The sequence below is a fragment of the Pogoniulus pusillus genome, chromosome 15, assembly GCF_015220805.1.
Source record: "Pogoniulus pusillus isolate bPogPus1 chromosome 15, bPogPus1.pri, whole genome shotgun sequence".
Classification (NCBI taxonomy): Eukaryota; Metazoa; Chordata; class Aves; order Piciformes; family Lybiidae; genus Pogoniulus; species Pogoniulus pusillus.
In genome coordinates this window covers 26,157,614-26,381,578 of record NC_087278.1, presented here as the reverse complement: position 1 = coordinate 26,381,578, position 223,965 = coordinate 26,157,614, and the positions used below count along the sequence as shown (strand labels likewise).

At 45.9% G+C, this 223,965-nt stretch overlaps 1 protein-coding gene and 2 long non-coding RNA genes across 3 annotated transcripts; 1 reads left to right on the top strand and 2 right to left on the bottom strand.

The window, feature by feature from the left end:
- The first annotated feature begins 26,919 nt into the window (after positions 1-26,919).
- Positions 26,920-173,850, top strand: ST8SIA1 (ST8 alpha-N-acetyl-neuraminide alpha-2,8-sialyltransferase 1). Its single transcript, XM_064155939.1, has 5 exons — positions 26,920-27,315; positions 70,414-70,558; positions 118,587-118,696; positions 123,871-123,963; positions 168,870-173,850. The coding sequence occupies exons 1-5, from the start codon at positions 27,074-27,076 to the stop codon at positions 169,354-169,356; spliced, it is 1,077 nt and encodes a 358-aa protein (XP_064012009.1). The 5' UTR covers positions 26,920-27,073; the 3' UTR covers positions 169,357-173,850.
- On the bottom strand, positions 119,481-121,096 carry LOC135182126 (uncharacterized). Its single transcript, XR_010305053.1, has 3 exons — positions 121,010-121,096; positions 120,548-120,854; positions 119,481-119,593 (listed from the first exon to the last, which is right to left on the bottom strand). It is a non-coding gene; the product is annotated as an uncharacterized LOC135182126 (long non-coding RNA).
- A 44,365-nt stretch (positions 173,851-218,215) lies between the features above and the next one.
- LOC135181603 (uncharacterized) lies at positions 218,216-220,403 on the bottom strand. The gene is made up of 3 exons (XR_010304943.1): positions 220,332-220,403; positions 219,124-219,177; positions 218,216-218,266 (listed from the first exon to the last, which is right to left on the bottom strand). It is a non-coding gene; the product is annotated as an uncharacterized LOC135181603 (long non-coding RNA).
- Between the last annotated feature and the right edge of the window lie 3,562 nt (positions 220,404-223,965).

Here is a 223,965-nt window from a genome sequence, read left to right as displayed (position 1 = left end):
CAGGGAGCAGCTGTGGTGTTTGGCTTGCCTAGCAGGGTTAACCCACAGCATTATTGCTTTTTCCCGAACCGAGGAATCCAGAGGACAGACTGAAAGCACCTCTGCTCCCATCAGCAGCCTTCAGAAGAACCAGGGAGTTTGTGTTTAAAATCATCTTAGGAGTATTGAGACCAGATGGATTGGCTTCACTCTTTCTGAAAAAGGGGTGGCAGCATCTGCTGCAAAAGACCAATTCTCCAGGCACTGCAGCAGTGAAACTAGGTCTGTGTCAGTCCTTCAGACGACTGCACACCATGGTCAGGGGCTGAACGACTCCTCTTCCTAGCTGCAGATTGAGGAAAATCAGCTGCAGCTGCTGCTGCTTGCCGAGTTCACATCTTTCTTCAACCACCACGATATTAAGAGATGCATAAGTGCTTGCCAAGCCAGCACAAGCTTGAAGGCAAGCAGGAGTGAACTTGAAGAGAGATGTTGGCTTCATGTTGGGAGTCCTGACCAGCTCAGAGCTTTAGGAGTAGAACTTCTGGAATAATATCCCATGGGCTTTGGGTTTGTTTTCCAAACAGAAACTTGCTTTCAAAGCTGGTTGAAAAGTCTGCAGCCTGCTTTTTCTTCCCATGATAACCTAGTTTGTGACCTCCGATGTGCACATGCAAAAGGTGCTAAGTGAAAGCAGATGGCGTTTAGTGGATGGTGTGAAGTTAATTGTGGCTCCTCTGTTCTCCCAGGCGGGGTTGTTTTGTTGGGTTTGTTGTTGCTGTTGTTGTGGGTTTCTTTTGGTTTTGATGTGTTTAGGTGAAATTAGAATTTCCTTGGAAACGGAACCTGGGGAGTCTGGTTCACTTTTGCCCTTTGTCCATCTTGCTTGGAACTTAATGAGAGGTGGATCTCCAAAAATAGAAGCAAGGCAGATGCAGGGAAATGGAAACAGCTGCAAAGAGTGAGATGTCCATGCTTGAGAAGTTTTTTGAGAGTTCTCACTTTTCTTTCAGTGTTCAAATAAGAAAGAAGTCTTGATGACTGGTCTGAGTGATTAACAGTTCTCTTGGCAAGTGCCTTATCTACAACTGTGCTGCTGCAGCATCTGCAAATGTTCTGTTGAGCCTTGGGCTGTGTAGCAAGAAAAGTTTTCATGCTATGTAATATTTGTAGTTTTGGTAGGTGGGAGAAAACTCAGTTTTGACTACTCCACAAAGCAGAAATGAAGCTAAAAAGGATGAAGTGTCTTGCCCTGTCTGCAGAAGCATGCTTGGCCCTGAAAGCACCAGCAAGTCTTGCAGTCCCTGTCTGACCTCATCCCACCCTGCTTAGAGCCCCATTTCTTCCCCTGGGGCTGCCAATCCATGCCCCTGCAACATTGCAGCAGTACTGGACTCCAGATGCCCTCAGCCTTATCCTTCTCCACCATGGATACTGCTGAGCTGCGGCTGCCCCTAGTGCCCCAGCTGTCGTTTCCCTGCCCTATTGACCCAGGAGTCCCATCATTTCTGGGTGCCTGAGCAGCAGCCTGACACAGAGATAAGAACTACTCACACAGTAGTTTGAAATGTCATTTTAGAACTCGAGTAACAAATCAGCTGTGACAAGGGTTCTGCACTTTGGCCACAATAACCCCAAGCAGCGCTACAGGCTGGGGACTGAGTGGCTGGAGAGCAGCCAGGAGGAAAGGGACCTGGGGGTACTGATAGATAGTAGCTGAAGATGAGCCAGCAGTGTGCCCAGGTGGCCAAGAGAGCCAATGGCATCCTGGCCTGCATCAGGAACAGTGTGGCCAGTAGGACAAGGGAGGTTATTCTGCCCCTGTACTCAGCACTGGTCAGGCACACCTTGAGTGCTGTGTCCAGTTCTGGGCCCCTCAGTTCAAGAGAGATGTTGAGGTGCTGGAACATGTCCAGAAAAGGGCAACAAAGCTGGTGAGGGGCCTGGAACACAAACCCTGTGAGGAGAGGTTGAGGGAGCTGGGGGTGTGCAGCCTGCAGAAGAGGAGGCTCAGGGGTGATCTTATTACTGTCTACAACTGCCTGAAGGGACATTGTAGCCAGGTAGGGGGTGGCCTCTTCTCCCAGGCAAGCAGCAACAGAACAAGGGGACACAGTCTCAAGTTGTGCCAGGGCAGGTCTAGGCTGGATGTTAGGAGGAAGTTGTTGGCAGAGAGAGTGATTGGCATTGGAATGGGCTGCCCAGGGAGGTGGTGGAGGCACCGTCCCTGGGGGTGTTCAAGAAAAGCCTGGATGAGGCACTTAGTGCCATGGCCTGGTTGATTGGTTAGGGCTGGGTGCTAGGTTGGACTGGATGATCTTGGAGGTCTCTTCCAACCTGGCTGATTCTATGATTCTATGATTCTAAGTCTGACAGGCTGAAGGTTTCCAGTCCCTGCTGACTGCAGGGAGGTTGGGCTAGATGACCTTTGCAGGTCTCTTCTGACCCAAGCCATTTTACAATTAAGTAACTGAGATAGGAAGGTGTGAAGCAGTGTGCCAAGGTCATGCTGGAGGCCAGTGGAAGAAGCAGGTCTCACTCCAGGCATTAACACATCATGTTTGTGAGTATGGTGTGACAAATGACAATGTGAATTTATGTGGTGCTTGTGCTGTTGTCATTGTACCTATATGATGAACGATATGCCTGGAAATGGACCTTAGTCTGCCCCTGTATAGGTGGAGTTAGCAATCTTAGATTAGCTTACTGTGCACAGCAGTCAGTGGGCAAATTGCTGAGCAGAAGCTGGAGTCTAAAATTGTTGATTTCAATTCTGGAAACAGGAGTCACATTTCCACTGACTTGCAGATATTTCACATGAAATGATGCAGATTTATTTCTGTTGCAAAAGCCTTTTGTGTTACTGAGTACAGAAATATTTCCTTTCGTTGTAGGGACAAGAGGAGCTAGGGGGGAGTCCAGTTCTGGCTTCCTTAAAACCAGGTACCTTTAACACTTCAAGGAAAGGGAGCATTTGCCTGGAAACCACCTGAGATTTTGGAGACATCATTACCCCTTGGTGAGCAGAATACTTGTGCGTCGGATTGGGTGTTACCTGCCCCCCTCAACTCTTGGGAAATCACCCAGACTAGACTCAGATGCCTGGAAATTAAGGAATGAAGCTTTATATTTACAGCTTAACACAATTTACAAGCAGATATTTACAGCTATACACAGAAATACACAAATCAAAAATGATAGAGAAACACAGTACCGCTCCCAGAAACCAGAGTCCCCAAGAGGGGCTCCCAACCACTCTTCCACATTCTTTCCACCTTATCCCAGACTTTGCCTTGCATGCAAGGTGAGTTTGGCCAGAGGGGTTACAAAGCAAAAGGATTTAATTACGCAGAATGCAGCTTAAGGAGAAAAGTACAGGCACCAGCTGTAACAGAGAGCCACTGCAACTGTGTTATATGTGTTGTGTATTCTTGTTTTTATACATCTCAGCAAGCCTATGAGTGAAGTAAAGATCACCACTGTTTCCTTTTCACAGCCTATAACCTAATTACTCTCACTAGAATATTTCAGCTAGTTTCAAACTAGCACAACTTGCCCTCAAAGAGCTCTTAAATGTTGAGAGATTACAGCTGAGCCTGGTAAGCTCTCATGGGATGGTGTCATGGAATCACAGAACCAACCAGGTTGGAAGAGACCTCCAAGATCATCCAGGCCAACCTAGCACCCAGCCCTAGCCAGTCAACCAGACCATGGCACTATGCCTTGCTTCTCAACCTTTTGGCTAAGATCAAGTGTAGTGTAGTGTCATGCACTCTAAAGACAAAGGAGTAAGTGAAAGCTCTGACAGACAGCAACTCCCCCTCTTCCTGCTTCCTTTCTCTGTCCAGGCTATCTTTGCCCTCCCTATAGCCATGTGGTGATCCTGCCCTGGGCTGTGATTCCTTCTTTCCCTGCCACACCTCTGGAGAGTTTGGTTATCCATAGATCAGCAACGGCAGAGGCCCTCTTCTGCTTGGCAGAGAAGAGGCTGTTGAGTTTTCAGTTTAGAAACTGTAGACTCTTCACAGTTGTTGCAGGTCAGCAGAGCTGTCTGCTTCTCAGAACTCTAACTCAGTCTTCCCCCTTTTACTGAACTTGAGGCTCTATTTATATCTTGGTGTCAGTGCTTGTTCGCATGAGGGGGAATGGCTGAGACAAGGTGAAACGGAACTGATGTTCCATGTGCAGCATGATCAGAGGACTCTGGTCCTGGAGGGATCTCTTGTTCATGCCAGAAACCTTCAAAGAGGCTTTCAGATTGTCGCTTTCATTTTACATATGTCAACTGTTAAACTTACCCAGAGGCCACAGGAAGAGAATGAAATTTAGCCATAGGGTTTTCACACCCCTCAATTCTGTTGGCAGTAACAGAAGATGAAATGTTCTTACATTTCTCATACCATTCGTTTCTCCTGCCATTTTAACTGTCCCCACAGCCAGCAGCAAAGCACATCTGCAGGCCAGATAAGAGCCCTGGAAGGGTTTGATGTCTCCAGACTCTTTCCTTATTGCCGCTGCAGAAGAAGAGGGACTGAGATAAAGGCAAGAGGTCAGGTAGATAACTCACATCCATGCTGAGTTGTATGTTATGGAGCAGTGCCTGCTTCTTTGCCTTTTTTGTCTTGGATGGTGTCACAGTCAAATGTAGTTGCACTTTTACTCCTTTTACTTGAAAATGTCTAATTGTAACTAGCTGGACAGGTGTGTCCAGGTAAAATCTCTTCTCTCAAATAAATCTAGGCATTGTTTGCAGACTTTGTTTCTGGAAGCCAAGAAAAAAAGCTCTCAGCATGTGTTTGACACGCATGTGTTGTCTGTGTGTGCTCACTTCTGTTTGAAGGGCAGAAGGTTGTTTATGCAGCTTTTCCCACTCATGTACATGCTGCTTTTTGGCTCCACATGCTATGGCGGTTCCAGCCTTTGCCTGCAAAAGGTGCAGTGTGATTTAGACAGTCACTCACCATGTACACATGTAGAATGTATGTACATTCCAGAGAGGAAAGCTCCTATTTTCCTCTTACACTTGCAGAGCACTGAAAGTGTTCCAGCAGGATGTGACCAGCAAGAAATGAGGGGACAGAAAGCAGCCCTGAAGAAAAGGACTTGGGACATCCGATGGATGAGAAGCTGGTCATGGCCCAACAATGTGCACTTGCAGCCCAGAAGGCCAGTGGCAGCCTGGGCTGCATAAAAAGCAGCATGGTCAGTGGTCAGAGAGAGGTGATTCTGCCTGGGGAGACCTCACCTGCAGTGCTGTGTCCAGCTTTAGAGCCCTCAACGCAGGAAGGACAAGGATTTGATGGAGCAGCTCCAGAAGAGGGCCATGAAGATGACTGGGGAGCTGGAGCATCCCTGCTACAAGGACAGGCTGAGAGAGCTGGAGTTTTTTGGTATAGAGAAGAGAAGGCTCCAGGCAGATCTCACAGCAGCCTGCCAGTACCTGAAGGGAGACTCCAAGAAAGCTGCAGAGGAACTGTTTGCAAAAGCCTGCAGTGACAGGATGATGGTTTGAAATGATGTAAGTGGAGATTTAGATTGGATATTAGGAGCAAGTTCTGTGCTAGGAGGATGGTGGAACACTCGAATAGGTTTCCCAGGGAGGTGGCTGAGGACCCATCCCTGGAGATATTCAAGGTCAGGCTGGACAAGGCTGATCTAGCTGGAGCAAGCTGATCTAGTGGAGGATGTCCCTGCTGATTGTGGGATTAATGTAACAGTGGTCAATCAGTGGACCAGCTGCAACACAAGCCCTTGGCCAAACTATCTGAGTCAGAGTGGACCTGAACATTGTGCAAGAGGAAAGAATGAGAATTTGCATATCAGAAGGAGCAAGGAGACAGATCCTTTGCTACCTGATGAATAGGCCAAGGCTGTCCTTCTTATCTGATGAATATGCTAACTGTTGCTCCACGGGAAGCAGATGTGGCAGACAAGAATTTAGATTGGAAGAAGAGACAGTTCTGCATGTGATAAAATGACTATTCAATATGTAAAAATGTTCAGCCTTCTGATACCTTCTGACAAAGTATATAAGTCCTGTATGCTGCCTAAGAAAGTCAGAACTTAGCTTGCATCAAGCTGCTTCCCCGTCCCTTCGTGGCAGCAGCTGATTGCAGGAGGTTGGATTGGATGAGCTTTGGAGGTCCCTTCCAACCCAAATCACTCTAATGATTCTTAATCTGTCAGAGGCATGATACAGGTAGCTTCAGATAACAGATACCTGTGGAGAACAGCCCAGAGATTACAGACAGAACACAGAGGCAAGAGCGGTATGCTGGTGATGAGAGTGAAGATGCCACAGGGGAGGATAGAAAGAGAAGTCATCTGCAATGCTGCTGCTTGCAGCAGTGCTGTGCTGATTTTTGATGGCTGCTCTTCAAGTAAGATTTGAGCCCAGCAGAAGGGAGAGCTCAGGAGTTCGGAGAACACCATCAGCGAGGAAGGGCTGCTGACTCAGCAGTGGTGAGTGACACAGAGCTGGCTGTTTTCAAGGGTTGTTTCCTATGTCTGTAGCAGGTAACAAAGGAAGCAATGGGCTTAGAGCAAGACAGGAAAGGTTCAGGCTACACTCACAGGTTTGCAGTTGTGAGGACCAGTAAGCACTGACACACTGCCTGGGGAGGTTTACTGTGTTTAGGAGGGACATTGAGGTGCTTGAGCGTGTCCAGAGAAGGGCGACGAGGCTGGGGAGAGGCCTTGAGCACAGCCCTACGAGGAGAGGCTGAGGGAGCTGGGATTGGTTAGCCTGGAGAAGAGGAGGCTCAGGGGAGACCTTATTGCTGTCTACAACTACCTGAGGGGTGGTTGTGGCCAGGAGGAGGTTGCTCTCTTCTCTCAGGTGGCCAGCACCAGAACAAGAGGACACAGCCTCAGGCTGCGCCAGGGGAGGTTTAGGCTGGAGGTGAGGAGAAAGTTCTTCCCTGAGAGAGTCATTGGACACTGGAATGGGCTGCCCGGGGAGGTGGTGGAGTCGCCGTCCCTGGAGCTGTTCAAGGCAGGAATGGACGTGGCACTTGGTGCCATGGTCTGGCCTTGAGCTGTGTGGTAAAGGGTTGGACTTGATGATCTGTGAGGTCTCTTCCAACCTTGTTGATACTGTGATACTGTGAGGTTAGTGTTACCCTCCACCAAACGCATCAGAGAGCTACTTATAAGAGCATCTTTCAGGACTTCCAAGTGTGCTTCTGAGTAGGGCATGAACTGCTTCACCTCCTGAGATCCTTCTTATTCCTAGGACTTCACTCTCTGTAGATTTACACGGATGCAGTTTTGAACTGACTAAAAGATCCTTCTTCCCAAGTGCTAAGGCTTGACACTCAGGCCTGAGCTGTTCCTCCCAACCTGTGTCTTGGTAACTTTCTGGCATGAGGTAGTAAACTTGATTATATATGAGAGGAAACAGAGATTCCTCTTTCCACTGGCCTTGCCTACCAATAAACTGGCATCATTTCAATACTATAATGAGAATGGTCAAAGACTGAATGTAGCTGTTCCTTTCATGGGAAAGAAAGGATCTCTCTGAACTCTGTAATTATACAGTTTAGTCTTTAAAAAAAACCAACTCAACTGGGCTTCTCTGAAATAAAAGAGTTCTGTACTACAGCAATTAAATCAACATCCAAATCACTTCTGTTAAATTGAAATGTAGAAGTAGTCTGGTGAGAAGTTTGTTCAGATCTTGGCAATAATGTGACTTCAATTACATGTGCACAAATTTAACCCAACACTCTGTGGTAGCACAATTACATCGTCTCATTTAATTTAATGAACCACAGACCTGTTATTTCTTGCAATTACAAAGGTGCGTGGGACAAGCAGCTGATCTCTCCACCACCTTGGCCATACTTAAGAGGCAAATTTCTTTGACAGGAAACCATGGGAGCCATTCCAAAGCATTGCTCATGCCATTTACAAGGCCTTGTAATGACAGGACAAGGAGTAATGGGTTTAAATTAGATGAGGGGAAATTTAAACTAGGGAGAAGTTCTTTACAGTGGGGATAGTGAAACATGAACAGGCTGCCCAGGGAGGTTGTGGATGCTCCCTCCCTGGAGGTATCATATCATATCATAGTATCATCAGGGTTGGAAGAGACCTCACAGATCATCAAGTCCAACCCTTTACCACAGAGCTCAAGGCCAGACCATGGCACCAAGTGCCACGTCCAATCCTGCCTTGAACAGCTCCAGGGACGGCGACTCCACCACCTCCCCGGGCAGCCCATTCCAGTGTCCAATGACTCTCTCAGGGAAGAACTTTCTCCTCACCTCCAGCCTAAACCTCCCCTGGCGCAGCCTAAGGCTGTGTCCTCTTGTTCTGGTGCTGGCCACCTGAGAGAAGAGAGCAACCTCCTCCTGGCCACAACCTCCCCTCAGGTAGTTGTAGACAACAATAAGGTCACCCCTGAGCCTCCTCTTCTCCAGGCTAACCAATCCCAGCTCCCTCAGCCTCTCCTCATAGGGCTTGTGCTCAGGGCTAGGTTGGATGAAGCCTTGAGCGACCTGGTCTAGTGGGAGATGTCCCTTGCCTATGGTGGGGGGTTGCAACTAGATGATCTTTGAGGTCCCTTCCAACCTAAACCATTCTATGATTCTATTAGAGGCTTTGAGTGATTAATGACTTTGGTGGGTTAGCTGTGGAATTGTGTGATACCAAAGAGCCAGCCTATGAGAAATACTCTGTCATTAACTTCTCTGAAGCTCCTTCTGTTTAAAACTTGCAAGGCCAACTGTTCTCCCATACCTGCTGTGAAGCAAAGCTGGTGTGGAATATGGGTTTCTGTTGGAGTGATAACTATCAGTTGCTGTTGTGAGCAGTTTTCTGCATTTGAAGTCTTTGAATAAAGAGGGTTTTTTTACCCCACTTAACAGCAAAGTTGGAGTCTAGTCAATGAAATCAGTACAAAAGCAAACCTTCTAGGGAAACATGAGAGCTTTTCAGGTGGTGTTGGAGCACAAGAACATTAAGGTTTGGGCAAAGTGCATATTGTAACTGGGCAAATGCAGAGCAAGATGTATATGTTATTTCCAGTGTAGCCATGCTGAAGGAGGTACCAGACTCCTACTTTCCTTCATTCCAGCACAAGGTTGCAGGGTAGCATTTGCTTAGCCCTGTGCTAGTGTCACAGCCCAAGCAGTGGACTTGTGGTGGTTTGCTAGTGGAATTTCAAAGTGCAAAACACAGGCAACCACACCAAGGGGGCTCCCTGCAATCAACAGCAAAACTTTATTGTTTGGCTGCAAGAGGTAGAGAAGAGTGAGAGGAGAAAGGGGAAAAGTAAAGAGGGAAAAGGGGAAGAGGGCTAGAGCTACCGACAATGCAAATGTCCCCAGTGACGTCCCTCTGGTCCCAGGGCCCAGTCCTGCTGTCCTTCTGTTCTGGTTGTAGCCTTCTTTCTTCTTGTTGCTGGAAGAGACCTCTTCTGTTGTTGTTGTTGAGAAAGAGCATGCCAGAGCTCATCTGTTGCTAGGGAGACGTCATTTATATTCAACTTCACACCTGCTGATGACTGAACTCTGCCTGTCTCCACCTTTCATGCCCCCCATGAGGTAAGGTTTATGTGCGTAACATGTCCAAGGAGGAGTGACTGAGGTGTGGTCTGGGCCTAAGGAGGTGTGCCCAAGGCATGGTCTGCCCTAGAGACAGGTAGTTTGAGGCCAGGAGGTGTGTTTGATGACATTTTAATGAGCAAAGTTCACTCCAGTTCATGGATTCCTTAGCAATGCCAGGGACATCAGCCTCTCATGACAGCACTTCCATTCTTCATGCCAAGGAGATGGGCTTAGACAGTGGAACCATCCATCATAGGTGGCAGGTACCGACCATTGGAGCCAGGGTGGCTCTCTGGAGCGTGTCCAGAGAAGGGCAACAAAGCTGGTGAAGGGCCTGGAACACAAACCCTATGAGGAGAGGCTGAGGGAGCTGGGGGTGTGCAGCCTGCAGAAGAGGAGGCTCAGGGGTGATCTTGTTACTGCCTACAACTACCTGAAAGGGCATTGTAGCCAGGTGGGGGGTGGCCTCTTCTCCCAGGCAACCAGCAATAGAACAAGGGGACACAGTCTCAAGTTGTGCCAGGGCAGGTCTAGGCTGGATATTAGGAAGAAGTTCTTCACAGAGAGAGTGATTGGCATTGGAATGGGCTGCCCAGGGAGGTGGTGGAGGCACCGTCCCTGGAGGTGTTCAAGAAAAGCCTGGCTGAGGTACTTAGTGCCATGGTCTGGTTGACTGGCTAGGGCTGGGTGCTAGGTTGGACTGGATGATCTTGGAGGTCTCTTCCAACCTGGTTGATTCTATGATTCTTCCTGCAGAGGTCTGCACCTGTACCACATTTCATTTTGCTGGGCCAGCAACTTAATTGGTAACTTAATGAGTAGGCTGCTGCAAAGCTCGTGCTAAGATGCTAGCTTGACTTTCAGTCACAGTCCTTGAAGGTTAGGGGGTCCCAATTCCTGATGGCAATGATGAGACACATAATGCTCCTCAAACTGCTCCTTACAGCTAGACAATGACCCTTTGCTGTAGGTGTCTCAGCAGTTAGTGTGGAGCACATGGATTTAATACCCCATTTTGTTTTAAGATGAATAGTATCACATTTATCTTTAGGTGCAACAAAGAAACCAGAGTAAACATTCCTTGAGAAATAACAACAGGAATGCAAAAAGATGTATTTAAATGGAGAACAATTTGAGTGTTGCTCTTCCTTTGCAGAGTAATTGTCCATGGAACACAGGAGCAATTTTTCTACAGCTTTGTGATGTTACTTGAGAAGGGGGAAAAAAAAACCCATGCATTCCAATGACAACCAAAGATATTTTTGGCTGGCTAGGCACAGATATAATTCATGTGATTTGCTTGAATGGTATAATTATATATTAATTTTCATCATGTTGCCTAAATACAAATGCAAGTGCCAGAAACAGAAGAGTGAATTGGCAGCCAATGAAATACAGTTAACACTCAGAAAATATCTCAGACTAAAGTAATTTACAGATTATGACAATGAGTGGGAGTGAAGCAGCAAGAGGAAAGGAAAATATAATCTATGAAGGTGCCAGGAAATCAAGTTGAATACAGATTTTACTTCTATTGACCTTTGGAAGTCCCTTCCAACCCAAACAAATGCATCATAGAATCATAGAATCAACCAGGCTGGAAGAGACCTCCAAGATCATCCAGTCCAACCTAGCACCCAGCCCTAGCCAGTCAATCAGACCATGGCACTAAGTGCCTCAGCCAGGCTTTGCTTGAACACCCACAGGGATGGTGCCTCCACCACCTCCCTGGGCAGCCCATTCCAATGCCAATCACTCTCTCTGTGAAGAACTTCCTCCTAACATCCAGCCTATACTTTCCCCTGGCACAACTTGAGACTGTGTCCCCTTGTTCAGTTGCTGGTTGCCTGGGAGAAGAGGCCAACCCCACCTGGCTACAGCCTCCCTTCAGGTAGTTGTAGACAGCAATGAGGTCACCTCTGAGCCTCCTCTTCTCCAGGCTGCACACCCCCAGCTCTCTCAGTCTCTCCTCACAGGGTTTGTGTTCCAGGCCCCTCACCAGCTTTGTTGCCCTTTTCTGGACATGTTCCAGCACCTCAACATCTCTCTTGAATTGAGGAGCCCAGAACTGGACACAGTACTCAAGGTGTGGCCTGAGCAGTGCTGAGTACAGGGGAAGAATAACCTCCCTTGTCCTACTGGCCACACTGTTCCTGATGCAGGCCAGGATGCCATTGGCTCTCTTGGCCACCTGGGCACACTGCTGGCTCATCTTCAGCTACTATCTACCAGTACCCCCAGGTCCCTTTCCTCCTGGCTGCTCTCCAGTCACTCTGTCCCCAGCCTGTAGTGCTGCTTGAGGTTGTTGTGGCCAAAGTGCAGAACCCTGCACTTGGCCTTGTTAAATCTCATCCCATTGGTCTCTGCCCACCCATCCAGCCTGTCCAGGTCCCTCTGCAGGGCTCTCCTACCTTCCAACAGATCAACACCTGCTCCTAGCTTGGTGTCACCTGCAAACTTACTGATGCTGGACTCAATCCCCTCGTCCAGATCATCAATAAAGATATTGAACAGGACTGGGCCCAGCACTGATCCTTGGGGAACACCACCAGTGACAGCTGCCATCTGGGTGTGGCACCATTCACCACCACTCTCTGGGCTCTGCCATCCAGCCAGTTCTTGACCCAGCACAGAGTGAATCTGTCCAAACCATGAGCTGCCAGCTTGGCTAGGAGCTTCTTGTGGCTGACAGTGTCAAAGGCTTTGCTGCAGTCCAGGTAGACTACATCCACAGCCTGCCCCACACTCACCAGGCAGGTAACCTGATCATAAAAGGATCAATTGCGTAGAGAGGCACAATTGGATGGCTTAAAGAGCAACTGGGAAGAAATATGCTGCTCATGAAAACCAGACTACTTAATTTAAGTAAGACACTGCAAATGAAACACTCACCTGATACAGAGATAACAGAGATGCCAATGAAATCATGAGTAATTGATATCATGGTAGTTACTTTATTTTTGAAATGTTTAAACTTGGGTTAATTGGCGTCATTAGAAAATTGAGCTAAGTGAATTAAGTGCACCTAAGTCAGGGCATAACTCAATATCAATCTAGGCTGGGGGAATGATGAGATTGAGAGCAGCCCTGCAGAAAAGAACTTGGGGATACTGGGGGACGAGAAGCTGGTCATGAGCCAACAGTGTGCATTTGCAGCCTAGAAGGCCAATAGCATCCTGGGCTGCATCAAAAGAAATGTGGCCAGCAGATGAAGTGAGGAGGTTCTGCTTCTCTGCTCTGCTCTGGGAAGACCTCCCCTGCAGTGCTGCATCTAGCTCTGGATCCCTGAGCACAAGAGAGACATGGACCTTCTGGAGTGTGTCCAGAAGAGAGGACCAAAATGACCTTCATGATCAGAGTCAATGTAGCCCTGGGCAGCCTGATCTAGTTGGAGGTGTCCCTGAATACGGTTGGGAAGTATGATCTTTGAGGGTCTCTTCCAACTCAATGCAACCTGTGAATAGGTTAGTATACCACTGTGCAGTGCTTGAATGCTCTTAAGATAGCAGTCAGGAAAAACAGACACACTGAAAATCAATTTAAACTCTGCAAGCTCCTTATTTTTTCTTTCTTTCTTCACATTGTAAGATAAGTTTCAGTCCCTTGGTAGAGTTTGGTCTACTAGATCCTTGTTTTATTAGAGGCATTGATGGGTAGTCAGTTCAGAAATGTCTTCCTGATTTTTTCTGGGTTTAATGTACTCTTCCTATGGTTTCATAATATTTTAGAGCTATTATGAGTCATTTGAGTTGTGAGCAATTAACTCTTCTGGAAATCTGACTCCTAAGGATGTCTCACATTGAATAATCATAAGATGAGTCACTGAAATAACTTGGAAATATTGAGAGTTGATCACCCCAAAATCTGGAGTTGCTGAGCAGATGATGGATCAAAAAAAAAAAGACCACAAAAAAGTGTATTTGATCCTGGCATCAGGGTCGTGCAGGCAAAGGAAAAACATGTGCATTAATCTAGATGACACCCAAGGCAGAGCAGCAAAGGTTATAGTTAAATCCTAGGACTGATTTTTTTCCAGACTGTAGCCCTTCTCCGTGCTCCAAACTCAGCCATCACAAAGGTTCTAATCCCAGTGGAGAGAGTATCTCCTGTTACATCAGTTCTGTGCTCACATGAACTGTTCCTCGCAGGTGCATTTAGCTGTTCCTATACATTGATTTTGCTGTTCAGCCTCCAACAACTACCTTATCTTTGTAGAACTACAGACACAGACAAACAAAACTCCCGACTTGCCATCTGAGGAATTACCTGTTTAGTCAGCATTTAATAAACAAATAATGCAGACTTGGCAAGATGCAAACATTTATAACTACTCTAACTGCAAAACCCAGCACAATATTTGTTCCAATAATAGGTCTCTGCAGCAATGAAGTATATGCCTCTTTTGCAGGGAAATACTTTGTCAGTCAGATCCACAGTCATATGTGGGCAGAGTTGTGTTTTCCTTCTGCTACTGAAGAGAGGCTTTCAGCTTTGCCACAAATCTCAGGTGTGTGAGCACATTTTCCCACTAAAAATCCTTTCTTCCATTCTCCTTCAGAAGGAAGGAGGTGGTTGGTATCCGGATTTGTACTTAGTAGTATCACCCCCTGGAACTGCTTCTTTGCTGTTAGTGGGACACCACAATGTCAAACGCAGCTTACTGTCAGAGAGCTGCGACAGCTGGGACTGTAAGATAAAATTCCCCTCTAAGCCTGGAGCCAGAGCACAGCCAGCACACCCCTTCACTCGCTCAGGCCCCTTTGGAAGCTAGCAGCTTAGGCACTGAGCTCGTCCTGGGGCCTTTCCAAGGACAAGTTTCATCAATTTCCAGTGTTTGCTGCTATAAATCACCAGCCCTGGAACAGAGAAAGCACTGGCAATGTTGTAATAAAATCTCTTTGGAATGCCTGTTCTCTGCTGCTTGGGAATAGAGAGTAGGTGATGATTGCATTGACATTCATCAAACTTGCTATGAAATAACCACCATAGCAGCTGTAAGAGCTCTTCTTTATACTCGTGACCTAGAAACAGAAGCTGAGTGTAAACCCAGTTCAACCCTCGAGGTCTGAGGCAAGTATCTGGAGAATTCGTCATCAGTTTAGAGAGATTCACCACAGAAGTTTCTTTTTCATGTTGTGTTTGCTTGGAGTCCCAGGCTCCTTCACTTGGCTACTCTTCAGAGGCCAGGCAGCTGCCTTTAAGAACCCATAGCTAATGATTTCATTTCTATTTCCTTCTCTGTAAAGGCACAGCTCTAGAAAGAGAGATCCATCATTCTCTTTTTTTTCAGCTTGTGGTTACAGTAACTACAGTTAATAGCTTCTGCTGCAATTCGGAGCTTCCTGGACTCTCAGTATCACAAAGCTTAGTGGTTTCATGCAGTTTTCTTAAGTGGCCTACATTCCAAAGCTTCTCCAACTACTGCTGCCTTGGGAATCTGATGAACAGCAGTTGAGCATCTGAATCTGCCCAGCTGCAACTGAAGAAGCTGGAGAAGAGTGAGTCTGGAATCTCAGTTGCTTAAACTTTGTCAGTCTCTTTTCACATTCTGTTTTCCTAAGCTGCTTGTGCTAGGTACCAATACAAAGGCCTTTCAGCCAGGGGTAAGATCCTCCCTGTATTCCTTTGTGGAACAAGTTTTATGTGGCATGTCACAATGTCTGTTTGTTTTTTTTTTTTTCCCTGAAGACAGTTTGAGGCTGATGTCAGCTCTGTTTGACTCTTTAATAAAAAGACATCTTTCCATGCAGGCAGTGACTTTGTTTATTTCAGTAACTGTTTTTTGTGTTATCAATGTGTCACTGACTCTGTTATCTGAATTGTTTGGAGTTCAGACTTCTCTTAATAGCTGCCTGTCCCTTTCAGTTCAGCAGAGATCATGATGGTACAAACGCACTTGTCATCTTGGTGGAAGGGGATATGTGGCCAGGTGGCTACTTAATTGCACATCCCTGGTTCATGAGGTCTGTTATCCTCTCTGAGCATAAAATGCAATTCTTTGTGCAACATTGTTCACAGATTCATGGAATGGTTTAACTGGGAAGGGTCTATGAAGTTCATCTGGTTCCAACCCTCCTGCCATGGGCAGGGACACCTCCCACTAGAACAGTTTGCTCAAGGACTCATACCACCAGGGAGGGAGCAGCCACAACCTCCCTGGGCAACCTGTTCCAGTGTCTCACCACCCTCACTTCCTCATCACCAGTCTAAATCTGCTCTCCTCATTTTCAAACCATTCTCTCTCATCCTATCACTACAAGCTTCTGTACAAAAGTCCCTTCTCAGATTCCTTGTTGGCCCACTTCAGGTACTGGAAGGTTGCTCTAAGGTCTCCCTGGAGCCTTTTCTTCTCCAGGCTGAACAGCCCCAACTCTCTCAGCCTGTCCCCACAGGGGAAGTTCTCCAGCCCTCTGATCATCTTCATGATCTCCTCTGGACCCACTCCAGCAGCTCTTATGCTGGGAGCAACAAAACTGGACAAAGGTCTCCGGGGGGGATCTCAGCAGAGCCAAAGGGGCAGAACCCCCTCCTTGTCCTCCTGCTCTCCCTGCTTTGGGTGCAGCTCAGCACACAGTTGCCTTCTGGGCTGCCAGCCACCATTGCTGGCTCATGGTGAGTTTGGCACCAACTGACACCCCCAAGTCCTTCTTCTCAAGACTGTTCTCAAGTCACTTCTCACCCAGCTTTTATTTGTGCTTGTGATTGCCCTGACCCAGGTGTGTAGGACCTTTCACTTGGCCTTGTCAAACTTCATGAGGATGGCTTGGTCCCACCTCTTCAGGCTAAACTGCTTAAGTTGTATTTCTCACAAAGTGAATAGCTGGGCTGAAAACTACACTGGTCTGTAAAACAGAGAAGAATAAAATAAGGCTTTGTTCATATTTCTGTTCCCAGTCAGCTTTTGCTATCTATTAGACTCTACACCACCATCTGGTTGAATAAATGACTTGTGAAACTAGCATTCCAGATGACAGATACCACAGTGTGACATTCTGTAAGACAAAGTAACCCATCTCTTGTGTTTCTTCACAAGGGAGAAAACTGTTATTTCTTTGCCTTTCAAATGTTTTGCAGGACTGACCTTGAAAGCAGAAATTGTCACTTGAGAAAAACAAGCATGACAAAGCTCTCAAGCTGAAGATGTCTGTGTGTCCACAGTCCCTGTAACCTGGGTCCATCATATTATTAACTGATAACTGTGAACAAATTCCTAGGATGTAAGGTGCAGACAAAGCTCAGCAGAGGAACAGGAAGATTCCTAGCAATGGTTCCCAATTTTTTTTGACCATTTGAGCTTTTAAATGATGTGTAAAATCCTCTTTGGGCAACATTGCAGGTATTTGTGTGAGGCAGCCTTTCCTTAGAAACCTTAAGTGACAGGATACTTTGTCTTCCTTCACTGATCATAGAATCATAGAATCAACCAGGTTGGAAGACACCTCCAAGATCATCCAGTCCAGCCTAGCACCCAGCCCTAGCCAGTCAACTAAGTGCCTCATCCAGGCTTTTCTTGAAGAGCTCCAGGGACGGTGACTCCACCACCTCCCTGGGCAGCCCATTCCAATGCCAATCACTCTCTCTGTGAAGAACTTCCTCCTAACATCCAGCCTATACTTCCCCTGGCACGACTTGAGACTGTGTCCCCTTGTTCTGTTGCTGCTTGTCTGGGAGAAAAGACCAACCCCCACCTGGCTACAATGTCCCTTCAGGTAGTTGTAGACAGCAATGATTGTGTGACTGTCATTTACATCTGCCAGGATTTATGTCTCTTAATTTTGTGACTTAACCCATGTAATTAAAAAAAGCCCAAACCAAAACTCCAACCCCCCCCCCCCCCCCCCCCCCAGTGCATTTGAAAGCAAACAATAAGATGTTATTTGTGATGGATATACACTGCTCAGAAAAAAAAGCCAAGGAGAGGTCTGGGGAAGGTGTAGAAGCCTTTAATTATCACCTAGCACAGAAAAAGAAATATTTAAAATTAATAATTACATTCTTTAATATTTTTTCTTGTTTCATATCTACCTACAAGTGGGCAATCTGTGTGCCAAATTTTGCTCTTACCTTCATTATATTTGAGGAGAGACAAACTTTCGCTGTTGTTTGCCCATTAACCCTAGTTCAAATTGTCTGTCTGGGGCCCAGTGAAGTGATGCTGCATGTCTGTAGAGGCCTTAAAAAAGATACCCATAATAATCTTCAAGCACATGTTAGTTGTCAGTGCGCCCAAGAGTTTCACTTAGCTGAGTTGCTCTGTAATTTGTGCCTTACAACACTGCCCTAGGCTTGAAGAAGCCTCTGTTCCAAACCAAACTCACTCATCAGTCAAATCTCTCAGTTTCCCTCTCCATTTCCCCTTCTAAATGGGGATAAGGGCATTGAAAGCAGAGAACAGTGAAAGATTACAGAGCCCACCACTGCTGACAAGCATGTGCTGACCACCGTAGCCACAGAGGCTGGGTGGAGATCTGGTGCTCTGTCTTGACATGGCACTGGGGAGAACGGAAGGCAAGATGGAGACCTATTGCTCTGTTCTTCATCTTATCACCCACAAGGTTGCCACCCAGAGCAGTTACTCTAAAATTAAGAAACACTTCGTGCAACTACTAAAGGAACAACAGTCTGACCTTAAGGAGTGCTGCCCTGGCTGCAGTCCCACCCAAGCATGCTGCACAGTAGTAGGTAACAAGGCATAAATATTCCAATTTTGTATTTTATTTGGAAGAGAACAAGAATTTGATGACAAACAAACAGGACTCCAAAAAGGAACATCTTTTGGCAAGATTTGTGACCTTGGCTATGCCAAGTGCTTCCCTGGGAGATCAAGTGAGCAACTGCAATCATATTTTAGAGCCGTAGAGCTCTTCTGCAGTTTAGTGTGTTTATCACCCACAATCTTAGTGTTGCATGTAAATAAACTGCACTGTTCATGCACCCAATTGCTTCTTTCAGATGCAGCAGACAGGCTCTTCACGCACCTGCTGTTGAGCCTGTAGTCATGGCAATAAATGACAGGACCATTAAGAGATAAGTCCAGCTGCCCTTGGTCCCCCTCCTCTCTGAGGAGTGGCTGGAATGGAAGGGGAGTCATCTCTTACCAAATTTATTAATCTTTTACCAAATTTTTCTACCTCTAAATGCAACAAAGGCTAATTTTAACTTTCTTTTGGGGAGAAAAATACAAAGCACTTAGGAGACCTGTTTGAGAGGTACTGGTTCTGGCTCCTGTGCCTATCATTATTATACACAGATAGGTTTCCATTAATATCCTTGCAAAATCTGTTCTAAGGCCAGCATGTATGGTTTGTCTTACATAAACGGGCCAATGGAAAACTTGCCTGACAGAAATCTGACATGTAACCCAAACTCTGCATAGAACTCAGCAATTTCTGCACAATTTCTGCATCTGAAGTCTCATTCTAACCAAGCTATTTCATTTTTCATCACTAAAGACTTGCCTTTTGTTCTAAGTCAGTTTTCCATGTGTACTGTACAAGTGGGGATTTGATTTTACCCAAGATCCTGCACCCTTCCGAGCAATGGGGCATGCTCAGGGCCCAAGTGATTGCCAGAGGGGGCCACGAACAGCCAGAGTGCCTGTGAGGTTTTCTTTTAGATGCTCATTTGTTTAGGCTTCAAAGGTTGCAGCCATCCTTGCTGAAACTTCTCTTGAAGCATTTCTTCATCACCAGTTTTCCCTCTAGAGATGGACAACTGAATAGATCATACAAACTAGACCTACTGTTGCTTCCAGCTAGGTTCAGAAGCAGAGAAGGTCTTCTCGTGCTTCACATAAGTTCGTGTTTTTCCCTACAGATAGTTATGGGTCATTTGTTATGGGAAAGAAAGATACAGCAACAACATCAACAAACGTTTTCCTCTCTGCTTTACTCCCATGCACTTCATCCTAGTCTAGAGGGATTACTCCTTGTGGAACTAAATTTATTATGACTCTCTCTATGTCAGATACGACCTTCTCATGAACAGGCATCCCACAACCATGCTAAATTATAATTGATGGCTTCCTGGTAGCAACAGCTCTCTTCAGAATTTCAGCAAACGTCAGACATGAGGTCAAAATTAGTTGGAGTGCCCAAGGAGAAAGAACTCTATCGAGGGAAGTGCTTGCTTTCTTAAGACATGTGTTTGAAGTCTCAGAGTGTGCATGTTCCCTTAACACTTTCAGACACATTTTATTTCCACTTTAAATGGTGCATAATAAAATAGGACTCCTCCAGCCCCAGTGTTTTGGTGTGCATAATCCAGCAAGTCTCTTACTCTCTTGAGTAGCCTTTCTCTTTGTGAGTAAACTCCTTAATTTCAGCACAGCTTGCTCCCATTAGTAAGGACAATTCATAGAGCTGCTCAGGGTTTGGGTTCACTGCAGCCTGTTCACAGGTTCAGAAAGGCTGCTGAATTCATCTAGCCCCAGTAATGTCTGTTCATACATGCAATGTAATTTTTTTCCTCTGCAGCTGTACAGCTGTTCTTCATAATCAATTTCTCAGTTTGGAGGAATTAAGGTTTGTAATTAGAGCTTCTCCTAGACTCTGATGCTTTACAGTAATTACAGGTCTGCATTGGAGATTTCTTTTCCTTTATTACAACCAGCCAAACTGATGGGACCCAATTGTACTGAAGGTCAAACCTTTAAAGGACTACAATAAACTTACTGTGATTTATGGATGCATCTACTTCTAGTGGATAAAGCTATGCTTGTTGTCTGAGTATCCATATATAGCTTTGACAGGAAGGTTTGGATCTGCACTCTGAATAGATGCATGATGATTTTGAAAGGCAGCTTCTTGTAGTGTGCATAGCAGGATTTTCACCCAAAATTTCACTATGCTTCCCTATTGTCCCCTTACTGGTGCTCCTGCCCACCCATGTCTTCCCATAGGCACTTTTACATATATTAAAACACACTAAAATTCTATCCTGAAGCCAGCTATGGGACAGAATTCTGGACTTTACAGCTTTCCTAGGGATATTATAATGATCTACAGCAGTGATGGCAAAGTCATCAGGAAGTGCCCATGCCCCTCTGTTTTATGAGAAAATCTTTCTGCACAAAGCCAAAAAGCAAAGTGCCTGTGGAAAATGGCTTGCTACATTCCATCTTACCTACTCCTGCATGTTTTCACTCATGTTCCACCTTGTTATCAGCTAATGTTACTGGTCACATAGAAAGATGTTTTGAAGGTCTTTTCAGCACTGCTTGTAAAAAAGGCTCTCTGTTTCAGAGAATGAACTCTGTCTTTCATCAATAAGATCCTTTCCCCCCCCTATTTTATGCTTCTTCCGTGTGCATTCTGTGCAGCTGGATGACTGCAGATGCCACAGCAACGATATTATTACGATCACATATATGAGAGGGGAAAAATGTGTCAAAATTAGTCATATTTTTCCTAAGGCTAACTTATACAGCCAAGTAAAAACAGATTAACTTTTGGACACCACACCTTTTAATACGGATATTAATATTAATTTAATATAATAGTGATAATTCTCCCCCTCCAGTAGGACTATTTCAAACTGTCTGTCATATAAGAGTCTTAAATCACTTTATTGGCCAGAATGCACTTTTGCTGGGGGCTTTAAACAGAGCTTCAGGGTAAAAGCTGATAGAAGGAAGCATTGTGGGAATTTGGCCACAGGTTTTTGTATGGGCTACCGTGTGTGCATTCATAAAGGCATTTACACTGTTGGTGTTATTCTTAGAGAGTGAGATTCAGATGCCAGTTTTTCAAACTGTATCAATAGAAGGAATGCAGAGAAATCAGACTGTTCAAAGGCAACACCAAACAAAACCTGACAGGAGACAATGCTTGAGCATTTTGCTGCTCTACATTTGGTCAAAACACATACCACAGGACTATTTCCAGCAGCGGGGAACAAGGGCTGCTACTCAACACTAAGTACCGACTTACTATGTTTTTTCAGCTCCCTTCTCTCCTAGAAAACAAATCCACCTTTCACATAGACTCTATTAATGGAGCATGAAATGCTTGCAGAACTGAGGGCACAGTGTAAAGCAAGGTATTTTGGTCAGGTGGCAACTGAGAACAGATTCACCTTGTGGGTATCTGGCATGATAACAGTTTCATCAGCTGAAAGGATCCCGTAGACCGAAAGCTGATTACAATGCAACTCTTCTGCTAAATTCCGCAGAGTGGAAAGTGAGTGGGCTGCAGAAGTGGAGGGGACAGCCCTGTTGCTTTGGAGGCGAGACGGCTTGAAAGGGAGCAAAACCAAGGTAGCAAAGGATGCGGTGCAGCAGTATAGGATTCTCCAAATGAAAGAGGGCGAAAACTGGATGTTTGGAAGCATGAAGCTCAGTCAGTGGTAGGTCGTTTGGGATGGGGGTAAGGGAAGGAGAAGGCGCTGCTTTTAACGCTCCAGCGGGAAGCGGCGGAGCAGAGCGGCAGCGCCACCCGCAGGGGCGCGTCGGGAAGCGCAAAGCGGAAGGGGCAGGGGGCCAGCTGCGATGTCCCCTGGGTTATCGTGGATGCACTCACCCGTGAAGGAAAAGTCTTGTCGTGGCTGTGGAGAATAAGCAAGCACTAGAAAACGGGAGAAGAATTCTGCCGATGCCTTTCAGAGCGAAGCCGGGAAACCCTCGACGCTGCTTTCTTTCTGACGGGTGGAGAGCGACACACAGCTCTGCTGCTTTTCAAGGCACCCCTCGTCAAGAACGATTCCGTTGGTTGGGTTTTTTTAGTGTAGTATGGCTTGCATACGGGCCATGCCCAGAGCAGCCCCAGCCTTTCTGGCTAGGGATTTTAACTGGGAGCAAAGTAATGGAGGTGAAGTTAAATTTCACCACTCAGTTCTCACTAAAATGGAGCAGAGTCATGCCTGAGTTTCCATGTTCTGCTGCGATTTAAAGACATGAGTTGTTGATTTCTACATCTTCTCAATGATTGCCACCGAAGTACTGTCGTGGTTTTTAAAGACAGCAACAGAAATTAAACCCTCAAATTAAATTGGAGTAAAAATACAGAGTTATATTTGGACAGAGATACAGAGAAGAGACATTACAAAGCAATTACCACATCCCTGGCAAACCCCCTTGGCTTTTCCCCCATCCCAAAATCTAATTCTAATGCTCCCCAGTGCTCCAATCCCCCAATGCCTCTGCCATCCAAAGAGGCCTAAACAAGCCTCTGGAGGCCTACTGCTTACATGTTCTTCCTGATAAAGTGGCTCCTGCCACACACACAGGGCAGGAGGAGAAGGAAAGGAGAGCGAGCTGACCTTGTTGTGGGTTTATAAAGAGGTAGCAGAATTACAGGATTGAATAACAATCTTCCAGTCCCCAGAAATTTTTTAACCCTATAGTCTCAACCTGGGACAAGTACTTAGGACTATTTGCTTGAAAGTAAGATTCATGTTCAGCAGTTTAGCCTCACCTTCCATTTATTCTCCATTTATTCTCCACTTGGAATTGTTCATCTCAGCTGAAAGCATTGGTGTGCTTCTCTTCAGGGCTCACTGATAGAATGAAACAACACCAACTGATAACACTTCCTAGAAATGGTAAAAGACCTAGGTTTGACCTTGTGTATCTGTAACTCCCACCTGGACAAGAGCAGAACAAGGTCAGGCATGTTCAGTTTTCCGTGTCAAGTCAATATCAGCATAGCAAGCTCTGCCTCTTCTCTGTCTTGATCCACCTGGCTGCTCACAGCTATTGGGCAGGACATGGTGACAGAGTTACTGCCATGGCATTATACAGACCACAGACCGTTCTAAATTCAGTCAACAGCCCAGGGGGCTTCATGCTGAAGTACATTCGGAAACAGAAGAGGAAAGGTTTAGGAATATCTCGCCGGTTCACAAATAAAAGATATTCCCAAATCTTGTGTCTCGTTGTGCAAGAGTAAAAGCCCTTTAGCAAAGAAAGAATCTCTCTGCTGTGGTACTCAGGGAAGGATCACACCACCTGAGAAATGAATAAATAACTCTTAGTTCTATTTCCACTTGCATCATTGCAAGCACTTTGGGCAGGGAGAGACCAACAGTCATTCCTACTTTCTCTTGTTCTTCTCCACTTCTTGGTTTCCCAAGCAACACCGAGCCTCTGCTTTGTCTCTTGTCAGCTAAAGGTGAGCAAAGAGGCAAAATCTAATTTGGGATTCAGTTTTTCACTTTTCAGTATTTTTTAAAAAGTTGTGTTATTTTTTTTTTAAATGAGCCTAGCTAATTGTGTTGTCATTTATTCTCCAGAGGCAGAATGGATCTCTCTGGTTTTAATAGACGTGACTGAATATGTTTGTGGGTTATTTTACTGTTGGTAAATAGCTTCCTCACAGACATGAAAATATTTATCCTGCTCAAATGTGGTTTTGTTTGTTGGTTGGGCAAAATGCCTTGCTCGGTGCTCTTTCCCACTTTGCCCAGAGAAAGCAGCTCAGATGCTCTAGACAGCTCTAGCATACAAGATGCGAATGAAAACAATGTTTTAAATGCAATTACAAGTTTCTGTCATTTTTGTGTTCATTAGACATTACAATGTTAATATTCTTTTTGTCAGTGTATGTTTCTACATAGCAACATGCTGTGAAAGAGAAAACGTTTTCTCTTCTCTCAAAAGACCAAAAATACATTGAGATATCCAAGTTCATTTTCTTACTGAGAACTAAGCGGTATTTGTTTGGGATATCTAGCTGAACACATTGAATAAACAGCCAGCTAGTATTTATGATTATGTTATCACTGCCCCATGGTCAAGACACGCTAAACTGTGTCAAACCTTCATCTTGCTTTCCTTCATTCACCCCACTTTTTCACCCAAGCTTCCTTCAGTCATGAGTCCAGGGGAAGTTCTGCGCATTTGCAGAAAGAGCTGTGGCATTTGGAGTTACCTGTTTTCAAACTCAGTAGTTGTTTGACTGAACCTCTAATTGCTATGATGAGCATCTTTACCCACATATATATATATATATATATTTTTTTTGCTGGCCTTTAATCACTGTGCTTTGGAGAATTTTAGCATTTGACCTTTGTAGTACTTCCCTCCTCATCATCTACAATGGTCAACGACCTCAGCAGGATGTGCTGTGCTGACACGTCTTGAGCTATCAATGTCTCCTTCTTACCTTGAGCCTCCTAAGTTCAACATGCTCAAAGCTGTCTCCTAGTTACTACTCACCCTAGAAAGCACCCAGAGTAGCCAAATGTCTGTGTGTTCCTGAAAGTCTGGAAAGCTGCTGGCTACCAAACTATACAAAACTCTTCCCAGGGTTCTGTAGGAATCCTCAGTGGGTCATAGATCATAGAATCAACCAGGTTGGAAGAGACCTCCAAGATCATCCAGTCCAACCTAGCACCCAGCCCTATCCAATCAACTAGACCATGGCACTAAGTGCCTCATCCAGGCTTTTCTTGAAGACCCCCAGAGACGGTGCCTCCACCACCTCCCTGGGCAGCCCATTCCAATGCCAATCACTCTCTCTGTGAAGAACTTCTTCCTAACATCCAGCCTATACCTACACTGGCACAACTTGAGACCGTGTCCCCTTGTTCTATTGGTGGCTGCCTGGGAGAAGAGGCCACCCCCCACCTGGCTACAATGCCCCTTCAGGTAGTTGTAGACAGTAATAAGATCACCCCTGAGCCTCCTCTTCTCCAGGCTAAACAGGCCCAGCTCCCTCAGCCTCTCCTCATAGGATTTGTGCTCCAGGCCCCTCACCAGCTTTGTTGCCCTTCTCTGGACATGTTCCAGCACCTCAACATCCTTCTTGAATTGAGGGGCCCAGAACTGGACACAGTGCAGGTGTGTCTGAAAATGCTTGAAAACAAACTGATGGCACGGTAGGCAGCAGTAACTCAAGGCTTGGGCTTTGAAAGCACTGCCTCTGAAATCTTCACGGAGCGAAGCTGAACACGTCTCCCATGTTTCAGCTAGCCTCATTACCAAACAGAGCTGCTTTCTACTGCTGTGTTGACATGAAATGGTCACACTCTCTCTGCTGATTTAGTGGGACTGAGGGCCATGCATGCAGCATCTATTCTGTGGGACAGGTGGTAGGTTTCTAGAGGCAAGCGTCAGCTGGGCATTGCTGCAGGTGTGCAAAACTCCTGCTGCTGCTTCTGGCTTGGGGATAGTCTATCTGCCCACTTTCCCATGCTCTGGGCACTGTGGTGACAACCTCAGCTGGACCGGGATGCCAGATCAACACAGAATAACAAAACAGTAGGGACTTGAAGGGGGACATCTGGAGATAATCTAGTCCAACCCCCCCTGCCAACAGGTATGTCTACAGCAGGTTGCACAGGAACACATCCAAGGGAGTTTTGAAGTTCTCCAAAAAAAGAGGACTCCACAACATTTATGGACAGCCTGTTCCAGTACTCCAGCACCTTCAAAGTAAAGAATTTTGTCCTGGAGTTCAAGTGAAACCTCCTATATTCTAGTTTGTACATACTGCCCCTTGTCCTATCACTGGGCGCTGCCATTGGGCACTGCCCATGTCCCACTCGAGGATATGATCCCCGATTTGTTTTCCTCAAAGACTCAGGCACAGCAGTGGGTACAAGCTGACATCGAGCTGCTGCTTTGGTAGCCGTGCTGCTGGCTGCAGCACGTTTTTCTTCGGGCTTTGATGTACCCCTGGTTCGCTAGATTATATTAAAATCTGGCTATATTAAAATCTCATGGGATATACTTTGGTCGGATGGGCACGATGATCCCGTCTCCTAGGGATCCCCGGTTCCTGACTTGAATCTAGGTTTGAGCGCCGGGAACACGCCAGGCGCGAAGCCCACCCGCACACCTCACAAGGCGACGCGGACGCGGAGCGGGGTCAGTGCTGGGAGAGAGGCAGCAGGGCCCCGCGCTCGCCGCCGTCAGCGGGTTGGGTGACTGTGTCCGCCAGGGCGCGCCGGAGAGCAGCGCGGCTGCCGCCGGGCCCCGGGGTGCCGGGGCAGAGAGCGGGGCGCCAGCAGGATGCCTGGGCGCCGGTGGTGAGCCCGGAGCGGGACTGACCACCTTCCCTCCGCTCCGGCTCGACCAGTGCCTGCGGACAAGGAGGGGAGACAGCATTGCGCGGAGCCGCGCCGGCAGAGCCGAGCGTCGCAGCACACGACTCTCCGGCTCCCCTTCCCCTCCATTCCTCCCTCTGCCAGCGGCCGGGGTGTGGGTGGGCGGGCGGGCGGCGGGGCTCGGAGCACCCCGCAGCTGGGGCGGGGTGGAAATTTACCGAGTCCGTCCGCAGCGCGGCTGCGAGCGATAGAGAAAGAGGCGGAGGGAAGGAGGGAGGGCGGGGAGCGGCGGAGCATCGTCTGGCGGGGAAAGCGAGGGACCAAATGACTGTGAGGAAGGGCGGCAGCCGCCACCGCCGAGACAGGAGCCAGCCGCGGCGTAGCGGCAGCAGCCCCGGCAGGAGACCCGACGCCCGCGGGGCCCGGTTCTCCCGTGGCGAGCTAGGAGGCCATGGCGGCAGGCGGCGAGAGGCAAGCAGGTCGCCTGGCTTAGGGCGCAGGCGGCGGCGGGGCTGAGGCGAGCCCCCCGCCCCGGGGCGCCGCATGGCGCGGGCCTGATGCCGGAGCGCGGCCCGGTGCCGCGGCGGCGCTGCGGGTGGAGGAGGATGGCGGGGCTGGCGTGGAAGTGGCCGCGCACCCGCTTGCCCGTGGGGGCCAGCGCCTTGGGCATCTTCGTCCTTTGCTGGCTCTACATCTTCCCCGTCTACCGGCTGCCCGACGAGAAGGAGATTGTCCAAGGGGTGCTGCTGCAGCAGGGCAAGGCGTGGAGGAGGAACCAGACTGCGGTCGCCCTGTTCAGGTAGTGCCATGTGCGGCCCAAGGGCAGCCGGGGACGGGCAGCCGGGGACGGGCAGCCGGGGACGGGCAGCCGGGGACGGGCAGCCGGGGACGGGCAGCCGGGGACGGGCAGCCGGGGACGGGCAGCCGGGGACGGGCAGCCGGGGACGGGCAGCCGGGGACGAAGCAGCGGGCAGCGGGAATCCAGCTGGCGCTCTCCCCATCCCGCCAAACCCCAAACTTTATATTTTGCTATCACTTCGTTTCTCCGCAGCAGGCGAGGTACAGGCAGGGCCTCTCAGGGCGAGTGAAAACTTTCTGGGTGGCTCTTTTTGCTGCGGAGAGGAGAATGGGCTCGGCGCGGGCGGATAGAAGCTTATTTCTCATTGCAAGGAAAGAAGCCCATGTTGGATACCTTTCCCGGGAGGGCTGAGGTGTCTGAGGCTTGCAGTGTTGCCTGCACAATAGGATGCTCCTCGCTTTCTGGATAACCTGGCCGCCCCTCTAGCTGCTGACAAAGCGAGGGGCTTGGAGACTGACTTGGCTTTGTGAGAGTGGCTGCCAGCTTGCTGCCAGACAGCTGAGCGTGTGGGGTCTCCCTGGAGAGCTTAAGGACATGCTTGCTCGAGTGTTCGTTCCTGTCAGCATCCTCTTTCCAAGGAACACTTTGGAAGCTCGGCGCTGGTCGTTGAGTGTGTGCAGCTTATTAAAGAAACCCCGTGAAAAGGCACCTTTTTCCTCTTTTCTTTTGACGCGGCTGGGAAATGGCGATAATCCTTGGAGCCTTTTTCACCTTCTCCCGCTGCTCAGGAAAGGGGGAATGTTGCAGTCGGGGTGCCACGTCTGATAGAGGTGGAGAACGAGGTCCTTACGGCAGGGCGGACTTTGTTTGAATGACCCTGGCTTAAAAGCGTGTGAGGTTTTCTCCCCTTCGAACATTTCTCACTTCTCAGTAAAACGCAGGCTATTAGAAGAGGGGCCGATTTGCCTCCCTTTCCTGGAGAATAGCTGCCTTCGGTTTTCTCCCATCCTCTAAATAGCAAAACATCAGAATAAGCAGTAATCAGACTGCCTGTGAAAAGGCCCAATTTCTTTAGCGAATGCTAGAATGAATGAAATACCAAGTCCAAGCGACTGGGTTTTTGTTTTGTTTGGTTGGTTGGTGCTTTGTTTCGAAGTGCTGCACAGCTTTATTTGATGTTCTTCAGTGTTTTTTGAATATAACTCAACTTGAATTTATCATGAACGGGAGCCAGCACATGATTACTTAGTATCTTGTCTGCTGGAATAACAGAAACTTTACAGTTCTTCAGAATCAAGCTTGCGGGAAATAAAAGCAGTAAGAGATGCTAAGTGGGCGTGTGCTAACATCTTCTCATTGGGTAGGCCTGGAATAAGCCCTTCCCGTTAATACAGAGCTAACTGTAAGGTACAGATACAGGATCCCTTTCCCAAAGTGCTAACACTAGAAACTATGTTGATCTTCTCATATGCCAATTCACCTTATATATATTGTGCTACAGCTGAACATTTTTTGGGTAGATGAATCCTGATAAATATCCTTAGAGGTGCTCTAGGAAAGGACGTTGTAGAGAGGTTGGTGCTGGTCTCTTCTCACAGGTAATTAGTGATGGAAAAGAGGGGATAGCCTCAAACTGCAACAGGGTGGGTTTAGGCTGGACATTAGGACATTTTTTTTTCACAGAAAGAGTGGTCAGGCGTTGAAACAGGCTGCCCTGGGAGGTGGTTGAGTCACCATCCCTGGATGTGTTTAAAGGTCGTTTGGATGTAGAGTTTGGGGGATATGCTTTAAGGGGTGAACTTTGTGCAGTAGGGTTAATCATTGGACTTGATGCTCCCAGGAGTCTTTTCCAACCAGAGTGATTCTGTGATTGTGTGAAGCAGTTTGATGTATTCTTTCTCATGTTTGTAAATTGAATGTTGTTTGGAAATTGATAATGCTGCTGCAGCTTCTGTTAAAAACAAAAAAAAATTAGGCCATTTCTACCATATGGTTTGGAAACAAAAACTCTGCATGGCTCGTCAACTATTCCACTTGCCCATATGTTTTTTCACTCCCTAAGCATAGTGATTATCTCAGAGATGCTATTGAAGAGAGTCTCTTGCAATAAAAGGAGCTATTGTTTCTTGTCTGCGTCTCGTGATGAGCTGGAGCCACGTTAAATATAATGAGCTTTAAATCAATATGCTTCAAAAAATAATGATTTTAAGAGTAAATATGCACTGGGGATATGCAGTGAGTATGCCATAAAAATTAAATAATTGGGATGTGGAATTCTGTTTCGGCTGTGTGAATATGCTTCTCCTAAAATATTGATAGAAGGTTATGAAATTGAAGTCCACTTCAGGTAAGCTGCCAGATATTGTGAGGTGATCATCAGAAACAGTGTTCTGCTCTTGATGATGGTCCTGCTCTCTGTCCTGCAAGAGCACTGTGACAGCTCCAGGTGTTAGTTTCTGCTGGAAGCAGACTGTGAATGCGAGTCTATTTCAGTGGGGAAGGAGGTGTAGAGCTTCAAAGAAATCCTGTATGCTGACTTCACAGAGTAATACAGTTTTCCACAGTTGTTGGTTTTAATAAATAATTAATATTTTATTATTTAAGAATGACATTAATTGCCATTCTTTTTACCCCTACTGTCACAGACCTTTGGTTTCACTCAGTTGTGAAGAAGAAATTTGAATTTGCCTGCACTAAAAATCTATGAGAAAGTGTAGACTTTAACATTAGTGCTTTGTGTGATTAGGTGGCATTAGTGGTGCTACACAGATGTTTGAATAGCCAGGCTCTTGCTGCACAGAGAAAGTATCTCATGACTGTATCCATCTCAACCTGTAAACTCACTGGACTTTCACTGGTGAAGCAGATTATCATTCCTCAGTAATTGATTGTCTTGGGTTCTAATTCAAATTCCCAGAGACTCTAATAAATTTGACAGACCCAATAACAATTTGTAAAGTGCCCTCCCCTCTTCCCCCTTCTTTCCCAAAGGTAGGGATTAGATATAGGGAGAGAGAGAGAGAGAGATAAGCACAGCCAAATAAATCAATCTCACTCCATTTTGGAAGTTAAAAGGAAAAGTTTAACAATAACTTAGAAAGGTATTGGAGGTAGGGAAGTTTTCAAAGGATAGGGAAGGGAAAATAGCAGAATACAAAAGGAATAAATACAACCCGAGTGGTGCGATGGTGGCTTTGGCTGCCTCCTGGCTGCCCCGCGGTGTGCTGGTATGCAGGCAGAGATGTGCAGTAGTGTGTGTGGCGAGAGAGAGGGGAACAGGCAGCCCCTCTCCTTTATAGGGCAGGCAGTGGGGGGAGTGGGCTAACCCTCACCTGGAGCGTGGGCTAACCCTCACCTGGAGCGTGGGCTAACCCTCACCTGGAGCGTGGGCTAACCCTCACCTGGAGCGTGGGCTAACCATCACCTGGAGCGTGGGCTAACCATCACCTGGAGCGTGGCCCACCCCTGGGGAGGGGCCAAGACCCCTAGGGTCAGGTTCAGGGTTACTCCCCCTGGAGTGTTAACCCTATACATTGATCCAAACATATTTTTCAAACCTTGCATGTGCTGTTTGCCCTTTTTTCTTCTGTATATCGATCAAAGGTAGCTCCACAAGGTAACATCAGGGCCAGTGAAAACACCTGTGGTAACTTGCGTTGAACCTTGGCATCTGAGTGCTGATACCTCTGCAATTTCCGCTGCCCCTTCCTCCTCTGCTCTCTGCAGCCAGAAACCACATATAAGGGTCTGACCTATGTAGACTCTTCCTTCTGCAAGGACCCTGACTGTCCTGAGGCTTGTGGGATGATTTGCATGAGGTTTTTGTGTTTTGAGTATGGATTTGCAGAAAAGGTTTTCAAATACCACAGATTACTGCTTTTAAAGTGTGTTGCCTTAATGCAACTGTGAATGAGGACAGTTTGTGGTATTAGAAAATCAACAGGATGAAGCCTTTGACCCCAGCATGAGTCTCTGTTTAAAGCATGCTTATAGCATTGACTCTTCACACACAATTCCCATGAGTAAACCTGGCATGATGAGTGCCTTCAGTTCTACTGACTAGTGCAGTGGGTGTCAGCAAGAGCTGCTTGCCTGGGATCTTAGATGGAATGGCTGATCCTGAAAAGCCTGAGAGTGCAATTGAGGTTATTAAGAGAGCTCCTGGTCCAAATCCTTACCTTAGTTTAATATAGCTTCCTCTAACGTCTTCCGATTCAAGGCATTCAGAGCTGAGTACAGCCTACTAGCAAATTATTGGGATTATCATCCTTTGAATGTCAAGACACCAGTGGCTGAGTGTAATCGACCTCTCTGTTGTCAACATCTTGTCTCTTGAAATCTACAGTCCAGTCTGTCAGTCAAATGGCAAACTGCCTAATCTTGAGCTACAAATACAACTGAGACCATCATTAGAGTCACTAATGGCTAACGTATCTAATTTACCTGCAGTATAATGGCTTGTCATCCTCAGAGATGGCTAAGGTCATTGTGATCTAAATGTTTTTCCAGATTGCTTAAGGTTTTTGTAAGGGCCTAGTGCTGCTTAAATTATTTAGGTGAAAATGTTGTTAGCAGCTGCTTGTTATTACTGAAGTAAATGACAAACAATAATGTCTTTAGGATTAGTTTATTTTAAAAGACTGCAGGTTGATTAAAGGCAGAGCTGGATTTTTCATCTGGATTATGAGCTCCATACAGCTACACATCCTAAGTGTTCTTTGTTTATCTGACACTTCTGTTGCCCAGAGGAGTGAGTCTCCCTGTGAGGAGCAGTGAGCTTTTGACTGTCGTGAATCCCATTGAAAGAACTGGATGGCAATTAGTGACTTAAAGGTTCTTCACAAAGAGATGGGCAGTCTTGTCTGTAAGGCAACAGAAAGGTCACCCTTGAGATTAGTCTTATGTTCTTTCTTCTGCTGCAGCAGTTCTGTGTGATGCTAGAAGGTCACCCTGGGTTTATTTTTGGGGTGGCTTGGTTGAGCTGGTGGCAGATGCCTTCTGTGAACACAGTGTCCGTGACCTGCTTCTGGGCCAGAGCATCTGCTACAGCTTGGCTTAACTTCCCAGTTCTGTTGTCCCTTGTGTCCCTAGAGCCACACTGGCCATGCTTATGTTGGCAGGTGGCTTCTCCATTAGCTTTTCATCAGATTTGGCCTCTTGTCCATTATCCAGTGACAGAGAGGAGAAGCTAGTAGCCTGAAATCACACAATAGGGTCAGTGTCTGAGCTAGACAGAATACCCAGACGTGCTGGACTCTGGTGCTTGCAGTGTGGATGTGGACAGACTGAGTGAATCTTTTAGTGTTAAGCTTTCTTGTGTCTTGCAAAAATAATGCTCTGTTGGCACTGTGAGCTGTGCTGGAGGGCATCTTCCCACTGTAACCCTCTCTGCCAGCTGCTCTCTGCTAGCTGCTCATGTCTGTACCTAGCATGCAATCACAACAGATGCTGAAGGAACATCCCCTTACGCAAATCATTTTTCTTTTTAGATGGCAGAGCTGTAATTCCAGGTCACTTCCGTGTCTGAGTAAGAAGAGTGATGTTGCCAACTCAGCGAGACTTAGTTCAGATGTCTTTTTTCCCCCCTTCTTTTCTCATGTGAGCATTACAAATTATATGAATGTTGTGATCCTTACTGAGATGTTTCAAGGCAAATCTAAGATGAAACTTCCCGTTGTTCAGGATGACTAGAGTTTTGCCCTGCTTAAAACAGCTTTATCAGATACTGAATTACTTCTGCTTCTTGCACTGAAACAAGTGAAGAATAGAGTAGGGATTAGATCATGAAGATGGTAGATTAGTCTACTCCTGTGGCTCACAAAGCCCTAGTCTTAAACCATCAGATCTGTTCAAGTGTTATATGTTGGCATTGGCCAAATCCAGCTCATTTTGCTTTCCTGAGTAGGTGTCACTACTCCTTGACTGTATTTTTAACTCAGTTGTTAACAATTCTGGGTGAGTTTTCTTCAGTTGTATTTGCTGCATTGTTGATAATTAGGTATTTGTAATCTGCAGTTTCTTGTTGTCTTCAGCTAACATGCGAAATTGTTTTGGTAGAGGTACAATCTGAAAAGCAGGTTAGAGGTGAGAGGAAAAGAAATGTTCTTCTCCTGTTTTATTCTTTTGATCTGTGGTGAAGAAAGCAAGCTATGGAGAGATCTGGCTTCATAGCTTTAGATGTCTTTAGATACCTAAATTACATCAAAACAATTAAGAATTAGTTTTCTGACTTATCTCATGGCGTCTTTGCAGATCAGGACTGTGGTGCTAAGATAGGAATTAATTTGAATTCCTGAGTTCCTGCTCATGTTATCCTCCTTCCTTGCCCCTCAGCAGCATTTTCTTTGATTCTACTCTACTCATGACACAGTCAAGGTCCCTATTTCTGCTCTTGCAGAGTTTTTGGTTGCTGCTTGAGTTTGATTTTGTGAAAATTCCAGTGTTGCCAGCATTTATGGGAGGGTGTAGCCAAGTCCCCAAGTCTTTTTCCTGTTATCTGGGAGTATCTGAAGGCCCAGAGCCATGCCTTGGGGAACAGGAAGAGTGTAGGCTTTTCTGGAATTTAGGCTACTCGAGTAGGGCCCCAAAAGTCTGGTACACAGACACCGCTGGATCTGTTTTCACATCTGTTTTTCCCTTTTTCTGCCTTATAGTGAGTGGAATGGGCACAGAACCATGGAATGGCTCAGGCTGGAAGGGATCTCGGAGATCATCTACTCAAACCCCCTCATCATGGGCAGGGATGCCTCTCAGCTAGACTCAGCTGAACAAGGGCTGATCCAATCTGGCCTTAAACACCCCCAGGGAGGAAGCATCCACAACCTCCCTGGACAGTCTGTTCCAGAGTCCCAACACCCTCATACTGAAGAACTTCCTCCTAAGAATCATCCATACATGATTTGTATGTGATTTATTCACAGAATCACAGAAACATCCAGGTTGGAAAAGGCCCTCAGGATCATCAAGTCCAACCTATAGCTCTACTCTACAAGATTCACCTTAAACTATATTCCTAAGCACCACACCCAAACGGCCCTTAAACACATCCAGGGTGGGTGACTCAGCCACCTCCCTGAGCAGCTCATTCCAGTGCCTGACCACTCTGTCTGCGAAAAACTTTTTCCTAACATCCAATCTAAACCTACTCAGCCTCAGCTTAAGGCCATTCCCCTTTGTTCTATCTCCAGCTACTTCTGAGAAGAGACCAGCACCAGCCTCTCCACAGTGTCCCTTCATGCTCTTCCTTTTCAAACTAACCAGCCCCAGCTCCCTCAGTCACTCCTCATAAGATTCATTCTCTAGGCCCTTCACCAGCTTTGTTGCCCTCTGCACTTGCTTCAGCACCTCCACATCTCTCTTGTATTGCAGTGCCCAAAAGTGAAGGCAATACTCAAGGTGTGGCTCACCAAAGCCGAGTCCAAGGGGACAGTCACCTCCCTACTCCTCCTAGCCACAGCACTTTTAATACAAGCCAGCATGCCACTGGCCTTCTTGGCCACCTGGGCACACTGCTAGCTCATATTCAGCTGACCATTACAAGCCCCAGATTCCTTTTTGCCAGGTAGCTCTCCAGCCACACTGCTCCAAGCCTCTGCTTATGATTTTCATTTTCAAGTAGCCAAGAGTGTAGCTCCCATTTGATGTATGTTCAGTGACTTAAATAAAGTGACCTATTTTTGAGTCAAGTTCCTACTAGGTAAATACATGGAAATTGAATTGTCTTTCTCTCTTTAGAATTTGGCTTCCCACAATAAGGATGAACCTTATTGAATTGAGGAGGCTGTTTGGACTGGAGTCTTCTGTCATACCAGTTTTCTAATCAACAGAGAATACTTGATTTAAAATCTTTGTTGTATACATTAATCTTTTAATGTATCCTGCATGTGGTTCTCAAAATGTGGGAACTTTGCTCCCAATGTTAAATCATTTTAACATAGCTGCATGCAGTTACATTCATACTGAAGCATGTTAATCAGTATTGTGTATAGAATCATAGAATGGTTTAGCTTGGAAGGGACCTCAAAGGTCATCCAGTTCCAACCCCCAACCATAGGCAGGGTCACCTTCCACTAGAACAGGTTGCTCAAGGCCCAATCCAGCCTGGCCTTGAACACCTCCAGGGAGGGAGCATCCACAACACAATAGTGTTATAGTTGCAAACCTCAGTGGAGATTCAGGTTTTGTCCTGTCACAGTTTTTTTGTATAGGCCATCAAGACAAATCTTCTCCAATGTCCTGGAATCTAAACTGATTAGATAAACAGAGAGTGGGGTGGCACATGGCTTTGATTAGTTGTTTAACCCTAACAAAGTCTTTATCTGGCCACTTGTCAGGAGTATAGGAATGTTCTCAGAATATTAGGAGATTCAGTGAGGATGGCTAAGGACCACATGGAATTAAATTTGGCAGGGGTTGTTAAGGACAAGTGAAAGAACTTCTTCAAGAACAAGGGGACACAGTCTCAGGTTGTGCCAGGGGAGGTATAGGCTGGGTATTAGGAGGAAGTTCTTGACAGACTGATTTGCCATTGGAATGGGCTGTGCAGGGAGGTGGTAGAGTCACTATCCCTAGAGGTGTTCAAGAAAAGACTGCATGGGGCACTTAGTGCCATGATCCAGGTGATTGGATAGGGCTGGGTGATAGGTTGGACTGGATGAGCTTGGAGGTCTCTTCCAACCTGATTGATTCTGTGATTCTATGATCAGTAGCAAAAGGAAGACCAGGCAAAATGTAGGCCTGCTGCTGAATGAGATGGGCACCTTGGTGTCAGAGAAGAAGGTGACGTTATTGAATGTGTTCTTTTCTTCAATCTACTGATAAGGCTGGACCTCAGGAAACGCAGACCCTGTGGGTAAGAGCATCCTGACCCAAATGCTCAAGTCACCATCACAGGCAAGCACTAAGGCAGTGTGCAAGAGCAGCAGGGCTGGGCACAGCAGAGAGAACATGGCAAAGAGCAGGGAAGCAATGCAGTGAAGCAAAAGCAGGTTGTTCACCTGCGTATCTCCTTTTGTCAACGCGGGCCGAGATTGATTGCCCTTTGGACACAGAATAGCCAATCGGGATGGCAGCTAGCCAAACCATGCTGTATTAGGCAGAGTCCACAGGCCTGGCTCCCCCAAATATGGGGAGAGCACAGGTTTGCCATAAGTTAGGCACGTGGGCTTACACAACAGCATTACAGAACCTGGGCTCTGGGCAGGCCAGACTTTATGGTGCCAGGCCCTGGGTGTCCCATTGTGTCCATTTGATAGGTAAACATGTATAAGCCTATTTTGGGCCTACAGGCCCTCCACAGCAGTTAGGAATACTTTCTTTGCTGCAAGAGTGATCAGGCTGTCCAGAGAGGCCCTGGAGTCACCAGCCCTGGAGGTGTTCAAGAAATGTGTGGACATGGCACTTCTGGACTTGGTTTAGTGGCCATGGTGGTCTTAGGTTGATGGTTGGGCTCAGTGATCTTGTAGGTCTTTTCCAACCCAAACAACTCTATAATTCTATGTTCTGCTTGTGCTGTTGGTCTTGCTGTGTGGTGTGTCCCAGCACAGGGTGATGAAGTACCTGTCACTACAGGTAGTACTTGGAAGTGCCACAAGAGTTGAGAGAACCAGCTCAAAAAGTGGGGATGGTGCTGAGTTGAAGGCTCACTGATTGCTGCCTCTCGGTCGCAGTAAGACTTAGACTTATTGGCATGTGGGACAAAAGCTCAAGTTACTTAACTATGCTTGCATCTTTTTACTTGTGGCTGTCAGGACAGATTGGTTCTGGTTCCCCAAAGAGCTTTTCTGTAGTGAAGGAATTAAGAATCACAAGGGCAGTTAAGGAAGTGGTGTGTCTCTGACGTGGTGTCTCTTGTAACTGAGCTTCAATCGAGGTCACTGCTGGAGTCAGCAGGGAGTCCTGTGAATAACTATCAACCTGTACAGAAATTACCATTTATACAGTGCCATAAGCTTGCAGAAAGACATTCAGTGCTCTGAGGCATTTTCAGTCCAAGAATGTATATAGTGAGATTTATCCCAGCTACACAGGTTAGGAATTTTGATGATAGGAAGTGGGTTGTCCTTCAGCTGGTACAGGTTTTTAATAAGAAGAAATACCTGGGCTGTTTGCCAGTGACAGCCAATCTGAGTGTTCACTGGAATCGTAGGATTGTAGAATGGTTTGAGCTGAAAGGCACCTCCAAACATCATCCAGGCTCCAAAGCTAGAACCCCCTCTGCAGTCAGCAGGAACATCATCAACTGGAACAGGTTTCCCAGAGCCCTGTCAAGCCTCACCATGAATATCTCCAGGGATGAGTCCTCAGCTAGATCAGCTTGCGGAGAACCTTGTCCAGCCTCACTTTGAATAGGTCCAGGGATGGGGCCTCAACTGGGCAACCTATTGCAGTGCTCTACCACCCTTATGCAGCAGAACTTGTTCCTAACATCCAATTTAAATCTGCTCTTCTCCCATTTCAAGCCCCTGTCCCTCATCTTATTACTGCAGGCCTTTGCAAAACAGTCCCTCTGCAGCCTTCTTGTAGCCTCTTTCAGGTACTTGAAGATTGCTATTAGGCAACCTGGAGCCTTCTCTCCTCCTGGCTGAACAACCCCAGCTTCCTCAGCCTTTCTTCATAGGAGAGATGCTCCAGCCTCCTGAAGAATGATCCAAATTTTGTGCCGATCCTTCTCGCTCTTGGAGGTGGTACCAGCTTGCTACTTGCAAGGTGCTTAGTGCTCTTGTATAAACATTTGTCTCTCCATGGCTTCCCCTGAAGCATGAATCTGTCTAAAAGATAATAGAACAGGTCTTTATTCCATCTATAGTATTCACCTGAGAAATGAATCCCTGTTCCTGGATAGTTAATTGCAGTTTTACATTGTTTTCCCTAAGGAGTTGCAATATCAGCAGTTCTTGCATGGTCCTTCTTTTTCTAGATCATAGAATGATTTGGATTGGAAGAGACCTTAAAGACCATCTACTTCCAACCTCCTTGCCATGGGCAGGGACACCTTGCAACTTTGACATACTTTTAATTACTGATGGGTAAATATTTTTGTAACATTTCACTGTCTTAGACTTGTCACAAGTCATCACCAGTATTTAAATTATGATATGTTACCGTTTGTAATAGACTGCATACTCTGTCTGGCTCAGATTTAAAAGCATGCATGTGGAGTCAGACACCTGCCTTTGTGGGGGAAAAACACAGGAAAGGGTTAACCAGAGCCTATGGTTAAACAATAAGGTGAAGAATGAATCCTCAGCTACTGATGAAATTCACATTCTCTACTTTCCACCACACTTTTTTCCTTTGGGCTGAGTGACTGCTTGCCTTAAGCATTGTCCTTCTCCTTTATCTGTTCTTCTTTGTTCCCTGTTATTCCATCTAGCTTATTTCCTAGCAAAGTCCCATCTGGGGAGACAAAACATAGACATTGTGGAGCTTGTGTACTGTTTGCTACCAGTGCCCTGCCTAGTATGTGAATTTTCCTCCCTGCTAGATATGTCTCCAGTGCTTAGTCTCAGGTACTTCAGACTCTTGGCACTCCCGAAGCAGCTGTGTTCCCCAGTACCTTGTGTGGTGGCTCATGTGCCTTTGTGCATTAGGCCCTGTGTCTCAGATCCATCTGACCCACAGCACAGGGATCTTCCAGTCTCCTGCACATTGGCCTCATGGTAGCACCTCCTCAACTGTTCCTCAAGATTTCTGCTGGAGTTGCAGCAATCAGAGGGTGAAATTGTATTTGGTGAATGGCAACTAGGAGCACAGTGGCAATTGTTTGTGCTTAATGGGAGGAAAATAAGACCTGAGGAAGGGCAAGGGGCAGAGAAAGTAGGTACCAGGCTAATGGAAGAGTTGAGCATGAGTGTTTTCATAGATCCATAGAATCGTTTGAGTTGGAAGGGACCTTAAAGATCATCCAGTTCCAAACCCCTGCCATGGGCATGGGCAGGGACACCTTCCACTACACCAGGTTGCTCAAGGCCTCATCCAACCTGGCCTCATAAACATCTAGGGAGGGGCAACGACAACATCCCTGGGCAACCCGTTCCAGTGTCTCATCACCTTCACTGGAAAGAATTTCTTCCTAATCCCCAGTCTAAATCTGCCCTCCTCAAGCTTCAATCTATTCCCCCTCATCCTACAACTAAAGCCCTTCTAAGAAGTCCCTTTCCAGTTTTCTTGTAGCCCCTTCAGGTACTGGAAGGCCACAAGAAGGTCTCCCTGGTTACTCTTTCTTGCAGAAGCATCTTTTTGATTTGTCTTCATATTCTCTCATGGTGAACCTGACAGCCATGGGAATTGTCAACTTAGTGTATTCAGTCTCTAGATCATGTGAAAACTTGGTGGGAGCCAAAAGCCGGGAGGCTTAGGAAAGGCAATCCGTGAGCTCTGTCAAAAAACAGCAGCAGTGAGTGCTGCAGCAGAGTAGACATCCCCTAAACAGTTGGAAGTGTGATGTTCAGGTTGTACTCTTTAGGTTTCCCTTGCTTGTTTATGGGTGATTTTACTGGCCATCCACTCAGCGATGTTCAGACTCTTTGCAGCTTCCTGCATCACACTATTTACTATTTAATGGCAATGTAAAAGACATGAAAAGAAATCCATATGGAGTATGGCTATCCTATGAGATGGAAAAGAAATGCAGTGTTCTTGAGGCAATAGCAGAGGAGTGCTGTTGGAGCAGAGGAGAATGGGAATGAGGAGAAGTCTCTTGCTGCAGCTAGCTTTAAGATAAGTTGCAGCAGTGCTTGTGCAACCTTGTCTGGGGCTCCTTATCTTTCCTGACCTCTGTCGATTTGCTGCTCTACAAGGCCAAATAGTAATGGAGTAACTTGGACATTTGTTAATCCTGAAAACAAGCAAACAAAGAGCAGACACAAAGGGCTATGTAGTGGAGAAAGTGTTGGCCTTTTCTTCCCCAAGTGAGATCAGCGAAGCGGTGTGGTTTTGAAGACCAAAGGATGCCCTCTGCATTGTATTATGTGGGATTCTTTGTTGCATGCTACTCCCTGACATGGGTTGATGCTTCCCAAATTATTGTTCAAGTGTTTGCTGCAAATGTGATGCCTGTTTCTGGAGCATGTTAGTGAACTAACAAGATGCCTGGAGTAACACTGCATGAGGAAATAAGGAGCTAAAATAAAGAACTTGTACCAGTGGTAAATGCATGTGTCCATGTGGTCCAGGTGTTTCTAGAGCAAGATTTCCAGAAAAGTCAGAACAAAGAAAGTTTTAAAAGGGAAGTGAACAAATAAGGAGACTCTTCAATGAAATTAAGTTGTGTCTTAGGCAGGAAAAAGATAGGAAAAGATGATTTTCTGATAAAATCTTCATGAAAAGATCTGTGAGATAGAACCATTATAATCTGTGCTGGAGCACTTGGTTGTGAAAAGCAGCAGGTTAAGTGAAAAATGCTTTAGAAAGAAACACCTGCTGGATGTTATTTGCTTTTTACTAAACTTTTGTAATTTTTATGATATTAATTAAAAAATGCTGATGAGATGAGAAACTTAGGTTGGTCTACACATGTCTGTTCTGCACTTCTGAAGCATTTTCTGTAAACTAGATAACTTAGCTCTAAGTTCTTAGGACTTTTATACTTCAGCCACAGCTGTTCATGGGTTATGTGGAGAGGAGTTTAAAATACATCTCTGTGAAGGTCTTAATTTGGGATCATTGGCAGACTTTTTGCCAAGGACCATGACCCCAGCTGTTTTCAAACTCTAGAGCTCTGAGGCTCAGCAGTCCAAGGGATGTCCAACTGCAGATTTCACCTGCCTTGGTGATGGTTACTCCTCTTCTAGAGCAAAGGAGGAACAGATGCTGAGCTACTGTATGCTTGTGGTTAGGGGCAGTTAATGTAACTTGGGGAATGCTACAATTCTGCTGTTCCTCATCCTTGTAATAGTTATGCCAGCTCCTGCAATCAAGTGACTGTGACAGTCATGATTTCATGAACTCATAAAGAAGGACTGTGCTAGTTTGAAGCTAGCTAGAATGTTTTGGTGAGAAGAATTAGATTACAGGCTGTGAAAGAGAAACAGTGGTGATGTCTACTTCACTCATAGGCTTCCTGCGATGTATAAGAACTAGAGTGTAAGGCAGATGCTCTCTGTCTGGGCTGTGGGCTGCATTTCTCTCTCTAACCTAACCTGCCGTCTCTCTGATTAATCCACCTGCTTCCTAACCCCTCTGGCCGACCCTCCAGTCTTCCTTGGGCATAAGGCAACGTCTGGGGAAAGGTAGAGAGGGGTGGGAGAAGGTGGAAGGGCAGTTGGGAGCCCCTCCTGGGGACTCAGGTTTCTGGGAGGGCTGTTGTGTTTCTGTATCACCTTTTACCTTGTCTATTTCTGTCTATAACTGTACATACTGTAAATATTTGCATGTCTATTGTGCTGGGTGTAAATACAAGTGTCATTCAATTTCCAGAACTGGCTGAGTCTAGTCTGGGTGATTTCTAAAGTGTGTGTGTGGGGTGGGTAACACCCAAACCATCACAAGGACTTTTTCAGTCCTCATAGCTAAAGCAAATGTCCTGAAAGCATGAATGTCATCTGGTGTGGGTTATTGGTTTTGGATGCCTAATTTCTGTGCCTTAATCATAATTTTGGAGGCCTGACTCATGATTTTTAAATGCCAGGGATTGCTATAGTGAAAATTGTATGGCAGATTATAATTAGATGCTTGCTTTTTTTTTTTCTTTAGGGAAACTGCAACCGTGAAGGAAATAGGAGAAACAAAACCAATCTGGGCATTCCTTTATAGGTCATATTGTTAAGTGAACATTTTGTCTTGGCACCCAGCAAGTATATAGCACAAACACACTTGCTGAGCCTTATGGACAAGTGCTGAACATCTCCAGGATTTAGTATCCCAGCTGGATGAAGCAGTAAAAATGCACATGAGATATTTGACCTTTCTCTCTAACTCCAGTCACTGCCTTTTAAATGTTGAAGCATCTCCAGAAGAGAACAGCAGAGTGTGGAACTTGAGCTAGCTGATCCAAAAATGGTATCAACAACAACAAAGTAAACCTATCATTAGAGAAATTATGTGTTTTGATAGTTTTGTTTAGACAACAGAACAAGTGAAAACACTTATCTAGTGTAGTTCAGCAAATGCTAATGGGTCCAGCGTGTGATAATGTGTTTGTTCTTTGCCTTGGGTCTTTGATGAGTGAACACAGTACTGCTTCTCATTTTGTTTTAAAAAAATTGGTTTGTGCTCCACTTGTCAAATGAGCCTTGTACAAAATGGCTAATTTGGTTGTTTTTCCCCACCTAGTGCATGTAAAAATATATTGGCTGGCCTGAACATCAGATCTAAATAATGGAGGAAAGCAAAGCTATCTGCTGATACAGGGGCAAATGAGCTGGTGGAGTTTCCAGCGAGGCATGGGTTCTCTTTTCTGTATGTAGTAGGCTTCCACTTGAAACCCTGAGTCAGCCTGGAGGAATGGACGCACCAGCTCAAGAATAACTTGTGGCCTGGTGTTTTTGGAACGGATTACCTTAATGCTTTGGATCAACTCCAAAACTACCTCAGCTGTCACCAGCATCTCTTTCCACTTTAAAGAGTAAGTTGTTCTATAAATAGCAGTGCTAATTAGGCTCTGTTTGTGTCCCAGTTCCCTCAAATCCTTTTGTTCCCTGTGGCGCACCATAGAGCAGGAGACAATGGGTACTGAGGAGCAGCCAGCTGTGCTTGGGCAGGGTGCGCAGCTCTGCCAGCATGGGACTTGGATATTTGAGTCTCCTTTCTACTCAGCTTTTCACAAAACTGGTAGGATCTTTATCGTATTTGATACTTGCCCTCTTCCCTCTTCAGATTAACTGTTGCTGAAGTTAACAAATTCAGAAGTCTGTGAGGTGGGCAGGATGGGTAGGTCAGCCAGTGCCCTCAGTTAGGCTTTGTTGGCCATGCCTATTTAATGTAGATCTTTTTCTCCTAGGTGCCCTCAGAATTGTTGTGGATGCTCTCTCCCTGGAGATGTTCAAGGACAGATTGGATGCTGTTCTAGAGGGAGGTGTCCCTGCCTATGGCAAAGGGTTAGAGCTGGATAATTCTTGAGGTCACTTCCAATCTGATATTCTGTGAATCTACAAATCTATGAATTGCTTGCTGGCTTCTGGAGCTCTACCTCTCTGACTTCTTCAGCCTTTCTGGGCCAACCTAACTCAGCCCTGCCCTTACTCAGTGGGGAACTTTTTGTGATTTAGGACAGGCAGCTTCCTGCAGCTGCCAGACCTCTGTCCTCGCAGCAGGCCTCCTCTGCTAAGAGCCCAGCTCAGACCAAACCATAAACCATAGCGAGCCATCAGGCTGGGAACAAACAAATTCATGTGTCCTCAAGGGCAAGAGCATGCTCTGTCCTGCCTGCAACAAACCACATACAATATTCCTGCTCCCCTCTTCTTGCTAGTCTTGTCCTAGTTGCTGGCTGTTCTTAGGGACAGAATGTCTTCTTTTCTGTCTTCTTATTCTCATTTATAAATGGAGTTTTCTACTGGGAAGTGTGTCAGAACCTTCTTGTTGAATGAGAGGAGTGGGGTACTCCAGAAGGAAAGAAAATACATGTCCTCTGAGAGCAGGGCGGGAGGGGGCAAGGTGGTGAGATGGAGTGAGCTTGGGAGGTTGGAAGTTAGGTGGAAGATTGGTAGGGTTTAACGCAGTAGAAGCAAGTAGCTCGTAATAGTAGGGGAAGAAGCATCAAAGTAAACAATTTACATGAAACAGTCTAGCAGAGAAAGAAAATTGCAGTGAGGAAACTGAGGAACAAATATGTGGATAAATCAGAAGGGCACTAAGAATGAAACATTCGGTGGACAGCAGCTCAGTTAATTAAGCAAGATAACTCAAGGAGGTAACAATTAAAACAACATATGTTAAATTATCATGTCAGTGAAGAAGATCAAGTATCAGATGGGAGCAGATTGCTGGAGTAAATTGGGGGTCCAGTTTCAGTGACCTATGAAACTGTAATAGGAGAGGGCATTTTTATGCCTCAAGATAGGAGGAATAATTTTGCTCTAGAGATGACTGTTGAAGTGGTGAGATTTGGAAGTAGAGTGATGAAATATGTGGAGTACAGCCCACTCACTGCAGCTATCTCTGGTACCTGTCCTACTTAAGAACTGTGGTAGGGAAAATGTCCATATGGTTAGCAATGAGATAGGAAAACATTTGTTGCTATGTTTTTTGTTGCTGTTGTCATTGTTTGGGATTTTTTTCCCCTTCCCCCTTTTTTTCTGTTTTGTTTGTTTATTTGTTCACTTTGGTTTTGTTTTGGGTTCTGTTTCCATTCTGTGATTGCATATTGCCAAGTAGACAATCCACAGACCTGCCATCTAATAAACATTGTTTGCTGAGGTTTAGACTGTCCTCTAGGACAGCAGCAGCTCACGCTTAGGGAATTACAATGGACAATTCTTAAGAGTTCTCATATCTAAAACTGGAGGTAGTTATTTTTGGTTTGGGGATGAGACTCTAAAACAAAGGCACTCTGTTTTCTCCAGATGCCATGCAAAGCATTTCTGCTGAGATGACTTCATAATGTTCTAGTACGTGATTGCATTAAACTGATGCATAGATAATGTGTATTTAGAAACAGAGACTGAAAACTGCACTGTGCTGAGGAAAATCAGCTGCTCCAGAATTCCTTAGCTACCTGAACTTGGCTAATTTTGGTTCTGAGCTCCAGGAAGGTGAAGGATTCATGGGGGCAGACTGCAAATGCCAGCACCTTCTCCAAGCTGATCTCACTGGACAGGAGACAGAGTGGAAAGCACTGAAATTCTGTCTTGGATGTTTTCTCTCTCTGTCATTTTACAACATATACATCATCTAGATTCTGCCCCAATTATGCCTGCTTTCCAGTGGCTGTGTAAAACACACCCTCTGAGGATCTGCAGGGCAGCTTTTTAAGATGTGTGCAGCACAAATAAATTGCTAACAGACTTCTGTTACAGTGCATAGAAATACAGAAATGTCTTTAGTAGGACAGATTCCTGGAATAGGTCCATTTGCTTTAGTTTCTGATCTCTATCAAGGGCTGGCACCAAATGTTGCAGGAGGAGTGATGCATACTCTTAATAGTTGAGGCTTAGCCTTCAGTAACTTAGTTTAGTAATTAGTTCAAAATTGCTGGTGTTAATTATAACAGCCCTTCATGTTCTTGGTACATACATGAGCGATGAATCCCTTCCTAACTGTTACTGTGTTTGCAGGTGTTCTCAGAATGGTTGTTTTATAAATAAAGGTCTCATTTGTAGATTGCTGCTTCATCCCTTCAAAAAAAATGTATTTCCTCCTCAGCTACTCTGCCCTTTTTCACTAATTTGCTTGTTTATCTGGTTTATTTTTAGATTGCAGCATTGTTCCAGCAAACTAAATGTCATCATGCTATTGATAACTGAATTACTAATCATCCGCCCTCTAGTAAACAGGTTGATTACTGTGGAAATGGAATAATTGCTCTTTAAAACTGCTCAGTTAATACTTCTGAAATATGATTCTTTTTTTTCTAAATAACTGAGTGCTTGAATTTCTTGAGATGAGTAGCATGGACCAACTGAAGGACATTCCCATGATTAAATAGAGCTCCATAACTTACCATGCAATCTTGAGCCTCAAGGTGAATTTTCAAGATGAGTTTGAGACTTAAAAAGCTGGCAGTTGGGTTGCCAGGATGCTGCATGCTCTCAAACACTATGTGAACTTTTACCAGCTAGTTTCAGGGCTGAGAGCTCTGAATGAATGAAAAGCTCAGACAAAGCATTCCTAGAAAGCAAATGTTGGGTTAACATTTGAGCAGTACACATCACGCTAATAAGTGTGAACTTGAAAGTCTTCTCATGTTGGTCATGGACACTAACATTTATCTGCCTGACAGGACACATTTCTCATGTTCACTCGGTAGCAGGAAGAAAATACACCGTATTGGAGTCTGTTGTTGGTTCAGCATGAAATCAGTCCAGTGCTGCACTAGCTGAGGAGGAGGGGATCAGAAAGTGTGTCCTGTGTGACCATCGCTTTGGGCCAGGGATGGCCTCTGCTCTGTCTCTGTGCTATGGGACAGTGTTTTGGGGTTTTACCTTTTTATTTTTAATATATATTTTCTGCAGTACTCTTCAGTGATTATGAGCTACTTCCAGTCCATACCGATGATTTTGATATCAGTCAATAAATGATAGAATCTCCTAGTTTCCTTCCTTGCTCCTTCTCAAGATCTTCAACACTGCTGTTTCACAGGTCAGGGTTTCTATTGATTATCACATCCCCAACCAGTGCTTCCTTGTTAGCGAATAGTACATCCAGCTAAGCTGACCCATCAGTACCTGTATCAAAAATTATCCCTGACACACACACCAGAAATATCCCAGGTTGCTTGTATTACACTGTGTTGCCCTTCCTATAGTTGTGGAGGAGGTGTAAGTTTATGATCTAGAGAATTCCTCAAGTTGTTTAGAGGAGGTTTCTGTTACTAGCACTATGCCTTACTCTTCTGGAATTGAAAATGTGGATGCCTGGGTTATCCAAGGTTGTTGATCTGTTTGTAGGAGAGATGAGGAGTTGCTCAAGACCACCTGCAGCTGCAGGTAAATCAATAATCTATGAGAGGCAGAAGTTGGATGGGAAACCAAAAGGCAATTCCTCCCTTTGGCAGAGGAATATTACTTGACAGTGGTTAAAAGGTGTCTCTGCTGCCTTGAAGCAGTTTGTTCCCGTGGTGATTACCTAGCTTGAGATGGAGGTAGAAGGTCTTAGCAAGCTGAAGTGTAGCACATCTACTACCTGTTCCCTGTGGTGAAGGGCCCTGGTTGTTGGAGCTCTAGCTGTACACAGTTTGTGTAAGTCTTCAGGAGCAGTACAGCTCCTCTTCCCCCTTCCTGTTCAGTGAGACTAGACTGAGTGACTTTGCATGATTGTCAGTTTTATGTCTTGTTCATAGCTGCTGCTAAATTCCACTTCCAGCTCTTTTCAGAACCTAGCTCCAATGTTTTTTATTATTTAGATTTCTTTGGATTATTAGTAAACTAAACTAGAGCACAGCAGCTAATTAAATGGAGGATTTCAACAGTCCTTCGAGCAAAAAGAGTTTCCTGTGTGATGTGGGGCTATATATGTTCTGCATTGCTGTAGTATGCCAGGCAGCTGTCTAAACAGCAGTAGTCCTCCTGTTTTCAGTGGTGCCAAGTAATAGGACAAGGAACAATGGGTACAAGCTGGAACACCGGAGGTTCTGCATCAACATGAGGAGAAATGTCTGCACTGTGAGGGTGACAGAGAGCTAGAACAGGCTGCACAGGGAGGTTGTGGAGTCTCCTTTTCTGTAGACTTTCCAAACCTATCTGGATGTGTTCCTGTGTGACCTAGCCTAGGTGATCCTGCTCTGGCAGTGGTGTTTGTCTAGATCAGGGGTGCTCAAACTTTTTAAACAGGGGGCCAGTTCACTGTCCCTCAGGCATTGTCAGGGGCCAGACTATAGTTTGGTACCAGCCCAGTCCCGGCAGGTGCCTGGAGGCTGTGGAGGCCAGTGAGCAGATTCAGTGGCAGAGTAGTTTGAGGACCCCGGTCTAGATGATCTCTAGAGGTCCTTTCCAACCCCTAACACTCAATGATTCTTTGGCTTCCTATGTTAGCTCTGTTATGGAGGGGTTTGAGTCTGGGTTTGGGGAGATATAATGAGGCCGATGTAAAAGTTATTAAATAATCTATTAATACATGCAAAGAGAACTTTCCCCCAAACTTATATACAACTAACCCACACAAATTCTGTGGTGTGGTTGGTAAAACTCTTTTGCAGAATGTCTGTACACAACCAAATTAAGCAATTTGGTAAAGGTTTTAGAAATGTCTCTGATTAGAGAGTCTTGTGGCATAAACTGCTGCTGGAAAAGTTAATGAAATTCTTTTAGCGACTTGGATAAAGAGAGTTCAAATACTCACTAGCTGGAAGTCTTAATATTTGCACTCCAGAATATATACAGTGAAAGCCACGAGGAGGACTTCACAAGGTGATGGTGCAATGGGACTTTGCTGCTTGTTCCATCCCAAATTGAGCATGCCATCTGAGAATGGCTCATGGGCACCAGAAGGTCTTCCGTGGCTCTCAGAAGGCCATCGGGTGGTCAGCAGCCACCTGGGCAAAGCAGGGTTGCAGGTTTTGGGGCTGGAGCAGTCTGAGTGAGTGCTGTGCACAGCAAGGAGGTGTCCCTCAGGCTGGCACGGGCTGCAGCGTGGCCAGCCAGGAACGCGCAGTTGGATTGTGCGCTGGATCCGTGCGCAGTGTCGTGGAACAAAGAAGCACCTAAAGCAAACAGAGGCAGTAGCAGCGGGCAGGCAGGGAGGGCTGAGCAGGGAGCATCTTGTTTACCTGGATTGTTCTGTTTATCAGATGTGGGCCGAGATTAATGGTCCTTTGGCCACGATATCGTCCAGTCAGCTTTTGGCAGTCAGCCAAACATACCAACTCGGGAAGGGTCCACAGGCCTGGCTCCCCCAGACATGGGAGGGGCACAGGCCCTGCACCCGGTGTGCCATGAGCTAGGCGCGAGGGCTTGTGCAGCTGCGTTACACAAGCTGGGCCCTGGGCAGGCCAGGTCTGCTGTGCCCCTTTTGTGTTCGTTTGTGTCTGTTCAATGTGTTTGCCTCTGGTATGGCCGTTAGGTAAACATGTCCAGGCAAGGCAAAGCATGTATAAGCCTATTTTGGGCCTATGGGCCCTCCACGACAAGCTCTAATGAATCCTGTAACTGGGATTTTGGCAATAAAAAAATCTAAGGAGGATGGAAAACTCTCAACCAGTAGAGAAGTAAAAGGAGAGGAAGTAAAACTCCAGACTTGGATTCTGCCAGGAACATGTTCCTTAACTGTAGGGAAGCTGGTTTGCAGCGCTGCCACCCTGGAGTTCCCCAAGCCATGCGCTCAGCTGCCTGCCTGTGCAGAGGAGGTGTGATCGCATAGCTGGGGGCAGGTCCGGCAGATGGCAGAGACAGGAGAGGTAGATGGAAAATGATCATCTTGGCAAAGCCAGGCACGAGTCATAGCATGTAGTAATCTCTGCAGTTTGTTGTTTGACAGACTTTTAGAAATTCACTCGCATTTAGTCTCCCCTCGTTAAAGGCCACCAGATCAGGCAGAAGGGTGAAGTTGGATATATTGCTTTAAATGAAAGAAAGCTTAGTACATAAGTAATGTTTATCCAAGGAAGCTGGTTGATTGCTCCGGGTAGCAGGGCCTTTGCATTCCTGTCTTATTCACCAGAGCACAGCACAGCAAACTAGTTAGATTAAGACAGAGTCAGACATGGTTCCTGTCTCCTCCTCACCTCTTCTCTTTTCAGTGCCAAGTAAGGGTCTGGTTTCTACTTGTGTGGCTTCTTCTTTGCCTATTCAGGCAGCCTCTTCACCCACAAGCCCCCAAAATCAAACCCAAACCACTAAACATTATGGTATATTGTGAAACTCTGTGCTTGTAGTAAGTGCTGCCAAGTACCAGTTGTTTAATGGTAATGGCAAAAATAGCAAACAATGAGTTTGAAGTTGAAAAGGCATGATGACCTTGATGGCCAAAGCTGTTTGGATTATGCTAAGGATTCTCAGTGCCCTGAGAAGATGCTGTGATGTGCCTGTGAAATTCTGAGAGCTTTGAAAATGCAAGTTTGGGAAACTTTGCTTTCAGTGCCACTTGAATCTTTGCCCCAAAAGGCTGGGTTTGTATTTCCTGATTAATTCTTTCTATCTGGCTGGGGGAAGTGTTCAGGGGGGATCCTACCAGCTCTTTTTATGGTCTGGAATAGCTCAGATGATGAGCCTCTGCTTGTGCTTAGAAAACAGCAGTGGGCTAATAGAAACGCAGAGTACATAAGTCTGTCCCAGGAAATTCCTGATGTTTTATACACCCTAGAATGAAAGTGCTGTGACTCGAGCCTAAAGGCTTAGTTTAGATTGCTAGTGAAGCAGTGGCATGATTCAGAAGCAAGATGATGTGGATGGAAAGTAGGAAAATGTCTATTGGACTCTTTCCTACCTCTTGTTAGTTACTTTGCAGTGGTGAGCACCTGTGAGAGTGAAGGTCTGAGCACATTTAAAGTAACTGCAAAAGATGTGTTATGTGGAGTTGGCAGCACTGGTCAGAACAAATGGCCAAAGTTTACTTCTCGTTAGCATTTTATCCTTTCCAATGAGGTGCTAGAGGGAGTTAGGTATACAGCAGCTTTTGTTACTGAGATCTGTTCAGAAAGAAAACTTTACTATGCTTGTCTGCACTTCCTGTTGTCTATGCCAGGCAAAAAGGAACAGATTCTAAGGATTTATAGTCACCTGTGGATACAGCATATTGAGGTTCATCACGGCTGCTTGAACTATCTTAAAGTGAAATTTCTCTGTTCATACTCCTGCTGTAACTAATGAACAGACAGAGGTACCTGCAGATACTGACAGCTCTCTTCTGCCTTAGAAACCTATATTATAGTATGGTAAGTGTCCTTTATTGACTATGGAAAGTCTAGGTAACAAACATGAAGCAGATGCTGAACTATGCAGTGACTGGGCTTTGGTGGTGTGAACACAGATTAAAGCATGCCAGGAGGCCAAAATCGGGCTTCAACCACTTAGGTGCTTCTGCATTATGAGTCAGTTATTACTATACACCTGTCACTCAGCCATGGAGGATGGAAGCAGGAGAGCTGCAAAAAGAAATCCTGTAGTCCAACAAAAGGCTTAACATTAGCTTCTACTTTTGCTTTATCAAACCAGAGTCCCAGTTCTGTGATGATCATGAAAAAACTTGATATTTCTTTTATTTTCTTTTTTTATTTGTCTAAGCCCACAGGAGAGCAAGTTGTAAAGTCAGGGAAGCTACCTTGTCTTTTGTCCCTGAGACAGGTGTTTGGAGATGTCTGTTGGAAGCATCTCAGCTGACCTTCCCTGTAAGAACAGACTCCAACTCAGAGCTGGTGAAATCTTTTCTGATTTTAGTATGTAAAACAGTCAAAAGCCACAATTCTGTTGTGATGGACTTAAAAGAGGGTTGCAAGGTGATTGCCATTTAACTATTTTCTTTGGCTTCACCAAAGGAAAAGAGACTTGACAAGACTTGGAATTTTTTGAGCTTCAAATGAAGTGGTTTATTGTAAACCACTTACACTATTTAGCAAAGTATTTGCATCAATGGAACCAATTTTATAGCAGCCAGCACTCAGGCGGGAATTAAAGCACACTAGCAAAACTGCTTCAGAATGAAGCTTGTAACCACAAAGAATAGAAATGCAGGCTCAAGGATGTGCCAGGTAAATGGCTCTGTTTTGATTTGTAGTAGTTTTGCCCTTCATCTTCATCTGTTTGAAGCCATCTGTCAGCATGCCCAAGGATCACTGAACTCAGCTCAGAAATACCTCTGGATACTTAGCCAGCTGATCATCAGCTGTTTTCAAAAGGGATGTTAATGTTTGCAGTAACTTGGTCGGCAAGTGAATTCCAGTGTCAGTGCACAGAGCATTAAATCATGGCTTTGATCCAGAATTGGGCTATTATAGCTTAACTGGTGTGTAATTCTGAGTATGCAGGGGCAACAAGGAATCATGGAGAATGGTTTACATTAGAAGGGACCTCCAGAGGTCATCCAGTCCAACCCCCTCCTGCAGTCAGCAGGGACATCCTTCATTAGATCAGCTTGCTCACAGTCTTGTCCAGTCTCACCTTGAATACCTTCTGGGATGGGTACTCAACCACTTCCCTGGGCAACCTGTTCCAGCATTCCACCACCCTCCTGGTGCAGAATTTGTTCCTAACATCCAGTCTGACTCGGCTCTTCTCTCATTTCTAACCATTATCCCTCACGTTGTCACTGCAAGCCTTTTGCAAACAGTCCTTTTGCAGCCTTCTTGTAGGCTCCCTTCAGGTACTGGAAAGCTGCTATTAGGTCTCCCTGGAGCCTTCTCTTCTCCAAGCTGAACAAGCTCAGCTCTCTCAGCCTATCCTTGTAGCAGAGATGCTTCAGCTACTTGAGCATATTTGTGGCCCTCCTCTGGACCCATCTCCAGATCTACAGTTTTGTCAGTGTCTTTTTTGACAAAGCTAAAGCAAGGCTTTATTTGACATTTATTGGAGGTTTTTTTTTTCTCTTAGCTGGTAGGAAATGTGATATATGTAACTGGAATCTCAGTCATAATCTACTTTCTTTATGAAATTTATCTCACCGTCTAAGTTCATCCATATTAGACAGAATAATAGAAGTCTTCAAGGTAGTCAGTTCCTACAGATTTCATGAAAAACAGCATCTGGATATAAAATGGAGATCAAACCTGAGCATTCCTGCTTTGTTTGGCCTCTGTTTGGCTGGTCAGCTCATCTCGCTAGCTGGCAGGGCATCAGATGGATGCTTTCCAACCAGTCAAAAACTCATTCTAAACAACTGACAGGAGATGTGGGAAGCAGTTTCTGAAAGGTGAGAGGAGCATATTTCTCTTGAAATCAGGGCTTCTTTCCCTTGGACACCTATTCATAGGTCTTTGATGGGTTAAAGCTTCCCTCAAATGTGCAGCTTCATGCACCTGTGAAAATACATTGCTCATATATGTTCATGTGCTAATTTTACATACTCTTGTCTCTATCACGTGTATAGGCATTGGCTGCCTGCTTACATACAGTTTCTGCATCAAAAAGCACTCAGGCTGACCAGTGGAGGATTATTTCTCTCCTCGTAATTTCTGTGGTCTCAGCTTTAAAGATCTTTGACATGTCTGAAGTCTGTGTAAATGGAGGAAATGTTTTGGGTGGTTGTTGGTTTTGGTTTGTGTGATGGTTTGGGTGTTCCCCACCCCCACACACTTTGGAAATCACCCAGACTAGACTCAGCCAGCTCTGGAAATTTGTCTGAAGCTTATTATTTACAGCTCAGCACAATATTCAAGCAGATATTTACAGTATATACAGTTATATACAGAAATAGACAAGGTAAAAGGCAATACAGAAACACAGCAGCCCTCCCAGAAACCTGAGTCCCCAGGAAGGGCTCCCAAACACCCTTCCACCTTCTCCCACCCCTCTACCTTACCCCAGACATTGCCTTGTGCCCCAAGGAAGAATGAAGGGTCGGTCAGGGGGGTTAGGATGCAAGTGGATTAATCAGAGAGACGGAGGATGAGGTTAGAGAGAAAATGTGGTCCATAGCCCAGACAAAGAACAACTTCCTTATCTATGTTCTTACACATCTCAGCAAGCTTATGAGTGAAGTGGACATCACCATTTATTTCTCTTTCACAGCCTGTGATCTAATCCTTCTCACCTAAACATTCTAGCTAGCTTCAAACTAGCACAGTTTGGTTTTTATTTTTTCCTTTTAACTATTTTATTCTTTTGTTTGTTTGTTTGGGTTTTTTTGTTTCTTTCCTGTCCAGTTCACTTTCTGTGGAGGAGCATGACTTTGCTCAAACTAGTAAAAAAGTTTCCCACGAGCTTTTTTGTGGTGGAGCATGGGGACACTTTTGTGAGGAGCATTATATAATACAGGACTTTTTTTTCTGGGTTGCAGAAGCAGGTGGAGAAGTCACTGTGGAGTGATAATTGACTGCTTAAGATCTAGGTGGCACGTATCGTCACTCCAGATATTGCAAGCTCAAATGTAAGACTAGAGCCGCTTGATTTATTTTTAGTAAATCTCCTTCCCCTGGGTGAATACAGCCCTCCTGTGCCCTTGCTGAAGCTGAATATTTCTTTGTGCTTGTGGTGGTGCAAAGCAAGCAGGAGTTTTGCTGAAAGAAAATGATAAGGAGGCAAGTGATAAAAAGGAAGGAAGTGTTAAGAACAACTCTTTTTCCCCTCCTGCAGCTGCACTGACAGGTATTGTAACTTTCTGTCTCAGTTGATGGTTCTGCTGTTTTGCAGGACAGTGATTCATTAATTTCACTTCATCTCTCTGAAAACCACTCACTTCCTGCCAGGTTTACAGGATTAAACAAAAGAAAAAAAAAGTACCACATGAAACAATTAATCTGTTCCCTCTGCTCCACTCCCCTTTGCCTCTGAGTTGTCTCTGACAAAACCATCAGTTCATGCAGCTGTGCCAACTCATTTTTCTGACTGCCCACTGTGAAGGCTGTATGAACAGAACTAGATGAAGCTGCTGGCAAATAGCATCCTCTGCCAGGTGTCACAGGCAGACAGAAGACCTAAAGTCCCTCCTTTGTTGCTTTCATGGGTTTCCTAGGGTTTTGGAGCAGCAGATTTGACTTCATGGATTAGAATTAAACTAACAAATGTAGACGTCTCCATCTAAGGTAGTTGGTCTCTTTATGGTTATTGGAGAGGAAATTGGTGACTGTTTAGTTTGAGATTAAGCTCACTGTGAAAGAAGCTATCTGTGCTACTAAGAAGCCTTGGAGTAACTTGGACATAGAGGTGTTTACATTTCAAATATTGTAAAAGAAGCAAGATGAGCCCCGTGTCTTCCCTGGCATGTACCCTGAAATGCAGTTGTATTTAGAGGCTGGTGGTGGTGGCATTAGCAAAGCAAAGGAGCAGTCTGGTGCAGTGACAGTGAATTCCAGCATCATGGGAGGTCATTTCTCTTGAGCTACTGGCTGCTGGCCAGAAACCGTCAGCTGATGGTTGAGCTCACTCTCAAATTCGTCACTGCTCCTAGGTGATAAGACAAGTCACTGCTGCTGTCTCTCCTGGATATGGCTGGGGTTTCATTGGGAGCAATACAACTTGGAGGCATCCTGCATTCTGGTAGATTTTATTGTGTGAGCAGTAAGGCAGCACTAGAGTGCTGTTTTCTGCTGTTGCAAGTCACACCTCGTGGTGGTTTATATATATGAAAATAATACAATACATTATATATAGAGCTTATATATAGCTCTTTGTGCATCTGAGATGAGAGTCCTTGGAAAACTTCATCTGATTAAATACTACAATTCCTACTCTATAATTCATACATTGCCATTTGTTTCAGAGTTAAAAGTAGTCTTTGTGCATGGAAGTCTGAAGCAAGCTTGCATGAACCAAAATGCATTTTCTCTGAAAAGAGAAGCAATTCTGTGTTTCAATAGGTTTCCAGATCAAATCTGCTCTGTTTGTAAGTTAATGAATTGGCAGGAGGGAAGATAAACTTCAGGCTTGTCAGATGTTCAGGTAGACATGTATTCACTGAGAAATACCTTATTTCCTCTAGTTCATGTACATTGTTCATTAATAAAGGTATTCCATGGCAAATTTTGGCTTCATCTGTACTTCTACAATGTAAATGTTATGTAGTTCAGTCTTCTTTTGCACTTCACAGAATGTTAGGAGTTGAAAGGCATCTCCAAAGATCATCCAGTCCAACGTCCCTGCCAGGGCAGGATCACATAGAGTAGGTTACACAGGAACACATCCAGGCAGGTTTGGAATGTCTCCAGAGAAGGAGACTCCACAACCTTTCTGGACAGCCTGCTTCAGGGCTCTGGCACCCTCACAGTGAAAGTTTTTCCTTATGTTCACATGGAACCTCCTGTGCCCCAGCTTGCACCCATTGACCCTTGTCCTATCATTGGACATCCCTGAGCAGAGCCTGGCTCTGCCCTCTTGACACTGCCCTTCACATCTTGACAAACATGAATGAGGTCACCCCTCAGACTGCTCTGCTTCAAGCTAAAGAGCCCCAGCTCCCTCAGCCTATTCTCAGCAGGGAGATGTTCCACTGCCTTCATAATCTTTGTAGCTCCATGGTGGACTATTTCAACCAGTTCCCTGATATCCTTATTGAAGTGAGTCACCCAGAACTGGATGCCGTATTTCAGATGTGGCCTCACCAGGGCAGAGTAGAGGGGCAGGAGAACCTAGTCACCATACCCTTTCTGATCCACCCCAAGATGTCATTTGCCTTCTTGGCCACAAGGACACGCTTGAAGTATTAATGTAGGAATGAAAGTGATGTGATGCTATTAAAGGAAACATGCCAGTTTGCAATGTTAGAAAACAATCTAATCTTTCATTTATTTTTCTTAGAATGTAGAGTTTTGATCAAAAGAGAGAATGCAACATCACCTAAAGTAACTGCATGTCCTTGGCATACTATCTGTAATCTGAGTTTAAATTTAAAGGAGAAGTTTATAGACAGTAAATAATCAAAAATCATCTGAATGTTTAGAGATTTTGCTGAGCCACATTCAGTTTATAGGGAATAGAAATTTAGGCAAGTCTGGGGAATTATAAGGTGCTCTGTTTTCTGAATGGGTGAAAGACTTGAGATCCTTCACATTGTAACCACTGAGGCTGTCTTGCTTTGGAATGGGGGTAAAGAAAGAAAGTCCCAGTATTTTCCATGATAATAAATTACTCAATGTTTCTGGAAGAAAAGATACTGCTTCTACAGTTTTGGAGAAGGAACCCCTCCACCAGCGGCAACAACCAAACACAAACCCAAGAAACCCAAACCAAAGCAAAGAAGGAGTTGGACAAAATCACAGTATCACAGTATTATCAGGGTTGGAAGAGACCTCACAGATCATCAAGTCCAACCCTTTACCACAGAGCTCAAGGCCAGACCATGGCACCAAGTGCCACGTCCAATCTTGCCTTGAACAGCTCCAGGGACGGCGACTCCACCACCTCCCCGGGCAGCCCATTCCAGTGTCCAATGACTCTCTCAGTGAAGAACTTTCTCCTCACCTCCAGCCTAAATCTCCCCTGGCACAGCCTGAGGCTGTGTCCTCTTGTTCTGGTGCTGGCCACCTGAGAGAAGAGAGCAACCTCCTCCTGGCTACAACCACCCCTCAGGTGGTTGTAGACAGCAATAAGGTCTCCCCTGAGCCTCCTCTACTCCAGGCTAACCAATCCCAGCTCCCTTAGCCTCTCCTCGTAGGGCTGTGCTCAAGGCCTCTCCCCAGCCTCGTCGCCCTTCTCTGGACACGCTCAAGCATCTCAATGTCCCTCCTAAACTGGGGGGCCCAGAACTGAACACAGTGCTCAAGGTGTGGTCTAACCAGTGCAGAGTACAGGGGCAGAATGACCTCCCAGCTCCTGCTGACCACACCATTCCTGATGCAGGCCAGGATGCCACTGGCTCTCCTGGCCACCTGGGCGCACTGCTGGCTCATGTTCAGGTGGGTATCAATCAGCATCCCCAGATCCCTCTCTGTCTGGCTGCTCTCCAGCCACATCTGCCCCCAGCTTAGTGTCATCTGCACACTTGCTGATGACTGACTCCATGCCCTCATCCAGATCATCTATGAAGATGTTAAAGAGGATGGGGCCCAGCACTGATCCCTGAGGGACACCACTAGTGACAGCTGCCAGCTGGATGTGGCACCATTCACCACCACTCTCTGGGTCCAGCCCTCCAGCCAGTTCATAACCCAGCACAGAGTGTTGCCATCCAAGCCGCGGGCTAGAATGTTGCACTGCAGCGGCTGTGTTGCGGAGGGGTTCTTTATGCCTACGCCTATTTGGCGGAGGTGAGAAATTAATTTGAGGAGGTATTAATTTTTTATATTAAAAATAATTTATTAAAATTAATATTTATGAACTCTTGCCACCCCCAACCACTGTGTATCAATATTTAGTTCTAGTGCAAGGTTATGAAAACAATTTGGAAATATAATATATGCAGGGATCTGGTTAATAACGAGTAAAACATTTAACTATTCACAGAGAGAGATTTCCCTTTGGCTTAATGCTGCTTGGGATCTATACTCTTTGCTGAGCAGGGTGGGCTGAAACCCTGTCTGCTCTAAGGCAGAGGCCACTTATATTACAGAAGAATCAAAGCTTTTCTTATAAATCTTGCTATTAATTATTAATCACCCTCCTGGGGTTGTGTCACAGCCTGTGCCCAATGTCCAGATTTCAGGGGCTCTGCCTGTGGACTCTGTGGGGCTGGAATCTTCCCAGCTTGAGAGGGAAATGATAAATCTTCCCAGTCTCTGGGGTAAACAGGTTTCTTTCTCTAACCTTTGTTCTCCTGGTGTGGGATGGTCACTACCTTGATGCTGCTGTTCCTTCTTCTGGATACTGCGTCCAGGGACGATCAGCTGGCAGGATTCCAGGAACAGGAGGAGCATGTCCATGCTCGCTCTGGCACGGTCCCTTCACAGCTAGCAGGCCGTGAGTGTGGGTTAGCAGACAGTCCAGAGGTGTCTGCTTTCCTGGTTCTCTTACCAGGCTAAAGCAGCAGGCATGCAGTGTGCCAGGCTGCTGGGAGGCTGAGCTCCGTAGATAAATCAAGATCAGGGTCAGGTCCTGATGGTAATATAGGTTGCAGATATGCACAGCTGGTTCTTAGGAGGCTATTGGCTCAGTCAGGCTTGAATGAGCTTCTGCGTCTGAAGTACGCAGACAGGCTAGGTGTGAATTGAATCAAAGCATGAGCTCTGTGCCGCAGTGAGCTGCAAGTGAGGGCCAGGCTCTGTGTCTGGGCCTTGCAGGTGGGCCAGGGCAGCAGGATGCTGCAGTGTGGGTCAGAGAGCTGAGCAGATCTGAGCTGAGCTGAATCTGAACACGTGGTGCACTTGTGCACCCCTCTTTATGGACTGTGGCCGAGATCAATGCGCCCCTTTGGCCACCAGAGTGACCAATCAGGTTGGCAGTGAGCCAAGCCTTACCATAATAGGCAGGAGGCTCTTGCCTGGACTCTCCCAAATATGGGGATCACATGGGCAGACCCCAGGGATACACGAGTTGGGGGTGTGTGTTACACAACCTGTTACAACCAGGGGTCCTGGCAGGAAAACATGTCCCGGCATGTAGGGGCATAAAGAAGCCTCTCTTCGGGCCTACAGGCCCTCCACGACATGCTGACAGCTCAGATTTGGCTTACTGTAGTCTGGAAATCAGAACTACTGACTGCTGTGGCCATGGCATCACACGTTGGATTCAGTGCACTTTAAAACATACAGTGAGAACCCAAACAGAATTATTCTCGTTACTGAAATACTTTGTTCCTCTCAAAAAGACCAGGAAAAAAAGCTCTAAAGGAAAAGATACTGATGATGCAGAAGAGATGGTAGTGCTTGATGTCATAGTTTCCCCTAAATGCTTAACTTGACAACTTGTAGCAAAGCATCCAATGATTTCTTACTCACACTAAATAAGTCAGGTATGGCTCTACTGATGCAGTAATGAAGGTGAATGTGATGAACTGTTCTCGTTCTGAGAAGTGTCTATTGTGCCTGCGACCTCTTCCCTTCCATGCAGGTTGTAGCACCAGGCAGTTCAATACATATTTGCCTCTGCCTGTAACCTTTTATTGTCCCCAGGAAGAGGTGGGAAATATCATTGCTCTTCATTTATTGCTTTCTGTGTTTGGCTTATATTCCCTCAGCAGAGGGTGTCTATGTATGGCACTTGCTGATTGGTTAGAAGCAGAGATAAACATAACATTTTTGTGGTTGCAACTAGTTTCTGCTTCAGCATCCTGTTATTGTCTAGCACTCAGCCAAGTTCCTTATATCAAGGAGTCCAAGGACAGCTCAGGAACTAAGCAGTTTATTCATATAGTGGCTGCTGGCTATATGCAAGATTGTTCACCCTGAGCAGTTCATGTCCTCCTTGTTTGGCCAAAAATTCCTCCACAAGAGGGCATCAAAATAGGCTAAAAGTTTTGTTACAATAAACAGTAGTAAGTGTAAGGATAACAAAAAAACTGTCATGATTTTGGTCTTCATAAAATTGTACTGCAGAAAGGTTGGTTGGGCAGTATCTCCGTTATGCTCTGTGGTGTCTGCTCTATTTCATAGTTCTTTTTTATTGCATTTAGACCTATTCTTCAGTCTTAAGTAACAGAGATTTTCATGACTGAAGCTGTGCAGAACAATGTGTACTTGATGCACGAGGAGCAGCTGAGGGGTGCCAGTGAAGGGCATCAAGGTGAGGAGGCTGGAGCACAGACCTGTGAGGTGAGGCTGAGGGAGCTGGGGTTGTTCAGCCTGGAGAAGAGGAGGCTCAGGGAAGACCATAGTGCTCTCTACAACTACCTGAAAGCAGGTTGTAGCCAGGTAGGGTTGGTCTCTTCTCCCAGCCACCCAGTGACAGAACAAGAGGACACAGCCTCAAGCTGCACCAGGGCAGGTTTAGGCTGGATGTTAGGAAGAAGTTCTTCACAGAAAGAGCGATTGGTATTGAAATGGGCTGCCCATGAAGGTGGTGGAGTCACCATCCCTGAGGTGTTTAAAAGGAGGCTGGCTGAGGCACTTAGTACCATGGTTTAGTTAATTAGAAGGGTTAGGTGATAGGATGGACTCGATGATCTCAGAGGTATTTTCCAACCTGATTAGTTCTCTGATTCTGTGTGTGGTCCCCAGAGCTGGACACAGCACTCCAGGTGAGGTCTCCCCAGAGCAGAGCATAGTGGCAGAATCACCTCTCTCCATCTGCTGGCCACACTTCCTTTGATGCAGCCCAGGATGCGATTTGTTGTGCCGAGGGTAGTTGTATATTTCATCTCAGCTGGGGTGGAGTCTGCTGTAAAGAGGGATGATGCCAAAACACTTCACAAGGCTGTGGCCGGTTTTGGTTTTGATGTGAAGGAGAAAGACTACACGTCTCTGTGTTGTTTGACTTGGAGTTTATTCAGTGCATCCCTTAGCATATGATGATAGCTGAAAGGCAATAGCCTCTTCCCTCCATCTTCCTAGTAAATTTGTGGTGCTTATTTGTGCTCTACTCACAGCTTTGATACAGAGGCAGTTAGGTGTATGTGAGATCTGCCGTGATAAGAGAAGAACATTACATTCCACTTTGAGTTTCTTTATGCTGTCTTCTGCCCTGTTTAAGGGGCAGGCTATCATGCCATGAACCCTGTGGAGAGGTACTTTAAACACCATGCAAAACTCTTCAAGCTAAACCCCAGTTACAAGCAGTGTGCTGAGCTCTTTGGGAAAGAGAAATCCAATGTCTGTGGTCAAACTCTGCTAATGGTGTCTTCAGAGAATATTCATAAGCCAAATGCAGCTACAAGCTCATGCAGCCCCACTGATTGTAACTGAATCAGTGATTTTATTGGTTTTGAATGGCTTCTTCAGCCTTCTGTAGAGCCACAGAGTTCTCAAGCTGCCAGTTTGGAGCAAAAAATGGCCACAAGTATAAGCATTCTGTGGCTATTTGAGAGAGCTCTCTTATAGCTGTAAGCATTAGCTACTACCTGCTGTTGGAGCTGGGATATGTGACTAGATTTTTAATTGTTGGGGTTTTTTTTGTTGTTGTTTAATATTCTTAGGTTGGTGATAGTCATTAGATGAATTGAGGATGTGTCCAGCTGTGAACTTCCTCAGTTTGACTCTTGACCCTCTGCATTTCTTTTAATCAGGGAGCTGCAACACAACATTAAGACATAGTTGATAATTTTTTTAGGTGAGAGAAGAAGCAGGGCAGCAGCTTCTTGAGCTGCTTTGCAGAGCCAGTCCAGTGCTAATGCTGCCTCCTTGGTGCCTGGTTCTGGCTGAAATCCTAGAGGCTTGAAGTAGGATTCTCAAAGTAACTTTGCTGCTGCCTTTTCTCTCGGAAGTAGGAATTTATTCTTTGAGTGCTCCCAGATCTGAGGGCCTCAGTGCCTTTTCAGTACCAATCATCCAATTGTGCAGTTCCTCTAATTTCCTCATCCTCAGAGGACTCAGGTCTCCTCTGAATTGGAGATAAATTTGATTCAAATGTTTAATATTCCTGTGAGTGAAGGAATGCTTGCAGTGAATTGGTATCTTTGGCTAAAAGCTGCTTCAGTTTTGCAAATTCTACCATAACATTTGAGCTGTGCATTTTAACCAAGCTCAGCAAATCAGTTCAGATTCCCTGAGTCTGCAAAGTCTGCTGCTTTAGGTTCACCTTTGAATGTGCTCTGCTTCTTAATGCACATTTTGCAGTGGAGATTTTCTCCCTTTGTAGTTTTGGCGTTTCATTCAGGATGATTTGATTCACTGAATAGTGTGAAAATATTCATTATTGTAATGATTGTTTTCTGACAGAAAGCTCACATGAGTGCTAATACATACAGGGGCATGCTTGAACTAGTGGCTTGTCTATCTGTGGACCCCCTAGACAGTCCCTGCTGCTTTTCATCACAGAATCACAGGGCCTTAGAGGTTGGAAGAGACCTTCAGAGATCATCGAGTCCAACTCCCCCTGCCAAGGCAGGATCCTCTAGGGTAGTCTGCACAGGAACACATCCAGGCAGGTTTTGAAAGTCTCCAGAGAAGGAAACTCCACAACCTCTCTGGGCAGCCTGTTCCAGTGCTCTGTCACCCTCACTGTAAAGAAGTTTTCTCCTCATGTTGAGGTGAAACCTTTTATGTTCCAGTTTGTAGCTGTTGCTCCTTGTCTTATTGCTGCTGACCAGTGAAAAGAGATTAGCTCCATCCTGTTGACACACATCCCTCAGATATTTGTACACATTGGTCAGATCTCTTCTTATTCTTCTTCAGACCAAACAGCCCCAGGATTCTCAGTCTCTCTTCATAGGGGAGATGTTGAATTCCCCCAGTCATCCTTGTGGCTCTCCACTGGACTCTTTCCAGCAGCACCCTGTCTCTCGTGAACTGCAGAGCCCAAAACTGGACACAGTATTCCAGATGTGGTCTCACCAGGGCAGAGTAGAGGGGGAGAAGAACCTCCCTACACTTGCTGGCCTCACTTTTCCTGATGCACCCCGGGATACCTTTGGCTTTCTTGGCCACAAGGGCACATTGCTGTCCTATGGAGATCTTGATGTCCACCAGGACTCCAAGGTCTTTCTCCATGAAGCTGCTTTCATAATAGTTTTTTGTTTGTTTGTTTTAGGAAAGGATTCAATGAGAAGTGAGGAGGATTTACATCTCTATCTAGACTAATAGATGGGAGGGGGGAATCATGCAAAGAGCTGTTTCTTAGCTCATCGGTTTACCCTGCCTAAGAAAAGATTCATTAATATAAACCATTCCCTAGATACTTTTCCACTGAGTTATCTGTTGTTCTTGAGTTTCTTGCTCAGACCAGACTTCCAGAAAAGGTATAAGTTGCAGAATTTCATTTGGAAAACTTGATTTTGTTACACAGTTGTATAACAAATGAGTATATGTACAGCTGAGGTTCCATCTCATCTTGGATGCTGTGGGGATAGAAAATACAAAGAACAGGAGAGGAAAGATAGGCAAAAATTATTTTCTTCCCTCTTGACAGAGAGAAACAATTTATCACAGACTGCAAGTTGGAGTTTGTGGATAGCCAGGAAACTCTCCACTCTCACACCTTTTGGTGGAACAACATTCAGTTGCTTAAAGTTGCTTGTGAAGGTTGTTTGGCAAAAGATTGAACATGTCCTCTAGTTTGATTTTCACAGTTCTGTGATGAAGTCTTTATGTGGGCATCAGCAGGTGTTTCTAGCAGTGGAAATTGCTGTTCGGGCTAACACATTGCAATGGCACTCTAAGGGAAAACAGGTCCAGAATCACAGAACCACTGATGTGGGAACAGGCCTCAAATGATCACCTAATCCAGCCTTTTGTGAGAAATGGAGTTCAGATGAGATTGTCTGGCACCCTGTCCAACTGCATCTTGGTAGAACTCCACCACATCCCAGGTGATTTCTCCAGTCACCATCCTCTTGGTAACTGCCATCCAAGTATTGGAAAGCTGTGATGAAGACCCCCTGAGTCTTGTCTTATCCAGGGAAGAGAGTTCCTTCCTTAAAGGACAAGTTTTCCAGTTGTTTGATTGTCATCATGGCCCTCCTTTGGATCCTGTCCCCAGTCAGTCTTTCTTGAGTTGTAGAGTCTAGAACCAGTTAGTTTTGCCCTAGACTTCATTAGTTTGGGGTTGACTGATGCAACCAAGAACAGTGATGTACACATTTTCTGAAACACTTATTTGTACAGATGGAGTAGTTCCTGGAGAAGATGTGGGAACAAATTAGAGCTCGTAGCTCTTGGGTCTGAGCAGCAGCATGCTCTGAAGTCATGAGTGTGTAGCCTCGCAATCGTAAGGTCTGGGTGTGTGGTGGAACCTCATGCTGTGCAGTGAGGTCCTTGGGGTTCAAATAGACAAAATAGTGACATTTTGAGCCATGAGGCACTCTCTCATAAGCTTCTGATTGAGCTGTCATAGAAATCACTGGTCTCTCTGGCTGCCTGTGGGGACAGAGGGGCTGGCCAGCCTATTGCATGGGGAGATCTTTCCTTGCAGCTCATCGGAGAAGCTGACTCAAGCTTAGAACAAAAGACGTTATAATTTACTTCCTTTTAACAGTTTGATCTGCCTCCCTGTGTCAGGAGTAGTGTGACCAGCAGAACCAGGGAAATGATTTGTGTGCCCTGGTAAGGCTACACTTTGAACAGTGTTTAGGTTTGGGCCTCTCACTACAAGAAGGGCACTGAGTTGCTGGACCATGTCCAGAGAAGATCAATGAAGCTGATGAGGGGTCTGGAGAACAGGTCTGGTGAGGAGCAGCTGAGGGAACTGGGGTGGTTTAGTCTGGAGAAAAGGAAGTTGAGAGAGATCTCATTCTCTCTACAACTCCCTGAAAGGAGACTGGAGTGCGGTGAGGGTTGGTTTCTTCCCAGTAACAAGCAGTAAGAGAAGAGAAAATGGCCTTAAATTGCACCGGGGGAGGTTTGGATTGGACATTAGAAAAAACCTTTCTTTACTGGAAGATTGGTCAGGCACTGGAACAGGCTGTCTGGGGAGGCAGTCCCATGTGGACATGGCACTTGGGGACATAATTTGGTGGGCATGGCAGTTGTGGGTTGATGATTGGACTTGATCATAGAGGTCTTTTCTGACCTTAATGATTCTATGATTCTAGGTCACGTGCAACGGCTACTCTCAGGTATATGTTTAGGAGAGGAGTGGACTCCTGCCCTCAATCCATCTTCTCCACTCTTGTGTCCTTTCTGTCCCTTGAGAACCTTCATCCACATGAGGAAGTGTGCCAGGGGCCGGGGTTGTTGTGGTGGGCAGCACTGCCCTGGAGCTGAACCAGAGCAAATCACTGAGCTTCCCCAGTGGAGAAAGCTTAACAAATAACAGACACCTTTAAGTTTTCTGCCTGCCGTGCGACGTTTTCAAACGGCTTCCTCTCCTCAAAGACCACAGCAGCACTGCTCTGTGGTTCTCGTCAAATGCTCAGTTCAAGTACCTCTGGAGAATAGTGTTTACATGGTTGCAGAAAACTGCTATGCCAAAATCAATTTTTGATAGGAGAAGATAGTGAATTTTTTTTAAAGGATCTATTTTTAGAGAGGAAAAGTCGCTGTATAACTGAAAAAAATGCACAAAACCCCCAAGTGTTGCTGTGCATGACTTCACAGTTTTGAATCAAATGTGTTTCACAGGGAGAACAGAAGCATTTTAGTAGTCACTAATCACAGAATCATAAATGGTTTGGGCTGGAAGAGGCCTCAAAGGTCATCTAGTCCAAACCTCCTGCAGTGGGCAGGGACATCCTCCACTAGACCAGGTTGCTATTGCTGCCTTGCAGATACCTAAAGCTTTTCATTGTTCTGTATTTTAAGATATTAATTGCAGAGTGTTTGTGTTTTTTTTTCTCAATAAAACCTTCAATCACCTCACTAGACCTCAAATTTCTACTGAAGCTGAGTACTAAATACTTTGGAAAAGTAAAATGTGAAGAGGAAACAAAGTTTCAGTGAGGGTACAAGAAGTAGAAAATCCACTTATATATATTTTTGTATCACATTGGGATGACTCAAGACTTCAGCCAGAAGGCAAGTTCTGGTACTGCTGTGAATGTGTCATAGAATCACAGAGTTGTTCAGGTTGGAGAAAACCCTTGAGATCATCAAGTCCAACCATCAACCTTACTCTACCAAACTCACCACTAAACCATGTTGCTAAGCACCACATCTAAACAACCTTTAAACATATCCAGGGATGGTGACTCAGCCTCCTTCCTGGGCAATCTGTTCCAATGCTTCACTACCCTGTAAGTGAATTTTTTTTCCTAATGTCTAAGCCTTCCCTGGTGCAGCTTCAGGCTGTTCCCTCTTGTTCTATCACTAATTACCTGCAAGAAGAGACCAGCACCTACCTCACTCTATTGTCCTTTCAGGTAGTTGTAGAGGTCGATAAGGTTTCCCCTTCAGTCTCCTCTTCCTCAGACTAAAGAGTTCTAAGTCTATTCTGCTGCAAGGTATAGAATCATAGAATCTAACAGGTTGGACGAGACCTCCAAGATCATCCAGTCCAACCTATCCCTCAGCCCTATCCAATCAACTAGACCATGGCACTGAGTGCCTTATCCAGTCTTTTCTTGACACCTCCAGGGATGGTGACTCCACCACCTCCCTGGGCAGCCCATTCCAATGCCAATCACTCATTCTGTGAAGAACTTCCTCCTAACATCCAGCCTATACCTCCTGTGCTCAACTTGAGACTGTGTCCTCTTGTTCTGTTGCCGGTTGCCTGGGAGAAGAGATCAACATCCACCTGGCTACAACCTCCCTTCAGGTAGTTGTAGACAGCAATGAAGTCACCCCTGAGCCTCCTCTTCTCCACACTAAACACCCTCAGTTCCCTCAGCCTCTCCTCACAGGCCCCTCACCAGCTTTGTTGCCCTTCTCTGGACATATTCTGGTACCTCAACATCTCTCTTGAATTTAGGAGCCCAGAACTGGACACAGCACTCAAGATGTGGCCTGAGCAGTGCTGAGTACAGGGGCAGAATAACCTCCCTTGTTCTGCTGGCCACACTGTTCCTGATGCAGGCCAGGATGCCATTGGCTCTCCCTTGCCCACCTGGGCACACTGCTGGCTCATCTTCAGCTACTATCTACCAGTACCCCCAGGTCCCTTTCTTTCCGGCTGCTCTCATCCACTCTGTCCCCAGCCTGTAGCACTGCTTGGGGTTGTTGTGGCCAAAGTGCAGAATCCTGCACTTAGCCTTGTTAAATCTCATCCCATTGGCCTCTGCCCACCCATCCAGCCTGTCCAGGTCCCTCTGCAGGGCTCTCCTATCCTCCAGCAGATTGACACCTGTTCCTAGCCTGGTGTTATCTGCAAACTTACTGATGCTGGACTCAATCTCATGGTCCAGTTGATCAGTAAAGATACTGAACAGGACTGGGCCCAGCATTGATCCCTGGGGTACACCATTCACAACTGGCTGCCAACTGGATGTGGCACCATTCACCACCACTCTGGGCCCAGCCTTCAAGCCAGTTTTTGACCAATTTCAGAGTGAATCTGTCCAAGCCACGAGCTGCCAGCTTTGCCAGGAGCTTTTTGTGGCAGACTGTCAAAGGCTTTTCTGAAGTCCAGGTAGACTACATCCACAGCCTGCCCCACATTCACCAGGCAGGTAACCTGATGTGATGATTTGGTAGTTACTACCTCCCCACACTCTTATGAAATCACCCAGACTAGACTCAGCCAGCTGGAAATTAAGGAATGAAGCTTTATATTTACAGCTTAACACAATGTGCAAGCAGATATTTACAATATTTACAGCTATATACAAAAATATACAAGTTAAAGACAATACAGAAACCTAATACCCCTCCCAGAAACCAGAGTCCCCAGGAGGGGCTCCCAATCCCCCTTCCACCTTCTTTCCACCCTTCTGCCTTATCCCAGACTTTGCCTTATGTGCAAGGTGAACTGCAAGGACCAGCAAGGGTGGGGGGTTAGAAAGCAGAAGGAGTAGTTACACAGAAGAAGAATGAGAGAAAGCACAGACAGCAGCTGTGACAGACACCCACTGTCTTATCTATATTCATATTCTTGTTTTTATACATCTCAGCAAGCCTGTGAGTGAAGTAGACATACCATTGTTTCCTTTTCACACCCTATAATCAAATTCCTCTCACTAAAATATTCCATTTAGCCTCAAACTAGCACACCTGATTATTAAAGGCGATCAGGTTGTTCAAGCAGGACCTGCCCTTCCTAAACCCATGCTGCCTGGGCCTGATCCCTTGGCCATCCTGTAGGTGCTTCGTGATGGCACTCAAGATGACCTGTTCCATCACCTTGCCTGGCACTGAGGTCAGGCTGACAGGTCTGTGATTTTCCAGGTCCTTCTTCCATCCCTTCTTGTGGATGGGTGTGGGAGAATTTCTCCCGCAGCAGGGCATGAGCTGTAAACACGAGACCTTGTGATGGAAGATGTCCTTGAGCTTGCTGGCTCAAGGAAGCTAGGCTGTGGACTGTGAGCAACCCACGCACACCTGCTGGGGGCTGACCCTGCCAGCCCCCTGGGGTGGAACCACAGGTTGTTTTGCACCCTGCACGTGGCTTGGGGCCAATCGGTACTGTCCACTTGTGCCAGCCCCAGGCTGGCTGGGCACACCTCATCTGAGCACTATATAAGACACTGCACTACCCTAATAAAATTGCACTGATGCATAGAAGTTGCTGTGTCGACTCTTCAGTGCCCTCATCTCCCCTCTCGCCAGCCTCCGGACCCCGGCAGGTGGGCATCACATTAGCAGCTTCCAGTCTTTGGGTACCTCTCCAGTGAGTCAGGACTGTTGATAAATGATGGAGAGGCTTGGCCAGCTCATCTGCCAGCTCTCTCAGCACCCTAGGGTGGATCCCATCTGGTCCCATGGACTTGTGAGGATACAAATGGCTCAGCAGGTCCCTTACTTCTTCCTCTGGAGACAACCTGTCCTACTCTTGAAGGTTGAGGCAAAGAAGGTGTTAACTACCTCTGCCTTTTCCTCACTTTTGTTACTATATTTCCCTCTAATAAGGACTGGAGGTTGTTCTTGCCTCTTGTTTTGTCATTAATATATCTATAGAAACATTTTTATTCTCCGTAGCAGCCATGGCCAGCCTAAGTTCTAAATGGCTTTTGCCTCTCTAATTTTTTTCCTGCAAGACCTAGCAACATCCTTGAACTCTTCCTAGGATACCTCCCCTTATTCCCAAAGGCAATATAGTCTCTTTTTTATCTTCAATTCCTTTAGCAGCTCCTTGCCCATCCAGTCTGGCTGCCTCCCTCGTCGGCTCGTCTTCTGGTACAGTGGCACAGCTGCTCCTGTGCCTTCAGGAGTTCTTTCTTGAAGTAGGTCCAACCTTCCTGGACCCCTTTGTTTTTAAGGGCTGTTTCCCAAAGAACTTTCTGAATTAGTTCCTTAAATAAGCCAAAGTCTGCCCTTCAGAAGTCCAGTGTGGAGGTTCTGTTGATGCCCCTCCTGGTTTCACTGGATATTGAAAACTCTATAATTTCATGGTCACTGGACACCAGGCAGCCTCTGACCACCACATCTCCCATCAGCCCTTCTCTATTTATGAGCAGCAGGTCAAGTAGGGCTGCCCCCCTGGTAGGCTCACGTAACAACTGAGATAAGAAGTTGTCCACCATATACTCTAGGACTCTAGGAACCTTCTAGACTGCCTCTTCTCTGCAGTGTTAAAGTCCTAACCGATGTCTGGCGTGCTAAAGTTGCCCACCAGAACAAGAGCAGGTGATCTTGAGGCAGCTTCCAGTTGCTTAAAGAATAATAAATCAACCTCTTCTTCCTAGTTGGGTGGTCTATAACAGACTCTAACCACGATGGCAGCCTTCCCCCTAATTTTTACCCATAGGAAATCAACCTGATCATCCTTAATCTCTACTCCCATGATGTCCAGAGCATCCCTAACATATAGAGCTATTCCTCCACCCCTTCTCCCTCACCCGTTGCTCCTGGAGAATCTGTAGCCACCACGTTTCTCTGATGGTGACAAGGTACACAAGGATATTTAGTAACTGGAGAGAGATGCCAATTTTATCCATACTTAAGTTATGTAACTGAGGCTTTAGAGGGCCTCAATTGGGACTCAATTGTCATGTAATTCAGAATTTGTTGTTGGAGTAACTTCTCTGATTTCTCTATGTGTTGGAGACTGGTGTTTTATTTGTTACAATATGTTGTGAAGGATGGAGTTTCTTTGGCTGAATCTTGATTCTGTTTCTGTGCCACTCTGAAGTGGAGTTATACATTTTTTATTGTTTCTAAGATTAGCTAAACTAAAATCAGGTTTTCTGGCCTTTTGTGAGTAAATAAGAGTCACCTGTGGTTCATCTGCTGCCTGGGAAGATAAATGACTTAGGAGCAGCTGTGAGGGTCAGGATCTCAGGTGTGAGGATTGGTCATTAGAGAATATAAGGCAAGGCTCTAATTAACACTGCTGTTTTTCTTTTGGTTGCCTTCACTAGGAAACTGCTGGAAGAATGCTGTGACCCTGGGCAGCTGTTTGCTATGACAAAGCTGAACTCCCCGATGGGAAAGAACCTCTGGTTTGATGGGGAATTTTTATATTCTGTCACTATTGACAATGCAACTTACTCACTCTTCCCACAGGTTAGTAACTTCTCATCTTTTCCCCTTAAGTATTGACATGCTAAATGGTAAGGTGGTGCAAATGAGTATAAAGAGGCTGAACACTTGCCAGAAATTGTGTCTTTATTTCTGAATATAAAATGATCTCCTCTGCATTTTTACTTCTATGTTCTGAAACTTAAGTTTGTACACAGCTTAATACTCCCATAGCTGCTTTTCAAGTGTGCTGCTGTACAGAAGGAATGAGATTGAGCCAGCTGCCTTGACTTTTAAATGACTGAGTTACTGCTATATTCAGGTGATTTCTGCATTTTGGTCACTGGGAGCGTGATCCCTCATCTAGAGTTGCTTCAGTTTAAATCTGTTTAGCTAAGATGTGACAGTGCTCTCTGTGAAGGTGTCCAGGTTAATTCCAAGTGTAGCAGTTTAAGGCTCATTGGAATATCCTAATAAGAGAAATTAGATAATTGGTTATGAAAGAACAGCAACGATAAAGTCTCTATCATTCTCTGGTCTGCTAAAAGAGATAAAAAGCCAAAGTACAAACAATTCTTCCCACTTGGCTTCTGAGCACTGGATCTCTTAGCTTCTCTCTCTAATGTCTTCCACTAACTTTGGCTAACAGATGTCACATAAATTCTGCTGGTTGTTTTCTGTCTGAGGGGAGAGAAAAGGGGTGGTGTTGGCCCCTTCTGGGCTTCTTTTCTTTACCCAAGAGGAAAGTTTGGATTTCTGTGTTATTTCTAAGTGGTATGGAATTGTAAATACATGGAAATATGTTGTGTAAGTATGCTTGCAAATTTAGCTTACTGTAAAATACAGCTTTATCTTACTTCCAAGCTGTCTGAACTGGTCTGGTAAATACCAACTTGGGGGGGAAAGGTGGGGAAGTTCCCAACCCACTACACTTAGTAAATCATAGAATCATAGAATCAACCAGGTTGGAAGAGACCTCCAAGATCATCAAGTCCAACCTATCACCCAGCCCTAGCCAGTCAACTAGACCATGTCACTGAGTGCCTCATCCAGTCTTTTCTTGAAGACCCCCAGGGACGGTGCCTCCACCACCTCCCTGGGCAGCCCATTCCAATGGGAACCAAGCAGGCTGGCAGAGAGCTCCAAGCTCCCCCAGCCCAGCCTAGCACCCAGCCCTGCCCAACCAACCAGACCATGGCACTCAGTGCCCAGCCAGCCTTGGCTTCAACACCTCCAGCCACGGCCACTCCACCACCGCCCTGGGCAGCCCATTCCAGTGCCAATCACTCTCTCTGCCAGGAGCTTCCTCCTCACAGCCAGCCCAGACCTACTCTGGCACAGCTTGAGGCTGTGTCCCCTTGTTCTGCTGAAATCTACTGATGGCAAGTCACACAATCCCAACACATAGAAGTGTTTTTTGCCATGTTTTGAATATTACTAGTTTGTTGTTGTTGTTCAGGCAAGGTGTTTTGGGGCAAGTTCAGGTTTTTCAAGCACTTGGGAATTTATAATACTGCTCTAGGATTCTTGTATTTTATCCACCATCAGGTCATGTATTAATTAAAGGAGTTTATTATATTGAATTTTGTATGTGGTTGGAGAGGTGTTTTGTGCAGCTGCCAATGTAAAGAAAGCCAAGCATCTGGATATATTTGAATTTTTTCTTCAGTCTCCCACATTAAAGGTATAAGTATTTATTAAGCCTCCTAGCTAGTGCTGAGTCATACTGGGCTTTTAATTCGTTTCTGTTTCAGTTAATCATGTAGCAGAGGTAACAAGCTTGCTTGTTCAATTCCTCTTGAAAATAAAACATCCAAAAAGTTATTTTCCTGTTGTAAAAGAAAAGTAAGTTTCTAGATCTCAGCAAGGGTGTTATGGCTTTGAAGGAGTTTGTTTTAGTGTAGGAAGGGTAAGGGGAAAGAAGAGCACCTAAGCAGGTGGAGGGCCTAGAGAATGAGTCCTATGAAGAGTGGCTGGAAACTGGGACTCTTTAGTCTGAGGAAGAGAAGGCTGAAGGGGAAACCTTACCACCCTCTACAACTACCTGAAAGGACATTAGAGAGAGTTAAGTCCTGATCTCTTCTTGCAGATAATTAGTGATATAACAAGGGGACACAGTCTCAAGTTGTGCCAGGGTAGGTATAGGCTGGATATTAGGAAGAAATTCTTCACAGAGAGAGTGATTGGCATTGGAATGGGCTGCCCAGGGAGGTGGTGGAGGCACCGTCCCTGGGGGTCTTCAAGAAAAGCCTGGATGAGGCACTTAGTGCCATGGTCTAGTTGATTGGTTAGGGCTGGGTGCTAGGTTGGACTGGATGATCTTGGAGGTCTCTTCCAACCTGGTTGATTCTATGATATAAGAGGGAACAGCCTCGAGCTGCATTAGAGAAGATTTAGATATTAGGAAAAATGTTTTCCTGGAAAGAGTGGCCAAGCATTGGAACAGGCTGCCCAGGGAGGGAGGTGAGTCACCATCCTGGGATGTGTTTAGAGGTCGTTTAGATGTAGCACTTAGCAATGTGGTTTAGTGATGAACTTGATAGAGTAGGGTTGATGGTTGGACCTGGTGATCTTTATGATTCTATGAAACTGCAGTGTAGGGAAGAGGAGATGAGAGCAGCCAGTCACTGTGTTAAGATGTCATCTGGAGGAATGGTGTTACAGCTGCCTCTTGTTTAGGCTGCCAGAGCACTCTTTTGTCAATCAACTGTGCCCTTTACTGTGAAGTGGTTAATGGACCCTGCTAGGGGGGCTCCCCAGCTGCTGTGTCCCTGCAAGCTCAACAAACAAGTAGATGCTGGAATAGGCATGGTGAGTGCTTTTTCCTGCAGTGCAGCTGGAAAGAAGCTGCTGGGCTGGAATGAATCTCTCTGCCTTTGAGACTGGTAGAGCATTTATGGTGTGTTGCAGAGTAGCAGCTGTAAATCTTTTTTTCTGATGATTAGTAGGATTTGTTACTACTACAGTGCACCCTTTATTGGAGAAAACTGAAATCCTTGACAGAACTTTGTACCACACAAAGATATTGGCAGCAGCTGCTCAGAATGTGTGTACATTCTTTCCAGTGTTTCAGTGTAGTGGTTTGGGTGATCCCCTCCCCCCCCCCAACTTTGGAAATCACCCAGACTAGACTCAGCTGGTTCTGGAAATTTGAATGAAGCTTATATTTACAGCTTAGCACAACATACAAGCAGAAATTTACAGTATATACAGAAACATACAAGGTAAAAGGTAGTACAGAAACACAACAGCCCTTCCAGAAAAATGAATCCACAGGAGGGGCTCCCAACTGCCCTTCCACCTTCTCCCACCCCTCTCAACCTTACCCCAGTCCCAAGGAAGAATGGAGGTTCGCCCAGGGGCTTAGAAAGCAAAGTGGATTAATCAGAGAGATGGCAGAGAGGCTAGAGAGGAAAAAAATGCAGCTTGGAGCTCCCAGGCAAAAGAAGTGCCTTATCTATGTTGGATTCTTCTTCTTGTATCTCTCAGCAAGCCTGTGAGTGAAGTAGACATCACCCTTGTTTTCTCTTTCACAGCCTGTAATCTAGTTCTCACCAAAACATTCTAGCTAGCTTCAAACTAGCACGTTCAGAAAACCCCCACCTGAGTTGGCACAGAGAGGTCTCTGTTTTGTGATGGGTTTAGGATTTGGTTTTTGTTGGTTTAAAACCTAGCACTCTACCTGGCCACAGTGGTGTCCTACCTCATCTCACAGAAAAGAGCAGATAGGGTTCTTCAGAGAGGTAAATGTTGGTTAGAGAGGAATCAGAATCTGGGGAACTCCAGTGGTTCCTAATCCGTATCTTCAAAGTTTATCAGTTGTTCTTGATTCGGACAAAGATCTGGGAAGCCTTGGAGAGACAAACTGCTGACGGGCAAGATGAGCTAAGTAATTGGGACTTCAGTGTCCCTTAGGCTTACCAGGCATGCTGTAAAGAAGATGGATAGATGCTTCATAGGGGTGCTGCTGGAAAAGGTGCATTTTTATGATGTTTCAACCCTAGAAGAATGCTACAAAGGAGCTCTAGCACCAGTGCTAGAGATGCTGCTCCTTTAATGAACTGATCAGAAGTTCATTTCTGACAAGGGCTATTCACTACCCTTCTTCTGCACTTGATGTGTTGTTCGTATGTATTTTGCCCAGAGGAGCTTCATAGGCATTTATCAGATTAAATCCTGCCCAGCTTAAAATTTGCTTGTAATTAATTCTTAAAGTAGTTTTACTACCTCTGTCTGTTTCAAGGAAAATGCTTGCCTAAGTTTTCCAGTCTTCTACTTCGAAGAATGGTATCTATTAGCTTGCTAGCAACTGGCAAGTGATTTTTGTGAAGATGCATGTTCCTTTCAAAGGTATCCAGAAGCTTAAAACCACTCTTAAAATATGGCTCATACTCTGAAATACTCAGAAAATGTAACAGGAATATAAGGGGCTGCAGCTATGTTGATATAATAGAAGATACATTTCATCTGGAATAAATGAAAAAGCTCCATGCACATCACTTTGCTGGGCTTAAGACATTTTATGCTGAAGATTTTTTCAGTCCTAAACCAGCTAGGAATTTCATAGGATAAAGTAACTCAAAGCTAAATAGGAGTCATGCTATATTTTATCTTAGAGAATTGTAGAATGGTTTGGGTTGGAAAGGACCTCCAAAGGTCATCTAGTCCAGCCCCCCTGCAGTCAGCAGGGACATCTTCCACTGGATCAGGTAGCTTACAGCCTTGTCAAGGCTCACCTTGAATATCTCCTGGAATGGGGCCCCAGCCACTTCTCTGACCAACCTATTGCAGTGTTGCAGCACCCTCATGGTGCAGAACTTGTTCCTAACGTCCAATCTAAATCTACTCTTCTCTCATTTAAAACCATTGCCCCTCATCCTATCACTGCAGGCCTTTGGAAACAATCCCTCTGCAGCCTTTTTGTAGCCCACTTTAGGTTCTGGAAGGCTTCTGTTAGGTCTCCCTAGAGTTACCTCCTGCTGAAAAAAACGAGCACCCTCACCCTGTCCTTGTAGGAGAGGTTTGCCATCCCCCTGATCATGGCCCTCCTGGACCAGCTCCATCAGGTCCATGTCCTTCCTGTGTTGAGGCTGCAGAGCTGGACACAGTATTCCAGGTGAAGTCTCACCAGAGCAAAGTTAAGTGGCAGAATCACCTCTCTTGATGTGCTGGCCACATTTTTTTTTATGCAGCCCAGGATGCAGTTGGCCTTCTGGGCTGCAAGTGCAGATGGTTGGGTCATTGTCAGTTCATTGCTTTTTCAGTTTGTATTTTCTGTCCCTGTTGGTCATTGAGATATGTGCTTTGGTCTCTTTGGGCTTGCTAAAATGACTTCAGCCAAGTTGCTTAGCCAGATTGTTTTTGGTGAGCCTGATTTTCTGGAGTTTATCCACAGTAATGCACATGCCAAATTGGCTTTATCTCACTCAGTGCAAACACATAAATAGATGCTGACCTTTCCAAATGTAACAGAGAGGAAGGGAAGAATTAGAACTGGCTGCAAAGTGTCAGTTTGGCCTGCAGGCAGAGTAGGAGCAATGGCTGCCCTGACTCAACCTTTCCATTTCAAATATAATAAGGTAATAACAGAACCAATCCAAGCACACACCAGTGCCTTTGCCAGACAGGCCCTCAAGCCCTTGGGTGTTCAAAACCCCTCACACACCAATCCCACCTGTGGGATTTTGGAGAGTGTTGAAAGAGCAAATGTGATCCAGCTTCTGCATTGTTATGGATACTGAGCCATACTAAAAGAAGGATAAGACTCTTTAGGACTGTGCCTAAGACAGAAGCAACATGGGTTGTTTTCATGAGGATAATTCAGCCATGAGTGTTGCAGCTTGAAGTGATTTTGCATTTGGAAAATGTTTGTGATGGTTTGTTACCTGCCCCCCCACCTCCACTTAAGAAAATCACCCAGACTAAGCTCAGCCAATCTGGAAATTGTCTGAAGCTTTATATTTACAGCTTAGCACAATATACCAGTTAGAAAGTAATACAGAAACACAACACCTCTCCCAGGGGCTCCCAACCACCCTTCCACCTTCTCCCCACTCCTCTACCTTACCCCAGACGTTGCCTGATGTTCAAGGTGAGTTTGGAGGGTCAGACGAGGGGTTAGGAAGCAGAAGGATTAGTCACACTGATGGCAGGTTAGGTTAGAGAGAAGTTCAAGCAGCCCCAGAGACAGAGAGAGACTCCCTTATCTATGTTTGTGTTCTTGTTCTTCTACATCTCATCAAGCCTGAGTGCAGTAGACATCACCATTGTTTCCTTTTCACAGCCTATCATCTAATTCTCACCAAAATATCCCAGCTAGGCTCAAACTAGCACAATGCTTCAAAGAGCAGAATTCTTATATACCCAGGGCTGTACAATTACCCCCGGTAAAATGCAAGCCACTTAGTGTTAGGAGGCAATGGGCATGGGCAAAGCTGAGTGATGTGGTGGTAGTTGCTGTCACACAGTGAGAGGGCATCTGCTGGCAGAGATAGGGAGGATCTCGCAGCACTCTGTGCTTGTGTGTTGCTACTCATTAGCTGCACAGCTGAAGTTTTCTACCTCAAGGTAACAGTTTTGATGGTACCTGGAAGTCACAACTACAGATGTGGTGCTGTGGGATTGTAAAGCAAAAAGATTGAACTTAAAGAGGAAGTGGACAGCATGGGCAGAGATGACCAGTGTGGTGGCAGGCTTGATGCAGCAAACATGGGCTTGTCCATGCCCAGACATGTTTGCCTGCCCCACCTCCTTCTGTGCTGGGGAAGCAACCTTGGGAGGGGAGGGTGAAAGCCCTGGCTTTGGCTAATATGGTGAAGCCTGGCAAAGTGCCATTCTGACAGGCTAATCGATGTCCAATGCCCCACTAGTCGCAGGCTGGATGTTGATAAAGGGATGAGCAGATAGCATGAGGTTGCTGCCATCTCATTTTGCATCCCAAATTTGCCTGGAGAGCTCACCAGGAGCAGGCTCCAAATGCCTGCACATGGTTGCCTTGCATAGCCCCCAGCATGACACTGTGCTGAGACAGTGCACACCTCAAAACGTCCTGCCTGCCCCTGAAAGTCTTCCTGCTAAGACTGCAAGTCCTGGAGATACACAGATAGTCCAGAGGAGCTGGGGACAAGGTCAGGGATTGTCAGCCTCCTTTCCAGAAGCCTGGGAGAAATCAAATCTCAGTGGCCAATCTGACAGACTTCCACCTGCTTTGGGTACTGTCTGATTTATGATTTTGTGAGTAAGTACTTAAAAGCCTCTTCCAGTATAATATTTGCCTTTGCCACTTTAAGAACTAAGTGCTTTAGTTTTGCCTGTGCCCTGCCTGTATAAATTTCCAACCTGTGCATTGTTTTGAACCTGTGAATAAGTTTCTGTCGAGTTTTGATGTTAATAAACAGTTTTCATAGTTATTAACAATGCTCTCCTGGATATCAAAATTAATACAGATTATTGATTTTGCATAACCCTTCACAACCAGAGAGGCTGCATTACTGCCCTGGGAACTCAATGGGCTTTCTAGTCAAAGTTCATCTGCTTTGTAGGGACAAAAGCAGAAGAATAATGAAAGGAAGTAGTTGGAGATGAGAAGCTACAGGAACAGCAAACTTCTGGTGGCTGCAGGTAACTACAGGGCGTATCAGCTGTCAGACAGATGGTATAAAAATAAGAGTGCATTCTAGTCTGCCCAAAGGCAACACAGTTAGATTTGTTTTGTTTGCTTTATTGTAGCTTCTTATAACTAAAAAGATGTGAAAAAGAGGTTCTTTCTCCAAGCAGGGTTTTTTTCTGGCAGTGAACTCATTCGTATACCAAGACTTCCACCTACAGGTGCAATGAGACCTTTGCTTCTATTAATGTTATCATTTATACCTACCCACCTGTTGTTAGCCTGCCTTATTTTTAATGAACTTTATAATTAAAAGCCTTGTTGTTCAGTTTATAGCTTTTTCACTGTGTGTGACTATATATTTGAGCTGCTCAATGACTGGATTGCATTAGGTTAATTCACTGTACTCAGTAGTTTGCTTTTCTATTGAGATACTTCTAAATCAGGCTTAATACCACTGCTGCCTTGGTTTTGATGTCCGAGTTTGGTTCCATTTCTTGCCTGGCACTTCTCAGCTGGCAGAAGAATGAGCAGGAGTTTATAAAATATTGCTAGTATTATTTTTTCATCTGATTGTTTGTTTTTGTGGTATGATTCATGTAAATTTTACTGGACTGTAGCAGCATGTCAGGTAGTTCCATGGTCTGGTTGACTGGATAGGGCTGGGGGATAGGTTGGACTGGATGATCTTGGAGGTCTCTTCCAACCTGGTTGATTCTATGATTCTAAGTATTTCTCTAGCAGCAAAGATGTGCCACTCACCTCTTCTTTCTGGGATTCCTAAATAGAGGTAGAATCACAGAATGCTAGGAGATGGAAGGGACCTCCAAAGACTATCCCATCCAACTCCCCTGCCAGAGCAGCGTCACCTAGAGTAGGTCACACAGGAATGCATTCAGGTGGGTTTGGAATGTCTCCAGAGAAGGAAACTCCACAACTTCTCTGGGCAGCCTGTTCCAGGGCTCTGCCACCCTCACAATTGAAAAAGTTTTTTCTAATGTTCATATGAAAGCTCCTCTGCTCCAGCTTGCCCACATTGCCACTTGTCCTGTCTTTGGACATCGCTGAGGAGAGCTTGGCTCCATCCTCGTTCTCCAATGGTTATGTTTTTCTTAGTGTAAAATTTACTGGTCTCCTACTTAAGAAGGTTCAGATAGGCTTCAGAGAGATACTGGGTTCCAGCTGATTATTTAACTAAGAGCAAACTAATTATATCCCGAATATTAACTCTCTCAGACTTGAAATGTTTAGTAGGAACTCAAGTCATGCAGATGTATTTGGGGGTTACATGATAGGTGAAGGACAAAACTGATGCATGATGGGGAAGGCTTCTTTTTCTTTTGTCCAGAAAATACGCCTTTGTTAGGAAAGGGGAGAAATTTTCTTCAAGTGATCTGTCTCAGTGTGGAGCAGTAAAGGCTGTAATCTGAGTAACCTGTTTTGGAACAGCTTCTAGAAGTCAACTGTCTTAGTGACATCCTTGTAGCGTCCTTGTCCAGCTACTGCTGCCCTAACTGGCCTTCCTAGCACAAGAGCTGTATGGCTAAGCATGGATGAACAAAGAGGGTAATTCCTGAAGTGTGGATGTAGGGATTTGTTGTAAGACAAGGTCTAGATTTGTAGTATAAACGCAGGTGGATTACACTAAAATGTGGATGTGTTGCTGTCTCTTGCTGATGTGGCTTACCAAGTGATCCCTATCTAGTCAGGTAGAGATGAATGTACTATTGAATGCTGACAGACCAATTTCTCATGTGTGTAATATCTCCTTACTTAGAGTTTTATGAGGTGTGACCAAAGTGTTTGCAACCTATTAAGTCCCATGGTGATGAGGCTTTCCTGCAGCTACCAGAGGAAAGAAATCTGTGCAGTGAAGGTGGTGTTACTTCAGCCTTTGGTGGTATGCATAGGTGGGAAGCACCCTTGGAGATATCCTTTTGCTGTCCCACCTAGCTGCATATATATGCTGGGGAATTCCTAGCAGCCACAGAGTGTAATTTGGAGTATGCTTGCCATCTCCCTCTTCTGCCTGCTGTACATTGGCAAGAAGCACCAAGTGTAAGAGAACAGAGGATTTGGTTGTAGCCTGTCAATTGAGTGACATCAGACTAAAACCTTGTAGTGGTTTAAGGTTGATTAGAATATTCTAATAAGAGAAATTAGATCATTGGTTGTAAAAGACTAATAATGACAAAGTCTATATCATTATCAAAAAGGCAGAGTATAAACAATTCTTTCTTCTTTGCTCCAGGGCACTGTCTCTTTGCTTCTCTCTTATCTCTTCCACTAACCTTGGCTAACCAGATAACACATCAGCCTTGCTGGCCATTTTCTGTCTGGGTGGAAAGAGAGGGTGGTGTAGGTCCTTTCTGAACTTTCTTTGTCCAGGAGGAAGTTCAGATTTCTGTGTTATTTCTAAATTGTTTATGATTGTAAATACATGTAAATATATTGTGTATATATGCTGGTAAATTTAGCTTTGCTGTAAATATAGCTTTAACTTCCAATCTGGCTGAGCTGATCCGGTAAATTTTAATGAGGGGTGTGTGTGAAGTTCCCAACCCACCACACCACATGTACTTTTGGCACCCAACTCTTTCTCTCCTTTGATTTTTAACAGCGTTGTGAGCATGACAGGAATGTAAAATGGGAATGTGTAATGTATTCTAGGTTTTAGGCTAGCTAATGTTTTTGTAGGCTAACTCATTCAGAAACATCATCCAGACCATCTCCAGCCTTCTTCTCAGTGTAAAACCCACTGACTTGTCTGTTTCCTTTTGCAGCAGGGCTTGACATATTCACAGTCTAGGTCATCTGGGAGCAATGGGGACACAGTCTCAAGTTGTGCCAGGGTAGGTATAGGCTGGATATTAGGAAGAAGTTCTTCACAGAGAGAGTGATTTCCCATTGGAATGGGCTGCCCAGGGAGGTGGTGGAGGCACCGTCCCTGGGGGTCTTCAAGAAAAGCCTGGCTGAGGCACTTAGTGCCATGGTCTGGTTGATTGGATAGGACAGGGTGATAGGTTGGACTGGATGATCTTGGAGGTCTCTTCCAACCTGGCTGATTCTATGAATGCTGCAAATTCAAATGATGGGACTAGTCTCAATAGGAAATACCTTAGGTGAAAGGAGACAATAAACGCAAAGTCTACACAGATCTACTCTGTGATCCACTGTTGTGCCAGATGAAGAAATGAGTACTCCAAAGATAAATAATCCTTGCTATGAGTATGATGCTTTTTATAACAATTCCCTCTAGCCCTTTATAGTCATTCAAATTCAATGTGTGGTGTTACTGCACAGCTAAATCTATGCCTAGAAATCTCTGGAGACAATTAAAATTAAGGTTTCTGCATGAGGAATGTGTTGGGAAGAAATACTGCGAACACCCTTTCCACTTTACAATAAACAGAACTGGCTGCTGAGCTACTTCTCCTTTTGCTTCACAGACAAAACAGTTGGAAGAGACCTAGAGAGTCCCTGTGGTATTCAGGGCAGTGTATGAATATAGCAAACAAGATCTCTTCAGCCTAGGGCATCAAGCAAGGCCCTCAAAAAGTGGAATGACCTGGTTTAAGCTCACCCAGCACTGCTTTCCTGGCTCTGGTTTTGGCAGAGTTTACAGTGCCAATTCCCACTTTGAGATCCTACAAGTGGTACACAGAGCTGGCACACTCTTGCCCCTCTCATGGCTCTAGCTGTGGCCAGCACAGCAGTTACATTTGTCTTTTTAAAGTTGATGTGTGTGCTGGGCTGTTAAGGACCAAAAGAACCATAGTGGGCAAATGAGTAGCAAGAGGTGTTACGAAATAGGTCAGGTGAAGTCTTGTTACAGCAAAGGCAGTAGCAGTGTTCACAGAATCACAGAACTAAACAGGTTGGAAAAGATCTCCAGGATCATCGAGTCCAGCCTATCACCTAACCCTTCTAATTAACTAACCCATGGCATTAATGCCTTATCCAGCCTCCTTTTAAACACCTCCAGGGATGGTGGCTGCACCACCTTCACGGGCAGCCCATTCCAATGGCAAATCACTCTTTCTGTGAAGAACTTTCTCCTAACATCCAGCCTGCCCCTGCCCTGGTGCAGCTTGAGGCTGTGTCCTCTTGTTTTGTCACTGGGTGCTTGGGAGAAGAGACCAACCCTACCTGGCTACTATCTCCTTTCAGGTAGTTTTAGAGAGCAATGAGGTCTACCCTGAGCCTCCTCCAGGCTGAACACCTCCAGCTCCCTCAGCCTCACCTCACAGGTCTGTGTTCCAGCCTCCTCACCTTGGTGCCCTTCTCTGGACACCTTCCAGCACCTCAACATCTGTCTTAAATTGAGGGGCCCAGAACTGGACACAGCACTCAAGATGTGGCCTGACCAGTGTTGAGTACAGGGGCAGAATAATCTCCCTTGTCCTACTAGCCACACTGTTCCTGATCCAGGCCAGGATGCCATTGGCTCTCTTGGCCACCTGGGCACACTGCTGGCTCATCTTCAGCTACTATCTACCAATACCCCCAGGTCCCTTTCTTCCTGGCTGCTCTCCAGCCACTCTGTCCCCAGCCTGCAGTGCTGCTTGTGGTTGCTGTGGCCAAAGTGCTGAACCTGGCACCTAGCCTTGTTAAAACTCATGACGTTGGACTTTGCCCACCTGTCCCGCGTGTCCAGCTCCCTCTGCCGAGCCCTCCTGCCCTCTAATAGATCAACACATGCTCCCATCCTGGTGTCATCTGCAAACCTACTGATGCTGGACTCAATCCTGTCATCCAAATCATCAGTGAAGATGTTGAACAGGACTGGGCCCAACACTGATCCTTGGGGCACACCACTCATGACTGGCTGCCAACTGGATGTGGCACCATTCAACACTGCTCTCTGGACCTGGCCATCCAGCCAGTTCTTGACCCAGCACAGAGTGCCCCTGTCCAAACCAAAGGCTGCCAGCTTGGGTAGGAGTTTGCTGTGGCAGACAGTGTCAAAGGCCTTGCTGAAGTCCAGCTGACTTCAGCATTTCCAGGACTTTCCCAACAGTACTGTCTTGCCAAGTACTGTTCTGCTAAGGACTCATAAATTTGGTTTGTGGCAGCAATTCCCACAACCCCCTGTTCTTTATGGGTAACAAAGAATTACTTCCTCCACCTGCTTCCCTCCCATAGCCTTTATTGGCCTTTGTTTTCATGTACTGAATGAGTTGTTTATCTTCATTTTATCTGGCTGAAAAATAGTTGTTTATACCCCTTACAACACTCTGAGTGAAAAGGCAAGGCAAATTCAAAGCCACTCAGACAGGATAAAATGCAACTTTTTGTCAGTGCACTTCCTTGCCCCCATCTCAGCTGACAGCAGCCTTTCTGTTGCTCATGCCAATAAGCAGGGGACCATCCCTGAGCTGCTGCGTTGCTGAGTTCCTGTAAGCAGGCTACGTGTGACTCTTGCAGAATCTTTCCACACTTGTCTGCTTCTCTGTGTCTCTCAGAGAGCTGATCTTACTCTAAGACTGGTAATTTTGCAGGGCAAAGACAGCCTTTTTTGTGTGCTTCTCTGAGTCTGTGGCCGTTTGAGCTGATCCTCTAGCTCAGACATAGGGGAGAGATGAACATTCCAGGGATAGGCCACATAAATGGCAACAATAGATAAATTAATATAATTTCATTGGAGCATCAAGAACTTAATGTCTAGAAGCACAGTTTGTTCTCCCCCTTCCCCCCCCAACAAGGTGACAGGAACCATCAGTAAATAGAGCATAGTTTCTTTCTTCTTCAGACAAATCACTGTAAGGAAGAGCTTCTTCAGCCCGACTCATTCACTCCTCTGGAGGATTTATACAGTTTGTACCTTCTGGCCAGTTGGTGATCATCTCCACTATGCCAGGTCGTTCAAGGCTCCCCATGCGTGCTCGCTGTGTTATGAGAGCCATCCACTTAGACCAGGTAGCATCGGTTGCGTGATGTGGCGATGACCCCTTTCCCTTAAACATCCAGTTCAAAACTGGTAATCTGGGAGCCAAAAGAAGCTGAGAGTCTGTTCCTATTACTTTTGAAGCAGCTTTTACACCTTCATAAGCAGCAAGGATCTCTTTCTCCGTTGGTGTATAGTTTACTTCTGACCCTCTATATCCTCTACTCCAGAAACCAAGTGGTCGGCCAGGTGCCCCCCGGGGAGAAGTCGACTCAGCACAACACAAAACCCATCCTTCTTTTGGGGAGAACAAACTGTGCTTCTAGACATTAAGTTCTTGATGCTCCAATGAAATTATATTAATTTATCTATTGTTGCCATTTATGTGGCCTATCCCTGGAATGTTCATCTCTCCCCTATGTCTGAGCTAGAGGATCAGCTCAAACGGCCGCAGATGGTGCATGCATGTTCACAGTAGTGACCATCACCATGTTAAAGTGAGGTCATCCATAACTTTGTCAGCTTTTCATTTGTTGTTTTACGTGGTACAGAAATCCTTAGCATGTGACCTCATGAAAGAATTGAAGTCACTGGTGTCCTTGTTTGCCAATGCAGTAGTGGGAGTGTTTTTTTCTCTTCAGCTTTCTGTTGAAAAAGGATCAGGTATTATCCTTTTCAGGTATGAATTTATCCCGATTTGTCATCAGGATGCTTGGATAGGCCCTGTGTTTGGAGGTTTTCAAATTGAATATCTGACCAGGGGAGGCTTAGGTTGGTTATCAGAAGAAACTTATTTGCTGAAAGGGTTCTCAAAGACTGGAACAGGGTGCACGGGAAAGTGGCTGAATCCCCGTCCCTGGAGGTGTTCTAAAGAGGCAGAGATGTGATGCTGAGGGATGTGGTTTAGCACCAGTGTTGGTAGTTTGAGAATGGTTGGACTGGATGATCCTAAAGGTCTTTTCCAACCAAAATGATTCTGTGATGACTTGAGAACAGACTGTGTGGGAGATGAGGAAGTGTAGAAAAAACCTGTGTGACAATAATTAGCAATGGTTCTCTTTAAAGTGTGATACCTGGTCTTGCTGAGCACTTGTCAAGCTGAATACTTTACTAAAGCCTGCAAGCTGGGTAACTTCTCCAATGAAGATAAGAAACTCAGGTTTTGTGATTCCAAAGAGTTTTCTTTCATCAGGCATGAAAAATATAGAGGCGAAGTTAAAACATGTTCAAGGTGGTTCTACTCCAGTGGAAATTAGGTTCTTCCCGACAGCTTCATTGCTAAAGCTCCTCATTCACAGTGATTAGGTATGCAAGAGATAATATCTGCTCTTATTCTTTTAAATAGAAGCTTTCAGTCCTTCCCATATTTTTTTTCAAGCACTCTGGAGTTTGATGTACCAATCACCTCAATCCAGTGGTATGCTTGACAACCACAGAAACTCGATTTTCACACTCATTTGGTTTGTAAAATTCAGATTAACAACTGTCTCTGTGTGCTAGTTTGAAGCAGGGCAGAATGTTGTGGTGAGAAGAAGTAGATTACAGGCTGTGAAAGGAAAACAGTGGTGATGTCTGCTTCACTCAGAAGTCTCACTGAGGAGTCTGGGAAGGAGAAATGAAAACATTAGATAACACTCTCACCATTTTTTCTCTCACTCTGGCTTGGGCTGCTGACTGAGCAACATCTTACTCCCTAACCTCACCTTCCATTTGGCCTAACCCACTTTGCTTCTTAACCTCTTGGCTGAACCTCTATTCTTCTTTAGGACTGGGGTAAGGTTGAGAGGGGCAGGGGGAAGGTGCAGGGGTGGTTGAGAGCCCCTCCTGGGGACTCAGGTTTCTGGGAGGGGAGTTGTGTTTCTGTATTACCTTTTACCTTGTCTATTTCTGTCTATAACTGTATATACTGTAAATAGCTGCTTGTATATTGTGCTAGCTGTAAATAAATATTCATTCATATTCCCAGAGCCAGCTGAGTCTGGTCTGGGTATTTCTAAAGTGTGGGGGGGCAGGGAACACCCAAACCATCACACTCTGTTATCCTTTCTTTTCTCTTTCCCCTACTTCTGAGTATTGTTGGCTTTTCACTTTATGTAATTTTGCACTTTACCCTTAACCAAAGCTGGCAGAGAGAGTAATATTTGTCTAAGGTAAGGTAAACTGAAAGGCCAACTTGACCTGGTGGGGGCATTAATGTAATGGCTGTTTGGTGGTTCCAGCAAAGTGCTGAGGGGAGCTGGAGTGGAGGAGATTTAGTGCAACAAGCCTCCCATGAGTGTAACTCTTTCAAGTTGTTTAACTTTAATACATTTACAGAAATTCAAGCTTGTAAAAATGTCCTTTTTTTACTCAGTGGAGTCCCTTCTTTTGTCTCTGTAAGGTTTATCTTCCCACTGATGAAAGCAAGTTTTCCTTCCTTCAGCTACAGGAAAGCAAGCTGACCTGCATGTTGCCTTGCTCCTAACTAGCACTGCCAGCTTCATAGAGTTTTTATGATAACGTTTGTCAAGTGCTAAAATTTTACATGACTCTGTTACCCTTCTCCATGGAGCTGACAATATATGAGATAAATCAAAATCAAACCTGATTTTTTCTAAGAGATCTAACAGAAGTCTTGATTTCAGAAACTACATGTTCTTGTAATAGGCACTTGAAGTCTGTAAGAGCAAAACTCTGGCTTGTCAGCTGAGACATGGGTTTTTTATGCCTAGGCTGAAGTTCAAGGTGGTGTCTGACTGGGAGGTGGGAGGGGGGAATGTAAAACCACAGTAAACAAACCTTTTGTCTGATATCATCAGAAGTTTTACTGATCTAGAAGTAAAGTGAATACTATATAGATACTTGTGGTTAATCCTATTACATGTAAGAGGCTGAGAATAAAGAAGTATTTTTCCATCCCTCTTTTTTTTCCAATGTACTTTTGTACTGGCTGTTAGCAAAGAAATTTGCTGCCTACAGTATCCATTTGGATCAGGATCCCCTTTGCTGACAGAACAGACCTTTGTTGTCTTTCCTGCTAGACAGCATAAAGAAAGTTACCCCCCCCAGACATGCAAAGCTGAACCTTAAGTTTGTGTCTCTTAAGAGGGAGTCTAGTTCCTGACTTCTTAAAGTCTAAGTAACTCTGCCTGTGTTTCTGATGGGTTCCAGACAAGCACTCTATGTTCAGCTATTGCTGACAGCTTCCCGGTCTGGTGTGTCAATTCTTTATCCTGCTTTCCTTTTGTCTCTTCAGCTCTCTCCACATGCTGCCCCCACATGACACCAGGTCTGCTGGCAGCAGATGGGCTGCACCTCTCTCCAAGTGGAGCAGAGCCAATGTCACTCCAGTCTTCAAAAAGGGCAAGAAAGAGGTTCCAGGAAAATATAGACCAGTCAGCCTCACTTCCATCCCTGGAAAAATAGAGTGGCTCCCGTTAGAGGGCATCTCAAGGCACTTAGAAGAGAAGAAGGTTATCAGGAGTAGTCAGCATGGATTCACCAAGGGGAAATCATGCTTAACTAACCTGATAGCATTCTGTGATGCCATAACTGAATGGGTAGACTCAGGGAAACCAGTGGATGTAGTCTACCTTGACACTGTCTCCCATGACATTTTAGTGAGCAATCTGAGGAGGTGTGGGATGGAAGAGCAGACAGTGAGGTGGATTAGGAACTGGTTACAAGATAAGAGTTCAGAGGGTGGTGATCAATAGTGCCAGGTCCAGCTGGAGAGCTGTGACTAGTGGTGTCACCCAGGGATCAGTGCTGGTGCCAGTCCTGTTCCACATCTTCATCAGTGACACTGATGAGGGCACAGAGTGTCTGCTCAGCAAGTTTGCTGATGACATCAAGCTGGGAGGCTTGGCTGATACAGCTGAAGGCTGTGTGGCCATCCAGTGAGACCCAAACAGATTGGAGAGCTGGGCACAGAGGAACCAAATGAGGTTCAACAAGGACAAGTGCAGAGTCCTGCATCTGGGGAGGAATAATAAACTGCACCAGTACAGGCTGGGAGGTGATCTGCTGGAGAGCAGTCCTGTGGAGAGGGACCTGGGGGTCCTGGTGGATAACAGTTACCCATGGCACAGCAATGTGCCCTTGTGGCCAAGAAGGCCAATGGGGTCCTGGGGTGTATTAGGAAGAATGTGTCCAGCAGATCAAGGGAGGTTCTCCTTCGCCTCTACTCCGTCCTGGTCTGATCTCATCTTGAATACTGTGTTGAGTTTTGGGCTCCCCAGTTGAAGAGGGACAGGGATGTGCTGGAGAGGGTCCAGCAGAGGACTGCGAGGATGATGGGGGGACTTGGAGGGCATGGCTGATGAGGAGAGGCTGAGGGACCTGAGGCTGCTTAGTCTGGAGAAGAGAAGACTTAGAGGGGACTTGATAAATGTTTATAAGTATCTGAAGGCTGCCAGCATGGGGGACAGGCTCTGCTCACTGCTCCCTGGGATAGGACAAGGAGCAATGGGTGTAAGCTGCAGCACAAGAGGTTCCTCCTCAACACAAGGGGGAACTTCTTTACTGTAAGTGTCACAGAGCCCTGGAACAGGCTCCCCAGGGAGGTTGTGGAGTCTCCTTCCCTGGAGACTTTGAAGGCCTGTCTGGATGTGTTCCTGTGTGATCTGTGTTAGATAGAATTGTCCTGCTCTGGCAGGGGGGCTGCACTCGATGATCTCCTTGGGTCCCTTCCAACTCCTAATATCCTGTGATCCTGTGATTAGTGTCTCTTTTTATTTGACTTAGAAGTTCAACTGACTCCCCTGCTAATGCTTTTTGGGCTGCTGTCAAGCTGCATGGAGTTGAAGCAGTTTATCTTAGACCTTAGAAGAAGAAAGTCATTCAGCAATAAAGACAAAGAGCATGAATCTCATTTTGCACCTGTTTCACAGCACTGTAACTCTTTTGGCTTCTCTGCTTTATCCTGCTGTGGGAATTTGAATCCTGCATTAAGATGAGACAAGCCCCTTCCATGTAAGTGCTGCTCCATTAGTCTGATACTGGGGTAATTCATACACCTGGAGTGAAATCCTAAGTGTTCTGGAAATGATTATTCGTGATCAGTTTCTCAACTGTAAAATGATTTCCTCATGATTGGTGTCAGGTAGAACTTGCCATTACTTTACTGTAGCCTATTCTTTTGTTATCTAGGTGTCTTTCTTCCCTGTAGTAATATGGTGCAGCCAAGTTCTGTTACTCTGATAGCCTTGTGATGGCTTTGAGGGTAAAACAATACAGATAAAGCAAGCTTTTTGTAAGGAAAGAAAATACATTTGATTGAAGCAAGATAAACTTAGCTCTTGTAGGGCACTCTTTCTCTGTAGACTTCACAGTCCAGAATTAACTTTTCTCTGCTATAAGGGTGGTGAAATAAGCTGCTACCTAGGATGATGAGGTGAAGAGAACTGCAGTTTAGTGAATATATATGTTTGTTTGAGTTTTCATGTTGTGGTGTTTTAGGTGTTATCTGCCCCTCCCCGCTTTGGAAATCACCCAGACTAGACTCAGCCAGCTCTGGAAATTGAATGAAGCTTATATTTACAGCTTAGCACAATATATAAGCAGATATTTACAGTACATACAGTTATATACAGAAATACATAAGCTAAAAGGTAATGCAGAAACACAACAACTTTCCCAGAAACCCGAGTCCCCAGGAGGGGCTCCCAACCACCCTTCCACCTCCTCCCACCCTTCAACCTTACCCTAGATGTTGCCTTGTGCCCCAAGGAAGAATGGAGGGCAGCCAGGGGGGTTAGGAAGCAGGTGGATTAATCAGAGAGATGGAAGGTGGAGTTAGAGAGAAAATGCAGCCCAGAGCCCAGGCAGTGCCTGAATGCCAAAATACATTATCTATGTTTATACTCTTGTTCTTATACATCTCAGCAAGCCTACAAGTGAATTAGACATCACCATTGTTTCCCTTTCCCAGCCTGTGATCTAATCCTTCTCACCAAAACATTCTAGCTAGCTTCAAGCTAGCACACATGTCCAAAGGAAACACTGCACAATTCCCAGAGGCTTTTAATGCTGATGCATTCTTTATTTGCCTTATCTGGCCCAATGACCTTCCAGTCATGTCCAGCAGAATTCAGTGGTGAAAGAGGACTTCAGAAGCTTCACTGTCCTAAAAATTATTTTTTTTCTTTGGGATTGGTGGACTTTGTATAATATGCACAAGGTTCTGAAATGTAACTGGCTAGCTGCTAAATACCAGCAGGAAACGTAAAGTCAAAACGGGTATGGTGCTAATTACTAATTACGTGCCACATAGGGCAAAATGATGATTGTGCAGTCAGTTTTGATTAGCTTGGTTTTACCTAGCTTCAGCTGGATGAAGGTGTTCTTTTCTTTATTCCTCCATGCTTAGAATCTTATTGCTTGTGCTTATTTCCTGAATTTTCATGCAGTGAGGAATTCTCCTTTATTGCATTGGGTTACTTTTGTCATTATGATTATCTTGCGTGACTGTTGTGGAGGGGTTTGTCATAAATAACAGGCACAAACTGGCGTTCATGCAAGTTAAGGCTTTAATAAAGTTGCAGGAATCAAGCAATGTACAGGCCTGGGTGCGAGGAGAGACTCTGATCTACCCCAACGCACACCCTTTGCCTTCAGCTTTCTCTTTTTATCCCGTATTCTATTACATATTTACTAAGTTCTAAGAAAAGGTTGGGTTTTCTTTATCAGTTCTTAGGAATGGGAGATGTCTCTTCCACACAGGTCTCCTTTTATCCGGTGGTCCCTCTGGTAATCTTTGAAGAAGGGGTCTTGCTTAAGTGTCTTCCTCATGAACTTCAAAGTCCTGGTTCTTCTATTTGCTCATACAGGAAAGGTGGCACCAGGAGGAATGCATTTCCATTTAAATATGCAAAAGACAATCTCTTCCACATGCCTCCCTCCTTCACCAATCTAATTGCTCTTATCTTTAAGCTTATTGAGATGGTGGTGCAAGCAGGAATGCAGTTTCATTCAACCCCCCCCCTTCCTCCTTGTCTGTGACCTCTTGCCACGAATTGATCGGATCAAACCTATGATTCTATATATTTCTCACAGGTTCATCTGGGTTTTGGGGGAGTGAAATATGAGGCCGAATTTAAAAGGGTTTAAGTAATTTAATGTTATATGCACAAGGAATTCCCCCCTTCCCCAAACTGTATTCAGCTATTCCACACAAACTCTTTGTATGCGGTTCCAAAATTATATTACAGAATGTCTATGTACAGCGAAATTGGGAATTTAGCAGAGGTTTGAAAGGATTTAGGAAGAGAGTCTGTGGCATGAAAGTGCCACTGGTAACATTACGGAGAGTTTATGCTGGCTTAAATTGCGTTTGCTCAGTTACTCACTGGCTGGAGTCAGTTGCGATGGTCCCAAAGAGGTGTGGCAAAGCCGCGTTGATAACCCTCGTGGGTTTGAATAGTTCAGATCAGGGATTATTGGGGCGCGCTGTCTGCAGCTTCCACGGGCACAGTCAAGCTGGGAACGGCAGGCTGGAGCAGCGGCTGGCCAGGAGCGCCTTGGCCAGTTTCCCTGGGCTGGTGTGAGATGCCCTGGGCTGGAATCATGCAGAGGTGGTGGTCCCAAAAGGCAGCTGGAAGCGGCTAGGAGCGGTGGGTGGGAGAGGGTGGCAGGAGTGAGGAGCGAGATGGCTGGAACACTGAACTGTCTCTTTTATAAGATTTGACCCCGCGATTGATGGTCCTTGGCCACAATTCTGTCCAATAAGGTCTTGGGAGCGGGCCAAAAACATACCAAGTAAGGTGAAGTCCACGGGTTTGGTACCCCTGAATATGGAGAGGGCTCAGGTGGATTCCCCACCCTAGGCGCGTGAGCCTGGAGAAGAGGAGGCTCAGGGGGGACCTTATTGCTGTCTACAACTACCTGAGGGGAGGTTGTGGCCAGGAGGAGGTTGCTCTCTTCTCTCAGGTGGCCAGCACCAGAACGAGAGGACATAGCCTCAAGCTACACCAGGGGAGATTTAGGCTGGAGGTGAGGAGAAAGTTCTTCACCAAGAGAGTCATTGGACACTGGAATGGGCTGCCCAGGGAGGTGGTGGAGTCACCGTCCCTGGAGCTGTTCAAGGCAGGATTGGACGTGGCACTTGGTGCCATGGTCTGGCCTTGAGCTCTGTGGTAAAGGGTTGGACTTGATGATCTATGAGGTCTCTTCCAATCCTAATAATACTGTGATACTGTTTACTTCAACCTTCAAGCAGGCAACCCAGACTCAAAGGCACCAAAGCTGTTGTGCTTCCTTTGTCCCCCTTGCTTTGTTTACCCCAAGTTTAGGCAGGGTAACACCCTTTGGGGGGACAACATGTCTGGGCATGAATAGATTTGTAAACACGGTCACTTGGGGCTTGTGCAGCCCTCCACCACAGTGACTGAACATGCAGTAGTATCCCCTGATGTTAACCCTCTCTCCATCCCGTAATGTGAGAGTACAGACACATTATCGGTTTCCTTCTTTTACATTATTTGTTTCTATACATTTTTTGGATCGGTTTAGATCACAAAACTACCCCAAATGCATTCCCAGTTAACAGAATTTGACGACATCTGTCTGTGGCACTTTAAAAAGAATTTGATATTATTTTCATGTTCTACAGATCAGATTTTTGGAAACCGTAGAAAATTGTTGTCTTAAATACCTCAATGTCAGGCCAGGGATAGCTCACTTTTTGAATCTCTCTTCAACTTGAGTAAACACAGAAAGCCTGAGATGTGCAGCGTTCTTGATTTGACAGCAAGCCAAATGAGTCAGCCTGGTCTAGTAGAAGGTGTCCCTGGCTGTGGCAGAGGGTTGGAACTAGGTGCTCTTTAAGGTCTCTTCGGACCTAAACTGTGCTGTGAGTCTGTATCTAGCTTCTGGTCAACATCCCATTTACTTTTGTACTTTGAAGGAAGCTAAATAGAGTATAACTTGCAAAAATGTAATGGGTACCTGCCTGGCTTTGTCGATGTGCTAGTTTGAAGCAAGCTGGAATGTTTTGGTAAAAGAACTAGATAACAGGCAGTGAAATGACAAACAATTGTGTCTCTTCGCTCACAGTCACTCTGAGAACTCTGGGAAGAAGAAGTAAAACATTCTCCATTTTGTCTTTCATTCTGCCTTTGCCTTCAGACCTGGTCACATCTCATTAACCCTGCTCCCTAACCTCTTGGCTGCACCTCTCTTCTTTCTGAGAACTGGGGTAAGGTTGAGAGGGCAAGGGGAGGTGTTGGGGTGGTTTGAGAGCCCCTCCTGGGGACTCAGGTTTCTGGGAGGGGAGTTGTGCTTCTGTATTGCTTATCCTTTGTTATATTTCTGTATATAACTGTATATATTGTAAATAGCTGCTTGTATATTTGCTGCTGTAAAATAAATAGCTTCATTTATATTCCTAGAGGCCGTCTGAGTTAGCTGGGGCAATTCCAAAAGTGTGGGGGGGGCGGGTGAGAGCCCAAACCATCACAGTTGAGTAGCCATTTCTGTTAGAATTCATGAAAGTTCCATTCAAAAAGCATTTTATTTGACATGCTTTCAATGTCTCTTTAGTTTCACTAACATTTCCCTAACTGCTGTTTACTGGGAGTGCACTCCAAATTTCCATCAAAAGGAGCACCTTTTAAAACCATAGTTTTGTACTTGCATAGAATGATTTAGGTTTGAAGGGACCTAAAGATTGTCCAGGTCTAACCACTTGCCGTGGACAGGGACACCTTCCGCTAGGCCAGGTTGCTCAAGACTTCATCCTTCAACACCCTCAGGGCGGAGGCATCCACAACCTCCCTGGGCAACCTGTTCCAGCGTCTCACCATCCTCACTGGAAAGAATTTCTTCTTGATATTCAGTCTCAGTCTGCCCTTCTCAGGCTTCAATACGTTCTCTCTTGTCCTATCACTACAAGCCCTCATCAAGAGTCCTATCCCAGCCTACTTGTTAGGTCCCTTTTGGGTGCTGACAGGCCACTGTCAGGTCTCCCTGGAGTCTTCTCTTCATCAAGCTGAACAGCCCCAGCTCATGCAGCCTGCCTCAACTCTTGCAGCCTGTAAAGTTGAATCAGCTACTTAATATTGTCTAAAGTAGATGGAGATGGGAATGTTCTGAGCTTCTAATACCACAGTTCAAAAAGCAACCACACTTTTATAAACATTCTGCAAAATATTTTCACAGAATACATCTGTTTGGAAGAGACCTAAGTTCATCCAGTCCAGCCTTTGACCCAGCACTGAAGGGTCAACACTAAACCGTGTCCCTGTCCTATTGTAGCAAAACTCAGGGCATTGGTCATGTAACAGACAGTTCTCTGAATTGTGCTGACATTATCAGTGACATGATTCAATCCACAGACTGAAAAATAAGGAGAGAGGAAACAAAAAGTTGAAGAAATTATGATAGATCAATGTAGGAACAAATACTTTAACATTAATCTTTGGATTGCCATATTTTTGTTTTGTCTTCATCAGATGTCTAGATACTTAGCTGAGGGAGGAAAAAAGCTGCCTCTGCAAAAATGATGAGCTGATTAAAAATTATTTTGACTTTGGTGGTGTGTTAAGAGTAATTTACTTTGTGCATTGATATTCTTCCCACTCCTCTGTGCCTTGTTGGGAACCATTTGCAGAGGCTTCATTTAAATGGAAAAGAGGAACTTGAATTTAGGGGAAGGAACTGAAAATATGACAGGGGCTTTGTTGCAGTCTCTGGATTCTCTGGAGTTTGGAATACTCATTGCCTGTGTTTGGAGTGCCAGGGAGAGGCTGCTTGGAGGTCAGATCCCTAGCATGTCTATTGTGATGATTATTACTTTGTTGGCCACACTCTTGTAATGTCTTTCTTCAAATGTTTTAGAACCTGCAGGTACAGAGTGTTCCATGTCTCCAGTGCAATAGGCTTAAAGGCAGCAGGAGGCTTTTGGACTTGACCTGATGTGCTGAGTGACTCAAGCTGTAGGGTTTCATCTGATGGTTTCTCAGTCCTAGTACAGTAGCAGTGCTTCAGCTGCGTCATGTTAGTGCTAGAGGGCTGCAATTGCTGTGCTGTAGCACAATGACTGCTTCTAGATACAAAAGACTCCTCATGATGGAGTATTTACCAAACCCACTAATGAGTTCAAGTAACTCATTGTTGCATTCACCATTGTGATGGTTTGGGCTCTTACCCGCCCCCCCACACTTTGTATTTGCCCCAGCTAACTCAGATGGACCCTGGGAATATAGATGAAGCAATTTATTTACAGCTAGCAGAATTTACAAGCAGCTATTTACACTATATACAGTTATATACAATTATATACAGAAATATACAAAGGATAAACAATACAAAAGCACAACTCCCCTCCCAGAAACCTGAGTCCCCAGGAGGGGCTCTCAAACCACCCCAACACCTCCCCTTGCCCTCTCAACCTTACCCCAGTTCTCAGGAAGAAGAGAGGTGCGGCCAAGAGGTTAGGGAGCAGGGTTAGAAAGCAGTGATGTTAGAAAGATGTGTCTCGGTCTAAGGCAAAAGCAAGAGTGAGAAACAAAAATGGAGAAAGTTTACTTCTTCTTCCCAGAGCTCTCAGCGAGACTGTGAGAGAAGTTGACATGAATTGTTTTCATTTCACTGCCTGTTATCTAGTTCTTTTACCAAAACATTCCAGCTTGCTTCAAACTAGCACAACCATGCACCTTATTTCCACCATGCCTAGAAGTGGAAATGCAGGATTTGAAGTGCTGACGATGCCACTCAAACCATGCAATACCAAAATACCTCCCTGCAGCTTAAAATATTGATTGTTCAGAAAATTTGCTGCCTAGATCTACAACGAAGACAAGATATAAAATAGATGACCTTACCAAATCATTTTAAGATGTGAACAGCACAGCCCTATTACAATCAGTATACTGAGAAATGCCAGCCATTACCCTAAACTTAAAATTCATTGTAGGAAATACAGATTGTAATATTTTTTTAATGGAGGAAACATTAATAGAATGGCTGAGCTTTGCTTCTGCTTTAGGTTCTTTAAAGACCTATTTTAGCTGTGCAAATGGATATCAATTACATCAGTATTTAGAGATCAGGAAAGCTGAGATCCCTTGAGTGTCTGATCAGCTGTGTAGGGCATTACCTCATCTGCATCAACGATGAGAACTTTCTCTTGTGTAATGCCTCTTACAAAATCATAGCAATGTTTCTTTTCATTCCTGTATGGAGCCTCTTGATTCATTGCAAATGTACCTATTTAATGTTTATTCCCAACTATTACAATACTTTTGTCTTTTATGCTTTTGCTTTATAGGTATTTGCATATGATATGTACATTATAAAATTGTCATTCATCACTTTGGATGTAACTGACAATATTTGAACTACCAATGAAATCTCTGTTGAAAAGTCTCCATGTTATGGCTTGATACTCCTCCATAAGTACACATGCTTCTGGCTAGGAATTGGAGGTTGGTTTTGTGTTTTTATCTGACTAAAGTGTGACCTTTTGCTTTAGAGTTTTGTCCTGGTTTTATCAACCAGGACCCTAACTAAAACCTTTCTTCTATCTGTCTGCCCTGTGCCCAGTGATAGGACAAGGAACAATGGCTATAAGAGCTAGAACACAGGAGGTTCCACCGCAACACTAAGAGATAATTCTTTATGGTGAGGCTGGCAGAGCCCTGGAGCAGGCTGCCTAGAGAGGCTGTGGAGTCTCTTTCTCTGGAGGTTTGAAAACCTACCCTGGGTGATTTCATATGTGACCTGCCCTAGGTCATCCTGCTTTGGCAGGAGGGTTTGACTCGGTGGTCTCTGGAGATCTCTTCCGACCCCTAACGTTCTTTGACTTACTAGTACTTTCATGTGCATGGCAGCAGAGAGAAAGGGAGAAATTCCGAGTGCTGGCTGCCCGAAATCTTGCATCCTGCTATGTGATGCTCTTGAAAAGGTTATTTCTTCACCTTTTACTGAGCCAGTAGGTGAAACTTTGGGAAGCTATTCCCTGGGACAGTCAGATGGAAGAGGCAGAGAGATGCTTATGGAGAAGTTAACTGTCCCATGAGAAGGTGATGTGGCTGTGCAATACTCCTGATAGGTTTCTGGGAAGCACAACCGTAGCCCTGTGTAGAACAGCATTTCTGTAGGCATGGGACTGCGACAAGATCACAGACTGCAGCTTCTCTTTCTTTAGCAGTGTGTGTGCTTATCAGGCAAGTGCACTTGAGATAAAAAGTCCTAAAGCAGGAGATAATGACTAACTTGTCTATTGATGGCATTGTAGGAGTGGAATGTGATGCCAAAGATGAATTTTATTCATAGTATCTGAGGCTCTAGAGTCTGAAGAAGCGTTTCATCTCAACCCCTTGATGACCTGACAGAGTATTGCTCCTACCCTGACACATGTGGATTTTGTCTTTGTTGTGGGATGAGATCTCTGGACATGCAGGGAGCTCGTAGCTCTGTATAGAGTCCTGTTATGTATTGAGTACTGCAAGTTAGATCGAGCTGTAGAATGTCTTTAATGTAGTGAATTTGGATGTCTGAATTTTAAGCAGGAGTGGGAGAAGTGATTTAAACAAAATACTGTAGCCTGTGACCCACTGCTTTGCCAAACTCAATGTGAAAGACTTTCCCATTTTGAATTCTGATGTAGAATGCATTGCTAATTTATCTTTAGCATGGTGTTGTAAAACAACCTCCTCTTCAGTGAAATATTTGGAGTGCAGTATCTGCCAGTCAGTTGTATCTACAAGTATCTTCTTCAGGCTTAATGAAAACTTGGTGAAAGTTTCCCCCATTTAAATGAAGGCTTTATAGCTAGTCTTTGTACTAAATGGAAAACACAGACCATTGATTCATTAATATGCAGAAACTGTTCAATTGAATCGATGTAATTGATGAACATCATTAATTTCGCAAGCTTCCAAGATTTTCATACAGAAAGTCCATGAAACTTAGTGGTTCTAGTAAGGTTTCGCTTTGAAATTAAACTCTGAAATGAATTAGATCTCTGAAGGGAAAGAAAATAATGTATTACATATATGAACATCTATATAGTAAGGCTGATCCTTGTTATCAGACTCTTCGGGCAGTTTTATGTAGTGCTGGTACTCCCTGGGAACTACAGACCTGTCAGCCTGACCTCAGTGCCAGGGAAACTGATGGAGCAGGTTCTCTTGGGGCCAATAACTGCGCACCTGAGGGATGGCAAAGAGCTCAGGTCCAGCCAGCATGGGTTTAGGAAGGGCAGCTCCTGCCTTTCTAACCTGATCTCCTTCTATGATCAGGTGACTGCTTGGTGGATGTGGGGAGGCCTGTGGATGTGGTCTATCTGGACTTCAGCAAGGCCTTTGACACTGTCCCCCACAGCAAACTGCTGGCTAAGCTGTCAGCCCATGGCTTGGATGGTAACACTCTGTGCTGGGTTAGGAACTGGCTGGAGGGCTGGACCCAGAGAGTGGTGGTGAATGGTGCCACATCCAGCTGGCAGCTGTCACTAGTGGTGTCCCTCAGGGATCTGTGCTGGGCCCCATCCTCTTTAACATCTTCATAGATGACCTGGATGAGGGCATGGAGTCAGTCATCAGCAAGTTTGCAGATGACACCAAGCTGGGGGCAGATGTGACTGAGTTGGAGGGCAGAAGGGCTCTGCAGCGGGACCTTGACCGCCTGGACAGATGGGCAGAGTCCAAGGGGATGGGCTTCAATAGCTCCAAGTGCAGGGTGATGCACTTTGGCTACAACAACCCCATGCAGAGATACAGGCTGGGGTCGGAGTGGCTGGAGAGCAGCCAAACAGAGAGGGATCTGGGGGTACTGATTGATACCCGCCTGAACATGAGCCAGCAGTGTGCCCAGGTGGCCAAGAGAGCCAGTGGCATCCTGGCCTGCATCAGGAATGGTGTGGTCAGCAGGAGCAGGGAGGTCATTCTGCCCCTGTACTCTGCACTGGTCAGACCACACCTCGAGTACTGCGTTCAGTTCTGGGCCCCCCAGTTTAGGAAGGACACTGAGATGCTTGAGCGTGTCCAGAGAAGGGTGACGAGGCTGGGGAGAGGCCTTGAGCACAGCCCTACGAGGAGAGGCTGAGGGAGCTGGGGTTGTTTAGCCTGGAGAAGAGGAGGCTCAGGGGTGACCTTATTGCTGTCTATAACTACCTGAGGGGTGGTTGTGGCCAGGGGGAGGTTGCTCTCTTCTCTCAGGTGGGCAGCACCAGAACAAGAGGACACAGCCTCAGGCTGCGCCAGGGGAAATTTCGGCTCGAGGTGAGGAGAAAGTTCTTCACTGAGAGAGTCATTGGACACTGGAATGGGCTGCCTGGGGAGGTGGTGGAGTCGTCGTCCCTGGGGCAGTTCAAGGCAAGGTTGGACGTGGCACTTGGTGCCATGGTCTGGCCTTGAGCTCTGTGGTAAAGGGTTGGACTTGATGATCTGTGAGGTCTCTTCCAACCTTGGTGATACTGTGATACTCTGCTAGCCTGAGTGAGTACCAGTCTTGCACTGGACCCTTATCTTTATTTCCATGCTCCCTTTTTTCTTGCCAATGTCCACAGGCCTTTGACTCCAGCTAAGGAAGGACACTACTTTTCCTAGGTGATGGTTTTTGCCATCCTCCCCACAAGAGGCCTCTGATTTAGTATACTTCTAACAGGAATATGGGCTATCTCTGCCCTAGCCTTTAACAAATATGATGGCCCCAAAAAGGTGGTGGTAATCCGGTGGACAAGCATAACTGACAACAGAGAGAAAGTTTGGTGTGTGTAGTGCTTAGCACTCAGGGAATAGTCAACAAGCCAATGCAGCCTTACTATGTTAATAGCTTCCTGTTGAGTCATCCTGACATTCATAGTTTGCCTTTGATTTGGGATTAGCTTTTAGTGAACAGTAAAGTTAGTTTTAGTTTATCAGCTTTCTGTTAAACTATTTGTCAGATCTGACAATAACTTAAAAGTAAATACTTAGCTTAAAAATTATAGGTCTTAATTGCTACTCTGATTTCCAGGGTGTTTATTCAGCTGGCAGAAGAGAGTTGCAGTCTCAAAACTTTTGACCTAGTCTTCTCAAAACTGCAGTTTCTAACATAGATGACTCTCTTAACCTCTTCACAGAATCACGCAATGTTAGGAGTTCAAAGGGATCTCAAAAGATCTCCAACTCGCCTTCCAGAGCCCCTTACATAGGTCACACAGGAATGCATCCAGCTGGGTTTGGAATGTCTCCAGAGAAGGAGACTCCACAGCCTTCCTGGACAGCCTGCTCCAGGTCTCTGGCACTCTCACAGTGAAAAAGTTTTTTTTCTAATGCTCCCATGGAACCTCCTCTGCTCCAGCTTGCACCCATTGCCTCTTGTCCTGTCGTTGGACATCCCTGAGCAGAGCCTGGATCCATCCTCCTGACACTGCCCTTCGCATTTTTATGAACATGAATGAAGCCATCCCTCAGGCTGCTCTGCTCCAAGCTAAAGAGCCTCAGCTCCCTCAGCAGAGAGCTGTTCCACTGCCTTCAGTATCTTTGAGGCTCTGTGATGGACTCTCTCAAGCAGTTACCTGACCTCATTCTTGAAGTGAGTGCCCCAGAACTGGACACAATATTCCAGATGTGGTATCACCAGGACAGAGTACAGGGGGAGGAGAACCTCTCTTGACCTGCTCACCACTCCCCTTCTAATCCACCCTAATATGCCGTTGGCCTTCTTGGCCTCAAGGGCACATTGCCAGCTCCTGGGCATCTTTTTGTTCACCAGGACCTCCAGGTTCCTTTCCCCAGAGCTGTTCACCCAGCCTGTCCAGCACGCTCTTCACTCGCTGAGTGTAATTCTGACTCTTTCAGAGATGGTTTTTGTTTTATTTCTGACAAACTGGAAAGGAAACTGGCTTGGGAATGACATGAAGAAGATGTACCAAACCCGAGCTGCCAGGAGTACACGCAAGGTTTGTGGTTGCCCACAGCAACAGAATAATCAAGGTGTGGAGAAGTGTGACGTGCTGTTCTGCAGAGGCACACAGTTTCTCGTTACAGCAATTCTTCGAGTGAGAGCCGGGCTATGCATAGGTTAGCCCTTCGCATTATCGAAGTGGAGTTCCCCTCGGCGGCTTCTGGAGGCAGCAGTGCGGGGGTGCAGCCGCCGGCACGGGCGGGGCGGGGCACGGCGCGGCGGGGCGCGGGGCAGGGCACGGCGGGGCACGGCACGGCACGGCAGCCGCTCCTGCGCGGAGCTGACCAGGGTCCTGCAGCTTGGCGGCCGGGAGCTGCCCGGGGCCCGGACTACCAGAGTTCGCTCAAAGGCTACCTGCCGGGTGCAGACAGGCTGAAGCGCACGAAAAACGACCTATATTGAGCGGTTCTTACGGGTGAGCCTGCCTGGGGCGGAAAGTGGGAGTGGATTCCCTTCAGGTAATGGCACTAAACCCAAGAGAAGTACCGCGCCCCTGAGCAAAGGCGTGCCTAAAGGCGTGCCCTTCTGTGAAGTGCTCTTGGTCAGTGGTACCGTTCAGCAGGCTTGCACTTACCTCTGCACGGTTTGACTGCACACATCAAGCTTTTCAACTTCTGATCTGTAAACTGCACTACTGAGTTTACAGGTTTAGGCTGGGTTTGGTCTGTGCAACCTATGCCTCTTGTCTTGCTGTGCTCTCAGTAGAAGAGCAGTAGTTTAAAGCTTGCTGGAGTATTCTAATGAGAGAAGTTGGTACTTTACTGGAAGGTTCAGTGCAGAATCTGAGCAGGGCATTGGTTATGAAAGAATGACAGTGATAAGGTCTATATCATCCCTTGTTTTTTTGAGAGGTGAAAAAAGCCAATATATAAACAACTTTTTTCTTGTTGGCTCTTTGGGCACTGGATCTGTTTGCTCTTCCTTCGCATCTCTCTCTAATCTGCTCCAATAAGCTTGGCAGACCAGATAACATGTGAGCTTTGCTGGTTTTATCTGGGGAGAGAGAGGGTGGCATTGGCTCCTTCTGGGCTTTTACACAGTATCACACAGTATCATCAGGGTTGGAAGAGACCTCACAGATCATCAAGCCCAACCCTTTACCACAGAGCTCAAGGCCAGACTATGGCACCAAGTGCCACGTCCAGTCCTGCCTTGAACAGCTCCAGGGACGGCGACTCCACCACCTCCCCAGGCAGCCCATTCCAGTGTCCAATGACTCTCTCAGGGAAGAACTTTCTCCTCACCTCCAGCCTAAATCTCCCCTGGCACAGCCTGAGGCTGTGTCCTCTCGTTCTGGTGCTGGCCACCTGAGAGAAGAGAGCAACCTCCTCCTGGCCACAACCACCCCTCAGGTAGTTGTAGACAGCAATGAGGTCACCCCTGAGCCTCCTCTTCTCCAGGCTAACCAATCCCAGCTCCCTCAGCCTCTCCTCGTAGGGCTGTGCTCAAGGCCTCTCCCCAGCCTCGTTGCCCTTCTCTGGACACGCTCAAGCATCTCAGTGTCCTTCCTAAACTGGGGGGCCCAGAACTGAACACAGTACTCAAGGTGTGGTCTAACCAGTGCAGAGTACAGGGGCAGAATGACCTCCCTGCTCCTGCTGACCACACCATTCCTGATGCAGGCCAGGATGCCACTGGCTCTCTTGGCCACCTGGGCACACTGAGGAGGAAGATTTGATTTCTGTGTTATTTCTAAGCTGTATGTAACTGTAAGTACATGTAAATATACTGTGTAGATATGCTTGTAAATTTAGCTTTGGGGTAAAATATAGCTTTATGTTACTTCTAAGCCATCTGAGCTGGCCTGGTAAATTTTAACTGGGGGGAGGGAACCCACCACAAAGGGCTAGCCCCCAACAAATGTCTGTGTAGGCTTGCAAAAGTTGCTGCTTGCTTTCTGGGGGAAATACCCTCTCACAAAATGAAATGACACTCTGCCCCATTTTACTCCTCTAAGTGATTATTACTTACAGTACTGATCCTTGTTTATTCAAATCAGTTCATGATTATTCAAACAAGTTAATGAATTTTTCTCATGCTTCTGTGTGAAAATAACACTTGAAGGAGTTTTGTTTTCATCACCGAAAAGAATAAATGGCCTTGGGAAGCTTCACTGATTGTGTAATTGCAGCAACTTTTCCCTTTTGCCTCCCTGGATGTCTAATCTTCAGTTTTCGTAGCCTTAGTCATGACATTACATGGCACTACACATTCCTCTTCTGTGTTTGATAAACATTCCTTTTGGTAGTCACTCATTATATGTAAATCCTGCTATGGTGCTAACCACCTTTGTGCTTTCATCAGGATCTTTTAACCCTGGGTCCATATTCTGCAGAAAGGCTTAGAATCATAGAATCAACCAGGTTGGAAGAGACCTCCAGGATCATCCACTCCAACCTAGCACCCAGCCCTATCCAATCAACTAGACCATGGCACTAAGTGCCTCAGCCAGGCTTTTCTTGAAGACCCCCAGGGACGGTGCCTCCACCACCTCCCTGGGCAGCCCATTCCAATGCCAATCACTCTCTCTGTGAAGAACTTCTTCCTAACATCCAGCCTAGACCTACCCTGGCACAACTTGAGACTGTCCCCCCTTGTTCTATTGCTGGTTACCTGGAAGAAAGCAAGTACTCTAAATGAAGGCCTACACCCTTGCTTTGCATGCAGTCCTTAGAATTCTTTGTGGTGCTTTTTTTTTTTTGCATGCTATTTGCTTTTCAACTCTTTCAGGTCAGCTTTTTTTTCTTTTGTTGTTAGTCAGCATAAGCCAACTCACATGCCAACTGTTCTTAACACCTAGAAATGCCAGAGCCCCTAAAATACTTCCTAGTTAACTTTTTCCTGTTGCTGTTCCCTTTATTGTTTATCTGTATTTAACTAACTGTAATCAGAGGTAATTGTTTTGGTTTTACCATGAGAAAGATTGGGAAATAAATCTGCATCTGTATTGTAATATTTGGAGTATTCAAAGTCTAAAATGTATCTTAAAATAGTTAGGCATTTCCTCCTAACATATAAGATAAATGAAGTTTTCTGAAGAGGCTTTTCTCATTAATAGAGAAGGAAAAAAAATCTGCAAGTCAACAGTGCTTCCATGCTGCAAGAAACTAATCTTGGTGTTTAAACTCTGCTCAAACTCTAACTGCGTATTTCCTAGAGAGATCAGTCTTTGCTGCTTGTCTTTGATGTCATTTTAACCACTAGTTCTCATTGATTCCTCTGTGCAGTTTAGACTTAAAGCAAAGGCAAGAAAAGTTTTTGATTAGTGGATATTTTCCTTGTAGAAGCTCATTATTTAATATCCTAGCTAAATAGAATGGTAGTGCTTTTAAGATGGACTAAAAAATAAAGTCCAAGTTTTAAACTTTGCTGTCCATCACATCATAATTAAATCTGTATTTTGATGCCTGCATGAGTTGATTGATTTATTTTGCTGCAGGCTTCTTATATCAATGGGATCAGAAGGCCCTCAGGAATTCAGGAAGGGCTGCTCTGCTTTTCAGTGCTGGGCCCCATCCTCCTTAACATCTTCATAGATGATCTGGATGAGGGCATGGAGTCAGTCATCAGCAAGTTTGCAGATGACACCAAGCTGGGGGCAGATGTGACTGAGTTGGAAGGCAGAAGGGCTCTGCAGCAGGACCTTGACCACCTGCACAGATGGGCAGAGTCCAATGGGATGGGGTTCAATAGCTCCAAGTGCAGGGTGCTGCACTTTGGCCACAACAACCCCATGCAGAGATACAGGCTGGGGTCGGAGTGGCTGGAGAGCAGCCAGACAGAGAGGGATCTGGGGGTGCTGATTGATACCTGCCTGAACATGAGCCAGCAGTGTGCCCAGGTGGCCAAGAGAGCCAGTGGCATCCTGGCCTGCATCAGGAATGGTGTGGTCAGCAGGAGCAGGGAGGTCATTCTGCCCCTGTACTCTGCACTGGTTAGACCACACCTTGAGTGCTGTGTTCAGTTCTGGGCCCCCCAGTTTAGGAGGGACACTGAGATGCTTGAGCGTGTCCAGAGAAGGGTGACGAGGCTGGGGAGAGGCCTTGAGCACAGCCCTACGAGGAGAGGCTGAGGGAGCTGGGATTGGTTAGCCTGGAGAAGAGGAGGCTCAGGGGTGACCTCATTGCTGTCTACAACTACCTGAGGGGTGGTTGTGGCCAGGAGGAGGTTGCTCTCTTCTCTCAGGTGGCCAGCACCAGAACAAGAGGACACAGCCTCAGGCTGCACTAGGGGAGATTTAGGCTGGAGGTGAGGAGAAAGTTCTTCCCTGAGAGAGTCATTGGACACTGGAATGGGCTGCCCGGGGAGGTGGTGGAGTCGCCGTCCCTGGAGCTGTTCAAGGCAGGATTGGACGTGGCACTTGGTGCCATGGTCTGGCCTTGAGCTCTGTGGTAAAGGGTTGGACTTGATGATCTGTGAGGTCTCTTCCAACCCTGATGTTACTGTGATACTGTGAAGTGCTATTGTCTTTTGTACAAGTAAAATTGGAAGCCCTTCATATTTTTTGTGAGCTGAAAGTAACCTTATTTATTACATATTCTGTGTGCTACCAGTAGGATTTTAGAGAGCTTTGTGTTTCTATGGCTAGATGAGTTTTTTAGTAAACCAACCATGTACATTCAAGTGGGTCTTGTGATAACCATCTTCAGAATGCTCCTACATAATATCTTCCCTACCTCCACCCATGTTTGATGCAGCTTATTGCTGCTTTTCACAATGATCTGTATTCTGCCCGTGTGACAAACATCCTGCATCAGTTCAGCAGGGTTAGGATTGATCTCAAAATGCTAGGAAGTGTGCATTTGGTTGTGTATTGGTCCTGGCAATAACCTTGCACATATATGAAACTATGTTGAGAAGTCCTTTGTAAAGCTGGGGAAAATAAGTGAGTTGTACCCCTTACTGAGCAGTAGTTGGTCCTTCCAAATGTCCAAATATTTTCCTGTCTTTTCTGTGTGTCTGTTATGAAGGGGGCTAGATGTAGTCTGAGTTTGGGCTGAAATGCAATGAGGCAGATTCAAAGGTTATTAAATATTTTATTAATATACACAAAATAATCCCCCCAAACTTACTTACAACTCTCCACACAAGTTCTTGGATGCTGTTAGCAGAACTGTTCTACAGACTGTCTCTGTGCGATGGAATGTTGAAAGGTTTCAGCACTGTCTTTGATGGAGAGTCTGGCAGCTTCATTCACCGCTTGTGAGGCTGATAAAAGTCCTTTAGCAACTAGAACAAAGAGTTAAGAATACTCACTGGTCCTGATGTCTGTGGCCCAAAACATAGGCAGGAAAATATTCAACAGAAGTCCTGTGGCAAATTCCACCTGGGCTGCGAAGTGGAATCAGCCTCTGGCTGAGGCGGCTGAGGCTACAGGTGGGCGAGCAGCAGGTGAGCGAGGAACCAACGAGCAGGCAAGCTCCTTATTCACCTGTTCACCCCCATTTATAGGGTAATGGCTGAGGCTGATGGTCTCATTGGCCACCCAGTCACCTCTGGCAATCACCCAAGTAGACCCAAAAATGGAAGGACCCACAGGCTGTTGTCTTCCAAAAATGGGGGGTGCATGTGCCTGGCACACAACAGGGGCATGGTCCCCATGAAACCCCTCTCAGGCAACCAGACTAAACCAGACTGGCTTGTCTGGGTTTCTTTTGTGCCGTTTTCCTGCCTCTGGCTGCAATGCAGACAGGCAGGTAAATAAGACAGGACATGCTTAAGCCCATTTTATGTCCTATAGGACTATTTACCACAGTTGCACACTCTCACAAGAGAATAATTCAACATGAAAGCACCCTGTCCACTTATTCCTACACCAGGCATAAGTAAGCAGATACTCTGCAGTTTTGATTACTCTGTTTTGATTTCAGCTTGTTGCTGTTCTTGCTTCCTGAAACTGCTGTGGAGCAAGGCACAGCTGGAGTTGGAGGACCTCTTCACTGCCAATCATATTTGTTTTCTGGCTACATTTCTCTAACTGAAATGTAGTAGCTACTTAGTTCCACAAAAACTTCAGTGTGTAGAAATTAAAATGCGTGCCTCTGTACAGTAACTTCCTCAGGTGGGAAGTTTTATGCTACCATGCAGGAGATTAATGAAGAAGTTTATACTGCATTTTCCCAGGCCTGCAGAATACCTCCTTAAACTCTCATCAAATAACAACTAATCTTGTTTAATAGACATGCATGACATTGTAAAAGTAGCTTTCACCTCTAAAGATACCATAGAATCATAGAATCAACCAGGTTGGAAGAGACCTCCAAGAACATCCAGTCCAACCTAGCACCCAGCCCTAACCAATCAACCAGACCATGGCACTAAGTGCCTCATCCAGGCTTTTCTTGAACACCCCCAGGGACAGTGCCTCCACCACCTCCCTGGGCAGCCCATTCCAATGCCAATCACTCTCTCTCTGAAGAACTTCTTCCAAATATCCAGCCTAGACCTACCCTGGCACAACTTGAGACTCTGTCCCCTTGTTCTATTGCTGGTTGCCTGGGAGAAGAGGCCACCCCCCACCTGGCTACAATGTCCCTTCAGGTAGTTGTAGACAGTAATAAGATCACCCCTGAGCCTCCTCTTCTCCAGGCTAAACAGGCCCAGCTCCCTCAACTTCTCCTCATAGGGTTTGTGCTCCAGGCCCCTCACCAGCTTTGTTGCCCTTCTCTGGACACCTTCCAGCACCTCAACATCTCTCTTGAATTGAGGAGCCCAGAACTGGACGCAGTACTCAAGGTGTGGCCTGACCAGTGCTGAGTACAGGGGCAGAATAACCTCCCTTGTCCTACTGGCCACACTGCTCCTGATGCAGGCCAGGATGCCATTGGCTCTCTTGGCCACCTGGGCACACTGCTGGCTCAGCTTTCAGCTACTATCTATCAGTACCCCCAGGTCCCTTTCCTCCTGGCTGCTCTCAGCCACTCAGTCCCCAGCCTGTAGTGCTGCTTGGGGTTGTTGTGGCCAAAGTGCAGAACCCTGCACTTGACCTTGTTAAATGTCATCCCATTGGCCTCTGCCCACCCATCCAGCCTGGCCAGGTCCCTCTGCAGGGCTCTCCTACCTTCCAACAGATCAACACCTGCTCCTAGCTTGGTGTCATCTGCAAACTTACTGATGCTGGACTCAATGCCCTTGCCCAGGTCATCAATAAAGATATTGAACAGGACTGGGCCCAGCACTGATCCCTGGGGAACACCACTAGTGACAGCTGCCAACTGGCTGTGGCACCATTCACCACCACTCTCTGAGCTCTGCAATTCAGCCAGTTCAAATGGCTCAGGTTGGAAAGGCCCTTGGAGAGCATGTGCTCCAACTTCCCCAGCATGAGCAGGCACTCCTCTCAACTGATCTGAGCTGCCAAGGCCTCATTCAGCCTGGCCTTGAACACTCCGGGGAGGAGGCATCCACAGCCTCCCTGGGCAGCCTGTTCACCACCCTCATACTGAAGAAATTCTTCCTGAAATCCAATCTAAATCTACTGTCCCTCAGCATAAAACCATTCTCCCTTATTCTGTTGCTAGACACCCCTATGAAATATCCCTCTCCAGCCTGCTTATAGGATCCCTTCAGGTACTAGAAGGCAGCTCTGAAGCTCCCTTGGGGTCCTCTCAATGCTGAACAACCCCAGCTCCCTCAGCCTATCCTCAGAAGTGTTCCAGCTTTGCATCGCCTTTGTGACCCTCCTCTGGGCCTGCTCCAGCAGCTCTGTGTCCTGTGATGATTTGTGCTTACCTTGGGTAGTGGTTCTGGGAGTTACCCTCCTCCCCACACAGTGAAATTCACCCAGGCTAGACTCAGCTGTCTGGAAGTTAAGGGATGAAGCTTTATATTCGCATCTTAGCACAATATACAAGCAGATATTCACCATATATTATAATTATTTCCAACTATATACAGTTATAAACAAATTAAAGGTAATGCAGAAACACAGTGCCCCTCCCAGCAATCAGCATGCCCAAGAGGGGCTCCCAACCACCCTTCCAACTTCTTTCCACTCCCTCCCACCCTCTCTCTTATCTCAGGATCTCTCTCTTACTTGCAAGGTGAGTTGGGAGGATCAGCAAGGGGGTTTAGAAGCAGAATGATTAGCTGGGTTACACAGATCCAGCTGGAAGCAGTTAATAGGGCAGAAGCCAGGGAGAGACACTGACTGCCTTATCTGTTTTGTGTCCTTGTTTTCATACGTCTTAGCAAACCTATGAGTGGAATAGACATCATACTGTTTTCTTTTCACAGCCAATAACCTAATTTCTCTCATTAAAATATTCCCATTAGCTTCAGAGCAGCACACCTTCTTTCCACGAAGTGTCTGTCAAAATTCAGAAACACTCTGGTGCACTTTTTGTGTACTTAGAGCATTGTGGTGGTGCCACCCTGGTGTACGCAGTTTGATGTGCTCACTTCTGTCTCTTCTGCTCAGACTTGGGGCAGATTAAGACTGGAAGAGGGGAGAAGTGGAGAAGGGGCAAACTGTTCAAAAGCAGCATCTGGAGGTTAGCTCTCAAAGCCCAAAAGATAAGGGGGTTGCTGTTAAGTGCTCAGTACAGTGCAGGTATACACCTGGTGTCTCTGGGTGTCTTTCTGCCACTGAGTGCCAGTGTGTATAGGGTTAACACTCCTGGGGGAGTGACCCTGAACCTGACCCTAGGGATCTTGGCCCCTGCCCAGGGGTGGGCCACACTCCAGGTGATGGTTAGCCCACTCCCCCCACTTCCTGTGGTATAAAAGACAGAGGAGTTTCCTGTCTCACTCTCTTTTCCTGCGTTCACTCTTGACCACACACTCACACTGCATACCAGCACACCCCGTGGCAGCCACGAGGCAGAGACACCATCACACTACTCGGGCTGTATCCATCCCTGTTTTGTATTTTGCTGTTTTCCCTTCCTTATCCTTTGTAAACTCCCCTACCTCCAATACCTTTTCTAAGTTATTGTTAAACTTTTCCTTTTTAACTTCCAAATCGAGTGAGATTGATTTATTTGGGTGTCCCTACCTTTATCTCTCTCCCTGTCTTTTGGGGAAAGGAGGGGGAAGAGGGGAGGGCACTCTATAAATTCTATAAATTGTCCTTGGGTCTACTAAATTTATAAGAGTCTCTGGGAACCTGCATTTAAACCCAAGACACAGTGAAGTGGGAGATGCACTGCTGCCTGGTGCATAAATGCTGTACAATGTAGCAATGCAGCTGTACAATGCAAAGTTGAAATCTAAACAGGAGGTTGTCATGCACCTTCCTCTGCAGGCCCTGGCAAAGCAGAGCAGGGCTAAAAATCCCAAGCAGTGCATAGTGCTTTCCTCTAAGTTCATTGTGGCACCTGGTGGCATCAGGTAGTCAGGTGAAAGGAAGGATTTGCTGTGTGTTTCTGTGGCTGCTGGCAAAGTGGTGATTGGAGCAGTGAATCAGACTTTGTCTTTTGTACCACACAGGATTAAAAAGTCAAAATTCAAGTGAGTTATTGAAGTGTCTGAGAAGGACATGGAAGCCAGCAACAGCAGCTATTTATAAATCCTGGGCAAGCTGTCTCTCAAGGAATTTCTGCATTCTGTTTCCATTTTTGTATTGTTTACATGGGATTGGGGTGCTCCATGGAACACCTCAATGCAGCTAGTTGGAAAGAAGCTCAGCTGCTGCCTGAGGCCCCTCAGTTGTGTAAATGTTGGAAGTTACTAACACCCTCCCCCACCCCTAGTAGGCTGAATTTCTTGTTTTAATAAAATAATGAAATATTTCCTTTTCTATAGTTTTTAATCTAAAGTGTGGCATCCTAGTGTGTTGTAGGTTGTAAAGTCTGGATCCAGGAATCTTCTATAAGTTTGGAATTTTCCACCTATCCTTCATGTTCCCAGAGCATTCACTGTTAAAAATACTCTTTATAATATACCATCGATAGTCTCATTCCCTAGACTAAAGCATTACAGTCTCCAAATGGGATTTGTTTGGTTTTTAGAATCATAGAATCAACCAGGTTGGAAGAGACCTCCAAGATCATCCAGTCCAACCTAGCACCCAGCCCTATCCAATCAACCAGACCATGGCACTAAGTGCCTCAGCCAGGCTTTTCTTGAACACCTCCAAGGACGGTGACTCCACCACCTCCCTGGGCAGCCCATTCCAATGCCAATCACTCTCTCTGCCAACAACTTCCTCCTAACATCCAGCCTGTACCTCCCCCGGCACAACTTGAGACTGTGTCCCCTTGTTCTGTTGCTGGTTGTCTGGGAGAAGAGATCAACCCCCACCTGGCTACAGCCTCCCTTCAGGTAGTTGTAGACAGTTTTTTTTTAGACTTCCTTCTTTTTCATCATCTCCACACTGTGCTGTCCTGGCTATGCAAAAGTTGTTTCTATTGAATCAAATGCCACAGTAGCAACTTGAAATGTTCATTTAATTCATGGCAAGTACTCCCTTGCAGTGACTTCATGCTGAGTGTAAAGCTACAAGAGAGCAGAGTTTTGAAGATCAGCTTGAACTAAAAGAGACTGCCCCAGCTAGTTGCTGTCACTCCATGTCTTTTGTGACTATGCAGGGATGTTGCAAAGGGTTCTCTCTCTTGTGTGTGGTTCCTTTGCAGTTAATAGCCCATGTATCATTTTGGTTATAAGAGGGTTTCCTGCAGCTGCTGAGAGGTGCGTTGAGTCTCCTAAGTGGTCTTCTGTAGTCCTGCATCCTCCTCTTAAGTATTTCATGAGATATTAATCTCCTGAAAAAAACAATTGTGCTCTTCACAAATATGTACTTCAGGCACAGAATTTGCATGAGCTTAAATGTTTAATTCCACTTCAGTCCTGGATAAAGACACTGCTGAATCATGCTTCTATGGTACTAGAGAGAAGTGTGCCCCATCTGGACCACTTTTGTGCAAGCAGTGAGCTTCAGTTCAGACTTTGTTAGTTGGCAGCGCTTCTGTGTAGTTGAATGTAGAGAGTTTTGTGTGAGTTACAGCTAACACATAGATTTAGCAGCTTCTGGAGCGTGTCCAGAGAAGGACAACGAGGCTTGTGGAGGGTCTGGAGCACATGGCCTAGGAGGAGCATCTGAAGGAGCTGAGGTTCAATCGGGAGAAGAGGAAGCTGAGGGAAGCCCTCATTCTCTCTACAACTACCTAAGGGGTGTTTGCAGTTAAGAGGGGGCAGCCTTTTCTCCTTGGTGTCAACCAACAGGGTTAGAGGAAATGATTCCAAGTTGCACCAGGGGAGGTTCAGGCTGTCTGTTAGGAAATACTTCTTCAGAGAGAGCGTTATCAAACACTGGAATGATCTGTCCAAGGCTGTGGTGGAATTGCCATCTCTGGAGGTATTTAAGCAGCCTGTGGATCTGGCAGTTAGGTGTGGTTTAGTGTTGATATAGAGTGTGTTTAGTGTAGGGTTTAGTGTTGACCCTTTAGTGGTGGGTCAAGGGTTGGACTGGATAATCTTTGAGGTTTCTTCTAACTGGATGTATTGTGTGCTTCCGTGACCTCTTTGATGTTCCTTACCTTGCTGTCAATAGTTGCTTCTTGCTCTAGGCTCCTGTGCTAGGCTCTAGGCAGAACTGGAGCTGTTTGACAGAGAGGAGTGAATGGAATGCAGGCAACCACAGCCACCCTCTACATTTCCCTTTAAAGAAGATACCACCTCTGAGATCATTGTTACTTGGAGTTGGTTGCTTTCAACCAACCACGGTGTCATGTCTTGGCAGCTCTGTAGTTGGAACAAAAGGCCTATGGGACTGAAGATAATTTGTAAACAATAAAAAAGGCACATTTGCTCCCACAGCATGTCTGACTGAAAAAACAAGGCCACTTCTCCTGTGGCTGACAGACAGAGACCTATCCTTTAAAGTATCAACTGCATCCTTAGGCGATGGTGCAAGAAAATGCTCTATGAAGAGCTCAGTTTGGCTTCTTGTTAACTCCTGGCTCCTTAGGAAAATTGATAGAACAACACCCTTTTCAAAAGGGACAGTGAAATCACAGCATCTCTTGCAAATTTCAAATGCTTATTTTTAAAAAATCACTGTATTCTCATTTATATTCTGAGTGCTTTCAACTTTTTTTGACATCTTCAGCATTAAATCTGAGGCTGAATACTGTAATTTTTCCTGTTTTCCCAGTAAGAACATAGTTGCTGATTAAAGCCTTTGGCAGGGAGTGGGCAGAATTTAATGCATTAACAACCTCACAATGAAATCAGAGTGAATTAGAGTAGTATTATCTCACATAAATTATATTTTGTTAGTACTATGTAATGTTCTTTTAACTGATGACAATGATTTATTTCTACTTCGATGAATGATGAAACTAATCAGTGAATTGCTGGATGGATGCTTTGTTAAATTAGCCCCATATTCAATTGGGAGTCTTTAATCTCTTGCTTTGTGTGCTTATTTGTCATTTGCAAGGTGCTTCTTTCATTTACATGACTATGAACTAGAACATCTTCATTGATTATCATTGTTTTAAAGAAGGAAAATGAGCCAAAGGGGCCTTTAGGTAGCTGTTTTTTTCCTACATGTCTTTTAAAAACCACCTAACAAAATCCTTTCAAAGGTTATTTGAAACTTCATCTTCAAGGGAATTCACCCCGTTATGCCAGGTGGTTTTAGTTAACAGTGTTGGCAAATCCCCTGGTAATGGTTGCTCAAAAATGAGGATGGCTTGGTCCTTTATGTTGATGTTTTCTCTGTTATGCTAGATGAATGGAAGCTGCTCTTTTTTTTTTTCAATCTGCCCATAAGACTCTGACTGTTCATTAAGATTTTAGGAATGAAGGAAATGAAGCTTGGATAATGAAAATAATGTAGTTTCAGGAACCTAATATTAATAGAAATACTTTTGTTACATCTTTGCAACCCCAAGCAGCGCTATAGGCTGGGGACTGAGTGGCTGGAGAGCAGCCAGGAGGAAAGGGACCTGGGGGTACTGATAGGTAGTAGCTGAAGATGAGCCAGCAGTGTGCCCAGGTGGCCAAGAGAGCCAATGGCATCCTGGCCTGCATCAGGAACAGTGTGGCCAGTAGGACAAGGGATGTTATTCTTGCCCTGTACTCAGCACTGGTCAGGCCACACCTTGAGTGCTGTGTCCAGTTCTGGGCCCCTCAATTCAAGAAAGATGTTGAGGTGCTGGAACATGTCCAGAGAAGGGCAGCAAAGCTGGTGAGGGGCCTGGAACACAAATCCTATGAGGAGAGGCTGAGGGAGCTGGGGGTGTTTAGCCTGGAGAAGAGGAGGCTCAGAGGTGATCTTATTACTGTCTACAACTACCTGAAGGGGCATTGTAGCCAGGTGGGGGGTGGCCTCTTCTCCCAGGCAACCAGCAATAGAACAAGGGGACACAGTCTCAAGTTGTGCCAGGGTAGGTCTAGGCTGGATATTAGGAAGAAGTTCTTCACAGAGAGAGTGATTGGCATTGGAATGGGCTGCCCAGGGAGGTGGTGGAGGCACCGTCCCTGGGAGTCTTCAAGAAAAGCCTGGATGAGGCACTTAGTGCCATGGTCTGGTTGATTGGTCAGGGCTGAGTGCTAGGTTGGACTGGATGATCTTGGAGGTCTCTTCCAACCTGGTTGATTCTATGATTCTATGATTTACAGTCTAAAGCCAGAATTTGAGCCAGCTTAAAATCCCAAGATGAAAAACTGAGCTTTTTTTGTGAGCATTTAGCATAGGTAACAGTTCCCACAGTATGAGAGCTGCTATGTTGACAATTTGCCTAGCAAAGAGTTATGCTGTGGGAGGTAAAGAGGGTAAACATAAGAAGGGTTTTTTAAGTCCTGTGAAACATATTTTGCTGGTAATGGAAACCTAGAAGCAAATTTAAGTTTACTATGTAGTATTATCTCCAGATAGCACCATCACCTTTAAAGTGTAACACTCTTGGTTGAAAATTGTCTTACAAGTAATGCCTGATTCTGTTTTACGCACACACACAAAAGTAAACCCAGTTTAATCCTGGAGCAAGTTATGCCATTCTTCTAACCCTTCAACCCCAACCTGACATTCAAAAAAGCTGAAGGCATGTAACTCACATGATGAAGATAACATGACACAGTGACATGGCATGAGGATACAAATCATTAATGAAGTCCATCTTTGACATTTTTACCTTTAGAGGAAAAAAAAACCCACTGCCAGGTTGGGATAATTAATTAAATATGAAATTCAACCTTAAATCCACAGTGCATACCCTGGCAAGACAGAATGTGCACAAGGTAGAGACAGGCAGAGAGTGGATGCAGAGAAACAGCCTGAAAGCCCAGCAGTGATGTGGAAAGCTAGTAACAAGCTGAGTAATTCCTCTGCAGGTTAGGGCTTCAGTTACCTTCTGGTTAATGTTGTTGCAATTTTGCTTAAGCTGTTTGCAACCTCTGTTTTGGGCAGCCCAAAGGAAAGAATGAGCTGAATGCTTATGGCAAGTCACAGCATTTTAGCTTTGAAGGGGCTCTCAGTGCATTTATCTGTGGACAGGTTCCTTCAGATGTGGAAAGGAGGGAAGTGTGTCATTGCACTTATGTCCTGCAGCAGGTTGGCTATGCTGCTGCTGCCTAGATGATAGAATGGTACTTGCCTAGTAGTTTCAAAGCCCAGGAGCCCGTTGCCTTGAAAGAGAGAAAAGAATGTGCTTTTTGTGCACAGAAGAAGGAACCATATGTTTCATAGTTGCTTATGGGCAACTTGTATGATTTGTGTATGAACCAGGCAGTTTGTTTGGACAAAGAGGCTCAGGACAGAGTTCCTGAACTGCCCCTGCAGTCTCGGCAGTAGCAATAGATCAGTGATTTAAATGTTAGAAGGAAAGTCCTGTGCAAGATAACAAATGCACCTTTCTCCCCGATTATGCTAAGCAGTTGCTTTTCATTCACCTCAGAGCAGCTGGAATCTCACCATGCAGCAGGGCCACTTAATCCTTAGGCTTTTGCACACACACCCCCCACACCCCCCCAGCTCCATTATGGTACTGGAACTGTGTCTGTCTTGCACAATGTCTGTAGAAAACTCACAGATAGAATCTTCTGGAAAATGCATCTGTTGAACACATCTGGCTAAACAGTGGCACACAGACTCTGATGTCTGTGCCATGTCCTGAGTTTTCAGTGCTTTTCTGGGGGAGGCAAGAAGCTTCTGTGGACTCTGGCAGGTGTGGTGGCTTTTCACAGAGAAAGCCTGGTGTTCAGCCTGGGTTTCCTCCTGTGTCTGTAAAGCAGGTGGATTTCTTGGCAGTTTAGGCAAAGGGACAACCTACGTGGTGGTTTTCATCTGACTCTTCTGCTTTCCTTTAGCTCCCTCAAATCACCCTGGCAGCCCTGATCTTGTTATTTTGTTTCTCAGACTCTCTGAAGGACAAGAATTTCACAGTTTCCATACATATGGAAGCACATGTATGCTTCCAACATCTTTGACCATAGCAGGATATAAGCCTTTCTTCAAGGCCAGCAGTTCATCTTAAGCAATATCAAAGGCTGTTTGCAACTCGGACTTCTGAAGCATTTAATAACCCCTAAATACTTATTTTTGAGGGTCCAAAGCTTCTCGATAAGAACTAAAGACAAAATGTATGTAACAGTGTCCACGACTGTTTAAAGCAGGAGTAGATGACTGCTGCCTCTCTCTGTGGTTTGTCACAGCCTTGCCTTTGTATAACTAGCTGTGTTGCAAGGAGCTTTGGTATATCTTGAATAAAAAAACCTACTGGTATTTATCACAGAATGTTAGGGGTTGGAAGGGACCTCGAAAGAGAGTGCTTCTAGTGGAGGAGATTCCACAACCTCTCTGGGCAGCCTGCTCCAGGGCTCTGTCACCCTCACAGTGAAAAGTTTTTCCTTTTTGTTCACATGGAGCCTCCTCTGCTCCCTTGTCCTGTCATTTGACATCCCTCAGAAGAGGCTGGCTCTGTCCTCCCAACACTGCCCTTCACATCTTGATAAACATGAATGAGGTCACCCCTCAGGCTCCTCTTCCCTAAGCTAAAGAACCTCAGCTCCCACAGATGTTTGACTCCCCTCATCATCTTTGTGGCTCTGTGCTGGACTCTTTCAGGCAGTTTCCTGAGGTCCTTCTTGAACTGATTGGCCCAGAACTGAGTACATTATTCCAGATGCAGCCTTTCCTATATCTCCTTTGCATATATCAACTGTATCTCTTCTACATTTCCTCTGATTCTCATCCCCCACCCCCTTTACTGAGTATGTGAGCTCTCATTTGGTCAGGGTCACCTCAGAGATGAGCTGTCCTTTGAATTTCAAGATATGCTCCTAGTTCAATAACTGTAAATTAAAACACATTCTTGAGAAGGCAGATGCAGGATAAGAGTGCAGCTGCACACTTAGCATTGCTCTGCTGTGCCAACACTGAGATCTTAACAGTGCCTGGGCCTCGGGAAACTGAAGTTTATTTTACCGCTGCATGCATCTTAGACCAAAGTTAAGCTAAGCAAAATGCTTTAGTGTTTTTCATTAGAAAGCAGGTTGTGGCTTTATCCTAGCTGAGTGCAGCCTAGTTTGCTGAGAAAAGTGGGTAGGTAAATCTAAGGAATAAAAGAAGTAACATTAGAAGTAAGTTCCAGAAAGCACAGAGCTTGTGCTGGAATGCTGAGGCCGTTTGCTGGCCCACATGCAGCAGCACGATGCCTGGTGAATGTATGATGCAGTGGTAGTTGTTCTCCACGTGTCAGTGAGGACAAGTGCTGACAGCACTGCACAGCAGCCCCCAGGAGAGGAGAGTTGTTTTGTGATGCTGCATCCTGCTGCCGTGGCGTTTGCATTCTTGGAGGCCTGTGCAGCAGCTTCTGTCTCTGCTGCAAAGTCAGGTTTTGACAGGTTTGATAAACAAAATCCCTGCACGAGGAGAATATTACCTCTTGTACTGTAGACAAATTCTGCTCTTTAAACTGCTTCAAATTCACAAGGCTTTTCACCACCTTTAAATATGCTGGGCTGCACTGGTGCCCTGTGTGCTGCTTAAATGACTGTGCTGACCTCGCTGTAGGGGTTGACAGCAGATTTCCCACTCATAGTCCTGAGGTCCTCTGGAATGAAGAAGCCTACACAGATCTAATTTATTACTGCATTTGGTGCGCAGGATAGCTTGACAGTTTGACCTCGCACTTTAACGCCCTGCTAAGCAGCTACAAATGCTCCTCCGCTGAAACGGTCCCTTTCTAATTTTAATTGATGCTGTGTCTGGGCAGCTGAGCGTTTAAGCAGCTGCTGTCAGGCTCTAAATATCTTTGCCTAAGGCTTCAGAGTAACCCGGCCCAGTGACACAACCATGGATCAAGCCAGGATGCTTCCTGACTCCAGTGTCCTGTCATCACCTAGTTCCTTCCTTCCTTTCTTCCCTAGAGCTGTCTTTTGTATACCAGCTCAGGAAGGTCACTTTCCCCCCACCCCGGTTGTCTTTTCTGCCGTGTCCTTGCAGCTTGGATTAAAGGTTCACTGACAGTCTGGCTCTGTCAGTATCTGCATCAGGACTTGAGGCGGTTTTGATGTTGCAGAAATCAGAGATTCTATTTGTTACTACGTTTGTCCTGGTTTGGGGAGAGAGGATAAGTCCTGTCCTGCAGCTATTAACCAGCTAATTTCTGTGCTTCTTATTTCCCCCCTCCCCCATAGCTCCTAATTCTCCCTTTTCTTTCACCACTTCGAGCCCTGCCAGCTCCCCGGGCTCGCCAGGAGCAGCTGCTACAAAGATGTGTGTGTCCTCTTCTGTAAAACTGGTCCTTGTTTTGTGTTGCTAGGCTACTCCCTTCCAGCTGCCACTGAAGAAATGCTCCGTAGTGGGAAACGGTGGGATCCTGAAAGCGAGCGGCTGCGGCAAACAAATAGATCAAGCAGATTTTGTCATGCGGTAAGACAGAAACCTCAATGACACTTTGTCTCCCCTTCTCCCTGCTAAGTCTTGGGCTTTTCAGACCTATTCACTTGTGATTAATCAATTATAATTTGCCTGTTTCCCCTCCCACCTTTGCGGCGTGCTTTGGACAGTGATTTGGATGAGGTTGTGAGGAGAGGCAAAAAAGAGACTTTCAGCTGGGTTCTGCAAATGGGTGTGTAGTGTGGGAGCAGTCTGCAGATGAGTGGATTATGGTCATGACAGATTGTGCAGTGTCACAGAGCTGCATTTCTCTTTCATTATGCAATCCTAGGCAAGGTCCCATCTTGCAACGTGCTCTGTCCCCTGCAACACTTAATGTCATCCTATGCAACACACTGAACTCCAGATGGGAAGGTACTGACTTATGGGGCAAGACTTAAGAATCAGGTTTGCTCCTGGTCACTTAGGCTCTGACACAACTGAGCACCTTGCTGCATCAACAGGTTCATCTGTGTCATCTTTGAGAGTAAATTTTAGGACAAGAGGGAATGGATTTTGAGGAGGGCAGATTGAGACTGGAGGTAAGGAAGAAATTCTTTCCAATCAGGGTGGTGAAACACTGGAAGAGGTTGCCCAGGGAGATTGTGGATGCCTCCTCCCTGGAGGTGTTCAAGGTCAGGTTGAATGAGATCTTTAGTTACCTGGTCTAGTGGAAGATGTCCCTGCCCATGGCAGGGAGTTGAGCTGGATGATCTTCAAGGTCCCTCCCAACCCATTCTGTGAATCTAAGACAGAGCAAGGTAAAATGTTCCTGTGTTTTATTCCCTCAAGACTGATGTCTGAGAAAAGGCCAAAGGTCTTTCTCTGGTGCAGAGCTTTTGGGATTCCTCACATGTCATTTTCCTCCAGTCTTCATGAAGCTGTAAGAACCTGTCAGGAGGGATATTGAAGCAGTTACTGCTTTTGTGATTATGTTTGGCACTTTCTAGGACTGCATTCTTTAAGAAAGAAAGACAGAAATTAGTTCCTCTCTGTTAAACAGGAACAAAAAATACCGTGGGGGAGAAACTGGAGGAATGCTGCCAAAATGGAGTTTCTTTGGCTTTTGAGATGGATGCATAATGAACACCCATTTTAGCAAGTCTTCTTATTAGGTTGTGATGCCTTGTTATAAATCCATAGAAATTTGCTGCGAACCAAACTGTGATTTCTAGTTTGCATCTCAAAGACCAAAATGCCTTCAACATTAAAGCAAAGAAATACAAGAAACCAAAGGCAAAAGCAAACATACACTTAGAGCGTTCACAGAAGAGGGGATATAAGGCAGAGGGGCTGAAAGGCAGTGTGCTGATTGCCGTTGCTGCAACGCTCCTTAGGTGTTCTACAGGCTAAACACATGACGCTGCAGGGTGTATAATGGAATATGATTTGGATACGAGGGGAAATTGAAATGCTGCAAGAGCAATCAGTTACAGAAACAACAGAACTGGTTTGATTGGTGGCTTTTTGGTGATGGTTTTTTCCTTTTCAAACCAAAGGACATTTGTTGTGACTTGATCAGAAAAATCCTTTTCTCTCCAGGGAGGGTAAAGCAAGTTCTGTGCAGAGCTTATTTTGAATTGGAAATAAGGGACAGGGAGAATCCCACAGAAATCTTGGTGGCTGCCTGCAGCCTGCATTTTATTAGTAAGGTGCAGTCATACTGATGAAAAACGATTCTGGGGTTTTTTTTGGGTTAGTAACTAATATACCACTGGGAAAAAAAACACAACTATTTTAAGAACTATTTTGATAGCAGGTGGAAGACAGGATTTAGTTGATCTTTTCTAAATCTGATTTCCATAATCTGAGAGTTGAGAGAGAAAGAGCACAATGGTAGCTTACATAACATGTCTCTTCTTTTTGCAGAAGAAATGTGTGTGATGTCTTTGAAGTATTTCTGTAGTGTGAGACGTCATGCCAGGGCTTGCCCTTGTTCTTTTCTTCCCTTCACATGGTCTTTGATTCCCCTTACCTGTGTTTTCCTCTGCTGTAAGACTGCAGCTGGCCTCTGTGATATATCATAATCGCTGAAGTTAATTAATGAGTTTAACTTTGTCTCGTTGCTGAGCATCTTCTCCAAACACAGTTGTACTAACGTAAAGATTAAAAGAGCTGCAGTTTTCAGCCCCTAAGGCATAGCACAGTGGATCTGCAATGAAAAAGGTACATGGCATATGGTCTCCATGCTTAGTTATGGTTGTGACAGGCTCTCCTGAGAGCTGCCTGGTTTTCACGTTTCTAATGTTTATTTCCAAGGGGGAAAAAAAAAAACGTTTTGCCCCCTCCCTTCCTGCTGACACTTACTTTAAAAGAGAAGTGCTGGGTACCAAACCTTAAGTAATGCTTTTGTCTGGATTTTGATAGAAGAGAGGTTTTTTGCATTGGATTTTGAAGATGTATTTATACAGCTCACAAATTTCTTTTCCCCCTCTCCTCTTCTCCCCTCTCCCTTCCTCTTTTCTCTTCTCCCCTCTCCCCTCCTCTTTTCTCTTCTCCCCTCTCCCCTCCTCTTTTCTCTTCTCCCCTCTCCCCTCCTCTTTTCTCTTCTCCCCTCTCCCCTCCTCTTTTCTCTTCTCCCCTCTCCCCTCCTCTTTTCTCTTCTCCCCTCTCCCCTCCTCTTTTCTCTCCTCCCCTCTCCCCTCCTCTTTTCTCTTCTCCCCTCCTCTTTTCTCTCCTCCCCTCTCCCCTCCTCTTTTCTCTTATTCCCTCCTCTTTTTTCTTCTCCCCTTACTTCCCTTCCCCCCCCCCGTTCTTTTCTCTTCCCCCCCCCCGTTCTTTTCTCTTCCCCCCCCCCGTTCTTTTCTCTTCCCCCCCCCGTTCTTTTCTCTTCCCCCCCCCCGTTCTTTTCTCTTCCCCCCCCCCCGTTCTTTTCTCTCCCCCCCCCCGTTCTTTTCTCTCCCCCCCCCGTTCTTTTCTCTTCCCCCCCCCCCGTTCTTTTCTCTCCCCCCCCCGTTCTTTTCTCTTCCCCCCCCGTGTTCTTTTCTCTTCCCCCCCCCCGTTCTTTTCTCTTCCCCCCCCGTGTTCTTTTCTCTTCCCCCCCCGTGTTCTTTTCTCTTCCCCCCCCGTGTTCTTTTCTCTTCCCCCCCCTGTTCTTTTCTCTTCCCCCCCTCTGTTCTTTTCTCTTCCCCCCCTCTGTTCTTTTCTCTTCCCCCCCCTGTTCTTTTCTCTTCCCCCCCTCTGTTCTTTTCCCCCCCCTCTGTTCTTTTCTCTTCCCCCCCCTCTGTTCTTTTCTCTTCCCCCCCCTCTGTTCTTTTCTCTTCCCCCCCCTCTGTTCTTTTCTCTTCCCCCCCCTCTGTTCTTTTCTCTTCCCCCCCCTCTGTTCTTTTCTCTTCCCCCCCCTCTGTTCTTTTCTCTTCCCCCCCTCCCCCCCCCCCCCCCCCCGTTCTTTTCTCTTTCTTTCTCTTCTGCTTTTTCCTCTTCCTCTTTATGATTTTTAAGGCTTTGTGTTTCTCTGTGTCTGGGAACTAAACTTTCCCTATCTTTCTAGTACTTCTTGTTGTGGTTTTTCTTCCTCTTCATGATAGCATTTTATGAAACCTGTCATTTCAAGTCCTCTTTTCTGCATTCCTTTTAATTTCTCCAGCTTCTCTTAAATTCTGGTGAGCCAAACTAGAAAGTATTTCATGACTGAGCTCTCAATACATTGTGCACAGCTTAACAAATACAGTCATGAAAAAGAGACACTGTTCCTGGAGGTTTTATTTTCCTGGAGGAACAAGACTGAATTCATCTATGTTGACGTAGGTGGGATTCTAACGTCCTCCTCCTTGGCATTTCCTGAGGATGAGAATTAAAAGATATGGGTTTAAGAGCTGATATTTATGTGCAGATATAGAATCATAGAATTGTCAGAATCATCCAGTTCCAGCCCCAATGCCATGGGCAAGGACACCTCACACTAGATCAGGTTGCTCAGAGCCCCATTCAGCCTGACCTTAAAAACTTTCAGGGATGAGTCTTCTACCAGCTCTCTGGGCAACCTGTTCCAGTGTCTCACCACCTTCATGGTGAAGAACTTCTTCCTAAGATCCAATCTGAATCTGCCCATTTCTAGTTTTGCTCCATTTCCCCATGTCCTGTCGCTACCTGACAACCTATAAAGACCATCAGCAGCTTTCCTGTAGGCCCCCTTCAGATACTTGAAGGCTGCAGTAAGCTCTCCTCAGAGCCTTCTCCAAACTGAACAACCCCAACTCTCTCAGTCTGTCTTCATAGGAGAAATATGGAAAAACACTGCATAGAAATCCCACCAAACATCCATTTCCAAGTCTGTGCCTTTGTCTTTTCCAAAAGACCTGGCTTTCTATTATTCCTTCTATTTCCCTACTTTGCTTTCTTTCACAATCCTTCACCTCCCAGTACCCACATTATATATTCCTTTATGCCTAGCCATTTCCCAGCCCTGTGATCATCCTCATGGCTGTTTTCTGGACTATTAGTTTGTTTTTCTACTTGGGGGAACGTGTGAAGTTGCATTAAGAAAACTTGCAGACTGTACTGTGTGCACCCTAGTGACTATCCAGGCACTGACCAAAGCTGTAACACCTTAGAGGCACAGCTCCCTTCTGCTCATAGCCTTGTTCTGGTGGGCAGGGTGATAAAGTACTAACGAGAAAGTGACTGAACAAATGGAAATTTAAATATAATAACCTCTTAAAAAATGTCTCTGTGTTTTCTTGGCAAATTCTGTATGCTGAGAATATTTAATGCTTGTAGTACTGCAGAGTGGTAACAGTCTGAAGCCTGATACTGGTAAGCAAGACATGACAGACTGAAAAACAGAACTTTACAAGAATCTGGGGGTAAAAAGGTGTTTGCTGTATGTGATAATGGCCTCTTCCACAGCCTTTCAGCCTGCCAGAAATGCCAAGCCTGTGTCTGCTTTTGCTTACTCGGTATATAAGATCATCTCTGCAAAATGTTTTATTTCAACACTTCCTCACAATCTAGTACAAAAATATCCTACTGTGCTCATAGGTGTAGTGTGGTAGAGAACATCTGCAGTTTGCTGTAGTATTGGTGCAGCACTTTTACATTTTCTGACAGCTTGCTTTTTATTTAAAAAAAACCCACAACAGCCCAGAGTTGCAGATAAGAAGGGATTGAGGTTGAAACCCATCAGTCCTGAATGTAATTTAAAATCTTGACTCTTTTCCTACATGCAGGTGCAACCTTCCTCCTCTCTCCAGGGAATACAGCAAGGATGTTGGATTGAAAACCCAGCTGGTGACTGCAAATCCCAGTATAATTCAGAAAAGGTAGAGAGTATATTGTTCCTTCTCTGGTTTGGGGAAACAAAGGGAAAAATGCTTCATCTGTGTTACAGATATTAATGCATCAGAGTTCTTAACAGTCTTCTGATCCTGAAAAAGGATCTGGAAAAGATTACACAGGCAATAACCATTGATGTTAGGTAAAGTAATTCAAAACTAAGCTCTTGATCTGTAAGCAGGCAAACTATGGGAAGCTGGCTTTTATAGTTAGTCCTTCCACTATACTCCCCTCTGTTTCCAGCTCCCTCCTTTTGCTGTGTGTTGGGCACATGCCAGTGGTACTTTGGCTGCTCTCAAAACAAGCATATACTGATGTGTGATCCAAACTATTCTGCTGGTCGGGCCAGCTGGCTGCTGAATCCCACAATTAATGAAGATGCTAATTTGAGCTTCTCTTTGCTTCACCACTGATAACCTCTGGGTCCTTACTGCCTCTGTATTATTTGTTTGGTATTGACTTTCTCATGCAAAGGTGGTTAGTATGGAACAGCTTAGCAGGTTATGATCGCACAAGCTTTGCTTTCTTAGGAAACTGGGACAATTTTCTGTTGTTTATTAGAACTAGCTGAAGTTTTTCAAACATCAGTAGATGATGAGAGAGGGGAAGGTAGGGGAAAAGTTAGCAGCATGTCTCTGATACTGCCTTCCTGAATTTTAATTGCTGTGTTATTTGTTTATCATCCGGAATGAATGAGGCTGTTCTCAGGCGGAACGAGATCTGGTAGTAACCTGCTATGTGCACTGAAAAAGAGAGCAAAAAAGGAATAAACTAAGGGAATGAGTGGAAAATGGTTAGGCATAAAGGAATATATAATGTGGGTACAGGTGTTTCAGAAAAGACAAAGGCACAGACTTGGAAATGGATGTTTGATGTTATTTATATGCAGTGTTTTTCCTTTCTATCAGGAATGGAAGGATGTGTGTGGAATTTTGTGTGTGGAAAAGGCAGTTTTTGACAGAGTAGAAAAAAAAAAGAGGGAAATGGAGCAGTAACTGGCTTCAAGAGCTGAATGCAGGCACAGAGTGACTGAATAGAAGGCACAGAAGTGCTTGTGGGATGAGATCAAAGCAAACCAAGCACAACTGGCAGAGGATGGTGCCAGGTGCCAGGCGAGAAAAGCGATGGACTTGAAGGTGGAGAATCTGGAAATGCTGTGGGACATAGATGGCTCAGAAGCTGTGTGATGGTTTCGATGTGTGTGTCCCCCCCCACTTTGGAAATCACCCAGACTAGACTCAGCCAGCTCTGGAAATTGAATGAAGCTTATATTTACAGCTTAGCACAAGATACAAGCAGATATTTACAGTATATACAGTTATATACAGAAATACACAAGCTAAAAGGTAATTCAGAAACACAACAGCCCTCCCAGAAACCTGAGTCCCCAGGAGGGGCTTCCAACTGCCCTTCCACCTTCTCTCCCCACCCCCCTCAACCTTACCCCAGTCCCAAAGAAGAATGGAGGTTCAGCCAGGCGGTTAGGAAGCAAAGTGGATTAATCAGAGGGACGGCAGAGAGGCTAGAGAGAGAAATGCAGCTTGGAGCTCCCCAGCAGAAGTGAGTTATCTATGTTTGCATTCTTCTTCTTGTATCTCTCAGCAAGCCTGAGTGAGGTAGACATCATTCTGTTTTCTTTTCACAGCCTGTAATCTGGTTCTTCTCACCAAAACGTTCTAGCTAGGGCCAAACTAGCACAAGCTGGTGTAAGGAGTGGGATGAAATGGCCAGAACATCTGATCAAGGAAAGGAGATTGGTTTGGCTGTGGCATTTTGGAAAGCATGAAAAGGAGCAGCGTGGAATATGAAGCTTAGAAAAGAGTTTTTCAGATGTCAAGGCAGAGGATTATTAAGCTCATGAAGATTTATTTTGCACCCTCCCTTACATCAAGGCCTGGAGTGGAAACCTTGCTGTACTTGATGTTTTTCAGAAGAGGAAAGGGAAAAGGAGTTTTAGTGATGCTACAGACTCATGATGGAGCTATACAAGAGAGACTGTGGAGTTATCTGGCAAGATGGAAGGGTAGGAGCGAGCAGATGGTTGGAGAAGCAGATGGAGAGAATGAGATGATACTTTGTGAGAGGAGGATCACAAGGAGAAATGGAAGGGGGAGGCAAATGGGAAAAGAGAAAGGGAGGAAGGATGAGATGGAGAACAAGATAGGGGATTGCATTCAGTATGAGTTTTCAAGTGAAGGAAGCATAACTGCAGTCCAGGCCCTTTGCTGAGAAAGTGACGTGGGATGTATGTGCACATGTATTGGTGAGGAGGAAATACACAACCACTGGTTTTGCAACACCCCTGTTTAGCTTGCCACAGGAAACGTGGTCAAGGCCCCACAGATCAGTGTGATCAAAGGCAAAGCCACATGGACTCCAGATGATTCAATGTGAATTATGCCAGAGACCTTTAGTGATCATTTCGGCTCTCAATATATCCCTCAGGGCCACAAGGCACACGCCTACACATTAGCATAATTAGTCAAGGACAACCCACTCCATCAGCATAAACCATGCCTTGTTCTCCTCATTAATGAGGTGTCTGTTATCTATGCCTTCTGAGATAAGGTAGCCAGCAGCTGGGGAGAACCAAGGTCAGCATCTGCCTGTTATTATCCTTCTTCACTCCGTTCCCACAGCTCTTCTTCACTTTGTGTTCCCATGAACCAGGAACTGAGAATTACAGAGAGAAGAAATTCGTTGCACTGAAAATTGGCAAATACCTTCTCTGAGACTTGGAGCTTTTGAGAGATCTGACACTTTGCATGGTTGGGAAGAGATTTTTTTCTTCAAAGTAGTTCAGACTCATGATTTTACCTCCCATATGTTAAGTTAGATTTGGAAAAAGAGAGTAAAGCTGGAAGTTAAAGTAGCAAAAAAAAAGACTATTGTTCTGTCAATGAATAATCAATTTTTATAGGCAGAAGCTTTTTACAGAATTGATACTGCTTACAGTGCATGAAATTCAGGGACATTCAGGTTGGTGTCTGGTACCTATCTGTTTCTGAGCTGTAAGTTAACGAGCTTCACAGAGTGGTATTATTCATTGCTCTTCCCCTTTCTTCTTGTTCTTACTTCAAGGAGGTTGATAGTGATGAGCCTTGACATCTCAATTATCTCTCAAGTGTGGTACGGCAAATTTAGTGAATTGGTCCTGCAAGCCATTCATGGCTCCTAAAAGATTTATCCTTACCAGATAATTTATGATGAGGCATGTTGGATAGGGCAAAGTTTTCATACCAGGGACATGGAGGTAATTTGCTCTGTTGTTTTAAAACCAGAATTATTGCCTTTGGAAAACTAAATTGGTGGTAGTAATTATTGCAGAGTGATATCTGAGCCACCAGTATTTCCCTTCAGGCTTACAACCTTGGGATGGGAGAGTCAAGACTTTAATCTTGCTTCAGAGATGCCTTGCCTTTTGCAAAACTCAGAGCTCAAGTTCTCAGTCTGTTTTCAGCAGGAAATGCAGTTTTCACTTGTAAAATATTGTGCCTGGTTCTCTTTTCACTTTGGAAATTTCCTCCTGTAACTTTGCTTCATGTAATACAGGAGTACTGGCAGGAGACATATTAGGACAGAAATCTCCCTGGTTGGCTGAGAGGGCTTACAATGACTGCCACAGTTCCTTTTATTTTTGTCTGAAATATGTCAGGATTATCTCTCTTGGGTTACCTGAGCCCTCTATGCTGGAAAGCACACCAGTCTGTGGCAGGGGCACAGTGTGGACTGATGCTGCTGGTCTAGCAGGAGAGGGGAGCCCTCTGCTGAAGGGAAGAGCCAACCTGCCAGTCCTCACCTCCAGTTTTCCTCTAAGGCTGCTTTGGTGCTGCTCAGGTCTGTGAGAGCAGGAGCTTCGTGTGCAAAAGCTGCAAAGCTGGGCTATGAGGCAGAGCTCATCCTTCTCTTGTTGATATTCTCTCCTCCTATCATGTGGATCCTCTTGCACAAGGACCAGGTCATTCCTGTATGTGTTTAGGGCTTTGGAGATTAGGTTAATTATGAACATTTCTATGACATACCTGTGAAGTCAAAGACAGAGTGAGGGAGTAGGTGATGCTTGGTTCTGCTTCTGCAGCATTTTTGCTAGAGCATGCCTTGTTTCTTTGGATACAGAAATGAGTGAGGGGTTAGTTAAGGGTGGTATCAGTCTTTATTCTTTGCCACGTGGAAATTTTGATGAAAGCTTTATAGTGGAGTCTCTCAACAGTTGTATAACAATGACAGTGGAAATAGTCCAACTGAAACTTGGGCGACTGTATTTAGGAGCAGCCATTACACTTTGCAGCTCAGTATGAACTTCAGTGAAAATTTCCACACACATCCCTCCAATAAATTAATTCACTTTTTTGATTTCTGCAATGTTTCACAAGGGTTGGGTTGGGGTTTTTTTGTGTGGTTAGTAGGTCGAGGAGGAGTTCTTCTTCCCCACTGCTCTGCCCTGGTGAGGCCTCATCTGGAGTGTTGTGTCCAGTTCTGGGCCCCCCAGGTTAAGAAGGACAGGGAGGTGCTTGAGAGAGTACAGTACAGAGCCACAAAAATGATTAAGGAAGTTGAACATCTTCCTTACAAGGAGAGCCTGAGGGAGCTGGGGCTTTTTGACTCGGAGAGGAGGAGACTAAGGGGTGACCTCATTCATGGTCATAAATATGTAAGGGATGAGTGCCAGGAGGATGGAGGCATCCCCTTCTTGGTAATGCCCAGTGACAGGCCAAGGGGCAATAGGTGGAAGCTAAGGCATAGGAGTTTCCATGTGAACCTGAGGAAGAATTTTTTCCCATGTGAGGGTGACAGAGCACTGGAGCAGGCTGCCCAGGGAGGTTGTGGAGTCTCCCTCTCTGGAGATATTCAAGAACCATCTGGAAGCATTCCTGTGTCATCTGTTCTAGGTGATCCTGCTCTGTTAGGAGGGCTGGACCAGATGATCTTTCAAGGTCCCTGACATTCTATGATATTTACTGCATCCATTGCCTGTATTAAAGCAAGATGAAGGCATGAGACTGAAGGCTAATAATGCAATGGTTCTGCCTCTGAGCTTTGAAATGTCAGTTAAATATTGTGGTTGTTTATCAGGATCCCACAAAATTTGAGTGGGTTTAAATTTGCTTTCCGCTCTCCCTGTGTCTTAGAGCCAGCTAATAGTCTTTCCTGCACTCAGTCCTGAAGACGTCTTTGAATCTAATTGACTTAAGCCATGAGAATAAAAGGATGGAACTGAGGCAATTATGCATCTTGATAAAAGCTTCCTTTGTACAATATTCAACCTGTTGCTGACACCCATGAAAATGGTACACGAGAATTCCTCTTGACAGTGCCTCCATGTAAAAGCTGCCCATTCTGTTCCCAGAGAGGTACATTTTCATTTGCTAATTGCAAAAGGTCAGAAAAAGAAACAAAATGAGACCCTGCATGCATAAAATACCTTATTGAAGGAAAATCCCTCTTGCTTATCTTCTCCTTTGTTTAGAAGCCAGATGGTGAGTTTCTCTCTTCTGGGTGCAGCTGTTTTATAGCACTGGAACAGGAAAGGAAGCAAATGGGTGATGACAGAGAAGACTTCAGCCTGGAGAAGAGAAGGCTCGGGCAGACCTAAAAGTGGCCTTCCAGTACCTGAAAAGAGCTTACAAGAGGGCTGCAGAGGGACTGTTTGCAAAGGCCTGCAGTGATAGGACAAGGGACAATGGTTTAAAATAAGAGCAGATTTAGATTGGATGTTAGGAACAAGAGGGTGCTGGAACACTGGAATGTGTTGCCCAGCGGAGTAGTTGAGGCCCCATCCCTGGAGATATTTGAAGTCAGGCTCTACAGGGCTGTGAACTAGCTACTCTAGTGGAGGATGTCCCTGCTGACTGCAAGGAGGTTGGACTGGATGACCTCTGGAGGTCCCTTCCAACCCAAACCATTCTATAATTCTACTATAAATGTAGAGGTAATATTAATGAAAGTGGCACTGTAAGGATTTGTTTTAGAATTCAGAAGTATCACACATATTTATGTTAAACAGAATGGTCCCAGAAAAAGCAAATGTAGAGTCCTCCACGGAATATGGAAACACCTGGGGGGAGTTACTGACTAGGTGGCATTTCTGCTGAGAAGCAGCACGTGGGGTTAGGCTACAGAGAGAGTGTGAATAGACAATGTCCTAGCATTTAGCTGGCAGCAAATGTTTGCTGCATTATCTAAGTGTCATGCATGAAGAGATAAGGTTTAGCTCAGCTATGGTCTCACCTGGGTGCTGTGCTTCATTTTAACACCACATGTTCAAAAAAAGGCCCAGATCCCAAACCTGGACTGTCAACTGCAAAGCATAGCAAAGGGCTGGAAGAAAGAGATCTATGAAGCCTAAAATCCAAGGAAAGCATTGTTGGATCTAGAGGTATCTCAAAAGGTACCAGTGGCTTCAAAGAGAAATAGTTGCTGTTGGTAAGATCAGGAACTGAAATTTGGGATTGGGAAAATTAGAACTGGGAGGAAAAATTGTTTAAACTTGTAGGAGAGAAGGGAGAAGGACAGATTGAAGAGAGCTGTAACAGGTTCCCAGGGTCGAGGTGAGGATGATACCTCATCAGCAGAAAGCATTGCTAGCTATTAGAAGGAACCTTCCAGAGCATTTCTATAGCAGTCTCCATGTTTCAGTAATTTGAAGAGCTAATCAACAGGGGAATGAAATAGGAAATGATAAATAGATGTCATGAAAACTAGCGTCATGAAACTGTGGTTCCATGCTTTCTCTTAAAAAGAAATGGTTTATTACAGAATCACAGAAATGGAAAAGACCCTCAGGATCAACAAATCCAACCAATAACTCTACTCTACAAGGTGCACCCTAAAACATATCCCCAAGTGCCATATCCAAATGAAATTGTTATGCACCAGTGACAGATGATACCCTCAACAAAGCAACCATTTAGATTTCTGGTGGAAACACCCTCACATTTCAATTCTGATGTGTATTTATCATGGCATTGGAGAGGAATAGGAGGATCTTACACACACATTGATATGACTCCTGCATAAAAAATGGGGTTTGCATGATTAGCAGTTATCTCTGTTGTAAATGGCATTTTAATTGCAAATCTGCCTCACTGAGATCACCAATGCCTGCCTATATGTGCTGATATTCATTAGCACATTGTCTCACACATTTTCATTTTCCTGGCAAGCCTGTTGCTTTTTGGACTTTATTGTGCTTTGTTTTCTCCCTCCTTCCCTCCTTCCCTCCTTCCCTCCTTCCCTCCTTCCCTCCTTCCCTCCTTCCCTCCTTCCCTCCTTCCCTCCTTCCCTCCTTCCCTCCTTCGATTTGGTTTTGGTTTATTTTGTTCCCCACTCTCCCACCCTCTAGTGTCTTCTTAAGACTACTATGTTGAAGAGTCTGCCAGTTGTGACCAACAGAAAGAAACCTCAACTATCTGATCCTCCCATTACTGGGTTTGTGAAGTGGGAAAGCTTTATGTGTTCTCAAAGCAAATAATGCTTCTAACTGAGGTGATTTTTTTAATCCTTCTGTTGCTGCAGTAGGACTTGCTATGAGAGCTTTTAAATGCCTCTGCCAGTAGGTGGAATAGAGTGCCCAAGTACTTAATGTTTAGAGATGTGAGTTGTATCTTTGAAATCAAGGGAATGACTTTATATATGTTTGTCGTGGAGGGGCATTCTGCCACCTATGCCAATTGTGGCGGAGGGGAGAAATTAATTGATGTGAGAGGATATTTATAAAAATATATATATTTATTAACTTCAATAATTTCAACTCTCACTAACCCCCACTGAACTTTAATATTTGTTCTACACGGTTATGAAGACATTATGGGAATATATCAAACATGGACTATTATAACAACTAGCAAACATTCAAACTATTAACAGAGAGAGTTTTCCCCACAGCTTAGTGCCACTTGGGGTCATATACTACTTGCCCAGCAAGAGTGGGCTGAAAGCTGTTTTCTGCATTATGGCAGAGGTAATAGAAATTACAGAGGCATTACAGCATTTGCTCACAGTTCTGATTAATCAATAATCACCCTCCAGGGCTACGTCATAGCCTATGCATAGTGTCCAATTCTTCAGAGTCTCTGCCTGTGGACTTTGAGACTGGAATCCTCCGGTTTCAGGGGAAATGGCAGTCTCTGACCTTATGCTGCTGATTTCTTCTGGCTGCTCTCCCCAGCGGTACGTAGGCAGGATCTCAGGTGCAGAGGCAGCATGCCATGCTGTCTCAGCACAATGTAACGCTGGCTACTCAGGCCGAGCGTGTGCAGACAAGTGAGTCTGCTCCTGGCAACTTGTGGCAGTGGCACACACCAGGTAATCCTATGAAAGCAGGCGTAAGTGAGCTCTGCAAGTATGTACACAGGCAGGCAAGCAATGTGGGGGAGCAAGCATGTGTTTACCTGTGCACCCCTATTTATTAAATGTGGGCCGAGAATTATGGCCACTGGAATGCCCAATCAGGTTGGCAGTCAGCCAAACCTTACCATAATAGGTGCAAGCCACTTGCCTGGACTTTCCAAATATGGGAATCACATGGGCCTAGCACTAGGCAGGCAGGAGCTGGGCATGTGGGGGCTTACACAATCAGGTGTCCTGGGCAGCTGACTTTATGGCACCAGGTCTGTTGTGCCCCTTTGTGCTCGTTTAATATGTTTACCCCTGGTGTGAGCAGAGAGACATGTCCAGGCAGAGCAAGGCATAAATAAGCCTATTTTTAAGCCTACAGGCCCTCCACAACGATGTTTTTCTTTGCCAAGTAATTTAGTGTCCTGTGTGAGCACCTCAAGTTTTTTCTGGACAGTATCCCCAAAGGTTTTTAAGTGCCTAATCCACGTGTAGGTGATTAATCTTTCTTTGAAGTCTTTAGTCGCAGAAGAGCACAGATGACAACTACTCTGCAGATGGTGGCATTCCCACTTTTTCCTTTGTTTCCATCTCTAAAGAAAGACTTTTGCTGTTAGCATTATCCTCAGCCATGTCATCCCATAAACTTCAGAAAAAGGCTCTGAATTCAGGAGGCAGACACAGGGTGCTGGGGTCCGGAGGCTGGCGGGAGGCGGATCGGGGCACTGCCGAGTCGACTCTACAGCTTCTGTGCATCAGTGCCATTTTATTAGGGTAGTGCAGTGTCTTGTATAGCGCTCAGAGCAGGTGTACCCAGCCAGCCTGGGGCTGGCACAAGTGGACAGTACAAATTGGCCCCAAGCCACGTGCAGGGTGCAGATAGGTTACCCTTATCAAAACAGCCCGTGGTTCCACCCCAGGGGGCTGGCAGGGTCAGCCCCCTGGAGCTGTGTACACCCCAGGGGCTGGCAGATTCCATCCTCTATCAGGTGTGCATGGGTTGCTCAGCCTAACAGCCTAGCTTCCTTGGGGCCGGCTGGGGGCTCCAAGGACATCTCCCATCACAAGGTCTCATGTTTACAGCTCATGCCCCGCCGCGGGAGAAATTCTCCCACAACAGGGATGCAATAATTACAGTTATGGGCTTAGCTACAGGCCAAAAGGTGGCAGAGAGGTTAATTAGTGTCTACTTTCTCAGTAGACAGTGAAGAGGATTGCTGGGAATGAGAGACACTATCTGAGAAGATTGGCGGACTCTAACTTGTGGTGGAAGTGGAAGAAAAAGAATAACAATGCAGAGACATGGAGGAGTTCAGCAAAGCTCTACAGCTTGGCAGGACCAGCAGCAGCTGTGTTGCTCAAGTGCTTTCTGCAGACCCATTTGGCCAATGCGCAGGTTGCATTCAGTTCCTTACCTTTCCCTGTGCTGCTGTTATGAACAAGCCTGTGTAGTTTGTTTGGGACTCTATAGTTTGAGAAAGAGGAGGCTGAGGGGAGACCTTAACACCCTCTGCAACCACCTGAAAGTTAAATAGAGAGAGAGATTTGTGCTAGCTGCTTCTTACAGATAAGCAGTGACAGAACCAGAGGGAACAGTCTCAAGCAGCACCAGGGGAGGTTTAGACTAGACACTGTGGATTTTATTTTTCCCTGAAAGAGTGGTCAAGTATTGGAAAAGGCTGCCCAGGGAGGGAGTTGAGTCACTATCCCTGCATATGTTTAAAGATCATTCAGATGTGACACTTAGTGATGTGGTTTAGTGGTGAACTTGGTAAAACAGGGTTAATGATTGGGCTTTATGATCTCAAGGGTCTCTTCCAACCTGAATGATTCTATGATTGAATGAAACTTTGCTTCTCTTTGAATATAAGGCAAGAATTAAGAGGGGCCCATTTGAATATGATGCCATTTCTAAATCAGAATCCTGATATTTATATTAACAGAAACCTTATCTGAGTGTTGCAGAGCAACTTCTATCAGAGTCCATAAAAACATGGAACATGTCCAGAGAAGGGCAACAAAGCTGGTGAGGGGCCTGGAGCACAAATCCTATGAGGAGAGGTTGAGGGAGCTGGGCCTGTTTAGCCTGGAGAAGAGGAGGCTCAGAGGTGATCTTATTACTGTCTACAACTACCTGAAGGGGCATTGTAGCCAGGTGGGGGGTGGCCTCTTCTCCCAGGCAACCAGCAATAGAACAAGGGGACACAGTCTCAAGTTGTGCCAGGGTAGGTATAGGCTGGATATTAGGAAGAAGTTCTTCACAGAGAGAGTGATTGGCATTGGAATGGGCTGCCCAGGGAGGTGGTGGAGGCACCGTCCCTGGGGGTCTTCAAGAAAAGCCTGGCTGAGGCACTTAGTGCCATGGTCTAGTTGATTGGTTAGGGCTGGGTGCTAGGTTGGACTGGCTGATCTTGGAGGTCTCTTCCAACCTGGTTGATTCTATGATTCTATGATTCTTGCAATCTTGCTGGTGTATACACAGCATTCACCTTTCCTTCTGTAAGGTTGCACTTAAATAGCAAACACTTGGTTACACTGAGAGCTCCAGAGAAAAATCTATTTAAAAAAATAGGCTTTGAATACCCAGGGAATAATCACAAAATAAGCTCCAGCTTGCATGAGTTTAAATTTGATCAGCTAAAATAGAAAGCTGGCTCAGAGCGTGCAGACAGCTTGTGGCATTGAACTGTTAATAAAAGCTGGAGCTGTAAAGCACGAGTATAAAAGAGCTCCAGTAGAGTAGTTTCAACACTCTCCCTCTAGTATGTGACTGCAGAATTGTGAGGTTTGGCATTGCTGATGTTGGCATGCTGCTCGTGCATCTGAGTAACCTGTGTACTCCTCAGTGAAGCAGGCAGGCTGCTAAAATCACATCCCTAAGGTTCTGACTCAGAGTTAACTTGCACAGGGAGATGAAGTGTTCATCTCACTTGAGTTTTGAAACAGTGCACAAGAGATTTCTCGCGTGTCTTAGAAGAATAAATTCTAGTCACTCAGTGAACTTTTTTATGCATATTCTCATGCACTAAATATAAAATATACCTATAAAATGTGTGTCTAAATGTGTGAAGGGTGAGTGACATCTTGAGCTGTTCTCATCCTTCTCTGACAGCAGGAAGGAGCCTTGGGAAAAGCTGCAGTGTGGGTGGTACTAAAGCATGCTTGACAGCCAGCTGTAAGGGTTACACTTGGCCTTTGGGAAGAGTTTCTGACTGTTGTTTGTGAAGTATAAAGGAGAGCAGGAACTGAAAAGATTGTTTGTGTGGTGTGGTAGGAAGGATTTGGTCTCAGTCCCACTTCAGAAGATGGGTTTTGGGTTTTTTGGTGAAAGGAGTGAGCTTAAGTCAAGCTGCTGTTTACAGACTGGAGCATTTGGCAAGGCAGATAAAATGTCTCTGTCCCTCGTTTTCAGATAGTACAACAGAATCATGAAGGAGCAGTCACAGACCAATGCTGAGTCAGAGTGAAGTCCAGAGCAATGTGTTCCAAGCCTTTTTCCCAGCCTTCAATCTTAGGTGCTAGCTGAGGTACCTGGTGTGAAGAGCACTTACATTTCTGGCTATGTCTTTTGCAAGTATTAAATCTGCATAAAGAGATTAATTGGACCTGCCAGAGAAGCTGTTTGTGTCTACAGAGTTGCTAATTGCCATTCACACACTGTCAGAATATTGCAGGGTTTTGTTCTCCTTTCTGATGCTGCTTGTTCAGATACAGAGGTGGGTAGGATCTCCTGGCTATGTTAAGACAGTGGAGGCATGGAAGCTGAAGCCCTGGCCCACTGTTTACAGTCTGAATGTTGTGTGTTTTGCACTATTTGGGAAGGCTTCTCATTCCTGAAGGGCACTTGTTCGTAGGGGCAGGGACACTGTAGTGGTCAGGATAGGAACTTGGAAGCAAGATTTCTGTTCTGTGCTACCTTTCTGAATTTGCTGCTGCTGCTGCTGGAGCCAGAGTTGTGGGGGAACTGGCAGCTACTACATCACACAGAGCTGCAGAATGTCAGGGGGTCAGAAGGGGCCTTGAAATCACAGTAAGTCCAATCCCCTGCCAGCACAGGGTCACCTCAGATAGGTCACCCAGGCACACATCCAGGCAGGTTGCAATGTCTTCAGAGCAGGAGACTCCTCCACAACCTCTCTGGGCAGCCTGCTCCAGGGCCCTGCCACTCACAGTGAAAAAGTTTCTCCTTATGTTCTTGTGGAACCTCCTCTGCTCCAGCTTGCACCCATTGCCCCTTTTCTTGGATGTCCTTGAGTAAAGCCTGGCTCTGTCCTCCTGTCACTCATTCTTCGTATCCTGATAAACATGACTGAGGTTCCTCTTCTCCAAGCTGAAGAGACCCAGCTCCCTCATCCCTTCCTCTTAAGGCAGATATATTTAAGAAGACCAAGTGCAGGGTTCTGCACTTCGGCCACAACCACCCCAAGCAATGCTACAGGCTGGGGACAGTGGCTGGAGAGCAGCCAGGAAGGAAGGGACCTGGGAGTACTGGTGGATAGTAGGCTGAAGATGAGCCAGCAGTGTGCCCAGGTGGCCAAGAGAGCCAATGGCATCCTGGGCTGGCTCAGGAACAGTGTGGCCAGTAGGACTCAACACTGGCCAGGCCACACCTTAAGTACTGTGTCTGGTTCTGGGCCCCTCAATTCAAGAGAGATGTTGAGGTGCTGGAACGTGTCAAGAGAAGGGCAACAAAGCTGGTGAGGGGCCTGGAACACAAACCCTATGAGGAGAGGCTGAGGGAGCTGGGGGTGTGCAGCCTGGAGAAGAGGAGGCTCAGGGGTGACCTCATTGCTGTCTACAACTACCTAAAGGGAGGCTGTAGCCAGGTGGGGGTTGGTCTCTTCTCCCAGGCAACCAGCAACAGAACAAGGGGACACAGTCTCAAGTTGTGCTGGGGGAAGTATAGGCTGGATGTTAGGAGGAAGTTCTTCACAGAGAGAGTGATTGGCATTGGAATGGGCTCCCAGGGAGGTGGTGGAGGCACCATCCCTGTAGGTGTTGAAGAAAAGCTTGGATGAAGCACTTAGTGCCTTGGTCTAGTTGACTGGCTAGGGCTGGGTGCTAGGTTGTACTGGCTGATCTTGGAGGTTTCTTCCAACCTGGTTGATTCTATGATTCTATTCCACTCATAAGGTACTGTATGGTACAGACAAGGTGGAAGAAGAGAGTGGTGTGCAGGTAGTTGGCAGATCAGCCTCTCATTTTTTTTATGCTGTTTTCCTCTTTCCTTACTAGACTGCAACACACCCAACATGAAATGCCAGCTCTATGTGACTGGAAGAAAACCTGTATCAATGTGATAGGAGAGTAGGCAACAATAATGTGCCTGACTGGGGTAGAGGCAATGTGTGACCCTAGCAAGGCTCATCTTCCTGTGTGTTGCATACCGACTAGCCATGAATAACGTCTGTCTGCTCAAGGGTAGGAGGGCACTGCGGGGAGATCTGGATAGGTTCAATCCATGGGCTGAGGTCAGCGCAGTGAGGTTTAACAAGACCAAGTGTTGGGTCCTGCATTTTGGTCACAACAACCCCAAGCAACACTACAGGCTTAGGGAAGTGGCTGGAAAGCAGCCCTGTAGAAAAAGATCTGTGGGTGCTGGTGGACAGCTGAACGTGAGCCAGTAGTGTGTCCAGGTGGCCAAGAAGGCCAGCAGCATCCTGACCTAGATCAGAACCAGTGTGTCCAGCAGGAGTAGGGAAGTGGTGGTGGCCTTGCACTCAGTCTTGGTGAGGCCACAGCTTGAGTACTGGGTTCAGCTCTGGGTGCTACAGGATAGGAAAGACATTAAGGGGCTGGAGGGTGTCAGAGAGGAGTAACAAGGGTAATGAGGGGTTTGGAAGGTGTCGTATGAGGAGCAGCTGAGGGAGCTGGGGTTGTTCAGTCAGGAGAAGAGAAAGCAGAGGAGAGACTGTATTGCTCTCTACAATTCTGTGAAAGGAGGTTGGAGTGAGGCTGGTGTTGATCTCTTCTCCCATGTAACCAGTGATAGGATGAGAGGAAATGGGTTTGAGTTGTGCCAGGGGAGGTTTAGGTTGGACATAAGGAAAAACTTTTTTTACTGAGGGAGTGGTGAGGGCTTGGAACAGGCTGCCCAGGCAGGTGGTGGAGTTCAAGAAGCTGTAGATGTGGCGCTTCAGGACTGGTTTAGTAGTCATGGTAGTTAGGCTGTGGTTGGACTCAATGATCTTAAAGGTCTTTTCCTGCCTTAATGATTCAGTGGCTGCCTGGTAGGAATTGCTCTGTGAATTGCTCAGAAGGTTCTTTCTGCAGTTTGCTGGAAGTTTTGAGGCATGCAAAATGCCTGAGTGGTTGTGTGCATAGGCTGCACTCATGAAGTGCAAGCTGTCCTGGCAGCTCTGACAGCAGCAGCCTGAAGAAAGAGGACATCCTAGTACTGCAGATGAGCTGCCTGCTCTCGGGGTGGTGGCTCACTGGTAAAGCCAGGCATATGTTGTCACTTGTTTTTTTTATGTGCATATCCTTTAACTTGCTGAGAAGATTCACTCAGACCTAGAAATTTTTTGCCCCCCCTTTTTTTTTAATGTACTCCCAACAAATAACTGTGTTTTGTTTTGAAATGTTTGATGAATCTTAATTTGCCCTGAATTCTGTGGGCTTATAATGAGTAGGAAAATTGGAAGGGTTAAAGAATTCTGAGAACAAGTTGCTTTAAGGGTAGGAATGCTTTGACTGTCTCCTGTTTTGTAGCAGGTTTGGAATTTGTGCTGAGTGAGTGCAACTTGAATATAGAATATTGAACAAACTGCTCTCTACTGCACAAAGTATCATTTCAATAGGTAAATAATTTTCAGTGGTTTATTTTCTGTGCAAAGACTGCTTGGTGGACTGTTTAGGCCCTCCTAGTGAAATCCAACAAGGACAAGTGGAGTGTCTTATGTCTGGCAAAGAACAACCCCGTGGACCAGTATAGGTTCGGAGCTGACCTGGTAGAGAATAGCTCTGGGGAAAGGGATCTGGGCATCCTTGTGGACAGAAGGGTGCCCATGAGCCAGCAATGTGCCCTGGTGGCCAAGAAGGTCAAGGGCATCCTGAGGTGGATTAGAGGAGGTGTGGTGAGTAGGTCCAGAGAGAGTTTCTCCTCCCTCTGTACCCTGCTCTGGTGAGGTGGCATTTGGAATATTGTGTCCAGTTCTGGGCCCCTCAGTTCAAGAAGTACCTCAGGGAACTCGTTGAAAGAGTCCAGCACAGAGCCACAGAGATGCTGGAGGCAGTGGAACATCTCCCTGCTGAGGAAAGGCTGAGGGAGCTGGGTTTGTTAGCTGGGAGCAGAGCAGTCTGAGGGGTGACCTCATTCATGTTTATCAAGATGTGCAGGGCAGTGTCAGGAGGACAGAGCCAGGCTCTGCTTAGCGATGTCCAGTGAGAGGACAAGGGGCAATGGGTGCAAGCTGGAGCAGAGGAGGTTCAACGTGAACAGAAGGAGGAACTTCTTGACTGTCAGGGTGGCAAAGCCCTGGAGCAGGCTGCCCAGAGATGTTGTGGAGTCTCCTTCTCTGGAGACATATAAAACCTGCCTGGATGCATTCCTGTGTGACCTACCCTAGGTGATCCTGCTCTGACACGGGGGTTGGACTTGATGTGATTTCGAGGTCCCTTCCACCCCTAATATTCTGTGATTTATTTGCTCTGCCATATTCACTTGCCACTGAGTCAATGTGAGCTGAAGCAGAAATTAACTGCATCTCTTCTTTGTATTTAAATTATATTAAGCAGTCTGCTTCATGCCATTATCAGTCCCGACTCGGAGATCTGGCTGGATTAGCAGTGCAGGCACAGCTGGAGTCACAGATAATGGGTAACATTCTCAGCTGGTGTATTATATCAGTATAATACTAGGAGCCAACAGAGTTACACTAATTCTCACCATCTGAGCAGCAGCAGTTAGTACAATTGCTCTCTTTCTCTCAGCTGCTAAAACTTATGTTTGGGCTTTTGTGCTTCTCCATCAGCACTTAATGATACCCCTTGGATTTGAATAGGGCAGAGGAGCCCAGAAACAAAAGTTTTTCCTGCGAATGACTTAGTGTTAATGCTGAGAGCTGCTTTTGCTTTTTCCTTGAAATTGAGATGTGATGCAGCACTTCTGGAGTAGGGATCTAGAGTGCTTGTGAGGTGCTTGTGACTTTCAGTATGCTTTTAACTTGTTGTGAAGGTAGCACTGAACTAAGGCTTGGCATTTAAATTAGCAATTGGTAAAGACCATTTTGTGCTGTCACCCTTAATTACTCAGAGACAGATAACATCTGCTTTAGCATTTGAATTATTTACACTTATGTATCTGCTCTGCAGATGTCCACAATGAAACCCAAACACACACAAATCATTACAGAGCTCTGTAACAAACGAGTCATTGGCCAGTAATTGCTGAATCTTTTCCAAATGGTAGATTTGGCCCTAGCCCTTGGAAACATTTTCAGTACAGAAAATAAAACTTCAGCATTATTTGTGGTTCTGCTTAAATGGATTACAAAGAGCAAGACTGAAGTGATGTCGACAAATGAAGCAGTTGTTTGAATGAAATGAAATGAAAGAACCCTGCGTTTCCATGTGAGAAAGTACTGAACTTGCTATTGTCAGTGCAGTTGTTCACTTGAGACAGCTGGAGAGCTTTGGATCCAGCAATACTTACAAGTTGTCTTGCCTGACTGGGGTTCCACAGTTAATGGGGGGAGAGAGGAATACCTTGTGAAGATGATGTGTCCCCTGAAGTTGCTTGTTGCTCTGAGCTGGCTGTAAGGGTGGTTAGAGTGACCTGATTAGATGGAATATGTCTTAGCTCTCCTTCAAAGCAAGTCCTCTCCAGTCTCTCAAGGAGAGGAGATGCTGATTTACCCCATGAACGATGTTTACAGCTGCTGGGCTGCACTTAAAAAAGTATTTTTGATAATTAGAAGCAGGTTTCAGTTTAGAAAGTTGTTCCATGTAGTAAATTGTGGTTTGTTACTGATACTGTAAAATTTGGATGTGAGAAAACCTTTGAAGATTTGTTCAGCTAGGCACACCTTGAGTGCTGTGTCCAGTTCTGGGCTCCTCAATTCAAGAAAGATGTTGAGATACTGGAACGTGTCTAGAGAAGGGCAGTGAAGCTGGTGAGGGGCCTGGAGCAGAGCCCTGTGAGGAGAGGCTGAGGGAGCTGGGGGTGTGCAGCCTGCAGAAGAGGAGGCTCAGGGCAGAGCTCATTGCTGCCTGCAGCTGCCTGCAGGGAGGCTGTAGCCAGTTGGGGTTGGGCTCTTCTCCCAGGCAACCAGCAATAGAACAAGGGGACACAGTCTCAAGTTGTGCCAGGGTAGGTCTAGGCTGGATGTTAGGAGGAAGTTGTTGTCAGAGAGAGTGATTGGCATTGGAATGGGCTGCCCAGGGAGGTGGTGGAGTTTTTGTCCATGGAGGTGTTGAAGAAAAGCCTGGATGAGGCACTTAGTGCCATGGTCTGGTTGATTGGACAGGGCTCGGTGATAGTTTGGACAGGATGATCTTGGAGGTCCCTTCCAACTTGGTTGATTCTGAATTATCAGGAAGGAGGCAGGCATGATTTTACTGACAGTGTTGTGTACAAGGAGACTTGTGTGCCAGATCTTGCACCCTGACAAGACAAGGTAGCAGCTTTTTGTTTGTTGAACACATGCATGTACATTTTGTAGCCCAGAACCTTCCTCCATATTTGCATATCTGTTATGCATGCAAGTGCATCTCTCTGGTGGTCTCTGAGAGGTCCTGGTGACCCCTGATGGCATTTCTACAGTTATCCTCTGAAGTAACTCTTAGTCTCATCTTCCTTATCGGGTAAATTCTGCTCTAATTTACTGAGTTTTGAGCAACCTCCTGAGAGAAGTTGCTTGATCACCCAAGCTTCATGTCCTGTAGTATCTTGTCTGTGAAGGCCTGTGTGTTCTTAAAATGCCATACCCCTGTGTGATCTCTCCTTTGACCTTGTGTAACCTGTTGTGCTAGACATCATGCAATATTAACAGTTCATTTAACAAACACCTGAAGCCACAAAACCTTATGCTGTCATTACTGTTGTGCAGTAGACTTGGCATGGCTCCTGTTATCTGTTTGCTACTGCCACACAAACCAAGTATTGTTTGCTAATGAGCGATATTGAGAAGAGAGGGAAGGAGGCTGCACAGCACCATTTGAGTGCAGGGTGAAATATAGCTTCTCTTCCTCTCTGATATGTGTATGTATATATATATGTGTGTGTAAATATAGTCACAGATTGCATTGGGTTCTAAAAGGACCCTCAAAGGTCATCTCGTCCAACCCCCTTTCACTTAGCAGGGACACCTCCAACTAGCTCAGGATGCCCAGAGCCACAAAGATGATTAAGGAAATGGAACATCTCTCTTATGAGGAGAGACTGAGGGAGCTGGGGCTCTTTAGCTTGGAGAAGAGGAGACTGAGAGGTGACCTCATCAATGTTCATAAATATGTAAAGGGTGAGTGCCAGGGCTCTGCTCAGTGATGCCCAGTGACAGGACAAGAGGTAAGAGATGGAAGCTGAGGCACAGGAATTTTGATGTAAACATGAGGAGGATGTTTTTCACTGTGAGGGTGACAGAACACTGGAACAGGCTGCCGAGGGGGTTGTGGACTCTCTGGAGATATTCAAAAGCTGCCTGGATGTGTTCCTGTGTGATCTGGTATAGGAGATCCTGCTCTGATCGGGGGTTAGATTGGATGAGCTTTCGAGGTCCCTTCCAGCCCCTGACATTCTGTGAGCCTGTGAGTCAGATCTTGAATGGTAAAGTGAGAGAAAAGATGCAAATCTCTTAGCCAAGCACCAGGAACTGAAAGTGACACCTGCCAATCACAGGCTCAGACTGACTGTAGAGTTGGTGGCCAGGGTAGACAGACAGCTGATATGTGCCAGCAGTGCCTTCTGCTTCACCCGGGTTTAGGGAAGAGCAGCATGAATTTATATCCTCCCTATAAGAGATGAGGAGATCATAATCTCCACCAGCTGATTATTGAGTTCTGCTGTGAAATAAGAAAATGAAGTTTTCCTTGTTTATTTACCATTCCAATGAATCAGAAACAAGCTAATGAGTGTAAAGTGTTACATCTCTAACTTTGAAGTTTCAATAAAATGCTGATTAAAAGGTAATCAACAAATGGATGGATGATGAATCATCCCTCTGGATAAAAACATCTTTATGCCAGTTGCTGAGACCTGAGACCCTGCAGGCTCAGGCACAAGGGCTTTATGCCTTAGGTGTGTATTTGCTTAGCAAATACTAGAGGAGGATTCAAGTGCAGCCTGTGCCTCATCCCTAGCTGCTTGCTTCTGATTTGAGGTGTTGAGTCAACAGTTGGACTTGATCTTAGAGGTCTTTTTCAGCTTTAAAGATGCTAGGAATTTGTGGAAATTGGTGCATGTTCCATGGCTGTAGCTCAATACACCTTTGAGCCTGGTGTTACCAAAGTTTCACAGGTTTATGTTGAAGCAGCTTTCAAAAGTTTTGTTTTAGTGACTTTCTTTACAGGTAGTAACCCCTAGCAGGAGGCAGAAACAAACAGCTAGGAAAAAAGGCCATTGCATTTTAAATCATCACAGTGAATGCGAGTCTAAGTCTGCAGCTATTCTGCAAGTCCACCCAACAGTTTCTGTTTAACTTTCATTTTTTCTTCTCCTTGCTATAAAACATCAAGTCCAGGAGTGTTGCTTTTCATAGAATCATAGAATCAACCAGGTTGGAAGAGACCTCCAAGATCATCCAGTCCAACCTAGCACCCAGCCCTAGCCAGTCAACCAGACCATGGCACTAAGTGCCTCATCCAGGCTTTTCTTGAACACCACCAGGGATGGTGACTCCATCACCTCCCTGGGCAGCCCATTCCAATGCCAATCACTCTCTCTGTGAAGAACTTCCTCCTAACATCCAGCCTAGACCTCCCTCGACACAACTTGAGACTGTGTCCCCTTGTTCCGTTGCTGGTTGCCTGGGAGAAGAGCCCAACCCCCGCCTGGCTACAGCCTCCCTTCAAGTAGTTGTAGACAGCAATGATTGTGTGACTGTCATTTGCATCTGCCAGGATCTGTGTCTCTTAATTTTGTAACTTAACCCATATAATTAAAAAAAAAAACAACCCAAAACCCCAAACCAACCCAGCCCAAAAGTGCATTTGAAAGCGAACAATGAGATGTTATTTGTGATGGATATACCCTGCTCAGGAAAAAAAGCCAAGGAGAGGTCTGGGGCAGGTGTAGTTCAGTGTATGGTGTGATGCAGTGTGTGTGTGTGTGTGTGTACTTCTGGTACCTCCGGCATATAAGGAACATGGACGAGTGAGGCTTTGAGTAACCTCTTCTAGTGGAGTGTGTACTTGCCCATGGCAGGGAGGTCAGAGCTGAATGATCTTTAAGGTCTCTTCCAACCCAAACCATTTTATGTATTCTATGTGCATAAAAGCTTTAACGGTGCACATGCTTCTAATAGCTCAATGCTATGTCTAGGAAGACAGGCTGTAGTCTAAAGTAGCCTAGTACCAGTGCCAGGGATTTGAACTCGATGATCTTCAAGGTCCCTTTCAACCTAAACCATTCATGTGCAAACGTGTGCACACCACTGGGGTAAAACTGTCATGCTATGCATCTGAGCCGTTGGAGACACTCTGGCATGAAATGCTATTTGCATTCTCCTCACAGCTTTTTTCACCTGTCTAGTTGCAGTGTTTTGGAGGGTTTCATTGCTTTTGTGTAGCCATTGCTGTGGCTCTTCTTTTGCTGGGTTAGTGGAGAAGTATGGAAATACCTGATGTGCCTCATGTTCTGTGAGGCTTAGGTGTAGCTGTGTGAGATGGATTTCTTCTGTGTTATTTGGTGTCTCAACGGTGTGTGTAAGTCTGCTTTGTTTTCCTTCCTTAGCTGTAACCCTGTTATTGCAGAGCCTGTGTTGGGGATATATATATATATATATGCTAACCATTTCAGACACCACTTACTGAGTGTGGAAATAGCGATAGGGGGAAAGTTATAGGTCATCATGAGCAATGTTTCTAGAAACACAGGCACCAGACCATCCCTTTTTTAATGAAGCTGTCAGCTGACTGCCACTATAATTCTACTTCAAGAAATAAGCGGCTGGATGATGGAGTTCACTGTTCAGTGTTAGGTCAGCCAGTAGTGGTGGCTCCTAAATCGATGTTCTTTGGTTCTAGGAGAGAGAGAAAAGGTTTTGCTAACAGATGTTAAAGCATGAAAAGGTTCAGAGAAATTCTGCCTTGTTTGAAGCCTTTGGGCATGAACCACGAACCCGGAGGAGGCAAAGGAGAGTTTTTTGAAGGGTGTTTGTATTTACCTACAAGCCATTTTAGGTCACCTTTGTCTTTCTCACTCTCTCAAGAGCTGAACTCAGCCCTGATTCCCTTCTGGTTTGCACATTGCTCGTTTAAAAAAGAATATTTCCATATCATTGCCCTTTTGATGTTTTAGTGAGAATTTACTCACTTTGCTTTTATGTTGCATTTCACAAAGCATCTTTTCCCTGGCTCTGACCTCAGCCTCTTCCTAAGTGGTCTTGGTAAACTTGCATCTTTTTCATCTTTGTCTTTCCCTTGTCTCACTAAGTTACCAATTCAGCTTTCAAACAAAGGCACCATTAACCCTTTGCACTGTCTGCATCTGCCCGCTGGTGTTGGTCTGTGGAGCTGCCTCATTTCATAGAGCGCTCCGAGCGCTCCGAGGGAGAGAGAATTTTGCAGAGCGCAGGCTTTGTTTTGTTAGGTTTTGTTTTTCAGGGTGAGGACAGGGTGTTCAAACAGATTGGGGGATGTGTTAACAGTGAAAAAGCCAGAAGATGGGCCATCTGCTGGGCAAGACGTTGCCTTGGGGAGTTCAAAGCCAGTCTGGAGCTATTGTACCTGATCTTTGACCACCTGCACTTACGCTGTGCAAGCAGGCTTTCAGGCTGCGCTGATGGGGCTTTGTTTTTATTCATGACTGCAGCTGCAGTGTTGTCACCGGCGTGGTGGTGAAATTGTTTTCATCGTGCCTGTCACTTTGGGTTTGGTAGGCATCTCCACAGAGGTCCTTGCAGTGTTTATTTCTATCTAATAGACACAACAAAGGAGGGTGTTTTTCAAGAGGCCATCCTGCCACTGCAGCTTATTTCTTACACGGGGTCTAGTAAGGCCGAGGAGTTGTCGCTGACTCCAGGAGGCTTGGATAAGGTCCCAGGGATTCCTTTTCTCTTTCTTTCTTTGCTCTGACGAGTGCCACCGTTTCAAAATGCTGCTGGACTAACTGTGCCCTACCTGGGCAAACATGCTGGGGTGCCTCCCTGGCAGTCAGACATGACCTCAGCAGCGCTGCTCCGGCAGCAAGCATCCTGTCCGTCGTTGCTGGCCCACAGCACACCCCCGTGCTCCCCATCGGGGCACTGGAGCCACCTCAAACGCCTGGCATGGGAGGGGCAGCCTCAGCACTTTGGGCTCAGCGTGGGGATCTGGATGTGGTCAGTGTTTACACGGGCAGGATTTCTGTCTTTCTCAACGATTCTGTTTAACCAGCATGTTTGGTGAAAGATCCTGGCACTAGATGAGGCATTATGCTTTGCTGGCAAGCACATTAGTTGACATAACATGTTCAGGATGCACCACTGGTGCATAATATGCCCATCCATCAACCCCTGAATTTACAAAGATAGATGTAGTCTCTCAAGATAAGATGATATACATCATCTCAAAAGTACATTCACCTGGGATATATATCAGAGTGGTATTGAGTTAATCTTTGTTAGGTTTAGATAACTTCATCTCAGTGAACCTCTTGGTGTGACAATGATGCAGCTGGATAATAAGTCCACTTTTGTCAAGTGATGACAGCTCCACTTTCCAGATAATTCTTAACACGTTTGATTTATGCAGTGTGTTCCTGTATGCTGAAAGCAAGAGGAATTTCATTTGGGGCTCTCTGGGAGTATCACAGTATCAACAAGGTTGGAAGAGACCTCACAGATCATCAAGTCCAACCCTTTACCACAGAGCTCAAGGCCAGACCATGGCACCAAGTGCCACGTCCAGTCCTGCCTTGAACAGCTCCAGGGACGGCGACTCCACCACCTCCCCGGGCAGCCCATTCCAGTGTCCAATGACTCTCTCAGGGAAGAACTTTCTCCTCACCTCCAGCCTAAATCTCCCCTGGCACAGCCTGAGGCTGTGTCCTCTTGTTCTGGTGCTGGCCACCTGAGAGAAGAGAGCAACCTCCTCCTGGCTACCACTTCGTTTGAAAGAAGCCGTTGTCTCTTTACTTCCATGGCATCTGTTTCTAGCGTCTGACACGGGATTCCATGTTCCATCTCTGAATTGTTTGTTTCTACAGGCATTTCAATGTCTGATTGTGGCCACATTCCCTCATCTCATTATAGCTTGCTTGGTCTTCCATTGAGCTGATGTGGCACAGATTTTATGCAGTGCATCTTTTGCTCAGTCATGTCAAAAATACTTAGGAGGACTGCTCCCCACTATAGAGCCAGCATGGGTGCTTGTGTCTGAGATCAGCATTACAAGGACTGCTTGCTTGGTAATACTCCCTGCTTACACCCTACTCCTCAGAGAGCATGCATATGATCTGCACTACTGACAATCTGCTTCCAGCAACCAAGATGATCAGAGGGCTTGGAGAATCTCTCCTATGAAGACAGGCTGAAAGAACTGGGGCTGTTCAGCCTGGAGAAGAGGAGTCTCCAGAAAGACCTTAGAGCTACATTTAATTATCTGAAGGGGACCTACAGGAAGGCTGGGGAGGGACTGTTTAGAAGGGTTTGGAGTGATAGGACAAGGGGCAATGGTTTGAAAGTGGAGCAGGGCAGATTTAGGTTGGCCATGAGGAAGAAGTTCTTTACAGTGAGTGTGGTCAGATACTGGAACAGGCTGCCCAAGGCTGTGGTTGAGGCCCAATCCCTGTACATTGTTGTTTATGGATTCTTACTTTTGTTACTATCCCTTTACAAAATTTTGTTAATGGTAATTTTTTAGTTCTTGAAGATGTTCTTGGCCAGATATTCTTAAAGAAGCAGTTTTCTTCCATACACTCCTACACTTCCTGTTTTCCCCAGATTTGTTTAAGAATTAGAAGGCAATTTTGAAAACAAATAAAAAGAAACCACTGCAGTATCATTTCTTCATATAAACTTTAGAGAAGAAAAGGCTTTATAAAAGTTGCTTGCTGAAATATTTAGTGAAGGAGTATGTAAAAGCCAGATGAGGATATGTTAAAAGAGAGAGGAGAACAGAGAGAGTTTAGAAAGATTCATGCAATTGTTCCAGCAACACTGAAAAAAGAAAGAAGTAGCAGCTGAGAGCAGTGGAGTGGAATAGAAAGAGGAAATAGTATTTTATGCTGACTGAGATAACCAAGGCTGCCGACAGAAACATCCGAAAGATGGGGAAAGAATGTCAGGGGAAGTACGTGCTTTCCACTAAGAGTGGAAACCCTCTTTTGTACCTCTAAACACAAAAGTCCTGATGAATTGTTTCTTTTGTATTGGTCTCTCAAACCAGCTTCCAGGATCCTCAGTTTTGTCTGAAGCAATTCAGATTTAGTACCAAGTGCAGATGGCATTCCCGTGTGCTTAATCCTGTCTTTCGGATCATGTCTCCTGTCTTTGCCCATTCGATTCTTTCACTGTTTCATCACGGTAGGAAATGGAGAAATCCTTTGAGGAAATCATCCTGGAATCTACAGCACATGGAAAAGTGCTTTTAAAGTGCTGGCAGTCTTGCTTTTATCCTCTTCTAGTACTCTGCAAGAAGAGTAATAGATTTCAGCTCAACTCAGGTCCATCGCCCAGAAACAGCAAAGAGGAGGAGGTGGCCACAATCCTTACTAAGAAACTGATGATGTGTAAGACATGAGAAAATTCAGCTTACTCCCTCTCTTTCTTGGCTTCTCAAAGGTAACAGGAAGAAAGAGCAGTAAAACTTGCTTCTTTATTTAAATTATTTTTCCTTAAAGAAACTGGTTTCTGCTTCCAAAACCAATAAATCATCATTTCTGCTCATGCTTTCCTGGGTAAAGCTTTTCTTTTTCAGGCAGTAATCCCTCCTCTCTGAATTTTTGTCTTCACATTTTACACCAGCAGACACACTTGTCTGTATGAATCTCCCCAGCTAAGTTAGACACATTCCAACTTGAAAACAGTATCATGCATAGCTTTGGAGGGGAAGCTGAATGTTTGCAATTAGTACTGAGTGTTTTGTTTGGATGCTGTGACAAGTGGCACAGGCTGCTTTCATACTAAGTTCAATCACTCTCGTTTTGAGGAAGTTTAAACCTTTTTTGGTTGCCGTTTTCTGCCATCTGATGTGGAATGTGTTACAGGCAAGAACTTCGACAGAATTAGAGACGTGCAACCCTAATGTTGAAGTTTTGCTCCCTGCCTCATTCTCTTGAGGACTAATTTGTTGGGAGGCAGTGAAAAGGATTTGGGGGTCCTAATTGATGGGAAATTGACCATGAGCTAGCAATGTGCTCTTATGTCCAGGAGGGGCAATGCCATTCTAGGGTGTATTAGAAGGGGTGTGACTAGTAGGTCGAGTGAGGTTCTCCTGCCCCCTACTGTGCCCTGCTGAGGCCACAGCTGGAGTACTGTGTTCAGTTCTGGGCCCCCCATTTCAAGAGGGACATAGAACTGCTTCAGAGAGTCCAGTGCAGAGCCATGAAGAAGATTAAGGGAATGGAACATCTCTTTTACAAAGGGAGACTGAGGGAGGTGGGGCTCTTTAGCTTGGAGGAGACTGAGAGGTGACCTCATCAATGTTTATCAACATGTAAAGGGTGAGTGCCAGGCTCTGCTCAGTGATGCCCAGTGACAGGACAAGGGGCAATGGATGGAAGCTGAGGCACAGGAATTTTCATGTAAACATGAGGAGGGTGTTTTTCACTGTGAGGGTGAGAGAACACTGGAGCAGGCTGCCCAGGGTGGGTTGTGGACTCTCCCTCTCTGCAGATATTCAAAAGCTGCCTGGATGTGTTCCTGTGTGATCTGGTATAGGAGATCCTGCTCTGGCAGGGGATGAGCGTTCGAGGTCCCTCCCAGCCCTGAGGTTTTGTGATTGTATGATTCTGTTTAGTTTTCTCTCTATGATGCTTTTTTGCATTTCTAATTTGGAAGAGTGAATAGTGAAGGCACAGTGATTTGGAAGCTATATGGAGCACTTTGGTAGGTTAAAGCTGATCCAGTGGAATTTCTCGTTTCAGTTGCATCATTTCTTTCAACAATAGCTGGTTTGTTGGATGAGGAATCGGAAACCTGCCAAAGGCTGTCATTGTGCTAGGAGAGAACCAAATGGTACTTCTGAAAGATAAAACAGGATGGAGCAAATCAGGCTATCAGTATCTGTAGTACAATTTAACAGGGCAGAGAAAAATGCAGTTCTCGTGGAGGAAAAAATTGCCCCAGAATGAATTAGAAGTAGAATTTTAATCTACCCATTTCATTTCAGCAGTAATTAAAAACCAGCAGCAGTTTCAAGTGACTCTGAGAAGAGAGGGAGGTGGAAAAATAGAACAGTTTTGATCCATCTCTGTAGCTGTTAGTTGGCATGTGGGTCACAGGGAGAATTTTCCATGTGTGCTAGAATCATAGAGTCAAGAAGGTTGGAAGAGACCTCCAAGATCATCCAGTCCAACCTAGCACCCAGCCCTGTCCAATCAGCCAGACCATGGCACTAAGTGCCTCATCCAGGCTTTTCTTCAAGACCTCCAGGGACGGTGCCTCCACCACCTCCCTGGGCAGCCCATTCCAATGCCAATCACTCTCTCTGTGAAGAACTTCCTCCTAACATCCAGCCTAGACCTCCCCCAGCACAGCTTGAGACTGTGTCCCCTTGTTCTGTTGCTGGTTGCCTGGGAGAAGAGGCCACCCCCCACCTGGCTACAACCTCCCTTCAGGTAGTTGTAGACAGCAATGAGGTCAGCCCTGAGCCTCCTCTTCTGCAGGCTGCACACCCCCAGCTCCCTCAGCCTCTCCTCATAGGGTTTGTGTTCCAGGCCCCTCACCAGCTTCGTTGCCCTTCCCTGGACACCTTCCAGCACCTCAACATTTCTCTTGAATTGAGGGGCCCAGAACTAGACACAGCACTCAAGGTGTGGCCTGACCAGTGCTGAGTACAGGGCAAGAATAACCTCCCTTGTCCTGCTGGCCACACTGTTCTTGATGCAGGCCAGGATGCCATTGTCTCTCTTGGCCACCTGGGCACACTGCTGGCTCATCTTCAGCTACTATCTATCAGTACCCCCAGGTCCCTTTCCTCCTGGCTGCTCTCAGCTACTCAGTCCCCAGCCTGTAGCACTGCTTGGGGTTGTTGTGGCCAAAGTGCAGAACCCTGCACTTGGCCTTGTTCAATCTCACCCCATTGGCCTCTGCCCACCCATCCAGCCTGTCTGGGTCCCTCTGCAGGGCTCTCCTATCCTCCAACAGATCAACACCTGCTCCCAGCTTGGTGTCACCTGCAAACTTACTGATGCTGGGCTAAATCCCCAGCAAAATTCTTTCTTCAGCTTTAGTTGATTTTTGACTAATGTGTGCTTCATTAGGCACAGTCACTACTCTTCCATCAACCACACAAATAGCAGTGCAGATCTTTGAAAGTTTTATGCCACTGAAATATGAGAATCTGTGGAAGGAAATTGAGAAAGTAACTTACTTTATTATGGTTCGAAGAATCTATTCTTCTGTAGCTGATTTTGTGGTCAGTTAGAGTTTGGCTGTGAATGCTCCAAGCTAAAGGCAGAGAAATGTAAATAGGAAGGTTTCTGAAACAAAGAACTTTAGAAGGTTTTTTGCTTTATGTAAAAGATTGTTGTGTATTTACCACATAGGCTGAGATTATTAGGTGGTTTGGGATAGAGAAGAGAAGACTCCAGGGGGATCTTAGAGCTGCCTTCCAATACCTGAAGAGATCCTACAAGAAGGGTGGAGACTTTTCCTAAAGGTGTCTAGAGACAGGACAAGGGGGAATGGTTGAAAGCCGAGAGAGAGTAGATTTAGACTGGATCTTAGGATAAAGTCCTTCAGTATGAGGGTGGTGAGACTGGAAAAGGTTGTCCAGGGAGGTTGTGGATGCCTCCTCCCTAGGGGTTCAAGGCCAGGCTGGATGCAGCCTTGAGCAGCTGAGTCTGGTTGAGAAGTGTGCCTGTCCATGATGAGGAGGTTGGAGTAGATGACCTCTGAGGTCCCTTCAAATCTGAGCCATTCTGTGATTGAGAAGTTTAAAGCTGGACACATAACTTTGAAAATGGTGAGCTTGTGTGCTTGAGTATTGTTATCCTAAAATTTTATTCTTTATCTTCACTGATTTCCAAACATGGATATTTTTTTTTCCCAGGGAGGTTTTTTGTGTCAAGGGTATGGGCTGCTAACCTGTCTCGATTGTATCAGAAAGTATTCATGCTGTGAGGTTCCAGAATATTGTTGTGGAAGAAAGCTGAGCCTTCATGTCATGATCAGGACAGCAGATCAGAAGGTGGCTGCTAGAATCTTACAGGAACTTTCCCAGTGGAAAGGAAACTCGGGAAGATAACAAGCAGGATATTTTAAGTGGGAGACTTTAAACATATGGAAGTTGAAAGCATGTGAAAGCTCCTAGCTTCACACTCAGCATAATAAATAAAGTAAAAAACTGTTGACAGTGCACAGATTGTGCTGTAAAGGGTAATTATACAATACTCTGTGCCCTCCTGCAACAGTAGGGAAGAGATTGCTGTGATCCTTCAGAGGAAGGCACTTACTGTCCATCCTAGGGCCCCTCCTCCCTGAGATAACAGCTTGGTACAGCCTAACACCATCAGTGCTCTGCTCCTTCCCAGGCTTTAATGACCTTGTCCTGCTTTTTTATCCAGCAGGCAGTATCTAGGGCATGAAGTTCATTCCCAGTTTCAGATATGAACCTGGCAGGAAAGTAAAGCACTGCCCTTGGCAGCCTCAGCTCAGTAAGCTCGTGTGTCCTGTGGTCCTGTGTGATCACAAGCCTTTGACCAGTCTGGAAACTACTGCAGCAAACTGTTCAGGGCTTTGCTTTTAATTCCCTTTTAAGATCTCAGACTGCCTTGTATGAACCCACACTGCTAGCTTCATGCTACTAACAGCATCATAGGATCGTTTTGCTTGGAAGAGACCTTTAACATCACTGAGTCCAACTGTCAACCCAGCACCACTGCCATGCTGCCTCAACCATGTCCCAAAATGTCATGTCTAATCTTTTTGAACATCTCCAGGGATGGTGACTTCACCATCTCTCTGAGGAGCCTATTCCAGTGCTTTATCAATCCTTTGTTAGATAAATTCTTCCTACTATCCATCCTAAACCTCCCCGGCACAACTGAAGGCCATTTCCTTTCCTTGTTTTTGTAGTAAAGGCTACAAAGCCTAAACACAGGTCTGCTGGCTGCCTCCATGTGCTGCTTGGAGCTCCCAGTTGTAGTTACAGAGACAGCTTGTGGCAATCACAGAATGTTAGGGGGTTGGAAGGGACTTTGAAAGATTATCCAGTCCAACCTCACTGCCAGAGCAGGATCACCTCGAGTAGGTGGCACAGGAACACATCCAGGTGGGCTTGGAAGGTCTCCAGAGAAGGAGACTCCACAGTCTGTCTGGGCAGCCTGCTCCAGGGCTCTGTCATCCTCACAGTGAAAAAGCTTTTTCTTTGCTTTCACATGGCACCTCCTCTGCTCCAGCTTGCACCCATTGCCCCTTGTCCTATCATTGGACATCCCTGAGCAGAGCCTATCTCTCTCCTCCTGAACATCTTGATAAACATGAATGGGGTCACCCCTCAGCTGCCCTCATAATGGCCACATAAGGTTTGTTCCTCATCTCTCTCTTGCGCTGCGTTTGCCTGCTCCTAGGCTACCCCTTACCTGATGTGCAGCGGAGACACAGCTACACTGGTAAGCAGAGAGGGCTAGAGACCAATCTGTGCCTCCAATCCCACACAGCACAGCCTGGTTTATGAGGGCATTGATTGAGTTACTGTAGCTTATTTATCTTGGAGAAAACTAGCTGGAGCACCTGGAGCAGAGCCAAAGGATGAGCTGGAATCAGAAAGCAATGTAATCAATCAGGAATTCAGCACTGGCTGAGCTTGGAGGCTTTGTTTTATTTTACCAGAGGCAATACATTTCTCAGCACCATTACAGCCCAGCAGGGGTGAAGAATGGTTGTACAAAAGTATTCTCCTGGAAGAGGGGGCTTGCACAAGTTCTCAGTGTTCTCTCTGGAGGAGAACTGTCAGAAGAAGGCTTTGACATTGAAGATGGCATGGCTGCACTAAGTTACCTGTACAGTGGATTTTGTGTGTGTCTTTGTGCAGGCCTGAACCATTCAGTCTTATAAACTGAGCCCATGGAGTTTGGAACCATGTTGGGTGGGGTTTGAGAGCTGCAGCTTTTGGGTGTCCTGAACTGGAAAGGAGAAACACTTTAAAGAAAGAGTTGGGAGAAACTAATCTGTGTGTCTGGGCTGAGCTTGAAGTTTTTTCTCCTTGTGAGTCGTGTGAACTGTAGGTCTGCTACTGCATGAGGCACTTAGTGCCATGGTCTAGTTGACTGGGTAGGGTTGGGTGATAGGTTGGACTGGTGGATGATCTTGGAGGTCTCATCCAACCTGGTTGATTCTATGATTCTATGCTCATAGATTGTTACAGTTTAAGCCACAGATGGCTTTTTAAGATCACCTCTGACCTTTTTTAATAGGCAAGAGGACACCAGTGGCATCCTTAATTTCTTCTGGTTGTACTTGGTTTGGATTTCTTCAGCATCTGGCATTTCTGGCATTTGTAGCATTTGATTCTTAGTCAAGGAGTTTTGTGTTAGAGGACATTGTGACACATTTCAGGGCTGCTGCAGTCTCCTAAAGAGCCTTCTAAAGTTGACAGCTCTTACACCACTGACTCTTTGGAATTTCCTGGGTTGCATCAAAAGAAACATGGCCAGCAGGTGGAGAGAGGTGTTTCTGCCACTTTAACTCTTCTCTGATAAGACCTCACCTGGAGTACTGCATCTAGCTCTAGAGCTTTCAGCACAGGAAGAACATGGATGTGATGGAGCAGGTCCAGAGGAGGGCCACGAAGATGATCAAGGGGCTGCAGGACCTCTGCTATGAGGACAGGCTGGGGGAGCTGGGGTTCAGCCTGGAGAAATGAAGGCTCCAGGCAGACCTTATAGGAGCCTGTCAGTACCTGAAGGGGGTTACAAGAAGGCTGCAAAGGGACTGTTTGCAAAGGTCTGCAGGGACAGGATGAGGAACAGTGGTTTGAAATGAGAGAAGAGCAGATTTAGATTGGATGTTAGGAACAAGTTCTGCACCATGAAGGTGGTGGAATGCTGGGGCAGGTGGCACAGGGAGGCAGTTGAGGTCCCACCACTAGAGATGTTTGAGATTAAGCTCAACAAGGTAGTTTGGGATGTCCCTGCTGACTGCAGAGGGGGTTGGACTGGGTGATCCTTGGAGGTTCTTTCCAACCCAAACTATTCTGTGCTTCCAGCAAGCATTTTGTGTCTTCTCCATTCTTCCTTAGCTTCCTTTCTAGCATTTCAGCTCTTCCAGAACATCTGCAGCATGTCCATAACTCAGCCACAGCTGAAACTAAGCCTTTGCTCCCCTGTCTGCCAGGGAAAGTTGTACATGCTGCTACATGCAAATGAGTTGTTCACAAGCCATTGAAGCTATGTGCTGAAAAGGATACTGCTGCTGGGCTGCCCCAAGAGACCTGGTGGTTGCTATACTGTATCTGAAGTCCCTGTATGGACCTCATGCTCCAACACTCAGGACTGCAGAGACTGATGCTGAGAAGACTAAACCAGAGAAATGTCTGGTGTGTACTGGCTGAACTATTTCTGCCACCTGGCTTTCTGAAAGGAATTTCTTTAGGCACACTGGTATGCTTTCATGCAAATTGTTGATGCTTTTGACTCCATGCTCTGAGGTCCATTAAGCTGGAAAGGAAGCTGGGAACGGCTGCTGGAACAGAACACACGTAACTGTTCTGCCAGAGCACCAGAGCAGCGTGCCTCTGTAGTTCTTAACCTCACTTCATGCTCCAGCACAGTTGCTGCCATCCTCAATTTCTCCTGGTACATTAAACATCCAAGGTTCAGGAGCACAAATGGCTATGCCTAATGAATCATCCCCGTAGCCTTGTGCATGCAGATAGTGCCTTTATCTTTAGTTGTATGTTCACAGTGTGCTTCTTGACTAATTCAGTGGCTTCTGAAACTTCTACCACAAAGCATCTCATACCATAAAGACTGACCTAAAAGTTAGTGTACATCTGTTTGATAGCAGGGGAGTTGTGGCAATTTTAAAGCATCAAGACTAGACCTTAGTGATCAGGTTTGCAAACAACAAATTTGGCAGGAGTGTTGATTTGCTCAGGGGTAGGAAGGCACTACAGAGAGATCTGGATAGGTTCAATCCATGGGCTGAGGTCAGCACAATGAGGATTAACAGGATCAAATGCTGAGTCCTGCACTTTGATCACAGCAACCCCAAGCAACACTACAATCTTGAAGCAGAGTGACTGGAAAGCAGCCTGAAGGAAAAGGATCTGGGGGTGCTGGTGGATAGCTGAACATGAGCCAGCAGTGTGCCCAGGTAGCCAGGAAGGCCAACAGCCTTCTTCTGGTTCAGAACCAGTGTGTCCAGCAGCATTAGGGAAGTGATGGTGGCCTTGCACTCAGTCTTGGTGAGGCCACAGCTTGAATGCTGGGTTCAGTTCTGGATGCCACAAGATAGGAAAGACATTGAGGGGCTGGAGGGTGTGCAGAGGAGAGCATTGAAGCTGATGAGGGGTTTGGAGGGCATCATATGAGGAGTATTCAAGGGAGCTGGGGTTGCTCAGTCTGGAGAAGAGAAGGATGAGACATCTTACTGTTCTCTACAACTACCTAAAAAAGGAGGTTGGAATGAGGCTGATGTTGGTCTCTTCTCCCATGTAACCAGTGGTAGAATGAGAGGAAATGAGTTTGAATTGTGCCAGGGAAGGTTTAGATTGGACATTAGGAAAAACTTTTTTACTGAGAGAGTGATGAGGGCTTGGAACAGGCTGCCCAGGAAGTTGGTGGAGTCACTGTCCCTGGAGGAATTCAAGAAGCTGTAGATGTGGTGCTTCAGGATCTGTTTCAGTGGTCATGGTAGCTAGGTTACAGTTGTACTGTATGATCTTTTCCAGCCTTAATGGTTCTGTGGTTCTGTATTCTACTTCTTTTCAAGTTATATTCAAAACAGAGGAATCTTTTCAAATGTGACCGCCCTCAGGTTGTTTGGTTTTTAGTTCTTTTGCACTGTGTCTCCTTGAAATTAAGCTAATGAGATATCAAAGCAATTGGAGAGATTGACAAAAGCTCCAAAGTATTTCATTTGACTGTGCTGTAACTACAGCAATTTAAATTGAGTACAGACTGTACTAAAAGTTGAGGAGCAACCTTAGAAGTTTAATCATATTGAAAAGAAGTTTAAGTGGCATTCTCAGCATTAAACAACATTCATCTTGGAAAATACATCTGGATGATCTGCTCAAAATAGTGGACTCTCCTTAGGGTACCATACTGCAAGTACAGTGCCAGGAGCATCTCTCAAGCCTTAAGAAAGGGTAAAATGTAGCTAACATTACTAGAGAGCAAAAAAAATGGATGTGAATGGAAACAGAGAAAAATTCTCTACCTAAAGCTGAAGTCACTTCCAAAGGAAACAGAATGTATAAGCTCTGGCTAATTATTGTGTCCATGTGGCAGGCAGAAATGAAGGAGGAATGAAAACCTAATGTTACATCCTCCCTCCAGCAACAGCACAAGCCAAATAAAAGCAAGTAATGCCCAGCCCCTCCTGCCATGTGTGTGTGGTCCTTCTATGAAGGAAGTGCTCAGGGAAGACACAGGGAAGCTGTGTAATTTATTTGTTCATGTGCTCACTGTGGAAGAAACTGAGGACATTCTCTGTGCCCAAGGGGAAATGCAGGAGGCTGAAAGTGAGGAAATGATTAGAGAATTTATGGTACAGATGTATTGACAGGGCTGGGCTCACCCATGAGTCAAGAGGAACATTAGTGTGTACTTTCTCACTTAAAACTGCCTTGCTACTTGAAGACTGGAAGCTGTTAAAAATAGGATGAGTGTTAAAAGTAGTTCAAGTTAAGAGTAGTTCAAGGAGATCTGTGAGGCTAACATCTCTACCAGCTGGATTGGTAGAGACTCTATTGTATAAGATAGCGTTAGTGAACACATGGATAAATGTTTGTGCTGTTGTGAAGAGTCAGCACTGTTGAATCCAAGAGCAATTGTGCCTTCTGGAGTTCTTTGACTAGATGCATATGGGTAAGAGTAATCTAGATCCAGTAGGTAAAGTCTGTTGCAAATTGTAAAAGGCTTTTAACAAAGAGATCAAAGTAATCATGATGGAGGAGGGGAAGCTATTGGTAAAATAATTGGTTAGAGGATGCAGAGAATCAGGCAAATATTTTTAAGTAAGGTTCACCAGGTTTCCACAGTCACAGAATCACAGAAACATTCAGGTTGGAAAAGATTCCCAGGACCACAAAGTCAAACCAATATCCCTACTCTACAAGGTTCACTCCTAAACCATCTCCCCAAGCACCACATCCAAACGACCCTTGCACACATTCAGGGTTAGTTAGAAACCTGAGTCCCCAGGAGGGGCTCTCAACCACTCCTGCACCTTCCCCCTGCCCCTCTCAACCTTACCCCAGTCCTAAAGAAGAATAGAGGTTCAGCCAAGAGGTTAAGAAGCAAAGTGGGTTAGGCCAAATGGAAGGTGAGGTTAGGGAGTAAGATGTTGCTCAGTCAGCAGCCCAAGCCAGAGTGAGAGAAAAAATGGCGAGAGTGTTATCTAATGTTTTCATTTCTCCTTCCCAGACTCCTCAGCGAGACTTCTGAGTGAAGCAGACATCACCACTGTTTTCCTTTCACAGCCTGTAAGCTAGTTCTTCTCACCACAACATTCTGCCCTGCTTCAAACTAGCACACAACCTCTCCACAACTTTCTTTCAGATAACTGTAGACAGTAATGAGGTCTCCCCTCAACCTTCTCTTTTTTAAAGTAAACATAGAATCATAGAATCAACCAGGTTGGAAGAGACCTCCAAGATCATCCAGGCCAACCTAGCACCCAGCCCTAGCCAGTCAACCAGACCATGGCACTAAGTGCCTCATCCAGGCTTTTCTTGAACACCTCCAGGGACGGTGTCTCCAACACCTCCCTGGGCAGCCCATTCCAATGGCAAATCACAGCCCCAGCTCCTTCAGTCACTCCTCATAAGATTTATTCTCCAGGCCCTTCACCAGCTTCATTGCCCACCTCTGTATTCACTCCAGCACCTCAGCATCCCTCTTACGCTGAGGTGCCCAAAACTGAACGCAATACTTGAGGCATGGCCTCACCAGAGCAGAGTGCCAGGGGATAATCACCTCCCTACTCCTGCTGGACACGGCATTTCTGATACAAGCCAGGATGCCTTTGGGTTTCTTTGCCACCTGGGCACAGTGACAAACTACACCAGTATTAGGAGATTTTCTGAGCTGAAAATACTTGGATCTGCAGTTTAAAATACACTGCTCATGTTTTTATTCTTCCCCAGGCACCCGTGTGTGAGTTACAGAGTGCAGGGTGAACATTTTCAAAGTGTGCAGCCAGTCAGCTCACCTCAAACACTGTTGGAAGCCTCGAGGAGCACCTACTGATGCTACCAGGCATATTTGAGCAGCACCAGAGTTGCTGAGATACTGCTGTAAATTGCTATTAGATGAAAGGAAAGCATTTCTCTTCAGAAGGTGCATTTTGAAAGCTTGCTGAAGGTGGTGACTTCATGGTCTACAACTGCAGTCCTTGGGCCAGCGTGAATTCTCCTGGCTCCTAGAGATTTTAGTACTGGCACTGAGCTCTTGTGCCAAGGACTGGAAGGCTTTGTCTGCTGAACCCCTGTTTGTCCTTTTTTTCTGTCTTTTTAGCCTCTTGTTTGCCTGCTGCTAGTCTAATTGCTGCAGAGCAGTTGATCATATCCTCTGTTTATAGTCACTTGGCCACTAGTTCATTGCTCAGTTGCAATGCTCGTTGCCCTTAGGATGGAAAACAGGTGGGGCTGCCCAGAGGGAGCAGCTAATAAAGAAAATGTTGAGATCTTCTTTTGCATATTTTAGAGTTATGTAGATGAATTTTGCCTCATTTAAAATTCAGCACATATTCCTATGGGCTCTGAAAAACTGATTTTTGTTATCAAGCTTTCAGTTGGCAGTGCTGTTTTATAAGGATCTGCACTTCAGCTGCAGTCTGTGTGGTGTGATCTCAGAGATCAACAATACATGGGCTATAATCTTTAAAAGGTGCTCATATACTTAAAAAAGAGCCAGTTCTAGGTACAGTTGTTGCCATAGTGCCTGGTAAAGCATCTACTTTATAGAAGTAGTTTCTCTTTTTGTAGCACAGAACATCTTTAATAAGAAAACACATTCAGTTCAAACATTACTGTTTCCTCTCTGTCCAGTTGCCTTTAGAAAAAGAACTGTGTGCTCTAAGAGACTAAGGAGAGGATCTAGTTGAATGTCATCTTCACTGACATTTGCAAATTATTAACATGTGGAGGATGTTAAAGAGAAAACCCAAAAGGCTTAGCAAAAGTGATCTCAGCCATGAATTCATGGCTGCAATGATTTGGTTGGGTTTATATCTGGGTTACAGAGCATATAAGGCCAACATGAGCAGGCAGGAAAGCATAATATTAGTAGCTGTGTGTTTGCTGCAGTGATCTGCAGAGACCTGAATCTGTGCAGTAGTTGGGTGGAAGACCTACATGTGCAGGAGATAATGCACTGTTCTCTTCCTGCTTGAATGTTGTTCCAAAGACACAGGGAATCCATGTTAATCAAAAAGAAGTCTCCTGAAGCCTATATCTGAGCTTTCTTGTGTAGTTTTCCCTGTGCAATCTCAAAAAAAAAAAAGAAAAAACCTGAGGTCTGGACATGGTGCTTCTCAGGGGCTCACTCTGGTATGCAGTTCAGTGAAATTCATTGCTGAAGATACCAGACTTAGTTCTGTGTTGGGTTTGGGGGGGGTGTGGGGGGTGTTTGTTTGGTTGAGTTGTTTCTGTTTGGTTGATTTAAGTTTTTTTTTTTCCTATATCATTTCACTGATTCCTTATTTTCTCATCCTCGAATTGTAGAATGGTTTGAGTTGGAAGTGGCATCCAAAGTTCATCTAGTCCAACTCCCTCTGCACTCAGCAGGCTCATCCTTCACTAGAGCAGCTTGCTCGGAGGCTTGGCCAGCCTGACCTTGAATGTCTCCAGGGATGAGGCCTCAACCACCTCCCCGGGCAACCTGTTCCTGTGTTGCACTACCCTAAACTTCCAGCTGTAGGAGCTGTGAGGCATTCAGAAGATTTACAAGTACTGGGCAGCAATTTCATTTTGACATTGCAAGTAGTTTGCAGCCATGCTATTCTGGCCAGCCTTCTGTATCTCCGCTTGTGCATGACTTCAGCAGCCACAATCTTCAAAGGCTCCAAACAGGATGAAGAGCTCATCTTTTGAAAGCTAAGCTTCAAGCTGTTGGATAACAGGATTGATGGTTAGCTCTACTGATTTTGGAAAGAGGAGCTATTAAAAGCATGTTCTAATTTGAGTTGGCAGAATAAGGATCATACACAGTCCCAAAATAGCAGTGAGCACTGATTTTAATGTCTCATTGCTTTGGTGGAGAGGATGGCTGTGTGTTCCATTGAGAAACAGAGAGTCAGCTTTCCCTTGGCACTATATATAGTATTCCCAGGGTGCTGGTGTCAGAGCAGTAATGGGTGGAGGCTTAAAAAAACTCTAATTAAAACTGAGTTCAGTCATAAATGGAATCTACCTTTTCATGGGGGTTAGAGCCTACCTCCACAATCTCCTGAGTGCTTCAAATTCAGTTTGAAGGTCATGTGCTAAGGGTAATGTGTCATTAAGAAACAGGCTGATGGAGAAGGATGGAGTGAGTCTACAGTCACTGTGGAGTGAGTGTGCTGCCTTGGATCTTTGAAGCTGATGATGGAAATAGCCAGAGGAGTGGCTGGAATCCCTGGCCTGGAAAAATCCATTCAAAAGGTGCCTAAAAGTGAGAATGAGGCTAATTTGTCTTTAATCTTTGGGACCAGAGATGAGAGGAAGCTGAGGCTCTCTGAAGCCCCTGCCTCTAAGCAAGATCTTCATCATTGTGGTCACAGCACAGTCTCAGCACACTGCAGACTGTGCCAATGGGATGATAAGAAGTGAGTTTGGGAGTCAGTCCTACTCCAAGAGGAGCGAGCATCTCTGGTGAGAGATTCACAGTATTTGGATGCATGAAGGCAGCCAGGCAGTAAGGGAGGAGGGAAGAGGGAAAGGAAAAGATGGGAATGGCATCATCACATCCACAACATCAGCTGTCAGCTGAGTGACCATGGCACCTGTGAAGGGACTTGCAGTGAGAACCAGGGAGAGTCTCTCATGCCGAAGTTGTTTGAAATTAGATGAGTCAGGGCACTAGGGAACTGTCCCAGGAATAAAACCCTCCTGCATTGGTGATGAATGTTCAGCATCTGCAATTTTAGTGGTGTAATGCTCAGCCTTTTCTGACTGATCACATTTAACCATACCTTTTCTGAATGCTCTGGAGATTGTTGTGGGGTTGATTTTTTTTTTGCTTGATGTTCTGAGCATGCTTCCAGTGAGATCAGATTAGATTTTGACTTTATTGTGATTATAGTTGAATCTTAAGTGTCTGTCCTTAGGCTAAATAAACAGTGGCTTGTGCAATTAGGGAAGCTGGGTTAAAACAAGACATGGGGTTCAATTTACAGTACTTTAAGTGCTGGTTTCTGGCTCCTTGTGTGGATAAGTAGAATAATCTACCTTGTACCTAATGCAAGCTGAGAGTGGCTGTTTGGAGAACAAGCACATGGAAACTGGTGTGCTACTAACTGAGACACAATCTGTGTCTCAGATGGGCTGCACAAGCCCTGAAGGGGCACATAATTAGGAAGTTCATAGCATGAATGAGAACGCAAGGCATTTAGGAGGCACCCCTGTTTGAAAGCATTAAAGTACCCTGAGAAAGAAATGAAGTGCAACTCTTCTGTCACAGCAGCAGAGGTTCAGATGTGTGGGTGCAAGCTGGCTCGTTGTGACCCCAGCTGCAAGCATGCTCCAGCAGCTGCAGCAAGCTGCTAAATAATTTTTGACTATTGCTGACATCAAATTACTAATTCTTTGTATGCCTTCTGCTCAGTTTCCTTGAGTTCTATTTGTCTAAATTTTGAAATAACAACTATTTCTTTGCCATCCGAGCTCCTCCACTCAGTTGTTTTTAACTCACTGGTAAGCCATCTTGCAATTAATGTAGAGTGCTCAACTTGTGACTTTGCAGATGCCAGCACAGTAAGTGACTGAGATAGCATCCCAGCATGAGATAGTGACTCTCTGGGGAGATGAAAAAGAAGCCAAGAAGCATGAAAATACTGCCACCATTATCTGCAAGTGCCTTAGCTCAATGTCACTGCAGCAAATTCGTTGTGGTTACTGAAAGTCATCTTCAGTACCAGACAGCAATCCTGTCTCTGAATATCTACTAAATAACATCAGTAAGAACATTAAAAACAAACCCCGAAACACTTAATGCTTTTGTGGCCTTGCTTGTCCTGTCATGACAAGGTACTGTGGCAGCTTTCTCTTGGATGCATCTCTGTGGAAAGGGAAAGCAGAGTATTTGAGGGAATTCTACAGCTGGTATCAGGGAAGTTATTTCTCTGCTATCTGTGCCTACTTGTGGGTTTTTAGGTCGATCTGTCACATCAGCCTGACTGCAAAAATGTGTTGCTGAGGATTTTATTTGCTTGCTGTCCAGTAATGAGAGCAGCAGAAGTGCCCAGGCGGAAGGTGCAGTGCTCTGCTTTCACCAGCCTTCACAGCCATCAGCACCTCTCCTGGGTTGCTGTCAAGCTGCCGGGACTCGTTACTGCAAATTACCGAGCAACTCATTTACTCTGCAGGTGCTGCTCAGGGCTCAGGAGATTCCAGAGCCGGTTTTATTGACATGCTGACAACCTGCCCTGCATTTCTATGAGCTTGACTGCAGAAGGTCAGAAGACAATGCTGAAATTAGTCCACTTAATCCACTAAGAGAGGCAGGATTCAAGACATCACATGAATGCATTTGAGGCTAATTTTCCTGTGTCCCCTTAGGCAGAGGTGATGCCCTGAAATCAAAAGCCATCAGCACCTTGTTCTCTCCATATTTTACACAGACCCACTTATAAGTATTGTGCATTTATAAGCAAGGGATGTTTATGCTTTTCCCCCACCTCCAGTTATTTGTAGAACCAGCCTCTTTGTTCAGTGTTAGAAGCCCTCATATGCCTTGTATCTGCACAACTGACTCACAGTGGAGACTGTTACAATAGAATCATAGAATCAAGCAGGTTGGCAGTGACCTCCAAGCTCATCCAGTCCAACCTATCACACATCCCTATCCCATCAGCTAGAGAATGGCATTAAGCTCAGAGTTGAGCTGGGGAGATAATGTTGCCTGAGATGCATATTTGCAATTCAGCAATGATTTGCTGAATCATTCAGTGCATTTCTTTTGAAGCCAGATGAGTGGAGAGGTGCCACACAGCATCTGGGCTACACCCCTGAAAGTACCAAATGTTCAAAGCATGTCAGAGGTGAGCACTAATTAGGAACCAAGAGTTCCTCATGTGAAAAAAAGGCTGGCCAAGACTGAGAATGGGGAAAGAAAGAATGGGTGACAGAACACTGGAACAGGCTGCCCAGAGAGGTTGTGGAGTCTCCTTCTCTGGAGGCATTCCAGAACTGCCTGGATGCATTCCTGTGTGACTGCTAGGTGATCCTGCTCTGGCAGGATTGGACAGTTGATCTTTCAACCAGTGGTTGAAACTGATTGGACTGGTTGATCTTTTATCCCTAACAGGGTCAGGATGACCCTTCCAACTCCTAACATCCTGTGATTCTGTGAAAGGTGTTTGCACTCATCTAGATGTGAGGCTTGCACTAGGCTGGTGGTCCATGCCAGGATAAGCAGGAAAAAACCCATACTGTCTCAAGCTGCACCAGGGCAGGTTTAGGCTGGATGTTAGGGAGAAGTTCTTCACAGAAAGAGTAATTGACCATTGGAATGGGCTGTTCAGGAAGGTGGTGGAATCACCATCCCTGGAGGTGTTTGAAAGGAAGCTGGCTGAGGCACTTAGTGCCATGGTTTAGTTAATTAGAAGGGTTAGGTGATAGGTTAGACTTGATGATCTCAGAGGTCTTTTCCAGCCTGGTTAATTCTGTGATTGTCAGGCTCACCCATGCACTACAGAGCTGCAGAGGAATAGCCCTCGTGTTCTCTGTCAGACATGGAATGGTCTCTTCTCTCTGCTGGAACAAAGGCATTACAGTACTGTCAAGGACTCCACTGGAATGGGGTTGCCTGCAGTACTGCCTCTCCAGTTTGGGAGTCAAAGACAAGTTTGAGCTTCCAGTACCATTTCTAGAAACTTGCTGACACAAGGCATTTCCCCCCAGGTTTTTCAGTCCCTAAGCAGCCTGGGAAACGTCAGACAGCAGGAGAGGGCTCTTACTTTTACAAAGAGGAAACAGCAAATTTCATTTGCCTCTTAATATCTCCTGTCACGAGGAGCACAAGGCGAGCAGCAGCTTTTTGGCCATTATAGGGCAGAAGGGGAGACATAATCAGCATGTCTGTGCTTCTACACGGGCTTCTGGCCACCTGTGTAATATCCATCTGCGGAGCTGGGCATGATGCCTACCGACACGGAGATCCAGATCGTCTGAATGAAGTTTCCAGGAGGTGATGATGTTCCTGAAGGACAGTTTGCATGATGAATGCTGTCCTGGGCAGGAGAGGGGGGACAGGCTCTTCTCACTTGCTCCCTGGGATAGCACAAGGAGCAATGGGTGTAAGTTGCAGCACAAGAGGTTCTGCCTCAACACAAGGAGGAACTTCTTTACTGTAAGGGTCACAGAGCATTGGAACAGGCTCCCCAGGGAGGTTGTGGAGTCTCCTTCTCTGGAGACTTTGAAGGCCTGTCTGGATGTGCTCCTCTGTGATCTGTGTTAGATAGGATTGTCCTGCTCTGGCAGGGGGGTTGGACTCGATGATCTCCTTGGGTGCCTTCCAACCTCTAACATCCTGTGATCCTGTCTGTGTGGAGTCCTTCCCATGGCAGTGCTGTTCCCTTCTCATTACTTTAAGGCAACTGGGGAGATTCAGAGATGAAAACACAGTGTGGCAATGAGAGCAAGTGAATGTTCAGAGGCAGTCCCTGGCCCTCTGTGACTGTACTGAACATTATTGGACACAGCCTCAGGCTGCACCAGGGGAAATTTCGGCTCGAGGTGAGGAGAAAGTTCTTCACTGAGAGAGTCATTGGGCACTGGAATGGGCTGCCTGGGGAGGTGGTGGAGTCGTCGTCCCTGGGGCTGTTCAAGGCAAGGTTGGATGTGGCACTTGGTGCCATGGTCTAGCCTTGGGCACTGTGGTAAAGGGTTGGACTTGATGATCTGTGAGGTCTCTTCCAACCTTGGTGATACTGTGATACTGTGATTAATCCATTTCTCGTAGTGCTGTGTGGTGTTTTTTGGTGAATGGCAGATTTGATGAAAAATGCAGGTTTGGAAGAGCTGCATCTATTTGCCAGCTGAGCTGAAATTGGTTAATCCTAAATGGTTAGCCCTAAATGGGAAAGGATGTGGTGAAACTGTCTTCCAGGACAGAGGACCTGTCTCTGCCTTCCTCTCAGCATCCAGCTGGAATACTGTGTCCAGTTCTGGGCCTCTCAGTTGAAGAAGGACCTCAAGGAATTGCTTGAAAAAGTCCATCACAGAACCACAAGGGTGTTGGAGGGAGTGGAACAGGTCCCTGCTGAGGACAGGCTGAAGGAGCTGGGGCTCTTTAGCTTGGAGCAGAGGAGTCTGAGAGGTGACCTGTTGAGTTGGCCTCTCTTCTAGGCCTCCTGGGAGAGGGAGAGACGCCAGGCGTACACCAATGTGATGCATAATGGTCAATCTGTTTGTTGAAGGTAAGCCTGATACCTGTATAGTGGAGTTTGGTAGAGGGCCCTGTACTTTTGGTAGGCTTACATAGGCAGAAATGGGCTGCCCACAGGCATAGAGGCAGACCTGACCAACTACCCCCCTTAGTCCCCCTTTGCAGCAGCTTAGCCACAACATTGCTGGATCCCAGGGCTGAGCAGCTCACCGTCATCACACAGCTCAGCTACGGATAGCAGCCTCTCTGCCAGCCTCCCGAGGCCCCTTTTCTGCAGCTTTGCCTCCTTATCAGTATGACCTAAGGCTGTTCAGTTACTCTGCCTGGTCTTTTCAGTCATGTTTCTCAAGATGTGCAGGGCAGTGTCAGGAGGACAGAGCCAGGCTCTGCTCAGGGATGTCTAAGGGGGCAATGGGTGCAAGCTGGAGCAGAGGAGGTTCCACGGGAACATAAGGAACAAAATGTTGACTGTGAGGGTGCCAGAGCTGTGGAGCAAGCTGCCCAGAGATGTTGTGGAGGCTCCTCTGGAGACATTCCAAACCCATGGAATGTGTTCCTCTGTGACCTGCTCTAGATGATCCTGCTCTGGCAGGAGGGTTGGACTGGATGATCTTTGGAGATCTCTTCCAGCACCTAACACTCTGTGATTTTGTGCTTTTGTTTCACTTGTCTGTATGTTCCTTGAGATTTCTCCCAGTTTCAGAATGAGAAATATCTTCTCTGGTAGCATAACCTCTGTGGCTATGCAGGATAACAACACCAATTCTCACAAGTTTTGCAAATCTAAAGTTTCTGTTAAAATGTCTCTCGGTATTGCTCACTCAGCATGTCACTTGAATTTTTGGTGGTGCTGTCGTTGTATGCCTTTAAGAAAGGACCACACAGACTTTATAACATCTTTTAAAGATCTGTGCCTGAGATTCCCAGTTGTGTTTTGGACAGAAAAAAAAAGTGTCACTAAAAATAATTGCTTTTCAGGAAAACTGTCAGTGTTCATCCAGGGATTTTTGAAAAGATGAACTCAGAAACATGTTGGGCTTTGGAGTCAGCAAGGTACCAGGCAGTTTTCAACTGTCTGTTCAGATTTACATTTTCACAGGAGAGGCAGACAGAATCACAGAATGTTAGGAGTTGGAAAGGACCTCCAGAGATCATCAAGTCCAACCCCCTGCTGGAGCAGCAGGGCAGGTCACACAGGAATACATCCAGGTGGGTTTGGAATGTCTCTAGAGAAGAAGGCTCCACGACCTCTCTGGGCAGCCTGTTCCAGTGCTCTGTCACCCTCATGGTGGAAAGTGTCTGCTTGTGTTGAGGTGGAACCTCTCATGCTCTAGCTTGTACCCATTGTTCCTGTCACTGGGCACCCCAGTGTCTGGACTCTCTGTCTCTGAGAAAGGTGTGCGGGTGATTGTAAATGCATGTGTGAAGAGAAACCTCTGCCTGGGTTTTGAAACACCTAGGAGAACCCATGTGTGACCAATGTTGTTGATGGTTGTTTTACAGGTTCCAGAATCTGCTGTGGTCCCGGAAAGCGTTTGTGGAGAGCGTGAAGGTGTATAACCACAGCTACATCTACATGCCAGCCTTCTCGATGAAGACGGGGACGGGACCCTCCCTACGTGTCTATTACACCCTGAAGGACTTCGGTGCCAAGCAGGCTGTCCTTTTTGCCAACCCCAATTTCCTACGTGACATTGGCAAGTTCTGGAAGAGCAAAGGTATCCATGCCAAGCGGCTTTCCACGGGACTTTTCCTGGTCAGTGCCGCCCTGGGTCTGTGTGAAGAAGTAACTATTTACGGCTTCTGGCCGTTCTCTGTGGACCTGCATGGAAAGTTTATTAGCCATCATTACTATGACAATGTCTTGCCTGATTCTGGATTCCATGCTATGCCAGAGGAATTCCTACAGCTCTGGTTTCTTCACAAAAGTGGTGTACTGAGAATGCAGCTAGAACCATGTGAGGACCCTTTAATCCGGTCTTCTGCCTGAGGACTGTAGGAGGCAGCTTGGGAGATCCAACCGTTTTTAATGTCCAGACTCTCCGACAGAGAGTTCTGTTTACTGTTGATTCTTTTTAAAGGGAAAATAATTGTGGATCTGCATGGACCATAAAAATGCTACCTGAAGGCCAAATGGAATACGTCCTTAATGTATAGTGCTTTGTGGAACTGGGGTGGGGGAAGTGAATCTCTCCATTGAGTCCTTTCGGCAGCATGGTGAACATAACGTTGGAAGCAGCACAGCTGAACTTTCCAGGGGACGTTTCTACATGACCAATGTACAAGGGGCATTAAGGCTCGGAGGGACACAGGGCCACCCACAAGCTTTTGCTGACAGTGCCAAATATGACTGTCTGTTCCAAAATCCATTTCATTCCAGACTGGCACCTTGTACTTTTCCTTTTTCTTCCCTCTGGTTGGGGGGTGTGTGTATGTGTGGAGAGCTTTTGTGTGTTGTTGACTTTCTTTGTTTCTTTCCTTTTTATTTTTTTTTCTCCACTTTTTGGGTTGTTTGTGGTTTTTTCTTTCTCTAATGGAAGGAAAGGTGTAAAAGGCCCAGGAGCTGAGTACCATCAGCTCCTCTGAAGACTCTTGGGAGAGTGAAGGGTGCTAAGAATCTCGTTAGAAGAATGTCCTAGGAATGCCATGCTGCTGAGCATGAATGGACTTGTTGTAAGTTTTATCAAGCTAGGTTAGATATTTACACTTATAGCTGTATTAATGCTGTACTCTGGGTTAGAGCTGGTTAAGGGAAATTAAAGGGAAAATGAAGTATGCATGAGAAAAATCAACAGCAAAGAGCAGCCTGGATTCGGTTGACCTGCTGTAAGATTTCCAGAGCAACTTTTGTAGCAGAGAGGGTTCTTGATGTGTTTAGCAGTCCAGCCTTAGGGATTAATTCTGTATTCATTTGGACTCCAGATGTTCATTGACTGTCCAGGGGATTTGAGGTGTTCATTGGAATGCAGAATGAAGTTCTTCATTTGCTTGTAGCAGAAAAAGTGCAGAAATGAATGTAAGCATCGCTCAAAATGAGTTGAAGCGTTGAAGATCCTTTGCGTGCTGAGCTCTTCTGCTTGGATTGTAACGTTAGCCTTAAAGACTTGTGCTTTTCTTGCAAGATTGTCTGGTTAGAGATAGTCTGGCAAATAAAACAGCCTTTGGGAGCACTGAAGAGCTGCATAGCCAGCAAGAAAAAAGAAAAGGCGAAGACAGCAGGGCCCCTTACATAAGGCAGCCTGGCAGTGGGTGAATTGTCAGCGTGCGCATTGCACGCGTGCGGTGCTGGCCGGTGCATGCAGCGCCTGGAGGGCTGCTTTATTTTGGGTTATTGCCTGGGGAGCAGATGGTCCTATCACCATGTAAATGAGAAATCTTGGTTTGTTTGCTTTAGTTTAGCACTGTAGGACAAGAAGAGAAAATACCAGCCCAGTCCACAGTGCAATTTCAGCTGCAAGATGTTTATCCGAGTTAACTTTCAGAAATCCTGATCAGTGTTCTTTCTCTTCCTTAACCTTCTGTCATGAGTAGCTGAAATTCTAGTCAGAGTGCTGAAGCAAGAAAACTGTTGTCAGGTTTCCACAACAATTTCCTGTGCTACCCATTTTAGCTCCAAAGCCTTAGTGTTTCAGGGGCATGTGTCCTATCCTAATGTTGACAACGTCTCTGTTTGTAGATTACCAGCTACAAGTTATATAGATACAATTAAACAAACAGAAAAGAAAAGGCAAAATCCGTGGCTCTTCTTGAAATAATTCAACTATCTGTGTAGGATACTGGTTAAAAAACACCAACCACTGTGTTTTGCTTTTGAAACATATGCTTTATAATAAAATCTTCTTTCTAAATATGGATAATGCAGGCATAAAGTGGGTACTGTTCCAGGAGGTTGTGGAGATTTGGGTTAAACAGCCTTGTGGAGATCGTGCCGATAAAATCCGAATGTGCTTCTGTAACCCAGGTGATCTCGTCCATGTTTGGTGTTAAAAGTGCAGCCAACGTCGCTTTATAATCCATTCCCTTTCCTTAGGTCTATCTGTGCTGTGAGTACTGAGTGAGAGAGGATTTGAAAGTTAAATATTTTCTATGCTGCTGCTTCTTATGGTGAAATTTCCCTGAGCTGCCTTTCTTGGAGGAGAAGCAGTGCCTGTGTGGTTTTAATTGTACACATTGAGTTTTCCACTTTTTAGTGGTTTGGAGTTTGCTTTATCTGAGAGAACAACAGTCAAAATATGGTGATGGCATTTCAGAGGGATTTCCTTGGGCATGGGGAACAAGCAGAGTAGGAGGGAACTGCCTCAGACTAAGTAATTTTTTTGGTGTGTTTTTACCAATACTTAGCAATTTTCCCATGTCTTGGGAAAATAATCAGATTGAAAGAACAAGGTAAAAACATACAGGAAAACTCTGTGCAGTGTTCCATAATGTCTGACTTACTCATGTTCAGCAGTGCCCTGGGTGTCTGGAGGTGCTGGATACCCCAGCTCTGTAGGGTTGAGGTAGACTGAACCTGTAGCCTGTGGTCTTTGTGAGTTTCTTCTGATGTCTCCAGTCCTGATGTTTGCAAGGAAAATAGCTTCCAAAAAAATCTGGCAGTAGGAGAGACCCAGGCTGTGTGTGATGTGTAACTGATGTTGGCGAAACTGTTCTGTGTCTATTCACATGTGTACAGTGAAGGTAACTGCATCTTGCAAAGGTGACCATGTCTGATGTGGAAGTTTAAAGAGTCAAAGATAAATAATTTTCTGTAATTCCAGAAAACTTGTCTGAGGAAAGAGAAGAAGCAAAATTCAATGCCCCTTCTGAGTGAGCAAAATGTGGTTGAGCTGTCTGACTCATCAGTCCATGCAAACACTGGCCAGCAATCAGCTTTTTGCTGAACTGAGGGACACAGGGGAGTGCAACACTGCCCTTCTGTGCTTGCAAACAACACAGCTGTTCTGTGGCAGGAGCAGTCACCAAAAGCAAAAAGCAGCTGGGAAGGTGGAAGTAGCTGCTGCCTGACAGAAATGGTGGAGTAGATAAGTTCCATCCATGCAGCTGCTGTTTGGCGTGCCTTGTCTAAATCTCTAGGAGGAAGAACAGTCCATATATGGCATCACTGGTGTGAAATATGGCATCAGGACAGGGACTGAGCTTGTATCCTGCTTCTGGGATATGACCATGATTCTCAAAGACAGGCACAAGCCCTCAGCACAGGAAGGACATGGACCTGATGGAGTGGGTCCAGAGGAGAGCCACAAAAATGATCGGGGGACTGGAACATCTCTGTTACGAGAACAGGCTCAGGAGCTGGGGTTGTTCAGCCTGGAGAAGGCTCCGGGCAGACCTAAGAGCAGCCTTACCAGCACCAGAAGGGGGCTACAAGAAGGCTGCAGAGGGACTGTTTGCAAAGGCTTGCAGGGACAGGATGAGAGACAATGGTTTGAAATGAGAGAAGAACAGATTTAGTTTTGGATGTTAGGAACAAGTTCTTCATCACAAGGGGGTTGGAGAACTGCAACAGGTTGCCCAGGGAAGTAATTTGCACCTCAACTATGTAAAGCTTCTCCTTCCTGTTGATTATGGAGCCTTTGGAGCTCCTTGTAAAACAAACAAAAGCCAGAAAACTAAAATCATAGAGAAGGGGGGAGAGTTATGTGCTTAAGAAAATAAAAGCAATTACAATTTTGTTTCAGACCTTGCTGTAATATTAAGGACTCTTATTCATGAATCTTCCATTTTTTATATTTCTACTGAAATTAAGGTGTCAAACTTGAGTGAAACTACTACAAGTGTCAAAGGTCCAAGCCTTTGTTACAGCTTAACTATTGTAGAATAATTTGACTGCCTTCACCTTTTTGTTAGCTTCCTCAGTTTGGTGTCATAGCACTCCCTGCTGAATTTGTACCTCACATCTGGAGTATTGTGCCAAGTTCTGGGCCCCTCAGTTCAAGAAGGACCTCAGAGAACTGCTTGAGAGAGTCCAGCACAGAGATGCTAAAGGCAGTGGAACATCTCCCTGCTGAAGAAAGGCTGAGGGATGTGGGGCTCTTTAGCTTGGAGCAGAGGAGCCTGAGGGGTGACCTCATTTAAACTAAATGCCATGTAAACCCCTTCCTCTATACATCTGTGTGGAAACTGGTTTAATATCTGCCTCACCCTTTAATTAATAAAACATGAGTAAGGAAACTTTTGGTCTAGAAGTGAGGATGATGAAGGAGGTGAATGCTGTCTCACCATTTGCTGCCTGCTTTGCTTTTTTCCTTTAGCTCAATGGATGAGCAAGTGGTGTAACAAATGGGAGTGTAGCAGTTCTTGGTAAAGGTCCCCAGTTCCAAGCAGCTGTGGTATGTTTTGATCTGGTAATGACCATGAAAAATGGACTACCTGTGACCTGCTGATGGTTTTCTGCAAAACCAAATTCTGGTAGAGGGTGAAGCTCTGGTTAAACAGAAAGAAAAATACAATGGAATGAAGAACAATTATCCCAAAGCCCATAAAATGGACTGACTTAGCTATCATCTTGAGTCACCATCTTCTTCATTAAATGATGTGGTGGGATTTCCATTATCTGCTACTTCTTAGTATACAAAACTCATCAGACCTTGTGCAGAAATGCCTCTTCCCTAGCTCCGTGGCTGTCTAGGAGCTGTGGCTGTTCTGTTGTGTTCAGACTTCCCTAGTGGGACCTGCTCCTAATGTCACATGATGCTACCAGATCTCCCTCTGGGATCATCTGGACTCATATTTGTGCTCTGAGAAGCATTTCTAAAGGATCTCTCTGCTTTTCCTGCTGACCATCCTTCTTGGGGTTAGGAGTATGATGATGAAAACATCATCCTTAAGGTGCCTAATATAGATTGCCATTGTGAACCATCCTTGATAAATCCAACAACAGTTATCTCCAAATCAAAACCAGGACTTCAGTGGTGAACAGAAAGAGAATGGAAGAAGATTCAGTTTTCCAAAGTGACTTTTGTGTAAGAGCTTCTCTTTCCTTGCATTCCTGGGTTTTGTCACTAGAAGTCTGTCAGATGTTTCAGCACAAAACAATTAGTCCAAGACTTACTGTCCTGTTGATTGAATATTGGCAAATTCATTTTCCTAAGTGTGACACCACAACCCCATGGTAAGGTATAGACCCTACCGCGGTGGCCAGCAGAGGACAGGGAGGTGATCACTGACCCTGAGCACAGCACTGGTGAGGCTGCATCTGAAGTCTGTGTTCAGGGGCTGGAGTGTGTCCAGAGAAGGGCAGTCAGGCTGGAGAAGGGCTTAGAGGACATGGCCTACAAGGGAGCTGGGGTTGTTCAGTCTGCAGAAGAGGAGGCTGAGGGCAGACCCAATTACTCTCTACAGCTCCCTGAAGGAAGGTTGGAGTGAGGAGGGGGCAGCCTCTTCTTCTTGGTGGAAACCAGAGGAAATGGTTTCAAGATGCACCAGATTCAGGCTGGATGTTAGGGAATATTTCTTCACAAAGAGAGTTCTCAAACACTGGAATGGTCTGCCCAGGGCAGTGCTGGAGTCACTGTCCCTGGGGGTGTTTAAGCAGCCTGTGGACGTGGCACTTAGGGAGATGGTTTAGTGTTGATCCATCAGTGCTGAGTTGAGGGTTGGGTTGGATTGGATCTTTGAGGTCTCTTCCAACTGGATGTATTCTGTGATGCCATAATACCCAACAGTAGGCTTAGCCTATTCTCTCTAGCTGCAGTTTATTTGGCAACAGTGAGAACTTAGAACAGCTACTTACTACTTCCTGGTTATTCATTTTCTTTAGTTTTTATTGCAGCAGGTTGACCCTCAGTGTAGTCAGCATCTTCTGTCAGCTGTAAGAAGATGTTCATTGAGAATGGGTCATTTATTCATTCATAGAACAACTTAGGTTGAAAGGGACCTTAAAGACCATCCAGTTCCATCCCCTCTGCCAGGGGCAGGGACACCTTCCACTTTGCCTAGGTTGCTCAAGGCCTCATCCAGCCTGTCCTTGAGCACTTCCAGGGAGGGGGTATCCATGACCTTGCTGGGCAACCTGTTCAGTGTCTTACCACCCTCCCTGTAAAGCATAGGTTGCATGGGTTCTGTCTTAGGACAGGAGAGCCAGGCACCTGCAGGTGGTGTTTCATCCTTTTCCTGAGCACAGCCTGCATGGCCATGAAACACCCTGCCTGTGTCTGTAAGGCTGAGCTGTGGAGGGCAGAGCATGGTGTTGAGCATTTTCCCTAGTGGTGTGTAGTTTGCTTGTGAGCACTGTGGCTTTGTCAGGTGCCTGGCTGACACTCAGACATTGCACAGGGCACAGGATGCAGCTCAGTCACCTGCTTCCAGTTGTCCATGCGGATGATGCCAGACCAGTCTGAAGACTTTGGCTGCATGTTGAGTTCAGCCAACCTTGTTGTGCTGCTTGTGCCCAGGGACTGAAGTAGTCCTCACCCCTGTGTAGTCATTAGGCATGCTGAGGGCAGTAGGATGTAAAAGGTAAGGCTGTTGACCACTGCTGGGAAGTGGCTCCATTTGGATCTGCTGTGGACACTGTGCAGTGCTTGCTGTTGCAGACCAGCCCCTAGATAATTACCCTTTGCCAGGCTAGCTCTCTGCTTCAATCTGAAGTGCTGGGCTTACTGGAAATGATGATAGCTCACTCCTTTGCTATGCCTCTCTTGCTCTTGCCTCTCCATCCCTGGCAAGGCTTACAAGGGCCTGTTAAAACTGCATCTTAATACTCCCTGCTGCTGCGAGCTGCTCTGCTTCCTGTTGAGCTGGATGGTTATCCTCTTGGGTCCCACTAAGCAAGTGAACATTTAGCACTCAGACCACCTGGAATTACTGTTTTATTTTATGTCTTCATCTTCTGAGTTAAACCTTCATCACCTTCCAAGTTAAACCTTCTTTTAGACTAACTTTAACAACTGTGAGTGTAAAGAAAATGAGGCCACAAGTAACTGTCCTCTGAGTATATGAGTAAGTGGTATTCAATAAACTCCTAAAGTACCTTTTGAATAGTTCCTGTTGACTTCTAATTGAATTTTCAATGAATTGTTTTGCTCAAATGGGGCTCACAGAAAAGATGAGTTGCATAATTTTGTGCTTATTAGAAGGGAGCAATTAGAGATGCATAACAGATTTGAAGCTAAGTTCTTACCAAGATGTTATGGAATCCACATATTGTGTGAGAAGCTTTGTTATTATGTGATTGCCTTGGTAGTAAAGGAAATACTTAAACAGGTGCACAAAGGGACAGAGACTTGATTAGAACAGTATAATATGGAGCACTGAGACCTGAGTCCCTGAGATTTAGGTCTCTACTCAGTTGTCTTTAACCAGGATCTCAGTGTGCTGCATGAATGTGATAATTTCAACTTCTAATTCTCCTCTGCACAGATCAACTTTTACAGAAAATGATTGAGAACTTTTTAATTTATATATACACACAAACCCCCTCTGTGCACTGAAAAGAAACACCTTTATTTTTCTCCAGAGTACAAGTTTTCTTTTCAGATACCCACAGCTTTTAGTATGTGGAGCAAAGCTGTCAAAAGCTGTCTGGTTTTCAGGAGAATGCCGTTTTGGAGCTGCCTGGCAGAACTCCTGCAGATGTGTTGAGTTGATAGCTGCCTCTACAGCTGAAGAGTTTTGGTAGATCATAGAATCAATCAGGTTGGAAGAGACCTCCAAGATCATCCAGTCCAACCTAGCACCCAGCCCTATCCAGTCAACCAGACCATGGCACTAAGTGCCTCATCTTGTCTTTTCTTGAACACCTCCAGGGACGGTGCCTCCACCACCTCCCTGGGCAGCCCATTCCAATGCCAACACTCTCTGTGGCAAGCACTTCCTCCTAACATCCAGCCTAGACCTCCCCCGGCACAACTTGAGACTGTGTCCCCTTGTTCTGTTGCTGCTTGCCTGGGAGAAGAGACCAACCCCACCTGCCTACAGCCTCCCTTCATGTAGTTGTAGACAGCAGAGAGGTCACTCTTGGTGGCCTGCACTGACAATAAAATTAAGTGATTTTAGCCACAGCTCTACCTGCTTGATGCCTGCTGTATGCTGAGTGGTGGTGGTGTTGCTTAGTCCTGTGAGGGCTCTTCAAGTCTGGACCTTGCTCCTGAAAAGCAAACAGTGACCAGTTTTCAAAGACTGGGCTTTGGATGCACAGAAGGAAACAAAAAGTTGATTATGAGCCACAAAGATGCTGAAGGCAGTGGAACATCTGCCTGCTGAGGACAGGCTGAGGGAGCTGGGGCTCTTCAGCTTGGAGCAGAGAGGCCTGAGGGTGACCTCATTTGTGTTTGTCAAGATGCGCAGGGCAGTTTCAGGAGGGCAGAGCCAGGCTCTGCTCTGGACTGGAAGATCTTTCAAGGTCCCTTCCAACCTCCTACCATTCTGTGGTTCTGTGAAAACTGAGATGAGCACTGGAATGCCTGGAGAGAAGTCCTTTATCATTTTGTCACACTGCAAGGTTTGGCCTGTTACAAGATAGCCCTGTGCATATCTGAAAGCCTTTTAGCTGAGTATGAGACCTGTATACATGAGAAGGTTACTAGAAGGTGAATGCCTGATGCTGCATAGAGCAAGGACTTCCCAAAAACACTGTGTTTCTATTTATACCAATAACAAAATCCTCATTGAGCCAACATTAAATTAGGTCAACATTCAGTGCTCTTGAATCATAGAATCATAGAATCAACCATGTTGGAAGAGACCTCCAAGATCATCCAGTCCAACCTATCCCCCAGCCCTATCCAGTCAACTAGACCATGACACTAAGTGCCTCATCCAGGCTTTTCTTGTTACTCCATGCACAGGCAGGAAGAGGAAATCCTTCTTTTGTTCATGCTTTTCAGCTTGCACTGGTGATACAGTGAGATGTCCATCACTTATTTCTCTTAGAGGTCTCTGTAGAGTGCCTAAATAAGATAGAGGCACATAAATATAGACAAAACAGCTGACAGCCTGAAGTTTATAGATACCTCACTGGTAAGTAACTTGAGGAATTACCTTAAAATCATTGAGTGAAAAAATTGCACAAATTTAGCATGTGGGATAAAAAAGTTGGTGGGTTTTTTTCTCCTAAAATGTATTAGGAACTGAGCAAACTGTGTTAGATATGAACTATTTCCCCTGATTTTGAAGTTATTCTGCTTTTCTAGCTTTGCATTCAAGTCCAGGATTCTGCAAAGCCTCTAATCTTAGACCACTCTGTGAGCTTAAAAGTTAGGTGTTGCACTCCCAATGTAGGAGGAAAAAAAAAGACAGAAAAATTCAAGACAGAGATTCAAATCTGAAATCTGTTACTGTTTATGTACTGCTATTTAGGCCTTGAGTCTAAAGAACTAGACTAAGAGCAGAAAGGAGAGCACAGGAAGGACATGGACCTGAAGGGGCAGATCCAGAGAATGATCAGGGGCTAGAACACTTCTGCTGCAAGGACAGGCTGAGGGAGCTGGGGCTGTTCAGCCTGGAGAAGAGAAGGCTCCAGAGGGCTATAAGAAGGCTGCAGAGGGACTGTTTGCAAAGGACAATGGTTTGAAATGAGAGAAGAGCAGGGATTCTATGGAATGAGAAACTGAAACTGGAATGTCAGCATGTGTGGGTGCAAATGAAGAGATACAAATTTGATAGGTGGACTGTTCAGTGGACAAAGAATTGGCTAGATGGTGACATCCAGAGGGTAGTGGTCAACATCTTGATGTCCAGATGGAGATTGGTGACAAGTGGTGTCCCTCAGGCATCTATACTGGGACCAGTGCTGGTCAGTACTTTCATCAGTGCTATAGACAGTGGGATCCAGTGCACTGTCAGCACATCTGCAGGTAGCACCATGCTGAGTGGTGCTGTTGATATGCCAGAGGGATAGGTTGTGATTCTGAAGGACTTGGACAGGCTGCAGAGGTAGGCTGAGGAGAACCTCAGAAGGTTCAATAAGCTCAACTGTAAGGTCCTGTACCTAGGCTGGGGCAGCTCATGATAACAATTCAGGCTAGGGGATGACAAAATTGAGAGCAGGCCTGCAGAAGACTTGGGACTTCTGGTGGATGAGAAGCTGGACATGAGCCAGCAATGGGCACTTGTAGCCCAAAAGGCCAGTGGCAGCCTGGGCTGCATCGAAAGCAGCATGGCCAGAGATGCAGAGAGATGATTCTGCCTCTCTGCTCTGCTCTGGGGAGACCTCACCTGCACTGCTGTGTCCAGCTCTGGAGCCCTCAGCACAGGAAGGACATGGACCTGATAGAGCAGGTTCACAGGAGGACCGCAAAGATGATCAAAGGTCAGGAGCACCTCTGCTATGAGGACAGGCTGAGGGAGCTGGGGTTGTTCAGCCTGGAGAAGAGAAGGCTCCAGGCAGACCTAATAGCAGCCTGCCAGTATCTGAAGGGGGCTGCAAGAAGGCTGCAGAGGGACTGCTTGCAAAGGCCTGCAGGGACAGGATGAGGTAAAACAGTTTGAAATAAGAGGAGAGCAGATTTGGACTGGGTATCTAAATCCAGATTTAGACTGGATATCTCCACCATGAGGGTGGTGGAACACTGGAGCAGGCTTCCCAGGGAGGTTGTGGAGTCTCCTCTGGAGATGTTCCAAATGCTGCTTGATGTGTTCCTTTGTGAGCTGCTTTAGGTGACCTTGCTTTGGCAGGGGCATTGGACTGGATGGTCATTGGAGGTCCCTTCCAGCCCTAACACTCTGTGGTTCTCTGAAACAAGCAAATTCATCCTGTGAAGTTTTTAAATTAAGGCATTTTAAAGTGGTGCCAGATTATCTCACCTAGTTAAAGGTTCCTATGCTGTGAGCTACTGATTTTCCCATGAGCATAGGTAATGAGTGGTTGATGCTACTTGTTGGTTGATTTTGTAAGCCAGATATCCTCCTGCATTTCCAACATCTGCTGTGCCAGGGTGTCACAGTCTGGAATCAAATCATGACCTGTGTCATGTTCCTGTTTCAGCAAGTTGCATAAAAGTGGTCCATGCACTGCTCAACCTGTCAAGTGTATTGTGTGAGCCAAGTGAAGATGAAAACAGGGTTGGTTTTTTTATAGTGAATTTGATATCCTCAAGTTATTCATTGTCCTTGGTGGATCTGATGCCTGCTAATCACAGAAACACAGAAACCTCCAGGTTGGAAAAGACCCTCAGGATCACCAAGTCCAACCTACAACCCTACTCTACAAGATTCACCTTAAACCATGTCCCCAAGCCCTTAAACACATCCAGGGCTGGTGACTCAGCCACCTCCCTGGGCAGCTCATTCCAGTGCCTGACCACTCTCTCCATGAAAAACTTTTTCCTGATGTCCAGTCTAAACCTACTGAGTCTCAGCTTGAGGCTGTTCCCCCATGTTCTATCTCCAGTTACCTGTGAGAAGAGACCAGCACCAATCTCTCCACAATGTCCCACAATGTTTCCACTCATTGCCAAATAATGTTGTTAGACCTTATTAACATAATGGTGTGATCTTTCCCCCTACTATTCAGCTGCAGTTATTCTTCTGTGATTGTTTTCACAGGGAAGAAATCTTTCTTTCTTCTCACGTTTTTAATTGACAACTTATACCTAAGGCTCAATTCCAGTCTCAGAGCATTGGCCTTGCACTTTGTTTTTGTGTATATTCTCATCAAACTGCATATGATGATCAACAATGAAGTCTCAATAAATTATCATCTTCCTAACCATTAAAAGTCCTTCTGATTGTCATAAAAGTTAGTCTGGCTGAAAGTGTCTTTGGGGTTTTAGCCTTAATTTAATGCAGGCAACTCTGGAATCTTTGCCAATCTTTGTGCACTCATTTTATCAGTTGTGCACTGATAAAATACCAATCCATTTCCAAAATGGCTTTTCAACCTCTGTGAAAAACAAGGAGGCTTTAATAAATCTTCTTAATGGTAGCCTGAAATTACTATTTAAAAAAAAAAATCATTTTATCTCTCATGGAAGTTACAAACTCAAACAAAAATATAAACAGCTCGAATCAGCATCCTCTTGGTTGTCCTCTTTGCTTTGCTACAGGTGTTCTTTTCATTCACCTTTGCCCTTTTCTTCTTTTGTTTGCTTCTTAGTGGATAACTGTCAGTTTCTCATCCAATACCTAAATTATTGCAATGTGTAAGGTACAAATAGCTTAGTAAGGTACTTAGTAAAGCTTCTGTTCCACTGGAGAATTTCCTTGTAGCCTCAAATTTAAATGAAGGGGATTTTATCCTCTTCTTGAGAGACAGTTGTTTGGATATGAAATCAAGGCATTGAAAACCAGTGCCTGGGTTTTGTCTTACTTGTGCTGACTCCCTTTCCTGGGGTAGAGGCAACCCCTGACTCCTGAAATGCTGCAAAACACCTGCTTTAGCTCAGGTGTTGCAACACCACTGATTAATTGCCACGGGAAGGTGGTCAAGGCCCTCACAGATCAATGTCATCAAAGGCAAAGCCACATGGACTCCAGCTGATTGAATGTGAATTATGCCAGAGATGTTTACTGATCATTTTGGCTCTCAATAAATACCCTCAGGGCATAAAGCACACACCTACACATTAGCATAATTAGCCAAGGACAACCCACTCCATCAGCATAAACCATGCCTTGTTCTCCTCATTAACGAGGTGTCTGTTATCTGTCCTTTCTGAGATAAGGTAGCCAGCAGCTGGGGTGGACCAAGGTCAGCATCTGCCTGATATTATCCTTCTTTACTCCGTTCCCACATTCTTCTTCACTTTGCATTCCCACACTGAAACTCTTGGGCCTTTGGGAGATGCTCAGGGATGCTCCCAGGGCTGTACTTATGCAGAGCAGTGGGACCAGGTTGGCACAGGGGTTTGAGGTAATCCTGGGGCTGCTGGCTGCTCAGTCCAGCCAGGCAAGAGAGCCAGCAGGGCAGCAGAAGTGATATGAGCCTCGGGATGAAGTGCACAGCATGGTTCCATTCCCCATTCAGCGGGGAGATGAGCAGGAGCTGCTGCTACCTGCTTCTGCTGCCTGCTCCCTCTCTGGGAGAAAGTGGGGAGACACTCAGACAAGTGTCTGAACAAGTGTCTGTGCCCTCTTGAAAGCAGCAGAAACTTCAGGTGCAACAGCTGTAACAATCAAATAGCAACAAGGCTGCTTTTTTCTTTGTTGTAGGAGAAAGCCAGTGCAATTTCATGCCATGATTTAGCCACTGTGCAGGTCAAGAGCAAGAAGCTTGCATGTGCAAACAGATTACTATAAATCCTAATTTTTCACCCCAAGCTCAGAATAGAACTGTCTCCTATTTTTTATTTAGAAACCTGTAAAACTTTGGTTTAAGATGCACTTAAGGAAAATTATTGAGTTAGCAACTGAAATCTTGTAGAGTCATTTTCATCTTTAGCTCTGGTAGCTCCAGGTGAGAGGAGCATCCTGCCTTCATGGTGGCAGTTCTTCAAGGACTCTAAAGCTTTCTATTTCTTAGGCATACCAGACACCCCTCTTTAACCTGTGTCAGTACTGGTTCCACCATGGCTGGTTCTGGAAGCCCAAGGGAAATCCAAAGAAAATGAAAGGTGCTGTGGTACTTTTATAGGGTGGTATCATGAACTGTGAAATGTAGCATGTGGGTGACAATGAATGTAAAAGACTGCATGTGTTTCCTTTTGAATGTCATGTCCATGAGCTGGATTATTAGTAGGAGCTCTGTAGCTTAGAAATACTGAAGAGAAGTGAGATGGAAAGAAACTATTTCTAGCAGTTTTTGCAGTGAACCACATTCTCTGTTCTGTATTTCCCCTTTCGCAACCAGATGCAGATTTCAGTGGCCTAAGCTTTCCCATTGGGATGGTCATAAACTGTTCCCAAAGCCAAAAGTGCTTCCTTCCAGCATTATAAGGGAAAAATCTATTTGCATTTCCAGCAGATCAGGCTTCTTCCTAGGCATGGACTCACTGGCTGGGAGGTCAGCAGCTCACTGATGATGTCATACCATGTGTTTCTGATGGTGGACTTCAAGAGTCTGTTCCTGTGCCAGGAAATAAGTGGCTGTGGTTTGGTATGGTTTGCTGATTCCTTTTAAGTGCAAGCTAAAATGCCTTGAGTTCCCTTCCAGATCTTGTAGGTACAGGCATGCATGCAACTACAGAAAGGACTTTTGACCTTGCCTGGGACAGAAATGTGCCAGGCAAGGGTTTGGTTTTTTTTTCAAACTATTTATTTTGTATTTACCTAACTGAGGTATAAATGAGAGTGATGTCAGCAGGGATTAATATTTAATGCCCTCTGCTTGGGTTGGAGTAATCTTGAAATACCTGCCCAGCCAGAGGGACCCAGGGAATCACAGCTGGCTCATCACTGGGATTATACCCAGTGATGCTCCCTGATGTTCTGCTCTGGGAACAAAACAGGTCGTTTGAAGACAAGCAGGAAGCATTGCCAACTGCAGTGGCAAGGTTGGCTTCTGCTTTCTTCCACCTGTAGCTGCAAGGTCGCTACTCTCACCTTCCTTCTTAGACCATCTGCACATCTCAGATCTGCGCTGTAGCTGACCCTGTCTGCGGGGCTGGCCATGAGAGAGGGCAAGCCTTCCTCCTGGTGGATTGTTCAAGCAAGTGAAAGCTTCAGTCAGTGGTGAAGCATGCCATGCCATGCCATGCCATACCATACCATGCCACACCATAAACATGTGCTTGGAAGGAGCCCAGTGCTTAGTTTAAACAAGCCAACTTGGGGTCAGCTTGTGGCTTCTAGTAACGCTGGTACACAATGGCCCAGGCAAAGTGTCTCCTGTCTCTTCAGGCATCAGGTGTAATTGCCATGTTGGCACTCAGACAACATTTCCAAAGGAGCAATGTGATGTGGGACATCAGTCTTAGCTGGTGAATTTTGCCCCTGAGTAATTCTAGTCCTTTGATTTGCATTCCTTCTTATCTTGAAAAATGTGGTGGTAACGTGGTAGTAGTTCAATGTCTTGAGGTGGTTTTGAAGTAGATAAGCAAACCATTATGCCTCTGAGGTTGCATAATTCTATGGCTGTGTCTTACCTCCAGTGACTGGCATGTAGTATTTCTTGTATCCTTTATGATGTGTGTCAGCTTTCCTGGCTGGATGTTGTGTCCAAATGACGTGAGCACTCGGGTAAACATCTCCTCGAAGCGCCAGAGTTTGGCACACTCAGGGGCAAAGGTACTTGTGTGGAGTATGTTAAACATCACCAGGTGTGTTGTGGTTTTAGAGTCTTGTGCTTAGGGCCTCGATCTACTTTTCTCCAGTGTAGCAAATGTTTGCTGTCAGCTAACACTGTTACGAGGACTAAGGGGTTGTCTTTCTTTGCCCGTCCATGATGAATTTGCTGTTATGTCAGTAGGAGTTGTTCATTTGCCAGTAGTGTGCAGTGCTCCATTGAAGAATGTCTCTTTTACAGGTGGTTTCATGGTGACTGTACCCCAAAATGTCTAGATGTCTCTCAGTGGCAAAAATTGCATTGTTATTGAATGTATTATTTATTAACAGTATCTTCCTGTCATTTTCTAGTTGCATTTTACATAATATACTCTGTGCATCTCATGTGATTTTTTATAAGGGAAGTCTTATTTATAATATTCATGGAAGTGGACTGAAAGAACAAGACAATTTTGTAGTAGCCCATGTCTGTTTTTCGTAGCTGTAGAGTCTTACTAAGCATGATCAGAAGGGGCAGGCTCATTAGTTTTGTTTAATTCTGATGGAGTTTTTCCAAGGTAACTGTTATGTTATTTATGATTTGGATTTCATTATCTTAACAAATAAATATGTCCATTTTAAGAAATGAAAACAGTATTTGTGGGGTTTCTTTTCCCTCTCTTTCCCCCTTTCAGTGGCTCTGGATATATGAACAGCCAAGGTCAGGTATACTTGATTGATTGCCATGTCAAGATTTACATCCATTGACCCCATCTGCTATTCTGCCTACTCAGTTGTAGCTTAGTGAGATAAATTTATCTACAGTATTAGTCTGATAATTAACCTGGAGTTGAAGCTATGGTCTAGTGCCATGGTCTAGTTGATTGGTTAGGGCTGGGTGATAGGTTGGACTGGATGATCTTGGAGGTCTCTTCCAACCTGGTTGATTCTATGATTCTATGATTCTATATGCTTTTGTCTTTGCAGAACAACCCAGAAGCACAACTTTGGATGCCTGTAGGAATCCCAAGGTGATGCAGGTGTTTTATGAAAGAGGTTCCCATTTGGTGCTTGAATTGGTGTAACTGAATCCCACTTGTTGGACTGGATGTCCCAATGCTCAGTCTGGTGCCTTCATAAGGAGCCTGAAGTACATCTTCTGAAGCAAATGAGAGAGTTGTGGAGTCTCCTTCTCTGGAGATATTCAAAACCCACCTGGGTGTGTTCCTGTGTGACCTACTCTAGGTGATCCTGGAGGGTTAGACTCAGTGATCTTTTGAGGTCCCTTCCAACCCCTAACATTTTGTGATTCTAGTGTCTGAGCACCTGACTGACCCAGCTTAGATATCCTTAGCTTTTCAAGCCAGGTGTTTCCAAATTCAGATTTTATGTGCACCTCTTCAAGGTAGCTGGAGTTTGACACCAAGCTCCTTTTGATTACAAAAATGTCCTCTCTCACTTTAAATCTTCCCACACCATTGCTCTCTCAAGCAAATGGAAGATACTGATATGACCCTGACCATTCCTAAGGCAGTTGGTTTAGGATTCCAGCAGCTCCATGTCCCTCTTACACTGAGGGCACCAGAAATGGAAGCAGTGCTGCAGGTGGGGTCTCAGCAGAGCAGAGCAGAGCAGAGAGGCAGAATCCCCTCCCTGTGCTGCTGCTCTCCCTGCTTTGAATGCAGCCCAGCACACAGCTGCCTTCTGGGCTGCCAGTGACCATTGCTGGCTCACAGAGCCTCATAGAAGAGCCATGTAGTTTAATCCCTCTGAGTTCCTCACCAACTGACACCTCCAAGATGATGTTGAAGGTCACATCCAACCTAAAACCATTCTATGAATCTATACCCCAAAATATTTCATAAGAACTTTTCCAAGAGAGGGAACATTTTCTAATGTGTTGGATAGAAAGGCTACAGGAGAAACGTTACAGATGATGAGGAACAGCTTTCCAGAATCCCTGTTTCAGAATCTGTCGTGGTACTAAAAATGCAATACAACCGTATTGTGATGCCAGATCATCACCTGACTCTCTGTGTGGTGGTTAAATTTAAACAGAAGTGTGTTAAAATAACATGAAGTACTTGAAAATCAAATGAGTGTAACATCTTCCAGTAAGGAGATGAAGCAGAAAATATGTGTAGGAGAGACAACATCAAGTTTGAAATAGTTCTCCCACCTCTCTTTTACAATCCTATGCCATGACTGAGCATTTTTCTCTTAGGCTAATGCATTTCTTAGAGTCTTTTACAGCTCTCAAAATTTGTTTCATTCAAGTTCACTCAATCAGAGAATGTTAGAGGTTGGAAGGCACCTCCAAAGATCATCCAGTCCAACCGCTCCTGCCAGAGCAGCATCACCTGGGGCAGGTCATGCAGGAACACATCCAGGTGGGTTTGGAATATCTCCAGAGCAGGAGACTCCACAACCTCTCTGGGCAGCCTGCTCCAAGGCTCTGCCACCCTCACAGTAAAACAGTTTTTCCTTAGTTCATGTGGAATCTCCTCGGCTCCAGCTTGCACCCATTGGTAAGTATTTACACAAAGGGTACTTATAACACCTGGCTGTGTCCTGGCACTGCCCTGCACCTCTTGATAAACAAGAATGAGGTCACCCCTCAGACTTCTCTGCTCCCAGCTAAAGAGCCCCAGCTCCCTCAGCCTGCCCTCAGCAGGGAGATGTTCCACTCCCCCCAGCATCTTTGTGGTTCTGTGCTGGCCTCTTTCAACCAATTCCCTGAGATCCTTCTTGAAGTGAGGGGCCCAGAACTGCAGACAATATTCCAGATGTAGCCTCACCAAGGCAGACTAGGGAGGGAGGAGAACCTCACCCTTTCTAAGCCCCCCCTAGGATGCCAAGCTATTACAAATTTCATTTGAAGGCTTAACCAGTGCAAACCTGTGTTGTCAGCAAGAACCAATGTAAAGAAATCTGCTAGCCCATCTACAGTAGCTCAGGCACTTTGCCTTTCAATGTCACCTGCATGCCTGCCTCACACATCTCCAACTCTGCCATTCATTGCCATTGTGAAAATTTGCAGGCTAATGTCAGATGTTCAGTGAAGGAAATGTTCAGTTCAGTGATGCACCAGCCATTTCTGGGGCAGAGAAAGGGTGACAAAAACATGACAACAAAAGGAAAGCATGAGTGACAAGCATGAGTGGCAGTGCTACTGCCTGAGGTTGGTCGAGTGATGTGGCGCTTTTGGGTTAGATTGTACGTGGCCTGTCAAGTGTGGTTTGGCTCTTGGAATTATTAACTATCTGGATGAATAATTGTTAGAGATATCAGCTGTCAGCAAAGTCCATGACTGATAGACAAGTTTTTCACTTAGGACACATTCCAGCAGGCTGGAGTACTGCCTTTGTAGCAAGAGGGCTTGGGCCCTGGAGAACATCAAGTTGAGTCCACATCACATTCCTGCAATGATGACCACCAGGGAGCTAGTGTAGCCAGGACACTATGGTAGGGGACTTTTCCCATGTGAGGTGCTGCACTTTGGCTACAACAACCCCATGCAGAGATACAGGCTAGGGTCGGAGTGGCTGGAGAGCAGCCAGACAGAGAGGGATCTGGGGGTGCTGATTGATACCCACCTGAACATGAGCCAGCAGTGTGCCCAGGTGGCCAAGAGAGCCAGTGGCATCCTGGCCTGCCTCAGGAATGGTGTGGCCAGCAGGAGCAGGGAGGTCATTCTGCCCCTGTACTCTGCACTGGTTAGACCACACCTTGAGTGCTGTGTTCAGTTCTGGGCCCCCCAGTTTAGGAGGGACATTGAGATGCTTGAACGTGTCCAGAGAAGGGTGACGAGGCTGGGGAGAGGCCTTGAGCACAGCCCTACGAGGAGAGGCTGAGGGAGCTGGGATTGGTTAGCCTGGAGAAGAGGAGGCTCAGGGGTGACCTTATTGCTGTCTACAACTACCTGAGGGGTGGTTGTGGCCAGGAAGAGATTGCTCTCTTCTCTCAGGTGGCCAGCACCAGAACAAGAGGACACAGCCTCAGGCTGCACCAGGGGAGATTTAGGCTGGAGGTGAGGAGAAAGTTCTTCCCTGAGAGAGTCATTGGACACTGGAATGGGCTGCCCGGGGAGGTGGTGGAGTCGCCGTCCCTGGAGCTGTTCAAGGCAGGACTGGACGTGGCACTTGGTGCCATGGTCTGGCCTTGAGCTCTGTGGTAAAGGGTTGGACTTGATGATCTGTGAGGTCTCTTCCAACCCTGATGATACTGTGTGATACTGTGATACTGGTAATTGTGAGTCTGCATCTGGAGTCCTACATCTCATGTTGGATGGCCTGGTGTGACTGAAATGCTGAAAGATTGGAGTGATTCTAGTGAAAGGTGGCACAGCTGTAGCATGGGAGTACAGGACACCCCAAGAGGGTAGGGGCAGCTGCTGCCTTGGTCAGTCGAACAAAAGAAGTCTGCAAGGGCAGCTTAAGGTGATCTTATTCTCCCAGTAGGAAGCTGAAGAGGCTGCAGAGCTGTGCTTCTCTCAAAGGTAAACAGTGAACAGATGAGTGGCAGCAGCCACAGGTAGAGAAAGGGAAGCTCCTGTTGGGTATAAGGAAAAAAACTTCAAGTGAGAGTCCTAGGACCCCAGCCCAGAAACCCAAGAAGTCTGTGGGGTCTTGCTTTGAGCAATCTGCCTTGAAGACCGAAGTTAGCTCTGAGCCGCAGGCGTGCAACCTGAGTTACGCTGTGAGAAGTAGGGATGCCAGGAATACTGTGGTGACAAAGTGGGGCCCAAAGGGTCAACCCAAAACAGTTGTCTGCATATAGGATGCTACCACAAGATGTGAAGCTCTATCCTTTTAGCCTTGTGACATGAGCTTGCTTTTCCTTTGCCACGAACTGCAGACAATGAGGGCAATTACAATGTACCAGTGCCATTAAAAGAGAGGGCAGAATGTCCTCCTGAATATCTTCTCCAGATGAAGTCATGTAGGAGCCCTTCTTCTGATACTGCTGTGCCACCCACTTGGAAACAAATTACCAGATGAGACTGCTGCTGTTTCTTCAGTGGGTCTGTTCAGATGCATAAGAGGCTTTACTGTTTCCTTTTTCAAGGCCAAATTTTCTTCTGTGCAAGCCTGGCATGGAGAAGGACAACCAGGTGATGCACCTCCTGCGGGCAGCACATGGTGCAGCTCGTCAGGACAGGGCCAGGGTGGCTGTATCTGGGAGAAAGGAGCCTCTCCCTTCAAGTTCCTTTGAGTTTGAGGCCCTAATGGATGAGAGCTGGTTTTCCCTCAGCCTTCCAGATCTCAATCTGCCCCAGTCTGCTCTGGCTAAATCCTCTCAGACCCTTTAACTTTCCCTTTTCTTTCTTTTTTTTTTCCCTCTTTAGTTAGTTAGTTTGGTTGGGTTTTTTTGGGTACACCACATTTTGTGTTCTTTTCCTCTATTTCATCTCCTACCTTTTGTTCCCTCCCACTTCTTTCTATTCTGCAACCTCTACCTTCCTTGTGGGCTCTGCCCTTTGTGTTGTTGCTCCCTGCCCACTCTGGCCACAGGTTTGGAGTCCCCACTTCTTTCCACTCAGATCCCTACAGCCATTGCTAAAGCTGCCACCCTGCATTAAAGGTATTTGACAGACTGAAGCAGATGCTGTAGGGGAAAAATATCACAAAAGTAGCCTGGAGGAAGGAAATACTTTTTGATCAGTGCATGTTTTGGTGGCATGAACTCTAGACAGCTCAGGGCAATTGCAGCGACAGAAGGAAGTATAAATAACCAGTTAGTGTGCAAAGAAGAGGTTCCTCTTCAGTGCAGACACAGAGGCAAAGTAGGAGGTGCTGGGAGCTGAACATGGCACAAGAAGTGTTACTGCTGACTGTTGTGATGCCATCCTGAGTGTGAAGTTGGCAGGCAGCCAACCTTGGGTTGAATTGACTGATTCAAGAGGTTGCTACTGATCACAGCCTTTGTAGCAGACTACCTTGGCGCTATCGAGCTGTGGGATGGGAATTCACATGAGTGCTGTCCCCATTTGTCTTGTCAGCATCCTGTGTTCTCAGAGGGCCTGGAGACTTCCAGAAGAGCCCCACAAGAGTCTGTGGGTGCCATTGTGCATCTATGTTTAGTGCATATCTGGGGCTAAACTACAGCAGCTACTCTCTCACCCAGTGACCCCTCCCCAGCAGAGAAGGGGGATCAGGAAGAGAAGACCTACAGACTGAAATGAAAACAGATTTAATGATGTAGCCAAACTGATACCACTGCCAATACAAGGTACATGAAGTTATGCTCAGCCCAGCAAAGGTGCAGTTGTCACAATGCCCATGAAAATAGTCAAGAGCAGGTAAGAGAAGAGGACCAGAGTGAAAAGGGATTCAAATGAGCGGCAACCCAATCATCAGCAAACTTCCTCCTTTGTACTGCTTGTCGTTACACTGTGAGCCAACTCAAGTCAGCTGTGCTGGCTGACTCAGAGCTACAAATTGCCTGCAGCTCATGGCTGGCTCTTGATTCTGTCCCAGCAAAGCCAGGATGCTGTGAGAGCACAAGAGATGGCATTGCTTGTGAGCAACTCTGGAGGCATTTGTGGCAAGGTTTGTTTGGTTGGGTGTCACAACTTAGCTTCATCTTCTTGGTTTTGGTGTCTCTGTAAGAAAGTATCTTTTCTAACATAGATCTGTCACTATTCTAGTGACTCCCTGACTGTTGATAACAAATTCTGTTGTTTTCCCAAGGCAGGGGTGGCTGGAAAGCTGCCCAGTGGAAAAGGACCATGGAGTGATGGTTAACAGCTGGATGAAAATGAGCCAGCAGTGTGCTCAGGTGTCCAAGAAAGCCAAGAGCATCCTGGCCTGGATCAGAAATAGCATAGCCAGGAGGAGTAAGGAAGTGCTTGTGCCCCTGTATTTGGCATTGGTGAAGCTGCACCTTGAATACTGGGTTCAGTTTTGGGCCTCTCATTACAAGAAGGACACTGAGGTGCTGGAGCAGCTGTAGAGAAAGGCAACAAAGCTGATGAAGGACTAGAGAACAGGTCTGGTGAGGAGCAACTGAGGGAGCTGGGGTTGTTTAGTCTGGAGAAGAGGAAGCAGAGGGGAGACAACATTGCTCTCTACAACTATCTGGAAGGAGGTTGGAAGGAGGTGGGAGTTGGTCTCTTCTCCTGAATACCAAAGTGATAGGACTAGGAAATAGCCTCAAGTTGTGCTAAGGAGGTTTGGATTGGATAGTACAAACAATTTGTTTGCTGCAAGAGTAGTTGGGGACTGGAAGAGGCTGCCCAGGGAGGTGGTGGAGTTACCATTCCTGGATATGTTTAAAAATCATGTGGACATGGCATTTAAGGGCCATGGTGGTGTTAGATCAGCAGTTGGACTTGATAATCTTAGAGGTCTTTTCCAACAGAGATGATTCTTTGATTCTGTATCACAGTGAGAAACACTTTGGGGTAGGGAGCCTTCTCTTCTCCAGGCTAAACAACCCCAGCTCCCTCAGCATATCCTCATCTCTCATTATGTCCCCTGATCATTTTTGTGGCTCATCTCTGGACCTACTCCATCAAGTCAGGGATGTATGTAGTGTGTAGCAGTGTAAACATGCAGTGGGGAATGAATCATAGAATCAGCCAGGTTGGAAGAGACCTCCAAGTTCATCCAGTCCAACCTATCAATCAGCCCTGTCCAATCAACTAGACCATGGCACTAAGTGCCTCAGCCAGGCTTTTCTTCAACACCTCCAGGGATGGTGACTCCACCACCTCCCTGGGCAGCCCATTCCAATGCCAATCACTCTCTGTGAAGATCTTCCTCCTAACATCCAGCCTATACCTCCCCCGGCACAACTTGAGACTGTGTCCCCTTGTTCTCTTTCTGGTTGCCTGGGAGAAGAGACCAACCCCACCTGGCTACAGCCTCCTTTCAGGTAGTTGTAGACAGCAATGAGATCACCCTGGAGCCTCCTCTTCTGCAGGTTAAACAACTCCAGCGCCCTCAGCCTCTCCACATAGGGAGTACAAAACCCCAATGCTGTTAGAAGGATGCTTCTGTAGATGTTGCCCACGTCACTCTGCTGGCAAGTACTGGTACCCATCCGTGATCCAGGTGGGTGTTACCTGCTGTGTAAGCCTGTTACTGAACTTGGTATTTATAAAAGCATGTGCAGAGTTCAGAACAGCTGTATTTAGGAAGAGGAAGCAAACATTATGCAACCTTTTCCACAAGAGCCTGGCACAGACTGGCCATCCCCAGCCTCTGCTGGCAGCAGCACAAACCCGTTGAACAGGGTGGGATAGCTGATCTAAAACACTGTGTGCAAAGTAGCAGAAAGAAGCCTTGTAAATAAAACTGTTACTATTTGGTATGACAAGTGATGCCTGTGAGCTGGTGTGTGCCCTCTGCCACCACATGCCTAAAGTGAAGTGTCTACTCTGCCTGGTGAGAACTCATCTTGAATACTGCGTTCAGTTTTGGGCTCCCCAGTTGAAGAGGGACAGGGATGTTGTTGTGGAGAGGAGAAAGATTGTTTGGGTTTTGGGGAATGAAATGCGAGGCCGAATCTGAAAGAATTTAAGAGGTTTATGACTACAAACACTAGAAATCCCTTCCCCAGACTTACTTATAACTATCCCACGTAAGTTCTTGGTCCGCGGTTGCGAATGAAAATACAGAATGGCTAAAATGGAGAGAGTCTGTGATTGGAGAGAGTTCATTGGAGTCTTGAGAGCTTATTCAGTTTTTAGATTAAGTTTTATCAGTTACTCACTGTCCGGATCCAGTTCTGAGAAGTCTGAGATTATTATGGATTGAGGTGCCTTGTCCGAGCCTCCGCGGGGCCGGGCCGAGCTGGACGCTGGCTTCCGAAGGCTGGCAGGGATTGTAGCGCTGCCTGTGACCGCGTTGAGCCGGTTGTAGCTTGGATGCTGCCAATGCCGAGCGAGTGCCGGGCTGTGCCGGTACGTGTGCGTGTGCAAGGGCACCAGTCAAAAGAAAGTGTGATGGTTTGGGCTCTTACCCACCCCCCCCCCCCCCCACTTTGTATTTGCCCCAGCTAACTCAGAGGGACCCTGGGAATATAGATGAAGCAATTTATTTACAGCTAGCAGAATTTACAAGCAGCTATTTACAATCTATACAGTTATATACAATTATATACAGAAATATACAAAGGATAAACAATACAAAAGCACAACTCCCCTCCCAGAAACCTGAGTCCCCAGGAGGGGCTCTCAAACCACCCAAACACCTCCCCCGGCCCTCTCAACCTTACCCCAGTTCTCAGGAAGAAGAGAGGTGCAGCCAAGAGGTTAGGGAGCAAGGTTAGTGGGAGCAAGGTTAATGAGATGTGACCAGGTCTGAAGGCAAAGGCAGAAGAAAAAAAAAAATGGAGAAAGTTTTCTTCTTCTTCCCAGAGCTCTCAGCGAGACTGTGAGAGAAGTTGCCATCAATTGTTTTCATTCCACTGCCTGTTATCTAGTTCTGTTACCAAAACATTCCAGCTTGCTTCAAACTAGCACAGGAACACATCCAGACAGGCCTTGAAAGTCTCCAGAGAAGGAGACTCCACAACCTCTCTGGGGAGCCTGTTCCAGTGCTCTGTGACCCTTACAGTAAAGAAGTTCCCCCTTGTGTTGAGGCAGAACCTCTTGTGCTGCAACTTACACCCATTGCTCCTTGTCCTATCCCAGGGAGCAGTGAGCAGAGCCTGTCCCCCCCGCTCCTGGCAGCCTTCAGATACTTATAAACTTTTATCAAATCCCCTCTAAGTCTTCTCTTCTCCAGACTAATAAGTCCCAGGTTCTTCAGCCTCTCCTCATCAGCCATGCCCTCCAGTCCCATTGTCATCCTCATAGCCCTCCGCTGGACCCTCTCCAGCAGATCCCTGCTTCTCTTCAACTGGGGAGCCCAAAACTGAACACAGTATTCAAGATGAGGTCTCAGCAGGGCAGAGTAGAGGGGGAGGAGAACCTCCCTTGATCTGCTGGACACACTCCTCCCAAAACACCCCAGGATCCCATTGGCCTTCTTGGCCACAAGGGCACATTGCTGTGCCATGGGGAACTGTTATGCACCAGGACCCCCAGGTCCCTCTCCACAGGACTGCTCTCCAGCAGATCACCTCCCAGCCTGTACTGGTGCAGTTTATTATTCCTCCCCAGATGCAGGACTCTGCACTTGTCCTTGTTGAACCTCATTTGGTTCCTCTGTGCCCAGCTCTCCAGTCTGTTTGGGTCTCACTGGATGGCCACACAGCCTTCAGCTGTATCAGCCAAGCCTCCCAGGATTCATATATGTCACAATATACCTGGAAACTTTAGTGGGCAAGGATACAGGCTGGGCACTTCAAAAGAAGTGGAGCAGATCTCTTGTGTAACTGAAAACATGCCCTGTAGTTCTGCTACCCAGCTAAACAAAATGTGAAGCCCTCAGGTCAAAGGGCTTTGTCCATTCATACTGTAGCCTTCAAGAAGCAGAAATAACTCATAGTCCCTGGAGCCAGCAGAGCAATGTCTGGAGGCTAATGAAGATGAAGCTTATGAAGAGTCTTAAATAAACAATCATCTCCAGCATAAAATTAGTAGATTTGATTAGTAGGTGAAGTCTGGGAAGCTCTCTGCACTGCTGAGTCAGAGGGAATGAAAAAGGAGTTCTGCAAGTCCAGTAACCAACTAGCTGACTTTTCTGGTTTAAAACACTCATCTTGTTCAAGTTCAAACCAGATAACAATTTCCTTTTTAACTGCTGAAATATTGAGTGGCCAATTGCTGTTGAAATTGCTTGGACTGTTTCCAGTCCCTGGCCCACTCCACACAGCAGGAGCTTCACGCTGGCACTGTGTTAGAGGTGCTGTGGTAGTATGGAAGCAAGCCAGGCAAGATCTTTAGATCTTCACTGCTTTTCTTCTGCTTTTTATTTATTTTTTATGTTAAAAAGAATATGATCAACTTTTCCTGCTGTCTGTGTGTAGACACACACATGCACACAGCCTTATGTACTGGGTCAACCACGTTCTGCCTCAGTGTCACTCCTACCTTAAAAGAATTGGGTTTTGAAGGCTTGTCCTCGAGATGCCTTTTATGTGCATTCCAACTTGTGTCTCTGTTTTGAAAATGCTGAGTTGAAGTCCACTTAAAGACAAAAGTTTCAGCAAACAATGCTTCTGGAGGAAAAGGTATTCATCACATGGAGGAATAGGAGCATTCAACACAGGGAGGGCATGGACCTGGTAGAGGTCCAAAATTTACCAGGGTCTGGAACAGCTCTCCTCTAAGGACAGGCTGAGGGAGCTGGAGTTGTTCAGCCTGAAGAAGAGAAGGCTCCAGGCAGACCTAATAGCAGCTTGCCAGTACCTGAAGGGGGCTACAAGAAGGCTGCAGAGGGACTGTTTGCAAAGGCCTGCAGGGACAGGACAAGGGGCAATGGTTTGCAATGAAAGGAGAACAAATTTAGATTGGATGTCAGGAACAAATTCTGCACCATGAGGGTGCTGCAACACTGCAACAGGTTGCCCAAGAAGCTAGTTGATGTCCCATCTCTGGAGCTATTCAAGGTGAGGCTTGCCAAGGCTGTGAGCAAGCTGATCCATTTGAAGTGTCCCTGCTGACTGCAGAGGATGGCCTTTGGAGGTCCCTTCCAAGCCAAATCATTTCCTGGTGCTATGATTCCTTCTGCAGCTTGCTTAGAGATCAGGACATTTACTATTGCCTATCTGTCTGGAGCAGTGTTCCCTTCTGCTTCTTATGTAAGAAGTATGATTGCTGAAGTTGGTTGCAAGATAAAATGCAATGAGAAGGAAAGTTCCTCAGCCTCTTCCCATGCAGCTACTGAAACAAAACATGAATCAGAGTTTTCTCATTTCACATTGATTGTGAACTACATAAGTCTGATGTGTGAAGGGGAAGTTCACTTCTGTGCTAGAGAAACTTGTGGACAGATGGTTTGGATTTAAAGATCAGAGCAGCAAGACTGCTGGAAAAATTACACAGGATTATCAGAAATGTAAGCTGAGTTCAAGTTCAGTTCACCAAAAAAATCTGAAGGCAAAAGAGTTAGAGGCTTTACTTCAGTTTGAGTTGAAAAGAGCAGAAATGAAACTGCCCAGAAATACTTAATGAAAATATTTGCTGGTTGTTTACACTTCTGCTGGGAATTGTCAGCATCCCTGTAAGGCTTTACTATAGCTGTCAGCTTCAACTTATTGTTTGTAAAGCAATTTACTCATCCAAAGATGGAATTCCAGAGGAAGATTAAACTGTACTCGAGTACTTTCTGAGCATCGTTGCAGTAGCACACATAGAATCATAGAATCAAGCAGGTTGGAAGAGACCTCCAAGATCATCCAGTCCTACCTATCACCCAGCCCTAACCAGTCAACCAGACCATGGCACTAAGTGCCTCAGCCAGGCTTTTCTTGAACACCTCCAGGGACAGTGCCTCCACCACCTCCCTGGGCAGCCCATTCCAATGCCAATCACTCTCTCTGGCAAGAACTTCCTCCTAACATCCAGCCTAGACCTACCCTGGCACAACTTGAGACTGTGTCCCCTTGTTCTACTGCTGGTTGCCTGTGAGAAGACCCCAACCCCCACCTGGCTACAATGTCTCTTCAGGTAGTTGTAGACAGCAATGAGGTCACCCCTGAGCCTCCTCTTCTCCAGGCTGCACACCCCCAGCTCCCTCAGCCTCTCCTCATAGGGTTTGTGCTCCAGGCCCCTCACCAGCTTTGTTGCCCTTCTCTGGACACCTTCCAGCATCTCAACATCTCTCTTGAATTGAGGACCCCAGAACTGGACACAGTACTCAAGGTGTGGCCTGACCAGTGCTGAGTACAGGGCAAGAATAACCTCCCTTGTCCTACTGGCCACACTGTTCCTGATGCAGGCCAGGATTCCATTGGCTCTCTTGGCCACCTGGGCACACTGCTGGCTCATCTTCAGCTACTATCTATCAGTACCCCCAGGTCCCTTTCTTCCTGGCTGCTCTCCAGCCACATGAAATAGAAACCATTAGCAGGGGTTAGAGTTGACCATTACTCAATGTGTCCTTTTTTAGACGTGACAATTTGAATGCTAAATACCTAATCTGAATCTTTTTTGTTACAACAATGGAAGGCTAAAGTCTGAATTTTCAAAAGGATCCAGCAGGAGTTATCTAAATTCTGGGCAGCTTTCAAATTCAGCCTGGGACATTGCCGGGACCTGGCTTTCAGCAGTTGTCAGCTGTACTCTTTCTAAGATGGTGCTGCTCTTGGATGGGCTTTCCCACTTGGCTTTGCAAAAATGATCCTTCCAAAATCACTAAAATACAGCTGGCTGTGGGGGTGAGTTATTGCTTTCTTTACCTGAAAGACTGGAAAATGGCCAACGTGGTCCCCATCCACAAGAAGGGTCGGACGGAGGAACCTGGGAACTACAGACCTGTCAGCCTGACCTCAGTGCCAGGGAAACTCTTTCCAGGGGAGATTTAGGCTTGAGGTGAGGAGAAAGTTCTTCACTGAGAGAGTCATTGGACACTGGAATGGGCTGCCCGGGGAGGTGGTGGAGTCGCCGTCCCTGGAGCTGTTCAAGGCAGGACTGGACGTGGCACTTGGTGCCATGGTCTGGCCTTGAGCTCTGTGGTAAAGGGTTGGACTTGATGCTGTGCTAGTTTGAAGCAAGCTGGAATGTTTTGGTAAAAGAACTAGATAATGGGCAGTGAAAAGGTAAGCATGGTTGTGTCTCTTGGCTCACAGTCCCGCTGAGAGTTCTGGGAAGAAGAAGGAAAACATTTGATATTATTCTCCATTTTGTTTTCTTTCATTCTGCCTTTGCCTTCAGACCAAGCCACATCTCCTTAACCCCACTGCCACTAACCTTCCTTCTTAACCTCTTGGCTGCACCTCTCTTCTTCCTGGGAACTGGGGTAAGGTTGAGAGGGGCCGGGGGAGGTGTTGGGGTGGTTTGAGAGCCCCTCCTGGGGACTCAGGTTTCTGGGAGGGGAGTTGTGCTTTTGTATTGTTTATCCTTTGTATATTTCTGTATATAACTGTATATATTGTAAATAGCTGCTTGTATATTTGCTGCTGTGAAATAAATAGCTTCATTTATATTCCTAGAGGCCTTTCTGAGTTAGCTGGGGCAATTCCAAAAGTGTGGGGGGGTGGGTGAGAGTCCAAACCATCACAGATGATCTGTGATGTCTCTTCCAACCCTGATAATACTGTGATACTGTGATACTGTGAAATGTGCCATACAGAGCTCTCCTATCCTAGAATGGCTTAGGTTGGCCAGCATCACACTTTGAGGGTGATGCAAAAAGCTTTTTGTCTAAACACATGCAAGACTCTTAGGTGGCTGAATAATGACTTGACTGTAGCAGTAGATGCATTCATTTCAGCAGGGGGGATGGGTCTGAACCAGTGTAGCAGAGTGGTTCCTGGTGGTTTGGGTTGTTCTCAGTGGACTCTCGTGCTGGAGAAATGAGGATGAGTTATGATCTGCTATTTGTTGTTGCCACAGATGTTATGGCTGCATCTCTCCTTGTAAACTCTGTGGTGCCTGGGCTGGCTCCCAGGCACAGGAACACAGTCATTCACCCTGGGAAGCTGTCAGCGTGATCCCATGCCTTTGCCAGCTGGGGTCTCCCAAATGTTTACCAGGCACAGCTTAGGAATTAGAACAATCCAGGGACCATTCCCAAAGGCACTTTGTGTGCCAGTCTCTTGATTTGTGCAGAAGTTTATTAATTATGGATGTGGGCAACACTGGCAGTGGGCCCAAGGAAATTGCTTGGAGTAAATATTGGTAGAGGTATAGTCTCTGAGTCCATCTGGTGAAAGAAGGTTTTGGAAATGGATAAAGTCTTTCATTTCTGGTTTGCAAATGTGAAGAAAATTGTTGCCAGTGTCTGCAAGGCTCTCGTACCCTCTGCACCTGGACTTGGGAACTGTGTCTTTTTTAAAGTGAGGAGGAGACTGGGGTCTGTGTGGGAGGCAAGAGCAACCAAGTAGTTGGGTTTTCTTGGGTTTAGTTTCCAAAACTACAGGGATGTTAGGAAGAAGTTCTTCACCATGAGGGTGGTGAGACACTGGAACATGTTGCCCAGGGAGGTGGTGGAACCCCCCATCCCTGGAGGTCATCACAGGATCACAGAATGTTAGGGGTTGGAAGAGACCCAAAGAGATCATCAAGTTCAACCCCTCTGTCAGAGCAGGACAATTCTGTCTAACACAGATCACACAGGAACACATCCAGACAGACTGTGAAAGCCTCCAGGGAAGAAGACTCCACGACCTCCCTGGGCAGCCTGTTCCAGTGCTCTGGGACCCTTACAGTAAAGAAGTCCCCACCTTGTGTTGAGGAGGAACCTCTTGTGCTGCAACTTACACCCGTTGCTCCTTGTCCTATCCCAGGGAGCAGTGAGCAGAGCCTGTTCCCCCCTCTCCTGGCAGCCCTCAGATACTTATAAATATTTATCAAATCCCCTCTAAGTCTTCTTTTCTCCTGAGTAAAGAGGCCCAGGTCCCCCAGCCTCTCCTCATCAGCCATGCCCTCCAGTCCCATAATCATCCTCCTAGCCCTCTGCTGGACCCTCTCCAGCAGATCCCTGTCCCTCTTCAACTGGGGAGCCCAAAACTGAACACAGTATTCAAGATGAGGTCTCAGCAGGGCAGAGTAGAGGGGGAGGAGAACCTCCCTTGATCTGCTGGACACACTCCTCCTAATACAGCCCAGGATCCCATTGGCCTTCTTGGCCACAAGGGCACATTGCTGTGCCATGGGTAACTTGAGGTGGTTAGGGCCAGGCTGGATGGGGCTCTGAGAAACCAGATCTAGTGTGAGGTGTCCCTGCCTATGGCAGGACTGGTGCTAGATGATCCTTGAGGCCCCTTCCAGCCCTGACAATTCTATTATTCTTTCATTTCTGGTTTCCCTCTTTTTTCTTTTCTTTTCTTCTCTTCTTCACTAAAGTTGTGTCATATATTTTTAATTTTCTATTTTTAACCTCCTCTCTTTTGAAAAATGCCAGGACAGCATCCCTGGAGTGCTCATCTGAAGACCATAGAAAAGCTGAGGCTGTATACTGACAACCTGAGTGTCTGGGCAGGACCACAGCCAGCCCTCATTTTGCTGCCAAGAGCACAAGCCTGTGCTGTTGGCAGCCTCTCCACTGATGTTGTAACAGGGTGGACAGCTGCTTTGTGAGAACTGTTCTGGAGCCTTCACTTCAGTTCATAAAAGCTCTCCAGAAACCCCATCTGGTATCAATAGCTTTTGCTTGGAGCTGTCTCACTGCAGTCAGCCTCCATATCTGCGCACAGCTGGCACTGTGATGGGCCACAGGTGCACAGACATGCAGGAGGTCCCCAGAGCATCAGCATGGTCCAGGTTTGCAATCGAAACAATAGGTCCTGTGGTTTCTGACACTAATAGGTTACCTTCTGCAACTCTTCCACCATGTCTGCCTTGCTTATTCATGGTTATTTCTGATACCCTGTCCCAAGGCATCTGGAGTGTTTGTTGCTCTAACTTCACTTTTAGAATGCTCTCTCTCTTTTTTTTTTACTATTGTTGATTTCTGTTTAATTTCCCCATATTTAAGGCTTTTCAATGTGAATTACTTCTTCAGTTTTAGTTGCCTATGGATTTTTTGGGGATCACTTATATTTATGCTTTATGTAGTCCAACCTCCATTAAGCTGGTTTGCTTCATACCATCCATTTGCAGTGTGTAATGACTGTTCAGCCTTGAGTAGTACTGCCATGATTTAGTCTGTGACCAGAACCTCAATTTGCCTTCTTCTAGTTCCTAAATTACCTGCCACATTCAATACAATCAAATGTTTCTGAACATAAAATATCTTCACATGTACTCACCTCTGGGTTAGCTGCAATTTGGTTTCCCTGTGGCCCCTCTCTTTGCTGCAGTGCTCCTGGGCTGCATCAAAAGCAGTGTGGCCACCAGACTGAGAGACCTGATTCTGCTTCTCTGCTCTGCTCTGGGGAGACCTCACCTGGAGTGCTATGTCCAGCTCTGGAGCCCTCAACACAGGAAGGACATGGACCTGATAGAGCAGGTTCATATGAAGCTGATCAGAGGTCAGGAGCACCTCTGCTATGAGGACAGGCTGAGGGAGCTGAGGTTCAGACTAGGGAAGGGAAAGCTCCAGGAAGACCTAATAGTGGTCTTCCAGAACCTGAAAGGGGCTACAAGAAGGCTGCAGAGGGACTGCTTGCAAAGGCCTGCAGTGGCAGGATGAGCGACAATGACTTCAAGCTAGAGAAGTGCAGATTTAGATTGGATGTTAGGAACAAGTTCTTTACAGTGAGGGTGGTGGAACAGTGGAACAGGTGGCCCATGGTGGTGACTGGGGCCACAACCCTGGAGATATTCAAGGTCAGGCTTGATGAGGCTCTGGGCAAGCTGCTCTAGTGGAGGCTGTCCCTGCTGACTGCAGGGGGGTTGGGCTGGATGACTATTGGAGGTCTCTTCCAACCCAGAGTGTTCTATGTTTCCATGAAGCACTACCCTCCGCTGCTGCTGCTGGGATGAATTTTGCTGGTCTGAATCCAAACTGTGCAGCTGTGCTCAGCCAGGCCATTTTAAAAGTGTTTAGAGCACAGATGTTGACTTGGTGAAAACTGCCTGAGTATTGTTCAGATCTGGCAGGCCCAGTCGGGGCTCTCTCCATGTGCCAGCCACTGGTACCTGTGCCAGAGCCCTGTTCCTGCACAGACTGTCAGAGACTTTCCCCAGTGAGGACACAGCTTTCTGCAGAGCCAACACCAGCAATCTCTAAAAGCAACTTACATGAGAGTGTGGCAGGATCAGAAAGAGGTGAAGTGGAGCAGCCTGCTTTTGCTCTAAAAGAGTCCTTAAACACAGACATGTGAGTGGCAGAGTTTCGTTTTTTAAAAGGATAAGTTAATCCATTGTGTTCTCTTCCTTGCTTGTGTTGGGTTTGCAGAAGAGGAGAAAACAGAAGCAAAAGACTTATTCTGGTGTAACCCCAGTACAACCTAACCAAATCAAAGCTACCCCCAGGAGCAGACTGCTTTTGGTTACTGCAGGCTGTTGCAAGGTTATTCTGCTGAGACTGAAAGCTTATCTCTCTCATAGGAGCAGTGCAACAGAGGCCACACAACAATGACTTTCTGTAGCACTTACTTTCCTCCCCCCTCTAAAAGGTGCTTCCAAATAAGTGAAAGTGGTTACAGAGCAACCTCATGAAGCAAGTGATAGTCTTCTGCATACATGATGATATTCAATTCCATCTTCATATTTAACATGTCTTGTAAGCACAACATGCAGGCAAAGAGAAGTTCTCTTTAATGAGGGTGGAAGTATAGGAGTGGTCTGGATCCTACAGAGAACCTAGCACAGACCCTCTCCCCCATGCCCTGGGGTATTCAGTTTGGTCAAGGCAAGGTGATGTTGCCAACCACCCAGATTGCTGAAGCATTTGGCTGATGTAGTCACAAAGCCACCTTTTGTGATAGTCAAAAAGTCCTGGCAGCCTGGCCAAGTCCCTGGGGACTGGAAAAGGGACACGTTGGACCCATTGTTCTAAAGGGTGGCAAAGAGGACCCTGGAAATCACAATCCTGTCAGCCTCACCTCTGTGCCTGGGAAGACCATGGAACTGTACTGGAACACATGGATGACAGGGAGGGGATTCGAGACAGCCAGCATGGCTCCACCAAGGGCAAGTCCTACCTGACCAACCTGGTGGCTTTCTATGGTGGTGTAATGGCAACAGTGGACAAAGGAAGCCCAACAGATATCATCTAGCTGGACATTTAGGACGACTTTGGCACAGTCTCCTCTGAGCTGGAGAGAGATAGATTTGATGGGTGCATACAGAATTGATTGGATGGTTGCATCCAAAGGGTAGTGGTCAATATCCAGCTGGAAGAGAAATTGGTATTCCTCAAAGGGTCTATAGTGGGACCAGTGCTATTCAGTGTCTTCATCAGTGATATGGACAGTGAGACTGAGGCACCCTCAGCAAGTGTGCAGATGATACCAAACTGAATGTTATGGTTGGTAAGATTGAAGGATGGGATGGCATTCAGAGGGACCTGGACAGGCTGGAGATATGGGCTGGGGAGTGTCTCATGAGGCCCAAGTGTAAAGTGCTGCACCTAGTTTGGGGCAGTCCACCATATGAATACGGGCTGGAGGATAATGAAGTTGAGAGAGCCCAGCAGAAAAGGATTTGAGACTTCTGGTAGATAAGAAGCTGGACCTGAGCCAGCAATGGGAAATTGCAGCCCAGAAGGCCAATGGGAACCTGAGCTGCATCAACTGAAGTGTGGCCAGCAGGTTGAGAGAGGTGATTCTGCCACTTTGCTCTGGTGACACCTCACCTGGAATGCTGTGTCCTGCTCTGGAGCCCGTAACAAAAGAGAGACATGGACCTGATACAGGGACCAAAGGAGGGCCACCAAGATGATCAGAGGGCTGGAGCACCTCTTCTATGAAGACAGGCTGCAAGAACTGGGGCTGTTTCAGCCTGGAGAAGATATCATGCATACCTCTGTGGGAGAGGTGTCTTCCAGAAAGATTGGTGGCCCAATGGGACCCTAGCTAGGCTTTATTTTGGGGTTTGCAGAGTGCTTTGAGGCTGTAGAAACTATTCAGGAAGGAAAGCCATTATTGTTCTCAAGGCATTGCTGGTAAGATGAGAGAAGTTCCTGGTTCTCAGTTTCTAACAAGCAATGGTACATGCTGCAGGCTAGCTGCTTTATCTTCACCTGCTCTCTTCTGCTGCAAGTTGTGTCTCAGGTGCAGAATTTTTACAGCTCCCTGGAGTCTTGCCTTTAACATTTGGGGATTTTCCCCACTCCCCTCTCATTTATCTTTCTGTTTTTTCTAATGTCTCAAGACCTACCTAGGCTGGAGAGCAGTTTTTGTTGGTTTCCTTCCCTGAATAAGCTGACACATAGAAGATTGTGTCCCACGTAGGAGCACAAATCTCTTCTAGTTCATTTTACGTTGTTTAGAAAGGGATCTGAAGTAAAGATAGTCCCCTAACATCCTGACATGAAAGTGTTGGCACAAAGTTTTCACCAGCAGAACTGCACCACCTCTACTGGCAGTGTTTTGCTGGGGTATATGGAGTCCAGATTTCCTTTTTGCTCTTTGCAGCAATCCAAAACAAAATAGCTACCAAACGCAGAGTTTGCTCTGCAGGGAGATGGAATCTCCACCTCTTCCACAGCTGGTGCCAAAATTCTCTCCTCTCAGCCGGCACACTTCTGTGTGGCTACACCAGCAGGTTCCTTTTGTGGAGGATCAGCCTGTTTTGGCAGGGGGGTTGGACTCGATGATCTCTGCAGGTCCCTTCAAACCTCTAATGTTCTGTGGTGGGAATGCAAAGTGAAGAAGGATAATAACAGGCAGATGCTGACCTTAGTTCCCCCCAGCTGCTGGCTGACTTATCTCAGAAGGCATAGATAACAGACACCTCGTTAATAAGGAGAACAAGGCATGGTTTATGCTGATGGAGTGGGTTGTCCTTGGCTAATTATGCTAATGTGTAGGTGTGTGCTTTATGCCCTGAGGGTATTTATTGAGAGCCAAAATGATCAATAAACATCTCTGGCATAATTCACATTCAATCATCTGGAGTCCATGTGGCATTGCCTTGATCACACTGATCTGTGAGGGCCTTGACCACAGTCCTGTGGCAAGCTAAACAGGCTTTTGCAACAGTGGTTCTGTGATTCCTGCCTGCTGCTGCACTCTCTGGACAGAGATAATTTTTTATTTGTTAAAGTATTACACTTTTCTGACTCTGAAGTTTGCAAAGACATTGCAGTGCCAGGAGGTCATTTTATAGCTCTTGAGTTTGAGTTCTTTTTTTTTTTTCCTTGTAGTTGCAAATAGCAGAAGAGGTAGAATTCTGCCCTCTCTGAGGATTTCTGAATGCTCCAGTGATAAAAGTTGAGATTGTAAATCCTTCCTGGGTGTATTTTCAGGTAGTACTGAAAAATAGACTAAACGAATATATTACAATTAAATCAGAACTCTGATAAGCTGAGGCCTGTCTGCAAAATATGAGGCTGTAGATTAGCTAGAGAGGCCTACAGAAAACACTTCAGTTTTCTAACTGTAGTGACAGGATGGCTTGGGAGTGATGTTTACTTGGTCAGCGACATGGACAGCTGGATTGAGACATCCTCACCAACTACCCAGATGATGCCAAGCTGTGTGGCGTGGCTGATATGCTGGAGGGAAGGGATTCATCTGGAGGAACTTGGACAGGATGGAGAGGTGAGCCCAAGTCAACCTCATCAAGCTCAACAAGGCCAAGTGCAATGTCTTGCACCTGAGTCAGAGCGATCCCAAGCACAAATATAGGCTGAGTGAGGAATGGCTCAAGAGCAGCCTCGAAGAGAAGGGCCTGGGGCTGCTGGCTGATGGGACACTCACTATAAGCTAGCAATGGTTGCTGGCAGCCCAGAAGGCCAAACATGTCCTGGGTTGCATCAAAAGAAATGTGAGCAGTAGGACAGGGAGGGGATTTTTGTCCCTCTGCCCTGCTCTGCTGAGACCCCACCTGCAGCACTGTGTCCAGCTCAGGCATTCCCACTGTAAAAAGGACATGGAGCTGCTAGAACAGGTCCAGAGGAGAGCCACAAAGATGATCAGAGGTCTGGAGAACCTCCCCTGTGGGGACAGGCTGAGAGAGTTGGGGCTGTTCAGCCTGGAGAAGACTCTGGGGACACCTTAGAGCAGCCTTCCAGTAGCTAAAGTGGGCTACAGGAAAGCTGGGAAGGGACTTTTTCCAAGGGTTTGTAGTGACAGGATGAGAGGGAATGGATTGAAGCTTGAAGAGGACAGATTGAGGCAGGAGATTTGGAAGAAATTCTTTCCAGTGAGGGTGGTGAGGCACTGGAAAGGGTTGCTTGGGAAGGTCATGGATGCTCCCTCCCTGGGCAAGCTGGACAAGGCCTTGAGCAACTTCATCTATTGGAAAGTGTCCCTGCTCATGGCAGGGAGACTTGGAACTAGATGATCTTCAAGGTCCCTTCCAATCCAAACCATTCTATGGTTCAATGATTCATATGTGCTCTCACCTGTAACGGGGATGTTTAGATTGCAGTGTTGCTGTACCAACAGCCTAGACTTCAAAACCTGGTCAAGGCACTGAGTAAAAATGTAGATACTTACTCTGAGTGGGTTTCCTCTTCAACTGAAAGTTAGAAACTGCAGCAGATGCACTAGTACAGGCAAATATCATAGCTCAGAGAGCAGCCTGTGCTTCAGCACAAGCAGCTTCATACTCTTTTAGTATGTATGGAACATTCTGTCCAAGGATTTATATATTCACTCACACAGTCATGGTACAGAGTCAGCGATGAAGTACTCTGCACTGGTTAGACCACACCTTGAGTATTGTGTTCAATTCTGGGCCCCCCAGTTTAAAAGGGACGTTGAGATGCTTGAGCGTGTCCAGAGAAGGGCGACGAGGCTGGGGAGAGGCCTTGAGCACAGCCCTACGAGGAGAGGCTGAGGGAGCTGGGATTGGTTAGCCTGGAGAAGAGGAGGCTCAGGGGTGACCTTATTGCTGTCTACAACTACCTGAGGGGTGGTTGTGGCCAGGAGGAGATTCCTCTCTTCTCTCAGATGGCCAGCACCAGAACGAGGGGACACAGCCTCAGGCTGTGCCAGGGGAGATTTAGGCTGGAGGTGAGGAGAAAGTTCTTCCCTGAGAGAGTCATTGGACACTGGAATGGGCTGCCCGGGGAGGTGGTGGAGTCGCCGTCCCTGGAGCTGTTCAAGGCAGGACTGGACGTGGCACTTGGTGCCATGGTCTGGCCTTGAGCTCTGTGGTAAAGGGTTGGACTTGATGATCTGTGAGGTCTCTTCCAACCCTGATGATACTGTGATACTGTGAAAATAAGCAGATTTTGATTTGGCTTGTTTGACTGTGGCCATGGTGGCCATTTGCCATTGGCTGATCAAGCTCTCCTGAGTGCTGTGTCTTTTCCATTCAGTGTGAACCTTCATGTAAACCACATCATTTATAGAGCAATTAGTCAGCTGTGCAAGACTGACAGCTGGGACACTTTTTCAGCCATCAAACAGTTGACAGCAATTGTCTAAACGGGTAAATTCCAATTCTTTTGCTAACTCGTATCAGTTTGGCCTAGAGCAATGCAGATGATCTGTTGTGGTGAAAAGCAGACACTGGGAGATGGGAACAATGGGCACAAATTAATTGTCATGTTAAGTGAAAAACGTACTTGGGAAACATATCAAGCATTTAATTAATACCACCCAACCAAGCATGAAATCCCTCATGCCGATGCCATCCCTACTTTGTATGTCCTAGAGCTACCATAACCTTGTTGCTGTGTTTTGTTCATCTCATTCTTACCTTTCCCTGCCTTGCCCCAGATAATTGCTGTGTTTTCTTCATCCTGCTCTTACCTTGCTGCCTTGCCCCAGATAATAGCTTTTTAATTGTTTTATGTTCTAATTAGCTGGCCATTTAGAAGACCTGCAAGAGAAGGCAAGCTAATCAGATGGAGAAACCTCCACCTTCCACCCTGAGCCATGATAATGTGCTTTGATCGCCCACAGATGACAGCAGGCGGCAGGATGATAAAGCTTCCAGTTTCCTTTTCTTGTTAATCATGCTTGCAAGCATGAGATCTAATCTTTTTGGCAGTAATTTTAATTGAAGTAGGAAAATTTCCAAATTAGAAAGTCTCTACTGAAAACTCTCCTCTAGTGAGAGTGTGGCATGTCCATTTCATGAACTTAATTGCCAGGGAAAACACAATGAGCTGACAAAAAGCTAAGCTTTTTTAGGCAGATGGTAACAGCTGTAGCTCATTTCTCCTGATCCAGGAGGCAACCTCTAGCTAATCTATCTTGCCTTCATGAACAAGCTTGCACTACTTTAAGGCATTCACCACCAGTGATTTCACTGTTAAAAGAGGTAGGCAGTGGGAAATTGCCCTCCCCTGTACTGGCACTGGCCACACCCCAAATGTTGTGCTCCATTTTGAGTGCCTCAAGATATAAAATATGTTGAGGTGCTGCAGCAGATGCACAGAGCAACCAAGAAGGTGAAGAGCCTAGAGAATGAATCAGATGAAGAGCAGCTGAAGGAACTGGGACTATTTAGTTTGAGGAAGAAGAGGCTGAGGGGATTCCTTATCACCATTCTCAATTACCTGAAAGGATCAGTAGAGGTAGGTGCTGGTCTCCTCTCATAATCACAGAATCATAGAATCAACCAGGTTGGAAAAGACCTCCAAGATCATCCAGTCCAACCTAGCACCCAGCCCTGACCAATCAAATAGACCATGGCACTAAGTGCTTCATCCAGGCTTTGCTTGAACACCTCCAGGGATGGTGACTCCACCACCTCCCGGGGCAGCCCATTCCAATGCCAATCACTCTCTCTGTGAAGAACTTCCTCCTAACATCCAGCCTAGACCTCCCCTGGCACAACAAGTGATAAAACAAGAGGGAATTCCCTCAAGCTGCACCAGGATGGGTTTAGGCTGGACATGAGGAAAACTATTTTCTTGAAAGATTGCTCAAGCACTGGAACAGGCTGCCCAGGGAGGTGGTTAAGTCACCATCCCTGGTGGAGTTTAAAGGCCACTTAGATGTGGCACTTAGCGGTGTTGAACAGGTGTTGACCTGTTGGAAGGTAGGAGAGCCCTGCAGAGGGACCTAGACAGGCTGGATGGGTGGGCAGAGGCCAATGGGTGAGACTGAACAAGGCCAAGTGCAGGGTTCTGCTCTTTGGCCACAACAACCCCAAGCAGCACTACAGGCTGGGGACAGAGTGGCTGAGAGTAGCCAGGAGGAAAGGTACCTGGAGGCACTGGTAGATAGTAGCTGAAGATGAGCCAGCAGTGTGCCCAGGTGGCCAAGAGAGCCAATGGCATCCTGGCCTGGATCAGGAACAGTGTGGCCAGCAGGACAAGGGAGGTTATTCTGCCTCTGTACTCAGCACTGGTCAGGCCACACCTTGAGTGCTGTGTCCAGTTCTGGGCCCCTCAATTCAAGAGAAATGTTGAGGTGCTGGAACATGTCCAGAGAAGGGCAACAAAGCTGGTGAGGGGCCTGGAGCACAAATCCTATGAGGAGAGGCTGAGGGAGCTGGGGGTGTGCAGCCTGGAGAAGAGGAGGCTCAGGGGGGACCTCATTGCTGTCTACAACTACCTGAAGGGACATTGTAGCCAGGTGGGGGTTGTTTTCTTCTGCCAGGCAAGCAGCAATAGAACAAGGGGACACAGTCTCAAGTTGTGCTGGGGGAGGTCTAGGCTGGATGTTAGGAGGAAGTTCTTCCCAGAGAGAGTGATTGGCATTGGAATGGGCTGCCCAGGGAGGTGGTGGAATCACCACCTAGACATGCCCTGCTTTCCACTACCTCAACATGCGCTACCATGCCTGCTTTCCACCACCTAGACAAGCCCTGAAAACCTTAACCTGAAATGGTTTGTACTGAGCACTGCTTCTTTACCCAACTTGTTTTGATCCAGGAGGTTTCTGGTGTATTTCTTAGTAGATGGCTGTAATAAGAGAAATAAATGTAATCTTCCTAGGTTAGTTCAAAAAGAGAGCTTGAGAGGATGATGTAGTGTCAAAGTATATAAAAGAAAGTATCATGATAGGATAACTGTGCTGATATTTGTTCTCTAAATATTTTGTGCTACCACTTCCCTGCAGAAAAGAAAATCTGTCAAGTTCCCTCCCATCTCTTCCCTCCTCCAGCCCTAGACACATTCGATGCTCTTTTGCACCACTGTTTCCAAATTTTATTGTGCTCCTAAAAAACAACTGTATTGCAGTAGTACTTCTCTCTAGTAATGTTTGACCACCTTTGTGCTCACCTTTGTGCCAGCCAGCTTTTTCTAAAATCAAAGTCATGAATTCAGCCTCACTAAGAGCAAAATATAACTTGTCTACTAAACCAAATGAAAGCATTGCTACACAGATGAGGCTTGTTTTCAACTACCCAGAGCTGGAAGATCAATTGTACATGCAAATGGATGTGAGCCTAATTTATTGATAGTACAAACTACTTAAAAAACACAGAGCAGATGAATCAATCTCCCCAGAGTATGAAAGAATGGTACAGTGAAATTATTGCTTTATCATAACTTTCAATTATTTTGCTTTAACTAAAAAAAGACAAAAATGTCTTCCATGCTGTTTTATGTAAGTTATTAAGCAACTGTGATTGGAAGCCACAGGACTGTGAGGAAAGAAAAGCTGATGGAGGGTGTAGAGCATCAGTACTATGAGGAGCAGCTGAGAGAATTTGAGTTATTTAGTCCAGTATTATGAGGAGCAGCTGAGAGAATTTGGGTTATTTAGTCTGGAGAAAAGGAGGCTAAAAGGAGACCTCATTGCCCTCTGTAACTCCCTGAAAGGAGGTGGCAGTTGGTCTCTTCTCCCAAGTAAGAAGTGACAGAACAAGAGGAAATGAGGAAATGACTTCAGATTGTGCCAGGGGAGGTTTAGATTGGATACCAGGAAAAACAATATTCACTGAGGGAGTTGTTAAGAACTGGAAGAGGCTGCCCAAAGAAGTGGTTGATTCACCATCCCTGGATGTATTTAAAAGATGTGTAGATGTGGTGCTTAAGGACATGGTTTAGTGGTGGACTTGGCAATGCTAGGTTAACTGGACAAAAGTTTTTTCCAACCACAATTGTTCTATAACTTGTTTGGTTTTTAAACTTCTCTAACAGCTGTAGGATTATGACTATGCTAGGTCACTTTGAAATCAAATCATGCTGTGATTTCATAGCCCAAGATTGTTTCTGTAGGTAAACAGCTGAGCCACTAGAGATGTGCATGGAATGTAGAAAACCTGTCACAGGAGTGAGTTTTTTATGGATGTGGCAGGGCATGAACTCTTTCATATCTCTGGAGGACCAAACTGGTCTCTCTGAAGATGAGCCAGCAGTGTGCCCAGGTGGCCAAGAGAGCCAATGGCATCCTGGCCTGCATCAGGAACAGTGTGGCCAGTAGGACAAGGGAGGTTATTCTTCCCCTGTACTCAACACTGCTCAGGCCACACCTTGAGTACTGTGTCCAGTTCTGGGCCCCTCAGTTCAAGAGAGATGTTGAGGTGCTGGAAGGGGTCCAGAGAAGGGTGACGAAGCTGGTGAGGGGCCTGGAACACAAACCCTATGAGGAGAGGCTGAGGGAGCTGGGGGTGTGCAGCCTGCAGAAGAGGAGGCTCAGGGGGGACCACATTGTTGTCTACAACTACCTGAAGGGAGGCTATAGCCAGGTGGGGTCGGTTTCTTTTCCCAGACAACCAGCAATAGAACAAGGGGAATACAGTCTCAAGCTGTGCTGGGTGTTAGGAGGAAGCTGTTTTCAGAGAGAGTGATAGGCATTGGAATGGGCTGCCCAGGGAGGTGGTGGAGTCACCGTCCCTGGAGGTGTTCAAGCAAAGCCTGGCTGAGGCACTTAGTTCCATGGTCTGGTTGACTGGCTAGGGCTGGGGGATAGGTTGGACTGGATGATCCTGAGTCTCTTCCAACGTGGTTGATTCTATGATTCTCTATTTTGTTGTCAAAAGCAACTGATGCATGGTTTTTGAAACCATTTCGTGATACAGGAGCAGAATGGTTCAATTATGATAGAAAACAGGAGGCTTTGATGTAGGAAGAGAAAATTCAGTCAGTGCAAGCCTCCACGATTTCAAAGATATGCTAATGGATTGATTGAGCTGATGCATGGCAAACATTAGCCCTTAAACTCTGTGTTGGAAAGGGGAGCTAAGACATCAACACGTTTCACTGTGGGTTAGAGGTGTTTACAGACTGATAGGGATTGGAAGGGACCCCTGGAGATCATCTAGTCCAAGACCCCTGCTAAAGCAGGTTCGCTTAGGGCGGATGGTACAGGAATGTGTCCGTGTGGGTTCTGAAAGAAGGGGACTCAAAGTTTGTCCTTATGTTTCAGTGAAATATGGGCTGATGGAGCCTCTGTTGTGCTGACACAGACCCAAGATATCAGTTGGTTAAAACATATCCCTTGGCCACTTTGAGTTCTCAGTAGTTTGTTATGCATGGCTATTTGTGCAGCTCAGTTTCACTAGTTATGGCAGTGAGAACAAAAGCAAAACAAGGAAATTCAGAATTGTGCTAGTTTGAAGCAAGCTGGAATGTTTTGGTAAAAGAACTAGATAACAGGCAGTGGAATGAAAAACAATTGTGTCTCCTTCTCTCACAGTTACGCTGAGAGCTCTGGGAAGAAGAAAGACTTTTTCTCCATTTTTGTCTTTCACTTCTGCCTTTGCCTTCAGACCTGGTCACATCTCATTAACCTTGCTCCCACTAACCTTGCTCCCTAACCTCTTGGCTGCACCTCTCTTCTTCCTGAGAACTGGGGTAAAGTTGAGAGGGCCAGGGGAGGTGTTGGGGTGGTTTGAGAGCCCCTCCTGGGGACTCAGGTTTCTGGGAGGGGAGTTGTGCTTTTGTATTGTTTATCCTTTGTATATTTCTGTATATAATTGTATATAACTGTATATATTGTAAATAGCTGCTTGTAAATTCTGCTAGCTGTAAATAAATTGCTTCATCTATATTCCCAGGGTCCCTCTGAGTTAGCTGGGTACCTACAAGTGTGGGGGGGTGGAGTAACCCCCAAACCATCACAAGAATGAAATTCATAAAATGCCATTTCAATTTTCCCCTGCAGTAGTCCTCATACAGTGATTTTGTTTTTCCTTTCTCCTCAATGATTTTGACAAAAAAAATCACATTTTCCCCCCCCTCCCTATTCAAACCCGAGTTTTCCCTGGTTAGAACTATGCTCAGAACAGAGAAGCATTCAGTATTACCTTGTCTCTTACAGCTTAACACTTCAGAGGATTTGCCCTGCAGCATGAATTTTGGTCCCACGTAAATGAGTGGTGAAATCAATACTAAAATTGCAGCCACTGAGAGTGGCAAGTAGAAAACTAACAGAGCATCTCAACAAGGATGTTCCTCTTCACATCAAAACGTGCAAGGCTGAGGATTTTAATGCCCAGAGACAAGGAGTAAACATAGAGGGAAGGTAATCTTGTAGCATTTAACCAAGTGATCTATGATTCTTATTGGTTGAATTACAGGAAGCTCTGCACTAATCCCATTACTTCTTTTTCATCCCAAATCTGTGAAGAATCATATCAAAACCCAAGTGCACTTCCTATGAGCACTGGCATTTTCTGGACAGCTTGTTATAGAGAGTTTGACGACTTCAGGAAATAAACCACAATTGAATATCCAAGGGGCATGTTTTTGGCCACAGTGCTGCTGGAACTGTCTCAACAAATGACAATTGTAACAACAAACAGAAGATTCGTTTCGGTTGGACGTGACAGCTATGGCCAGAACAAGAGCAAAACAAAGCTGCAGGAGGAAGAAAGTCACAGGGATCAGCAGGAGCAGCAAATGCATGTGGAGCTGTCTAAGAAGCAAATTTCTTTTCAAACAAAAGGACAGTGTGATGGTTTGGGGGTTACCCCACCCCCCCACACTTGTAGGTACCCAGCTAACTCAGACAGCCTCTAGGAATATAAATGAAGCTATTTATTTTACAGCAGCAAATATACAAGCAGATATTTACAATATATATAATTACATACAGAAATATACAAAGGATAAACAATACAAAAGCACAACTCCCCTCCCAGAAACCTGAGTCCCCAGGAGGGGCTCTCAAACCACCCCAACACCTCCCCTGGCCCTCTCAACCTTACCCCAGTTCTCAGGAAGAAGAGAGGTGCAGCCCAGAGGTTAGGGAGCAAGGTTAGTGGGAGCAAGGTTAATGAGATGTGACCAGGTCTGAAGGCAAAGGCAGAAGAGAAAGACAAAATGGAGAAAGTTTACTTCTTCTTCCCAGAGCTCTCAGCGTAACTGTGAGAGAAGGAGACACCATCATAGTAGTATCATAGTATCATCAGGGTTGGAAGAGACCTCACAGATCATCAAGTCCAACCCTTTACCACAGAGCTCAAGGCCAGACCATGGCACCAAGTGCCACGTCCAGTCCTGCCTTGAACAGCTCCAGGGACGGCGACTCCACCACCTCCCCGGGCAGCCCATTCCAGTGTCCAATGACTCTCTCAGTGAAGAACTTTCTCCTCACCTCCAGCCTAAATCTCCCCTGGCACAGCCTGAGGCTGTGTCCTCTTGTTCTGGTGCTGGCCACCTGAGAGAAGAGAGCAACCTCCTCCTGGCCACAACCACCCCTCAGGTAGTTGCAGACAGCAATAAGGTCTCCCCTGAGCCTCCTCTTCTCCAGGCTAACCAATCCCAGCTCCCTCAGCCTCTCCTCGTAGGGCTGTGCTCAAGGCCTCTCCCCAGCCTCATTGCCCTTCTCTGGACACGCTCAAGCATCTCAATGTCCCTTTTAAACCATGTTTTCATTCCACTGCCTGTTATCAAGTTCTTTTACCAAAACATTCCAGCTTGCTTCTAACTAGCACAGACAGCTGGTAAAAATAAACTGGAGCCCAAATACAGGAAGGATATGGACCTGACAGAGCAGGTCTGGGGGAAGGTCCATGAAAATGATCAGGGGGCTGGAACACCTCTGCTACAAAGGAGGCTCCCCCACAGGCTGAGGGAGGTGGGGTTGTTCAGCCTGGAGAAGAAAAGGCTCCTGGCAGACCTAATAACAACCTTGTAGTACCTGAGGAGAGCGTACAAGAACGATGGAGAGGGACTGCAGTGACAGGATGAGAGGCAATGGCTTCAAACTAGAGAAGAGTAGATTTAGATTGGATGTTTGGAAGAAGTTCTGCACCATGAGAGGGCTGCAACATTGCAACAAGTTGCCCAGGGAGGGAGTTAAGGCTCTATCCCTGGACATATTCAAGGTCAGGCTGGACAAGGCTGTGAGCAAGCTGATCTAGTGGAGAATGTCCCTGCTGACTGCAGAGGGGTTGGACTGGATGCCTGTCTTGGTTCAGTTTAAATTGCCCAGAGACTCAAAATACAGCTGACAGAACCAACACAGTAATAGGATGCCTTCCCCTCACCTCACCCCCAACATGGTTTTTTTTAAAAGAAAGGCATTATCTGTCTAGAGGAAAAGAGTAAAACACACCCAAATAATCTGGAAGTTAAAAAGAAAAAAACCTTTCACAACAAATAAAAGATATTTGAAGTAGGGGAGGTACAAAGAGGTTTAGGGAAAGGAACAAAACAAGAGATACAAAAATATATATACAGTTAGACTGAGGGCAATGGATGGAGGCAGAACCAGGAAGGATTTTTCCACCATGTGGATGGATGACCACATGGTAGGACAGGAGCAGCAGGGTGGTGCTACCAGGGAGGGAGGGAGGGAGGAAGGAAGGCAGGGAGGAAGGAAGGGAGGGAGGAAGGGAGGGAGTGAGGAAGGAAGGAGGGCAGGAAGGGAGGGAGGAAGGGAGGAAGGGAGGAAGGGAGGAAGGAAGGAAGGAAGGAAGGAAGGAAGGAAGGAAGGAAGGAAGGAAGGAAGGAAGGAAGGAAGGAAGGAAGGAAGGAAGGAAGGAAGGAAGGAAGGAAGGAAGGAAGGAAGGAAGGAAGGAAGGAAGGAAGGAAGGAAGGAAGGAAGGAAGGAAGGAAGGAAGCTCCTGTGTTTTTATGGGGGCCCTATGCAGGAAGGGGGAGTGAACTAACCACTACACCTGGGGTCAGGTTCAGACCACTCCCAGGGAAGGGTCAGGAGGACCTGGGGTGAGGTTTAGATCCACTCCTCCCCCCCTGCCACAGGATTAACCCTTTACAATTTCCTTTGGGGGTCCCTTCCAATCCAGACTGTTCTGTGATTCTGTGAACATAACCAGGAATTACAGCTACATTACTTATACACACACATTGCCACACACTCCAGTGAAACCTTCTGGTGGCTGAAAGCTTCTTTTTCTTCAACAAAACATCACCCGTGATCTGCAGATGGTAGTTGTGATGGTTTGGGTGTTACCCACCCCCACCCACTTTAGAAATCACCCAGACTAGACTCAGCCAGCTCTGAAAATTGGATGAAGTTTATATTTACAGCTAGTACAAGATACAAGCAGATAGTTACAGTATATACAGTTATAGACAGGAATAGACAAGGTAAAAGGGAATACAGAAACACAACAGCCCTCCCAGAAACCTGAGTCCCCAGGAGGGGCTCTCAACCACCCTTCACCTTCCCCCTACCCCTCTCAACCTTACCCCAGTCCCAAGGAAGAATGGAGGTTCAGCCAAGGGGTTAGGAAGCAAAGTGGATTAATCAGAGAGACAGCAGAGAGGCTAAAGAGAGAGAGATGCATCTCAAAGCTCCCCAGCAGGAGTAGTGAGTTATCTACATTTGGATTCTTGCTCTTGTATCTCTCAGCAAGCCTATGAGTGAAGTAGACATCGTTCTGTTTTCCTTTTCACAGCCTGTAATCTGGTTCTTCTCACCAAAACATTCTAGCTAGCTTCAAACTAGCACAGTAGTGATAACGTAGTCCAGCTTTACAGTGGTTTCCATCTAGTCTGAAATCACAGAAAGAGTGATTGGCCTTTGGGATGGGCTGCCCAAGGAGGTGGTGGAGTCACCATTCCTGGAATTGTTTGAAAGGAGACTGGATTCAGCACTTCTAGTTAATTAGAAGGTGCTGGGTGATAGGTTGGACTCGATGATCTCACAGGTCTTTTCCAACCTGGTTAATTCTGTGATCTGAGTAAGGTAACTGTTGGGGAGGGGAAATTAATTGACGTGAGATATTTTCCAAAATCAATCTTGTTTATGAATTTTGCTGTTCAGAGCTCTCACCACCCCTGACCACTCATTTTAATAACATTTCAGTTCTTACACAGCTATGGAAGCATTCTATGGATAATATCTAGATCTAGTAATAACCAGCAGAATATATAAACATTAATTGAACTGGAAGAGAAGGTTCTGTGGTCAAATGCTTCTGGCAGTGTGCAGTTTGAAGCAAGCTAGAATGTTTTGGTAAGAAAAAGTAGATAATTGGCTGTGGAAGGAAAACAATGGTGATGTCTCCTTCCCTCAGAGTCTCACTGAAGAAGAATGTAAACATTAGATAACTCTCTCACCATTTTGTTTTCTCTCTCGGGCTGGGCTTTGACTGAGCTGCATCTCCCTAACATCTCCTGCCACTAACCTTGCTCCTTAACCTCTTGGCTGAACCTCTCTTCTTCCTAGGACTGGGGTAAGGTTGAGAGGGGCAGGGGGAAGGTGCAGGGGTGGTTGAGAGCCCCTCCTGGGGACTCAGGTTTCTGGGAGGGCGGTTGAGAGCCCCTCCTGGGGACTCAGGTTTCTGGGAGGGGAGTTGTGTTTCTGTAGTATTTTTGTCTATTTCTGTCTATAACTGTATATACTGTAAATAGCTGCTTGTATATTGTGCTGCTTCATTTCTATTCCCAGAGTCCATCTGAGTTAGCTGGGGTACAGCCAAACCACCACATGCAGTCAATATGCTGCTTGCCCAGTGGCTGGGCTCAGGCTCTTTCTGCTCTATGGCAAAAGGCAGTGGAGAACTACAAAGAGGCATTTAGGCATTTATTCACAGATTATTGTCATTACTCTCACTGGGGCTAGCCACAGTCCAGACAGTGCCCAGATGCTTTCAGGGGACTCTGTCTTGTTGGACGTTGAGGCTTGAATCTTCCTGGCTTCTGGGGAAAGGGCACAGCCAATCTCTGACCCTGTCTGCTGGCTTCTTCTGGATGATCTGTGTATATGTCCAGGAATTCTAGGCAGGACCTCCAGGTGCAGAGGCAGATGTGGTGCAGTCTCAGCACGATGTCACACTGGCCACATAGGCTGACCACATGCAGACATCCAGGGTCTGCTCCTGGTAACTCGCAGCAGTGGAGTTTAGCAGGCAAGCAATAAGGCAGTGTGCAGTAGCAGCAGGGCTGGGCACAGCAGAGAGAGCAGACACAGAGCAGGGGAGCAAAGCAGGGAGGCAAAAGCACATTGTTCACCTGTGTACCTCCTTTTATCAATGTGGGCTGAGATTAATTGCCCTTTGGACACAGAATAGCCAATCAGGATGGCAGTTAGCCAAACCAGACCATATTAGGCTAAGCCACAGGCTCACTTTTCCCTAATTTGGGCAAAGCACAGACCTTGCACCAGGCAGGCACAAGCTAAGTGTGTGTACCTTACACCACAGGACCCTGGGCAGGCCAGACTCAGTGGCTCCAGGTTCTTTTGTGTCAGTTTCCTGAGCTTGCCTCTCTGGTGGAGCAGAACAACATGCCTAGGCAAGGCAGGACATGTAGAAGCCTATTTTGGGCCTATCAAGCCTACCACAACAGTAATGCAAAGTTTTGTCTAGTAGAAGTCTGAGTCAAGCTAAATAACATATGTTTAGCTAACTTTCACTCTCCAGAAGTGTATTCAGGACTATGTGGAAATGATCTGTTTTAATGATTTTGCCTCTTTCTCCAGCCATTTCTTTCTAGTTGGTAGCCACCTTTATTGAAAATGCTAGCAAAATTTTGCCCTCTTTCCAATTTGAAGTTTTCTGATGTTTATTTCTAGCTACCCATTCTTATTCTACCTTTTAAATCAGAATTAGTGAGACTAAAAATATGATAATGTGAAAGATGGAAGCAGCTTCTAGGAAACTCCCTCCTTTTTCAGTATTCAGTTCTAAACATCAAGGTTTAATCCCATTATATATGGATGTAATGTAATGGATACATAGAGGCAGTGCCAAAAGTGAAAATCCAGCTGGTTTCATATTACTGAACAGCCTCTCACTTACCAGGGGTATGATGTATAAAGGTCTGTAGGCAGCTATGAAGCTGCATCTTGAGTTCTTTAATTAAAAGGAAAAATAAATTGACATAAATGCTGAGGAGTCATAAGTTCTACAGATGACATTACCTCTGAAAGAGCTGTGATTTTGCAGGCTAGTGGAGAGCCAGAAAAATATGGTTCCCATTTTCCACTAGATAAGATGGGGTTTCTATGTATAAAATGGATGGAGACCCACAAATGAAAAGAAGATGAATGGTGTGTTGGGGAAAACCAATTTTCTTCCACCTATATCATTCTTCTGATAAAAATCCTTGTAACAACTGAATGGCAAATGAATGCTTCAAGATGGAGAAAACTGATTTGTCCTATACATATTTTGGGCTAGTTCCAAAAAGAGATTTAATCACTGTGCTGAACCTGTGCTGGCCCCATTTAGCCTCAGATGATACACCTAGAGCTACTCACATGTACATATTGATCTAGTCTGAAGCACTTGGGTGCTCACATTGCTAAGCAGTAAAAGCATCTCTCAGTTTTTACTGTCGTTAAACACAACCTTCACAGTGTTCTGCTTCTTTTCCAAACTCCAGGCAGCTTCTGTGTACTCTTAGCTAAGGCATTGCACTTGCCAAGAGCAGGGAAAGCAGGGAAAGTACTACCACACACACTTACAGCAGAGATGATGGCTTTGCTAAGAACAAGGGAGAATAACTATTCCCAGGGGCAGTGCCAGCAATTATGCTCTGCTTGGTTTTGCTTTCAATCCTGATCTGCTCCCTTTTTCACCATTTTCCCAGTGGGCAGAAGGAACCATAGATGGAGCATCCATTAAGAAGTAAGACTCCAAATCACCTTCCTCAGACTGCCTGCAGTGTCTTCTTATTGACTTCCCACACTCCATCTAGTAAATCTTCCTCCTCACTTATCACACTTAGTCCAAAGTCCTTGTCTCAGCTCTAGTTTAAATTTCCTAGAGACTCAAAATATAGCTGAGAGAACCAATACAGTAATAGGATGCCTTCCCCTCTTCCCCTGTTTTGGAAAGAAAGAAATGTGATGTAGAGAGGAAGAGGGTGAAACACCACACCCAAATAGTCTTGCTTCAGTATGGAAATTAAGAGGAAAAAAATAACAACAAATAAAAGGTATTTAAGGTAGGGGAGTTACAAAAAAGTATAGGGAAGGGAAAATAACATGCAAAAATATACATACAACCAGGTTGATGGCAATGGATGGAGGTAGAATCAGGAAGGATTTGTCCACCATGTGAAGGATGGCCACATGGTAGAAACAACAGCAGCAGCAGCTGTAGGAACAAGGGTGGTACTAACAGGCAGGGAGGTGAAAGAGAAATAGGAGGTTCCTGTGTTTTTATAGGGGCTAGACAGGAGGGGGGAGTGGGCTAACCACTACACCTAGGGTCAGGTTCAAGATCCACCCCCCCCCCCAGGGAGGAGTCAGGAGGACCTGAGGTCAGGTTCAGACCACTCCCCAGAAGGGTTAACCCTTTACAGTCCTAATGCTGTGCTTTTATCCTGATGGTGTTGATAAGGACGAGTATGGAGCCTGCTGAGGGTCATAACCAGCAACACCTGGATGAGAGAGGGTGGCACTGACAGCAGCAACAGGGAGATGGAAGGACGTGAAATGAGGGTTGTGAGGAATAGAATCATAGAATCATAGAATCAACCAGGTTGGAAGAGACCTCCAAGATCATCCAGTCCAACCTAGCACCCAGCCCTAACCAATCAACCAGACCATGGCACTAAGTGCCTCAGCCAGGCTTTTCTTGAAGACCCCCAGGGACGGTGCCTCCACCACCTCCCTGGGCAGCCCATTCCAATGCCAATCACTCTCTCTGTGAAGAACTTCTTCCTAACATTCAGCCTATACCTACCTTAGCACAACTTGAGACTGTGTCCCCTTGTTCTATTGCTGGTTACCTGGGAGAAGAGGCCACCCCCCACCTGGCTACAATGCCCTTTCAGGTAGTTGTAGACAGTAAAGCTATGAATGGCATCACCTCCCCCTCCTCTTGAGCAGTTGCAATAATTCTGCTGTCACCTTGAAGAAGGTCTTCCAAACTTGCTGGAGTAGTGTTTTCCAGGGAAGGTAGATACAACTAACAGGATATTCATTTTGCTAGAGTGGCTAATGTGTTTGGCATCTCTTTGCAGTGTACATCAACTTAATGATCAGGCACTTCCCTAATGAAGATGAGCAAGGAAGGAATGCAAGACAGGAAACAAATCATCACAAGTGCACTAACGTGGCAAAGAACAACAGCTGCATAAGCTCACCTATTGTGGTGGTTGCACTGCTAATTCTGTACTCCTTGAACCCCAGCACAAACAGAACATCTTTAATAGGCACATCTGTATGCACAAAATAAGTCAGTGTAAAAAGTGGTCAATGTAAAAGCAGTGGTCAGTGTAAGCAGTAGGTTTCCTCCAAACATGCTGCTAGGCAGTCTGGGCTGCCATGCTTGCATGTGTTGCTTATACAGTGCCTTATTTTGTTCATGGGTTGGTTGTTGGTTTGCTGATTCCTTTGTGGGTGTGATGAGAGGTACACAAGGGTCATGAATCATTTATTTTGTGCTTGACAGCAGTAATTGCACTCCAAGCATGGCTAGTATTTGGAAAGGAACCCGAAGAGACCATCAAATCCTTTCTCCTGTCCCAGGGGGTGATTAAATCTGACTTGAGCTATATATATATAAATAAATATTTAGTTTTGCTTTAGGTAGTTTGTTGAAAGAGGCAGTCTTCACAGACACCTCTGCTAAATCTGTCCTGATGGTGACCTCATTGCTGTCTACAACTACCTGAAGGGACATTGCAGCCAGGTGGGAGGTGGCCTCTTCTCCCAGGCAACCACCAGTAGAACAAGGGGACACAGTCTCAAGCTGTGCTGGGGGAAGTATAGGCTGGATGTTAGGAGGAAGTTCTTCACAGAGAGAGTGATTGGCATTGGAATGGGCTGCCCAGGGAGGTGGTGGAGGCACCATCCCTGGAGGTGTTCAAGCAAAGCCTGGATGGGGCACTTAGTGCCATGGTCTGGTTGACTGGCTAGGGCTGGGTGCTAGGTTGGACTGGATGATCTTGGAGGTCTCTTCCAACCTTCTTGACTCTATGATTCTACATCTCTCTTTTTGTAATGTAAGCTTATTGCTTCTTAATCCCTATGAACTCTGGACTTGGAGAAGCCATTGTCCTCTGCTCTGCTGCAGCTGTTTTTTATGTATTGGAACACTACATTAAAGCTCTCTTCATTTGCTTCTTCTCTGACTAAATCTCCTGAAAGGATGCTTCATTATAAGGTACATTTGGGCGGGGATCAAACCCCAGGAGATTGTCATAACTGAGATGCACCTTCCTCAGCTGAGATCCTACTGCTTGTGGAACTGGAAGAGATTTGCAGAATCAAAGAGAGCAATCAAGCATTTAGCATCTATTGCAAACTAACAGGTGTCTAATGCACATTTGTCTTTCAAAGAAACCCTCTCTTAATTACTGTCATAGTGCTTGGTAATCCTGGGATAAAGCTTCTGTTTATTAAAGGATAAACCAGAATTATGAATCCTACATCTCTGAGCTGCTAGGCAGCCAAGTGTGTGCATTTTTTGACTAGGACACTTCAGATCTGCTTCTATTCACAGCTCTGCTAATAACCTACTACAGGGCACTGAATAAGCCACGTTCCTTTTCTGTTGCCATCTGGTAATGGGCTTCTGACAAAGCAACAGCTGATATCAATATTCTGCTATTGACCTCCCTGAGTTCTATAGACAACAAATGCTATTTAAAATTTAACATTCTGATGATTTGTGTTCCTCAACACAGCGGAATCAGGCTGCATTTCAAGTTATTCTATCAGCTTTTTGCTTCAATATATCTCACTGTGTCCATTTGGACTTCAGCAAAGCCTTTGACACTGTCTGCCACAAGAAGCTCCTAGCCAAGCTGGCAGCTCATGGTTTGGGCAGATTCACTCTGTGCTGGGTCAAGAACTGGCTGGATGGCAGAGCCCAGAGAGTGGTGGTGAATGGTGCCACATCCAGTTGGCAGCTGTCACTGGTGGTGTTCCCTAAGGATCAGTGCTGGGCCCAGTCCTGTTCAATATCTTCATTGATGATCTGGACGAGGGGATTGAGTCCAGCATCAGTGAGTTTGCAGATGACACCAAGCTAGGAGCAGGTGTTGATCTGTTGGAAGGTAGCAGAGCCCTGCAGAGGGACCTGGCCAGGCTGGATGGGTGGGCAGAGGCCAATGGGATGAGATTGAACAAGGCCAAGTGCAGGGTTCTGCACTTTGCCCACAATAACCTCAAGCAGCACTACAGGCTGGGGACTGAGTGGCTGAGAGCAGCCAGGAGGAAAGGGACCTGGGGGTACTGGTAGATAGTAGCTGAAGATGAGCCAGCAGTGTGCCCAGGTGGCCAAGAGAGCCAATGGCATCCTGGCCTGCATCAGGAACAGTGTGGCCAGTAGGACAAGGGAGGTTATTCTTCCCCTGTACTCAGCACTGCTCAGGCCACACCTTGAGTACTGTGTCCAGTTCTGGGCCCCTCAATTCAAGAGAGATGTTGAGGTGCTGGAACATGTCCAGAGAAGGGCAACAAAGCTGGTGAGGGGCCTGGAACACAAATCCTATGAGGAGAGGTTGAGGGAGCTGGGCCTGTTTAGCCTGGAGAAGATGAGGCTCAGGGCAGAGCTCATTGCTGTCTACAACTACCTGAAGGGGCATTGTAGCCAGGTGGGGGGTGGCCTCTTCTCTCAGGCAACCAGCAACAGAACAAGGGGACACAGTCTTAAGTTGTGCCAGGGTAGGTATAGGCTGGATGT

What these genes read in the sequence shown, in the direction of transcription:
- ST8SIA1 (XM_064155939.1), top strand. Translation starts at nt 27,074, where the DNA reads ATGCCGGAGCGCGGCCCGGTGCCGCGGCGGCGCTGCGGGTGGAGGAGG. An exon ending in ACTGCGGTCGCCCTGTTCAG is followed by an intron (nt 27,316 to 70,413) that starts GTAGTGCCATGT and finishes TGCCTTCACTAG; the next exon opens with GAAACTGCTGGAAGAATGCT. An exon ending in CTTACTCACTCTTCCCACAG is followed by an intron (nt 70,559 to 118,586) that starts GTTAGTAACTTC and finishes TTGTGTTGCTAG; the next exon opens with GCTACTCCCTTCCAGCTGCC.